This window comes from Podarcis melisellensis (assembly GCF_964234715.1).
Source record: "Podarcis melisellensis genome assembly, chromosome: Z".
NCBI classification, from domain to species: domain Eukaryota; kingdom Metazoa; phylum Chordata; class Lepidosauria; order Squamata; family Lacertidae; genus Podarcis; species Podarcis melisellensis.
In genome coordinates this window covers 27,012,441-27,300,798 of record NC_138547.1, presented here as the reverse complement: position 1 = coordinate 27,300,798, position 288,358 = coordinate 27,012,441, and the positions used below count along the sequence as shown (strand labels likewise).

At 42.1% G+C, this 288,358-nt stretch overlaps 1 protein-coding gene and 3 long non-coding RNA genes across 16 annotated transcripts in view; 1 reads left to right on the top strand and 3 right to left on the bottom strand.

The window, feature by feature from the left end:
* The window catches only part of TENM1 (teneurin transmembrane protein 1), a 391,653-nt gene extending 357,812 nt beyond the window's left edge, over positions 1-33,841 (bottom strand). For 10 of the 11 annotated variants that reach the window (XM_081897279.1, XM_081897280.1, XM_081897290.1 and 7 more), the window contains exon 1: positions 33,349-33,841. The gene's annotated coding sequence lies outside the window, so the exon portion shown is untranslated. Of the gene's footprint in view, positions 1-33,074; positions 33,093-33,348 lie in introns of those variants that run through there. The other variant, XM_081897286.1, reaches the window with a different exon arrangement.
* Positions 33,842-79,393: 45,552 nt separating this feature from the next.
* Positions 79,394-279,225, bottom strand: LOC309362079. The gene is made up of 3 exons (XR_014164779.1): positions 279,124-279,225; positions 261,103-261,210; positions 79,394-79,475 (listed from the first exon to the last, which is right to left on the bottom strand). It is a non-coding gene; the product is annotated as an uncharacterized lncRNA (long non-coding RNA).
* LOC309362045 lies at positions 114,834-199,420 on the top strand. 3 transcript variants are annotated; one of them, XR_014164727.1, is made up of 5 exons: positions 114,834-114,900; positions 115,050-115,202; positions 115,324-115,356; positions 128,998-129,090; positions 130,494-130,832. It is a non-coding gene; the product is annotated as an uncharacterized lncRNA (long non-coding RNA). The 3 variants fall into 3 exon arrangements; XR_014164725.1 differs by lacking the exons at positions 114,834-114,900; positions 115,050-115,202; positions 115,324-115,356; positions 130,494-130,832 and adding exons at positions 125,942-126,287; positions 195,782-195,870; positions 198,369-199,420; XR_014164726.1 differs by lacking the exons at positions 114,834-114,900; positions 115,050-115,202; positions 115,324-115,356; positions 128,998-129,090; positions 130,494-130,832 and adding exons at positions 187,476-187,618; positions 195,782-195,870; positions 198,369-199,420.
* Positions 233,507-235,294, bottom strand: LOC309361650. The gene is made up of 3 exons (XR_014164578.1): positions 235,198-235,294; positions 234,911-234,975; positions 233,507-233,594 (listed from the first exon to the last, which is right to left on the bottom strand). It is a non-coding gene; the product is annotated as an uncharacterized lncRNA (long non-coding RNA).
* Positions 279,226-288,358: the final 9,133 nt, after the last annotated feature.

Sequence of the window (288,358 nt, the reverse complement as noted above, 5' to 3'; positions counted from 1 at the left end):
AAAAACAAAAACAAATAAGGTGAGGCAGCAGATGTTCTGTTCTGAACGATACAAGAGTGTATCCTGCAGCACCTGCTGAGTGAATCCTTCTGGAAGGGAAGCAGATAAATAGTATCATGAGCTTATGTTTTAGCACATGGGGAGATGTTTTCAGCATGGCATACAAAAGAATAAAAAAATTAGGCTCATAAAAACAGAACTGATGCCTCTGAAGTTGCAATTCACAGAGCTGTATGCCTCCTGCATATTGATAAAGATAATCTAACGTGTTGCATGTACTAAAAGCAAAAGAAATCCAATTAACTGTGAATTTAAATTTCGATACACATTGCAGGCAAGAAAAACAAATATGGTACAGAGGGCTGCATAAAATGTTGGGGGCTTTTATTACTTAATACACCTCAAAGTAATGTGGTTGTTTTCTTATTTAAGATTTCAGTACCAAGAATCATCTCCCATCTTGGCTGTGAGTTTTAGAACACCTGCTCCCTGTCCTGCAGGCCTTTTTCCACCTGGACTGGGAGGGTGGGGCCTTGACTGACTCCAGCTACAAAAGGTGAGGCTGTTCAACAGACCCTTGGGCTTGGGGTCTTGTTGTTGTTGTTTTTTGTATCTTTGTATTAAATCCTGCCGTGATTTATGTGAAAATTGTTCAGTTTGGTTATACATTTTTAACGTTGATTTATTGTTTATGACTACTTTTGTTATGTTGTATTTATGTATTTTTTTTACGTTGCCTTGAGCATGGTTTGAATGGCGGAAAGGTGACATACAAATAAAATTATATATGTATGCATGTATGTATGTATCTGCCCCTCATAACTAGATGTCTAGGTACACAACAAATCTACCTACTAATAGGTTGTTATCTATTTAAGTGCCATGCAAGTCTATTGAAAATGGAAGCACTTACATCCTAGTCATTATGCAAGATATTTTCAAATTTGACAGGCAAATCGAAGACAAACCTAGCAACCAAGTTTGAGGCATCTTGTTTAATATTAAGAATCATATACAAACACATGAAGTTCTCTTACACCATCATCATCTGTGTAAATCAATAGGGGCCATGTTCGCACACAATGCTAAGCCAAACAATGGCTTAGTAAGCAATGTTCTCATTCCTAGGATGGAGATTGCAATGGCCTTGGCTCCTCCCCAGTCTTTTTATTTTGGCACAGCAGCTAAGCCAAGGTTTCTCTTAGCACATCATCCAGACCTGGGGTTGTGGTTAAGCTCTTCCCCTTAGCCATGATCTGTAGCCAATAACAATTGTTGGCTACAAGTCATGGTTATGGAGGAGGACAACACATCATCCAAACCTGGGATTGTGGTTAAGACAAACCTTGACTTAGCTGGTGTGCCAGAATCTCAGACCTAGACCTTCGAAGATCATCATCTTCTTCATGAGCATCCTCCATGAGAGGATGGGAGGGCGGCAACACAAGAACGGGCCTTTTCTGCTGTGCCCCCCCCCCCACTTGTAGAATGCTCTCCCTAGCAAGGCTTGCCTGGTGCATTTATTACATATCTTTAGGCACCAGGCAAAAATGTTTCTCTATAACCAGGCTATTCTATGGACTTTTGAATGTGTTTATGGAAGGGAGAGCTTTTGGTTTTATTTGTAATTAATTTTTTTATGTATTTGGTGTTCTTGTTTTGTATTTTTATGTTGTGAATCACCCTGCAATCTTCAGATAAAGGATGGTCAAACAAACAAATAATACAGCTATACATGTACAGTTGCTTCATGCAAGTTGGACCCCTGATTGCATAGGAAAGCTGATCATATGGATTATCTGCACCTGTATGAATCTATGAGTCCCTTTGCAGACATCACACTGAATGCAAATGAGGAGGCAGAGTCATAAGCACAATTCCACTTGCTTTGCCTCCATGCATTTTAATGTATTATCCAGGTAAGCTTGAGGAATTCACCCCCTGATCCACATCTTGTAGCATATTTCTCCTTGGATTTCAAAATACCCAGTGAATTGCAATACAGTTCTTGCCTTAAAAGGCATACCAAAATGTGCCATAAAACACATACGTATTTACACACCGATATTGAGAAAATATGTATGCAAATAATATACACTTTGTGATAGAGTCTTCACTGATACTTTTTATTAAGATACCCGCACAAATGAATGCAGAAACAAGACAGAACCTAGGAACGTACATGTGCAAAATCGTGAATGGAGTGTTCCATCCATCCCTAGCACAAAGAAGATCTGAATGGGGCTCAGAAGTCCAATAATTTTTGTTTTGTGGTGAAAATATAACCTACCTGACTTACCTGGATCACTGGGTTTCATTTTCTGACTTGCTGCACCACTGTTCGAAAAGTAAAACAAAACCTGGCAGTCATCTTAGTGGATAGCGATCCCAGACCATAATGAACATGGTGACTTACCAAGACTGCATAGGTAATCTGATTGGCTACACAATAACTGAACATGGGCAATATGACGCAACAATTTTGAAAGAGGGCAATATTTCACAGATCAACAAATTTGCATTTTCCATTCTTAGCATTCAGAATCATATGTGCACACAATTGCCCTCACTTTGAGGACCACACACCTTTGGGAGCAACTACTGAGAAATAGTCAACTGCACTTTTTTGCCACGGATTTTTTTTCCCTCGTAGGAAAGCCTCATGCACTTTTTCAGCTTGGCCCTACCACAAATACCTTTGGGAGACCAATAATTTACTGCATTATCCAAAGCATCCTTTAAATCATCTAGCACACTGACCTTAAGTGTCTTACTTAGAAGCAATTTCCAGTGATTTTAGCAGAGCCAAATAAGACTATTAGATGAAGGTGAGAGCTGCTCTTGTGGACTTCTGTGTCATAAAATCAGAAATCAATCCGCCTGAGAGCTATCTAAACCAACTAGGAAAGGATTCTAGGACATCAAATCTCTAAAGCTACTTTTTGAAGTGGTGCTAAGAATGCCTTTTAGTCGCTAATGAGCCAAAATACATTTTTTTAAAAAAATGATCACACATGCTGATCAACCTGTCCCTTTCTTTTCATTTACTGGCCCATGAAGGGCCACTTTGGTACAGGGGTGGGAGACTCACTGACCAATCACAGGGCTTGCTGAGTGGCCTTAAAAAGTCTCAATTTCCCTGGCATATCCTACCTCAACAGATTTGCTGAGAGGACAAAATTTGATGCTTCCGTATAGGTTGCAAGTTCTCCATGGATACAATGGAGTAGTATAGTGGGCCACAGCTCTGTGGTAGAGCATCTGCCTTGCAAGCTGAAGGTCCCAGGTTCAATCCCTGGCATCTCCAGTTAGAACTGGGAGATGCCCCAGCCTAAAATCCAGGAAATTGATTGTTTAGAATATGCTGAGGTAAATGGTCTGACTCTGTATAAGGCAGCTTCCTATATTCCTACTATTTTGGACCAGTGAAGTTGAAATAGTGGCTGTAAGGAACAAGGTATTTTCATAAGTTGCCCCTTCACTGTAGGACTACCTAAATGCCCACTTTGTGCTGGTTCCAGTCCTATTGGGATGGTGAGGCGTGAGGAGCCTTGTGTGGAATTCCTCTGGTTTCAATTTTATGCAGCTATTTAACATCTACATTAAACTGCTAAGTTGGGTTGTCCGGAGTGGGGTTTTTGGAGTACATCGTCAGCAATACACTGATAACACACAGCTCTACTTCTCATTTACATCTGCATGCATGGCAGTGGATGTGACACTGCTCAAGAAACCTTCCCTCCCATCAGCTTCACTTGGTGGTCAGCTGCTCCCCTTTCTGGGCAGGGATAGCCTGACTTCTGTTGTCTATGATCTTAGATTACTGGAACATGTTATATGTAGGACTGCCCCTGTAAGACCGTTCAGAAACTTCAACTGGTGAAGAATTCAGCGGTCAAGTTGCTCACTTGGGCAAGATGGTATGATCGTACAACACCAATCCTGGCCTGACTGCACTGGCTGCCAATTAGTTTCCAGGCCGAATTCAAAGTGCTGTTTTTGACCTATAAAGTCTTAAATAGCTCATAACCACAATACTTCAAGGGCTGCTTCTCCCCATAGGAACTAACCTGGACCCTGCACTCATCATCTGAGGCCCTTCTTTGTGTTCCTCCTGCATGAGAGGTCTGGAGGGTGGCAACATGAGAATGGGCCTTTTCTGCAGCTGCTCCCCATTTGTGGAATATTCTCTCCAGAGAGGCTTGCCTGATGCCTTCATTACATATCTTTGTGCACCAGGTGAAAAAGTTTCTTTTCAACCAGGTGTTTGGCTGAGCAAACATTCAATTGATTTTTAAATGTTCTTGTGGGAGTGGAGGTTATTTTCTTATGTACATTGTATTATCATTTTTTATTGTTCTGGGCTGAACTGCCCTGGGATCTTTGAATAAAAGCTAAGAATAATAATTTCCCAAATGCTTTAGGAGTTGGATAAAAATTCTTGGGTTTCCCTAAGGCAATGATGATAGAAAGGAGGAGGAGGAGTTCTTACCAACCCTTCACCATGTTCCCAGGGTGAGTTACAACAATGTAATAATTCAATATTAAAATCTGTTAACATAATTTAATCTTAAGGGTATAATTCAATGCTGCTCTTAAATTTTAGCACTTCCTCTACAACTCCATTTTGGGATTCAGGAACAGTAACTTCGGATATAGTTAGGAGACAGTTTGCTAAGATCCTTGCAAGAATTTTGCCGGCCACAGCTAATAAAGAGATGTGTCAATAGTTTCTGCAGTCCGTTCTATCACCTTTTTAAAAAAGGTTGATAATTTTGGCAACCCTAAAGTCTGTTGGGATCTCCTCTCTCTCCTAGATTTTTTTGATGAGCTTGTTAAGATGTTGTGTAAATTCAAACCTACGAGTGATTGTCAAAGAAGACAACTCCATTATTTTTCTTTTACATAGTTTTTAAAAATGCTCAAAGCTCTTGTAATTTATTTCTTTCAGAATATTGTGAGCCATGTGTGGGAAATTTTGAATACGTTAAGGTACTTAGAATGTTTTCTAAAATCTCCTTATTTATTGGCACAAGATAATTTTAGTGCTTGTTCATACTATCCATGCCCCATCAAACACACGAGCTCTCAACAGACAAGAGCGCTTTGAGTAATTATTTTAATAATGACCCGATCCTTGGAGATGCTACAGCTTAACATTTCTACAACACTAAAATTTACAGTGCTCCACAATCTTCATAATGTTTACTTCCAAAGAATACACAACACCCCATTTACTGCTTTCTTTGAAGGAGGGGCAGCTAAGGATGAGAACATACAGCTTCCTTGAGACCACACAGTGAGTCTGGATCAAGATTTCAGATCTTGGGGTCGACCAACTTATTGAAAGAAAATGAGGCAGCATAACAGACTAAACCACTTCAGTGCCAGATGCCATTGTGGAAAGCTCCCCTAGGCAATCAGCTCCCCGCAAGGAGAAGACTAGTGCATCAATGAGAATTGATCTAGCCCATCCCACACACTGTGTGCTGCCTGACTCAAAGCTCAGGGTCTCATAAACTAATACAAAAACCTTGAACCTAATCTTTGTAGGAAGCTAATCAAATAGTGTTAACCAGTCTATTAGACCGTAAGAGGTGCACAAGAGAGAGAAAATTAAAACCACTAAGCCACTGATGTTTGCTGATGGCAGGGGGCAAGACACCCCCCTGCATAAAAATATGGATCTCACTTTGGCAGCATGAGAACAAGGGAGGGGGTGTGTGGAAATCGCATTCACTTTTCGTCTCATCCCTCCAGCCACAGACACCATAAAGTGACACTGTGAAACTAACTGTGCAGATGAGATCATTTACACTTGTGATGACAAGCGGCAGCACAATCCTTCCAGTAGACAATGCGAAAGATCAATCCATTTGAACAAGCTATTTTGTTGCAACTGTACTTAGCCAGTCTGCCTACAAAGCCGTACCAGTGTTTTATTTTATACATTCTGCTCATTACCAGGTTTTCTCCCCCTCGTCGCAGACGCCTCATCTGCTACAGAGAATGAAGGAGCAGCAAGAAATGATTAAAACAGCCAGCTACATTTTCAGCAGTGAGGATGGGGAGCGGGGAGACTTGTCTTTTCATAAAGGTGGTATTTAATGGGGAGCTGAAAGAGTTTGGGTTTCCCATTAATTAACAAGCCGTGTATTTCAGCTCAAGCTGTAGAATGGCATCTCAGCTTCCAGGATAATGATTAGAAGAACACCTTCTGCTTCAAACTGCAGACAAAGCAGTAATAGTACTTCCTAGTTTCAGCTTCTCGGAAAGAGGGGAGGGGGAGAGAGAGAAATTGAAGCCACCCTTAAATGGAGGTCACATTTTTTATGGAAATAACCTTTATAAATGTGCATAGAGCAAAAGCTTCTAACTTAGAAGTGATTTGGGTTTGTACTTCCTTCCCCTAGATCTTGCCTGTGAGGTCTGTTTGCGACCTTGTAATGGTCTCTTAATTCCTCAGTTCATCAGTGCTGAAACTAAGAAAATCCTAGCTTTGAACAAGTGGAGATGGGAAATAGCACAAATAGAAAACTGGACATTTAGCATAAAGGGTTGAGACAAGCCTATTTTTCTTAACACCCACAGGAAATGTACCCATGTCCCTCACCACACCTGCTGTTCTACAGGGTTAAGGTGGGTCTATCCATCAGTGTGTGGGAAGCAGTATCCTATAAAAACAAACAACCCTGAATCTCCTACTACAAAATCAAATCTTCAACAGCAACAGGTGAAGGGCCCACCACCACCACCACCTAAATTTGTCATCCAAAGATGACAGCGCATTTCACAACATAAAAATACAAAATGAGAACACAAAACACACAATGCCCCAGGGTGCAATTTAACTGCCTTCAGAGGCAGCCCTACAAGAAGAAGAAGAAGAAGAAGAAGAAGAAGAAGAAGAAGAAGAAGAAGAAGAAGAAGAAGAAGAAGAAGAAGAAGTAGTAGTAGTAGAGGAGTTTGGATTTGATAGCCCGCTTTATCACTACCCGAAGGAGTCTCAAAGCGGCTAACATTCTCCTTTCCCACCCTCCCCCCACAACAAACACTCTGTGAGGTGAGTGGGGCTGAGAGACTTCAAAGAAGTGTGACTAGCCCAATGTCACCCAGCAGCTGCATGTGGAGGAGCGGAGATGCGAAGCTGGTTCTCCAGATTATGAGTCCACCATTCTTAACCACTACACCACACTGGCCATGGAGGACCAAGGACCACAACATACCATGGAGGATCAAGCACCATGACTTATATAAAATATGCAATGGAAATGGAAATGCTTTGCAATTTTATAAGGGTTGCAAAGAGTAATGAGGAAAGAAAGTGTTGCCCCGCTCCCAGAAGTAGACCCCACCACCTATGAGTGAAAGCCAAGGTAGGGAAGCCTGATATATTCCATTAAACAGCCAACACTCAATAATTTCTAATTAAAGCTTTCAATATGGTGAGCCTCAAGAAGTGAGTTATCACACCTTCAAAGAACAATGGTCGTAATTAGGGATGGGGAGAAATTGGATTTGGTTTGCATTTAAAAGCAAACCTATGTAATTTGCACTTTTGAAACAACATGAGAAACAAAATGCAGCCATCTTTTGAAATTCACACTTTCCCAGCTAAGCAGTATGTACAAAAATGTATATACTAATGTAAAAAATGTGTAGATATGCATATTAGTGAAAAAAGATATTTAAAATATATTAAATTAGGGGAAAATGAATCTTAGGCGAAATTGTTTTGCAAAAATGTGTATATTGGGCAAAATTGTGTACAAATCCATGTACAGTGGACCCTCGGGTTACGTTACCTTCAGGTAACGTAACTTTCAGGTTGCGAACACGGCAACCTTGGAAGTGTACACTTCCGGGTTTCGCTTTGCGCATGCGCAGAAGTGCTCTGCACACCACATGCATGCACAGAAGCACTTTATCGCGCCACATGTGTGCACAGAAGCGGTGCCTCTAGATGCGGACATTTTGGGGTACGTACGGACCCCCGGAACTAATTAAGTTCGTATTTGGAGGGTCTACTGTATTAGGAAGAATTTGCAAAAAACACTGATGAATTTTCACAAATATGCTTTTGCTGCATAAACGCGAAGAACTAAACTTCAGTGTGAAAATGAGGGAAATCATCCTATCCCTGTCTGCAGTCCATCTATCCTGCAGTGCTCCCCTTAGTTGCTCATAGTCTTTGCATTCTTAAATCTAGAAAACAAAAAAACCCCGAATCAAACATTTGCTGGAGTTCTCACCTATAAAATGCTCACGTTAACACCACTGGCACGTTTGCCCCAATCAGCTACTAAAATGACAAGAGAATTTGTTTTGCTCAGCTGGACTGTTAGCTAATGAGAAGCAAATGTTTAACTGTGGCTTTCCAGGGAGAGAGGTGGGGGGAAGCTACACATTACAGCTTATCACACTGTGAAGCATACGGTAAGGACGGTTGCCTATGGATGCTGTGACCCTGCTCATATGCTTCTTGACTGTCCCCAGCACAACAGCTGTGAGTGAACCCACTACTGCTGGCACAGGCATAACTTCACTGGGATCATGCAGAGCAAGTCAGTAGAATAAATCCTTGCCTTGGCAAATCAGTGGCCGTCACAGCTCTTGCTATCTAACATAGGAACATAAGAAGAGCCTGCTGGATCAGGCCAATGGCCCATCTAGTTCCTCGTCATATTTTCACAGTGGCCAAGCAGATGACTATGGGAAGCCCAAAAGCAGAACCTGAGCACAAGAGCACTCTTCCCCCTGTGGTTTCCAGCAACTGGTATTCAGAAGCATTGCTGTCATCATGGCTAGTAGCCATTGGTGGACTTATCCTCCATCAATGTGTCTATTTCTCTTTTAAAGTCTTCCAAGTTGAGACCCATCATTGAAATGTCTCCTTAAAGCTTTTTAAGCAGAGAGTTGGATGGCCATCTGTCATGGATGCATTAGCAGAGATTCCTGCATTGCAGGGGGTTGGACTAGATGATCCTCAGGGTCCCTTCCAACTCTACAATTCTAAGGTTTTATGATTTCTGCGAGAGCGAGTGTCATAATTCAACTATGTGCTGCATGAAGAAGTTGTTTCGTTTATCCGTCCATAATTCTCCCAGGTCTGGTGTTTTGAAAGGAGAAAAACTGTTCCCTGTGCACTTTTTCCTTGCCACTCATAATTTTATAAACTTCTATCTCACATTTTCTCTAAACTAAAAAGTCCCAAACGCTGCAATCTTTCTTCATACTGCACAAGCAAAGCAGCTTTGGGTTTTTTTCCTGTGTATTCTGGAAACTCAGCAACCAAATCAAGCTACCATATTAAGCCCCATATCAAGCTCCGAAGAGTCCACATACCTGGAGGAAGTTGCATGTGGGGATTTGCATGCTTTAATCCTTGTGCCTCCAGGTGAACACCTGAACATATATACAACAAGGACTGTTGCCTTCTAATAAATTGTGTTTAAGCTATTCTTCCCCACCCCCACCCTTTCCCTCATATGCCATGCCTTTTTAGACTGAGGACAGGGACAATCATAGTATTGATTTTTGTAAGCCACCCTTGGCCACCTTGGAATTGTAAGCTGAAAACCTGTCACTGAACAATAATCTAAAGTGCCTTGAGAATGAGGCAGAAAAATGGAAGAAACACTGGAAAAAAACAGAGGAAAGATTTCAGCAAAGCACTAATTCACATACATTATACCCATAATCCTCACTTACATTATTTCTGTAATCCTCAGCATTCTTGTGAAACCTGTATTTTTTAGTATCACCCATACGTTGCAGACCCAAATATAATGGTGGTCTGCTGATGCTCAACTCAGCGGGTGGGCTGAGATTTGAATCAGGGCCTCCAAGTTCCTGCATTCAAGCTGCAATTCTCTGCACTAGTTACCTGAGAGTAAGTGTCAGTGGCCCACAGAGCAATCTTAAGTAAAGTGTGTGAACTTATTATCTGGTATTAAAAAGATTGGTGTTTTCCCCCCAAAAAAAACAAAAGTCATCTAGCTAGTGAACCTACACAAGCTGGCCTCCTGCTGTTTCCCTTGACTGGGGCTGAAGCTAGCTATTCTTATACTGCAGCTTTTAATCAACTGGCTTGTCACTGTAACATGTCAACATTCCATTACTTATGCATTAACACTCATTCTATATTCCAAGAGGAAAAGGAACAAATATTCCGGCATTAAAAAACTGTAATGCAATCCAATTGTAATTGTAATATAATTATCCAAGATTTCAAGCTGGCTAGGAAAAGGGGGTGCATGGGGGGGGGGAGAAGAAGTGCTTGAAGTCATTAACCCTCAGAAGAAATAATGCCTGCAGGTTTTGCTGTGTCACAAAATGTATGTTCTGTACAGCAAGGCTCAAAGAGAAGAAGAAAGAAACTGAGATAAATGTACTGGATTTATTGGAAACTCATTTATTTCCAGTAAGAAATTTTCAATTTAAATTTATTAGAAACTTATCTCTCTCATCCTAAACTAGGCCTTTGGCTGGTAAACACTTTTAAAGGTGTTTGTGGGAGATGGTATTGTTTTATTTTGCTCTTGTTTTAATTATGTATTTTGTGTTGTTAACTTGTATTTTTATGCTGTGAACTAGTATAATAATAATAGTAATAGTAATAATAGTAATAATAACAACTGTTACTGCAATAACAAAAGCATGTTTCTCCTGTATTGGTCTCTACAGCCACAACAGGTGCTGTAACTCTCAAATGGTTTGACTTTACCCCCGATGGCGCACTCATCCGCTGTCTCTCAAGACAGGATGCCAACAAAGGACAGGAAACATGCATTTTTCCTGACAGAAAGACCCAAGACTAGGAGAAACAGAATTAATTAATGTTAAGCCAATATCAGCCATTAACTATACCACAATTTGCAGTGAACACCTAAGCAAAGCCACTTTCCCACTTTTCATAGTAGTACCCAAAAAAGGTAATAAGAAAAGCTCTTGCTCAAAGGGCACTTTAAGCCAAAACACTGTTAGCTGCAAGTAACTGTGGAGTAGCAAACAAACACATCTTAACACCGTCTTTCACCAGAAGTTGAATTTTGTTGAAAAGTAGCAATACATAATAATAAAACAGTAATGGAAGAGAGCACGTGGCAAATTGACTTTCTTCAGAGGTCTTTCTTTCTCAGAGCCAGCCTTTTCAGTAGACTGATACCTCAAGCAGTCGATTCAGAGTGTCACAGAAGGACAGCAAGCTTTTCCTTACTTAATTTCCTTACTGTATATTTACAGTTGGCTCAAGGAGGCGCACTTGAGGAATCTGCTGCTTCGGGTACCAAGATGCTAGGGTAGTATGTACTTTGACTTGGAGTGGAACATGATTTGCTGTTCCACCAAAGGCAGAAAAATATGTACAGGCACATTTTCCACACCCAGACACTTATATAGAGACAGATGTGTCTGCCTCTTTTTAGTCTGCTACTTTCAGTGGTAAGATTATTAGGAAAAGCCAGCAATGACTTGGAATACCTGTTGGTTACATTTTTCCTTGTTTTTTGTGTGAAAATTGCATCCTCCTCCTCCTCTTGTACCCTGCTCTCTCTCATAAAGAACCCAGAACAGCTAACAGTATTTATAAAACAGAATGAAGTTTAAAAAGAGCCAGCGTGCTGTAGTGCTTAAGAGCAGTGGTGAACCAGGTCCGCTTCCCCGCTCCTCCACCTGCAGCTGCTGGGTGACCTTGGGCAAGTCACACTTCTCTGAAGTCTCTCAGCCCCACTCACCTCACAGAGTGTTTGTTGTGGGGGAGGAAGGCAAAGGAGAATGTTAGCCGCTTTGAGACTCCTTAAAGGGAGTGAATGGCGGGATATCAAATCCAAACTCTTCTAAAAACAAAACATAACTTTGAAATGCCTCAGTATTTTTATTTTTTCTAAAGAAACAATCAAACAGAAAACCAAGTGTGTGTGTGTGACAACTGTTTTGACTTCTTTTTAGCTGAAGACTGTTTCAACATTACACTTTTACAAATGAGGTAGCAAGTAAACATTCAGTTCAGGCAATCAACCAAAGCACAGGAGGGTTGCAAATTCAGCACTGGACTCAAGCATTCTCTATTCCATCTCAGCTTCCCACCCCATCTGTGCTTACTACCAACCATAATTTGATGCTGTGCTCAGGTTGGACCACTATGGTTAACACCTGCCCTCCAGAACAGAATTGGAAAATATGGTTTGAAGTGGTGTTTCCAATTCACATGCTAACCATGATGTTTCGATTTGAACATCATGGCAAGTTATGGTTTGTGTAAACAGTAAACAAAATGGGATGCTGCACTCGAGAGGGGAAGAGGGAGTGTGAACAAAAATGTGATTAGTTTCTCATGTTCCAGCGATTGCCCGAATATCTTGTAGCGCTTTGCAGGGGAGAGGTTAACATCAACATACAGACTGCAATTTCTCACGGCTAGCACTCCAGAAAAGCCTGACAGAAACTGGTAAGAGCTCTTCAGTAAAACTTATATCTGCTCTGTGGTTCCAAAATTCAATTCGCTAAGTCAGGTGCTCTCATATAGATGTCAAGTCAAATATAAGACATATTAAAAGGCTATTCCTTCCTTCTGTTTGCTACTTAAGAGACACTTTATCTCACTGAAATGGAAACCAATCACTATAAAATAATTCGCAAAATTGCTTCCCACCCCGAAGAGTTAAACATAACAGGATTCTTTCAACAAAAGGAGCACACTTGCAGCACTGCTTGAATAATTTGAGAACACCATAGTGGTGCAATAATGTCCAACTATGGGGCACAGGTCTGGGTTCCAACAGAGCCCAGGGGGACTACAAATGACAGCAAATTTGCCCCATAGGTACCACAGCAATGGGTGGAGATGCATGTGGAAAGACACACCTGCATTGGCAGTCCAGCCTGCCATTTTAAATTCAAACATTTCTGGCCTAAGGGTGAGAGTGCCAGTGTACCCCTTTGGGGTTATGGGGCTGTGTCCTGACACTCTTGCAACTTAAAGATCTACCCTTGGCATGCATGAGGGAAGGAACTTTCCACTTCCTTCTGCTCTCAAGCAGTCTAAATAAGGGATAAGGGAGTGGGGCTGTTGTCCTTTGAAAAGAAGTGGGAAGGTTTAAGGTCTGCTTGAGAAGAAATGGTATCCCTCTGCTTTCCTACCCATCCCAAGTACTGATCTAACTCCAGCACCAGGCCAAGCCAAGCACTTGTATTAATTTGCAAGATCCTCAACAAGTTGTGTCCAGGATTCTTTATAGGACCACCTGATGCCTTATACTCCTGCCTGATCACAAGGTCTTTGGAGGAGTTTCCCTTGGCTCAGACATGTGGCTTATATCCACTAGGAATTGTGTGCTCAGTGTTGTGGGTTCAATTCAGTGGAACTCCCTTTTGGCTGAGATCAGACAGGCCCCATCCCCCACTGAGCAGAGGGCTAGTCAATGTGGCACCTTCCAAATGTTGTTGGACTCCAACACCCATCGAACTCAGACAACATGGTCAATGGTGAGGGATGATGGGAGTTGTAGCCCACATAGTATGTTCCAAGTGTTCCAGAACTTGGTAAAGCTTACTCTTAATTCAACAGGCATTTTGTGACATCCCCCATGCTGTTTTATGGTTAATTTTAACAACTATTATGCTGTATCCCTATTGAACACAGCTTAAAAACAATTGTAGCAAATGGTATATACATTATTAAAATAAAGGAGGGGGGATAACCCGTGACCCTCCAGATCAGGGTTTCACAGACTTGGGTCTCCACCTGTTTTGGGACTACAACTCCCATCATCTCTAGCTAATAGGAACCAATGGTCAGGGATGATGTGAATTGTAGTCCAAAAACAGGTAGAGACTGAAGTTTGGGACACCCTGATCCAGAGGTTTTTCCTGGACATCTTCTACCATCCCATCCCACCATCATTGGTTATGCTGGCAGGGGCAGATGAGAGTTATATTTCAATGTCATTTGGGCCGGCAAACCCTGTGCAAAGGAGTTTTTGTCCTGCTACCTAACAAAACAGTCAGGTTACCACCAAACCACATATTTTTTGTTGTTTTGTAAAAAGGTGTATTTTTAATAGCCAAAACAAAGCAAAACAAGGAGCTACCCAAACCCAAACAGAATAAGGTAGCAGGGCATACATTAATAAAAGGAATTTGTCTGTTGGCCACAGATGGAAAGAAATAATGAGCACCAGAAACTTTCTGACATTTTAGTTATTGATATTATATGCCGAAAAGAAAAATGGTAGAAGCGGGGCAAAATTGTTTTTTTCACCTTGAGGAGGAGAAGCCATCTATCACTAAATCACCCCCCCCCCACATACACACACACTCACAATCATATTCTGAGGTGTTTGTCAGAATACAAGGCTTTCACTATTGTCAATAATAGTGTGAAAATGTTCGGGCACTATTCGGGAAGAGCCTTTTCTCACCATGGTCAACCTATGGAAAGCTCACAAGCAGGTTTTCTGAAGCAAATGGCCTCTGACAGTGGAGGGAGAACATTGGGTCATGCTCCACCTCATGTTCCCAGATGCTCATGGGAAGCCCCTAAGCAGGACTTGTGTTCCTCAGCGACTGGAATTCAGAGACAAACCACAGCCATCTAAGCCTCTGCATCCTGGCTAGTAGCTATCAACAGCCTTATTCTCCATGAGAATTTGTCCAGCCCCCTTTTATAGTCATTCAGGTTCATGGCCATTGCAGCATCCTGTGGGAATGAATGCCGGCTATGCACTGTGGAATGCATCATTTTTTCATCATTTTTTCTTTCCCGTATCTTCCAATATCCATCTGGCTGGATGACCATGAGTCTCATGAGACAGGCTTCTCCACACCATAATTAACTGCCTCTGATCCTGTTGGAAACATTTAGCTATCATGCCTAGTAGCTACTGCTAGCCTTATCCCCCCATGAAGTTATCTAATAATCCTTTAAAGCTATACAAGCTAGTGGCCACCAACTGTATCTTGTGGCAGCAAATTAATTATGCATTGCGTGAAGTGAATTATTAATTGCATTTATTTATTACTTTTTACAAAATACTTTCCACACAGACATATAATTTACTTACTTATATTTGTTTCAAAGTTTTACTGATTTTATCAGCACTGATAGTTGTATGTATTGTTTGCTTCTTAAATTGTTTTGTGTATTTTCATGGTGTATAATCTACAATTTTATTTATACACTACTTAATATAACTCTTTAAGAAGTTTATACATAGTCATATATATAAAAGCAAGCAACACACAAATATGTACAATACAAAGCAGCTTGTGAATCATTTCAAACCAAGTACATAGAATAAAAAGTGTCTTATTGACCTTCCCAAATGTCTTGCCAGTAACATCACTGGATGACTCCTACCCCACCCACATTAGGACAGAGGGAGGAAACATCTTCCCCCAAATTCTAAGCCACAGTTCAAGCTGCAAATGCCAGAAAGAAAGCTTTACCTACCTTTTCTTTTTGCAAGTTCTTGCTGATATTGCTTCACTTGTGAAATTAGAAGCTTGCCTCAACTCTAAGGATCCACTCTAATTTCATTAACAATTGCCACCAATTGTCAGGAAGGCAAAACCAAGCCTGGTGCCAGGCTATGTAGGTCTCTCATGCCATTCAATGGGTGACTGAATGGGGCAGGCCAGGTGTTGACTGCCTGCATGTTCACCACATCTTTCCTCCTCCTGCTCACTGGTCCTTGGTAAATAAATGCCCTCTTTTGCTCCTACTGTTGTGACAAGGAAGGGAAGGGACAGCCAGCATGACATTCACCAGATGTTGGGCGATGAGTGCATTATATGCTATGCACAATATTTCCTGTAATGTTTATGACTACGTTGTAATTGCATGGCACTATGATTCACTCAGGCCACTGGACCTTAACTTTCTGCTTATCTTTACTGGGGTGAGGTTGAGTTGGATCTGGTCAAGTCCACACACTACAGCTGCTGTTTTGAACTGTCAGTGACACAGTAGGGTAGTTTTGCGGTTTCTGATATATCTCTAACCAAACAAACAAGTAACAAACAAACAAACAGAAACACAGTTGGTTTTCAGATCAGTGGAGGACTGGCTAGGCTGTCACAGAGCAAATGAATACAAGTACACAGAGTGGGTGGCAGTGAGCTTACCACAAAATGAGTGTCAGGAGTTCCCAAAGAAATACTTGGTACAAGGATAGGAGTGGTACAATTGCATCCCCAGTTCATCTGTGAAATACTGAAGGGAGACATTAATGCCTAAGAATTTGTATGCAGCTCTGCTTGATCAGGCCATTTTAGTGCAAAATTTTCCTAATATAGACATGTCTGTATGCCGTTTTACCCATGATACACATCTTTACAAATTGATTTTCCTATTATAATGCCTTCTGTATGTTATTTTCACTTAGTATGTTCATTTTTATGCATACTTTGCCCAAACATGTGTGTTTTTATATTAGGCTGAAGAATCTTAGAATTGTAGAGTTGGAAGGGACCCTGAGGATCATCTATTCCAACCCCCTGGAATGAAGGAATCTCAGCTAATGCATCCATGGCAGATGGCCATCCAACTCTCTGCTTAAAAAGCTTTAAGGAGGCATTTCAACTTGGATGACTTTTTAAAAAGAAATAGACACATTCATGGAAGATAAGTCAGTCAATGGCTACTAGCCATGATGGAGGCTATGCTCTCCCTTCATGGTCAGATGCTTATTCATAAGCAATGCTTATGAATACCAGTAGCTGGAAATCACAGGGGGAAGAGTGCAATGCAAAAAGCTTTAAAAAGAACTGCATTGTAGAATTTGGAGAAGTGCAAATTTTGAAGGGTGGCGATGTTTAGGTTACATACTGTTTCACTCTCCAATTGAAGAATGAAACAACTGGAACGAGCCTTTACCAAAGGTGTCATGGACTTTGAAGACGCTCAAACTCAGGACGAAAGGGAGCAACGTGCTAAGAGGAAGGCATGCTTGGTAAACCCTCACCATGATCAACTCCCGCCCAGAAACTGATGTCCCCACTGTGGAAGGACATGTGGAGCCAGAATTGGCCTCCACAGTCACTTACAGACTTACTGTTATAACTGTGCTTATGGAAGACAATCTTACTCGGCTACGAGTGATCGCCAAAGAAGAAGAAGACATGTTGTTTCAAAAGTGTTAATTGGGTAGGTGGGGAACCTTTGGCTGAGGTAAAGGTAAAGGGACCCCTGACCATTAGGTCAAGTCATGACCGACTCTGGGGTTGCGGCGCTCATCTCGCTTTACTGGCCGAGGGAGACGGTGTACAGCTTACGGGTCATGTGGCCAGCATGACTAAGCCACTTCTGGTGAACCAGAGCAGCACACAGAAATGCCGTTTACCTTCCCGCTGGAGCAGTACCTATTTATCTACTTGCACTGTGATGTGCTTTCAATAACAATAACAATAATATTTATTACGGCCATAGGCCCATACAAGTAAAAACAACACATAAATAACAGCTTGTGTACGTGGGAAGAAAAAAAAAAGAAACAGCCGCTAAAACACCACAATATCACTAAAATACTATAAAATAGAATGGCATACTACGCCTTAGTTAGCTTGTAGTGCTCCTTGGCGTCGCTTTTGGGTAAGGACAGCGACCAGGAACCTTGCCACTTTCAGGGTCGTATGAGTATCCTTATCCTACAAGATTTGGGCAAGGTGGAATTTTGGTGGGGGACCCTCTAGTTTCTGTATGATTGATCCCAACAAATTTGCTCGTGGCACATTGAACAGGGGGCAAGTGAACATGATGTGCTGGAGCGACTCCGGCGTCTCCTTATCACATTCGCACGTGGCGGGGGCTTGGCCCTTTGAGAATCTATGTCTCAGGACGTTGGAGGGAAAAACGTTGAACCTCGCTTTGGTGAAGGCCAGTCTATGGGCAACAGTCGAAAGGGAGGAGAGGTATGATGGAACGCAGTAAGTTAAAGTGATACCAATGTTCTGGGGCGAACAAACACCTCCCCCCAGCATATAGTTTCGCTGTAGATCGATGTCATCCAGTCTTTGGCGGATCAGTCTTTGAGCAGTAATTTGGTCTAGTTTTAGGGAATCTGAAGGAGAGATTCCGTAACTCAGGAGTTTGGCATGAATTCTACTATGATGTGCTTTCAAACTGCTAGGTTGGCAGGAGCAGGGACCGAGCAGCGGGAGCTCACCCCGTTGTGGGGATTTGAACCGCCAACTTTCTGATCGGCAAATCCTAGGCTCTGTGGTTTAACCCACAGCGCCACCCGTGTCCCAGACTCTATTGAGGTAGGTTCCTACTTAAATGCAAACTGAATCAAGTTCAAACTCAGCCATCAAATTTACTGGATGACCTGAGGCTTGTCACTAACTCTTAACCTAGTCTATTTAGTAGGATTGTGAAGAAAAGGTATAGGGGGATGGGGTGGGGACTACTATGCCTGTCACTCCCTGGGTGTGTATAATTGCAACAAACTAAGCGTATAGCATTTTTTCCATTTAAGAAGAGCTTTCCCCCTTTAATTTCAGAATATCAAACTGCTATTCGTGGTCCAAGGGAAAAGCTAGGGAGAACACAATCTTACCTGAGCAGGACATCATATAGCAGAATCTGATGCTTTAAAAATATCATTGCATTAGAGGCATGAGTTTGGTCACAGCTTTCCCCGAGCATAGAGATGCAACAATTAAAAAAAAAAAAAGCTGCACCACTTACCTCTCTGCCAGTCATGAAGAAACTGTAGTCTTCAGAGAAAAAGGAGATCTCTGGCTCTGTAGGTTAGTCCCCAGCCTTACCTGTTCCTTTGTCCTGTGCTTCCAACCATGTCCTATTTTGCACAATGAATTGGGTTCTCAGTGAACATGTAAATTGTGCAAGGTCCTGGGAATTTCCTTCCACAGCACTGGGATCCCGGCCTCGGTCCAGTATATCTGAAGGAGCGTCTCCTCCCCCATCGTTCTGCCCGGACACTGAGGTCCAGCTCCGAGGGCCTTCTGGCGGTTCCCTCACTGCGAGAGGCCAGGTTACAGGGAACCAGGCAGAGGGCCTTCTCGGTAGTGGCGCCCGCCCTGTGGAACGCCCTCCCACCAGATGTCAAAGCGATAAACATCTACCTGACATTCAGAAGACATCTGAAGGCAGCCCTGTTCAGGGAAGTTTTTAATATGTGACATTTCAGTGTATCTTTTATCTTTGTTGGAAGCCGCCCAGAGTGGCTGGGGAAACCCAACCAGATGGGCGGGGTACAAATAATAAATTATTATTATTATTATTATTATTATTATTATTATTATTATTATTATTATCCCAAGTTGAGACCATCAGGGCCTCTGACTGTATGCTACATTATGCCTTAAGTTGTGTAAATAAAAATCAGGACCCATCAGTTGGCATAATCTATCCATCATATTTACCTCTCATTTCCTTAGGCTTCTATTTACTCTGACTTCTGTATCTCAGTCTGCCACTGATCCCAGCACCTTCACTTTCCTGTTGTGGCAGATTTAGACTGGGGAGACACAAATGCTCACTTGGGCTCATCACCAACCTACCTCACTTGGATTTTTGAGGAAGGTTTACCATCCTGAGCTTTTTAGCTCAGCTCCTGGGTTCTTTTCTCTCTCTCAGCAATCCTATCTTGCCAGCACAGATTCTCCTAGCATGGTGCTGTTTTCAGTTCCAACTCAACTGCTCTATCACTTCACTCAGAGGAGAGAATGTCCTTGAACATTCCATGTAGCCTTCTTTAATTCTCTATCACTAAAGAATATTCATGGAACATTCTAAGGCACCACACCATTCTCAGCCAATGGGTGCACTCAAGATTTCATTGCTTCTATGAACTTCACAAAACACAAAGCACATTTCAATATGGAGTGAAAGTGCTGCAATTTTAACATTTGCAGATGGGGCACACAGCAGGCATAGCTTAACAGACACTTCAGCCTTGATTTTCCAGGGTGGGAGGCTGGGTGAAGAGGGGGCAGTTCTCAGGTGAGAGCTAGGAGGATTTACTCTTCTATGTGTGGAATAACGGTTAATATATAATTTCGACAGAGGGATTTGCAATCTCCTTTTTGTTGTTTTCTTTCTCTTCTTCCTTATTTCCTTCATTTCCTTATTTTTCCTTCTTTCTCTTTTTTCTTTTCTAGGTTAGTGGGATTTTTATTGAATTTTATGTTGAAAACTTTTCATAAGAAATGATTAAAAAATAAGTTTCACCCTTGCAGGTGCCAGGTTATTCTTATTTAATAATAATAAATATTATTATTATCTACTCTGCACCTATTGCTTTATTACATGCCACATACAAATTAAAACAGATGCCATTCAGAGAGAAATCAGGACAGTCATGAAGAGAAAACAAGAGAGAAGAATGCTTTGGCAATTTCTTAATAAGAGAAGAAGAAATTATCATCATATTATAAGGCTTAACTGTCACAAACCTTCAGTAGTCTCTAAATCAGCCTTCTCCAAATCTGGTCTCTTTTACAGGATTTGGGCTACAACTCCCCTCAGCCCCATGGGACTGCTTTCTGAGTTTAGCAGTCCATAGAAACTTACCAGTAGTGTTCAGACATTCTTTTCCCACAAGGTTGAGTCTCACCTTCGCATTACACTCTTTGAGGAGAAAGGTGAAGACTTACCTCTTCCACTACAAAAAAAAAATTCCTTCCAGTAGCACCTTAAAGACCAACTAAGTTACTTCTTGGTATGAGCTTTCATGTGCATGCACACTTCTTCAGATACCAAAATGTGTATGCACACGAAAGCTCATACCAAGAACTAACTTAGTTGGTCTTTAAGGTGCTACTGGAAGGAATTTTTTTTGTTTTGACTATGGCAGACCAACACGGCTACCTATCTGTAACTCTTTCACTACGTTTTTGAAGGTGAAGCCATGGGACCATATGGTGAAGGGTACTTAAATAAAGGGGGAAAGGATTAGAAGCTTTGGTTCCTGGTTAGCTGCAAAAAAATATTTGCTATTAGGACCGAGCTTGGCAAGGGCATAGGTTTCACCTATTATCCATCTACTCCCAACATGTGTGGAGTGAAGGGAGGAAGGAGCGTCCAAGTCCAAAGCTTATGGCTGTTCAGGAGTGTAACCATTTGGCATTATGTTTCGACACAGGAAAATGAGCAACCTGGTAAGCTTCTTTCCATAAAGATTTATTTTTAGTGCTTAAGATACAGAGGTAGGCTTGAATATATGTAGTCAGTGCCCTGTGAATTCTCAGAAAGCACCCAAACCAGCCTTTTGCACGGGTCATAGGATGGGGCAACTCAGTCTGGATTTTGCGAGTGTTTGAGAAGAGGTCCCCAATAAAGGATCAGAGTGAGCTTCTATAGCATTTGCCACTATTGCAAGGCTTTTTAATTTGCACACACCCACATCCTGGTTTTATTGTATTGTACTGTACTGTATTGTATTGTATTGTTTTACACAGAAATTGTTGTAACCCAACCTGAGATTATCAAGGAAAGGTGGCATATACATTAATAAATAAATAAATAAAACAGCACCAACCCCTTTCAGATGACACAAGGCATCCTAAGTCCTGCCCAGTTCAAGATTAGTGGACTGAAATTGTTGCAAGGATATAGAGAGCATGAAGATTTGCTTAATTCACACACTGCTCAGTGAAGGATTCAGATTTTCTTTGGCATGGAATGTGGGTAGCCCAACTAGAGGGGTCCTCTCTGCCTTTAAGAAGACTTCATCTTCCCCCCCCCTTTTTTTTTATCTCATAGGCTGTGCTTTTCGGTAAGCTTGAAATCTTGCTCAACAGGCAGCTAGAATCCAAGTGTAGCGGGTAACACTTCTCACTCAACCGCTGACTACCCGCTGCCTTTCTGAACCAGTTCCCATGGTAACAGGGGCCTGACAAGAAAGAAATAGGGTAAAAAAGATTTTTAAGTCATCCCTAATTTGAAATTTCTATCCAGTTTGCCACATTCCACTCACCGTTCACATGGAAACAAGAAGTAAGACAACAGTAGACAGAGACAAAGATGGCTTTGCGCCTTCATTTTTGTATTTTTGGTAAGGCTATAGTCTAAAATCAATGCGTTGGGAGGTTTCTGACACCCCGACCTAAAGTCTGTTTACTTAAACAGGCAGAGGAAGAAAGGGAACGTATGCCTGAAATAGAATTTCACATATACTAATAGCAAACTCAATTCTCCAAGTGCCAGTCCTTCCGAAGTCAAAACGCCACCATTCATACACAAGAAGGAGGTATTAGCAGGCTTGGAAGAAACACAATACTGCACAAGTATGAATGTGTATACACACAGACACACACACACATATACATACATATATATTGGGGGTAGAACCATAAGGAGGAATGACTCAAAGCAACTTGTTGAGGACCATGCATGCTCAGTAGTTGTAGAATGCCAAGTGCCTGTTTGGGCAGGAAGAAACTGGGAAGGAATTGAGGTAGATAGGAAATGGAATGGGGTAGCCTGGAAAAGAGTATGACTAACATTCTGAGCAGGAGCATGTGATTATGCTGCGACAATCTATTGTCCAAGGTCCCACTTGGGTTTTTAATTTTAACTATTGAATTTAAGCATTCTATGCTGTATCCAACTCAGAGTAGACCCACTGAAGGGACAAGACCAACTTAGGTCCATTAACTTTACAGAGTAGGACTTTGTTGGCTACGGCCTACTTTAAAGAAGAAGGGGTAATATTATCTCAACTAATATTATATTTATATCCAAGATTCCAGCCAGGAGCCAAAGTAGCTTACAATTAAATTACAAAACAAGTTATTTAGCACATTTATGGTCTGCCTTTACCCATAAGGAACAAAAACCAGAGTGCATGGTTCTCCTCCCCACAAATCCTGCAAGGTAGCTGAAGATGAGAGTAAGAAACTGACCCAATGACCTTTATGGCTGAGTGGGTACATGAGACAAGCACAGTTGACACTAAGCACTACACAACATAGGCACAAAAGATCCAATAATGCCATGATCCACTTAATGCTGTTAGAATAACTAGTGTCTTGGGCAGCTGTATAAAAGGCTCCTTACAGAGGGCCAGTTAATACTCAGCTACTAGCTTCCTCTAGCCCCTACCCTTACTAGAGTGTATAGCCATCTAAAAACCCTACTATGATGGTTGTGAATATAAAAATGATGGCCACGCCCTTGTCCCACCTCTGAAGGGCAACTCTGCTTCTGCTACCCCAGAAGGGTAACCCAAAGGACATTTGCCCTTCAGAGGTGTGGCAAGGGCGTGACCATCATTTTTATATTCACAACTCTCAGAGAACAAATGGAGAAGGGGTCCTTTGGGGTCATCCTTCTGGGGTAGCCAGCTGCCCAAAGGTGGCACAGTTTATAGGACCCCCTGGAAATAGGTAATATAAGCAGGCATATTGAGCTTACTCTGGTACCTCACACAAATGCTGGTGAGCATGAGAATCAGGTCACCTAGCAAAGCCAATAGTCTTTGATAGTGCAAATTAACTGCGCTGGTTATTAGTTCAAGAGGCAACTGCTCACCAGACATGGATTCCCTTTATGTAGGCTTTAAACCAGAAAACAAAACTGCACACAACAGCCAGCTTCCATGCAAGGATCAATCTTGTGGGATGAGGACCTTGGGCCTGACATATTTTCTTCCTCCTCCTCAGACTTTGATGATAAGGTTAACAGTTTCAAAAATGTATTATTCAAAAGATACTTTATGAAAATTTATAGACAAACAACCCTGCGGTGTATGTACTGTTTGCAAAGAAGCATTAGAAAGGTTGACATTTTGTAATTCACTATTTAAATTGGAGGAGAGCAAGCATACAAATCACTCAGCACTGCTTGATCTGCCTTAACACTGAAATGCTTCCATGAGAAATATGTTCTAATTAGAGAGTCTGAAACAAATATCTCCCCTCTCCCCACCACCTATGTTAGATATAATCCACAAAGAGTAAAGCACACGGAAGCTTCATTGATTTCAGTGGGAAGCTTTTAAGCAGGTACTTACCACTCCTGCTTAAACCAATAAAAGCTCAACTGAATAACATAGGAACATACCCTGCAACATTTCTCTGATGAAAATAGGGATCTTCCATTCCATAATAATGCTATTTATACCCCACACATCTTACTGGGTTGCCCCAGCCACTCTGGGTGGCTCGGGGGTCAGATAACTCCATACCCTCCAACATTTCTCCAATGAAAATAGGGACATTCCTAAGGAAAAGTGGGACATTTTGGGATCAGAGAGCCATTCTGAGATCCAGCATGGTGCAGTGGTTAAGAGCGATGGACTTGTAATCTGGTGAACCGGGTTCGTGTCTCCGCTCCTCCACATGCAGCTGCTGGGTGACCTTGGGCTAGTCACACTTCTCTGAAGTCTCTCAGCCTCACTCACCTCACAGAGTGTTTGTTGTGGGGGAGGAAGGAAAAGGAGAATGTTAGCCACTTTGAGACTCCTTAGGGTAGTGATAAAGCGGGATATCAAATCCAAACTCCTCCTCTTCTTCTTCAAATCAGAAACCGAGATGGCTTCTCTAAATCAGAGATGTCCCTGGAAAATAGGGACACTTGGAGGGTCAGTAGGAACACAAGAGCAGCCATGCTGGGCCAGACCAAAGACTATTGAATCAAATCTTGCTTCCCACGGTCACCAACCAGACACTTGGGAGAAGCCCAAAGCAGGAACATAGAAACCTGGACCAACAGTCTGACTATTCCCTCTAGTTCAGTATAATTTGCACTGACTGGCAGCAGCTCTCCAGGATTTCAGTCAGGAGTCTCTCCCAGCCCTACTTGAAGATGCCAGGGATTTGACCTGGGACCTTCTGCAAGCAAGGCAGGTGGCTTCACCATTAAGCAACAGCTTCCCCACAGCCTCCCCCCATTGATGCTCCCCAGTTTTCTTCTTCTGCTGCTGCTGCCTGGCACTGCTAAAAATTCTGCTAAAAAACGTGGTGTGTATGGACATGCATGTGCACATACAATAAAAAATACTGAAGTTTTCTGTATACATGCTCTGAGTGCTATTGAATTATCCTACTCTCATAATCCTACACCTGAGTAGGTAACACACCATCTCCACAGTCCAGCACTGCAACCTATGAATAGCTTTCTATGCAGAGGCTAATCAGGTGGGTGGAAACAGGGCAGAGTGTCTTTTTAGTGGTGGTGCTTCATTTATGGAACTCCCTCCACCTTCTTTGCTATCTTTTCAGGGCTAACAGGTAGTGTAATTGTTGACGATGTTGTTGTTGATGATGTTATCATACTGTTCAGGCTTTCTAAATTTTGGGGCTTAAACTCCCCCTCTCCTGCTTTTCACTACAATTTCATTTTCTTGTTTCTTTTTATGGCACCAATTTTTATTGTTGTATTCTGTTCTTGTAAACTGCCCCAGGAACTGCTTTTGGCTGAAGGGCACAACAGAGATACATTGAAACAAACTGAAAGATTTTGTGACTGCTCTTGGAATTACAGTGGAACCCTGGAACCTTGATTTTCCAGGATTTTCTCAACAGGAGCCTCCTAGGGTACAAAAGTCTTACCTGCTGCAGAGAGTTATCATTGAACAAACAGAGAGGGGTGCAAGTAGAAAGAGCACATCCAGGTTTTCACCATTTTCAGCAGAAATTCAATCACATACTCACAAGTGAAAGTTTCACAAAGTTGCTTTGACGCTCTTGCACAATAAATCTGCCCTCTCCCCATGAAACTTTTAGCAATATGGAAAATGATGTGAAACCACAATCATTCTATGTAACATCAGATAAGCTCCCAGCAAACAGATTGGAATGAACCCTTAATAGCCATCTCCATCTAACTTCCTAGCAAACTTTGTGCAAACTTACTCAATGAACAGGTTGTCTGAAAGCAACCAGAACATGGTCTCCTCTCCTCACAAATGCCTGAACTGGACTGAATTCTAGCTAGTTCTCGTTTTGCCTAGCCATTTAAAGGTAAATTCCACAATCCACATTTTGGGGAGGGAGGGAGAGAGAGAGAGAGAGAGAGATACATGCACCTGCCGCTTCAGACTAATGCTGTGTGAAAAATGCCCTACAGTTTATCAAAAGGTTTCTTTCCCCACAAAAGAAGCTTCTGTTTTTTCCACCGCAGGGTGCTTTATAATTATTGTGCAAGCTTGAGCAACCTTATCACTTGGCCAAATCTGCATCATGCATTTAAAACTCATGTACCACTTTAAACAGTCATTGCTTCCCTCAATGAATCCTGGGGGTTCTAGCTGGTTAAGGATGCTAAGGGTTGTTACGGAGACCTCTTTTCCCCTCAAAGAGCTACAATTTTTCTCAGAGAATTCTGGGAATGGTAGCTCTGCAAGGGGAATAGGGTATCTCCTAACAACTCTCAGCACCCTTAACTAACTACAGTTCCCAGAATTCTTTGAGGGTAGCCATGACTATCAAAGTAGTATAATACTGCATTATAGTGCAGATGGGGTGATGGTGAGGTAGATGGGTTGGGTGTTTTCCTTCCCAATGATCGTTTCTCTAGCACTCAGTAGTCTCCCCAATTGCCCACACTTCCTGATCTGAAAAAGTTCCATGGGAGGAGTTAATTCGTGACATTTCCCCATGGGCTTTAACTGAAGCGCAGGAAGCTGGAAATGGGAGTATATGTGTTAGATAACCTAGTGAACTCCACAGCCTGAGTAGATGTTGAACCCAGTTCTCTCTGGCATTCTAATAAACACGGAACATTCTAATAACATCACCTACCATATCAGCAGGGTCTTCCTTACCTGCTCAGATCTATTCACATAGATGACACCTAGTGTGCTGCATTGCTTCAAGTTTCAGACCAGGTTTGAGTTCAAATGTTTGTATGCTGCCTTTCAGCATCAAAAACTCCCAATGTGGCTTCCAACTTATATATTCACAAATGAGGTTTAAATCCCCATTCCACCATGAAGCTCAAGGGATGACCTTGGACCAGCTGTTATCTCAGCCCAAGATTTATTCACATTGTGAATGGATCTCACTTTCACAGGATGAAGTAATAGCCACCAACTTTGATGGCTATAATAGCAGACTAGACAAATTCATAGTAGAGAAGGCTATGGATGGCTGCTAGCCATGTTCGCTCTGCTTTGTTTTTGTGATCGGAGGCAGTATAACTTCTGAATATAAGTTGCTGGAATACACAGGAGGGAAGAGTGCTCTTGTGCTCGGATTCTGCAGGCATTTGGTGGACCACTGTGAAAGCAGGATGCTTGACTAGATGGGCCTAGACTTGATCCAGCAGGCTGTTCTTATGTACTAACCTACCTCAAAAGGTTGTTGTTAGGTTACTCTTTCCTGATATACTCTACAAGCAAGATTTCATGGTAGACTGAAGTTCCTTTACAAATACATGGTTTGCCTTAAATTCTGTGATGAGTACATAGGTAAAGGAAAATGGATCTCTGACCATTAGGTCCAGTTGTGGACGACTCTGGGGTTGCGGCGCTCATCTCACTTTACTGGACGAGGAGCTGGCGTACAGCTTCTGGGTCATGTGGCCAGCATGACTAAGCCACTTCTGGAGAACCAGAGCAGTGCATGGAAATGCCGTTTACCTTCTCACCGGAGCGATACCTATTTATCTACTTGCACTTTGACGTGCTTTCGAACTGCTAGGTTTGCAGGAGCAGGGACTGAGAAACGGAAGCTCACTCTGTCACGGGGATTTGAACCGCCGACCTTCTGATCGGCAAGCCCTAGGCTCTGTGGTTTAACCCACAGCGCCACCTGCATCCATGATGAGTGCATGGTTGACCTCAAATTTGAATGAAGGACTTCCATCTCATGTTCATTAAACCCACACAGTGCAGCATCCAGGTCAGTGAAAAGCAGTGCAATGGTGAAAAACGCTGTAATCCAGACTGCTATGCACAACACTGAAACAAATGGAAAACATCTCAAACCATTCCACTGATCCCCACATATTCCCAGAGACTAAAGGGCAAGGAAGATTGCAGAATAAGGACCAAATTAGATAAAACATTATTCATGTCTTTAGCCCCTGCATGTTTTTTTTTAATCAAACAAACACAACAACAACAACAACAACAACAACAACAGATTGCAGGTTGGGAAAAGACACCAGATTGGAACAGTGACAAATTGAGTTGAGGCAGCTCTTTGCCTGTACCATGGTTCTGATCCAAAGCCTCTATGTCTGCTCTTTGCGATGAGGGAAATGCTCTCATTGGCAGAAGTGGGAGCTTTCATCCTATTCTAATACCAGGCAGGGGGTGGGGATGATACAGACCAGGACCATGGGGTGGGGGGGGGGAAAGGTTACACATTGCCATGCCATGCTCCCAATATGCTTCTACTCTCCCCTTCCATATTTGTTTAACAATCACACACAACAGCACACAGAGACTAAAGAAATCAATAACATCACATCTACCTGGCCCTCTGACACTCCTGTCTAAAGCAGGGGTGGGGATCCTGAGACCCAGGGATATTAACGTGGCCCTCAAGACCTTTCTAACTGGCCCCTGGAACTCTCCTGAGGCCACAACACCTCTTCCAGGAAATACTCCACGAACTTCTTTTTCCTGGCTAGGATGGAGGGGTGGGTAGGTGTGGGTGTAAAAGAGAGTGAATGTGGTGTAGTGGTTAGAGCATCAGACTAGGACCTGGGAGACCAGGGTTCAAATCCTGACTCAGTCATGAAGCTCACTGAGTGACGTTGGGCTGCCTGTCGGCTTAACTTACTTCACAGGGTTGTTGTGAGGATTAAAGGATGTTGGGGAGAACCATGTGTGCCACCTTCAGCTTCTTGGAGAAGAATCAGGGATATAAATGCAGTAAATAAAAGCAGATTTTTAAAAGACCTCTTACTTTTGCATGGTTGGAATGCAGCTTTGAACAAAAGGTAAGAGTTGTGACAACTGCCCCACCCATTTTTGCCTCTGGCCCCACCCATCATTTGCATGAGCTCCACCCTACCCAAGTAAGGTTGCCCATGAAAGAATGCAATCCTCAGGCTGAAAAAATGCTCCTGACCCCTGTAGTAAAATGACAGACCACAAAAAAGGTGGCGACAAACAGGATGTATGCAAGAATGCACCAAAAACATTTTTACAGGCATGCAGGAAGAAGTATGAAGCATGAGCACAGAATCCTTCTACAGCACTAACCCTGAAACCAGATTGCAGATGTATTACGAGACAGAAATTCATCTTCATTATGCACCTCCTTGCTGGCAACAACAACCGGGGGTGGGGGGATATCATCAACTCTCAAAACATTTTGTCCTCATTTTCCACTTCAGAGGGACAGTCAAGTCATTTCCCCTCAATTAAAATCCATTTCCAAAAAAGATTTCCCCCCTTCGGATGTGCTAGAAGGCTTTATAGTACCGCTTCACAGCTAACTGTATCACTATTATACCAAACACTGCCTCAACACAAGAACACAATATCTTTTATCATCTGCATATCTAAGCCATCTAGTCTACTAATTACTAGCTGGATTGCAAGAGAATGATAATTGCAGGTGGGTTTGGAGGAAGCAAAGTATCTGTGCAGAATGGGTGGGGGAAAGAAATTAATAATGTGATATAAAAGCAAACAGGCTGCATACTGGCAACAGATGATAGTGGAAAATCTTTACGCTTGTGGAGATTTGTGTGTCTTTGGGAGAGAATTTCCTTCAGAAATGTTCAGGTAGTGTTTGTTTGCTTTTAACCTTATTATCCAGTGCATTGAGACAACTCATCAAAGAATGTGGGCAAGGGCTGGGATTTTGCTCCCTGTCCCAATGAAAATTAATGCTACTTTAAAAATTTCCAGGTAAGTGTCCTTATCTGTGGAGTGTGGAATCCTGAGTTTTACACTCATTACACTGATTGCTCTAAGCAGTACAAAATAATGCCATAAACACTGCTCAAAGTATTACTATGAAGTTCAAGGCTACTGGTTTTTTCTAAGCTTACCAATTTTAATACACTGCAGGCAGGTATGAAATAAAAAGGCTGCAATCTTCTTCCCATTTTCCCGAGAGTAACTCCACTGAACAATGGGACATGCTGCATGATCCTAAGAATGTGTACTCAGAGTTCATTCCTACTGAACTCAATGAAGCTTACTCCCAGGTAAGTGAAGTGAGGACTGCAACCTTCTTAATGCAGTGCAAGTCATTAACTGCACAATCCTATGCAGATATTCTATTCTACCCAGAAATAAGTCCCACTGTATTAAGTAAAGCTTACTCTCAGGAAAGTGGGGAGAGGACTGCAAAGGGTTGTATGCAATGCTAGTCCTACTCAGAGTAAACCCATTTAAATTAATGAATGTGGTTAACTTTGGTACATTAATTTCAATAGGTGTAAAAATTATTTGAGTGCAGCCCAAAACTTCTACTACCAGTTACAATTTAATACTTATCAGGGGAAGGAGCAAGACCATCAAATATGTTTTTAAATCCATGTATCATAAGAACATGTAGGAGAAACCTACTGTTTAATGCTTCTGTCATGTGCTTTATATACACATCCTGTACATCTTAATAAATATCTGGGACCTTATTCTACAAAGCTGAAGACATTCCTTTAATTTAGTATATTTTATTTAGAAGATGGGCATATAAAACATCACATAGTTCACATGGCAAGATACTTTCCCTTCACTCGAAAACAATCAGAGCATAGAATTGCATCTCAGAAAGGATGCACAGCATGTGGGAGAAAGATGGAAAAATAAATTCCAATAATAATAAAAAAATATTTTTCCTCCTCATTCAGTAGCTAGCTTGCTCACTGTTAATATTCCTCAGTAGTTCATATTCCTACGCTGTTCTGTTTGCCACAGCTAGGGATGTGGGTGCACATATGAAATCAATTCTGTGCTGTGTTGTTTAGTTCAAGTAATTAATAGACAGAGAAATGCAAACACATAAGCACACTTGCCGTTATTTCCGCAAATGCACCCAGAGTCAAAACAGGCATATTTGATGCGTCTTCAGGGCAATGTCGGCAGCTGGATTTATTTTTGACACTATAACAAAGAGTCTCGTGGCACCTTGAAGACTTAACAAATTTACACTACAGGTCATCCATCTCAACAATTAAGCTGCAGAGAAGGGCTCCATACAACCAAGATAGATTTCTGAGTATTTGTAAACTGCAACCATAGGATATAAAATGATCATTTAGTGCAGTCCTATATTGATCTGCCCAGAAGTAAGCCCCCTTCCTCTGGGGGTGGGGAAGGGAAAGTCTGATTAAAAAGACTCCACCATCAAAACCACATGCTTCTACTGGTGCTGATTAGAGCCGCTGAAGCTTGCTTGAGCTCCACTCCACCGTAGACAAAATACAACTGCAAGCTCTCCCTCCTACACACACAACGGCTACTATCATCATTCATTTCCAAATAATGAACCCAACGGTTTTTTTCAATGCCCAGCAGAAGCAATTGCAGGAAGCTAAGAGTGTATGAGAGCACCTGCATTGATTGATGGATTGCAAGTGTTAAGTGAAAATGACCAGAGGTGCCGAGAGTGAGGAAACTGCTAAGCATATCACCAGGAAGACTGGAAAGTAGCTGGGGAAAGGTGAAGGAGAAAACGAAGGCAAGGAGAGGTCACTAGGAGCTGCCTTCTCATTCACCCTAACCTGGATTTCACAAAGACCCTGGAACTTGGAGAGAAATATATTGCCACACCTTGAAGCAACACTCTTTTTTCCCCTTAAAGACTGTCTTCACTTAACTGTTAGTAAAGCACATCCGTAAAGCACATCCACAAATTCCTTCCCACCAGCTAAGTTATAATTTCAAGTCAGTAAATAATTGAATTTCTGCTGACTTTAAAAATGTTGAAAGCTCATGGTTGTGTTGTGACACACTTTTAATAAAGACAAATAAAGCCAGTATGTCTGCTTTAGAGCCAACACTGTAGCAGTTATGAGAGTGCAAAGCCAGGAGCCCAGAGTTCAAATCTCAACCCATGAACTCATTAGGCAACCCACCATCCCATCACTTCATCCACGACAAGGAGATGAAAGCAAAGAACTGCCTTACAAGGTTGTTGTAAGCAATACGGATAATTTAAATTGATTTTTTTTTTGGGGGGGGGGGGAGATGATAGAGAAATGCAAGTGCTGAATATCATTATACTCATATAACATGAAAAAGCTGAACTCCTATCTGGGCCTGAGAGGGAATATCTTTCTGACGTGAGAGTATCCCAGAGAAAAACACATTAATTAAAAGGAACACACATAGCACCTACAGTTACAGTAATAAAAGGACAATAATACAACAACTGTGAGCAAAGGGGACCCCCTATAGGCAAAATAAATGTTAGGAGATAGCTAAAACACATACTACATAATTTCTGATTGTATATACAGTATATAGCCTACCGATCTGTTTAAAGAGCTGTACGTCTCTCACACGCTGCAATTTACAGTGTACAAATTCAATTATAAACATGACAATCAAATACACTTCAGTCTATTACTGCATCTTTCCAGTGTATGTGTGTGCAATTGGACACATTTAGAATCTGCAGCACATAAAAAATCCACAATGTGAAGTGCAAATGTTAGAACACAGACAATACCAAAGTTGCACACCAGTCTACAGGCAAAAGTTGCTGTTCCTGCACACAAAGCTGGACACATGGGTCTAAAAAAATGCAGCACATCACGCTAAGCATATGTTCATGAATGTGAGATTCTCTTACATGGAGTATTTGATGGATTATTATCACTCTCCCACCACCACCACCCGAATACACACTGTTGCACCTTGACTTGACCCACAGCACCCATCAATCCACATATGCCAGGTCCGAGCAAAGGGACTGTGCATCCAATCTACACCACCTGGTGTACAACATTCGGTTATTTATTTCAAGCGGGGATTCCACCTACAATTCAAGGGTGGTTGGAAGATGTGTGCAAGGTTCCTGCGGGTTTGCACTACGCTTGTGTGCATGGGGTGCGCGCGTGCGTGTCGCGATCCCAGCAGCAGAAGTGTCGGAGTGTCCTTAAGAGATCTCGGCTGACTTACACAGAGCATATCCTGCGCATAATTCATACCGAAAGCAAGCCCCACCGCGTCCAATTGAGCATGTTATACTACCTAGTAAGTGAGCTCAGGATTGCAGCCTTATTGATTGTGACTTCCCGTTGTTCTCCTCCTGCAACATCAGACCCACGCGCGCACACACACAGACACACACGCACGGACGTGTCAAGTCCAGTTAGAGCGGAGTCGAGGTAGAGGAGAGGGAAAGGGACCATCGCATCTCCAAGGGCGCGCGCACAAGCTCTTCCATCGCGCAAGCCAGCCAGCCAGCCAACCCTCCTCTTCCTCTTCTTTTTCTTCCTCCTCCTCCCCCTCGAGCCAAACTTACCTGCTTGCCCAGTGGAAGTTTCAGTTGCTGCTGCTGCTCCTGCAGCAGCGCCGCCTCCACCCCGCGCGGCTCCGGTGGCTAGCCATCGCGCCCGGCTGCCGATGCTGCTGCCCTCGTCGTGCCTCTCCCCGGCGCGGCAGCTACGCTGAAGGCGAATATAAATCCACATAGCCGAGGATGCAGCTGCTGCTGATTGCCCGCATCATCATCCCTCCTCCCCTTCCCAGTCCTCCTCGCAGGGGCGACTCAGCGCCAAAAGCAGAGAGAGGAGACCCCGGCTTGACCGCAAAGGCAGACAGGCTGCTTCGGAAACGCGAAGCTTCCCCAGCCGCGTCTGCTGCCTTGTCACTGCTCTCGCTCTCTCGCCTTTGCACACCCAGCCGCTCTGCGCCGGGCAGACTGGCAGCAGAGAACCCGATCCCTTCAGAGCGGTTTGCCTCCTCGGCCGCTAATGAGCATGCCCGGGAGAGGAGGAAGGACATGCGCGCTGCCGATGCCGAAGCCTCTGCCTTCACCTGCTGCCAGACTCTTGTGCAGGTGCACTGGGAGGAAAGCAGAGAAAGAAGGCGGGAGGGAGGGATTTAGGGAAGTGGGCAGAGGAGCCCAATTCTAACCGGGAAGTGAAGGGAAGGCTTTCCCCAGAGACAATCCTTACTTCGGATGGGGAACAGAGCGCAAAATGGGAGAAAGGGAATTCGACGAGAAGCGGCGAAAAGGGAGGTGGAAGTGGGAATATTTTCCAGTCTCTCTCTGTCACACACACACTGCTCAGATCCGTCTTCACCGTCTCCTTGCTTCTCCCCAGAAAACACCCATATTCATGGGTTGCGAAAGACTGGGAGATGGGTGGATGGGGGCCACAGAATGCGCAAAGGGGGAGAAATGCCGCTAAGCTGGGAATCCGGGGAGAAAGCGGCAAGCGACGCTCCGCGGCGGCGGCGGGGGCTAGGGAGGAGAAGGGAGGAGAGGAGGCGGGCGGTGTCAGCCAAGAGGGTGCAGCGAAACACACGCCGATTATTGGGGAGAAAAGCAACAGGTGAAGACTGCCGCTGGCAGACCCCGAGGATCCTTGAGAACGACCGTAGGAAGAGAAGGATGGGCGAGGAAATCTGAGCCTCGCATTCAATTAGCTTGGGGAGATGCGGCTGCCGTATCAGAGCCACAACCCGGACCATGCACCGGGTCCAGGCTGCTGAATCTGACTCTCCAGGTGCCCCTCATGCAGAAAAGCGACCTTCCCACTACCTCCTTACCCGATCCATTTAACTGGGGATTAGAACCTGACAGCTGCTCCCTGCAAAGATCAGCCATTGGAAATGGGGCGGGGGAAGAAGGAATAAATGGAGAGACCTATGGGTAGAGTGCAAGGCAACAGTGCCCTTGGCCCCTTTCCTACACGTGCAGAAATCTTTTGTGAGCAAACGAGCGGAAAGATGGGAAGCTGCCAAACTGTGGAGGCTGATCCGTTAGGGCAAATGGGGCACTGCCTGCCTCAGTCTGTTGTCAGCCAATTCTCACCTGCCTGCTCTCTTACTGCCTGCTCTCTCTCTTCAGAGGGTGGCCCTGGTCTTGTTTGGTAGTCTCTGTTCTGGCCTTGTAGAACTTGTATGGGGACAAAACTAGAGTAAGTTGGCTCCAGCTGTCACTGGTTCTAGCTCCACCTTCTGCCTTGCACCCCATCAGCCAAGGGCACCAATCACCACTGGAGCCAAAGATCTAAGGATCCAAAGATCTAAGGATGAGTATACTAGGAGGGAGAAAGGTTGTTTTCTGCTGCTCCAGAGAAGCGGACACGGAGCAATGGATCCAAACTACAAGAAAGAAGATTCCACCTAAACATTAGGAAGAACTTCCTGACAGTAAGAGCTGTTCGACAGTGGAATTTGCTGCCAAGGAATGTGGTGGAGTCTCCTTCTTTGGAGGTCTTTAAGCAGAGGCTTGACAACCATATGTCAGGAGAGCTCTGATGGTGTTTCCTGCTTGGCAGGGGGTTGGACTCGATGGCCCTTGTGGTCTCTTCCAACTCTATGATTCTATGATTCTAGGAGGAGTTCACATTAGGGTCCACCTGCAGCTGCTAGGAATCACATTTCTCTGGTTCCAGCCAACACAGTATGAGGAAAAGGTGGAAGTATGGAAGTAAACCTGGTTAGGCCTTTCACAATAAAATCTTATTCCACCTTCTCCTTTTATCATTTGTTGCTTTCCTTTTAGATTTCTTGAGCCTGCATCATTGTTCTAATTGAACAATCATTTTATTTATAAAGAACATTATCATTAGGTCATTCATAGGTTTTTTTAGCAAATGAGTATACAAGGAGAGACATTCAATATCTGTCATTCCAAACATCCAAGTTTTTAGTGTTGCTTCCTTCCTTTGCCTTCCCACCCCTCATATCAGTTTTAACAAAAGTCTGGAAAATCTGGTTTCCCTAATATTATTTTTATTCTCGTTCTGCCCTCTCTCTAGCATCTGCCAAAGAGGAACAACAACTGAAATTATAATCATACTAGCAGCCTAAGAAAGAACAACAAAAATCAGCAGTTTTGAAATTAGTGGTTAAAATCAGTTTAGTTTTAAAAGATTCCATTCACCATCTTGGTTCAATATGTCCAGCTGTATCCAAACATAAATGAAAACCTGCTTCTTGATCTCAGGATCAACCATTCAAAATCTGGCTACATTATATTAAGGGATGTCCAAATGCACAATGCTCTTTTCAAAGTTTCACTCCACCATCTTGATTCAAAATGGCAACCAAGTATAATAACACAAAAGATGAAAATCTGCTTCTTTATCACCTTATCTTGCAAAATTTGGTTATGATACATGTGAGAGAAAAACGAATACATTTCCTTCTTCTCAACTTCTAGTTTATGCGTGCTTTACTTTAAACCACATGAGGGCACTATTTGTCTAGCAATCTAGTCAGCATTTGTGTGTAGTCTTTGCTTTGTCTAAGTTAACTCCGCCCCTAAAAGCTGAGCCATTTTAGTGTTCTCTCCCAACTCCTGAGACAAGATACCTGCTATTCTCTCTTTCATCGCCACATAACCTGTAAATAGTTCCTGCATGAATAAAGCCTTTGAACTCCAAAAACATTAAGTGATTATTCCAAACTAATTCACCCAAGCGGCAAAGTCTGCCAGCAATCTATTCATGCATAGAGAACAGAGAATTTCCCAAAATATGTAGTAGATAATATAATATACTTTAGCTGGTGGCACTGACTCCCAAACTTGTGTTTTACCTAAATCTCCTCCTGATCCTATTCTTCCTAGTCCTCTGAAAAACTGAGCATTTTTCAAAAACCTAAGTGGAGGAAGTAATGGTTATGATAAAACATGTGGCCAGCACAATTTATTGTAGTTGCAAAATGCATGCATTTTGTTTTGTGTAGACTTATATGCTTGCCTCTAAAAACAAAAAGATAGGAGTGTTGTATAGTGTATGATGAAGCTGTTTTTGTTTTTCACAGAAGGAATCAGGCAGCAACACAAGAGTCCTCCCTCAACTGTTAGTCACTGCAGTGGTATAGTGCCGTTCTGTTACTTTCCCCCAGCAACAGCATTGTTGTCATATGTTCTTACATTCCTGTGTCATCAGCTGGAGTGGTATTTGCCAGTGTTGTAGGTTTTGTGAGACTTGAGAAGATATGTGGCCTAGCACATGATCCTTTTGCAAGGTAGGGTAAGCTCAGTGAACTTCTTAGCTGATCAGGGATACAAACCCTGGTCTCCCCAACCAAGGTACGACATGATAACCACTACCCCATCATTTGCCAGTTCATGCATTGGTCAAATCTCATTGGGAAATTGTGGTCAAGAAAAAGAAAGTAAAACCACAGATTTAAGTTTGCATAGATGATTAATTATGAACTGTGTTCTAAGTTCCTATACATAGATACCTGAGAGAAAGTAGTGTTGGGTTCAAAAAGCGTTTCTTCTGAGTAGACATGTATAATATAGGATTGCACAGTCAGGGATGCAACTGGGCTGAGGATTACCGGTAAATCAGACTTGGGTATTCTCAGTGTCTGGAATGAAAAGCATGGCTCAAGAGTGTCCCAAATTCCTGCCCACTGGCTTTGTCCCTTTGAACACAATGAGATCCACGGGGAATGAAGCCAAAAATAATCTGTATGGTTTTACTGCGAATTCTGTTTCTAGGTCCTAATAAATCTTGAGGGAATATTACAAACTAGCTTAGATAGATGGCATTATCTGCTGAGTCTGTGGATGGGATACAAATATGTTAAAATAAATAAATCTAAATATATACCAAGAGCTCCCTACTTGGTGTTGCTCGCCAAACCTACCATGCTGCCACCACTCTGTACCAACCTCTGCCACCCTTCATCTGCTCACGGCTCTTTCAAGCCCCTCATATCATCACAGTTCCTCTGAATCTCTCTATCCCTGGTTTATTCAAACTTCTGCTGTTGTTTAAAACCACAATTTCAAAACATGCCTTCTCTTTTGCTCCCCAAAATGGCTTTGATATTTTACAAATCCAAGACTGTGATGCGGCACTGCAAATTCTCCCAAGGGTGCTGCGTGACAACAGCCTTACATTTTTATGTATATAGGAAGATGAATGCACACACATGCACTCTAACAGCATAGAATGTGGGGGCTTTAAAAAACAACAACAAAAGACTGATGTAACTAAAGAAACTATGGCTTATAGGGAGGGATAGGATGGGAAATTCCATTCAATTTGCATTTAAGGGCAAACCTAGTTAATATATGCTTTCAAAAACATATGCAATCTGAAATACAGCCATTCTTTGAAATTTGCGCCTCCATGTTTTGCAGCACAGTTCTCCAGACAAGTAATGTGTACAAAAATGCACATAATAGGGTAAAGTATGTATTGCAATATGTATAGTGTGGCATAATGGTTAGAGTATTGGACTAGGAACTGGGAGACCAGGGTTTGAATCTGCACTCAGCCATGAAGCTCACTGAGTGACCTTGGGCTAGTCACCATCTCTTAGCCTAACCTACCTCACAGGGTTGTTGTGAGGATGAATTGGGAAAGAGAAGAACTGTGTACACCACCCTAAGATCCTTGGAGATATACCGGTAGGTGGGATATGAATGTAATAAATAAATAGTGTACAAACAAATGTATATATTAGGGGAAATTGTTTTGCAAAAAATGTGTGCATTGTGGAACATGGCACACAAAAATGTGCATATTATGAGAAAATGCTGGTGATTTTTAGAAGGACTTGAAAAATATATATAAATAAATGTAAAAAATGTGAATTCAAGAATAGAAAAAAATGTGCAACTGAGAGAAACTAAAATTGACAGATTTCCCCCTACCTATATGCCTCTCTCTCTCTCTCTCTCTCTCTCTCTCTCTCTCTCTCTCTCTCTCTGTGTGTGTGTGTGAGAGAGAGAGAGAGAGAGAGAGAGAAATGTCAGACTTTAAACATTTATACCCTGTCTTTTGACCTACAAGGCCTTCAAGGCAGTTTATAATCCAAAGCAACAGCAAAATCCATATTAAAACAGTTTGAAGTTAATTAGCCGAAAATACACACAACACAATAAAGAAACTAGCAGCAACATTAACATTGCTTATTTGTAGTGCAGGTATTTTGTTGTATTTTACGTAACCTTGAGTGATGAAGGATGGGACAGAAATAAATAAATAAATCATTGCAACCCTACAAATTCATACTCAGAAGTAAGTCCTATTGAGTTCAATGGGACTTGCTCCCAGATAGGTAGGTATATATCCACTGGAAGGAACCAATGGGCCTCCTGTTGTTGAATTCTAAGGCATTCAGCCCCAGCCAGCATGGCCAATGGTTGGGGATTATAGAATGGTAGAATTGGCAGGGACCCCAAGGGTCATCTAGTCCAACCTCCTACAATGGAGGAATCTCAACTAAAGCACCCATGACAAATGACCATCTAACCTCTGCACAAAAACCTCCAAGGAGGGACAGTCCACAGCCTTCTCAGGGAGTCCATTCTACTGTTGAACATCTCTTGCTGTCTGAAACGTCTTCCTAATGTTTAGTCGGAATCTCCTTTCTTGTAACATTGGTTAGAGTCCTACCTTCTGGAGCAGGAGAAAACAAGTTTGCTCCATCTTCTATGAAGCTGAGCAATGGGAGGTGCAGCCAATCAACATCTGGTGGGCATTCGCTTCCCCCATCCCTGATCTAGAGGATGTCAACTTTCAGGCATTTTTTTTAAAAAAAAACTTTCATATTTCACAATTCGTGTTGACAATTATGTGTGACCAGCTGCATTCATGTTGTCGTACTAAACTCAGTAGAGCTTACTTCTAAGTAAGGTAAAGGACCCCTGGATGGTTAAGTCCAGTCAAAGGTGACTATGGGGTTGCGGCGCTCATCTCACTTTCAGGCCAAGGCAGCCGGTGTTTGTCCACAGACAGCTTCTGGGTCATGTGGCCAGCATGACTAAACCACTTCTGGTGCACTGGAACTGAAATGACAGAAACCAGAATGCACAGAAATGCCATTTACCTTCCTGCCACAGTGGTACCTATTTATCTACTTGCCTGGGCGTGCTTTTGAACTGCTAGGTTGGCAGGAGCTGGGACAGAGCAACAGGAAATCACTCCATCCAACCTTCTGATCGGGAAGCCCAAGAGGCTCCATGGTTTAGACCACAGCGCCACCTGCTTGCCCTCTTATATCCATTCCACTCCTGGTTGACAGCTTCCTCCTCCTCTTTCATCTCAGTATTGCCCGTCAGTCAACAGCAAGAAGAGTGGGAGCAAAACTAGAATTAGTTGGCTCTGCTTGCCATTGGCTTTACTGTTGGCCTCTCTACCTTCCTAATGGACACCAGCCACCACTATGTATGTTGTTGTTTAGTCATGTCCGACTCTTCGTGACCCCATGGACCAGCACACCAGGCACTCCTGTCTTCTACTGCCTCCTGCAGTTTGGTCAAACTCATGTTGGTAGCTTTGAAAACACTGTCCAACCATCTCGTCCTCTGTCGTCCCCTTCTCCTTGTGCCCTCCATCTTCCCCAACATCAGGGTCTTTTCCAGGGAGTCTTCTCTATGTATAGGATCACACAAACAATAACAGTGGAGTGTATTTCTCTGCTAGGAAGTGAAAAAGCATTTCAAATCTAGAACACTCGATCAGCAAAGAACCTTTTGCTCTCTGCAGTGCTTAAACATTCTCTGTGGTTTTGCTATGTCAAACAATGCCTCTCAGTGGCATTAGCTTCTAGGAAACAGAACATTAAATAGAATCTGTTCTACAGAATAACACAGAGAGAAAACTCTTTCCTTTATAACCAGCTTTTTTGCGCCCTTGGCATCATTTAGATTTGAGGACTACAGAAAAGTCCCATTTTCATATTGCCACCCTCCAGACCACACCTGGAGGAGGCACACAAAGAAGGGTCTCAGGTGATGAACGCAATGTCCAGGACAATTTATATGAGGAAAGGCAAGTTATAGCAGGTGGTTAAATACCTGTGCTCTGTCATGTCTTGGGGCAGTCAAGGCCACAAAATTCCTCATCTGTAGGAAAGCACATCTCCCTATTTCAGTTCATCTGAGGCAATTAGCAGGTCATTAGTGAGAATGCAGAAATGTCTCCCTTCTGCCTGTCCTGTCTCCCAACATATTGAATATGACTAAAATGGACAAGTCTGCCAATTTTGGTTTCCTTCAGTTTCTCATTTTTCCATTTCTAAGTTCAGTTCCCCACATTTCCTCATCAATCATCTTTTTTAAACTCATTGTGAAAATTCACCAGCATTTTAGTATGAACTTCTAATACAACACATTTTTGTGTGCACTTCTCAAAAATATATACATTTTAGGAAAGAAGTTTCTCCTAATATATAATGCTCACGTGTGCTATTTTCACTAATAGATGCATTTTATGCACACTTTACCCTAATATATACATTTTTGTACACATTACTTGACTGGAGAAAGGCATTGCAAAATTCAGAGCTGTACAAATTTTGAAGGATGGCTATGTTTTCGGTTTGCATACTGTTTCAAAAGATATGAATTGGGGAAGTTTGCATTAAAACACAAATGGAATCAAATCTCTCCTCCATCCTTACTAAGGGTATGTCTTTTTGTTGGATCCCCTTCTCTCAAATCAATATGCCTGACCACTGAGGCAGTCATCTGAGGCCTTTCCCTGGGCACCCCTGCTGTCTGAAATTGGATGAGAGATGAATGGGGACAGAGAGAACTTGTTCTGTGGTGACTCTTCACCCTGGGAATGCCCTCCCACAAAGGCCTTGCCTAAAGATCACAGGGTCTGTGTAGCATATCCCACCAGTGTGATGATTTGTGCCACAGGACTTGCCCCACTCTCCCTCCACACATTATCTAATTCTGTTCCAGAGGTTCTTCCAGCCTTCCAGTAGCAGATCTGGGGAGGGCACAGGGTGAAGAGAAGGGAAAGTCCCATTGTGCGAAGTGGAAATCCTCATGCCGATGGGATGTGTTAGTTGGATACCAACCTTCATTCCTATAACTTAGGTGCCAGGGAAAAGCATTTCTGATTCCGAGGCCTTTTTTTATTATTAAAAAAGGTCTAATGTAGGTGTTCTTTGTTTAACTTAAAGCACTTTCACCATCTATTTAAATCGGCTGTCCCCGTTTTACATTGTTATTTTCATTTCTTGCATTAGTTTGCATGCTTTATCAATTTTAATAATGGGTGGTATCCAGTGCTAGTCATGCTCATGAGTAGATCCATTGATTTCAGTTGGTCTACTTTGCATATGAGTTCAGGCAACTTATTTTTTGAGAATTCTTCCAGATTTCCTTGCACAAAAAGCTTACATGTTACCAGTTTTAATTGAGCACTCATTCTTTATGGGACGGTTATATGGCAACAAACCTTCGTCCTTATTTGGTTGTAGCATGTTTACACACCTTCCAATTAAACATTTGTTTACTCCACACATTTCAATGCATTTCTTCATTTCATTCCTAACTGCAAGAAGTCAGTTTATTTATTTATTTAAAATGGATTTGCTTTGCTAGGGTGACAGGGCACTCAAATCCACTCTAATTGTGCTAACCTTAATTTCCAAGTATGTGTTTGAACCCTTCCCACAAAATACTGACAGTCAGGGTGTGCCTTATGAGTAACACTGGATATCAGCCCCTTATTTTAAATTGGACCTTTTGTTTCATACTGCTGTAATAGCTGTCCTGGGTATATTAATTTGTTGAAGCTGTGGTACATAAATGATGCTTGTCTGCCTGAAAGGAAATAAGTAAGGACAGCACAGAGATATGTATGAAATTGCTTATACTAAGTTAATCCACTTGGCCAAATGGATTCCATTCTGAATACCAGCACATCTCTCGTCCAAATAATAATAATAATAATAATAATAATAATAATAATAATAATAATAATAAAATCATCCCCAACTCTGGGAATTGTATAGCTGGGTATTGTCAGGGATGGAACCTATGACCCTCTGCATGCAAGGCATGTACTCTCTCGCTGCACTGAGCTATAGCTCCTCTTCTCAAAGCAATAAATAGAAGTAGGCAGAGGAACATATCACATTTGCCCTCAGCCATCAAAGAGGTCACAGCTAAAAAAAAAAAAAAAAGTGAAGAGAGCATGCAGTCACTGAATGCTCAAGCCCTGCAAGATGTGATATGGTACTTCAGATCATCTTGTACAGGGAATGTCTCAATAGGAGTTTGCAACTTGTTCAGTTTTAATTCAACACCAAAGCCCTTTTCTGAGCCATTTCAGTCACCACCCTTCAGTTCTAGGGAAGAAGGAATTTTAAAGGTACATTCACTGGAAACAATTTGACAAGGCACTTTTCATTTTCCTGGGGACAGGTTAACTGCAGATGCAATATTTGGGTAGTGTGACCGGTTTGGAGGCACCAGGCAGCATGCTGCAGGGGGCAGCACAATAATGCTGTAGAACAGAACGTGAGAGGTGGGAGGCACCAAATTTTAGTGTCACACAAGGCTCCATATAAATCTGAGGGCCCAAAGTCCGCCACTGATAACTGTCTTGGCACCAGCGTCCCTGGGTCCTGGAACAGGAGAAGGAAGACTTGGACTACACAGGATGTCCTTCTCTTGTTTGCCTTCCCTTCTAGTTAGCTGCCATCAGGTGAAAGGTTTTATTTTCTGCCTTTCACCAAACAGCCTTAAACTTCCATTAGGTTCTCTCTAGATGATTAAAGGTGGTGTGGAAATTGGCTCTTAGACATGGTATGGTTTTAATTAATATTGTTTTGTGAATTAAGATTGTTCCTTTAGTTACATGCACAAAAAGCAATTGCTCAAAGAGCAGAAGTATGGAAAAGCAACCTGGTTTAACTGCAGACAGCTTTTCCTAACTAGACAACCCCTAAGATACAGACATATGTTAGATTTGCAACCCTCCTTTCGTCATTCTCCAGATGAGCATATCATACTTTCCTGAGATCCATCCTGATCTGCCTTTCTTTCATCTGGTTCTCTTATCTGCACCTTTCTCAATATTTTTTCTTTCTCCCACTTTGACCCACAAAGCAGCAGGGTTTAACAAGTTAACTCCATAATCTCCAACCAAACCACATTCAGAATTCTGATACTTTTAAAAAATAACAGTCCACTTCTTTCATAACAATGCTACATGTTTCTGGTTTGGGAGCTCAGATTTGGTATTGGGGGCCCTGACCAAGATCCCCTGTAGTCTCCACCCCTGGCCTTCTGGATTAAGCTGGATCCTCCCTGTCCTTTGCTTAGAGATAATGGCACCAAGTTTCACACAGGACAAAAGCTACCTATTGCTTTGAGTCATGATTGCTCTATGCTGTCTCTGGAATCAAAGGCACCATGGTTCTGCATTACCAGCTGGCATGGAAGAACAGATAGGTTCTGGTAGGACAACAGGTCGTGGTAGAGTAATAGATGTATACCATTTTACAGATCTATAGTCCCAGTGGTTTTATGCAACTGCAGACCAGAGCAGGGCAGTTTGGGCAGCAGGAGTTGAACTCTGCTTCCTTTCAGAAGTGGGAAAGCCACCTGCTGAGAGTTGAGATGTTTCCATGGCCCCAGTAAGGAGGGTGGTGAGTGGCAGCATGGCAAAGGTTGTGGGGGCCCTTGATATGATGGGAGCCTCACCCAGTGCTTGACCTGGCCAACCACGTGTGTGTCTGAGAGAGGGATGGGTGGGTGCTAATCCTCACTTAAATTGATCTCAATTTGCTGCTTTGAAGGAATTGGGGGGGGGATGTAACAGAATCCAGTTATGGATTTTCTGTGTCACACAGTGGAGATTCTTGTCAGTTGAGGGAATGAAGGTACCTAAGACCCAGGTAGCATAACGATTATATAAAAAAAAATTAAGGAAAATCCTAGAAACAAAGAAGAGAGAACATCTACAAGGCACAGAGTGTAGCTTGAGCATGCAACAGATAGCCCAAACCAAAGCATTTTAGGATGCTGAACACATCTAGGTTATTATGAGGAGCAAGGGTGTTCAAACAGGCTCAAAGACATGAAAGTAGCAGCAGTGTCTTGATCTTACTCGTTCCCAGCTTAGCTTGGGGGCAAGGGGAGGTGGTGGAGGTTAGTTTTTTGTTTTGAATGATTGAATCAAAGGCTTAGAAAGAATATTGAGGTTTTCCAGTGAACATTTCTCTGTAGCCTCCCTGGCTGCCCAGATCTCCTGATCTGAAACAAAGCACAGTGGGAGGAGTTACCTCATGATGTCTTTGTCTACGATTTTATTGAAGCAGGGTCCCTAGGAAGGCTGCAAACTAACTGTTAAGCCATTCTGTGAATTGTAGCCCTGTGAATCGTGGGGTGGGGGAGGTCACCTAACAATTATCAGCATGGTAGTGAATATGACTCTTAGGTCAGAAATGATCCCAGAACCGAACACAGACAAATCTGCTTCTTTTGTACACTGCTTTGAGGTTTTGTTCTTTTACAGTCAAGTGGTGTATACATTTTATTAAATAAGTAAGTAAGTAAATACGTACGTACGAAAGTAAGTAAGTAAATGAATGAATACCAAGTCCCTCCCTTCAAGAACAAATTAAATTAAAATATACCACTTATCCTAAACATAACTGTCAACTTACAGATTTGAAAATAAGGGACCAGCAGCCTTGAAAATAAGGGATCAGCAGCCAAAATTAGGGATTTTAGTCAACCAGCTGAAATATGAAGAAGAAGAAGAAGAAGAAGAAGAAGAAGAAGAAGAAGAAGAAGAGTAGTAGTAGTAGTAGTAGTAGTAGTTTGGATTTGATATCCCGCTTTATCACTACCTGAAGGAGTCTCAAAGCGGCTCACAATCTCCTTTCCCTTTCTCCCCCACAACAAACACTCTGTGAGGTGAGTGGGGCTGAGAGACTTCAAAGAAGTGTGACTGGGCCAAGGTCACCCAGCAGCTGCTAGTGGAGGAGTGGAGATGCAAACCCGGTTCCTCAGATTACGAGACTACCGCTCTTAACCACTACATCACACTGGATCTCAGTGTGGGTCTCAGTATGAAGTTAAAAGGGACCAGATAATTTTGGAGAGCAGCGCCGGTTTTTAGCCCTTCGTTTTCAGAGGTGGCTGCTCAAGACACCAGCTGATGAAAACACTTTTCACGCAAAACAAAGTCCAATCTACGAATTTGCTGCTGCAGTTCTGTATCTTTTCTCTCGTGCTCCATCTGCAGCTCTCAGTTCCATCAGGCGGGGCAGGAAGAAGGGGGGGGAATAGCGCCCAAAGTAAACCTGCAGTTCAGACCATCTATGCTAGTCTACCACTACAAATCTATTGGAGAAGCACTTGCGGTCCTTTCTCCGCTTTCCCCCTCTATGGTTAGCCCTTGGAACACCTGCCCACGCCTCCGCCTCCTCTCTCTGAACTGCTTTCTCTATGGTTGCCCTCACTCTCAAGGCTCCTCAGCAATTCATAGGCCGTGCCAGGCTGCCCATCTCATCCGGGTTCTAGTGGGAGCAGCGGCGCCGGGCAGAGGGGAGGCCCCAGGCAGAGACGCTCAGTTTGGCAGCCGCAAGGAGGATTGCAGCGGAAGGGCCCGAGGCTCCCGCCAGTCCCAGCGGGGAGGGGCTCCCGGGGGCCGAGGCTGGTGAGAGGAGGCCGGAGGGGGGGTGGGCCGGACAGCCAAGCAACACAGTTGGAGCCTCCCTCCTCCCTGGCCAGCAGGGAGGGAGAGGAGCTGCTTCCTTTGAAACCTGGAACATCATCAATAAGGGACAGCAGTGGGACATGGCACTGGGATAAGGGAGTTTCCCGCCAAATAAGGGACGGTTGACAGCTATGATCCTAAATTTCCTCATAGTCTTTACAACCCCAAAGTATTTACACCCCCCTTTTCTTATCAATCAAATATTAGGAGTGGTGACAACAGCAAGTAAGGAGAGAACTGGTGGAAGAGTTTCCCTTTCCCTGCATCCATATATACAGGGCACCTAATCCAGTATCCTATTAGCACACTGGCCAACCAGGAAACTTGCAAACAGCATTTGAGTACAAGAGCACTTTCTCCTCCTATGCTTTTCAGCAACTGGCACTCAGAAGCATTATTGCCTCTAGCTGTGAAGGCAGAGCATAGCCATCACGGCTAGTAGCCATCAACAGCTCTTTCCTCCTCTAATCAATCTTCTTTTAAAGCCATCTAGACTGGTGGACATCATTGCCTCCTTTGGGAGTGAATTCCATAGTTTAACTGTGTGCTGCATTACGATACGATACAATAATCTTTATTGTCATTGTCCCATACAGAACAACGAAATTGAAAAAATCTACATAAGACATTCAAAACCCAACAAGCCTGCTATCCCAGCTATCCCAAACTGGTTAGCCCCCTAAAAACTCTGGTACCCCATAATTAAATACAATATACTCCCATAGAGACTACCTTACCCTGTGTTTAAAACCAAAATCGCATTTGAATAGAAACTGTTTCTCAGGCGGCTAGTCCTTGTCTTTATAACCCTGTACCTTCTTCCAGAAGGCAGAAGCTGAAAGAGATCATTTCTGGGGTGTGCACTATCCTGCACTATCTCTGTAGCTTTCTTATGGTACCTTGAAACATTAAGACGAGAACATACTCAATGTGCTGATCAGGCCCAGGAAGTCCTAAATGGCTTGGCTGCCAGAGAGACAATTTTCTTCTTTACTATCTTGCCCACACCCTAAGATCTGGTGGACAAGACTTTTCTATGTCCCAACACAGGCTGATACAGGATTGGTTGCAGTATATTACAGGGCCTTTTCTGTGGCTGCTCTCTAGTTGCAGAAATCTCTTGCATTAGAAAATAAGCTTTGTTTAAGGTCATTTTTTTGGCAGCCAGTATCAGAAGCGGGCACCATATCGGCTACCCTTGTTGTGGAGGATGCACAGAAGGTAAAGCATTGGCATTTGAGTATTGCATAAACCCTCCTTGGCAGAGCTGCTAGTGCAAGTTACAAAGCAATTAAACATATTTTTTTGGTGGGGGTGGGGGAGAGCAAGAGAAAGAAACTGTATAAGAAAGTTAATAAATAAATAGGAGCAATACTAATGCCACACTTTCAAGGGCTATTCCTCATTCAATTTCGGAACGCATTATTCCAAAGATAAATTTTAAAAATTTGACGGTTGGACTAATTGTATACCCAGAAATGTATAATTCAGTCTCCTCAGCATCAAGACGCCCTTGTGGTTCGGGTAAAAACTCATAAGGGAAGTGTTCTTTTGCAATCTATTGCTCTTTTCTGCAATATTTATGAGCACACCAATATTTAATTCATTATTTATAGGTTTCTGACATATATCTAATTTCTTTTTACACACACACACACACACTATATATATATATAGCTATATATCCACAGCACTTTGTATACAAGCAATTACTGTAGGATGCATAACACCACCTTAAACTGTAAGAGCCTCTGGGGAAATGAATTAAGTGCACCAAACATAGAAGATGAAATCCTGCTGGGGTGCTGCATTTCCTTTATGTGGTTGGGTAGTGAGGACTTAATTAATTTTATAATTGTCTCTGGCAGCCTAATCCTCAATATGCTCACTCAAAAAATAGAAGAGGAAGTGTGTTGCTGTGGACTCCACTTTTCTGTACTTGCTGCATATTCCCCCAGAGATAGTCGCAGGTTGACATAGTTTCAGCAGGATGGATAAGGGAGAAGACTTATTCATACAGGGCATTACTGATTTATGGAACCTGCTACTACAGGACATTATTAACACATTTCTGTAGAATAGATTTACTAGCTATTGGCCATGACCAGCAGGACTGCAGCGTGCCAGCCAGCCAGCTATGTCCCTTTCCAAGGTACTCCATTTCATATGCTGTCCCTTGCTTCCACACACTCCAACCTTTAACCAGCATCCTGTGCCCACTGAGAATGCCCAGTTCTTACTAGGCTGTTTAAGTGTTTCCCACTCTTAGGGCATTTCCCCTTAAGTGTGTTGTTGTTGTTGTTGTTGTTGTTGTTGTTGCTGTTGTTGTTGTTGCTGTTGTTGTTGTTACTTCTGCACACTTTGCAGTTCACCCAAGCTAGCCTTCTGCTTGTGCCTGGATGGTGACCCCAATGCAGCACAGCATGCATTTGCTAGATCAAGAATTGTGGGTATTAAGCAGACACAAATCCAATGATAGATGGGTAATGTGCATTTGAAAGTATGCTCCATATGCCCACCGCATTGCTTGCCATCAGGCATGCATTTGAAGATCTGCACGAATGCACAGCATACTGCAACTAAACACACTTAAATAATTTTGTTTTAAAAAAGCAGAGCGAAACATGGATCGGGAATCCAGCGCCGCCCGCCCCACATATATCCTCCTGTCTTTTCCAGGCCTGCCTGGTCATTTTCTGCATTAGCATAATAATGCTATGATATTTCTCTACCTGGGCCTTTAACTGAACCTCTGAAACATCCTTCTTCAACCTGGTGAAGAAGGCTGCTACTATTGCTAGCATAAGATTACTTTATTTCTAAATAAATATTTATTTCATAAAGTTTACACACCTATTTGATAAAACAAAACAAAACAAAAACAAACACCTCAAAGCCAGGGTGATCCACACAGAGCCTGCATCAGAAGTGTCCTTAATGAAGACACCAATTAATGCTCACAGAGGAACATTTCACCACTTGGAAAAAAATCCCAATCCCAAATGTTACCTTTGACACACACAAAGAGAGTTTAAATGTCCTCTACACAAAATATCCACAAGACAATTCTGATTAAAATAAAATTCTATAATCCGCAATCAGCTGATGTTTTCCAAATTACCGCAGTACTGTATTTAAAATTATTTGCAAAAAGTCTTGCTTCTGAAAAGGACGCACATTATTCTATTTCTTGTTAGAGGCTAAATGCATGTAATAACTATCCTCTTTCTATTGTTAGAGGATTGAAAGGGATACAGCTAATGAGTTGCTGAACCTTGTTGTTGAAATTAAGCTTTATTACACTGCCATTCTCCAGTGTTTCTGTGTGTTTTTATTTATTTAATTACAGGAAAAAAGCAGGAAAAGAGGATTTTTCCCCCCAATGGGAAAAGCAAGAAATGTATAGTTAACTAAGCTTGTCATGCAACACAGAAAAACATTATAGGCTTGTTCACATGTTACAGTAAACACAGGAAAGTTGCCTTCTTCCGAGTTGGACCATTGGTCCAGCTCGCTCAGTACTGTCTGCAATAACTGGCAGTAGGCATCCATGTTTTTATGGAGTCTCTCCTAGCTGAAGATGTAAGAGATTGAACATGTGACCTTCTGCATGCAAAGCAGATGCTATACTACTGAGCTAACCTACAGACCTTTCCTAAAGTGCAAGCCATCTCTTCATGTGTTTATGTGAAAGGGTGTACACTTATTGATTTGTATTGCTCAGCTATCGTGCACATAAATTATGCCTTTGTTGAGCACATAATCATAGAGTTGGAAGGGACCCCAAGGATAATCTAGTCAACATGTGAATAACTTTATGACAGTATAGCTCAGTTATTTGTGTACACAGATTGTACACCTATTGAATGTAGTAAGTGAACATCACTTATATTGCACACATTTCACACAAATCTGGGTCTACTAGCAAGGATGCTTGCATCTAGTCATAGTTCTCTGGTAAGGGTACCTCAATACCCTTATTTGAGTGCAGTGGTAGTTTGGTTTAAGAACAGCTTAGTTTACAGACAACTTGGATTAAGAACGCTGCAAACCTGGAAGTAGGTGTTTTGGTTTGTGAACTTTGCCTTGGAATAAGAACACGTTTCACTTCCTGTTGAGGGTGTTCCATTTGTAAATTGAGTCCTCTGTTGCTATGGGGAAGCATGCCTTGGTTTAAGAATGCTTTGGTTTAAGAACGGACTTCCGGAACAGATTAAGTTCATAAACCAAAGTACCACTGTACTCTGATTATTCACATGCAAACAATCATAGAAGAAGAAAAGGTGGCTGGTGTCCATTGGGACCGATGGGCTGAAAGGCAAGAGGCCAGCAAGAGGTGGAGTCAGAGGTAACGACAGGCACAACCACAGACACTGACAGGCAGAGCTGGTCCTCCTCCTCCTTGCTGAGTTCTACAAAGGCATGACGGAGACTTTGGTGCAGGAAGCTTACAGCCAGCGCGACCCAATTGACTGGATGCAAGTAAGAAGGCAGGCAGATGGGGGCTGGCTGAAAGAAGAGAGAAGCTGATGGGGCAGTTCCCCATTCACCGCGGTGGACCAGCCTCCAGTGCACAGAAGAGAGAGCTGCAAAGCACCACCATCTCTGGTGCTCCACCATTGTTCCATTTCCAGGTCTCTGTGAGTTGGATGGTGAAGGTATGAAGTGGGCAACTAAGTGTATTCTTCAGAAAGCTGAGGCAGTGAATGTTCAGTGAGGGTGTTGAGTCAGGGCCAGTGCACATGCCTTCATGTGTTCCTTGAGTGTCCAAGTAAGTCTATGGAAGGGATGGGGGGGCAAAGATGACCCTCCTTGTCTCTCTATTTCCCAGGACCTCCCCAGGGCAGACCTCCTTCTGGCTGTACTATGCACATTCCTTGTGTGTTTATGCTTGGCTGAAATGTGTCGTTGATTCTGATGCCTCTTGCTCCCCAGGATGGAGGATAGAGAGGGTGTGAAGAATCTAGTCTACAGTACAAAGGTAATTTTTTCTTGTTTCTTCCACCCAGTTTTGTCTCTGGCACTGCCCAACACTGGCATGGGCCCCCTCCCCCTTGTTGTCAATACAGGAATGTGGCCTTCAGGCTGAAAATGTTTTCTCACAGTTGTAATTAAAAAATAAAGTTTGGAAAAAAAATCACTTTGAAAACAGGAAGCAAAGGTGGCTTTGCAGTGCTTTAGTAAACTAAAGAACTGGCAAATCTTCCAATTTATCCTGCCTCCCACCTCCACCATGAACGATATCTAATGCTCATTTTACATTTCTGTAAACATCTCAGCATCAGAAGCTATAAGCAGAGTGTCCTAAAATGTTTGACTATAGTTTTGTTGTGTTGACTCATAGCACATTGTAGATGAAATAAAATGTGTGCACATTTTAAAATACTATCTGTTTCTGTTTATATTGACTCTGCATTATTTAGATTAGAGACATTAAAAACAAATAAATGTTCCATTATTGGGGGGGTGAGTTATTTTATACTTCCCCCTCTTTCAACGTATTTCAAAATCTTTCCCTCTGTACATCATCAATTGTTTTTCCTTTTGCCACAAAGTCTTTCATCTTCTGAGAAAAGTGGCAGCCACAATTTTTAATGAGACTCAAAGATCTGGCATTGAATCACTCAAAAGATTTTAAAAAATTAACTAGATTGAAGTCAGTGGCAAAATTTCCTTTGGAGTTACTAGACAATTGTTTAAAAGGGGTATTGGCGACTGACATTCTGGAGATGTTTTAAAAATCATTAGCAGGAAATGGTGTTGATAAGGGTCATTTGTTTGCTTCTTAATAATTAACATAAGCATCCAAATCCCCTTTGTGCTCAGTGGCGAATTAAGCAGAGGCATCCCTGCCTCCAACCCCATTGGTCTCCAACCCTGTGGCATGGAGCTTGGCCATCTGAATGTAGGGAAGGAGGAATTATCACTGATGGGTACTAGCCAGTGGAAAACCCTAAAAAGAGGCATTCCAGGGAAAGAGAGGGAGCTGACCTGACCTGTGATCTGTTGTCATGTGGGAGCATTGGACCTCGTTCGGGTCCAATCGCCATGCAGGTTCCAGGCTGGTGCAGCAACCTGCCAGTCCGCTTTGTGGATATGACATTGGTCTCATCACTCTGTTAAGCCCCACCAAACAGTGGCTTGGTTTAGGATTTTAATCTGAGTGAATCTGTAGCTTGTTTTGACATCTTTTCTATGAAGCAGAGCCTTGTTCATAGATTCTCCTCCACATTTTGGTCTAAACACATGGATGGAGTGGGATCCATACTATCTGGCCTCTGCCACAATGTCTCATGAACCACCAGTTCTGCCTGCCCAGATTCAACCCTTGAATTTCCCAGCAACCCAGACACAGAGTCGGAGGATACAGAAGCACCAGCTAAGAAGACAGATCAAATGGAGCCAAATGCTGGAGAATAGGATACTACATGAGGCTGGAACCTCCTGGACCACAATGGCCTGTAAGTAAGGCCAAAGCTCAGACCCTTAATGGGACCTTCCCTTGAACCTGGGAAACAAGATGCCTCCAACCACATGCCGTGGGTACAATCGCACAAGCAGTAGCACCCAGCAGGATGGCAGAGGCAGGGTGGCACTGCTCTTCCAGCTTCCAAATACAGTCTGTTGTTGTGCTTACCAGACACCAGAGGTACAGGGCCCAGGGTGAGGTGGAGGGAGCTCAGCATTATACAGTATGGCATGGTGGAGCTAATCTGCTGCTCTTGCCATTGTGTGCCTACACAGCACTGAGCTCCCCATGCCTTGCCCTTCCCTGATCTTTCCAGAAAGCACCAATGACACGATGTGTTTGGAAGGTGAGAGAGCTGTGGTGCCCTGCCTCCGCCACTCCACGGACCGCTACTGGGCACAGGGAATGCACCAGAAGGGATGTTATGGAATGGATGAGTGCTTGACTCATGGGTTGGCCCTTTATGGCTTTGAATATCTCTGCAGTGGGTGGAGCCTAGACAAGTAGTGTGGAGTCAGAAGCTTAAGAGGCATCACTTTTCTACCATCTTTTGCTGGAACAAGTTGCTCACTCAGAGCTGTCTTTACCACAACCCCTGATCAGCTTCTTGCTATGCTGCTTTCTTTAGGGGATCTAGTGTCAGAGCAGCCCGCAACACTGCTCCAGATATCTGCCACGCTCAGCAAATATGTCTGAAAAGGAGAGACTTTGTGTACAGGCCCCTATGAGCTGGGAGTCATGTTAGGTTCCTGATTGCATGGAAGTCTATAAACATACAGTTGTGAGTACAAGGCCTCTCTGTGTCAGACATCCATGCTGAATGTACAGGTGTTGGCTGGGACAGGAGTCACAGTACACCACTTGTGGGTGGTGCTCATTGGGACTGGTTAGGTGGAAGGCAGGTAGGCAAACAGTAGGTGGAGCCAGAGTTAATGACAGGCATTGTCAGCTAATTTTATTTTCCTACTGCTGAGTCCTACAAGAGCAACACTCAGACTTAGGGGGAGGAAGTTGAAAGCCTGTGCACCCGCTCCCCTGGACTGGTTGAGTGTAAGAAAGCAGGCAGATGGGGGCTGGTTGAGGAAGGCAGACTTAAGGTTGGTGGTGCAGTGTCCCATTCATCCTAATGGACCAACCTCTACTGCAGTCCACCATGCATTTAGCCAGCCTATGTGTGAAAGGGATTCGGGGAACCTGACTCCAATTTGCTTGGCACATAGGCAGGAAGGAGACCGAGGGTGGGGTGGGGAGTGTAAAATTACGTGTCTTGCAACTTAAAAAAACAAAACAAAACCCTACAAACTCTGTTGCCTTCAGGGAAAATACAAGGACATATTGGCAAGCAATTGGTATATGAATTGCCACTCTGCAGTGTGCCTTTGTCAGTGAAGTGTAAATGCATGCAACGGGGAAATGGGCAAAGCACTTTGATAAGTGACAAGCACACTTAGTTTGTGAATTAGGGCCTTTGTTCAGTTACTTGATTCTTGTTTGTTCCTTTATTGTGATTCTTGATTTTTGGAGAGTTTTCTTCTTTGAGGAGCATGTGTTTTCCAGTGGACAACTTTATTGTTCTGCCTGGGGTATTGTGTTTCTTCTTATTCAAGACCTTCATCAGTGGTGGGGGAGAGGGAGAAGTAATCAGGGATGTAATGGTGTTTCATCAAGATACTTGGTTTGCAAGAGAGAGGTTTTCCTTTCCCTCTCAATCGCTTGTCTCTTTCTTTCTTTGTTCTTTCCTCTTATTCCTTTCTTTGGTTATGAGACAGTGCAGAAAACTGTTATTGGATGCAACCCTACTTCCTGCTTGTAGCCTATAAAATTTTAGTAGACTAGTAACGTTGTAGAAATTTTTTTATATCTAATGAAACAGAATGTATATTTTTATTATGCTTATCTTAACGTTCACACAAAAATTCTTAAACAGCTCAAATGTGAAACTGTTGCTCTTTCAAATAAAAATGCATAGGCTTTGAACACCTGCACCCGTCTTCTAATCAGAGAACAGGAAGGAAGTCAATGAAAAAATAAGTTTTTTAAAAGGGACCCAGAGGGGGAAATTCAGGAAATTTCAGATCTGCCAGCCTAACTGCCACCTCAGGTATATTGGAAAGCTTTATTGAGATCAGAATAATTAAATATAAAGACTGCCTGTGGGGGACTCCTCCACCATCACCATACCTTCTGCAATGCAGAGGCAACTCTTGCTTCATTAACCTTTGAAAATTCTTTGGAAGTGCCAACCAACATTTAGATAAGGGCAATCCAATACATATAATAGGCTTCAAAAATTCAAAAAAGTTTTTTGGTGTTTTTTTTTTTTTACAAAATCCCTTTCCAAAGGATGAACAGGGAACTAGTGAAGGTAACAAAAAAGAAAAAGAAAACAAAAACCTAAATTATCCAGGACAATGACATCTCAGAGTATGAAATGTGCCAAGAAAATCTCTGAAAATATCATTAAGTTTTTGCAAGGAAGATGGTTTCAGGTTTCTCTCCCCCCACCCATGGGCAGGGGGCTTTTTAAAGCTTCTTTAGCAATGGATCACATGAGTTTCAGAAACAGTAAGTGTAAAGCTCATCCCAGCTTGACAAGGATTGAACCTGAGATTTTATGCTGGTAAAGTAGATGCTCTGCTACTGAGCAACAGTCCCTCCTTTTCTTTTATTATTAGGAAGCTGCCTCATACTGTGTCAAACCATTGGTCCATCAAGCTTAGCTTTGCCTACACTGATTCACTGTGCTCTCCCAGGTGTCAGATGGGATATTCCCAGCCCTACCAGTAGATACCAGGGATTGAATTGAGAACTTTCCGCCTGCAAGACATATCGTCTACCATTGAGCTACAGCTCCTCCCTGAAGGTATGTAAGTTGGCTGTGAAAGAGATCTCAGGTTTGTGGTGATCAGCCAGAGCTTGCCCAAGACATTTTGCTGCCTGAGTAAGATGATGCCAGCCCACCTCAATTCCACATACAGAAGCCGACCAGAGTGGCAGCATATACCGTATTTTTCGCTCTATAAGACGCAACAGACCATAAGACGCACCTAGTTTTTGGAGAAGGAAAACAAGAAAAGAAAAAATCTGAATCCCAGAAGCCAGAACAGCAAGAGGGATCGCTGCGCAGCGAAAGCAGTGATCTCTCTTGCTGTTCTGGCTTCTGTGATAGCTGCGCAGCCTGCATTCACTCCATAAGACGCACATACATTTCCCCTTACTTTTTAGGAGGGAAAAGGTGAGTCTTATAGAGCAAAAAATACGGTAGTTCAAAAACCTTGTTACAGTTCCCTGCTCCTTTGCCCTTAGGAAATTGCTTCACTGTGCCTAATATTTTTATTTTGTTATTTATTTATTAAGTTTCTATGCCGCCCTTCATCGGAGGATCACAGGGTGGTTTACAATATAAAAACACAAACATGCACGATGTAGTAACAAATAAAAACAACACCCCCCACAGTTTTAAAGGTTGCAGATTGCTTAATTAGCCGAAGGCCTGGGAAAGGAAACATGTTTTTTTGGGGGCATCAAAAGATATGAAATGAGGGTGCCAGGTGAGCCTCTCTGGGGAAAGCGTTCCACAAATGGGGAAGTACCGCAGAAAATGCTTTCTGCCCGCCCCCCCAACCTCTCATAGAGAAGGCATGCAAAGAAGAGCCTCAAATAATGATAGCAGGGTCTGGGTTGGTTCATATATGGAGAGGCAGCTATTGAGGTATTGAAATCCTGAGACATTTAAGGCTTTATAGGTAAAAACCAGCACTTTGATTTGGGTATGGGAACTACTGTAATTGGCAGCCAGTGCTGTCAGACAAGGATTGGTGTAATATGCTCAATCAATCTTACCTGATGAGTAACCTGGCTGCTGAATTTGGCATGAGCTGAAGTATCTGAATACTTCAGAGGCAATACTACTTATAATACATTGCAGTGACCTAACCTAGAAGTTACCAGAGCATAGACAACAGAGACTAGGCTATCCCTGTCCAGCTGGGACACAGCTGGGCCACCAGCCAAAGCAGATGGAAGGCACTCTGTGTCACCAAGGCCACCTGAGCCTCAAGCAACAGCAAAGGACCCCCATGCTGCATACCCACTCCTTCAGAGAGAGTGTAGTCTCATCAAGAGCAGGCAACCTCCCATCCATCTAGTCTACGGAAACACCCACTAACAAAATAATGGCCTATAACATCCATTGCAACACACACAGATGTAAAGGAGAAGTTAGAATCATAGAATCATAGAGTTGGAAGAGACCACAAGGGCCATCGAGTCCAACCCCCTGCCAAGCAGGAAACACCATCAGAGCACTCCTGACATATGGTTGTCAAGCCTCTGCTTAAAGACCTCCAAAGAAGGAGACTCCACCACACTCCTTGGCAGGAAATTCCACTGTCGAACAGCTCTTACTGTCAGGAAGTTCTTCCTAATGTTAAGTTGAGCCGTGTGTCATCACCATATTGCTGACAATGTACTCCAAACCTCTAGATAGCCCCACTCAGCGGTTTCATAGTTGGGCTGGCCCTGTGGACAGCTCAGTGAAAACTGAAAACATCAACTCATGAGAATAAACAGTAAACAGTAAATTCAGTGTTAGATTCTATTAGGGATGAGATATCAATAACTCTGTGAGTTATCATAATGACTTTGTAATGACCTATGGTTAAATTCAATAAAAGTGAGTTATTGCAATGCCATTTTATAAATCTAATGTAGTTACATTGTGAATACTATGCACAGTTCAAGTTAGTTCCAATTCTATGATCATCATTTTTTAAATAGAGGGGCTAACAGGTAAGATAGATAGGGGTGCAAACCCAGTATTCCATGGAGACAGTAAGATGTTGTTCTCAAATATGTTTGGCATTTGCAAGTCTCAGCATGACTGGAACTGGACTCAACTTTCTGTAAATGTTTCAGTAAATGTTGTGAGACCTCTGCTAGGCATTTTGAGGATAAATGGTTTACTTCCACTACAACTTGGATTCTGTCATTGAACCAGATGGTTTAAATAAGGTGTCTGGAGTGCAGTCTTGCCTGGCTTTATTGGATAGGTATCAGTTGATGCAACTCAAAGGTGTTTGGCCAGGTTTGTACAACCACCTATGCATGGTAGCTGTGCCCCTGTTGGCTCATAAAGGCTGGTAGGGAGGAGACAGCTGGTTGGGCCAGGGAAGTGATGAATGCTACTTTGTAAGAGGTTGAGGCAGTATTAAGACTACTGAAAGAACTTACCCTGAACTCAGAATATCTTGACAAGCCTAGATGAATAGCAAATATCCCTTTTCTAGGTAAGGTCTTCAGGCAGGTGGTGGCTGAAAAGATCCAAACACTCTTGAATAAAACTGATTTTCTTGTTTTGTTTCAGTCAGGAGTCAGGTGTGGATTTGCCACAGAAACCACCTTGGTCACCCTGAATGACATCTAGTGCTGGGAGAGGCAGGGAGAATGTGATGGTATCCTCTTTGATTGCTTGGTGTCATTGTATCATTGGCCATGGTATGGTATCCTTCTAGTATAACTGTTGGAGATGGGGATTGGAAGCATTGCATTCAACTCAGCATTTCTGAAGAAGTTTTGATTTTAAGTCATGCTCTTCCTGTCTTTTAGCTCCAGCTCATGAACTAGCTGGGTTTTTTTAACAACATGTTTTAACTAAGCCAATTAACTACGGAGAGGGGGCACAATGCTAATGGATAAAGGAGTTTCACTTGGCCATATCTTTTAGAGATTCAGTTCCTGGGATTTTTTTAGTTTGTTATTCAGATATAATGCTCATGTTATTTACCAGAGAGATTGGAAGTTCAAGTTATATAATCCAATTTCTTTCACAAGAAATAAACACAACTATCAATCTTGCTGAAATTAAACTGGAGAACTGTTCAAGCAACTGTTGAGCAAACACATTACCTGAATCTCTCCCGATATGTTTCTTAATGAGATCCCTAATTAGGCAAGGTTTTTAATTTAAAGTATAAAAAGTCATGCAGCTTAGTCTTTGAATTAGCGTAGAGTCTACAGCTAGTCACAGTAATTACCAACCAAGCGTAATCCAAAGGAAACTGTTCTACAATCTTCCCATCATGGAAAACATTGTGTGTGGGGGGGAGGGAGAGGGGGAGAGATATGGAGAAATGAAGTTAAACCAACTTTGAGAGTGTTTTGCAAAATATAACTGAAACAGGATATGCTGCAATGATTTACTGGTTGGAATGGAAGTCAGGAAGGAATCTCTTGCCTAAATACTTGCCTCTGACTTTATTTCTCCAATATATTTGGTGGTCAGTCTGGGCAATTACACATACAAGCAGTGTGTAAGGATTTTTCAAAGCTACCTGGATAGCAGTCGGTGTCCAATAATGAGATAAAGGCCCTTATTTCCAGGTTGAAATCAAATAAAGATATCCTTGAGAATATATACTTCCATCTGAACTCTGTAAGGAATACATAGAATGGGGGCTGCCTATCCTGGATGGCTTATTTACCACCATAAACAACACAGGCAAAATGCTCTCCTAATGGAAAATGAGTATCATTTTCCGGATTTATAAGAAAGGGAATAGGAATGATCCACAAAACTATCGGTCAGTTAGCTTGTTCAACATCTCCTCAAATGGTATCTCCTTAAAAAAATATTAAACAGGTTGCAAAGTTAACAATAAGTGGAATTCAGAGGAGGATACAGTATCATTGATCAATGCTTTACTTTGAACCAAAATTTGAAGAAATATACTAAGAACATTAAGAATAATCTTTATGTAGCCTTTATTGATCTTTCTGCTGCATTCGGCTCTATTAATTGAAACAGGCTGTGGGAGAAATTTCACATTGACAACATTGACTGCAGATTTCTGCTATTGATTCAAGAACTATACAGCTATACAGAAATGAGGATCAGAGTAGGTTTAAATGGTGGTAATGACTGATTATTTTTAAAATGTCGTGAGGAGTGAAGCAAGGTTGCATTCTGTCTCCCACACTTTTAAACTTTTATATCAATAATTTGGTGCCATATTTAGCCAATGCAAACTCCCCCTCTCTAGTAATTTGGAACAGAAAGATCTGAAATTTGATATATACAGGTGCTCCTCTCTCTTTTCTGATTGGGCCTCAAAAATCTCTTGGAGATGTTTAGCGCATATGGAAACAGGAAATCCTAACTGTAATTTACTCTAAAACCAAGATTATGATTTTTGGAAAACACAGTCCTAGAGGCACTGATAAAGTTCTGTTACAATAAGGCAGGTCAGCTGATTGAACCTGCCCTAAATATATTTGATAGCAAAATGCTTACTCAAATGCTCTAGTGCATTGAAATCTGGAGCTCTGATTTGAACTCCTTTAAAGTTTTGGAAACTGCAGAATATGTTCTTCGGAAGCTATTCTCTCTGCCACCAGGAATTTCAGCAATGCTTCTTTGTACAGAATCCAGGTGGCCAACAATTAAGGCAAGAACAAACTGTGCTCCGTTTAAATGTATTTTAAAAATTACTACTATGCCTATTAAGTGCTTTCCTGAGCTGTGCTATATGGAATTGGGTGATAACCAACTCTGGAAAGCAGCTTGTCAAGATGTTTTTGAGTATTATTGTTTTCCAAAACTGAGCTCTGCTTTGGCCTTGAATATGTGTCAACTCAGGCTCTTCTAGATAGAATCCAGAAGGGACCTGCAAATAATTAGAAACACCATATTTCCCCCTTGGTATCCACTCTTGAGAACAGATCATTTTAGAGCTAGTTATCTGAACAAACTTTCAGAGGGCCTTTTCGGTAGTGGCACCCGCCCTGTGGAACGCCCTCCCATCAGATGTCAAAGAGATAAACAACTACCTGACATTTAGAAGACATCTGAAGGCAGCCCTATTCAGGGAAGTTTTTAATGTGTGACATTTTAATGTATTTTTAAACTTTGTTGGAAGCTGCCCAGAGTGGCTGGGGAAGCCCAGCCAGATGGGCGGGGTCCAAATAATAAATTATTATTATTTATTGAGCTGCATTTCTAAGTGATGACCACTGCACTCTTCAATGGCTGCTACAAAAAACCCTGTACAGTGGATGTGTGGTTTGCGAACGTGATCCGTGTGGGATGCAAGTTCGCCACCCACAGCATTTGCAACCCGCAGCGGCACGTCTGCGCACGTGCAGGTTGTGATTTGGCACTTCTGCACATGCGCAAAGTGCGATTTAGCGCTTCTGCACATGCGCGACCGCTGAAACCCGGAAGTAACCCGTTCCGGTACTTACGGGTTTCCGTGGTCCGTAGCCCAAAAAAAACGCAACCTGAAGCATCTGTAACCCAAGGTATGACTGTACCTGTCTTTGTATTTGTGGTCAACCTCAGGTGGAAGACCCATTATCTGTCAGCCTGCCCCTGATATAGGGACCCAAAATATCACTTTTTGAAACCTTTGTTCACACACGCAAGCAGCCACACCTTGGCAGAAATGACTTCGTTTCTTTTTAGTGACAATAACAGCTTCATAACACACAGAGTGACCTATGCACTGCCCCCTCCTCCCTCCCCCAAAATCAGGAAAAGGTAGTTAGATAAAATGAATATAAATTATTATGGTGATTTGGAGTTTTAACCAGAAATCAAGCTGGATTGCAGTTTGTTGTATTTTATTAATACTATTGCTTAATATAAGTTTGTCATGGCCTTTGGCTAGAACAAGAATCTTATGAGCTAAACTATACTTGGAAATCTCTACTGTGCTCAATGGAGCTTTTTCATGGTATGCATACAAATGTATTAAGTTGCACTGATTTCAGTGGACTTTCTCTCAGAGAAGGGTAGACAGGGTTGCAGTCTTAATAGCCTACGGTGTTCAATAAAGAATTAAAGCTGAAATCCTATGCATATTTAGCTTGGAGTAAGGACATTGAACTTAATAGGACTTCCTTCTAATATGCACTATTGACCTCTTACCTCTGCTAAAGGTGGTACTTAGGGCAAAATACTACAGTTTTACACAGCAGACATGAATTTTAAAAAGCCCTAACAGCCCCTTCTCTGGAAAGTATACTAACTTATGTCTGTGCTTGTTTTCCAATGCAGAATGGAAAAGCTGGATAGCTCTGTTGGTTAGAACATGGTGCTAATAACACCAAGGTTGCAGATTCAATCTCTGTATGGGACAGCTGCATATTCCTGCATTGCAATTCTACGAATGAGTAAGTAGAAATTAGATGAACTGTCACCCCTTCCACTTTCATGTTGCTGAGCTTCTTTGCCACCATACTAGGAATGTTGGAGAATTCCAATAAAAACAGAAACAGGAGTGGTAATCTCTCATGTTCACTTATTAATCCCAGGTCTAGATCAGAAACCGTTCCAGCAAATACAATTGGTATTCAGTGTTGCTGCTGCGAATTATATGTAATTGATCACATTCTTCCCCCCACTTGCCCAATTTTCAATGAGTTTCCTTTGCACTGAAATGAACAGGATGACATAACATAATGACTGTTGTTTATGCAATGAATTAAGTTGCATCAGTTACATAATTTTGTCACAAGGGGCAATGAGACGAATAACATAGCTTTTAGTGGAAGATGAACTGCTGCAGAATGGAAACACAGGGCTAGAATGGAAAACATTGCCTTCTTACATTCTTACACCACACACACTCTTCCTGCCAACAACCAAAGAAGGAGCAGGTATAGGGAGCTGAAGAACAGAAAAGATGCCCTGCTGGGTCAGGCCAATGGCCGATCTAGTCCAGCAACCTCCCCATGGGAAGCCTGCAAGCACAAACTGAGTATAACAGATTCTCCCATCTCTGTCATAAATAAACACTTATAAGAATGGTGTAGCTATGAACCAGGGATCATAGCTTCCCCCCCTTCTTCTTCCTTTTCCCTTTGTGTCATGTCGTTTAGGTTGTAAACCTAATGGCAGAGACATGCTCAACTTGCAGCATTCCTAGAGACTGCTAATAAAACTGTATCCTTTATCCAGACACTATTGTCCCGTGTTGTTTGAGTGATTGCCACAGTCAACCTGACTGGATAGCAATCTGTGACAAGATAGAATTGCATGTGCAGACACCATGAGGCATTTGAGCTTTGCTTACGGGGTGTGTGTGTGCATGTGTGCATTTTAACAGGAGGCCTAGAGGGGGGAGTGTGCATACAGGATATGCACAGAAAAGATGTGTGGCAAAAGCTCCTAAAAGGGCAGAACCATAAACTCTTTCCTTCTCAGTGGTGGTTGGTGCCACAGCCAATAGCAGGAAGAGCCACCTCCTGATTGGTTGTAAATAGAGAAGGAGGGAGACAGGAATTGGTTGGTGGCAGAAACAGATTGGTGGGGCAGAGCACCATTTGCCCCAGTGGAACAACCACAACTGCCATCTCCCCACCCCTTGCTCACCCAACAAATACTGCTGAGCCCAAGTTTCTCAGAAGAAATTTCTTTGCTCTTTGCTCTCGCCAAGAGAAAGAAAGTTTTGCTAAATGTTCTCAGGATATTCTCTGCCATTGGGTTCTCTCCCCGCACTTCACAATGCACTCAAAGTCTAGGGTATAGTTAGGGGGTGGCTAGATGCAAAATGGCAGCCAGGTTGCCATCACAGGTGTTCCTATTTTTTTGCAGCAGCAGTAGTAAAACGATAAATGAAAAACTTTTAGGTTGGTTGGTTGGGGGGGGGGGTAGAAAATGTATCAAGGCTTAACAGCATTCCTGCCCCCAAATCAAATGTTGGAATATTTCTCCTTTCATTCAAAAATATTCAACAAAATGGTACCCCAAATATTGCTGACTGCGAATAAGGTAGAAAATTTCAGGTCACTGCTCTCTCTCTCCCTCTCTCCCCCTTGCATATGAAATAATAAACTCACCCTATTTGATGATACTTGGATGCAGAATTGCAGAACTTCAGTTATACCCTACCCCTTTATGTTCATTTATTAAAATTGGCCAGAGACTTGCTCTATAAATGCCTTTTCTTTTTGCGGTGGTTGTAGTAGTAGTAGTAGTAGTAGTAATTAAAAAAAAAATATTTATACCCCACCCATCTGGCTGGGTTTCCCCAGCCACTCTGGGTGGCTTCCAACTGAATATTAAAAACAATACAATATTTCCTTTATCCCAGAAGGACTGTGATGGGAATACGTAATCCAGTGACCATTTAAATACAAGTCCTGTCTGGCATTTTTGTTCATGGCAACTTATCCTTATGGGAGTTTGAACACATACCTTATAATGCTGCTAGGGGAAAACAGGAATGCTGTTTTTTATTTTTATTTTAAATCATGCATTTAAGCAGATCCAGAAGTATTCTGTTTATCTGTCTGAGTATTTATCTGCACAATATCTGAATCCCAACAGACTTGCATAATCTCTGCCTCTCTCATTATTGGTCACAACTCCTTGACTCCTGAGGCAGTTATTACTGATGCCCTCACCATTCATTATTCCATAAAGCCTTAGTCCCATGCTGCATTTTAGAATGTTCTGGGGCTCTTGGGAATTTTGACTGACAGGCTGGCTACTTCACTTTAAAGTGTGATGTACTCTTATCATCTCCATGGTTGGGATTAGATCTGCCTTTTCCTCCCATGCCAGTAATCAAATCATTAGAAACACTGTCCTTTTAAAAAAAAGAAGAAGAAAAAGAAGGGGAGGTTTTGACTCACTATAACAGGGGTGGGGAATTCTCAGAATGAAATGAAGCAAATGAATACTTCTCTAAAACCACTGAAATCAGAAACAATATTTTAACTATATAGAGTCAGATTTTACACACTTGGATAAAGTACATCAAATCATCAAGAATGGATTGTATTTACACTTTCTTGTGTGGCATATTTTGCATCTGCACAGGTTATGCAAATGTGAAAAGTGTCATAATTCTTAGAAAAGGATAAGGCAATTAAATGGCAGCAAAGTACCCTTCCAGCTGCAGTCTAGCAGGTTGAAAATTGTGCAGTCATAATCCAAGAATATGAGTAAATATCTGATAGCAAGACATGCTTTTTGGATGTGTCCTATCACTGTGATGGAGCTGGAGGTTGGTGACAGATCAGCAAGTGACATGTTCACCTTTCTAAAAAAAAGTTCACTGCTGTGCATTGTGCATATTCCTACTAAATCCCTTTCAGTGCAGTCAATGTATTTTTCTGATAGGGCATTGGTCTCTTCAAATAGTGCTAGGCAGCTTTCAAACTGTGTATTTACTGCTACACGCTTGATTCCAATTTTGCTCAAAGTATCATTTCCAGTTGTGAGTTTTCACCAAAATTCTACACTTTTCAGCTTGATCAAGAGATGATGAAAAGGAATAAAGCATCTTTTTATCCCTCTTCTAAGCTAAGCCCATTGGTCTGTTAGGACTTTGATGTTAAAAACCACCATGCACCTTAGCTGCAGCGTTGCTATATCTGTATTACAACATGTTGGGCCCTGTCATGATAAGCCATCTTCATCAGATGTGGAAAAACGTGTTGTTCAGCCTCCTCAATTTTGCTACTGTGTTCAGGCTTATCACCATTTTTCCTACATTTCTGCAGCTACAACCTTCTTATTAATGACCATATTGGTTGCAATGATTTGGAAATCAAACAAAACTGTATCAGTACATGGTGGCGCTTAAAAGCTAGTTGTTGCAAAATGACAATGTCCAGGACTTGTTTATTTGTGGAAGTTGCAATAGCGTTAACCAACATGCACCCACAGGTGCAAATGTCCCTGCCAGTATCTCCTATTGTGCTCGTGAAAGGTCTTAGCAAATATCCCCTCAGAAAACCCCATACACAATCTTCCAGCTCTGTTCTTGTTTGCACTGGCTCAGCCTCTCCTACTTGGAAGCCATTATGTCATGCCCCATGTCAGCCACTTTGTGTCTGGCACCTACAGCACTTCTTTAAAATCTCAAATGTGCCCACTGGCCCAAAAAGGTTGGTGACCTCTGTTATAGTAGACCACAATCAAAAGTAGAGGTTCCTGCTTCTAGCCCTTGCAGCTCCTGGTCTCTCTATAAGAATATAGGTTTGTGCTGAGGAGAATGAAGAAGAAAGTAGGACAGCTCCTCCCTCCCCAACTTCAGACCCTTCTAATGTTGCTGGGCTCCATCAGCTCCAGCATCCCTGATGGTGAGAAGTGTAGTCCAACAATATCCATAGGCCACAAGGTTGTGGAAGGTTCAAGTAGGGCAACGGTAGAATTTTCTTATTTGAGCACAGATGTGCATAATTCTCAGCAAAATTGTGCTTATACTTCTCATTGCATTAGCTTCTATAATATGCTGAAGATGCACTTCTTTATTCTGGCCTTTGACATGTGTGATATATATTTTCCAGGGCCATCCTATTATTTTGGTTTTAGTATTGTATTTTAAAATTGCTGTACCATGCAAGTAATCAAATTCAGCATCACCACCTTGCACCAACAACTCAGCTGTGAATTCAAAGAATTCTTAGGTAGCAAGTAACCAATCAAGCTAGACAAGTTTACTGGGTTTGGAAGAAGGCTATCAGCTCTTAAATGCCAAAATACTGGTACCTTGGCAAGGCCTAGGATAGAGTTGGTGTCAACATGTGACTATACTTACTAGAATGTAATGTGCAGTTTTTTGTTTTTCTTAAATTTCATTTTTGTATTTTTTAGTTACACACATTCATTTCTTTCTGTGTGTTTTTCCAATTTATCTTATCATCTCTTCTAAACATCTAATACAACATATAATATAAGAGTAAGCATCTAATACAACAATAAAACATCTCTAATCACATCCTGTCAGTGATTCACATCCTGTCAGAGAGCCAGTGTGGTGTAGTGGTTAAGAGCGATTGCAACCCTTATAAAATTGCAAAGCATTTCATTTTCACTGCATATTTTATATAAGTCATGGTGCTTGATCCTCCATGGTCTATTGTGGTCCTTGGTCCCCCATGGCCAGTGTGGTGTAGTTGTTAAGAGCGCTAGTCTTGTAATCTGAGGAACCGGGTTCGCGTCCCTGCTCCTCCACATGCAGCTGCTGGGTGACCTTGGGTTAGTCACACTTCTTTGAAGTCTCTCAGCCTCGCTCACCTCACAGAGTGTTTGTTGTGGGGGAGGGTGGGAAAAGAGAATGTTAGCCGCTTTGAGACTCCTTAGGGTGGTATAATCATCCACAAGGATTTTATATTTGATTCTGGGCTTTCCCCCCTGCCATATGAAGTTAGTCAAGTCCTTCTTCCATTGTTTGAAGTGATTCATGTTTCCTAATACAGGTAGGTAATGCACACCTTTTTTTGGCTAGATCACGTCACAAATATTAGGGTGTGCATTAGATTTGATGGTGCCAGCAAATACTTTTTTTGGTTTCAAGGTTCTGAAAATTGAGGTGCACGTTAGATTTGATGGCACATTAGATTCACGTAAATATGGTACATCATTAGGCAGATCACTAGACCTGTAATTCACCTGCCACTAATGCCCCCAACTTAACATGGGTGTAATAGGGGTACTGTCTTAATTTCCCACAATGCTCCAGACAGCAAGGGAATTGTAATTAAAATGATGGCTGGGATGCTGCTGCTCAACATCTCCAGCAGGAAAGACTCCTTGATATGGAAAGGAGCCCGACAGAGGATACTTTGCCAAGAGCCATTAAAACTGGCAGAGACCTTGAATCAGGAGATTTTTTTGGGGGGGGAGGGGGAGTCCAAGGGTGGCATCCAGTGGTAGCAGAGCACTGTCAAAAGAAAATATGTTGCTTATCTTACTATTATTATTAGTTATTGTCATTATTGTCATTATTATTTTTACTATAAAGTCTTAGGGCAAGTCACACCCATTTAAAATACAAAATGTGCTAAGGGTGCTGGGAATTGTAGCTCTCTGAGGGGTGAACTATGGTTCCCAGGATTCTTTGTGGGGAAACCCATGTGCTTTAAATAGATGGCTGTGTACACAGCCAGAGAAAAAGAACAAAAATCTTGTTGGCACCCTGCCAGGAAGGAGAAAAGCAATTATGTGGAAAAGACCCACACATCCTGCCTCATTTATGCATAATTCACACGCAGCCCTTAGTTGTGTGAGTGTGTGTGCTTGTGTGCACATCACACTATATAAAAGGCTCCCACACAGATGAAGCTGCATGTGAAGGATATTGCAGAGAATTGTCACACAGAGAAGCGAATTAAGCAACTTGTTAAGCATCTTATGAGAAAAGGGGGGGGCACCCTGTAAGAGAATTCTTCTTAAGATGATCCCAGTGGGATAAATAATAGTAATCAGCTGCAAATAATGTGCCTGAAAACAGCTCTCAAATAACCCCTTGTTGCTGCTGCTGTAAAGATCTAGTCCTATGCATGTTTACTCAAAACAATGGAAGGTACCTTATATCAAATCAGACTACTTATCCATCTAACTCAGTATTGCCTATTCCTGTCCTATTTTCTCTCAGATTGAAGTCTAGGGGGTGGGGTGAAATGTTGCAGCTGTAGGGGCTCACTTTTAGGATGGAGGTGTCACATCTCAAAGAGCAAGGGCATGTTGTGCAACAGATCAGTCAAGGCTATTAGTAACATCCAATCCAATAGTTCTTTACAGACAGGTACTGATAGGTCAAGATCCTCGAGAGCTTCTGGTGGCCATTGTTAGTGAGAACAGGGACTGCTGTTACCTTAACAGCATGCTTAGGTGTTCTAAAGGCTGGCTATCTCATTAGTCCTTCCCTCCCTCTAGGAGTGGTCTGCTCATTTAAAGAGCTATTAATCTGTTCCGTAACTCGTGGCTTCTGCTGCCTGGAGGCAGCAAGCACTGCCTTGTCCTATGAACTGGAGGAGTTAAGCAAGGCCACATCTCTGGTCTAGATGGTCTGAGAGAGTAGGAGTGATGGCTCTGCATCTGATGCCCCCTTTTCCTTCAAGTCTGCCCCAATGGAGGATCTGGCCCTGAGAACAAAATAATTCAAACTGACATTGGATCTCCAGGGTTTCAGATAGAGTGCTTGCCAATCACCTGGTACTTGATCCATATTTTAACTGATGATGCTTTACAATTTAGCTCTAGCACTTATCTTCCCCACTGAGTCACTTAATTCAGTGGGGCTTACTCTCAAGTAAATTTATGCAAGATTTCAGCATTAGCTGCATTTGACTGCCCTTTCAATCAGCAGCTGGGAAAATGACATTAGCAGGGAAAATATACTAGTAGCATATATACTTATTCGGGAGCAAACCCCACTGAATGTTGTGCAACTTACTTCTGAGTAGACATGCACAGGAATATGTGGTTTTGTTATTGGATGGAGCTGTTGGATGGAGCACTAGAGATGTTAAAATGTATATACATGTATGTGGTGCAGAACTTTCTGTTCAGCTGAGCAATTATTGTTTTGTTTGCCATTTGCCATTTGTTTTGGCTGGTGTGTGTGTGAATTTACAAAACAGCATTGAGGTCATTTCAGATGACACAATTAAAATGATAAGGGGATTCCTAAGGGAAATTTTGCTTTACATGTTTATCTTCCCTCACTTAAAAATTTTTTTTTTAATACCTGCCACAAATTTCTTTATACTAATTGGGCTGTTTGCCAGCAGCAAGCTGAAAAGAGCATCTGGACATCTGCAGCAAACCTCTTTCAGTCAGTCTGCCAGGGCTGAGTCTTACATTGCTTCTGGCTATTTTCATTTTGACATGTGGTCACTCATTACTATCCTCAAAAACACATACACAAAACCAACCAGCAAAACAAAACATATACTTTCAAGTGTGTCCAAGTCTTGAGGCACATACAACTTGTGCTTATCCAAAATGTATTATTATAGCTGGAATGATAGCAAGGGGCAAACCCTTCTCCCAATTAGAATTTATTCTAATGACGCAAGGCGGACTGGCAACAAAGTGTTGCATCATAGAGTTCTCCAGTTGACAGTTCAGGCCAGCCAGCCATGTCTCCTTTAAGGCTCCTCCTTTCTCCATTTACCTGCCTCCCTGGGATGTTTTTGAGGCTCCTTTTTAGGTCCCCCCGAGGTAAAGGTAAAGGGACCCCTGACTGTTAAGTCCAGTCACGGACGACTCTGGGGTTGCGGCGCTCATCTCGCTTTACTGGCCATGGGAGCCGGTGTTTGTCAGCAGACAGCTTCCGGGTCATGTGACCAGCATGACTAAGCTGCTTCTGGCAAAACCAGAAGCCATTTACCTTCCCGCTGGAGCGGAACCTATTCATCTACTTGCACTTTGACATGCTTTTGAACTGCTATGTGGGCAGGAGCTCACCCCGTTGTGGGGATTCTAACTGCGAACCTTCTGATCAGCAAGCCCTAGGCTCTGTGATTTAGACCACAGCGCCACCCATGTCCCCCTAAGTTATTCTGCAAACCTTTACTTCTGAAGGTGGTTTTTTTGTGTGTGTGTATGGAGTTTCTGGGCAAAGGGAGGAGTGCTTGTGATTGCTCTACTTGATCACAAGTGTTTGTTTTGCTCCACAGTTAATGTTGGCTATAACCGGGATACTTTAATTTAAACGATTCTGATGGTTAATAAAACTAAAACAAGTGGTACTATTTCTCCATTCCAATATACTTTGTAATGAAATAAACCGCGAAGCTTTGGCACATCCATCTTTTACTTGCACACAGACACCAAGTGAGCCTTCAGGTATGATAATAAAACTTGCCCCTCTGTCCCCCCAAGTGATCCAAGAAAAGCGGCACCTTATAGGCATGCAGTCTTGGGCAAATCTTATTAAAATAATGAAATGGCAATAAAGTTCATTTTCTTTCATAAAAGCTATATTCATTGGCAAACAACGGAGCTGCCTTTGTCATTTAAAAGTCAAATTTCCCCTGCTTCTTGACAGTTTAAAATAGATCAGAGCAGTTACTCTTCAAACCTGGAGATTATTCAAGGTAAATATTAAGTCTGTAACAGAATAAGACTCAAGGCATGATTCATTGCCTCTGGCTGTGGCACTGCAGGGCACAATAGGAGCCCCTTCCTAACTATGTTTGCACAGAAGTGAGCCTCATTTATTTCAGCAGGATGTACATCAAAGGAAGGCTGCAATCCTATCGGCACTCACTAAGTAGTAAGTCCCACCAAATCCAGTTACTTTGCTAAGGATCAGCCTTCGTGTGCCTAAGATTGCAGCCTATGCTTGCAGAAACCTCTGAAGCAGGTGTGTGGGTAAGTGAGGAGGATGTCACAGTGGATGCCAAAGGACCTTCTGAGTGCAATAGGCCCACACTGGTCCAAAGGCCAGAACAGTGCCAGCTCCAGATTTTGGACCACCCTTGGGCAAGAAAGACACCCTCTGTGGTGCCCTTCATGAACCTCTCCTCATTGCAGCAGATACATATGGCTTCTGTCAGCCCCCTTGCTGGGTTAGGGTTGGGATCGGGAACAAATTTGGATCGGTTCACGTTTAAAGGCACGTTTGCCTCCGAATTTTGCAATACGGTTATCCAGCCAAGTACAAAAATGCATATACTAGGGTAAAGTGTGCATTAAAATGTACACTTTTTTAATAAAAAAAATGATTACTTTAAGAAAAACATTAAACTGATGCAGAAATGTGGAGAAATGAACATAAGACTAGGAGAAACAAGAATTGACATATTCAACACCCTGCGTGTGCACCATCAGAAGATGCCCAACCAAGATGCTCCTTGATGTTAGCTCTGGGCCAAAAGCTGGCTTAGCAAAAGAAAAAAGGGGAAAAAAGAAAGAAAAAAAGGAAAAAAGGAAAAAAAGATACCCAAGAAGAGGTAAGACCCTTACCATAAGGTGTAGTAGAACAGTGCAAAATATCTCCCTACCCTACATGGAATCTAGGTCAGCTGCACTAGGTTAGCGGCACTCGAAGTGCACAAAAATGGATTCAGGTATCTATACAGAGCTGATTCTCAGTCCTTTCAGTGTTAGACTGCAAGATATATAAAGTTGCTATAGAAAAAGATAGTGAAACGTGAAAAAAACTACTGGTACTTCAGGAGAGTCCAGTGCAATAGGCAAAACATTTTAGCACACCAATTAGGCTTTGCAAAAACTCTTATTCTGCTTTAGACAAAACAAGATAAAAAAATCCTTAGAGACCAACTAAGCACCTTAGAGACCAACTAAGTTTGTTATTGGTATGAGCTTTCATATGCATGCACACTTCTTCAGATCTCCTTTAGACATTTAGGTAAGTGAGGTGTTAGGGTCAAAGATGCTGCGATTGGGAAATGAATAGAAGAAGAATGGAATGGAATGGAAGCTGGCCCAAGCAAAGGAAGTTGCCTTATTCTGAGTCGTACCATTGACCCATCTAATGGATGGCAACAGTTCATCAATGTTTCAGATAGGGGATTTTGCCAATTCAACTGGAAGATGTAAAGGATTGAACCAGGGACCATCTTAATGCAACACATGCACTCTACTACTAAGCTATAGCCCTTCCCCTATGGGGATTATAAGGTGTAAAAAAGTTTCATTTAAGAGGCAGGATAATTACTAATTCACTTAAGTATCAAAAAGCAGGGAAGTTACAACACCTGGGCTTAGCTTGCTAGGGCTTGTCCTAGTTTGGTCCTAGTTAAATATTTTTTTTTCCAGAGGATCTGACCTTTAGCTCACCTTAATAGGGGTTTTGTACATCCACTCTGCCCTAAAGATTCCACCATCGTCTGTGTCTTTTTCCTGCTGTTAGCAAGCACCCACACAATGGTCTCTGGAAGTCTTGACTGTGCATATGATTTGTGGTTTGCTGATGAGACCATTAAGCTCATGGTCAAACAATTATGGTGCTTTGGGGTGGCAGGGGGAGGAGAGAGAAGAAGCAAAAATGATGCAATGCTGCATCAAAAGCACAATTTAAAAAAACCCCAACATCCCAGTGCACTGTATGTTGTAAATTCTAAATTTGTTAAAAGCAGGATGTGTTGTTTACAGCTGTTCAGTTCTACTAAATATTTGGATTTGCTTCCTCAGCGAGAGCAGGAACTGACTGGCTATAACTCCCTGCCTTGTTCAATAACTTCCAGTAATTATCAGGAAGAAAATGTAATAAATTTGTGTAATGGACTGCCCCTTTGCTATAATATACAATCAGAGACGATCAATGCTTCTTACAATAAGGAGAAGAATTACTACTGTGTTTTATTTTATAGCATTGGCAATACAGCTTTGGAAACCACAAGAGGGAGTAAAGGTAAACTCAAGTGGTCAAATTCCAGAACCATAAAGCACAGCCCAGGGCTGACAGTTTACAAAGTAGCTACACAACCAGACATTAATGTACTACCTTTACTTGTTCACCCATCCAGCACATGCAAAATCCCTTGGTGACTGCTCTTTCACTTTCCCGTGCTTGGAAATCGGTATATAATTAATAACAATCAAGATCAACCTTTTGCCAGAAGCATTACGGGAAATATGTGGAAAGCTGAAGACAGATCAGGGTTTGGAAACCAGATATTCTTCCATGGCCTTAATATATAGTTTTATACTTACTTAAATCAAAGGACATCTTTGAGCCTTGCCTACTTATGCTTAAAGTATAATTACACGCCATATATATTGGTACATAAATGAAAGCTGTTTCTTGGTTACTTGCTATCCTTTTTTTTTTTTTTGCCTGTGGCCAAGAGAAGGCCAAGCCTCTGAAGTGTTTCAAGGATAGTGCACTGTGAACATAAAACAGTCAATTAATTGGGATAATAGGTCCCACCATGTAATTGCATTGCTAAGGTATTATAGTTCCTGAGCTGAGCTGAAATAGTATTTATTCAAGGCTGTTAGTCACCCATAGATAACTTTACTTGCCCACTGATGCTTAAATAAGTGCATCATCCATCAGTTATATTATATATGGAGGAATTTATAACAAAAAAAATCATTATCGTGTCTCAACATTATGACAGAAAACAGTATATAAAAATTACTGAAGAGTCATACCTGCAAAACACCACTCAAGAGGATAATTCAGTGAGAAGTTTGCCCAGCTGCAGTACTTAGCCATGAGTTGCATAAATCCCAGGTTGTGCTAAAACAGATCATAAGGTTGGGTGTTCAGTTGTTACATTTTGTGTTGGATGTCTCTGCTGGAATCTAATGTGTTGGGTCCAGAGAGCTCATGAGTGAAGTTCTGCTCATGGCATGTTCTAATTCACAGAAGGGTGAGGGGACTATTTTCCAAAATTCCCCCTGCACCACCAACAAATTACTCTGGATGTTTGGAAGACCCTGTAGAACAGCTTGGGACAAGAGCGAAATTGACAAAAGCCAACTCTCTTCTCCTCCTTCTGCGACTGGAATATCACAGTTCCTTCAAGGCAAGGGCCTTTTCTGAAGTTTAATTCTGAGCTTGAGTTGGTTGGTGCATGGTCAATACATGCTACATGATGTAGTCATGGCCGCCAACTTAGATGACTCTAAAAGTAGATTAGACAAAATGCAGGATAAGGCTATCCATGGCTACTAGATGGCTATATTGCCACCACTGTCAGCAGCCTCCAAATACTAATTTTGGGGGAACATGAGTAGGACAGTGCTGTTCCCCATAGGTTCTGACCATGGACTTCCCATGGGCATCTGGGTGGCCAATGTAACAAACTTAATGCCTCCATCATAACCACCTAGGAGACTTTGGTTTAAATTCCCTCTTATCTACAAAATGCTGCTCTGAGCTCATTGGATTAAGTATAAGCAAGCAAACAATGGAAATGAAAGTTATGCATTTGAATCCACTTTAGTACAGCATAGAAGCAACCCATCACCATTAGACATTATGACTATTAGACACTGAGGGCCACCGTGGTATAGCAGCTGGAATGTTCAAGTTGGATTTGGGTGACCAGGATTCAAATTTTCACTTAGCCATGAAATTCACTGTGGGAGTTTGGGTCAGTTACTATCCTTCAACCTAGCCTTCCTTGCAAGGTTGCTGTGAGGATGAAATGGACAGCGGGTAAGAAAACATGGCATCTTCAGCTCCTTGGAGGAAAGGTGAGATCTAATGCCTACACTACTACTATGACTTCTACTACTGCTACTAGAAATCATCTAGAAAGTGTAAGTCAATAAGGTCAATAAGTGAATGTGTATAATGTATGATTTCAGCCTTAGTTTGATCTTATGAACTACAGTGGTACCTCGGGTTAAGTACTTAATTCGTTCCGGAGGTCCATCCTTAACCTGAAACTGTTCTTAACCTGAAACACCACTTTAGCTAATGGGGCCTCCTGCTGCCGCCGCGCCACCGGAGCACAATTTCTGTTCTCATCCTGAAGCAAAGTTCTTAACCTGAAGCACTATTTCTGGGTTAGCGGAATATGTAACCTGAAGCGTATGTAACCTGAGGTACCACTGTATAACACTTGAGGTGCCATTATGATACTGAAAAATTAATGCAGAATATTGGGAATGTGGCCCCAAGTTCCTACACAGGAATGCAATTCTCTTAAGAGTTCAATTTTTATGCAAGTTCATTATCATTTATCTACTGGATATGTGAGCTTTTGGTGCACTGGGCCGAATACTTAAATGCCTCAATCAACATACTTTTGTCTCCTCTCCCCTATTAAATCGTTATGGACTGCTCTACACCAATGCATCATTTAACACTTAGATCCCTTACATTCCATATTATGCTCCTTGATGCTTTTCACAAATATGTCGGGGCTACACCATAAACCAGCCATGTCCTATTGAGCTTTACTGCTCTTCTGATTTTAGTAGCATCTGCAATATTTATCAGCATCTTACATGTGTTGAGTTTAACTAAATCAATAATTAAAGTATCAAGGGGTAAATGGCTGCAGGATAGAGAGCATGTGGAATTCCTCAACCTTTTAACCACAACACATGGCTTGCTTTTTCGTCTCCTGTAAAGTGTTTCATCAAATATATTCACCTCTTGCCTGTATTTGGAAGGTTTATGCTATGGTCTATTTATGTGAGACATTATCTTAGCCTTCTGCTTTCACTGAATATTGAATGCTGGTTCATATATATTAAGGAACAAATTGTGTTTCCTTCACTAACTTTGTATTTCCAATTCCTTGGCTTGCTTTCTACAATTGATGCTGAAGTTTCTAAGAATACTAAATACCTGTAAAGATACCAAAGTTTTCTCAAGCTGCTAAACAAAGGAGGGGTAGTTGACATGGTACCCTCCAGAGGTTGCTGGACTACAGCTCTGAACATCTTTGACAACTGGCCTTCCTGGGTAAGGCTAATGGGAGTTGTTGTCCATGTTGTCCACAATAACTGGAAAATACAGTACTCCAGGCATGGAGCATGGACACTGGCTAGCCCAGGACTGAAGGGCTTGCAGGGAGTCTCTGGAGGCAACACTGGAAAGAAAAATATGTAGTAAACTTTATACACAAAGACAAAAGGAGATCCTCCTCCCACCAATATACAATATACAGAAAGAGTCTATGAGGCCCATAAGCAACATGAGAAATTACTGTTGCTATTTCCAATAACATTCACTGTACGGTGGTACCTTGGTTTGCAACCATAATCCGTTCTGGAGGTCCGGTTGTAAACCAAAACAGGTTGTAACCCAAGCCGCACTTTTGCCAATGGGGACTCCCCCCCCCAAAAAAAGGGTTGTAATAAAAAAAAAGGTTGTAATCAAAAAAAAGGGACACACACTTCCGGGTTTGACGTGGTTGTAATCCAAAACGATTGCAAACCAAGTTACCACTGTGTGTGTATGTGTGTGTGTGTGTGTGTGTATAAAAGCAATCCCACAATATTCTCATCTAAGATTCAGCTTCATAGGGGAATTCTGTATATTCAGTTCATTCAGTGGCCTTTTGACTACAATATGAGTCTCTCTCGCATGTGTTTTTTATGTAGCATTGTTGCAATTTATATCATACAGTACACGCTTTTATGCATTCCTGTTACTATAGATTGTATTGCTATTTCCAGCGATAACATCCACTGTTTATTATATTCTTCACGGTCCCCATTGACTTTCTGTGTGGTATTTTTGAATAGCTAACTTTATAAAAAGGAGCAAACACTCTGTATGAAGATAGAAAAACCTCAGCTCCCATTGCCCTCCTAGCTAAAGTGCAAGTCCAGCAAAGAGTTACTCTTTCATCATGGTTACAGTTAAGTCTTTGTAACACATGCAATAATGATTAGGAATGGTAAGCAAATCTCATTAAAGGAAAAAGAAAAATCAAAGGCACACATCCTGACCATTGGACAAGCTTTATAAACATTTGGAGAAGCTTGGTAGTTATCTACTAGGAAGCTAAGATCACGCTCCTTTTTATCATTTTCATCATTCTACTGCCAAGATCACATTGCAATGCCTGCATGTCAAACGATGAAACACTGGGCAATATGGTGCCTCAGTGTTACGACTGCCAAGGGGGAAATTTCATCAACCTGCAACAGTTAGCCATCCCTCTCCTGGCCTTCCCTTTATTGTTCATCCCTTGGAACTAATGGAAACAGCACATGGTGCCATCACCACTTCCAAAGGAAAAAAAGAAGCAAAGACAGTCATTAATAAAACAAACAAAAAAACAAGACAAAACAACAACAACCTAGCACCAGTCATCAGAGAAAATAAAAACTGGAGACTTGAAGGCAGATCTGCAGAAAACTCAGAAAAATCTCGACTCCCCCTCTCTCCTGGAAGAACACAGTTGATGGAGCAAACCATTTTTATGGATGTGAGTTCTATGGGGTGCAATCTTCAAAGAGGATCATGAGCCGCATGACTGCTGCTGCTAGAAACCTGAAGTCACATTGTGAATGTTATGCTGTTTTGCTTTCTTTCTTAATGTTAGTGGTTCAGATTCCCCCCCCCCCCAGAATCATGGAAGATGGGCGGGCAACAATGGGCTGTGAGTAGGACCTTGCTCTTCCCCATTTTACTTTATCTTCTGGAAATGACTGGTCTGAAGATTGTATTGGACCCTGGAGGGAGCTGATCGTACATAGATAGCTGGATAGGCAGGTAAGTGCAGTAGGCAGGCAGGCACTTCTTTGCATCAGCCACTGGCCTTTGAAATGCGAATTAGAAGAAACAATACATACTCTAAACAGGTAAAATCGCTGAACGAAATTAAAACACCAGTCACTGCAATCTGAGTAAAAAATACAAGCGGAAGAACACTACTGAGAAACTAAAATTACCAAGCTCAATTAGAATTTTCAGATTAGCCACCTAATAAACTATAAGTAAGAATGGAGTAATTAACTCTTTAAGTTACTCACTCTGTACCAAGAGCAAAATGCTGACACATGAACAACAGTTCCAGCACTTCTCTTTCTCTCTATCTGGTATCTGAAGAAGTGTGCATGCACACGAAAGCTTATACCCAGAACAAACTTAGTTGATCTCCAAGGTGCTACTGGACAATTTTTAATTTTATTTATTTATTTTGGCTGCATCAGGCCAGCACGGCTACCTACCTGAATCGCTCTCTCTATGTATGTACACATCTGGTTTTGCAATGCGATTCTCTTACAATGACCTTCCAGCCAGTGGCATAGTGTGTGTGTGTGTGGGGGGGGTACTAAGGGGGCCATTGTACTGGGTGCATTTTTTGGAGTGGCACAACCAGGTGGCCCCACCATCAGAGCCTGGTTTCGGCGTGTGAGGGAGCTGTTGAGGCAGCTTCCTTGTATCCAACTGCAGCTCCACTCCCAGGTCAGTTCTGACCCGGGGGCGGAGTGGAGAGTTGGCAACAGAGAGCTGCTGCCCCTCTCCTCTACTGGGCTGTGGCAAGCTGCAGTGGGCTTCTTCCATGCCTTGCGCCCCTTGGGGATGCTCCCTGCGAATGCACCCAGGGCAGCAGAAGCATACGCTCCGCCACTGCATCCAGTACTGCTGAAGGAATTCCATTCAGTCATGCACATATATGATCAGTAGTGGTGCATTTGGTAGAATGGTGCCACCTTCTCAACACCTGTGTCACAGCTGTTTGCCTGGACTGGGGTGGCAGCAGGGAGGGGCATGTAGCTGCACTTGCTGTATTATCTGATTGACAGTGGCTGTCCCACTTGTGCAACCATTTTGCATTGGCTTCACCATCACCCTACTTTTTATTCAGGAAGCAAGAGCAATAAAATAAAATAAAATGCCGCCCCACTTCAGCATGCACTGCTATTGTATACAATGCACCCAAAGAGGCTGTGAATCATGGGTGACAATGACATTCAAGTATAAGCTAAAGAAAAAAGCATAAGGCATTGTATAATCATTCTATTAATTTCTCTTGATGTCATTGTGTAAGTATCGTCTCAAGGATACATTTAAGTGGGAAAAATCTTATAGCTGTGTTATAGAAATACTGTTTAGGAAGCTGATAACAATATACTTATACCTGTATCTGCATCACCACCAACAACACAGCACATATTGAAATCAATGAATGCAGTGTGTGTATGTGTTTGAGTATAACTCCTGTTATCTCTCTCCCTCTAGTTTTCAACCATTTCAAATTCTGACCTTATACTCGTAAATTTAAGGTTACCTCTTTTCATTGTGCTTTCAGGTATTAATTTCCAACCGGTTTCAACTTCAGATCCAGCTTCAGAGACAGAAACTCTTTTTCCTGAAGAACATAACAATGAAAACAACATGTTGAGAGAGACTCCATAGTACCAGATTGCTTTCAAAGCATCTTTCAACGCTGTAAAGTGAGAATTTGCAAAGTAGTTTGATTCTACAACAAGTGGGTCAGGAGCAAACTCTGTTGAATTCATTGGGGCTTATCCCTGGTAAATGAAGTTAGGATTGCAGTCTAAGTCAGCATTCTCCACCCTGATGCCCTCCAAATGTTTTGAATTACAAGGTCAGTCAAACATCTGGAGGATACCAAGCTTGGGATGCATATCTAAATGTTAGGCAATGTACACATATATTTAGGTGGCACAAATTATAACAGCTTATTTTGTGTTTATTTAGAAAAAGAGGGAGTAGACAGTCCAACTTCCATGCTGTGACCCTCCAGATGCCAGTGGTTTCCAACTCCCATCAGCCACAACCAGCATAGCTAATGGCCAGGGAAGATGGGAACTGAACAATATTTGGAGGGTCACATGTTCCCCATCCTGGCAGGATAATCAGGGAAAGGGTCAGATGAATATTCCAGATCAGAATTCCATAGGCTGAGGACACTTCCAGACTTGCTACATTCAGATGGGATTCAGCCACAACCAGAAAATTCAGGCTGCAGAATTATTGGTGATTGGGAGGTCCTCTGCAACAAAACTACTTGCCCAAAAGTTTATATTTGTTGTGGTAAGGAAAGTGAAGGGAAAATGCATTGCAAAATTCATAACCTATGTTATGAAGCAACATAATCTAACCTCCTTGCAAACAAATCAGAAGGAATGCTAATTATATAGCCAACATCATCTAATAGCCCTATAAATAAATAAATATTTTCAGGACAAATACTTACTAAATAGCCAACATCATTTAATCTCCCTATAAACAAATCAGGATGAATGCTCAATAAACAGGTCACCTGGAAGCATTCCGGGTGCTATAACTGAGGTACTCTGTCCTGCCTGCCTGCCAACAAACCATGCATTGGTGAGGCTCAGAGCAGGGCCTGCATTAAAGATCTGAATAGGTGGGTAGGAACACATGGTTGGAGGTGAGCCTCAATATGTTGACACTAACTACTTAAGGCTTCAAAGATAATGGATGGCAATTTGAATTGCAAACAGACTCAGAAACAGACCAGAGACTGGCATTACTGTTCACCTTTAGACAATGTACACGTAATCTGAAATATTCCGGAAAGTGGGTCAAACAGCTTCCATCTGATGGCATATCTGCTTCTTACTTTGTAACCATATATTCACAGTTTTTTAAAAGTCAAAACCTTCCACATGGACTGGCTTACATGATGACTTGTAAAGTGTAAAAGGATGCACAAAGTGGTATCCATATTCAGACACTGAGCAAGGACCCATTATTTGGGTCTGATGAACAGAGAGAGACAGACAAAGACAGAAAAAGTTGTGGCCTCATCACCAGCTAGCTGTCTAGAGCATAAATGGTGGAACACCAAACCCAAAGTTCCTACGCATAGCATAGAGAATTATGTTTCAGCAACCCACTATGACATGTCTGCTAGGGATTTTTCAGATTGTCTGGAAACATCTGCTGTGTGCATAATTCTTTAACTATCTATCATCACCATCCTCTATTACAATTATACTTGAGGATGCTGTGAGTAATAAAAAGGGGAGCTTTTAAAAGTGAGGTCTCACTTTGATTGCTTATGGAGAGATGTGAGTTGAACACAGCTTGACCACAGGCTATGGGAAGAGCTCGAGCACAAGAAAAACCCAGTAGGACCAAATCAAAGGTCTATCTAATTCAGCATTCTGTCCCCACAGAGGCTAGACAGATGGGAAGTCCAGGAGCAGGAGGTCAGTACAATGTGCTCTTGCTATCGTTCCCCAGCAACTGGCAGTCAAAGACAGGCTATCTTTGACCCTGTAAATAACATACAATCATCGTTAGTAGTAGCCACTGGGCACTTCAAGTGCCCTCCATCACTTCCATAATAGCCTTTCCTTTTTGTCTCCCTCCCCAATAGCTTTCACCATGCAAATGAACTGAAGTGGGATTTTAATCTGTGACTATAATCAGTGAAAGGTTTCATTGCCCCACTCCCAAATGCTGAACAATTTTAATAATTGGCAATTCAACACAGGCACATTAAAATTAGGGGATCCTACACTTTACATTTTGGCATCCCTTAAGTGGGATCCACGAAGGATAAGGAGCCTGAAGTCAAGAGTGTGATCTTACGGTATTTCCATTGCAATGACTTTATCCCTTAGGCTACCGAGAATAAATTCCCAAGTATGACAGATGGAAGGCAAGCTAGTCATACTGAATATATGTGTTTGATGATGTCAGCAATACAGATTATGGCTTCTATCCAGAATAAAAAAGTGTGATAAAGAGGTTCATTTACAAAGGGAATTCAAGCAAGACCTTCTCAAGTCCACAATCACCTTCTGTCTGAATTGCTTTTCAGTTATACCTAATGCAGTTCATACATTCTTTCTTATTAAGTCACACAGAAAGAGGGAGATATTTCCCCCCCCTCTTTTCTCGAAGGGTGGTTAGTTGGAGGTGTAACTGTTGAGAAGGAGCTATTGGGACATTTAAACAAAGCTCAAGAATTCCTGGTCAAAGGTGTCATAAGTTAATGAAAATCACACAGTTGGACAAAATGACTTGGAAATGTGTCCTCGTGAATAGGTTGATAAAAGCCAGCCCTCAAGAGGCTGTTGATGGAATACCTTTTCAAATCACAAAATGTTGTGTTAGAGGCTTCATATTTCTTCTGCTGCTGTCAGCACCACCATTAATGTATTAATGTTCCCATTTTGATAATAGTGTATAGAAATTGTAAAAGGAATTTTGCAGGGATGAATGAATCAGTCTATCACACATCTGTGCAATTTTCAGTTTTAAAAAAGCAAACCCATCCCTTCCCATTTCTATATTAATCTGATTTTTTAAAACAACAACAACAACCCACACAAGCATTCACGTTTATATTTAAATAGGCATCCACACAAGCACTCACATTTAAATAGGCATTTTCCCCACCCCACCATATGCAATTTCTAAACAAAAATCATCTCAAAATAATAGATTCTTAAAACATGTTGATACACTTTGTAACCAGAACTGCATCACAACATTTGGAGAAATGTGATATGCTATGGACAGCTCCTTCTGACCTACGCTTTATACTCAGAGTTGTAGTCAGATCAGCTTAATAATGATAATAATTACATTCCCACCCTTCACTATAAGGTCTCAGGATGACTTACAACAATGTAATAATAAAGTAATAGTCAGTTAAAACAATTTACAGTTCGTTAGTATTGTAATTCACAAACAGCAAATTGCTCAAGCGTCATTAGAATTTTGCTGCTTTAACCACAGTCCAATGTTTAGCTGAAACCCACTTTCCTGCACTTTTCACCTAATGGTTTTGGTTAAGTAATCACATTTCATTCCTTTAAACACCACTTTTAATTGCACTAATTTTCTGATAAGTAGCTGCAATGTAATGGTGCCCTTTCCCATTTAAAACCTATTTCTGTGTTGCTTTGGCAGAGACTAGAGGAGTATTTTCTTTTTACCAAATAACCCATTGTTGAATAAGAAATAACACTGGACACTCATTAAATATAATAATAAATGGTACTGGACACTCATTAAATATTCACTGCCTTTAAAGCAAGAAATCAAGCATTTCGGAAGAAGACACCTAAAGATATTGTATTCATTGGTATTCCTCAGAGTGATGGATGACTCTGTCATCCATTGGAGGGCTCCATTTACAGAACAAAAGGGAAACAGATTCTGGCAATTTCCCCTCCAGCTAATGCCCCCCTTCTGCCCCTCCTTCTCCAGAGAGTTGGGGGACCTGTCAGAACTGTGTGGGAGATGACATGAGGGAGGGAAGTTAGCAAGATTTGTCTCCCCCTTCCTTTTAACGGAGGCTTCCCCTTGATAAAAGAGGCTTCTCTCAACACAGGAGACACTACCTGAGCTGGGCCTGTCATGAACTGCACTGAAGAACATGACTCAGGGGCAGATTGATAGGGGCTGTGGAATAAATGTCTCCCATGCGTCTTGAGCCTACACTGGTGGAAAAAGTGTTGACTCATCACACAGTTACAGACTCATTACTCAAGTTTTGAATGGCTAGCAGCAGCTGTCTAGCAGAGCTCTAAAGCAAAAAAAGGAAAAAAAAATGACCTTCTTGGTGGCTGCTCCCAGACTCTGGAATTCTCTCCCTAGAGAAGCTAGACTGGCTTCCTCCTTGCTGTCCTTCTGCCCGCAGGTGAAGACCTTCTTGTTCCAACTGCTATTAATGAAAGGGCTGCTGCCACACTGTTTATATTGTACTCATTTGTATGTTCTAAACAGATTTTATATATGTATATAGGTTTGATTCTGTTAACATTTAATTGTTTTTAATTATTGATTTTCCTTTTCCTTTTCTTTTTACTGACTATTGTTTTTCTCTGTAAGCCATATTGAGTCCCATCAGGGGAAAAGTCAGAATATAAATAAATATTTAATAATAAAGTGAGGCCCCATTTACACTGTACAGTTAAAGCACCGTCATGCCACTTTAAACAGTCACAAGATAGTCTTTGAAACTTAAGTTTGCTAAGGGAAATTGATTGGTTGTAAAATCGGTCTAGGAACTGAGCACCCCTTTCTGAAGTTTGTCTTCCTGGTATCTACCACCCACTGTAAACATTTCATGTTTTGACTGAATGAGGAACAAAGCCCCTCTTCCAGCCCCAGCTCTCCTTACATTTTTAGTCTTCTACTGGATTATAAGATCGAGGGTGAAATCCAAGACTGTAGGGGTGAGGAAATGATCTCCAATATAATTAGGAGCTGCTTCACTTCTGTGGTCTTCACGAGAATAAGTCACCATGATTCTGACAAGGTGAGAATTGGCTACCTTTCCTTCTTTTATTTGCTATCTGACATGCTGTCTCTTTCCCACCAACTGGGAATGGCCTGCAGTTATTGCTTAGTAGTGAAGTAACACCTGAAAGAGCACCTCAGCATGTCTTTCCATAGCTTCTAAGAGGGCAAACAAGCCTTTAAATGCCCTTACCAAACTCAGCCGTGGTGCTGTTCTTTTTCTTTAACAAAGAAATGCACTGGCACAGCAAGTTTACATTTCCTATTAAGATAGCTGAGAGGAATAAGCCAGCAATCAGTGAACCACACACAAACATTGTGTTGTCTATTGCATTTAGAAGAGCAATGCAGCTTCTCAGATATACAGTCTTAGAGCAATAGTAGCTCTGAGGAAGTTACGGATCCACTCCCCAGTCCTTCTGGAATAAATCTGTCAACACTTGAATCTGAACTCAATCCCCTGAACCTCAAGGAGGTGCCTCTGCCATTGGGCTCTGATTAAAGGATCTCAGTGGATTAGTAAAGCCTTCCAGAGTTTTCTCCAAAGACGTTTCTGCAGCTCAAAACCCTGTTGCGTAGAAGGAAACAATGACTGCATAAATTGGCACTGGACCTTTAACTATCCAGACATAGGACAGCACTTTGGTATTAACTTTCTAAGCCAGGCTATAAGATCCATGACTGTCAAAATGTTCCTTCTATCTCAGCTTCAGGGTTGCTAACTATGCTCCTGGGCCCTAGTTCCTGAACTCAGTACCTCTGTCCTAGCCTTGCCTCATTACTAAAAGAGGCTTTGAAACCCTGGGACTACTCATTTCCATATTGTTTCGGCCTCCCTACAGTTGTGGAAATTCAAATTTATTTGATTGAATGCTGAATATATTGATATGCGAAAGATAGGAGTCTCTCTCTCTCATGCGCGCACAGACATACACACTCTTCAGAATGGTAATATAACTAGAAACTTGGGGTGCTATCCAGTGTTAGTCATATACAGATTAGGTTTATTGAAATCAATTTACTTAAGTAATTGAGTTCAATGGTTCTATTCTGAGTACAGTAATACCTCGAGTTGAATGTGCTTCCGGTTGAGCGCATTCGAGTTGCACTCTGTGGCAACCCGGAAGTAATGGAGTGCGTTACTTCTGGGTTTCACCGCTCGCACATGTGCAGACGCTCAAAATGACGTCATGCGCATGCGTAGAAGCGGCGAAACACAACCCGCGCACATGCAGACGCACCGTCGCGTCTTGCATTCTATTCGGGATGCGAACGGGGCTCCGGAACAGATCTTGTTCGCATCCTGAGGTACCACTGTACAACTTTGCTGAATATTACTTTTTTCAATTGTCCAAACCTGCCTTATCTTACTTCTGTATTTTTACATATAAAAACCATACCTAATTTCTTTTTGTTAATAGGCTTCCAAATATTAGCCCTGAAAGTGTTGGAATTTTAAATTTTGAACAGATCTTGTGGCAGAACTCTGAAAGCAGTGGTTCAAAATGACACCAGGGGAAGTTGATGCTGCTCTTGGAGATTTTGATTAAAGAATCAGATTCAATTTTTAGAAACTTATGTGTCTTGGTGTGTATAACTCACAGAAGTTGAAACAGCAAGAAGATAAACTGGAGAGCTCAATCGCTCTGTGATATCTTATCATAGCCAGCAGCATTATTAATGTCCCTCAAATTAAGTGATTTAGGAAACCTACAATTGCATTTCAGCTGGAAAATTTGACCAAAGAAATCAGACTTCTCAAGGACCCTTGAGTGCCTTTGAATATTATTGCTATCAATCAACTTTCTGACAGTTTGCATATTAGTGTCAAATTTTAGTTACCAACAGCATCACATTTTAAAAACTGAAAGACACTATGGTTTCTATTTCTTTTGATGGACAGGATCTTAGCAAGGATATTTCTACCCCAACACAAAAAATGCTTTCTACCTTTTTTTAAAAGAAGAAGCAGCAGCAGCAATATCCCAATTCCAGCCATGCTTCATTTTTTGTAGCAGTGTGGTCGAAGAGGGTAGACTGTCAGTCATGGATATAAGAAACCGAGTTTCATATCTCATAAGCACAGTGACCCATAACAGATATTGGCAAATGACTATCCATTAATTTGGACATTTGCACCATACCCTTGAAATAACTTTCACAAAGTGGTTTGCAACAAAATAAAACTCACAAAATTAATGCAGTAATAAGACAATCAAGCAGCAGATAAAATCAGTATATTAACCGTTAAGAATAAAATGTCTTTGGGACCACAGGTCCCAAAACCCTGAGCAACAAGTCTAGACAATCCCTTTTCATCACAGTAGTGACTCGAGGTACTCACCAGGAACCCAGGAGGGCATTAAATTTTAGTCAATTTACATGACATAATTAATTTAGGACTACAACAAACAAGACTTAGTAGCATACAACCCACTGAAATTAATAGACATGACACTATTTCAATGAATCTCCTCCAAGTAGAAATTAGATGGGTGCAACTTTCCATTTGTAAATCTATGTTCCCACAATATTCTGCTACTGTGACCACCCTGCCTAATTATTCAGTGCCACTCAATTCTTGTCCCATTGAATTAGTATGGTGTAGAGAATTAGTATGGTTATGTCCATGAGCCAAACATTCCATAGATGACAAACTGCTGTACCTACTTTACCACTGTTGGATGGATGGATAGGTAAGTACCATGAAGAGGGCCAATGAAGGAATGGCTTGGATTCTTATAGCTCTTTTGGCCCTGCCACATTTGCCAGCTTGTGTACAGATGAAACATGACTTCCACATGGTTTCAGATGCCCCTCCAGCATGGACACAAGTCCATCCCGACCTGATGCTCTTGCTTAACTGACTACTGACAACTTTGTTGAGCAAACTGAATAAAGGAAACCACCAAGGTTGAAAAGGAGGACTTGCTATAGGTTATTTGTTTTCTACAATGTACTTCTAGGTGTCAGTAACTTGACACTGTCTACAAATAACTATTGGGGGTTTCAAAATGAAAGAGCAAGTGTCAGAATAACCTGTATCAGTACTGCAAGCAACACGCATATATTTAATACCAAATTGTGCAACTCTTAAAAGTGATCTACAGATGTCTCTGTCCAGTTGGAAAATATTGGCTCTCGGTCTTTAACCAGTTTATTGCTAGCTTGGAAAATTACTGGCAATGGACTCATCTGTCTCCTTCTGTCGGAGAAGGTCTATTTATAATTACGGACTCATGGCCTTTAGTGGATGAAATATTCATGTAAACTCAACTGCCAAACTGCACTTAACAGCACTGTAAACTGCAAGCATTACCATATTAAAAGTGATTCAGCAACGCGCCCCATGCCAACTTCATAAAACTATCACTTTCAATGTTGTTTAGGAACACTAATTCTAACAACTCTTCAACAGAAAGACCACCAAAATATGTTTATTCATCCTGATATATTTGGTGACACTAGAGTTTAAATGGGAAAGAAAAGGTTGACGCCAAGCATATCACTTCCAAGTCATGAAAAGCAATAAGGGGAAAGCTGTTCTATATGGGAAGGACATCCCTCTCTTCAATTGCCCCTCAATGTAATACTTTATCTTCTTTGTTTATTTTTGAAGAGTTCTCTACTTGGCAGACATATGATAAGAATCGCTTGCCATTTTCTATGCACAATAAATTTAGACAATGTGGATCATCCAGGAGATATATCACAATGTGTTGTTTACACGAAGCATTCATAAATCTGTATTTAGTCCACATGTCAACTGTCAAGATCTGCTATCTCTCTGCAAACCAACTAGGTATGGAGAAAATGGGTGAAAAGAGTGACATATCAGATGTCAGCTGAGCCTGCAGTGGAGGCATGTAAATAAGGATGAATGGCGCACTGACCCAGCAACCTTAGTCTGCCCTCAACCAGCACCTACCTGCTTACTTATGTCCAGCTCAGGGGGTGGCTTTGGCTGTTAGGTTCCTCCTCCTTAGTCTTGATGTTTCCCTTGTAGAAATAATTCGGGAGGTGGATGGAAACAAAACCAGAAATAGTCGGCTCTTCTTGTCATTGGCTCTTGGCTCTGTCTCTCACTGGCTCTGGCTCTGGCTCCACCTACTCTTGGCCTCTCTGGCTTCTGCCCTACCAGACCCAATGGTCACCAACCACCGGTGTGTGCTCTATCCTGGGTTCTTTGTGTCAAGCAATACTGCCTTGCAGATTCAGGCTGTCATCCTACATACCAAGACTAGGGAAACTTTATTCAGCCTGCGGCTCACAATATCATGTTCAAAACAATGGAATGGTTTTTGAACCTCCAGAATTACCATTTTTTGCTACCATATCCAACAGTGGGATTTGTTTCTGAAGGTCCTTGTGATTTTTATTTTTTGTCAAGGAGCTGCACAATTGAATTATTGTGCAGGCGTAGAGGCAGCTTGCACCATAGGGAAGGTTGATAGCTTTGTGTGTTATCCCAGGTCCCAGTTCAATCCCCAGCATATTGAAATAGGACTGGGAGAGATCCCTGTCTGAAACGCTGGATAGGCGCTGCTGGTTAGTGTAAATAATACTGGGCTAGATGCAGAGCCATAGCTAGGTGATCTTGTGCCCCTGGCAGAACCGTCCAGACTGTGCCACCTACCCATGGACAAATTAGCTCTTCTTTGTGCCTCTCCTCCAACCCGACCCCCAATTCAATTCACCCTCTACTTAAAACCATTTCTTATGAGGCATTAAACAATATTTATATTTATGGACATATTTTTAGCCGAATTTGCACCCCCCAATCTCCTGTGCCTGGTGGGGGCCCACCTCGACACCCCTTAGCTACATCCCTGGTTAGATGGACCCAGTTTGTCTCTGAATACCTGTTGCTCTGGATGGCTACTGTGGTGCCCAGACCCTGCTTTTGGGTCTCCAACATTTCTGGTGCCTGTATAAAACTTTATTGCTTAGGCAAGCCTATTCAGGCACATAGGTGCTGATGTTTTAATCTCTTTTTAGTCTACTGTTAATTTTAATTACCTTTTAAACATATTAGTTATTTGTTTAAACCTTTTTTATTGACAATTTTAATATTTGTGGTAAATAGGTTATGTTAATTAATTAAAAAACCACACACAGAGACACAAAAAAGTTTCTGGAGAACACATGGGCAGGAGCTGGATGTGGGCACCCCGCAGGTATGTTTGGCCATTGTGAGAATAAGATGCTGGATTAGATGGGCCTTTGGCATCATCCAGCAGGGCTTTCTTTACATTGTTAACCTCAAAAGGAGACACTAGGGATTGAACCTTGACCTTTGATATCCAGTGCATGCACTCTAACACTGAGTTTTTGCAGCATGGACTGGATATGGGTGCAAGTATATTTTCCCTTGTGCAGCTAATAGCAGCTTGAGGAGAGATAATTCACAATGGTGAGTAAGCATCAAGAAAAAATTAGATTGTCTTCTCACTATATAGTGGTGGATTTTGGGGCTTTCAGATTTCAGTGTTCCCCCGTGCAATGCCAAAATTCAGCAACCCTCACCTCTTGCCTTCCAGTCCACATCATTGTTGTGGTATACCCTGTGGCACCCTCTTGGCTTGGCTGGTGAACCTGTTGTGCTCCCCTAAACCTGCTTCCGTCCTCTACTTCAGATTACATCTAAATCAGGGATCCTCATGGCTGCCTTTGGAATAAGTAAATTAAATGTACTGTTTCAGTGGGCCCATAGTTCTTTTCCTGTTTTTGGTGCTACTGTTAAAACTTCTATGCTTTGTTTTGGGGTGCATTGCCCTTGTGCACTGTTGATGTCCATATGCGCAGGCATAATCAGAAACTTTTTCTCCAGGGTTGTTGCTTGAGTTTATTATTTCTGTGTGATGCAAGACCACTTCCAGCATCAAAGTTGTATGCCAAATAATTCCTTTGAGTGTCATCATGACTTTAATTTAATCACAGCAGTAATTGATTCGGATAGTAATCTTCATGTTCTTATCACTTAGCTGTTTTGGAGAAGCTCAGAAGGAACCCTTCCTGGCTTGTGACAATGAAACAAAAACACGCTCTGCTCTTAAATACCACATTCTGTTTCAGATGTTCCTGTGTTATTGGCATATTATGAGGCTCTGGAGTTGACTGCAGATGGCATTAAAAGTTGCCAAAAACCCATGACAATGAAAAAGAACCCTAGTTCAAAACTTTAAATGAACCTTCTCTGTTGTTCCATAAAGCTAGTTCGTGCAGCAGGGTCAAAAAGCGATAGCATTCCCACAGAAAAGTATTTTCATGTGATGGAGAACAGCTATCCATGATGAAAGATTTTGAGGACAAGCCTATCTTTTGATAATTCATGAAAATGGCAAAAATAGCAAAAAGAAAATAGAAACATATTTCAGATGCTGTTTATCTATAAATCTATAAATCTGTACTTACATATTTAATTTGCATGCCAACTGTCACTGTATGCTGAATCTCCAAAAATACAGGTGAAATAGTTGAATTGTGCATTGTGGAGAACAATGCAGTTATATTGATCCATCTATTAAAAAAATAATGTATTGCCCCCCTCCCTAGCAAGGACTGAAGTACAGGTCCCTCTGGCAAAACAATAATAGTTGTAAAAATAGTACTGAAATTTGGGAGGCTTCATACCATCTGAAGGGGTAACCATGCCTGTAAATTATATCTCTCTCTGTGTGTGATATAGAAAGACATTTCCTTTTTTAAAAAATCCTGATCAAAATCTATAGGTGACTGGCACAGAAATCACCCAAAATATGTCTGTCTGCAATATGGCAGGCTTAATCCACTCTGGGGTGGCTCCTATATCTGCAAATTTCACCCACTTCTGTCAATAAGAGAAAAAGCTATAGCCATTATTGAGTCCCTATATTAGTAAACAATGGAAACAGATCTTCATTTTCAATGAAGCTGATTCAGACTCAAAATACAAGTTTAACCAACAGATGTCAGAACTCAGAAACTGATTGAACATTCTATGGCCTTTTAAATGTGTAATGGTAAGGCTGCTTGTTTGAGAATGAATTTTTACCTGATGACCTGATTGCACTTGGGGTAAAGGTAAAAGATAAAGGGACCCCTGACCATTAGGTTCAGCCATGACCGACTCTGGGGTTGCGGCGCTCATCTGACTTTATTGGCTGTGGGAGCCAGCGTACAGCTTCCGGGTCATGTGGCCAGCATGACTAAGCCACTTCTGGTGAACCAGAGCAGCACACGGAAACACCGTTTACCTTCCTGCTGGAGCAGTACCTATTTATCTACTTGCACTTTGACGTGCTTTTGAACTGCTAAGTTGGCAGGATCAGGGACCGAGCAACGGGAGCTCACCCCATTGTGGGACTCGAACCGCGGCCTTCTGATCGGGAAGTCCTAGGCTCTGTGGCTTAACCCACAGTGCCACCCGCACTTGGGGTAGGAATGGATAAACTTGTCAATTTCCATTTCTCTGAGTTTCTAGTTTTTCTAAGCTTATGATCAGTTAATCACATTCCCACATCAGTTTGTGATTTATTTATTTTTAGAAAAAGATGTTTTCATAAAAATTCATCAGCATTTTATTGCACATTTTACTACACAGATTTCCCCAATATAATGTATGTTTTGTATTGTATTTTCATCAATATGTGTGTTTTTATGCACACTTCTTCCTAATATAAACAGTTCTTGTTTGGAGCACCGTTATCACAATATTAATCCAAGAAGTGCAGATTTTGAAGGACAGCAGGCATTGTGGTTTGTTTGTGGTTTTGGGAAGTACAAGAGTTAATTAACTAGGTCACAATTTAGGCAGGGCCATAAAATGACTAAGCAGGGTAAGATGATCACCCAGAGGAACCTTTATAGTGACAGGGCATTGCCAAGACTTACCCCTCAGTGCAATAGGAGCCATGGGTAGTGGTGGTGAAGAAACATATTAGAAGCCTAACCAGAGTACACAGCCAAAGTTGTGGAGGTTGGGAAAAATGATTTGGTAGGTCCTCTCTCAACACCTGAAAAGTGACACATACTCCTCAGGTCACATCCTACTCCTACAGATGTATTATTTGAGTGTTGGGCAATGCTATATTTACTTAGGAGCACAATTGCACTTTTTGGCCATGTCAACAACATCCCACCAGCTTCCTTAAGCAATTAAATATTCCATGTGGACATCTGTAAATCAGCACAAGGGCGTCATTCCCTTCCAATGGCCACATGCCAGTGAAGCAGGAGCAAAAGTGAGTGGAGCAACCAATGGTAAATTTCACTTTTGTACAGTAGGTTAGCTTCTACGCCCCTCACACAATTCTCTTTAGTCTCCATCCAGGCAAGCGAGAAGCATCATCATAGTTCAAGGTTTAGCCAGGCAAAAACACTCCAGGAGTATGTGAAACAAGGTCAGTGAGTGGTGTGGTCTGTGAAGAGGGGGTGTAGCTGGGGGCGGGGAGTAGCCTGAGCAGAGTCCCAACAGTCAGTTAAACAAGAATGGGGAGATACATTTGGCCCCCAGGCCTGAAATCCCCCATACCTGAACTTGGTCATGTTTAAAGGCTCCAGTTGATCCGGGCACCCAGTTGTGCAGGTATTGCCCCCCACACTTTGGGCAATGTCTTCCCTACACTGCACTGCCATACACCTGAAAAATGCATGTATCCCTTCTGGCTTGGGACAGAGCTAGGTTGACTCATACATATGTGAAGAGAAGATTGACCAATATATCCATCACTAGTGATGAGCATAGGGACGCGGGTGGCGCTGTGGGTTAAACCACGGAGCCTAGGACTTGCCAGTCAGAAGGCTGGCGGTTTGAATCCCCACGACGGGGTGAACTCCCGTTGCTTGGTCTCTGCTCCTACCAACCTAGCAGTTTGAAAGCACATCACAGTGCAAGTAGATAAATAGGTACCGCTCCAGCGGGAAGGTAAACGGCATTTCTGTGTGCTGCTCTGGTTCGCCAGAAGCGGCTTAGTCATGCTGGCCACATGACCCAGAAGCTGTACGCCAGCTGCCTCGGCCAATAATGTGAGATGAGCGCCGCAACCCCAGAGTCGGTCACGACTGGACCTAATGGTCAGGGGTCCCTTTACTTTTACCTTTAGTGATGAGCATAAGTGCATAGGTGAGTTATGTACTTATGGTGAGTTAGACTATTGGCAATGCATAATTCTTAAAATGGCTCTCCGTGGATTGAAGGAGGGGTCTAACCTAGCCCTATCTTCAGATTCAGCCTGAGACTTTCTGCATGCAGGGAAAGTGCTCTACAACCCCCATGTTGAAAAGAGTGATATATGCCAGGTGACTAAGTAGTTTTTGCATCAACGTATCATTCTGGACTTCAGGCAGAATCAAACTTGCACCTGGGACAAAGCTGAAATCAGTCTCCCCTCCTCCTCAAAGTGGGATCAGTCAAAGTAGTAACATCCCTTTGTCTCAACAGGGTGACTGTGACAAAATCTGAGAACTCTTTCTCTACTTATACCTAGCTGTCTAAGCTGCCAATTAAGTGAAGGGTAAAATAAATGAAGGAGGAAAAAAAGAGTTGTAGATATTTCTGAAGTGTTGGCAAAACGGCTTTCATTTGTTTGAGTTCACCAGAGGGTGCTAAGCATGATTCAATACCTCAGCTCAAATGCCCTGTAAAATGGCCTCGTCATCTCCCTCCATTACAGACTGTGAAATGGAGTCCTAGATTTTCCTAAGCTACTCTTAAAATTGTTCCAATCTTCTTTAGGACATATGTCAAATAGCATATTCAACCTCTGCCCAGAGCAGTGGGAGATTGAACTCATTACATACAGTATTGCTATATCCTCTGATCCTTTTAAGGTATTCATAGCCAAATAGATCAAAAACTGAATGCACATTCTCTCTCTCTTGGTCTGATTTGATCCTTGACAGCAAACAGTTATATTATGTGGACTGCCAACTAACCAGGATTTCTGTAGTCTAACCAGCTGAAATAAATACTATAATATTGAGTTGTGGGTGATGCAATCAGAATACTTAATCGGAATGAGAACAGGGGGTTCCCTCTCCTTTAATGAGACAGGATTCGAAGGGAGGGAAACCCCACCTTAAGCAACATTATTGTTGTTATAATCAAGAAAAGCATGGCTGCTGGCTAGCAAAGAAAGAAGTTCTATGACTTCTGCATGGATAGCTCAGTTGGTTAGAGCATGATACTGATAATGCCAAAGTTGCAGGTTTGATCCTTGCATGGGACAGCTGCATATTCTTGCATTGCAGGGGATTGGACTAAATGATCCTCAGGGTCCCTTCCAACTCTGCAATTCTATTATTCTCCCAGGGCCTTTTAACTGGAGTTGCTGGGGACTGAAGCTGGGACCTTCTGTTTGCTAAGCAGATGCTCTATCACTGAGCTATGGCCCCTTCCATAACCACGCCCCAAATTATTATTATTTCATTACATTTACACCCTACCATTCAAGGTGGGTTTATTCCATTTTATTCTCCAAACAACTCTATGTGTTAGATTGAGAATGTGTGACTGGACCCAAGTCACTTAATGAACACCATGACTGAGCATATTCAAATCACCGTTGTTCTGGTTATAGTCTGACATTCCAACACAGCACATTGAGATAAATATTTTGTGCTCAGGGAACGCTATAGGTTTCTGGGAAACAGGATAGGGGGACACTGACAATTCTTGGGCTACAGATGTCCTATTCTCCGCAAGATTGGACCAACAAATATGGGCAATGTTCGTGCTAACCGACCCTATCTGAATCCCCAAAACAATGAAAAACTGGCCTTTGGAATTGCAGCTTCAATTTAAATACTTTCTTGTTTACACCCATCAAGTTGTGTTTTGTAAGTTTTATGATGGCAGTAACACTCTTTCATGAAGTATTTCAAACCCTCTATTCATGGGGTTAGGTCCATCTCTCATTTTGTAATGTGACGGTTGGGACACATTGTAAATAAAATGATTCTGATTTGTGTGATTTACACAGTATAATCTGGATTTTGCAAATTTGTCTTTCCCAGTGTCGATATGAATCATATCACAAGGTGAGTGTGTGTACATTTACAGCATTGCTACATTAAACTCACTGATACTGCAAGAAGATTCAGATGAATGAATGTGTTTGTCCCTGAGACATTCTGCTGATCAACTACTTCGGTTTAAAGCTCTCTAGCTGTCGGATTTGCTTCCCTAGTTTTCTGAAAACAAAAAGACACTCTGGAAAGAAACTTAAGGAGAAATAAACATTTAGAGAGAAAGAAAACAATGAGTTGACTGAATTTAATTATATATATGGAAGCTGCCAGATTAATAGAAATGATATGTTCTTGTTGTAGGGGAAAGGGGCATAGCTAAGAGGTACAACATCTACCTTGCATGCAGATTGTCTCTGGTCTAATCCCTGGCATCTCAATGAGTGGGTAGAAGAGAGCCCCTTCTCGAATCCTGGAGAGCTGCTACCAGTCGGTATAGATTATACTGAGCTAGGCAGATCAGTTGGTTTGACCTGGTCTAAGGTAGGGTTGGCAAAAACGGCACTACCAATGTGGGCTGCCATACGTCCAGATTTTCCCAGACATATCTGAAATACTGCTGTCTGCAGCAGTATTCGGACATATCAGACAAATGTCCGGGAAAATCTAGACGTATGGCAGCCCATATCGGTAGTACCATTTTTGCCACACAAACCCCACAAATAGCTCAAAAATGGCAAAGTTTTCTTTTGCAAATTTGCTAGAAAAGCTCAACAGCTTTGGGCAAAAATAAAAGCTCAACAACTTTTCTGTCCAAACTTTCACTGTTTAAATATGGCAACCCTATCTACAACAGCTTCCGATGAAGCCCACAGGTGACATCCAACGATGTCCCTTTGCAGCAGAATAGACTTCTACTTCCTCTCCTCCCTCTGAAGCCCTCTGTTCAATGCCTTAGTTAGGAAGTCATGAAGAAATGATGGTTTGGTTGATTAGGCCTCCCCTGGGATTTCATACTCCTTCCTCTCTCCTTTTTTCTCCTCCCCTTCTTTGTATGCTTCAGTTCCCTCCCTCTGTCCCTAGTTTGCAATAAGGATAAGTAGGAATGGAGGAGGAGTGTGTTTTAAATGGATTTATATATGGAATGTGAAAGTTCTGACCTAATCTAGTTTGACTGCATAGGACTACCCCTTCCATTGTGTGCCTACTTAAATCCAAACTGCTCATGCACCACTTTTTTTAAAAGTCCAATTTTATGCAAAATTATAAACAAAAAATGCATTTTGTACATATAATATGTATGAAAAGTCAACCCTGCTTTATTTCTGCTGCATAATATTATAATTTTAATGCATAAGTATTTTTACAGAGTTGTATGCATTGCACTCTGCATCTGTTTATGTTAGGGTTACTGTAGGAAATTTGTATATGTGCACAATATTATATGTATAATAATGCATATCATAGGCAAAAATTGTTCCTATTTTAAGCAGATCCAGTTTTAAAAAATTGAACTAGTGTTTTAAAGTTAAGAAGTGAAATGGAAACAAGGAAAAAAGGAACCTGTGCTACAAGCTTAACATTGAGATTTTGAGCAAGTTCCTTCCCCAAGATATATTTTATCTTACTCGGGCAGACTATGCTTACTGCAAATCATAGCTCATTGCCAAACCTGAAGTGGTAAGCCAGCCCAAACTGCGTTTCAAGATTGCTTAAGACTGTGTAGAGTTGTAAAATAATGACAATAGTATGGTATAATATACTTGGGAAGAAGAATGATCATGCTAAGTAGTCTTTGATTTCTCTATCTTAAAATTTAAAAAGTCAGTTTGGTGTAGTGCTTAGGATGTTGAACTATGACCTGAGAGACCAGGGTTCAAATCCCCACTCAGCCATGAAGCTCAGTGGTTGACCTAAGGCCGGTCACTCCCTCTCAGTCTAACCTACCTCTCAGATTGCTTTGAGGATAAAATGGAGAGGAGGAAAACTACATATGCCTTCTTCAGCTTCTTTAAAGAAAGGTGGGATACAAATGCAATAAATCAAATCAAATGAACGTGAATATGAACATGAAAATTCCTATACAGTGGTACCTCGGGTTAAGAACTTAATTCGTTCCAGAGGTCTGTTCTTAACCTGATACTGTTCTTAACCTGAAGCACCACTTTAGCTAATGGGGCCTCCTGCTGCTGCCGCGCCGCCAGAGCACGATTTCTGTTCTCATCCTGAAACAAAGTTCTTAACCTGAGGTAATATTTCTGGGTTAGCAGAGTCTGTAACCTGAAGCGTATGTAACCTGAAGCGTATGTAACCCGAGGTACCACTGTATACAGAAGACAATTCTGTGCATCTCCAAAAATATAAATACCAACAAGGAAGACAAAGAATCAAGGGGATGTAAGGGGCCTTGCAAGAAATTCAGCATTGGAGCATTCCCAACAGATGGCTGTCCAATGGGAAACCTCCATTGAGGGGTAGCCTTCCCCAAGTATTGTATTTCAAGGATACAAATATCTTAACTAAAAACCATCTCAACCTGTTAAGTTCACTTGTTCAGTACAAATGTTCAATTGGTGATCACATCAAAAATGTTATAATTACTTAAGAAATTAATTACTGTCGCTGCAGTGTTCAGGGACTTTGAGTATTCCCCAAACTAAGTAATGTGAATGCAAAAGGGAATCCGATCTAATTGCAAAGTCAAAACTGTTAAGATGTCAGGGCAACCATTCTATATGCATCTGTTAATTTCCTATCTGCATTGCAAACATCAATTAATTAACACCAACCCTTGCGAGCATGCTCCAATTTTTGGCTTCAGTACTCAAACCACTTCCACTGAAGCAGGTCCACCAATTTAAGAGAGTTTCATCTTCAGCGAAAGAGTGTTAAAGGTTCAGTGTAAAAGCAAGTTAATGCAAATATCTAACACTTAATGCTGCAACCCAAATCCCAAACCCACTGTTCTGGGTGGGGTGGAAGTCTCCTTCCACTAAGCCCAAACAACTCTGCCATTCCCCACTTGTAGAATCATCACCCATCCAGGGTGGAGTAACTTGTTTTACCCGCTGAAAGTGCAGATGGGTGGAAGTACCACCAAGGAGATTCCAAATGGCAGTATCCTATGTAAAGCCCCCAAATGAGACATTCATTGGCAGGGAGGTGCTGAGCTAGCTCAGCTTCCACTGGATCCCAGGCCTGACCCATTGCCATAGCTTGATGGCACTGATCCTCATAGGGCCCTGATCACTCTGTCAGCTCCAGTATGGAACAGGCTTTTGCCTCCCTCCCTCCCTTCCCTTTTACCCCAGCTGGCATGAGTGGCACGGGTTCAGATGCAGTATTTGCTATGCCACACCTGCTGCTGCCCAACTAAGGTTATGTTTGCTGTGTTAGTCTGGTTTTCCCAAAAAGACCTATTGAGCCTATTATGCTTCATATTACCAACATTTTTTGCACCAAAATCTACCAGTAATTTTTATTTTATTTTAACGATGAGTTCAAGGTTCATTTAAGTTAGTGGGGAAGAAGTGAAATTCCTATAATTATTAAATAATTTGATTTTGCTTCCTCAATTTACTTCCTTGCAATTTCAGTGACTTGATTGCTCAAATTATCTTGTTATGTTGAAGTTTGCTAGCAATAGTAGGAACTGAATTAAAATTTGGATGGTGGGAAATAAAGGTGTTGCTTTTAGGGGGCAGCCAAGTTAACTTTAACTTTAAAGCATAAGCAAATATGTGAAGTAATTTGTCAACAAAACTTGGAGGTGGGGGAGGATGTTTCCTGCTGGCTTTGAAGTTCATTCTTCATAGGGCAAAAGTGTCCCAGAAACCCTAGTGAAGGATTTGCTTTATCAGCTCTGCAACTTTTACAGAGCAATGATCATTTTATTAGTTATATAATATAGACTGCTTTCTTGTAGAGAAGAATTCTCCATCATATATCCTTTGCTCTTAATTGATTCTTGCAACCAAAAGCTAAACGGATAACTTTTACTACATTCCTTGTCTGCAGGAGAGAGGCTGGGTATTAGAGAAACATTATCTACTTGGTGTCTCAACGCTGCAGGAACCATGTGTCCGCAGCAGCAATAGTAGTTTATGTTCCAAAAATAAATAACTGGCACCAGCAATGGTGCATTCTGGGCCAGAATGACAGTTTTACCCCCTGGTGGCAATGGCAAGATTGCAAGGGTTCCAGGCACTCACCCAGGGTTTTCCTTTTGGAAATGTGGCACAGCCGAGACTGTGGTGTCTTTATGATATATGGTTTATGTGCACATATATATAACCTGAACATATGATGGAGGTGCTCACAGTACAGTGGTACCTCAGGTTACATACACTTCAGGTTACATACGCTTCAGGTTACAGACTCCGCTAACCCAGAAATATTACCTCAGGTTAAGAACTTTGCTTCAGGATGAGAACAGAAATCATGCTCTGGTGGCGTGGCGGCAGCAGGAGGCCCCATTAGCTAAAGTGGTGCTTCAGGTTAAGAACAGTTTCAGGGTAAGAATGGACCTCTGGAATGAATTAAGTACTTAACCCGAGGTACCACTGTATCAGCATTCCAATAGGGTCTGGCTTCCCCCATAGGCACAGCTTGGATTCAAGCAGAGATCCAACATCATGCTCTGCCTCTTCCTCTCTAGTGTGCATCACAGCTCTCACCTTTGTTGTCCTAATAGCCTCTGTTGTCCTAATGGTCCTAAAGGAAACCTGGTTTAGTTAACTAATTAAAGCCTGGTTTAATTAGCTGTTAACACATGCTGATTCCAGAAGATGTAGAAGTGTCTAGTTCACAGCCTAGTACACAGGATCTTGCTGTCATTTCACACAGTGTCAGGGACTGGACTGAGGAGGAATGGTGGGGGTCGCCGCCCCATTCCTGAACCTTTCCCAAGAAGAGGGGGACAGTATAGATTTACAACAGTGATTTGCAGAAGGTCATAGTTCTGAGGCTGCAGAGGGGAGAAGCCGGGAAGATGAAACAGGTAGAAGATGCACCAGGGGAGAGACAGCTGACAGACTCAGTGTCTTTAGAAAGCATTCCTGACACCCCCTGACACCCAAGGCGGGCACTGAGAGTAGTAGAACACAAAGCTCAGAGGAAGAAAGCACAGATCATCCGATGCAGGGATGATGTATAATAGGAGAAGCGGAGGGGTGTGGCACTTTACTCGGAGCAACGCCATTATCTAAGAGAGATGGCATTTTGACGTTCTCTCTCTGTGAATATTGAATAAAAGGCTTGGTAAGAAATCTTCTGCCTGTCAGGTTTGGTCCTCTTAAGGTGGCTCCCAAAATACAAAACAAATCTATAACATTACAAATCATCAAATAATAGACACATCATCTAAAATAGAACAATACATCTACAAATCAACACGGCAGTAGCTGAAAAACATACCAACAGACAAAAACTGATAGAAGCATCTAAAATAGCACATCCACAGATCCACCAGCAGAAAAGCACCAGCATAAATGCCAATTAAAAACACTTTGGAGTACTACTGAAAGTCATTAGCGGAATGATGTAGTGGGTGGGGAATTCCACAGGCACAGGGTATCAGGGTGAGTGTCAGGAGCAGGCCAGCAATAACTCACAATGTGTCAGTGAAGGTAACTTTATTCAAAGAAACAAAACAGCCTGAAGAAAGGCCTGCTGAGCACAGGAGCTCCTCCCAGCAGATTTTGCCCCAATGAGGGACTTGTGAGGACTGAGGGTCCTTCTCCCCTGGGTCCTTCCCAAGTAATCTGAGATGGCGGGGTGGAGTGGAGGGAGAAAAGCTGATCACAGCAGGAGGAGAAGACCCCCTGGCTTCTTCAGCAGCCTGCCTAATCTCTGCCTCTTAGTCTCACTCTGCTTCTGCTTCTGCCTCTGCCTCAGACTGCTCTCTGCCTCAGACTCTTCATGCTCACTAAACTATGTTACCACTTCTGACACCTCCTCCTCCCGGTCTTCTCCCTCTGACCACTCATTGTCATCCCACCACCAATCCCCCGGCTCTCGGTCTTCTTACCGTGGATTCGGCAAGTCCATGACAGATGCTCAGTAGGGTGTGGTGTACTGGTTAGGGTGTTGGAAGAGAACCTCACTCACCCATGAAATGGACTGGGAGAACTTGGGATAATGACTAGGGTTGTATTCAACAAACCTTTACTCAGAGTAGCCTAATTGACATTAATGATCCTTCTTTAGTCATGGTCATTAATTTCAATAGGACTGCTCTGAGTAAACATCAGTTGTATACAACCCACTGCCTCTCTTAGCTTCATCTAGAGATAAAATGAGGAAGATGAGAATCCTCTATAGCACCTTGAGTTCCTTAAAGGAAGAATATGTAAATGATTGGTTGCACTATTGCCAAATTAATGAAATGTTTAAAGAGGACTTAAAGAAGAAGGGATTTGGTTATACTAAGTTGAAATTTGAAATGGAAATTTTAAATAATAATTTTAAAACATTGTCTAAAATGTATAAGTTGCTGTTGGAATGGCATTTGAAAGACGAAGAGGTTAAGTTGATTATGATACATTGGGACAAATATTTTGGTTATAATATACAGTTAAAAGACTGGGAGAAATTGTGGAAAGAAGGAATAAAATTTACTGTATGCAATACCTTGAAAGAAAATATGATGAAAATGATGTACAGATGGAATATTACACCAGTGAAATTAGCTAAAATGTATAAAATAAGTAACAAATGTTGGAAATGTAAGGAAAAAGAAGGTACTTTTTATCATCTGTGGAATGGAAAATGGTGAAAGGTTTCTGGGAAATGATTTACAGCGAGTTGAAAAATATGTTGAAATATACATTTATAAAAAAGCCAGAAGCATTTTTACTTGTGATTGTAGGTATGGACATTAATAGGCAAGATAAAAAACTGTTTTTATATGCGACAAAAACAGCAAGAGTATTATTGGCACAGAAATGGAAGCAGGAAGAATTGCCGATGAAAGACGAATGGCAGATGAAATTACGGTAATGGACTACGCAGAATTGGATAAGATGACAGGAAGAATTTGAAACAGCAGGACCAGAAATTCTTGAAGGATTGGAGTAAATTTGTGGGTTATTTGAAAAACAATTGTAATCAGCTGACTATGCTTGTAGGACTACAATAAGTTTTGTAAGGAGAACTAAATGAAATATTACAGGAAAAAAATTAGGAGTATGGACTTTAAAGTATGGATTATTAAAAGTAATTGTTAAGACTAGGAAATGCAAGACTAAAAGAGGAAGGTCGAAAATCACTACACATGGTTGATGGAAGTCTTAGGCTTATAGCCAAAATGTAGTATAAGATGAGAGATGTTATGTTTTATTTGGAAAATATATGTAAAAACCAATTAAAATATTATTATTTTTTAAAAAAGAGTTCCTTATAGGAAAGTTGGGATATAAATGTTTTAATAATGACAGCTGCTTCCACCATGGGGAAATGAAGAGTTAAAATATGACTTTCTGTTGGATTTTCCTCATAAATAAAGCAATATAATAAACTAAAGAACTGATAAGTCTGAAAAGAGGGACAGCCAAAGAGAACCACCATTACAGTTGCTATTTTTTTAAATCCAGCTTAGGTAATTGAATCTATTTTTTAAAATGAATTCCCAGTGGCTCCTTTTATTGATTCGTCTCTATGAATAACTGAATAATAACATTTTTTTTCTGGTGCTTAAATTGCTGTAGAATTTGTATCCTACGCAGACACACCTAAACAGCAATTCCAATAATTGCTTTTTTGCCAATGATCATACAATTTGCGTATTTATGCTGAGTTTTAATAAATCAGGAAGAAAACAGTTGGCAATTAATGTATAGATGGCACAGGAGAGTTTTTTTAAGAACTACATTCTATTCATATTATGACAAAACCACATCCAAATATATAGTTAACTTTGTCAAAGTCTCAAAATTCACAAAAAGCAAATGAATGAGGCACATTAGTAATTTGAACTTTGTTGTAACTGTATAGCAATTTAAAGTATCATAACAGGGATCTATAGTGTTAAGCAAGGATAGCCAATGCGAGCACTTGAGATGAAGCTGGACTACAGCTCCCAGCATCCCCAGTCAGGGATGACAGGTGTTGCGCGTCAAGGTCCCCCAGGCCACCCCAATAACTCACACTTCACACATCAATTTTGGTTTGGGTTTATGGCACGATTTTGGCCACAACTTTATTTAAATACACACATGTGAGTGGTTGCTTAGGCATTGGTTCCAACTATCTGTCCTTGCCCAGGGACAGAACTGATCTCCGGATTCCGCGGGAGGCAGTGAGGGAAACAATTTTGGGGAGAAAATGAAGCTGGGCCTCAGTCCCTCACTTCTCACCCGCATGCTCCTGGTGGCTTGCACGGCCCAAGTCTGATGCCAGGGACAAGGACAAAAAGAATGGCAAGCCCCTGGATTCCTTTAACGGAATTCCCTTGCAGCAGCAGCATTGGAGGGGTAGGCACTTACCCCTCCACCAACCAATTTGAACCAATGCCTAACCACAACATTACAAATTGTGACGATTTGCTACGCAGTAGGCAAAAACCAAATGGCACCAGCCAATCAGCCAAATGGACAAAATTCCTACCAGGCCCCTGCCCCAAGGCAGATGACCCCATGACAGGCATAGCAAGTTCAGAGGACAACGAACCCCCCCTTTTCAGGGAGGGTGGGTGGGTGATCCCGTGCACGCAGCCCAAGAGAAGGCCCCAGGCTGCGAGCCCTGTATTTAAGAACTATGACCCCTCCCACACTTTAGCAACATAACATTCTCCCCAGCAGCACTCCTTGCCCAATCACAGCATGTGGCCAATTTGCCCAACAACAGTGGGGTTGCCTTTTTGGCCGCCACCACAACACGTGCTCTCTATTATGGAGAGCACGCTTTGTAGGACAGCAGCATCTGGAGGCCACTGCATTGGCTACCCCTGCCAAAAAGCACTCAGGATTATATGGTGGTGATGAAGGCTCTAGCCAGTGGTGGCTGGTGCTTACTGGGGTGGACCAGCAAGTGCCGACAAAGCCAACAACAAGCAGAACAAACTAGTTATTTTCTTGTCCCTATCCTCTTCCCTGATCAGTTCTACAAAGGCAACTCAGAGACTAAGGATGAGGAAGCTGACAGACAGTGGCAACCTCTGGATAGGTTGTAAGTAAGAAGGCAGACAGGTAGGGGCAGGCTGAGGTTGTTGGGGAGACAACTGTCAATGTCTCTTGCAATAACTGGATGAAGTGTTACGATATTATAAATGAGTTCCTTCGCATTAAGAGAGGAACTGAAGCCAGTGTTACCAGAACTACTTATTACAGCCATTTTGGACTGCCTCATATACCAGAAATGTAAAACGTTTTTGCCTGGGGAAATTACTTACTTAAGAAATACTATGGAGAAAATGAATGGATGAATTGGTCAATATATGGTCCATGCCACTTTCCCATGTGTTCATTCAAAAATTTGTTCTGTTCTGTTCTTTTCCAGCGTTAATGTGATTTTAAATAAATGCTTATTTTTTTAAAAAAAAATCTGCATCAAAAGTATTTACATACATATTTTGGAGTGTGTTCCCCCACCCTTTTAAGTACGTTTGGTTATTTATTGATTGATTGATTGATTGATTGCACTAAGAACTGTGTCACAAGATCTGGAGCAGCATAAAATCTGACAGGCAGCTATGTTTCAATGCTCACATTAGCCTAGCAGGCAGGGGATCAGGTCAGTTCATATCACGATTCGCAAATACTGAATTCCTCAAGCTTCCCTACTAAGAAGTACAGGCCAACAGCACTCTATGTATTGTTAGAAGTGACATTTTACTCTGACACGAGCCCATTGTTATAATTACGACCTATTGCTGAATGGCTCGTTTTGCCTAGGATATGTCAACATGAGAGCAAGGCATAAAAGGAAATAAGATGAGTACACATTTTTAATTTTTTTTTCAAGGCTGGGCTGGCATTAGGAGTGGGGGGGGGGGGCTCGGAGCCAGACTTCTCATCTGTTTCCCTTTCTTTGCTGCTGTTACCTGCAGTGACTTCAGTGCTCATTGTCGTGTGCAGAGTCTCCATTTCTGCCTCTAGAATAACAATCTGTACATTGGAAGTTGCTTTATGCCAGGTCAAACCACTGGTCACTTTTGGCTCAGTATTGTCTACATTGGCTAGCACTGGCTCTGCCACTGTCAGCTCAATGGTCCATCTAGTTCAGTACTGTCTACACAGATTGACAGCATCTCTCTAGGATTTCAGGCAGGGAGTGCCTCCCATCTCTAACTGGAGACGCCGGGGATTGAACCTGGGACCTTCTAAGCAAAAAGCAGACGCTCTGCCACAGAATCATAGCCCATCTGGGAGCTGCAGTTTGTTAAAGGTGATGAGAGTTGTTTTCCTGTCCCAGAGCTACAATTCCTAGAGTTCCCTGAGAAGACTGATTGATTATTAAACCACTCTGAGGTCTCCTCTTAGCATGCTTAATGAATGAGAGCTCCCACGATTCATTGAGGAACATCAAGACTGTTTAAACTGGTAACATACTGCTTTAAACGTATGGTGTTAATGTGGCCCAGGTGGTGCTGGGCAGAGAGATATTTGGTAAGAGAGCCACTGCTGGTTGGTACAGTAGTACCTTAGGTTACAAACACTTTGGGTTACAAACTCCTCTAACCCGGAAGTAGTACCTTGGGTTGAGAACTTTGCCCCAGGATGAGAATGGAAATCGCACGGCGGCAGTGGGAGGCCCCGTTAGTGAAAGCACACCTCAGGTTAAGAACGGTTTCAGGTTAAGAACGGACCTCAGGAATTAATTAAGTTCGTAACCCAAGGTACCACTGTATAAGCAATGCTGCATTTAGGATCAGTATAGGACCAATGATCTGACTCAGTGTCATCTGACTCTTGTGTTCTTAAATGTGACATTGATGGATGCATTTGTTTATTCATGTGTCTATCCCATTCACATGTAATGCCAAGCCAAGAAAGAGGGCAATTTTCTTCCCTGAAGAAAAAGGGAAAGGTGATTGGAACTGAACCCTCCGCTTCATCTAAACATGTCTTTCATCCCAGATAGAGAAGGATAGATCTGTGCATAAATCATTTCTCTTATTCCTGGATTGATAATATTTCTATTTTTTCCAAAAACAAGACAAAACAAAAAACCTGCCCGAAAACATAGAATCATAGAATCTTTGAGTTGGAATGGATCCCAACAGCCATCTAGTCCAACTCCCTGCAGTGCAGGAATCTCAGCTAAAGCATCCATGACAGATGGCCATCCAGCCTCTGCTCAGAAACCTCCAAGGAGGGAGTCCACCACCTCTTGTGGGAATCCGTTCCACTGCTGAACAACTTTTATTCTTAGAAAGTTTTTCCGTATGCTTAGTTGGACTCTTTCTTGCAACTTGAAGTCATTGGTTCAAGTCCTACCCTCCAGAGCAGGAGAAAACAAGCATGCTTTCTCCTCCAATTGACAGCCCTTAAGATATTTGAAGATGGCCATCATATCTCCTCTCAGTCTCTTCTTTTCCAGGCTAAACATACCCAGCTCCTTCAACTGTTCCTCATAAGGCTTGGTTTCCAGACCCGTGATCATCTTGCTTGCCCTCCTCTGCACACATTCCAGCTTGTCAACATCCTACTTAAATTGTGGTGCCCAGAATTGGACACAGTATTCCAGGTGTGGTCTGACCAAGGCAGAATAGAGTGGTACTATGAATTAATTAGGGACATAGGTGGTGCTGTGGTCTAAACCACAGAGCCTAGGGCTTGCTGATCAGAAGGTTGGCGGTTCGAATCCCCATGGTGGGGTGAGCTCCCGTTGCTCAGTCCCTGCTCCTGCCAATCTAGCAGTTCGAAAGCATGTCAAAGTACAAGTAGATAAATAGGTACCGCTCCGGTGGGAAGGTAAATGGTGTTTCTGTGCCAGAAGCGGCTTAGTCATGCTGGTCACATGACCCGGAAGCTGTACGCTGGCTCCCTTGGCCAGTAAAGCGAGATGAGCGCCGCAACACCAGAGTCATCTGCAACTGGACCTAATGGTCAGGGGTCCCTTTACCTTTATGAATTAACTAAAAAGGATTTAAATGTGTAGATCACTTTCATCCAAGTCCAGGTCACTTTTAGTATCATGGCAGAGGGTAGTGAGGGCCTATTCTTTCTTCCTTTCTACTGTGTCTTTCAGGTACTAAGTCAAATATTGTCGCACACATCTCTCTCTCTCTGTATATATTATGTACAGATTGTTATTCTCGAGGCAGAAAAAGCTCAACAACTTTGGGGGTGTTTTTATACCTACCTTCATCTGAAGATGAAGTAGTTGCTTGGGAGAGCTCAGTCAACAAAGCATGAGACTCTTAATTCCAGGGTTGTGGGTTTGAGCCCCACCTTAAGTAAAATATTCCTGCATTACAATGGGTTGGACTGGATGACTCTCATGGCCCTTCCAACTCTGTGACTCTGTGATCACAGAGTGGTTCCCAATATAAAAATACAAAACAAAAACACAAAATAAAATAATAATAAAACAAAAACAAAACAAAACAATAACACCCCTCCCACAGACATATCGTGTTAGTGGTGTGGGTTCTGTGCTGGCTGCCTATTAGCTATTGACCCAGTTTTAAGGTCCTGCTACTTACATAGAAAGCCCAAAATAACTCTTGACCAGGTTACCTGAAAAACTGTCTTCTGCTACCTGGTAAGGCCACTACAATCAGCTGATGGAACCTAATTAGTTTTGCCAAGGCCTGATCATTATCAGCTTGTGGTAACATAGAGAAGGGATCTTTCACTGATGGCAGCTAGTCTTGTTGAACACCCTCCCTACTGGAAAATGACCCTATCTAAGTTGGCATTTGGCTGGCTCCTATAGACCTGTTTAGGCAAGAATTCCCCTGAACTTCTGGTTATACTGTGTTAACTCCCCCCCCCCAACTGTTTAATTCTTATGTCTTTTAACTGTCTGTCTTTTAATTAAGGATGTTTTATATGATCTCAGTGCTATAAAAAGGGGTGTCAAAACTCACCACGAACTTCTCCCTTGCTCTCTTAGAATGGCAATGGCATCCACCTGAGAGGTGCTAGAACTGCGTTCTGGCTGAAAAAAAGCCCTGATTGATCTTGTAAGTTGTAAACTGCTTAGGAGCCATTTTGGCAGGTAATCCATATCTGAGGAGGATGATATGTGAAGCCCACATCAGTGATGGACCCTGGCATCAGTGATGGACCCTGAAGCAGCACTGTGGCATCAACAGAGGACGAGGGAAGCTGTGTGCTGCTGGTGGTATGACAGATCTCAGGTGACTGCTTCAGCCACCTGAGAACTTCAAGAGGAAAACCGTTTTGGTGCCCATTTAGGAATAAATGAATAGTGCGAATCTCAAGGGAATGTTGGGGGACTGCCAAGTCTGCATGTTATTTGGATGCCTGATTTGAAAACCACCAACTCAGCCTAGCTTTGCATGCTTGAGTTCTAATTGAGATAGTAACCAAGGTGTTCAATGCCTTCATCAAGGCAAGGGGAGAGGGAGAGAGAAGGATTTGAAATATGAGACTGGAGGAAGCAAGAGATGCACATCTGCTTGCTTACCTGCTTTGTTATTAAGAAGATCAGATTTTATCAGGAAAGGGAAATTAATGAATGAATTAAATCACCATAACTATTGACTTTTGACCTATCCTTGTATTTGACCTTTTGATCCTGCTTGTTTTATACAACAAGAAAATGTTTTAAAATAAAAGGCTAAAGTAAAGAGAACAGCCCCCATTCTTCTTTTCCTGGGCAGTGCTATATATTTCTGTTCTTCTCACTTGAGATTATAGCTTCCTGACTAGAGAAACCGGTAGCTGTTAATGCTGCATGCACCCCAACTTCTAGGAAAAGGCTGTCACTCAGGTAGGAGGTCTTGGCCTTTCACACTGGCCCTGTGGGTGTACAAATGTGCTTGCCTCCATCATGTGTCATTTGGCCTTAGATCAACACAACATGATTAAATCAAGGAATGCAATTTTAAAGTTAAATGTTCACTAGCTCAGATGTTCATCAGAGTTTTATGTCTTTGGTCTATCTTTCAGTCTCTATCTATGCAGTCCATGTTCCCGTTCTTAAGCAAGCTTAGTTTAAAAGGAAGAATATTTGAGTTCTTAGGCACAGTTAGTTAAGGAAATTTTACTTTCCCATCTCTCTGTATCTTGATTCCAGGTCCAGTCAGGTGAAGCAGCAGAAACCTTCTTTTCCATTCCAATACCCATGCCTAATCTCTCCTCAGCAGGGACTTTAATTTTAAATTTGGTATAAGAACTAGTTCAAGATTAGAGGAAACTGTATATTCAGTTAGGCTGAATGTGTAAAGTAAAATGGAATTTACAATGTGGTCTTACTTTTCCCTTAAGCACAATTATGAGACCAATGAACCAGCATTTTCATAGAAGGCTTCAAGTGTGTGCTTATTGATTTATTTCAAGGATGTATATGCCACATTTCAAAACAAATGTTTTTTCAAGGCCTTTTATAGTCAGTATCATAAAAACCCTTTAAAACAGTATCTGTAAATATTCTCCACTAGCTGAGGACTGAAGTTCAGTGGTAGAGCATCTGCTTTGTGTACAGAAAATCCCAGGTTCAATTCCCAACAGCTCTAGCTAGGGCTAGGAGAGGCACCTGTCTGTAACACTGGAAAGCTTCTGGCAATCAATGTAGGCGGGACTGAGCTAAATGGACCAATGGCCTGATTTGGTATAAGGCAGCTTCCAAGATTCCTATGCAACCATCTTTAAAGGAGTAGATTTAATAAACATCTCATGCAGTATGCTTCCTTGCTAGGCTTGGATCTTTATTGCCTGCTTAATCTCTATTGGCATCGTGTTCCACAATACTAGCCCGATGAAATTTAAGGCTTTATTTCTTGGTGTTATCAAATGAGTCTCGCCAACTTGGGTAACACCAGTGGTGCTTCTGCAGACAATCTCAGTGATCAAGCTGGGATATAAGGGCTGAGGCACTCTCTGAGCTACCCTGGACCTAAGTTGTACAAGGCTTTGTAATTAATACAAGGACCTTGAGCCTGACTCAGTGGAAGATGGGAAGCCACTGCACCTGTTTTAATCATGGTGTCACATGTTGTCAGCCAGTCTGGCCATTGCATTCTGCTGCATCTTCCATAGCAAATTGCTCTTTTTCAGACCTTCTCTGCCCATTGTTTTTGTTGTTTGGGGGAATACACTTCCTCTACATCTATTTTCTTTTATTGCAATAGTTATTTGTGTTTCCAATTCTTGCTGTTATCTCATGAGATGTTATTCCGCCCAGTTTTCTGTCCTATGTAGTTGAATTATTGCCCTTACCTCTGTGCACCTTGCTCTTGGCTTACACTTCAGTTTTCTCTATTTCTACATTCTTTCCTCACATCTGGACATTCCTTTACATCGGTACTGCACAATGCAACTAATTGGTTTTGACAACTATACCTGTAAGGTGAACAGCCATTCTTACCATTTGACAGATGAGTAAAACTAAGGAACAAAGATTATGCATCTTAACAAGACCACTGAGGAATTTGCTGCTGGTACCCAAACATAGTGATTCTTAACACATTAGAGCTCCTCACTGGTATCTCTCCCTTCATTACTGTGGCTTAGCAAAGGAAAGTAGGGCTAACAAAGAATGCCAAATGCACTGTGCTGCTCACAACAGCTTCCTCCAATTTTCCAATGCTCTTAGCTGTTTTGAGAAGGCTAATTAGGTCCCACCAACACCACACCAAATGGACAAAACTGCACCTTAAGAACACTCCAGGAATTCAACATGGAAACCAACAAGGAAAAAATAGCTAACTGGAAACATTTGCTTATTATTTTGAGGCAAAAAAACCAGTAGAAAATGTAAATTGATCTTGTTGCTAATAGAGGTTAAAGCTCAGCGAACAATGGAGAAACCAAAGTATAGTCTTAATGAAGTTTAAAAACTGGTTGCATAAGGTCCAGTTTGATCTGTAAAGCATTTTTGCACTTCTGTATGAGGCTTATATTTCCCAGGAAATACAGACTCGGGGAGGGGGGGGGAGTTTCTTAGCTTTCCATTTTTAGAGAAACAAATTCATCTGAGATCAGCAGTGGAACAGGATTGGGGTATCATAAAGCAGGGGCTGGTGAACCTTTCTAGCCCAGCAGACCAAATTGTTATCTCACTACTGCTAAGGGCCAACTTTGGCAGGTGAACAGAGCCACTCGTCTGTCAATCACTTTTATATTTTTATTTACTTATTAAGACACATTTATTCAAAAGTTAACACTTCACCTTCGTCCACGGTTGTCCTTTTTCACAGTTACACAGATTTTAAAAGCTTTACCTTTTTTCCCTTGAACTTTTTATCCACTCATGTTCACCCTTCCAAAACATCTCAATGTTCCCCATTGCATTTTGTACACTGCTGTAAACCACCCTGGGATCATGTTGACATGATGAAGGGCGGTCTACAAATTTGGTGGAACCAAAGTACAAAAGAGCAGTTTTGTTGTCAAGTTTTAACATTTTACCCTCAAAGACCCTGAAGGACAGATTAAGGGCTCATTGACACTTCCTCTTGTCCTGTGCCTCGAATATTATGTTCTGCACAACATTATGTGCTGTACAATTAGACTCCCTCGTCTCATGTAAAAATGAGAGTTCGTCATCAGCTGGCCTGCTTAGCTCAGTATCTTTTGTTGAGAGCTGAAATTGGAATGGAATGAAATCTAGCTTCACGTATGTGAAGAGAAAGGAGGCTGTAAATTTGAAGGGAGTTCTTAGTCTCTGGAGAGCAAACTGGAATTAATTATTCTAGCGCACTAATTTTTATTAAAGTTAAGATCTTTTTATGTACCTTCTTCAATTCTGGAGAAGTGAAGGGCCCCATATGATAAGCCCACACTTTTCTCAGGGGTGTAATGCCCAGTTGATCCTTATGCCCTCGTTTCCAATGGCCCATTAAAAGGCCATTTGAGAAGGGGGGTGGAATTATTTTTGTCCAGAGTTTAATGGAATACATTTTCCTCTGTTGTGAACAAACTGCCCTCTGGCACAAGAACCTCAAAAATATTTGGCAACAGCCCTTCTGAAACCCATCTGTTTTTGAAATTAATTTCTTGGTAATGGGATACATAATATTTACATATTTGGTTTTTATTTCTCAGTATCTAATTTAGGGAGGGAATAGTCTCTTAGGTAATTCATATAAAGCTCTTGACAGAGCCTTATATTTTTTAAAAAACAGAGCAATCTAGAAGGCATGCTAGTCTGTGTTAGACCTTTAGCACTAGAAATTTTTCAGCTGAAGGTCAGCATTAAACCAACCAATCAACCAAACAACTTCTGTTATCAAACACTGCTGGGGATCCTGGAAAGCTGTCATTAAACCCCTGCCCCCATTTCAACCTTTTTTCTTTCTTTTTTTGTAGTAGTTTGGGAGTTAAGTTCACACAACACCAAACTATTTGTACTATTTCAATGGTGGGGAATCTTTAGGTCCAGGTACCAAATGCATCTTCAACTCTTGCGACTCCCCAAAGATAACACCTCTTCCATAGGCCTCAAGCCTCAGCTGTCCTGCTCAACACCCTACTTTTGGCCTTATATTGGCTGAAATGTATCCTTGAACTGTGATAATTCCTATTCTGCACCTTCTTACACCCCTAATTCTGAGTAATGGAAAAGCCCTCATCCAATCCAGCCCCCAGTAGGAAAGGCTATGCTTGAGAAGGAAGAACAGTTGCACAAACAGAATACATTTCATTGCCTCTTCCAATATTAATGAAGGGAGCACGCGCGTGCATGCGCGCGCGCACACACACACTGCCTTTGAAGAAGCAGAAATGTTTAGGATAGTGACAAACAGGTGTTGCCACAGTATCCAGTAGAACAGAAAAATACAAAACTGAACAGCAGTTAAGATGTCACCCAGTGCTTTAAGTGGGCAAGTGCAAGGCAGCAGTTCTGGCAAAAGGAAGAAAATGAATTTTGTGCTCTTGAATGCAGTGATAGGTCCTGATATTTAATTTATTTTCTGGATGCTTTAGAGAAAGGTCCACACATCATCATGGACAGCTCAATGCCAACATCTCAGTTTTTATACTGATGGTCAAGCAAATGGAATATCCTGTCATGTAGGCTTCATAAGGGGAATGGCAATGAGTAGACTGCTCAGCTATTTGTTTGTTTCTTTGAGGTGGCTTATTGCAGTAGATGCCAAACATTGTCTCTACATACTATCAGTGGCTCTCCATGGTTTCAAACAGTGGCTCTCCATGGTTTCATACAGGGGTCTTTCTCAGCCCTACCTGGAGATGACAAGAATACAAAGCAGACACTGTAATGCTGAGCTATGGCCCCCATTGCATCCTCTATTCATTTTCTGTCAGGGGCTGTCGCATTCAAGGGAGCTTCCCGTTGCTGATTTCCTCCCACAAATGAAGTTCTGGGAGTGGGAGGCTTGTTCATACCTGATGGTGTACTGTATGGTATTGTACTTTAGTGTGATTGTATTATCTCCCATGAGGAGATAAGAAGAGGGTCCTTCCTGGATCAGAACCTGAACCAAAGAAATATTACCACCTGAGCTAAAGGATAAGAAAGCATTCTCAGCCCCACCACCCTTCCATGTGCAGATGGCAGCTGGTTGGCAACTGAATATTCAATTCTGACAACAGCACAGCATCATCCAGGGCAGATGTGGGCAGCAGTCTAGTTTAGGGGGTGCATGACACACCTCTGAAACACATTATTCTCATCTCTGGCAAAGAGGAATGTGCTGGGAAATTAGAGGGGACTGCCACTGCTACTCCACCTGACCCTGGCATCATAGCCAGCCCTCAGAACTTAAATCCATCTAGTCCAAAATCCCCATTTCTCCAGGTGACTAAGGCATGCTTCATACATATTTGAACTTTTAAATCTGTGATAGGGATCTACTATTATTATTATTATTACTCACCTTTGCAGTGAAAAGACCAGAGATAACAACATTACATGGTTTATAGGGTAGCCAGAAGCACAGGTTGCACACAATACTAGTCCTACTCAGAGTAGACTCATCAAAATTAACAGGCATGGCTAACTTAGGCCCATTAATTTCAATGGGTCTGAGTAAGACTTACTTGGACCCCCATGCTTTTGAAATCCCACTGAGCTCAGCAGGGGGTTCTCCTCAGAAAATGTGCATATGATTGCAAACTTAATGGGCAATCCTATGCATGATTACTCAGAAGAAATACACATTGCATTCAGTGAAGTTTGCTCTCCAGAAAGTAAGGAATGCACACTTACCTGGGAATAATCAGCACTGAACATGGCGGGGCTTACTTCTGTGTAAACATGCATAGGCTTGCGCTGTCAAGCTGTCATCATCCATCTGTTAAGTTTGTTTTTAGCCCATATTCATAAGCTCTAGTTATAGAAGTGGTGTGTGTCTTTTGAGCACCTATGCAAATGAACCATATTTATCCCATCCCAGCTCTTCTCTATGCACTCACTCTAGCACATATAATAAGGATAATAAATACTTGAAGATGTCTATTTCTGCATTATTCATTCTGGCTCACTACAGTATCATCAAGGTATCAATGCTTGCACTTTTATCTCCCAATGTGACTGACAGTAATTTGATTTCTTTTGTTTCTGCTGTGCCCCCCCCCCAATATGCTTTTCCTTGCTGTTGTCAAATCCTTTTCATATCTACCACTTCACTTTCTTTCTGTTATGTTAGCTTTAGTCCTTGGCTACAGTTAGACCATCCGCTAAGGAAAACTCATGAAGGAGAGGTATACCTGAAGAGGCGTCTCCACCCTCATCATTAAGCCCGGACACTGAGGTCCAGCTCTGAGGGCCTTTTGGCGGTTCCCGCACTGCAAGAAGTGAGGTTGCAGGGAACCAGGGGCAGAGGGCCTTCTCGGTAGTGGCACCTGCCCTGTGGAATACCCTCCCTTCAGATGTCAAGGAAATAAACAACTATCTGACTTTTAGAAGACATCTGAAGGCAGGGCCTTGCAGAGCCAGGCTGAGGCCCAGGCCAGGTAGATAATGTGCCCCCCCTTTTTACCCTGGGGATAAACGCCCCCGCGTTTGCCCCAGTGCATCCCCTGCGATTGTGAATATGCTGACTGAGGCCCCCTTTGGAATCAGAGGCCCGGGCCAAGTGGCCCATATGGCCCCCCCTCTGTCTGGGCCTGTCTGAAGGCAGCCCTGTTTAGGTAAGTCTTTAATGTTTGGTGTTTTACTGAGTTTTTAATATTCTGTTGAGAGCCACCCAGAGTGGCTGGGGAAACCCAGCCAGATGGGTGGGGTATAAATAAATTGTTGTTGTTATATCAGTGGTGCACAATCATGGAACCTCCATGAGCAGAATTAGTCTATCTTGAATACCAGTTGCAGTGCAGAGGCAGCAGTGGGCGAGGACTAGTGCCTTCACATCTTGCATATGTGATTCTTGGAAGCATCTGATTGTTGGCAGCTGGAAAGAGAACACGTGACTTGATGGACCCTTTGATCTTATCCAGCACAGGCAACGGCCAATTAATGTGCACACATGCATACAGTGCTTAACCCAGAAGTGACCAAAAACATCACAAAACAAGTCATTAAAAGGGTGGAATGGTGGCGGAATGGGAGCATGGCACACTTATATGCGCTCCACCAATGCGCGCGGGGGGGGGCAGGAACAGAACCCTCACACGAAATGAACATCTTCTTGTGCAGCACAAGGCCACTAACTGTTTTCCGTCAGGAGAGCTATTTGAAGAAAGGTTAAGCATCCCCTTCCCCACTCCAAATTCCCAAATTTGGAAGTTGCTTTTTCCTAGGAAATGGGTTTATCTGGCTCTTGAGTCTCTTAAGCCAATATTTTGAGTCCAGCTATTTTTTGGAAATCCATGGGCAGAGGGGTGAAAGGAAATAATCTGTAGAGGGATGGCGGGGGATATTCAGAGCATTTTACAAGATTGGATGAATGGCTTTCCCTTAGTTTATTGGATAAGGTGGCCCTTTTTTGGGGGGGGGTCTAGCTTTAGGCTCCAACCACGCTATACATTTAAAGCAGTATCAAAGCACTTTAAAGAGTCATGACTTTCCCGTTTCGCCGTTTACCTTCCCGCTAGTAAGTGGTCCCTATTTATCTACTTGCACCCGGGGGTGCTTTCGAACTGCTAGGTTGGCAGACGCTGGGACCGAGCAACTGGAGCGCACCCCGCCGTGGGGATTCGAACCGCTGACCTGACGATCGGCAAGTTCTAGGTGCTGAGGTTTTACCCACAGCGCCACCTGCGTCCCTCCAACTGTACAACTCTACAATTCTACAAATGCTAGATAGGTACTGTCCTTACTGTGTTTTTCGTGCTTATTTCTCTTTTCAACAAGTCTTTTAAGTGGAGTTATTTTTCTCAGTCTATATTGGAATTAAAATTGTTTTTACATATCAAATTGTTGCAATTGTTTTTATATATGAAATTGTTGTTTTTATTGTGAAATTGCTTTGAGGTATTTTATGCAAATTCCTATAAAAAAACATCGCTGGATATATATTTTTTATAAATTTTGTTCTTTTGATAATGTTGTAGCTATAACATTTTATGTTGATTTTTAATAACCTCTATCCACCTTATAGATTTTTATTTTTTTTAATGGAAGGAAGTTTCAAATAGATAAATAAACGTTCCTGTGCACACACAGAGGTGCAAATGGGCAATATGTGGCACATAAATCATGAATCCTTATTCCATTAATGTATTATAGATGAAAAGAATGAAATATGAACTTCTGAAGTACAGCTTTCTCTTGTATGAAGCTGCTGATTCCTTAAGATCTTCATCTAAGGCAGAATGAGAAACCTTTGGCCCTCCAGATGTTTCTACACTACAAGCAAGCATGGCCAGTGACCAAGGGTGAGGGCACTTACAGTTCAGCAACATATGGCAGGCCAAAGGTTCTCCATCCAAGTTTTTAGTCTGGAAACCCTACTTTCAGGAAGCAAGACAAGTGGCAACGGGAGTAGAAACATTTCTGTGTAGGTGACCCACCCCACAGAAATGCCCCTCACCTACTTCCATTCACAATTACATCCTTACATCCTATTCAGCAGCAAGCCCCAGTGAGTTCCATGGGACTTATTCCCATTCCATGTGTGTGCACAGCTGCAATCTTTGGTACTAAGTCAAAAGAATCTTAGAATTCAGCAGGTATTTCTTCCTCTTCTTCTTTTTCCTATTATTATCTTGCTGCTGTTGATATTTCTCTTCCAGGATTATGGTGCTTGGATAGATTTTAGTTTGGTTTCATTTGTATAATATCATGAATGGTTTTATTTTGGGTTCCTAAGCTGCCTTGAGTGGGACACAGGTGGCGCTGTGGGTTAAACAACAGAGCCTAGGACTTGCCGATCAGAAGGTTGGCGGTTCGAATCCCCACGATGGGGTGAGCTCCCATTGCTCCGTCCCTGCTCCTGCCAACCTAGCAGTTCAAAAGCACGTCAAAGTGCAAGTAGATAAATAGGTACCACTCAGGCGGGAAGGTAAACAGCGTTTCCGTGTGCTGCTCTGGTTTGCCAGAAGCGGCTTCCTCGGCCAATAAAGCGAGATGAGCGCCGCAACCCCAGAGTCGGTCATGACTGGACCTAATGGTCAGGGGTCTCTTTACCTTTAATCTGCCTTGAAGGCTCAGTAGAGGAGAGGACCTTACCCATCTGTGCAACTTCCACACATATTCACTCATAGGTTTGCTGCATCCCATTTCCACATGCTCTTTTTTAAAAAAGAAAACCTTTGACATAAATTTGCATTTAAATAGGGTTTTTTAATTAAATAGTTATTTTTATCATTCATTTTCTCTCAAGATATTTTAAATTCATCATGCTACTTGGGAGTGGGAGCTGAAACCCTTTGTTAAGGGTGGGGCTGAAACTGCTTTGAGGTTTTCCTTACCATATGAAATAAACAAAACAAAATAAACCTGAAAGAGAACATTCAGGAAGTATGAAAGAATTTATCACTAAGCATTGCATCCCATGTCAGTCCTAGACTACATACACACTACAGTTTATTCTGCTTTCCTTTTATTTTGCACATTATATTTGAAATTTCATACAGCGTAAAAGCCATTAGTGGAACATAATGGATTACCGCACAAGTTCAGTGCTCATTTGGTGGTATTCGATTCAATGAAAAATCCATTTGCAAGCCTGGAATCTGCGTGCAAGCCTGGAAGTTTGTACAAGGCAGTGCACCAACTGAAGCCCTTCAGGTTCCTCCACAGATTGTGGAGCCTCATTCCCTGCTCTTCCATTGTCTCCTCTCTTCAACAGGTGATTCTGCAGCCCAGGAAAGATTCTGCAGCTGGTTTCCTTAGAGAAAGCTGCTTGTGGAATTCCCCCCGCCCACATCATCCACTCCAAATAACTGCTTGCAGATTATCATTCCCATCGTCGGATCCATTGCTCAACTGGTAGGTCAATCCTGCTGTTGGTGGTGATGCTGCACAGGCAGATTTCCTAAAGGAATGTTGTTAGTGTGGCATGCCCCCCTGTCCCCAGGACTGTCTGAACAGTTAAGTAGTTGATGGGTCGTGGTAGTGGTGGTGATCCTCCACAAGTAGGTTTATTTTATTCTATTTTTATTTTTAGGAAAGCTATTTGCAAAGCCTCACTCAGAACCTGCAGGATCACAGCTGCTATGGGGAGTGGGAAATGTGGGGGGAGAGATTCTCCTGGATCTCTCTGCTTATCAGCTGTTCAGCAGAGACTGGATTCTGATATTTAATCTTCCTTTCACACTGCAGTACCTACTGGTGTGAATTAAATTTTGTGCAACATGGAGGTATACAGGAACTGCAGTATGAGAAAAACATTAGAAAATGCAGTAAACTCAGAGTAGACCCTCTGGAATAAATGTGCATGCCTGACTTATATTCATTAATTTCATTGGGGCTACTCTGTGTAGGACTTAGTTGATACAACTGTAAGTTCTGATCCACACATTACTCTGGAGGTGCAGGTCAGCACAGCTTGGGAATCTTTGTATCAGAACCAGAACTGTCAATTGTTCAGATGTGGGGTGTGTTGACCTCTTCAAATGAATACAATCCAATGTATCTAATGCGAACTTAAAGCAACAGAGCTATCCCTCAACAGGCAAAACAAATATTACAGAGTGATACAAACACTATCTTAAGTGTTCGTATGTGTCTTCCAAAATATTTTATGTATTTCTAAAAGCAAACATACTCACAATATTTTTGGGGGGTGGGGGGTGGGAGGGAGTGATCAGGGTTTTTTCAAAAGTCCCCTTTAAAAAAACCTATCCCTCCATACAAATTGGTAAAGTCTGTGTTGAAGAATTCGGTCTTTCTCCCATCTGATTCACCACACAGGCTTGAGAGACTGTAGATTTAGTAGCAGTATTTGAAGAATCTCAACATATGAACTCACCCAATGCCCAGAGGGATTTGTTTTTGAATGAACCAGATGCTCCCCTTCCTGTACTGTCAGAGACTATGAACTTTGCAGGCCACTGCGCACAAAACTACACCAGATTCTGAATTGCTTTTAATTTTAGGAGAGCACCTATTATGGTTTTTTATAATCTTATGCTGCAGGAAATCTATTCTGCAAAGATGTCCAGCAACAATTCACAAAAAATAGCTGTGTGTGTAAGTATGCCTATTCCTTTAGTGGAATGTCCTCCCATCAGATGTCAAGGAAATAAACAACTATCTAACTTTTAGAAGACATCTGAAGGCAGCCCTGTTTAGGGAAGTTTTTAATGTTTGAAGTTTCATTGTGCTTTTAATAATCTGTTGGGAGCCACTCAGAGTGGCTGGGGAACCCATCCAGATGGGTGGGGTATAAATAAACTATTATTATTATTATTATTATTAGGCATAATGCACAACTGCATTTTCAAATGTATTCAGTGATCAAGACATTACTGGACAACACATGTACTAAATTTTAGTTCTCTAAGTTATGGATGGGGAACCACAGGCAAATGCAGCCCCCCCCCCCGATCCCTCTATCTGAACTCTCTCCAAGCCACACCCTTCACTGGTCCTGCTTTGCACCCTGAATGCCTTTCTGGAAAGTGCATTTAAACTCTGATAATGCTTCTTGCTTGCCTGCATGGAGGATAATGACCGCTCCCCGCTTAAAACGGGGGGTGCCCTTTGCGTGGACGCGTGCTGCCCCTAGACCTGGAGTGGCTCCAACAGCATAGGCTAGGCTTTGCCTTCCCTCAGGTGGGATACCTGGAGGTCTCCGCCAACCTCAGTCAGTTGTCCAATCCCACCTGGGGGAAGAGTTGCCAAGGAGACCAGGCCAGGTAGGGGAGGGATTACCTGCCCACACAAAGGAGGGAGGATCTTACCTGGGAATTCTCACTTGGCTCCAGAGCTTCTCCCACCCTACCCACCCTCTGTCAATGTCTTATGTTGCAGGTTAATTTTCCTCACATGTTTTGCAGGTTAATTTTCTTCACAGGTATGCGGGCGCTGCTACGTTAAGGTCGCTGTTAAAGGGCCGGAAAGGAATTTCCCTGCATTGGCAGGTTTCGCCTTTCCCGTAGCAAAACGTCACAACTTTGGCAGTATCAGGCCTTGGGCGGAATCCTTTTGTCCATCTTCCTCTTTGCGGCGGCGATACCAGGGTTCCCCGTTAAAGGGGTTTTCTGAAGGGAGGCTTTGACCGTACGCCGGAAGGTCGTCATTGCTCTCCCCTGCGGCGGCGGCGTTACGGGGGCGGCCACCTCTGCTTGAACATATGTTCTCCAGAGCCGGCCCATCCCCCCCCATACACTGGATAACCCTGATGCTCCCTAGGTCCCCCGGCTGGGGACTGGGGAGGGAGAACGCCCAATGCCTGAGCCAAGGTCTACCCACATTTGAAATTTAATAAAGTTGTGGCCAATTTAATCACATAGCACGTTGTCTTGAGTCGTTATTCCACATGACGGGGGGACCGCGCAGGATCTGGGGACTCCGCCTGTCCACACAAATGTTGCTCCATCCAAATGTTGCTCCATTCACTGTTGTGTACAACCCACTGACATGTGACTATCATGGGCAATTTCTACTCCTGTTTTTGTCAAACTTCTCAGACATCTTTAGTTCTTCACTTCCTGATTCTTGGCTGACCACACATGTGGAGGGAACTGAGACAGTCCACGTGAGTGCAGCACAAAGCCGGCAGCTTCAGCCACTTATTGCAGAGAATGGATTGACTACCCCAGATGCTGACATTGGCACTTATTTATGGTCTATTATCCTGAGATGACAAAAGAGCTGAGGACGCAGCTTCCAGTCACTGCCTTTTAACTCACATCAGTACTGGATTTATGTCCTTGATTGTGAAGCTAAATCAGATCTTGACATGAAGACTTCTCCCTCCAACCCCCAGGATATTAATGTCAAAAGGCTCTTATTGGGTCCATAACATAAGTGATGTTAATTTTCAAAGGCAAAGAGGTAAAGATGCAAAACTGTGAGGCTAGAACAGCAATCAGAAAAGGTAACTAGCGATGCTTGACGCTTTTGTGCCAAAGTTGGGGGATGGGAAGAAGACCACCTTATCACGAGCAACTCCACTTCAATCTCTAATCTCTAAAACATGTTGCTCCCTTTTCCTGATTTTTGTTGCTGCTCTTCTCCTGAGTTGCATAATAAACATTGTCATGACCTACAACCAGGGATGTAAAATGTTTTTTTGAATCAGCTTGCATTTAAAGGTGAACCCGCCTAATTCTCACTTACTGAAACAATATGCGAACCAAAACAACTAACCTTCAAGATTCACACTCTTCCAAATTTTGCAATGCAGTTCTCCAGCCAAGTCATGTATACTAAAATGAATAAACTAGGGTGACAAGGGCATACAAATGCAAGTACAGTGGTACCTTGGGTTAAGAAATTAATTCGTTCTGGAGGTCTGTCTTTACCTGAAACTATTCTTAACCTGAGGTACTACTTTAGCTAATGGGGCCTCCAGCTGCTGCTGTGCCGCTACCGCACAATTTCTGTTCTAATCCTGAAGCAAAGTTCGTAACCCGAGATACTATTTCTGGATTAGCGGAGTCTATAACCTGAAGCGTATGTAACCTGAAGCATCTGTAACCTGAGGTACCACAGTATTAGGGAGAACATACCAAAAAAAAGGCATTGTATTAGGAAAAGCAGGATTGCAAGAATTTTGTGTATTAGGCAAAATGGATACATTTGGAGAAAATTGTGCTAAAATGTGGAGAACTGAACATAAGATTGGGATGCCTACCTCCAAGTTTTGCAATGCTGTTCTCCAGCCAAGTCACGTGTACTAAATTGCATAAACTAGGGTGATAAGGGCATACAAATGCAAGTATTAGGGAAAAGAACATACAAAAAAAGGCATTGTGTTAAGGAAAGCAGGATTGCAAAAAAATTGTGTATTAGGCAAAATGGGTACATTTGGAGAAAATTGTGCTAAAATGTGGAGAACTGAACATAAGATTGGGATGCTTACCTCTCTCTGGGATAGGGTTATGGCTGCTGGAAACCTCATTGTTGCATGTAATTGGGCGAAATTGGATGACATGTTCCCTGGTAAGTCCCATGCATGTGCAGGGGAGTGGCAGCAATATTGTGCCTTTCCTTCATGCCTACCCATCTGACCTACCACATTGAGTTGACTGCAGAATCTGGGCCTATAACCCTGAATGGACAGCTGCTGATGTTGCAGATTGGGGAGGCATGTTGGGCAGATAGAGGGCAAGTGTGCATCTCACTCCTACATGAGTGATTGGCAACACTTGTGACGTAATCAGCTGTCTATGTGGATATGGCAAGCTATGTGTCTGCATGTGGTTACAGGCTCTCAGTGGTGATTGGTGCTTCTTCTGGGCACATGCAGACTTCCTTTTGCACTGCACTTTCCAGGCACAGGTCCCTGCTCTAAAGCTCTGTGTTCAAGCAATGCTTTTTTCTTTGTCTCAGTGCTTTCCTCAACAAAACCTGTGTCTTACTGCTGAATCAGAGCAAATGGCAATCAGAGGTAAAATGTGGGTTTTCCCAGGGAAAGCACCAGGACAAAAAACAACAGCATGGAGCTTTAAATTGCAGCCCTGTGCCTGGCAACACAACAAAAAAGAAGTCTATGAGCCTAAGACAGGTACGGCAGCAATCAGGGACGCCAGTGGTAGGTGGAGCTAGAGTCAGTGCTATTTTTCTAGAAAAAGAGGTGATGGAACTCATCATGAAAACATCCCTTGTTCTCTGAGAATAGCAACGGCGCCCACCTTAGCCCTGGCTGGAGTCAATGATAGCCAGAGGTGGAGCCATTGACATAGTTAACTAATTCTGGTTTTGTTTCCATCCTACTTCCTGCTGAGTTCTATAAGGGCTAAACTGAGACTTTAAGGAGCAGGAAGCTGAGAGCCAGGAACACACACTGGACTAGTGGTAAGTAAGAATGCAGGCAGGTGGGGGCAGTCTTAAGGCAGGGACGAAAGTAGGCTTTATTTCACCTGGGCCAAATACCCAGTTTGGCACATCCCCACACACGTGCATTTGCATGCACACACACAGGCTGGGAGCCCCAATGGTGCTTCTCCGGAGGCAGGGCCGGATTTAGGTTTGATGAGGTCCTAAGCAACTGAAGGTAATGGGGCCCTTTATTTAGCAGGCGGGGCCCATTAATTACATCACAGGAGCCTACACAACACAAAACACTGTTGCTGTACGTAGGTTTATTTTATTTGTTTTTTACCTTATATTTTGGAAATGTACATCCACTTGTTTTTTTTCCTTTAAATTTTTCCTTTAAAGCTATATTTCCATATACCTTGTTTAGCTTATATGTAAATCCGGCACTGTCTGGAGGCTTCACCCAGGGCAAAAAACCAACCACCACACCCCATCTCTGTAGCTACAGCACTGCTCAAGGAAAACTGAGATTGGTGGGGCAGTAACCCATCCGTCCTAACTGAACAGCCTCCACTGCACACTCAATCATTGCATAAAGAATATTCAAGGTGGTTAATAATAAAAAACCATAATGGAAAATAACTTGTCCTCACAATGTATTAAGCAAAAACATAATAAAAATCTGATAAGAGATGATTAAAAGGTTTTTTTAAGCAGGCTTTTAAAAACATAATTAAATTAAAATACAGATTAAAACACAGGGCAGAAGAAAAGAACAGTAGGCTAAATACCTATGTAAATTAAAAAAGAGGATGCCTGCTGGCAACATGCATGGACAGGGAGAGAAACCTCCTTCATGGAGAGTTCCAAAGCCTTCTTCAGCTTGCAGAGAATAAATAGGGAGATTTATGAAAGCTTTGGAGATGATGTTGAAGATAATGATGACTTTGCAACTCAGCAAACAACAATGAACCATGTAGTTCATTGGACAGGAGAACTGTGGTCCTGGAATGCAGCCCCATTATCCTTGACAATAGGCCATGCTTGCTAGGGTAGTTGGGAACTATAGTTCAGCACCATCTGGTGGACCCCACGGTTTCCATGCCTGATACAGTACACCAGACCCAGACAGCCCACCAATAAAAACCTCTTAATTTTACTACACAGGCTTCCACCTAAGGTATTTCCTTCTTTGCACAACAAAAACATAGCATAAGTTCCTCATCTTTTCCCATTAGCTTTTAATACATCTCGCTGCAATGGCGCCTGTGTTCCCCTCCCTGTTGATTTATTTCATTTGAATAGCAAGGCAAATGAAACACATTCCTATTTGGAGTGGCTCAGAATGATGCCTCCTTTTCTATAAATTCACGAAGAAAATGATTATCATTTGTTGCCTGATGGCTTGCAAATGAAACAAAAATAATAACGCTTAGCAAAATCCATTAGAATACTTTCAGCATGAGTCATACTGCCCTTGAAGGTGCAGCTTAAAAAAGCAGAGAAATAGATTTGACACCACTTGGACTTGAAGCTCGGACATGCTGCATTAAACTGTTCAAAATTAATTTAATCTGAGCATGGAGAATAATAGCCTCTCAGTTCAAGACTTCAGATAGCAGCAATTTGCACCCGAAAGTACTTCCAAAGGGAAAGAATAAATGAAGGACGACTCTCCAAAACCGAGTGAGCAAATGTATTCAACTCAATAAAAGCCACTTGATCACCCTGTAAAAAGATCAGCCGCCGAAGCATCTTTGGAGGGTTGGGTGGCTGTGTGACGGTGCATGAGCTGGGAAATTTTCTCCTTCAAAGTCTGAATCATTCCTGAGGCGCATATATAACAGATCATTCAGGGAGTTTCTTTGAATATACCCTTTCAAAACCAGCCTTTCCAACAGGCAGAGTGATATGGCTCCCGTAACCACCTAATTTGGGGTTTCATAAAATGGAAGCAAAATCACTGCATTTTTACTGCCAGGCGAGGGAGAGGCACTTGTGGGCTTTTCTGGACTTGACCATCCTTGAGGTGCCATGCAGTTTGACTTGGGAGGAGGGTACTGTCTGTTGGGGCCAGCTCTAACAATAGGCAGAGTGAGTCAGCCATCTTAGGCAACTGATATGCGGTGTCAATAAAACTCAATTTGTTGTTGTAATTTTACTTCCAGGGGGAAGAATACTTTTGTTTCCTCACCACAACTATCCCATCTCAGGTGTCAGAACTTGTGTCAGAAGCCTACTGCACTATGCTGATAGACTTAGACAGGTAGGTAAAGAGTGGGATGCCGTTTGCTATTGCACCTCAGGGACCAAAATGACTTTGGCTACCACTGCACACTCGGAAGCAGGGAAGATGTAGGGACTGACTTAACTGTGAGACTAGCCACAGGAAAAGCTCCTATGGGGTGTGGAGAGGGCACTCCCCCAGGACGATTAGTTACGGATAGGCTTGCTCCTAGGGAAGAGGCTGGATCAACTGGGGTTGTGGTTGGGCATGTGAGTTAACTTGGCTTCCGAACGAGAGTTGGAATGCTGATAAGCTGCATCTGTGGTGAAAGCATGAATGTGACTGGTGAGTATTTCATGATTTAGAAATTGGAGTTTTGATTTTCCTCTTCCTTCCTTGTCCCCCTTGCCTTGTGTGCCATATTTTTTAGATTGTATGTCTTCAGGTGGGGACTATCTTGTTTTGATCGTTATATAAGCTGCTCTGGGAGCCTTTTTGTTTTTGTTTTTTTTTTTTTATAAAAATTTTTATTAAGATTTTTTACAGATACATATTTAACAAACAGAATAGGTTTCATAACATCCTTTCATTCTATTGCGGACTCCCTCACGTCTCCCGCTTCCACTTTCATCATTAAAAACGAATTTTTCCAAGCAAATTATCATCTTGTTTATGCTCTTAAGTGCAATATTTAGGTTAAACTCAAATAAAAAATTATAATTTAATGGTAGACAGTTATTTCTGCTCTGGCTTCCTTGTTAGGATTCAACCAAATTACAGTACTTTTGTAAATAAATCTTAAATTTCTTCCAGTCTTCTTCAACCCTCTCCTCTCCCAGGTCGCGGATTCTGCCAGTCATCTCAGCCAGTTGCATATAGTCCATCAGCTGCATCTGCCATTCTTCCAGTGTGGGTAGATCTTGGGTTTTCCAGCTCTTAGCAATAAGTATCCTTGCCGCCGTTGTAGCGTACATAAAAAATGTTCTGTCCTTCTTTAACACGTTCTGGCCGACCATGCCCAGAAGGAAGGCCTCTGGTTTCTTGGTGAAGGTATACTTAAATACCTTTTTTAACTCATTGTATATCATTTCCCAAAAGGCCTTCACTTTAGGGCAGGTCCACCAGAGGTGAAAGAATGTTCCTTCATTTTCCTTACATTTCCAACATTTGTTATCAGACGAATGGTATATTTTAGCCAATTTCACTGGGGTCATGTACCATCTATATATCATTTTCATTACATTTTCCTTCAGAGCATTACATGCTGTGAAGTTCAGCCCGGTGGTCCATAACCTTTCCCAGTCCTCAAACATAATGTTGTGCCCAATATCCTGGGCCCACTTTATCATAGCCGATTTAACCAATTCGTCTTGTGTGTTCCATTTCAGCAGCAAGTTATACATTTTTGAAAGTACCTTGGTCTTAGGTTCTAGCAGTTCTGTCTCCAGTTTCGATTTCTCCACCTGGAATCCTAACTTTTTATCAATCTTAAACACTTCCTTAATCTGAGCATAGTGTAACCAGTCTCGCACTTTATCTTTCATTTTCTCTAAACTCTGCAGTTTCCAATTGTCTCCATCCCTTTCTAGTATTTCCCAATATTTTGGCCAATTGGCCTCCATATTGGGTCTTTTTCGGGCCTTAGCCTCCAAAGGTGACAGCCACCTCGGTGTTTTGTTTTCTAATAAGTCTTTGTATCTTGTCCAGACATTAAATATTGCTTTTCTGACAATATGGTTCTTAAAGACCTTGTTGATCTTAACCTTGTCGTACCATAAATATGCATGCCATCCAAATGCATTGTTAAAACCTTCCAGATCCAGCACATCCGTGTCCTCCAGAAGTAGCCAGTCTTTTAGCCAGCAGAAAGCTGCGGCTTCATAGTACAACTTTAAGTCTGGCAGGGCAAAGCCCCCTCTTTCTTTTGCGTCCGTTAATATCTTAAACTTAATTCTGGGCTTTTTGCCCTGCCAGACAAATTTGGAGATATCTTTCTGCCACTTCCGGAAGCACTCCGTTTTATCTACAATCTGCAATGTCTGAAACAAAAATAACATTTTTGGCAATACATTCATCTTAATAGCAGCTATTCGACCTAACAATGAAAGTTTCAATTTTGACCAGCTATCCAAGTCTCTCTTAATTTCAGACCAACATTTTTCATAATTATCTTTAAACAGACTCAAATTCTTTGCTGTTATGTTTACCCCTAGGTATTTAACTTTCTTAACCACAGTTAACTCTGTCTCTCTCTGAAACCGTTCCGACTCAATATCTGTCAAGTTTTTTCCCAACACCTTGGTTTTTTGCTTATTTAGTTTAAATCCCGCCACCCGACCAAAATCTTGGATTAGTTGTAGTACTCTTTTCGTACTAGATTCTGGCTCCTGTAATGTCAGAACTAAGTCATCTGCAAACGCTTTAAGTTTGTATTGTTTCGCTCCGACCTGTATCCCTTCCACCAACCTGTCCCCTCTAATCGTGTTCAAGAGCACCTCCAGGACCGAGATAAATAATAACGGGGAAATCGGACAGCCTTGTCGTGTTCCTTTTTCAATTTTAAACTCTTCTGTAACCACATTGTTAACTATCAGTTTAGCCTTTTGTTCTGAATATATTGCATCAATCCCATTCTCAAACCCCCGGCCCACTCCCATTTCTTTTAAATTCCCTTTCATAAACTTCCAGGATATGTTATCAAAGGCCTTCTCCGCGTCTATAAAAATTAAAACAGCTTTAGTATTTATGTCTGTTTGTAAAAGCTCCAATATATCTATAATGTTCCTTGTATTGGCAGACATATGTCTACCTGGGAGAAAGCCTGCCTGGGAGCCTGCTCTGGGAGCCTTTTTGGCTGAAGAGGGGGTTACAAATGCTCCGGATAAATAAATATTTGCCCAGGCTCTTGAGTGACCACTAAAAAGATATGTTGACACAGTGCTCGTATTGCCATGCTGCATTTAATTTCAGTTTTTTAAAAAATATTTTTATTTTCATTAATTTTCAGTAAAACACTGTTACAAATAGTTTCATTTCTCATGTTTTAAATCTCTAGAACCTGATGAGCTGCACTCAAGGGTACTAAAGGAGCTAGCGGGTGTAATCTCAGAGCCTCTGTCTATCATCTTTCAGAATTCTTGGAGAACAGGTGAGGTCCCTGCAAACCGAAGGTGGGCAAATGTAGTCCCCACCTTCAACAAGGGGAACAAAGCAGACCCAGGTCTGCTGGACCAGTCTGCTTGACCTCAATACTAGGAAGGGCCCTGCATCAGATAAACACTCTGCAAGCACTTAGAAAAGGATGCTGCGATTACTCAGACTCAGCATGGGTTTCTCAAAAACTTTTTAGTTTTATAGAGTTACAATCTTGGTGGATTAGGGGATTGCTGTGATTTCGGTTAGGCTTTTGACAAAATCCCCCTTGATATTCTTTCAGAGAAGCTGATAAAGTGTGGGCTGGATGAGACAAGTGTTAGGTGGGTTTGTAGCTGGGTTGGCTGACTGAACCCAAAGAGTGCTCACAAATGGTTCCTCATCATCAGTGGGATGCCAAAGGGTTCTGTCCTGGGCCCATTGTTGCTCAATGTCTTTATAAACAACCTGGATGAAGGAACTTTAGTGGATGATCACCCAATTTGCAGATGGCACCAAGCTGGGAGGGGTAGCTAATTCCCGGAAGACAGAATTGGGATTCAAAATGACTTTAACAGATTGGCGAACTGGGCCCAAACTAACAAAATGAATTTCAATAGGGACAAAGGTAAGCTTAGTCAGGAATAGCCAGCTGCACAACTACAGTGGTACCTCAGGTTACATATGCTTCAGGTTACATACGCTTCAGGTTACAGACTCCGCTAACCCAGAAATAGTGCTTCAGGTTAAGAACTTTGCTTTAGGATGAGAACAGAAATCGTGCTCTGGCAGCACAGCGGCAGCAGGAGGCCCCATTAGCTAAAGTGGTGCTTCAGGTTAAGAACAGTTTCAGGTTAAGAACGAACCTCTGGAACGAATTAAGTACTTAACCCGAGCTACCACTGTATAAGATAGGAGACATCTAGTATGCAAATGGAATCTTAGTAGACTACAAGCTTAAAATGAGTCAGCAGTGTGAAGAAGCAGCAAAAAAGGCTAATGTTATTCTAGGCAGCATCAATAGAAGTATAGCATCCCAATCAAGGAAAGTAATAGCATCATTCTACTCTGCCTTGGTCAGACAGCATATGGAGTACTGTGTCCAGTTCTGGGGACCACAATTTAAGAAGGATATTGACAAGCTAAGATGTATGCAGAGGAGTTTGACAAATATGATCAAGGGTGCATTGTGGGGGGGCGGTTACTTGGTGCACAGTTTTATGGAACACACAGTATTTTTCTATAGAAAATAAAAAGAATGAGATTATGCAAATAAGCATTCACCAGCATCTTGTTGAAATAGAATGATAAAAAGAGCTAACAGCAGTTCTTTCTCCCCTTTTTGCCTATTCAATGTAAATGCAGAATGTTGATATATAGTTCTGGTATATTAATTGTGAAGGCTTTTCTTCTGTTCAGAGATATTATGACTCTGTGCAAATGCACAGCAGAAGTTCCATCAAGTGGCAAAGGGCACATATCATATCCACATTAAAGTTTCATTTCTAGTCCCTCACTTGCCTTTTCCTTTTTGCAAATTTGCAAGAAGGAAATGCAAAAGGTCTTTTAAATTCTCAAACACCACATAATTTCTTCCGAATTGCCTGCCACTTGCTGTTTGTTCTATAATAATTCAAAGAAGACTGGTTATGCCAAGAACCTAAGAAAAAGTGACTTTGGAACATATTAGAAAGTTAAAGGAAATTGAAAGCCTTCATGATGTTAAACTGCACAACACAGCTGGGGCTGAAGCACACTGTCAATTACAAGTACTTGTAAAAGTACAGAAAGATTTAAAAGAAGAAGAAGAAGAAGTATGATTGTGGTATTTCCTGCTAGGTCCAATCTAGAAGCTATATCACTAACTCTGCTGGTTTCTTTTTTGCTTATATCATAGCCATTTTCATAATGAAATATCAGGTTCACCAAAAGCATTGGGTGGGGGTGGGGGGAGAGAGAAGCACCACACTTGTTGTGCCCCCCTCCCCACAACCTCCAAGTGCATAGATTCTGTATGTGCTCTTGGGGACTTTGAGAGGCATTCAGATATGTTTTACTCAGAGTAGACCCTTAAAAATAATAATTAATGTGACTAAGGCTGCATTCGGACATGTAGTTTAGTGTGTTACAGTGCTTTTCTTCTGGGGGTACTCATGGGTATGAAGGACCAGCACACAGAAGCCAGTGCTTCTGTCTCAATATCTTATTGTTCCTTTTACACAGCAACATTTTTTGCTTTATGGAACTGTGGAACACCAGGTCACACCAAATTTTAAATGCTGGGATTCTGCCCCAAAATTAATCCACGTGAAATTACAATGCTAAACTCCCATGCTCTTCTCAGTTAAAACAGTTTCCCAGCCCCCGGCAGCAAACAGGATAGACATGACAGGACAAGAAGACAACACGACATGCAAACAGGACCATAAGGAAAGCAATGCCCTAGAGACTATTACACCAGTCTCTACATCCTTGAACCAATGGGAATGACCCAGCAAATCCTACACTCAATCTCTGAACATCCAGAGGTGGGAGATATGCCAATGCAAGACATGGAAGAAGCCATTGTTCACATTACACCAACAATGTGGAGGTTGGGAGTGGGTGCAGTCAGTGAAGTCTGGCCCATTAGGGTGGGTAGGATGGTACGTCACAGTATAAGCCTGCCAATTTTCCAGCCCCCAACCATCTGCCCTCTTATGCTGGTTCAATGGACAGGTTCACCCCATTGATCACAGAATAGAATATGGGGCATGTTCTTAACAGATGTTTTTCCCCCACTGCACTGTAGCACGGAAAAACAGGACCTTATGTTTTCCCATAGACATGAATGGTAATCATTCTCTGTGGTGTTCACTGCGGTGAGGACTTTATCTGCTTGATGTTCCTGGGTGGTTTGCAATATAAAAACATAAAAAATACATATCATAGTAGCAAACAAAAACAATACCCCACCCTAGTTTAAAAGGCCATGGATTGTTTAATTAGCCAAAGGCCTAGGAGAAGAGGAGTGTTTTGTTGAGTGCTTAAAGATATGTAATGAAGGTGCCAGGTGAGCCTCCCTGGGGACAGCATCTCACAAGCATGGAGCCACTGCAGAAAAGGCCCATTCTCATTTTTCTGTCCTCCAGATTACGAGGAAACATTCAGTTGCATAATAACAGGACCGAGCTCCTGACAGAACCTGAGACTATACATTTAGGCCTGTATAAGGTACTAAACTCACACACTGAAGTCCTGCATGCACTTCAGCTGACATTAAGGAGGATTTAAGCATCTGAGCCATATGCACAATGAACAGCCAAAGGCTTTAAAATAAAAAAGCACTGTGTAGTTCTAAAATACTGCAGCATAACACTCCCTATTCTATTCTGAAACGTGAAATTAGGAGCTACTTTTTTATAGGTTTAGAAACATTCTTCAGTCCTGGCTTTACCTTAAGTATTTATAGTTTAGAGAGGTAAAAATAGGTATGTTCTCACTGCTAGTCGTAACACCTTAATTTTGTTATACCATAAAATTTGATAGCCCTTGTACATTTAGAAACTAAATGCTGTAACACCAGTTGTCAGGGATTAAATGCTTTAAAGGGGTTTAGTCTAAACATCATAGCTCAGCCTTAAAAAGATAAGTGGGTGCAATTAACCCATTCAGTGACCTATGGCTCTAACATCTAAAAAAGGAGCTCCCTCGTGGCTTCACGCAACCATCCCTCATTCTATTCAGGTTACAGTGGCTACATTAAAGCAGGCCTGGACCCAGAGTTCATCTAATGTATGGGTGCTCGAGTAGTTAATAATGCAGGTTGCTGTGGAGATTTATTTCTCCTTGTGGTAGCTGGTGGGGTGAGGTGTGTTTGGGGGGGGGGATTTGTACTCTCAGGGGTTTGTTCTGCAAAATCGCCACCACATTTATACTCACTGGGGAACAAGATCTTGTAACAAGCTGTTCCATGGGCAGGGCTATTTCAAAAGGTCTGGTGTCCATGTTGTGAGTACCTTTCTTCCTGTAGCGACAACCACTGAGCAGTTCAGTTTACGATTGTTTCTTAGGCACTGTATATTAACATGAATGCGCTCCAGCAGTTTCTTGTTGGATATAGTCTGAGGCATCACACCTCACCCTGAACCCTGCCAGCCCCTCAAGTTCCTTCCCAGCACCTTCTGCCTTCTGTGCTTTGGTTCAATGGTGGACCCATCTGCACTATACATGTAAAGCATTATCATGCCACTTCAAACTGCATCCCTCAAGCAAGCCCCAAAGAATCCTGGGAAGTGTAGTTTGTTCAGACTGCTGAGAGTTGTTAGGGTACCCCTGTTCCTCTCTCAGAGCTACCATTCCCAGATTTCCCTGGGAAGAGATACACACTGTTAAACCACTCTGTAAGCCACAGCTCCGTGAGAGGAATATCCTAACAAGGCCCTTTTTTTGTCTCATGCTTTCACTTCCCGCTCGGTTACAAGAAACTCTGATGTCTCACTGTCCACAGCTGCATCTCTCCCCAGCTGTTTCTTACCTGCCTTATCAGGCCTCACTGCATGGAGGAGAAATAACATGGTTTCTCTAGCTGCAGGCTTGTCTCTATGTTTGGACATATGATTTATTAAATGATTTATGACAGCAGTAGCAGCAAAATACTGTATTTATCTCTGGTGGTGCTCAAGGAGGAGAGATTACTTACTTGGATGGTGGTTTAGGGCCAAGCTTCACTTTATGCAGCTTGCCCATACCTCGATATCTTAATATACATGGGTGGAATTCAACATCTTGCTAACCTGATCATTCCACATGCCTATGTAATATATGGAGAGGCTGGCTAAGCCCACTCCCTGGTGGCCCGTGCCCTCACGTGATTCGCTGATTAGGCTAGCAGGTGGGACCAATTACTGAGGCAACAAGCTCAGCCCAGACACTTCCTTTCCTTGGGAAACAGTCCCCGGGACTTCTCATGTCGGATTCCAGTGTGTGTGTGTGGGGGGGAGGAATGCCAGTCTGCACTGGTGCCCACAAGACAGGGTGAGAGGACTTACCAGATGGAAAACAACAACAACCTCCCTTCTCCTCCTGTCTCTCCAGAATGAATTTGGGGGAGGTGGGAACAGGAGACAGAGAAACCCCCATTATATTTATGGGAGTGCTTCCACTAATGCACCACGTTAGTTAAACTGGGCCCATTATTTCTTTTCCTAAAATCAGCTGAGGGCACAGGTGCCACCTTGCACTGAATATTGTGGCTACCTGCAACAAAGTGCTTCAACTTTGCCCACTGACTTTGAAGAGGCCCAGCCCCAGCAAATATATTATTGTGAGTGTTGAATCACCCACGGCCCCCTGGAGTTGGCTCCAGTGGCTGAGGGAGGGGAGGTGAATTTAGGATTGTCACTTTCATGCCTCAAAAACAATAACCAGAACAAAGTAGATGCAGATTTGCATAATCCTTGCATATGCTGATTTACATGTATAGATAAAATCTAGAAATATATACAATAATGCATATGGAGATGCAATATATCTCACCACATTGGGGAGCACTGTGACCAAATATGTCTACTAAGTTTGCTGTCCCGAGGCTCACTGTTGATGGGCAACATCAAGGCCCCTGTAGGCTACATTCTCATCATCCATCATTTTATCTGTATTTACATTGGGCAGCCCATCAAACAGAGGATATCTTCAAATGATGAACAGTCCTCCAACTACCCTTCAAATAGAGGATTGTCCTCTGTGAACTAGGGATGGGAGAAAAATCTCATTTGGCTGGCATTTTAATATGAACCCATGTACTGTAAATCTCATTGCTCGAAATAATACACAAACTGAAATGCAGTTAGCCTTTGAAATTCACATGATGCCAGATTTTGTGATGCAATTCACCAATTAAAAATGGGTATGTAAATTAGGGGGGAAGCTCATAAAAATCTATACATTGATGAAAACAACCTACATAAATGCATTTTATTAGGAAAAATTGTACAGAAAAAATATGAATATATTAGGATAAATGTCCACCAAGATGCTGAGTTCTCATGAAAGAAATATGAACAAACAGATGCAGGAATGTGGAAAACTGAGCATAAGAATGAGAGAAACTGTAATGGACAGCTTTGTTCATCCTTACTGTAAACTATAACACATAGCCACTCTGACCCTACATTTTGGATCAGGGCTGCAGTTGTGAAAGGAGGGGATATATTCTTTCTGCGATGCAAATCTCTCCTTTTCCTGAATCTCCCTTGAGCCACAACAGGAAAATACAGAGATAGAGTAATGGGTCCAGAAAAGCAGAGAACATATTAGTGAGGGTTGGGGTGTTTTGTTTTTGTTTTAGGGTGGAGGGAGCTTGTGTATCTTCGAAGGCTTCATTCAGACGCTTAAAGCCAGTAGGTAGAACCAGTTCTTAGATGGGATGACTGGGCAATTGAGAAATACATGCCAGAGTGAGCTATGCAGTAATAAAACAATGGAGGATCTGCCTGCAATTTCTGGGTCACACAATGCAACCTCACAGCCAGCTGGGAGAAGGAGACTGATCACGCTCATCTTCCATTACCCACTTCCTCTGTGAGTCTAGGGCATGAAAGCAATTGCCATTATACTCTGACTTCAAGGCCTAGACGTTAAATATTGACTGTGTTTTTGTATACAACTGTAAGGGACAGGAGTCCATTTTGAATCAACTAGCCACTCATCCAGTATCAACATGGTCTCAGAAACCTCTGTCCTTGCCATCCTCCAACTCAGAAACTCTACTACAGCCTGGGTCTCATGCACTGTGTTGATTAGCTGATCAGTGGTGCCTCAACCCTTTTTTTGCTCAGACGTTTCTCTCCCTGCTCCACATATAGCATCAGGTGAAGGGCAGGTGGGCATGACGTGGCATAAATGGCCTCATTTGCAAAATAAGGAAATTCCTCACTCTTGCCTTGGCCAAAAGTGGTCAGGGGCAACATACGGATGGCAATGGACGGGGTCAAAGCAAAAAATATATGAATGGGACACTCCTTCTCTCCCTGCCTCCCTTTCATTAATCATCCATACAATATTTTGTCTCTTTCTCTCACACAAATGTACATTCATACCAGGTAGAGGGCCTTTTTGGTAGTTGCACCTGCCCTATGGAATGCCTTCCCAACAGATGTCATGCAGATAAACAGCTATGTGATTTTTTAAAGATACCTGAAGGGAAGTTTTTAGTGTGTGATGTTGTATTGTGCTATTACTACTTTTTGTTGGGAACCACCCAAAGTCGCTGGGGCAACCCAATCAGATGGGAGGCATAATAAATCATCATCTTCATCATACACACTTATTCATTCATCCAAATGAACCACAGTCATCCTCTCTCTTCAATCATTTATCCATCACTTATTCATTCTTTCTCGGCTGGTGGTGGGGGTGAGGAGTGCACCAAAGGAAGTGGAGGGCTGTGCACTTTTGTGTCATTTTTACTTTATAGGCTCCTGGGATGATGAAAAGCAAGATACACTTTTTAAATGACCACAACACACCTTTTTATCCAGTTGTGCAACATAGGGTGTATTTGGGCAAGTGTTCCAGCATTGATAGCCACTGTTATGAACAGTATGACCCCCACACAAACATGGTGTGATACTTGATGTTATCTCTGACTGAGGGATAAATCACAATGTAAGGCAGGAGATATCCCACAAACACCACAACAAAAACAACAACTTGCTTCTTGCTTGCATAAAATCTAATTGCTATTTTTCCTAGGTATTAATTGTTTTATGATAGCTTTTCAAACTGCTAAAGAGCTGAAATGATGGGCATACTCTGTCTCAGACAAGAGGCTTAATTGTAAAATTGCACAGTGTTTATTGATTCTCCCTGACCATGCCATGTAATTATTTGTCTGGCAAAAGCTCTTGTCCTACTAGGCATCTGAAGAACCAGCTCTCCTTGAATATTAATATGAGGTCATCATTGCAAAAATAAAAATAAAGAATCCCACAGCAATAAACCTGTTTATGCACTGCCTGCAGAGAAAGGAATATAACCACAGCTTCCCACAGCTTCTTACTCAAAGCCTTTGAGACCCTCTTGTGGGGGTCACATGTCCAGGAAGTATATTTAGTGTGATTCTATCCATTACTTTGGAATACACTCCCCTTGGAAATTCAGGTAGGACATCCTTTTCCCCCCAACCAGGATTTTACAGGACAGCATTGTTAGATATGGTTCCTATAAGCTTTGCAAATGGATTTAATTTTTTTTTTGTTTTAGCTCTTTAATTATTTCAATCCTTTTTTGATGTTGTTGTACACTGCTACAATATTTTCAAATGGTGGGTATAGAGGTGGATTTAGGGCAGTGTAACTGGTCCCCCCCCCAGGGCACAGAGGCCAACTGGGCAGGGCGCCTTTCTGCTTCCTTCCCAAAGCCTAGTTAGTGCGTACTCTGCTTTGGAAAGGAAATAGAAGGGCTCTAGAACCCTGCCAGAGCCTCACACCTCTACGCCAAAGCCCAGACCCTCTCCTACAGGCATCAAATTTTGGCCTTGCACAGGGCACCTGGTGGGAAACTTATAAACAATGGAAGGAAGGGAAAGGCAAGAAATTTGAGAATGTGGTAATGCAATTCTCAAAACACCGGGGATGAGCTTAGTAGTAGCCTCATTCTAAACACTTATTCTTAACACTAGAACCTGGAGTTTTCCAACGAAGCTCAATTTTGGAATATGAGCTCTGGAATTTATCACTGCAGGGTGTTCTGAGGGTCTTCAACTTGAATGACTTGAAGAGGATTAGACAAATGTGTTGGTTTATGTATGGATGAAGAAATATCTACTCAGAAATAAATCACACTGAGGGTGATTGGTCAGTCTTACTCTTGGGTAAGTGGATAGAGGATTGCAGCCCAAATCTGTTAGAGTTCTAATTGGAAACCACTGCTGGCTTGCATGAAAAATAGGGCGAGGAATGCCTAATTAGTCCTAATTAGTGAGATATTTGCCTAAAAGTCTCTAATTGGAAGCTTTCTGCAACAAGTGGTACAGTTGTTTACTTCCATGAAATACTCAGCAATCAACTGACAGTATGAAGAATAGAGCAGGTTTTTGTTGTTGTTTGTTTGTGCACAGTTCCATCACAAACCTATGAAAATATTTTCAGAACGAGAATTAGATCATGTTGTAATTTCAAAAATAGTAGGGACCTTCTTGAACTTTTCTTACAGTAATTGGGCATGCATAGCACAAATTGGGGACTGTACTTTAATTCCTCATTGGGCCCTTTCTTGTTGTTGATAAAATGACCCAATATATTAGCAAAAAATGATTTAGCATTCATATGGAAGACATGCTACAGCATCCTGTCTATATAAAATAAAAATAAACATAGAATGCAGATGTGTTTCAGAATATAATGCATAATGCAAAGACAGAGAATATCTAGAAAGTGGAGATATTAAGATAAATAACTTTAAATATCTGCTTTTTCAAAACAAAACAAAACCTGAGTGATATTGTGGCCTTGCATATCAATCAATTTCTCAAAAGCCTATCAAAGATGGTGTTCATGATCTATTTCTGATCCCTGATTTCCCATTCTATGATTTCAAGAGAAAATTCTATTTCACCAGAGAAGGCACACACACCCCTTCCTCAAGGACCTTTAACGTTAGAGAAGTGTTTGCTCTTCTCTTTTTCCCTCCTAGGGAAAAGCTTTGATGCCCACGACACTTATAAATATTTGCAAGAGTCTTCAAAGAACAAATTCAACCCATAAAGTACTGCATGGAAGCCCTGGGTTTTAATGACTTCTTGGTCAAGATTACAACCAGTCTGCAACCGAAGCTCTCTTTTGAACTGTGCTGACACAAGGTGAATGCAAACTACAAATAACCAATTTTAAGACCTCTGCAGAGATACATTCCTTTGACAATTGACAGAAAGGCTGCAAAATTAGCATTGTGGTAAAACCTTTATTTGTATAAGATGCCTCTTTGCCAAGGAGAGTGTCTGTACAAAAGGATTAACCTATTGACAATGACTTTCAAAATCCAAACTCATTGAATAACAAGTACTGAATATGTTTACCTTTCTAACACCCACAATTCACAATGAAGCAAGCTTTCTCTAAAAGGTCAACTTCCATGAAGAGCTGAATCTCAATAGAAAAACACATACACATCCAAAAATTCACCGCCAGGGAAAGCATTTTAATTCAAGAGACGCAACAGTGGGACTAAATGAATTGTAACTCTCCAGACAGATGGAACATTTTCAAAATTGCAAGAAAATAAAACCCCAGACTTTTTCCTCTCTTTTTTTGCAACTGTGCTGGCAACACATTAGAAAGAAACAAAGACAAACACTTAATCACCGAGGTCCACATTCATGGTGACCTGGAGGGCTTGATTTACATTTGCATAATCTGCACTTTTTATTTCCCCATCATAAAATCCATTTGCATAATATGTGTATGAATGTAGTAGAGTGCAGGTCAGTGGATTTGGTGGAGACCCAAGATTTTCAAGGTATGAAACTGGCCTCCCTAAGGAGTCCTAGGCAATTGCTAGGGGAAGCAAAAACAAACAAAAATCCTCCTCTCTGACACTTTCAAAGCTGATGCATACTCATGACATGCATACACACACAGACACAGACACACACACACACACGTGCGCTCACTTTGAGGAATATATACCTAGGCAGTGGTATGCATTTCATCAATCAGATGTTTATTACAGTTGACCCTATCATTAAACTGTACTAAATATAAAGTACTGTATTTTGTGTGTGTGTGTGTGTGTACTGTACTAAATATAAAGTAGTAGAGAAGCAGAGCTGCAGTAAAAACAATTATTAATTATTAAGACTGATAAGCTTAAGCACTAATAATAATGGCAGGTCTGGGAGATATTGCAATATTCAGATATATTCAGTAATAGATTTATTAGACCATCTCAAGGAAGATTCTCCAAAGGCTCTCTAAGGAGGTATGAATCTCTTTTTTAAAAAAAGAAATTGACAAACAGAAGCAATGGTATAATTTCTTGTTCTACTATAAAGATTCTACTTTAGGTTTCAGGGCTGTACCCAACCCCAAGTACCCAATGCCACCAAGGTCTTCTCCCTTTGCAGTGGGACTACCTCTCCTTCCACTCCCCCGAAATCTGTTATGGGGGTTCTACAAATATTCCAAGGCAGATTGGTGGTGATGTTGGGATGAACAGGGAGAGGAGAGGAAGTCCTTGGAATATTGGGAAAATTATATTGGATGCAACCCTCTGGGTTGTATTCAGCTAAGTCCTACTCAGAGTAGACTAAATGAAATTAATGAACTCAAGTTGGTCATGTTTATTACCTTCAATGGGACTATCCTGAGTAAGACTAGCATTGAATACCATCCTCTGTTTCCAACTATTCTGATTTTCTTTTCTTTTTGTGCCCCAACACCTGGTATTTGGAGAGCTCTTCTTATGCATGTGGAACTTCAAATTGGTTATCATCACTAATACCAATTTAGGCTAGAACTGACCTCCAGGAAACAGCCTAAACTTGCCATGCCCCATCACCATCCAGGCACTACCAGCCCAGAGCTGCTTAAGATCTCAAAAGGAGCTATTGCCACCCTAAAAGAAGACTATGAGTGATTTTGTAATGTCCTCATATGTGTGTACACTTATTTCTGAGGAAAGGAATAAGCATTGATCAGGGTGTAGCCTGCGAGCACTATACTACACCAGTGCTGCTCTCTGTTGCCTAAATAAGCTCTTTCTCCACACTTAACGATGACAATAAGTGGACAATAAGTGGCTGAACAGCTGAACAGCACGTAATTAAACTATGGGATTTGCAATATGTAATGATGGCCACCAACTTGGATTGCTTTAAAAAGAGCTTAGACAAATTCATGGAGGTTAAGGCTCTCAGTGGCTAGAAGCCATAGATGTGTTCTACCTCCACGGCTGGAGGCAGTATGCCTCATTGTTTGCTAGGAATCACACATGAGCAGAGTGCTATTGTACCCAATTCATGCTTTTGGGTTTCTCACAGGCATCTGCTTGGTAACTGAGAGATCAGAAAGTTGGACTAAATGTGCCTTTGGTCTGATCCAGCAGGACTAGTACATTCTTACGATAGCTACCAACTTGTGTTGCTAGAAACTTTGCATATTCAACACTGGGAATGATTACAAAAGGGATTGAAAATCAAAATGACAAGTAACATGGTACCATTATAAGAATCTATAGAGTTTCCAAAAATTACTTATGAAATTGCAGAACTGGAAAGCAATTTGCTGTGATTTGTACATAATGTGTCCTAAGATAATATTTTATTATTTGTGAGTCATTAAAGGTCCTATTAATTGGTTCTACCACATTGCTTGAACAGTTTGCTTAACTTTATCTTATAATTCTGCCCCCCCCCCCAAGTAATGAGATATCTCTCGAGCCAGCATCACTTCTAGGATTATATACTGCTACAGCCTGTTGACTATACAATAATATCATGATTGAGAAAACTGGGAGAGGTATAGGAAAGAGCAAGTTGAATGATGGAGTACTTTCTCAAGTGACATAAAAATTAGAGACCCAAGGTGTATATTTTTGATTTTAATAATGTTATTATAATAACGTAATAACCAAAAAACATAGGACCTCATACAGAAATCAAACCTCTCCCTTTGTGCATTCTATCTAAAAGTTTCAATGCAATTATAAGTGATAGACTTATAATTGCATTGAAACTTTTAGATGGAATGCACAAAGGGAGAGGTTTGATTTCTGTATGAGGTCCTAGGTTTTTTGGTTATGGCCTAGAGAGTAAAAGGTTGTAAAATGCAGGCCCACATGAACCTCAGGAAAAAAGGCGAAAGTGTTTGTGGCATTCTAGTTTAGGAGGGGTTTTTTTTGTTTTTGTTTTTTAAGCAGATAGTGGAATGAGCAGTCATACCAAGACTACTAAAGAGCATGGGGGGAAAATGACATAATGCAACAAAAGCCACAGAGTGGCATTACTATGTGGTTTTATTCAAGTAGCCATTGCATTCTGTGCGGTGTAAGCAAGTTGCAGTCAGGTTCTTTTTTAATTGCTTAGGATTCTTTTTAATGAAGCATGTGGTGTTGATTAAAAACCCATACATGCCCCAATTTCAAAGGATGTGTGCGAATATTTATATACACACTAAATTTGGCATCTTCAATCTGCCTTTAATCTGATGTTCAAAAATAGCTGGCACATTCTCACAGATTTTAATGGAAAATACACATTTAAAGCACATTTAAATACTCATTTAAAGTATACAATTCCTAGCACCTTTAACAAGCTACACTCCACAGGGTGCTTTGCAGGAAAACATGTGCTTTGAATGTATGGTGTGGAAGTGCCCTTTCATCCAAAAGAGCTAAAGATTAGGGGAATTACACATTTATGGCAATCCATTTCCGGTCAGGGATGGACTAAGTAGCCTAACTGAATATTGTTTCATTTTGATAGATGCTCAATCATAGGTGCTCAATCATAAAAGATAAAAATCTGTTTTATGCAGACTTTTATCTTAGAAAAAATTCTAATGAAAAGTCTGTATTTAAGTTGTACACATTTTTGCATGTACATTTTATAAAGTACATAATTCCCAATGTATTTTCCTATAAAATATGCATTCTGATCACCCTTAAAAAAACTTACTTATGTGCACACTTTTTTTTGCACCAAAACTGTATTGTAAGATTGAGAGAAGTGCATAATCTACCTGTGTTCTGACCCGCAAAGCATGTTCATCCCTAATGGATGGCCACAGGCAGTCATTGGGCAATTGAGTTTCTGGGGAGATGTTGCCAATTTTGGGGTGGGGCACAAAGGTTTCAAATACAGGACACCAGCTTTGGGTTGGATCACCCGCCCACCCTCCCTGAACTGGGGGTTTTCACTTTGACCTTGCTATGCCTGTCATGGGGTTGCCTGCTTTTGGGGCAGGGGCCTGGTAGGAATTTTGTCCATTTGGCTGATTGGCTGGTGCCATTTGGTTTTTGCCTACTGCATAGCAAATCGTCACAACTTGTAAGGTTTGCGGTTAGGCATTGGTTAAAAAATTGGTTGTTGGAGGGGTAAGTGCCTACCCCTCCAATGCTGGTGCTGCAAGGGAATTCCGTTAAAGGAATCCAGGGGCTTGCCATGCTTTCGTCCAAATCCCTGGCATCAGGCTTGGGCCGCACAAGCCCCTGGGAGCATGTCGGGAGAGGTGAGGGTCTGTTGCCCAGCTTCATTTCTCCCCAATATTGTTTTCCCTGACTGGCTTCCACTGGAATCCGGAAGTCAGTTCTGTCCCTGGGCGGGGACAGATAGTCACAACCAATGCCTAAGCAACCACTCACATTTGTGTATTTAAATAAAGTTGTGGCCAAAATTACACCAGAAACCTTAAACAAAAATTCTCTGTGAAGTGTGAGTTAATTTTGGGGCGGCTTGGGGACCTTGACACACAAACAAATCTAAAGCTGTTGAATCAGGTTAGTCCACTGTGAAAAGCAAACCTAGGTTTGAAGGTCTTGTCACTTCAGTCCAGGCATGTCCAAAGTCCATTTCAGGGGCCTAATCTGGCCTGCCGGTCGGTTTAACCCAGCCCCTGTGGCAGTTTATTTCCTGGGGTAAAATCCTTAAAAAAACTAAAGAATTTCAATCTGTGGCATCTGTGGTCGGCCTTCGCGGCCCTTCACTTTATCAAATCTGGCCCTCTTTGAAAAAAGTTTTTTTTTTTATTTAAAATATTTTTATTAGTTTTTACACATATTAATGACAATACAAGACAAACACAAACATCAAAAACAGACAACAAAAATTGACTTCCCCATGCCTTCCCTTCGCCACATCCTTGTTTTACCATTTTTTCGAGCAACTCATCAATCAGTCTTTAGTTAAGTCCCTTTTGAATTTCCTTAAAGTTTAAGATTTACAGCTGTAGTTCTTTGTTTCCTACCCCTTAACATCTTATCAGTCCACAATTTTACAGTAATTTTTTAGATATGTTTTAAATTTCCCCCAGTCCTCTTCCACTGTCTCTTTCCTCTGGTCACGGATTCTGCCGGTCATCTCTGCCAGTCCCATATATTCCATCACCTTCGATTGCCATTCTTCCAGAGTAGGTAATTCTTGCATCTTCCAATACTTTGCCAACAGGATTCTTGCTGCTGTGGTTGCATACATAAAGAATGTCTTATCCTTCTTTGATACCAATTGGCCGACCATGCCCAAGAGAAAAGCCTCCGGTTTCTTTACAAATGTCCACTTAAGGACTTTCTTAATTTCATTATAGATCATTTCCCAGTAGGCCTTAATCTTTGGGCAGGTCCACCAAAGATGGTAAAAGGTACCTTCAGCCTCATTGCATTTCCAACATTTGTTATTGGGCAGATGGTAGATCTTTGCAAGTTTGACTGGGGTCATGTACCACCTATAGATCATTTTCATTATATTCTCTTTCAGGGCATTACATGCCGTAAATTTAACACCGGTGGTCCATAACTGTTCCCAGTCGTCAAACATAATGTCATGACCAATATCCTGTGCCCATTTAATCATAGCTGATTTCACTGTTTCATCCTGTGTATTCCATTTCAGCAGCAAATTATACATTTTAGATAAGTTTTTAGTATTGGATTCTAACAATTCTGTTTCTAACTTTGACCTCTCCTTCTGAAAACCAAATTTCCTGTCCTGCTTAAACATCTCATTTATCTGACGGTAGTGTAACCAGTCTCGAACTTTATGCTTTAGCTTCTCAAAACTTTGTAACTTCAGTCTTTCGCCATCATATTCTAAAATTTCACAATACTTAGGCCAATTAGAGTCCATGTTAATTTTTTTCACTGCTTTCGCTTCCATTGGTGACAACCACCTAGGGGTTTTACTTTCCAATAAATCCTTATATCTATTCCAAACATTGTACAATGCTTTCCTGACAATATGGTTCTTAAAACTTTTATACACCTTTACCTTGTCATACCACAGATATGCATGCCAACCAAAACTATTGTCATATCCTTCCAGATCAAGAATGTCTGTGTCTTCAAGAAGTAGCCATTGCTTCAACCAGCAAAAGGCTGCTGATTCATAATAAAGTCTTAAGTCTGGCAGGGCAAAGCCCCCTCTATCTTTTGCATCAGTTAAGATCTTAAATTTTATTCTGGGCTTTTTGCCCTGCCAGACAAATTTAGATATGTCTTTCTGCCACCTCTTGAAACAGTCCATTTTGTCTAGAATCTGCAACGTCTGAAATAAAAACAACATTCTTGGCAATACATTCATCTTGATAACAGCAATTCGGCCTAACAAGGAAAGTTTCAGCCTAGACCATATGTCTAGATCTTTCTTAACTTCTGTCCAACATTTTTCATAGTTGTCTTTAAATAAATTCACATTTTTTGATGTCAGATTTACCCCCAGGTACTTAACCTTTTTTTCTATTTCCAACCCAGTTTCACTTTGAAACCTATCTTTCCTCTTTGAAAAAAGTTTGGACATCACTGCAGTTTAGTCCATACGAAATTCTTACTTTACTTTACTGTTGTTGGCACTTAAGCAGGAGATGTTGCATGGAGCACATGAATGGGGTCCCCCCTCCAATATGTGACACAGCACTCCCCCTCCAAAGACGGTCACCTGGCACCAGTTTTTGTAGAAAATGTCAGTATTCCTTCATTGACAAAAGTGTCAGGGGGGCCAGAAGAAAATGGCTGCCATGAGCAGCAACCCCCCCCCCCGAGGTTCTGGTGAGTAGCATCACAAAAATAGCCCTGATTATTATTAGATAGTTGAATGCTTTTCAGCAGTAACAAAATATAGCGACCTCTGCAAATTACACTTGAATGTCATATGGAATGTACCTAAAAATACTCAAATACAAAAATACACAATTGGTTGATTGCTATTTAGATTTAGATTTCTCTGCATTCTGAATACTCTTGAGGGTATCAAAGCCAAACCCAGCCAAATGGAATAATAGTTCATCTAACTCAGTGAACTGTCGGCACTGTTTCCTAAGTAACCTATTCCCAATTCTAATGCCAAACGCCAGCTTTTAAGGTCTTAACAAAGCTCCCGAAAGGTGCTCAGGCTTGAATCTGCACTGTGTGTGTGTTATGGGGAGGAGGAGGGATGCAAGGAACCCACTAAATATAAATCTTTGTACTGCTTGCTGATTAAGCCCTAAAGTGTGGATGGTATCATTAAAGCAATTTTAAAATACACCAGCTGAGTACAAAAAAGAGGGGGGAAACCAGTTTCAGTAGTGTGAGGGAAAGCTATTTTACGTAAAAAGGCTTTCACATGTCAGATAATGCAGATGCTCTCAGCATATTATCTCATCAGTAAGAGCTGGGTTCTCACAAGGAACCAATTTCTTTATTACCTAGAGGCCTGCAAGGAACCAAATCTTGGTCAAGAGGAAAACATTTCTTGGTAGGGGCGGCTTTCAAATGGATTTTCAAACAGCCCCACACTATTCCTTGAAACTCTGGTTTCCAGAGGTTTGAGGAGCAGCATTGGGAGGCAGAAGTGGCTTCCAATAAATGGAAACTGCTTCCTGCTTCTGGAAACTGCTTCCCTCCCCCAGCTGATGAGTGGTGGAAGCAACTCCATCAAAGGGGCAACCGGGAGCTCACTTTTTGCCACCAATGCTGCCCTTGAAGCCTCTTCCTTACCTGCCCAACCCCAAGTGCCATCTTTAGGGGATGGGTGTAGCTTGCCCATATGGTGCCATGAGCCAAATGGGGAGGTCTGGAGGGCCATGTTTGGCCTGTGGGTTGGAAGATCCGCAACTGTGCCACATACAAAGCTGAGCTAGGGTTACCAATGATCTGACTTGCTATAAAGCAGTCTCCTGTATCTCTGTGTCAGTAAGGCCACTTTGTCATAGCTCCATTGCAACAACAATTTCCTAAGCAAATGATTCCTCACTGACTTGGGCTCATAACCCATAAAAGAAGCCATTCATGGGCCATTTCTGCTGCTACCAGATGACTGCATATGTGTGTGAGAGTGTGTGTACACACGCACACACACACACATTTTTAAGCAAACACACTTGGTGACATAACTAGTAATTAAAGCATTTCACAGCTTGGGAGGAATTTATTTCTTAACAGATGGCTGGATATTGTATTGAGACCCTCCCTCCCAAAAAGCAAACAGCCCTAAAGCAATAACTATATGTCTTTCAAAGCAATTAAAGTCAACGCATATTTATTATGGAAATTAAGCAGCTGGGTTATATTTTATTATTAAAACAGATTTGGATATTATTTATCTTAATGGTTCTTCTACTTTGTGTTGTATTCTTTCATCCTTTGTGAAGCGTCATTTTACTAAATATTGGATGACAGGGTGAAATCTAAAGTCACCTCAATGTCAACATGCGTCAGTGAGAATGATTGATGAATCTTAACTATCCAGTGCAGTAGCTAGAACTTGATATATGCAAAACTTATTTTGTGATCCTTCCACCCCCCATCAAGCTCCTCACAAAAGTTTTCTAGCATTTTAGTTCATATTTCCCCTAATATACTTTTTCCACAATGTTTTATGTGTATATCTGTATTAACTGAAGTATGTGTTTTGATGCAAACTTTCCCAATACACACTTTTTATTTTAAGTTGGAGAACAGCACTGCAAAATTCAGAGAAATCCAAATCTTGAAAGATAAAAAGCTGCATTCCAGTTCACCTTGCTTTGGAGGTGAGATGTTGGTTCATATTTAAAGGTGAAATCAATTATCTCCCTTACCTCTACTTCTGATCAATGACCAACCATTTGTCTGTTAGTAGTGGCCACTCCCCACATCAAATGGGGGATGCCTTTTGTGTGGTCGCACACAGCCCCCCCGGATCCCAGTGCGGCTCCCAGTAGTTTGGGTTGGCTTTGCCCTCCCCAGGCTGGATACCTGGAAGTCTCTGCCTACCTCAGCCAATCACCCAATCCTGGCTGGGGAGGTGTTGCCAGGTAGGGGAAGGGACCGCCCTGCCCACGCAACAGAAGGTGAATCTTACCTGCGAAGCATCAGTTGGCTCCAGAGCTTCTCCCACCCTGCCCCCCTCAGTTAAGCCTTCTTTTGCAGGTTAACCCTTTCTCCACAGGTACGTGGGCACTGCTACATCATTGCTGTTGAAGGGCTGGAAAGTAATTTTTCTGCATTGGCAGGTTTTGCCTTTCCTGTAGCAAAACATCACAACTTTGGCGGTTTCAGGCCTTGGGCAGAATTCTTTAGTCTATCTTCCTAAATGGGGGTGTGTGGGAAGCGGTTAACCCCCCCTTGCGGCAGTGATCCCAGGGTTCCCCGTTAAAGGGGTATTGAGGGGAGGCATTGGCCGTACGCCTAGAGGTTGTCATTGCTCTCCCCTGTTACGGCAGTGAAACAGGGGACGGGATCTCTGCTTGAATATATGTTCTCCAGAGCCAGCCCAATCCCCACACATTCTGGATAACCCTGATGTCTCCCAGATCCCCAGTTGGGGACTGGGAAGGATAAATGCCCAATGCCTGAGCCAAGGTCTCCATACATCTGAAACTTAATAAAGCTGTGGCCAATTTTAATCCCATAGCACGTTGTCTTGAGTCATTATTCCACTCAGGGGTCGCCTGGGGTTGGGGGGACTCCACCTGTCCACGCAAATGAGCCACCATTTTTATACTATAGATAAAACAGTTCTCTAATATATAATACCCCTTATACAGTGCTTTTTTCTGGGGGGATGCAGGGGTAAGCATACCCCTAAATATTTTGTGAATCTTTGTACTTTTGTCCATTTACTGTATTTATTTTCCCCAATTTGAACTATAAAATGGTGGTTTTCTTGAGTAAAAATGAGATTATCCCTAAATATTTTCTTTTAGAAAAGAATGTATCACAATATGTATCATAATAGGGTAATCCTTCCACAAGAACATACGCAGCACTATCCAGTACAATGGTTCATCCTCAGGCACCTTCCCTATACAGTGGTGCCCCGCAAGACGAATGCCTCGCAAGACGAAAAACCCGCAAGACGAAAGGGTTTTTCGGTTTTTGCGACGCTTCGCTAGACGATTTTCCCTATGGGCTTGCATCGCAAGACGAAAGCCCATAGGGAAATCTCGGGGACCTTTTTTTAAATGCTAGCGGTGGGGAGCAAAGCCTTTTTCCCCCCTCCGGACTTCAGAAGAGGTCCAGGAAGGCCGGCGGGGGCGAAAGGCTTTGCTCCCCACCGCCAGCATTTTAAAAGCGGTCCGGGATAGCAGGGAAGCGCTTCCCGCTATCCCGGACGGCTTTTGAAGGTAGGCAGGGGGGGCAAAGACTTTTGCCCCCCGCCCGCCTTGGGAAGAGGTCCAGGACCTCTTCCCAAGGCGGGCGGGGGGCAAAAGTCTTTGCCCCCCCTGCCTGCCTAACTGGGGGCTTTTAAATCGCCCCGGGACTGTCCGGGGCGATTTAAAAGCCCCCAGACGGCTTTTGAAGCCTCCCCCCGCCGCCCGGCATCGGGGCATCGTCCCGATACCGGGCGGCGGGGCGAGAAAGCCTCCCCCCGCCGCCCGGCATCGGAACGATGTCCCGAAGCTGGGCGGGAAAGCCTCCCCCCGCCGCCCGGCTTCGGGGCATCGTCCCGATGCCGGGCGGCGGGGCAGGAACGCCTCCCCCTGCCGCCTGGCTTCGGGGCATCGTCCCGATGCCGGGTGGCGGGGCGGGAAAGCCTCCCCCCGCCGCCCGGCATCGGAACGATGTCCCGAAGCCCGGCGGCGGGGCCGCGAAGCCTGGGCGCGCTGGCAACTCTCCGCAAGGAGCGCTCCCGCTGCTTGCGGAGAGGTCCGCGAAGCCTGTCCTGGACCTCTTCTGAAGGCAGGCGGGGGGCAAAAGTCTTTGTCCCCCCTGCCTGCCTTCCCAGGGGCTTTTAAATCGCCCCGGACAGCGGAGAAGTCCTCCGCTGTCCCGGGCGATTTTAAAATGCCGCCTGCCAGAAGAGGTCGGGGGAAGGCGGTTTCCATAGGAACACATTAATTGATTTTCAATGCATTCCTATGGAAAACCGTGCATCGCAAGACGAAAAACTCGCAAGACGAAGAGACTTGCGGAACGAATTAATTTCGTCTTGCGAGGCACCACTGTACAGAGCAGTATGGGCAATATGAAAGCTAGAGCTCTCACTCTAGTTGTCTTTGGCATATTCTTCTCCCTGTTTCTCTCCTGTGCCCTTAAATCAACTGAAGACAGTGTGAGAAGGAATGGTGGAAGTGTAGTAGGTCCTTTTCCAAGAGATGTTGTTTGCAGATAACGTAGCCTTGGCAACCCACACTGAGGGAGCTCATCAACTGTTTTGCCCAAACCTGCTTGGAGTTTGGCCTCACCATCAGCCTGGCAAAAACCAACATCCTGGGTCAGGACATCCCCAGCACTCCACACATCAGCATTGGTGACCACAAGATTGAGGTGGTAGACAATAGTTCTACCTGGGCACCACCTTTCTATTGACACTGAGGTAGATAAGTGTATTGGCAAGGCAGCTATGGCAATGGCTCGCCTCTCCAAAAGGTTATGGAAGAACAACCAATATCAAGATGAAAGTCTACTTTGTGGAAGTGATTTTTGGACAACTTATAACCATCAAGAGTGAGGCCTCAATGCCTTCTATATGCACTGCATCAGGAAAATTTTGGGCATCGCATGCAGGGTGGAGTCTCAAACAAAGATATGCTCTCCCAAGCCCATATTCCCAACAGGTTCACAATTCTGTCTAAGCAACATCTATACTGGCTTGGTCATGTACAGAGAATGGAAGGTGGCAGGATCCCCAAGGATGTGCTGTATGGACAGCAGGCTTCAGGCACCAGGGCAATTGGAAGACCAACTCTGTGTTACAAAGATGTCTGCAAACATGACATGAAGGCTGGTAACATTAACCCCACTGTGTGGGAATCCCTTGCAGATGATCACAATGCTTGGAGACAGACAGACAGGTCATGTATCCATAACAGTGACCAGAGGAGGAATGACTGCTGGGAGAAGCATAGAGAGAAGAAATGCCAGGGTACACCTTCATCTGCCCCAACTGCAATAAAACATGTGGTAAGGGGACAGAAAAAGCAAGATAATTTTTATACTGTATGGTATGATTTTATTAAATATACACATGAATCAATACATGAACAAGAAACGCCTACAACATATACCACAGTATGGCGTAGATAGACAGGCAATTGTTTTCCAAGATGATTTATTGAAGAATTCATTGAACTGGTTTACTGTAATCAGTTCATTATTATGTACTGTAAAATAATATGTTTTGTATTTAGCACCCTAGTGATCCATTTTTTTCCAGTCTTGTCAAGTTTTATGATTTATGTACAGTATGTTCAAAGAAAGGATAGCAATTGTTTTGTTACAGGTTCTGTAACAGTAATCAATAAAAAACTAAAAATACCTATCAACATTTGCAGAGGAACTTTATTTATTTATTTATTTATTTATTTAAAGTGGCAAATAAAGAAGAGACATGAAAAATCCTGTATAAATAAAATTAATATAGGAAGCAGAGTTGTGGAAAACCCTGAACAAATAAGAGATCAATTTGTGAGTTTCTATACAGAATTATAACGAGCTAAATGGGGTAATATAGAAGAAATACAAAAATATCTAGAGGACAGTGGAATATCTATAATATCAAAAGACAAACTGACCATCTTGAATGGACCAGTGACAGTGGTGGAATTACAGCAGCCAATCTCACAGGAAAATCTTGCAAAGGCACCTGGACCTGATGGACTCTCAGCAATATATAATAAGAAGTTACAAGATTACCTAATACAACCATTAAAGGACATTATGAATATGATTTTAAATACAGGTGTGCTCCCAGAATCTTGGAAGAATGCCTATATAACTCTGATTCCTAAACAAAATAGAGACCCTGAGCAGCTCAAAAACTATTGACCTATATCTTTGTTGAATAACGATCATAAACTTTTTGCAGATGTATTAGCAAATAGGCTGAAAATGGTACAAAAAGAGGCTGGATTCCTGCCAAGAAAACAAATGAAGGACAATATTACTAATATAATTGATATACAGTGGACACTCGGGTTGGGAATGTGATCTGTGCGGGATGCACGTTCTCAACCCACAGCGTTCGCAACCCGCAGCAGTGCTTCTGTGCATGGGCAAAGTGCAATTTAGCGCTTCTGAGCGTGCGCAACTGCCGAAACCTGGAAGTAACCTGTTCCGGTACTTCCGGGTTTCAGCACGTCCATAACCTGAAAAAACGCAACCTGAAGCGTCTGTAACCTGAGGTATGACTGTAATAGAATAGAATGAGAAATGAAAAACAAGCGGCTTAAAAATAATTTAGATGCAGAGAAAGCATTTGACAACGTCTCCTGGGATTTTATGTTTAAAGTTTTAGAATAAATGAGCTGTGGAGACACTTTTATAAAAGAAGTCAGGGCAATATATACTGAGCAGTCAGCCAGATTGATAGTAAATAATGTCCTGACTGAGAATTGCAAAATAACTAAAGGAATGAAACACCTGTTGTCTGTTGTCACCCTTGTTGTTTATATTAGTTTTAGAAGTATTGCTGCAAATAATAAGATGTAATCAAGAAATTAAAGGTAAGAGTGGGATAGAGACATATATAAAGCATTTACAGCATTTATATAAAGCATTTACAGATGTGGCGATATCTGTAGAAGAACCAACAGAGTCAATCCTGAAAGTATTATAAGAGATGGAAATGCAAAGAGAAAGAAAGTATGTTTTATCATATGTGGTGGTCTTGCAGTAAAGTTAAGGCTTACTGGGAAATGATATATGATGAATTGAAAAAGATGTTTAAAGTAACATTTTTAAAACAAACAAACCAGAAGCTTTCCTTCTGGGAATTATAGGGGTAGAACTACCTAAATAGCATAGAGATTTATTCATGTAAGCGACAACAGCGGCAAGAAGGTTATTTGCCCAAAAATGGAAAGAGGTCCTGACTAAAGGAGATTACATACAAAAACTCATGGATTATGCAGAAATGGCAAAACTTATCAGAAAAATAAGAACTCAAGGCAACAAACTGTTTCAAAAAGGAATGGAAGTGGTTTATTGAGTCTTTACAAACAAACTATAAACAGATTAATAAATAATAATAATAATTTTTTATTTATACCCTGCCCTCCCCAGCCAAGGCCGGGCTCAGGGTGGCTAACACTGAATATAAATACAGTAAAAACATTCAAAACAAAACAAAACAAAAGATTAAGATATTGGCAGGATTATTGTAAAAACCTGCAGTTTCATAAGAGTAAATAATTAAAGTAGATGAATAAAAGAATAAGTTAAGTTAATTTAGAATATGCAGGAAATGATAAATATAAATTTAAGGAACAGCTGTAAATGTAGGAAGTAGGTCGAGTTTTGAAATATTTAAATGACTATTGAAATGTATATAATTGAAAATCACAAATATTTTTTTTAAAAAATAAATATTTGCAGAGGAACTGCTCCCCAATGAAGCAGTGCTTTTTGATTACGTGTGTGTGTGTATTTGAGTGAACTATTGAAGAAAACCCCATCCTTAATTACATCTTTATAGAAAAGAAGATCAAAAAGAAAGCTCAGGTTGCAAGCCACAAACAACTCAAAACATGATGCCTGAGCTTAAATAAGCATACTCTCATTGGGACTAACCTACTTTAAAAACAAACACAGAAGAGGAGTTTTGCACTCAACCTGCTACACCTGTGGTTTTCTATCCCTGTGTGCTTTTTTAAAAAACTCCTTTCAGGAAGGTTAGTCTGCAGCATATACCGTATTTTTCGCCCCATAGGACGCACCACCCTATAGGACGCACCTACCCGGTAGTTTTTTATGGGGGGAGGGAATAAAGAAAAAATATTATTCCCCCCCCCCCCCAGGCACGGGGTTGGCGCGGGGGAAGCCTGAGCTTCCCCCGCCCCCAGCCCCCAGAACAGCCTGCTATCCACAAGCCTAGGGAGCCGCACTGCTCTTCAGCGCTCCCGAGACTTTGAAATGCAGGCAGCTCTGTGCGACCTTCTGGAAGCCGGCGCGGCTTGGCGCCGGCCTCCAGAGGGTTGCACAGAGCTTCCTGAAGCCTGTATTCGCCCCTTAGGATGCACCCACATTTCCCCTTCATTTTTGGAGGGGAAAAAGTGTGTCCTATAGGGCGAAAAATATGTCAGATAGAGCATCAAAACAGTAGTCATGCTTGTAAATAGTCCTGTTTTCTTCAATGGTGTCTAAGAAACAACACAAAGATCACTCTCTTCCTATATACTCAGGAAACAACATACAATTCACATGATTACAGACCTGAACACTCTACTTTTTCAGAGATTTGACTGTCAACAGTATGTTATGAGTAACCACAAATGATGCATCTGCATAATACTGTATATCTGTGCATCCTTTTTTTTTTTTAAAAAAAGGATCTCCCCCTCACAAGAACCCTATGAGGTACATTAGGCTGAGATACAATGACTGACCCAAGGTCACCCACTGAGTTTCATGGTTAAGTGGGTCACTAAGTCCAACACTCTGACCACTGCACCATACTAGCTAGCTCTCACCACACCAGATACAGAACGTGAGCTGCATACAACTAAATTCTACCCAGAGGAGAGCCATTAAAATTAATGCACCTATGTTAGCCATGTTTATTAATTTCAATGAGTCTATTATAAGTAGAATTTACACTGGATAGGACTCATTGGTCCACTCATTGCGCTTCGAGGCCCCCAAGCCCTTCCCCTGAAAATAGCTTCACACTGACACGTAATTTTAGTGTAAGTTATTGGGCAAAATTTAAGCCACAACTTTATTGATTACAGCAAAGTGAGCGGTGTTGGCTTAGGCGCTGACAACATACTATAACTGACTCCTGCCTCTCTGGCTGGAAGTCTCAAAGGATAAAACACCAAATGAGGGAGCAACATTGATGAAGACCAACCAAAGCTCACCCTAGGGTTCCTGTGGTCCTGGCATGGCCCTAGCCCCTCAAGCGGACTTCGGACCAGATCCAGGACTCCCAGATTCCTTTACCGGAATACCCTTGTTGATGGAGGGGCAGGTGATGGCTGCACCTCCCCTCCAACACACTTCAATAAGCCAATGCTTAGCTGCCAAACCTTACAAAGTTGGGACGATTGCTAAGGGGATAGGCAAAAACCAAGTGGCTACAGCCAATCTGCCAAATGGAAATATTCCTACCCAGCCCCTGCTCCAAAGCAGGTGACCCAATCCAAAGCAAGGCCAAAGCAGCACTGCCTAAAATTAGGGAGGAAGGGCAGGTGATTGGCAGCACGAATCAAGTGCCCCCAGTTACCTCGTGCTGCCGCTTTTATAGGCCCCAGGAATTGCGCCAACCACCCCAATTGCCCCAAACAGCCTGGTGCGATCCTGGGGCCTAACGGTTAAGACTTGGGCCACGCCCGGCAACAACTCTCCCAGCAGGGGTGCCTTAGGGGCCTGCGTGCAACCAGGACCCTCATTAAGGAGGATCCCATTTGTATGATCAACATACGATGCAACATGCACACCAGAACATGATGCGTTCTCAGGAAATCATTTGCATAATGAGTCAACAATTTCCATTGGTTCCTATGGGAAAAACTATAATCTGTTCCCAACCATTGAATTTTGAACCCCAAAAGCCCCCAAAACCACACACAAAAAAGGAAAACCCAAGGAAACCAAGGAGCTTGGTATGCAAGGCAAAGAGTTCAAAGTTCTTTTTGTGGCAGGACGACCTGCTAGGTGTGCGGGATGAGAAAAAATAAATAAATGGAGAGTGAGGAATGGCTCCATTTATTTACCCTCCCCTCCCCCTCCCCAGTATAAGACAGTGATCATGTAAATAAAGCGAGCACAAATTGTGAGCCCATTGTACTTAAGACTTTCAGAAAGCTTTTGGTGAAGTACCTTGCCATAGATCCTGGAGTAAGTTTAGCAGTCATGGATTTTTTTTATTTTTTATTTTTAAAAGGTGTCCTCTTGCGAATCAGGAGCTCATTAAGAAACAGAAAGCAGAGAGAACGAATAAATGAACAGATCTCCCAATGGAAGGTTGGAAGAGGTGGAGACCTCCAAAAATTTCACCTTGTGACATCAGAAAAGGAATTGAAAATAAATTTGTTACTATCTTAACCATTGCCATTATGCACAACTTAGGTCCAAGCTATCTAAAATACCACATTCCCTCATATGAACCTGCTCTGGTTTTGAGATCTTCAGGGAAGGCTAATCTCTCAGTCCCACCACCCTCATAGGCACGTTTGGTGGAGACACAGGAGAGGGCCTTCTCAGTGGTGGCTCCCCAACTTTGGAACACCCTCCCTAGAGAAGCTAGACTGGCTCCCTCCTTGCTGTCCTTCCGATGGCAGGTGAAGACTTTCTTGTTCCAACAGGAATTTTGGTAACTGACATCTTTTAATGAAAGTGCTGATACCATGCTGTTTTTTATTGTAATAACTGGTATGTTTTAAATAGATTTTATAGATGTATATAGTTTTAAGTCTATCAATGTTTAATTGTATTTTAATGATTGGTTTTTCTGATTTTTAGTTCTTATTTTTATCTGTAAGGGGAAAAGGTGGAGTGTAAATAAGTATATAAATAATATTCAAATCTATGGTATGTTCACACTTGGAATTCTGCATACAGTTCTGCTTAAGAAAAATGGATATATTAGAGGTGAAAAGATTCAGAAAACGGCAACCAAAATGATCAAGAGTTGGAACAACTCCTCTATGAAAAAAGATTACAGCATTTGAGGCTTTTTAGTTTAGAGAAAAGGTGAGTAAGAGGAATAAAATTGTGCATGGTGTGAGAGAAAGTGAATAGAGAAAAGTCCCCCCGCCAAAGCCCCTAACTCTAGGCATTGGGGCAGCCAATTAAGCTGAATGTTGGAAGATTCAGAACAGACAAAAAGGTCTTCAGATGCTTCATAGTTATACTATGGAAGTTGTTGCCACAAGATGCAATGAAGACCAATTCATGGAGATTAAGGCTATCAATGGCTACTAGCCATAATTGCCATATTCTGCCTCCACTGTTGTACACATTATGCCGCAGAAAACCAGTTGTGGGAAATCACAAGTGCAGCGAGCTGAGTACTGTTGCACTAAGATCAAGCTTGGAGGCTTCCCTTCAGCTACTGTGAGAACAGGATGCTGGGCCATTGTCCCAGTTCAGCAGGCTCTTCTTCTGTTCTGTTCTGTTCTGTTCTGTTCTGTTGGGTTGGGTTTCTTAGAGAAACAGAATGTTCCAAGTAAGCAATGTAAATAAATCGGCTTTTTGTTAAATTTCAGCAAAATTTCAAGAGGCTTCACTGTAGAAATGCCTCCACGTATCAAGAAAGGTTTAACAACATATAGGAATTACTTACATTGACGAAAATATTGCCCAGTCATAACATTTATATTGTGGTTTTTAAATGTGTATTATCAATTAAGTTTCTCTGGCAATTCTGAAGAGAAAATATGTAAGTGAAAACTGGCCTATGCATTTTAAACAAATTATTAGGTGTAACCAGTGGCCCTTTAATAAACCCACTGAAAGCAATGAATCTAGTTTAGTCATGTACATTAATTGCAATGGTTCTACTCTGAGTAAGCCTAACATTGACTACAACCCATTGCTAGCTTGTTCTTGAAAAAACATTAAAATGTTTATACTGTAATAACTACAAAAACGCTGCCTAACAGCATAGGGAAGTGGAACAGCTCCACGTTTTGTAAAATGTTCAAATATTGTCGAGCATGAAGTTCAAGGAATACACTCCTTTGATTGCCCATCTTCATTGAATGCACATCAATAAAGTTATAAAACCTCATTCACTTCTCAGTTTGCAGCGGTTAAAATGAGTAAGAGGCAGTGAGAGGGAGAAGAGAAACTCATTACAAGTGGGAAACTGTACCTAGCAATGGCAACAGGGATGGCAGGAGGGACAGGCGATAATATGAGCTGGTTGGGGCTTTCAATTGTCAGAGGAGAAAACTGCCTGCACTGAAACCTTTATGATAGTCTTGGCAGTGCTTGCCATTACCTAGGTGGAGGAAAAAAGAAGCTAATATTTGTGTGTTGGACATAGGTGAACAAAGTCAAGCAATGTTATTTCCTCTCTTTTTATACAGGAAAGAATTTGAGCTTTCATTTTAGGGTTGCCTTGTCTTCTGAGTGCCATGTGCAAGGCCAGAAGCAAACGTGGGTGCAACAATCAATGGAAACATTACCTTTGTACATTAGACAAATTTCTACACACATTCAAACACTGCTTTCCATCCTCCATCTAGGACACATTCTAGCTAGGCAAGGATGAAGTGAACCAAGACTTGTGAGGGATGCATGCTAGCAATGCAGTACCGTTTTCTAAACTGCATTGGTATATGCATTCAAGATATGTACCTCTGGAAGTATAAAAGACAGGCTGTAAAAGGGAAAAAAGGTGTAAATCATATGATTGTTTTTGGATTGCTTTACAAAAATCTTCCTTCCATATATTAGCTTTATGGGGGGTGGGGGAAGACATTTCCCTTTCATTGCCTTAACTAAATCTTAGCTTTATGCAAATAAACATCTGCTCTTTAAAACAATGCTGGATAAATAATCCAGATTTCCTGTGAAACAGTGAACCATCCAAGGGTATTGCTATGTAAGTTTGGTTTTTAAATTATTTTCTCTGAGCGGCATCAAAGGTCTAATGGTGATTAATTTTATTGCTGTTCTCCTGACAATAAACATATTTCTTCAAAGGGTGAGAACCGTAATTAGAGTAAATGCATACGAAGGGCATGCTATGAGAACCACACGGAATCTAAATGTGGCGGATCTAGTGAGAAAGAAGGGAGACATAGCTGAGTGTCAGAGCCCATACTTTGCGTGCAAGAGCTTCTAAGTTTAGTCTCTGGCTTCTTCATGTAGGTCTCTGAAATCCATGTAGGCCTTAGATCTTGGAGACCTTCTGGTCAGAAAGAACAGATGGATGTGCCTATTTCTGGTTCATCTCAGTTGTGAGTGTGTTCACATCCTGTTTGTGCATCATTCTGCATCTTGCATAAAACAACAGCAAAGAAACACACAAAACAGTTGCCTCTCAAAATGTATTCTGCACAAAATACTCTTCTTTGCACAATTTTTATCCTAAAATATGTACTTTTCCATGCAACTTCAAACATTTCAGCACATCTGCAGAAGTGCTAAAAATCAAGGATAACTGTCCCAACCTGTATTAGTCTGGGAAGTGTGAATAAAGCTGGTTCACTTCAAAGTGTGGACCAGGGGTCACCAACCTTTCTGGGCCTGTTGGGCACATTTGCAAACCAGAGAAACTGTTGTGGGTACCACATGTGCACCACAACTGTCCCCTCCCAAGCTGTATTCTGCCCCAAGGAATCACTCCAACACCACACTTAGGCTTGGAAAAAAAGAAGAAGCCATTTGCTTAAAAGGGACTTCTTTTGATGGAGGGAGATGCAAGAGAATGCAACCTTGTGGGCATGGGGAAATGCCTTTTAAGGGCACATGGACATCCATGGCTGCCACAGTGGTGACACATAACCAGAATAGCCCTACTGTTCTGTGTTAACAATACTGGAATAGATGGACCAGTGGCGACAGCTACTTAAATTCATAATACTTTTGAAAAAAGAATGCATCAAGAAAGGGCTTCTTTATAGAAAAACACAGCTTGGCTGCTCTTAATTCAAGCAGTAGTTTGGGTGGGGGAAGTAAATAAGGGGAAATATGAAAGAGGATTATGAAATGATGCCGTCTGTGCTCTTCCTCAATTGCTGAGGTCTTCTGTTGTGGACATGTTTGGAGGTCCCACATGCCCCTAAAGTCTGGCCAGCCTTTCCCCTGGGTCTGAGTGTTTAGAGTGACAGGCCCTGTCCTGTGGAACTCCTTGCCCACAGAGATTCTGTAGGAGTCATCTCTACTGTTTTTTATAGGTTTTCCAAAAACTATTATTTAGTCAGGGCTTTCAAACCAGATTTTTTTTGTCTACCATCTTGTACTAATGTGGCTCCCCTCCCCCCAATTATAATAAAATTTTAATTGAAAGTTTTCAACACAGAATACAATAAAAGCCAAACTAATCTAAATAAAAACAAAGAAGAGAGAAAAGATAGGAAAAGAAGAAGATAAAAAGATAAAAATTATCAAGGTTGTATCTTAGCCCTTATTTCACACAAAGAAGAGTCAGGTTTTTATTGGGAGCCACCCAGAATAGCTGGGGAAACCCAGCTAGATGGGTGGGGTATAAATAAATTATTATTATTATTATTATTATTATTATTATTAATTATTATTTATTATTATTATTTGATTGTTTCTTAAATTTGTATACCATCCTTTATCCAAAGATCCCAGGGTGGTTCACAACAGAAAAATACAAAAGGTGATTGGTTTGATCTTGTTCTTGTAATAGTGTGTTTTTAGTCTGTTTACTGCCTTGTGATATTGTATATAAAACTATGGTTGATTGGTATTTAAAATGTAAGGTTTAAAATAAGAAATGATAGAGGAAAAATTGATGTTTTAGGTACTCCACAGTGCCTTCATAGGAAGGATTTGGTTAGTTCAGATAGATTATTGGCAATGTAACATTGAACGTGAACAATGAAGTATGTGGCAAGGGCATGTCTTGTGATGGTGTCTTATTTCTGGTCAGAAAGTATTGTTTGCATTAACTTTGTATTTGAGGAATCCTAGATATTTGTGGATGTCACACACTCTGAAATTATATCATTGTGGTGTGGGAATTAAACAGATGTACAACAAAAGTGAATCCCGTAAGCCTCCGTGGTAGCTAAGAAACTTCTGTTGCAAAAGCTGGACAGATGAACACCCAACAGTGGTCTGCAGATGTCACTGCCCTTTCTGTTTTCGAACACATGGCTTATAATCACCAGTCTTGTTTACACTCCTGTTTGGACTGCTTTTATTAATCTATACATTTAAATAAGGATTGTTGGAGTGTTCGGGTTGTTAATGTGGGCAGGCAATGCTTTTGTTTTGTTTTTTTATTTTGTTCTGTTGTTCTGTTGCATTAGCATTTTTTAAAAAAGAAATTTAAAATAAAATTAAAAGAGAGTTAAGGATCTCTGGGCCTAAAAAATGCAAGTTCCTTCTAATCTTTACAAATATTTTTCATTACATTTATTAATGTACATTTATTAATACATTTCATTTACATTTATTAGCACAACATGTTCAATCACAGCATTTTATTTATTCATTTATTTTTTAAAAAGAAATGGGGCTTTGTTTTAAAGTTTTGTATGTTCAAGATTAGGCAAAGTTATACGACTCTTCTTGGGGAAAAAAATCGATGAGATATTTATTATCATTTATATTAATCTATTTGTGATATAATGAGGAGAACGGCTGACCTCATTGCCCAGCAATGCAGGATGTGTGTGAAGTGACAGACTAATTTGACTACTGGAAGTTTCACTGTAAGCTAATTACATGTGGTAATTTAGTCTGGAGGAAGACCAACTTGAAAGCGAATCCAATTTAACGGTGGGGAGATTGTTATAAGAAACATCTCATTGTGAACTCAGAAGGCCCTTAAAGTGCTAATTTTTCACTTCAATAACCAGATTGCTGCAGCTAGGATTTGAAAATTGCTTAATATTCACAGTGTATTACTGGCACTAAGAGGAAACAGAAAGTAAGAGAGTGGGGACTTTTTAAATTCCAATTTTATGTGGGCTATTAAAATGGCTGAGAGGAATTAGTAATATGCATTTTAGAAATTTCGCATAGCTTGCATACCAAACTTAGTAGGATTAATGGTAATAGTAAATAAATTATATATAACATGTCATGATGGGCAGACTCCATCTATCATGTATAGATTTGAAAGAGTCCCATTAAACTGGATTAATTTGGAGAATGTCCACTGGACATTTGAAATCAATTCAATTTTATATACCTGTTATTTCAAATCAGAGAGGCTTCCAGGCTTTGGGGGATACCCATACTTAAAACCAAACCATTCCAGATTAACTCAGACATCAAGGAAGGGTGTGGAGTAGCTCCAAAATTGTTCTGGGAAATGGATGCATCAGACTGACCTTCGCTCACTAACAGAAGAGATAAGTCCCTCCACATGTTGATTTGTCTGTTTCATCAAAGAGCAAATACACCTGTGATAGCATCATCTTAGGATTTAGAGGTGTTTAGTTCAGGTGTGGGAAACCTGTGGCCCTCCAGATGCTGCAGAACTTTGATCATCCCAAGCAAGCTTTGCCAATGGTCAGGGACAATGGAAGTCGTAGTTCAGTGACAGCTGGAAGGACAAAGATTACCTACAACTGATCTAAACAAAAAAATTCCTTCCAGTAGCACCTTAAAGACCAACTAAGTTAGTTCTTGGTATGAGCTTTTGTGTGCATGCACACTTCTTCAGATGCACACGAAAGCTCATACCAAGAACTAACTTAGTTGGTCTTTAAGGTGCTACTGGAAGGAATTTTTTTTGTTTTGACTATGGCAGACCAACACGGCTACCTATCTGTAACTGGAACTGATCTAGTTAGTCACCCTTTTAGCTCAGTGACAGGGCTGATGCAGTGTTGAGATTCAAAAGAGAACAGGGATCCTGCACCTTTAATAGTTAACAGAACAGGGAATTATAGCAGACATAGCTTGTCATGAAAACTAGACCTGTTGAAATTCCCTCTTCTGCACATCTATTACAGATGCAGGGGCCTGATCTTCTTTTGCATCTGGCCCCCTTTGCATTGTACCCAGAAGATCTCAGTTACGATCCCTGGCATCTCTTGTTAAAATAATTAGGGAGCAGATGGAAAATATATTTGTCTGCTTGAGACCTTGTGGAGCTGCTGCCAGTCAGAGTAGGCAAAACTGGACTATGTTTTTAGAAGTTCTATTATGGACGTGTGCACTGCATTGGGTTCTTTTGGGAGGAAAGACAGGATAATAAAAAGATAAATTCAGGAGTCTCCCCACTTACGCAGGGGTTACATTCTGGGGTACCGTGCGTATACAGTGGTACCTCGTGTTACAGATGCTTCAGGTTACAGATGCTTCAGGTTACAGACTCCGCTAACCCAGAAATAGTACCTCAGATTAAGAAGTTCGCTTCAGGATGAGGACAGAAATCGTGCGGTGGCAGCAGGAGATCCCATTAGCTAAAGTGGTGCTTCAGGTTAAGAACAGTTTCAGGTTAAGAATGGACCTCCAGAACGAATTAAGTTCTTAACCTGAGGTACCACTGTACATGAAATCACATATAGTGGGGAATACTATCTAAAAAACCAATCTCCGCCAAAAATCCACCACAATCGCTCCCTCAAAACCTCCTTTCTCAAACCCCAACTCTCCACAGGCCTCAAAGGTTGGTGCAAAGGGATGGCAATTCCAAGGGCTCCTGGAACTGCTAGCTGTTTCACCACTCTTTTCAGTCCACTTTTGTCCTTTTCATACCTTTTTACAGTTTTAATCAATTTATTTAATTATTTCCCAGAACCGCATGTGTACGCAGTTGTGTGCGAGTCGAACGTGCATTAGTGATGAGACGCCTGTATATTTTTATACTCGTAAATTTTGACGCTCCTCTATTTGAAGGACTGTTCAGTCCAAGTATGGTATAAATGTAACACTAAGAAGTGAGCAGTGGCGGAGCTTCATGCTCTGGAGAGCAGGCGGGGGCAAGATTGGCACATGTCCCGGGGGCATGGTGCACCACCCGCAGGGGCGTGGTGCGCATCCTGGGGGTGGGGCATGCCGCCTGCAGGGGCATGGCGCCCAGTGCGAGTGGGGGCACAGCCGCAATGGCACCCTACTGGGATCGCGCTGCCGGGGGCGGTGCACTCCCCCCACACTCCTCTTCCTCTGCCAGTGGAAGTGAGAACAGGCTGGGTTGGGGTCTTGAGGTTGCCCATCAACAGGTAGGAGACAGAGCAGGCTCACAGAACACCTGCTCATAATCTTTCCCACTCTGGTGAGATGTATTTCTATTTAAATTGCAATACACATAAAGCATATGCACATTTAATGACAAAACATTTTTTGTTCTCTCCAGTGCTTTTTCTTTCTTTCTGGGGGCACTCAAGGGTACACAGTACCACCCCTGAAGAAAAGCACTGGTTAAAAATGTGCCACTTACTGAAATACCTTCAAAGTGAGTGCTGGCACCTCCACCCCCCCCCCCCAGAAGAAAAGCACTGGTTTTCTCTTTCCCTTTCCCTAGTGATGCTTCAATGGCCACCTACTCTATACTAGACTGAACCAATGGATTAAATTAAATCACATTAAATTGATTAATTATTAAATGAATAAAAGCTCAACCTGGTACAAGGCGTCTTCTTATTTTTCTTTCATTTTTTAAAAACAAACAAAGAAGCAAACAAGCCTCACTTGCCCTGAATTTCTTTAGAGCAGTGCTTTTTCCGCCCCTTAAAAAAATGTTTAGGGGTACTCTCATTTTGACTCTAGAAAATCACCATTTTATAGTTCAAATTGGGGAAAATAAATACAGAAAATGGACAAAAGTAAAAAGATTAACAAAATGTTTAGGGGTATGCGTACCCCTGCGTACCCCCAGAAAAAAGCACTGCTTTAGACTAAGTGTCATTCTTTGAAAGCTTAGCCCCAACAGAAAAGTAGCTAGAAATTAAAGTTTTAGAGCAGCATACCAGGCTACATCATGTCAGTATGTTGAGGCCACTATGAATGTTGCTGCATTTAAGTATGCATGTACCCTCCCGGAAACCAATGTCCCCACTGTGGAAGGACATGTGGATCTAGAATTGGCCTCCACAGTCACTTACGGACTCATTGTTAAAACTGTGTTTATGGAAGACAATCTTACTCGGCTACGAGTGAACGCCAAAGTAGAAAGAGACCCTCTCTCAGTGGGCTATTGCAAACACTCATTTTTTTTCCTCTTGAGCAAATTCTTACTTCTGTGTGTTCCGTCTTTAACTTTCGTTTATGATCTCCAAGACATATTAAATTAATTTTAATAGCACAATATTTTCATTTGTACTCCCAGGCAACGCAGATTAAACTAATTTATTTAAAAGATACAGTTTAGTGTTTTTTGTTATTAGATGCTAGCACAGGACAAATACAAAGTCATTTGTTCACACATAATGTTTTATCTTGATTGCTCCAACAAAAGAGCTTTGTTTCTCTTGGTGCAGAAGACCTATAGAGCAATAGCCGTGGCTGCACGAAGAATTCCATGAGGGGGGAAAACACACTCACAGTTTCTTAATTATGAGTGTATATTGCGCCTACAGGGTTACACAAGCAGAAATTAAATGTCTCTGCTCTCAAGGAACCTGCAATCTGAAACAGTCAACTGGGGAAAGCAGTGGTGGCGGCTGCTGTATGGGGCAAATAGGGCACTGCTGCACCAAGCTCAGCCTGGTCTCAGAGAACCCCCATCTGTATGCTTCCTTCCTTTCATGGGACATTGCATGTGACATTGGTTGTCAGCCTCCCCATCCATCTGTCATTGGCTCTGCCTCCTGTTGGTCTCCCTCCCTTAGCACTGGGCACCAGTCTCCACTGGTGGAAAGGGAGAAGCCAAGGGACTAAGCGGAGGAATGTGGATAAATGCAGTTACAGGTGCTTAACAACTGCTTACAGTTTGAAATGAGGATTGAGAATTTTAGGCTATATGGGCCACATTCAGAAATTACATCAAAGTGCATGTATGGGGCAGGGCTGGTCCAAGACATTTTGCCACCTGAGGCAAACCACAGGATGCCTTCCTGACCAGGGAAGAAGGTGTGAGTGAAGTTTTCCATCATGAACAAGGGAGGAATAAAGATCTACATCAGGAGAAGGGTGGGACTCTTGCCCAGCAGCACCTCCTATTCATGAAGAGGCTGCTGTAGGGAAAACCGTAGGTGGGCTGCCAAGGAGGCAGCGGATCCAGCCTCCAAGGACTGTGCCGCAGCTGTTGCTGTTACTACTGCAGCAGCAATGGCAGCAGCAGTGGGTGATATATTCCTTGGCGGCTGGATCTGCTGCCCCTGTAGATCCTGCCGCCTGAGGCAGTCACCTCACCTTACCTCATTGGGTGGCCCAGCCCCGGGTGGCAGAATGAATGCACTAACTCCACGCTCGAAGTTGCATGCCCCACAGACCCCATTCCAAATGCCCATGCATAGAGCAGAGTGTCAGCAAAGCCTAGGGGAACCAATGCACCAGTAGAGGTTCGTACATTAGAACAAACTGGGTGTTTCTCCACCAACCTCATTCTGCCCACCTGCCTGGCTTCTTACAACCACTGTTAGGGGTGGCATATTTGTCCTTAGTCTCAGTGTTACGATTTGTAGAACTCAACAAGGAGGAGGAAGGGGACACACTAGGATTACAGGCAGGCAAGCATCGATTTATGCATGTCCAATTGCTGTGTGACTGCAACCGTACACATTGTGGCAACCTGGAAGTGGCCGGAAAACTCTAAGTGGTATACAAACGGTATATCATTCAAACATTAAACCTAAAACATAACCAAAAAACAGTAAAACAGCAAGTTAAACAGAAATTAAGAGGAGTCAAATACATAAAACAGGGCATGAACATAAGGGTCGAGGAAAGTCTAGCAAAATGTGCAAGATTTCTGAAGCAACTGCAATGCATATGGGAGAGGGAAGGGAATTTGACAGTGCAAAGGGGTAGTGGCAGAACATGTTGATTCTTTGGTCCCTGTGAGATTCTGCAAGGTGTGGTACCATGAGCATTATAAACTACTTTGAGGTTTTTTTCGACAATCAAGTGGCACATAAACTTTATTGAACAAACATTTATTTATTTATGTATTTATTTATTTAAATATTATTTCTCCAGATAATCTAGTCATCTTATAGGTCTATACAGGGGCAGGTAGTCTTCAGGTAACCTGGTCCTGAGTTGTCCAGGGCTTTGTATGTTAACAACATGGCTCAGTAGCTGACTGGTAGTCAAGGTATCTGACAGAGGCCTTTCCCACCACATATGCTACTGTCACTCCACAAGTGGTGGTTGGCAGAAGCCAGCAGGACAGTGAAGAGAGATACCTTCACCCAACCCTAGAGCAGCCTGTCCTCCCCACTGCACAGAGAGGGTTTGGATTGTGCCTCAGAAATTAAAACATTTCCTGCTCCTCTCGTTGTTATAAACAGCACTCTCCATTGGCTCCCATGAGATCAACATAAATGATGATCTGGATAAAATGAATACAGCGATCAAAAGCTATTATCTAATGGGAAAGGAGAAAGAAAAGCCAGCTAAAATACCAAGGAGGTAGCAGTGTTAGTTTGCTGCAACAAAAACAGAGTCCTCTTGTGACACCTTAAAATACTAGCAACTTTTAATACGGCATAAGCTTTCATGGGCTAGACTCCATTTCATACCATAATAAAATTTGTTAGCCTTTAAGGTGCCACAAGCCTCTTGATTGTTTCTGTTGCAACGGAAATACATAACCTTAATCTCTGAGCCTGGATTTTCTTTTCTGTGAAATTCACCCAGCAGCTCCTGTCACCATGCAGTTAAAGAAAGATACCCCTTGGTAGCCAATTCACATCACGTTGGGAAAGCCACTAGCAAGCCTCCAATTCATTGCTTTCTAGTCTCCAGATCTATGCAATTTACTTGTGAGCACTGAACTATAACCACCTATCATCCACCCTGATTGTGTTATTGTGAATTCAATCATTGTATCACTTATATTTATCTTAGGGAAATTGTCACCTTCGAAAGCCGAGTGACTGGCAAGATCTATTACATTACACAAAACATCACCTGAAACTCCAAGCAATGTAATATATGTTATAGACTGCAAGTGCCCTGGGAAAAACATCTATGGACTCCTCCCCAGCTTATTGGTAGGGCACATGCTTGGTGTGCAGAATGTTCAGCATCCAGTTCCTGGTATCTCCACTTATAGCATTCTCATCTTCAGAGCAGCTGCCAGCCAGGGTAGGCAATACTGCACTCAATGAAGCAATTCAATTTAATAAAGCCATTTCAGAAATCACATCAGCAACTAAAATGTTGACAGTATATTGCAAGTTACTGTAATTTAGATGACCACAACCTGTTAGGTTTGGGGAAACTGTCTAATCCTGAGTTATCAGAAGAAGGAGAAACATTTTGGCCCTTCATCCTAAGATGTCATGGCCTTAATTTTAAACTATCCCCTATGATTTCAATTATCGGCAAGCAGAAATAATGAGTTGAGACACCCTATATGCGTAGAGCAGGGCCACAATTGAAATATCTGCAGGGTTGATAGTATTTGCAAACTAACTGGTTTATGAGTTCCCAGAATTCTTTGGGGGAAGCCATGGTTGTTTAAAGTGGTATCCTAATGCTTTACATGTATGTTGTGAATGCAGCCTAGGACATGCCTCCTCTTGCCTCTGCCTGCAAATTTACTCACCAGACACTATACAGTAGGTTGGGGAGTGTATTAATGTTAATGATAGCCTCTCCTTTTTCAAGAATGAATCATATTTTGCATTCCATGCTTGTCTCAACTGTCTCCAAGTCACTGAAATTATGCTCTCGTTTTGAATATGATCTCATATTTATTATGAAGTATCTGGAAAGATTAAAACACAATAACTTGCAGGGAAACATAAAACTGTGCTGGCATTAACTCCTGCATATGATTACGGTGGTATACAAATTATTGTTTCCTTTGACAAAAGAATCAATGAAATGGATGTTTATGTAGTCTTATTTCTTCTGCATAACAATGTGATACTATCTATATTTTGCTTGGCTATTGTATTCGTTATTAAATTTTCAAACAGTAATGCCCCCCCCAAAGTTAAAAATTCACAGGCGGTTGTAAATACAAAATAGTTGTGAGATGGAAACTCAAGGGATCACTAAATTATGCATTACTTACTGTGGCTTGTCCCCTCCCCTTTTGACCAGACTATTCAGTGCAGACTGTTAAGTGCAGTGCCACCTATAAATAAGTAAGCTTGATGGTCCCGTTTTATTCTATTTTCACTAGGAAAATAAATCCACATGCTCAAATTTAAAAATAATATCCATTGGCTCTGAGAAGGGATGTCATTGGATGGCCAGTGATCATGGATGATGGGAACTGTAGTCCAACAACAAAGAGGAAGGGCTATTACCATAATGACAGTAGGAATGGGGAGAAAATTAAATTCATTTCGCATTTAAAGGCGAATTTACCTAATTCATACTTTGCAAAAACAGTAGGCAAACCAAAACACAGCCACCCTTTGAGATTCTCAAATCTCCAAATTTTGCAATGCAGTTCTCCAGCCAAGTACATGCACTGTGCTAGGTTAAAGCATGCACAGAAATGCATGCATAAGTGAAAATTACATATGAAAATACATTATACAGTGGTACCTCGGGTTACAGACGCTTCAGGTTACAGACTCCGCTAACCCAGAAATAGTACCTTGGGTTAAGAACTTTGCTTCAGGATGAGAACAGAAATTGTGTGGCGGCGGCACGGCAGCAGCAGGAGACCCCATTAGCTAAAGCGGTACCTCTGGTTAAGAACCGTTTCAGATTAAGAACGGACCTCCGGAACGAATTATGTTCTTAACCCGAGGTACCACTGTACTAGGGAAAATATGCTTTACAAAAATGTGAATATTAGAAGAACTTCACTTTTCATTTTTTTTAAAAAAATGCAAACTTAAGTTGAAATTTATTGTTGTTGTTGTTTGAATTTATATACCGCCCTATACCCAGAGGTCTCAGTGTGGTTCACAGAAGTGTGTGTGTATGCATCTAGTGCTCTAAGTGAGTAGGTGGTGGCAGGCCCTGAACTCACTCCTGCCTTTTTTTTAAGCATCTGAGGCAGACCTCTCTCTCTCTCTCTGTGTGTGTGTGTGTGTGTGTTTGTCAACTGATTTTATTCTTGTTTCATCACCAACGTGTCTTTTCTCGCGACATTAGCTTGCTTTAATGGCTTTCTAAAAAACATTTTGTTAGTTGTCTTTTTGTTTTTAAAGACAGAAAAGAGGGATGTAAAATATGCATTATTTGTTACCCCTTCTCCCCACTCCCAGAGCAGAATGTTGGAAAAGTCTAGAAACCAGTATTAGTTGCATGTCAGCGGTGGCAAAATGGTAAGTGGCCAGCCGAGGGAGACAGTTAGGGCTATAGGGCTAGTCTAGGCCTTTGTCAAGGGACGCAGGTGGCGCTGTGGGTTAAAGCCTCAGCGCCTAGGACTTGCCGATTGAAAGGTCGGCGGTTCGAATCCCTGCGGCGGGGTGCGCTCCCGCTGCTCGGTCCCAGCGCCTGCCAACCTAGCAGTTCGAAAGCACCTCCGGGTGCAAGTAGATAAATAGGGACCGCTTAGCAGCGGGAAGGTAAACGGCATTTCCATGTGCGGCTCTGGCTCGCCAGAGCAGCGATGTCACGCTGGCCACGTGACCCGGAAGTGTCTCCGGACAGCGCTGGCCCCTGGCCTCTTAAGTGAGATGGGCGCACAACCCCAGAGTCTGTCAAGACTGGCCCGTACGGGCAGGGGTACCTTTACCTTTTTAGGCCTTTGTCAAGGTCACTGGGCCAGACACAGCTGTCCTTACAACAGATACACACATGTCAAAAGGAGATAAAAATTTAATGTGTGAACACTCAGTAATGTGAAGAACTGGATTTAGAAAGTTGATAAACTGAGAAAAACTGCAGGGGATTCGTGTGTTCAGAATGGAGAAACATATGCAGTTCATTTGTAGCTCCAGAGAAGAAAGTAAATGATCCAAGGATCATGATCTGAGGATATCCCAGGACCCCAGTCTGTGTTCCGAAGCTTTCAAAACAACATAGGCAAATGTACATTGGCTTGAGATAGTTAAATTGGTTGAGCTTGAGGTTCTTAATCTCAGGGCTGTGGGTTCAAGCTTTGGGCTTTGGGCAAAAGATTCCAGCATTGCAGGGGGTTGGACTAGATGATCCTTGCGGTCCCTTCCACCTCTATGGTTCTATGATTGGATTATGATCAGTGTTATCCTGGGCTGCAGGAATAAATGTTTCTGCAGTTCTGTATCAAGATATTTCATGTACAATGGAGTTGAGATTCCTGCATCGCCAAGAGGTTGGACTAGATGACTCTCAGGCTCCCTTCCAAATTCTACAATTCTATGATTCTACATGGAAGCTCTTTGTGGCAAAAATCCTTCAATACAGTGGTACCTCGGGTTGCATACGCTTCAGGTTACAGACTCCGCTAACCCAGAAATAGCGCTTCAGGTTAAGAACTTTGCTTCAGGATGAGAACAGAAATCATGCTCCAGTGGCATGGCGGCAGCAGGAGGCCCCATTAGCTAAAGCGGTGCTTCAGGTTAAGAACAGTTTCAGGTGAAGTACAGACCTCCGGAATGAATTAAGTACTTAACCCGAGGTACCACTGTATGTCTTATTATAGCATTGCTTGAAGGAGAGGATGTGTAAGAGGATAGGGGCAAGAGAGCATGAAGCTTGCTAAATAATCAAGCCAAAGACATAGCAGGCTGGAAGGCGGAATTAAGGTCAAAAGTCTAAGAGGAATGGAACCACTGGCTGAAATGAAGAGTTCATCAAGTGTACTGTACCATATTTAGGCCCCATGATAGGGGAGGAGGAAAGAACTTCGATACAGGGGTCATGTGAGGGACACTTCACAGAAATATTGCATTAAGGTTGGGAAGTGGAGAAATATGTTCCTTTTAATGCATCACCCACAGTAATGGGCATATATAACGGCAACCTGTACTCCCCCCCAGTTCTTTCAGAGCCTGCTTTTCAGAGTGTAATATAATGGAGACTAAAATACATTTCACAGCAATCTTTTTTTGGTCTCACGCATCAGGATAACTGTGGTACCTTTTTGCTTCCCAATTCTCCGCCCCCACCCAACAGACACTAAGAAAATCAGTGCGCAGAACACTTTGGCCTTTAACCAATGCTAGTCCTACTCAGATTAGACCCACTGAAGTTAATGTACATGGTCCACTTAGATCCATTAATTTCAGTGGGTCTACTATGAGTAGAGCTTTGTTATAAAGTGAAACGTGTTAAGTATAAAGCCCAACAATGTTGTGCAGAATGTTGTTTAAAAGAGTTGGTAGGTATCAGAAGTCTCAGACAGTGTGAACGTCAATCAATTTTGACACAATTAAGTCCCCATTACATGAGGCTTGACTTGCCACTCTGACAGGAAAACTTTTTTAAAAATCCACCCCCATATGGATGCAGATCTTGACCATTCAACTGAGAGTGTGTAAAACCTCCCCAATTATTTTTGCAGATATTTTCTCCTTGCCTTGAAATAGGCATCTGTTTGGGGATCTTACTTCCAAAACAGGATATGTACTTTTCACAAAAAAATAAGGGTTCCCCCTCCCCAAAAAAATTGGTTACTTACTGTGGTCTTTTGGTGTTTTTTAAGTCAGAATGCAATAAATTTGTAAATTTGTAGCTCTGTTTAAGGCACGTCCCTAAAACTAGACATATATGACTTTCACCCCCCCTTCTCCTCCTCCCAAATATTTTTTTACATATCTGTCAATGGACTGCCCAAAGCACGTCAGCTCTGCAAAGGGAAATACCCACAAACAGAAATCTTATAATAATGATTTTACATTTGAAAAATAAATGTGAGAGTAGGCTATAACTACGCTCTTTTTAATTTCTTGTGAAAGGGTCTTTCTACACTTCTATTTTCTAGTGGTAGCTCTGGAGGTTTGAGGGGAGTGTTAGGAGATGCTGCTATATAATGTTGCCATCTTTCAGCTATTATGGAATAATGTGCTCATAAAACCACTTTTTCTTACAACATTTCTGAAATATACGGTATGCATCCTCAGTATTTTCCATTTGTGTGGAATATGTTTGTGCATAGTCCCACTTTCTGTGTTGCGGGGTTAGCAGGTACTGCCCTATGAATTTTAATCTGGCAGGCTCAGCGTTGCACTGAGAAACTACTCAGGCAGACACTGGTATTGTTTCAACATATTACCCATGGCAGCGATCACTGGCTAAAAGCAGAATGAGCCAGTACAAAAAGGGTATTGGAGCTTATTGAAAAATTTGGTCAAGTGGCAGGGTTTAAATTAAACAAACAGAAGACAAAGGTGTTGGGAAAAAAACCTAACAACGGGGGAAAAAGATAGTTTCCAAAGGGAAACGGGTTTGGAAATAACAAAAAAAGTGAAATATCTGGGGGTGAATTTAACATCCAAGAATGTGAATTTGTTTAAAGATAATTATGAGAAATGTTGGTTGGAAGTGAAGAAAGATCTTGACATTTGGTCTAGGTTAAGACTCTCCTTGTTAGGCCGAGTTGCTGCTATTAAGATGAACGTATTGCCGAGATTGCTGTTTTTGTTCCAGACACTGCAAATCTTGGACAAGATGGACTGTTTCAAGAAGTGGCAGAAAGACATATCTAACTTTGTCTGGCAGGGCAAAAAACCCAGAATAAAATTTAAGATTTTGACTGACTCAAAGGATAGAGGGGGCTTTGCCCTGCCGGACCTAAGACTTTATTATGAGGCAGCAGCTTTTTGCTGGCTGAAACAATGGCTACTTCTTGAGAATACAGATGTCTTGGATCTGGAGGGATATGATAATAACTTAGGCTGGCATGCATATTTGTGGTATGACAAGGTAAAGATTCATAGAGGCTTTAAAAACCACATTGTCAGAAAAGCACTATACAATGTGTGGAATCGTTATAAAGATTTGTTGGAAAATAAAACCCCCAGGTGGTTGTCACCCATGGAAGCCAAGGCGGTAAAAAAACTTAATATGGATTCAGATTGGCCAAAATATCATGAGATTACAGTGGTGCCTCGCAAGACGAAATTAATTCGTTCCGCAAGTCTCTTCGTCTTGCGAGTTTTTCGTCTTGCGATGCACGGTTTTCCATAGGAATGCATTGAAAATCAATTAATGCGTTCCTATGGAAAAAGCCTTCCCCCGACCTCTTCTGGCGGGCGGCATTTTAAAATCGCCCGGGACAGCGGAGGACTTCTCCGCTGTCCGGGGCGATTTAAAAGCCCCTGGGAAGGCAGGCAGGGGGGACAAAGGCTTTCCCGCCCGGCCGCCCGGCTTCGGGACATCGTTCCGATGCCGGGCGGCTGGGGGAGGCTTTCCTGCCCCACCGCCCGGCATCGGGACGATGCCCCGAAGCCGGGCGGCTGGGGGAGGCGTTCCTGCCCCACCGCCCGGCATCGGGACGATGCCCCGAAGCCGGGCGGGGGGGGAGGCTTTCCCGCCCGGCCGCCCGGCTTCGGGACATCGTTCCGATGCCGGGCGGCTGGGGGAGGCTTTCCTGCCCCACCGCCCGGCATCGGGACGATGCCCCGAAGCCGGGCGGCTGGGGGAGGCGTTCCTGCCCCACCGCCCGGCATCGGGACGATGCCCCGATGCCGGGCGGCTGGGGGAGGCGTTCCTGCCCCACCGCCCGGCATCGGGACGATGCCCCGAAGCCGGGCGGGGGGGGAGGCTTTCCCGCCCGGCCGCCCGGCTTCGGGACATCGTTCCGATGCCGGGCGGCTGGGGGAGGCGTTCCTGCCCCACCGCCCGGCATCGGGACGATGCCCCGAAGCCGGGCGGGGGGGGGAGGCTTTCCCGCCCGGCCGCCCGGCTTCGGGACATCGTTCCGATGCCGGGCGGCTGGGGGAGGCTTTCCTGCCCCACCGCCCGGCATCGGGACGATGCCCCGAAGCCGGGCGGCTGGGGGAGGCGTTCCTGCCCCACCGCCCGGCATCGGGACGATGCCCCGAAGCCGGGCGGGGGGGGGAGGCTTTCCCGCCCGGCCGCCCGGCTTCGGGACATCGTTCCGATGCCGGGCGGCTGGGGGAGGCTTTCCTGCCCCACCGCCCGGCATCGGGACGATGCCCCGAAGCCGGGCGGCTGGGGGAGGCGTTCCTGCCCCACCGCCCGGCATCGGGACGATGCCCCGAAGCCGGGCGGCTGGGGGAGGCGTTCCTGCCCCACCGCCCGGCATCGGGATGATGCCCCGAAGCCGGGCGGGGGGGAGGCTTCAAAAGCCGTCCGGGGGCTTTTAAATCGCCCCGGACAGTCCCGGGGCGATTTAAAAGCCCCCGGTTAGGCAGGCAGGGGGGGCAAAAGTCTTTGCCCCCCCTGCCTGCCTTCAAAAGCCGTCCGGGATAGCGGGAAGCGCTTCCCTGCTATCCCGGACCGCTTTTAAAATGCTGGCGGTGGGGAGCAAAGCCTTTCGCCCCCGCCGGCCTTCCTGGACCTCTTCTGAAGTCCGGAGGGGGGGGAAGGCTTTGCTCCCCACCGCCAGCATTTAAAAAAAGGTCCCCGAGATTTCCCTATGGGCTTTCGTCTTGCGATGCAAGCCCATAGGGAAAATCGTCTAGCGAAGCGTCGCAAAAACCGAAAAACCCTTTCGTCTTGCGGGTTTTTCGTCTTGCGAGGCATTCGTCTAGCGGGGCACCACTGTATAGAATATGATGGTGAAAAGCCTAAATTACAGAGTTTTGAGAAATTAAAATCCAAAGTCCGAGACTGGTTACATTATCGTCAGATTAATGAGATGTTTAAGCAAGACAGGAGACTAGGATTCCAGAAGGAGAGGTCAAAATTAGAAACAGAGCTATTGGAACCCAATACTAAGAATTTGTCTAAAATGTATAATTTGTTGCTGAAATGGAACACTCAAGATGAAACAGTAAAGTCAGCAATGATTAAGTGGGCACAAGATATCGGACATGATATTATGTTTGCGGACTGGGAACAGTTATGGACCACAGGCATTAAATTTACGGCATGTAGTGCCTTAAAAGAGAACATAATGAAAATGATCTATAGGTGGTACATGACCCCAGTCAAGCTTGCAAAGATATATCATTTGCCCAATAACAAGTGCTGGAAGTGTAATGAATGTGAAGGAACTTTTTATCATCTTTGGTGGACCTGTCCAAGAATTAAGGCCTACTGGGAAATGATCTATAATGAAATTAAGAAAGTCCTAAAGTGGACATTTGTAAAGAAGCCGGAGGCCTTTCTCCTGGGCATGGTTGACCAAATGATTCCAAAGAAAGATAGAATTTTTTTTATGTATGCAACTACGGCAGCAAGAATTCTTCTAGCAAAGTATTGGAAGACTCAAGAGATACCTACTCTGGAAGAATGGCAGACCAAGGTGATTGAATTTATGGGACTAGCAGAGATGACCGGCAGAATCCGTGACCAGAGGAGAGAGACAGTGGAAGAGGACTGGAAAAAATTTAAAGTTTATCTTAAGAACTTTTGTAAAATTTTGGAATGACAAGATGTCAAGGGTTATGAAATTAGAGAATGATAGCTGTTAAAGTCTAAACTTAAGAAAATTCAAAGAAAGTTGTGGTTTTAAAATTGAAAGAAGGATTGCTAAAAGCTAATTTAAAAACAAGGGTGCAGTGAAGGGAAGGTTCGGGGAAGTCGTGTATGTTTGTTTGTATGTTTTCTTTCTTTTCTGTTTTCTTTACTGTTTTTCTATGCTGTTAAAATCAATAAAAATTTATTATTTTTTTTTAAAAAAGCAGAATGTAATCGTGATAACTTTTCATGTGCTTGTTGCAGTATTGTGAATTGAATTCTACTGCTTGGAGAACTCCTGGACTCTATGAGGAGAGTTTTTTGATCTAGCTGTTTATACACTTTCTAAATAAGTAAGAACAGAAGTATTGCTGTTCTGAGACACATGGATCCCTTTCACAGCTCAGCTGAATTGCTCACATGATGTCTAGGGTTGTACCTCCCAGACCCATTTGCCAAATTCTGATTCCAAAACAGACCCATCTCCTGAATTAATGTGTGGGTCAGACTTGAGTGCTGCTTCACAATTCATAGCCCCATAGTCTTACAAAGTGATGCAAGGGAAGGGCTATTTCCTCCCTCTTTACTTTGCCACACATTGTAAAAATGGGGCACACATGCCCGCTGTAAGTCATAGGATAGAATGAAGTCCTCTTGTTGGCAAAAACCACCATGTCTCAATAAGGATACTGCCCTCAAGGGACAGCCATATATTTCCTCCCCATACAATGTTCCTGTGAGATTGTTTCAAGATGCACATGTTTGAATTCCCAGAGCATCCCAACACCCTACATCTCACTGCATTTTCTCATATGGATTGTACTTAAGGAGAGAATATACCATTAATTCACTGCACCTGGATGCAACACAAACTGAAAGACGAAAGTGTATCTGAAGATGTGTGCATGCATACGAAAGCTTATACCCAGAACAAACTTAGTTGGTCTCTAAGATCCTACTGGACAATTTTTTAATTTATTTTGACTGTGTCAGACCAACAAGGCTACCTACCTGATTCTTGAAAGATGAGATGTTATTTATTTATTTATTTTTTTCCTGTATGCTTTCATTTTTTTTTTTTAAATAATTTTTATTAGGTTTATAATATACAAAATTCAAATTCCAAAATACATGTTTCCATAAATCTAATGGACTCCCCCCATCTTCCGGGCACTGCATTCTCTGTAAAACCAAAACCTCAGCAATTTGTTGACTTATTTTAAACATAGTAATATATCTTCCATTTTATCGTGATATCTGGTCTCTAAACATTTCAATCCAAGTCCATTAATTTTTAGTTTCAACACAATAAAATTATTTCATTACACCACTTCTGTCTTGTTGTGCCTTATTTACCAATTCAAAGATTTACCAATACTGAAGCTATAATTTCCTAAAGAGAAGCATTTTTTAACATTCATACAACTTATAATGCTTTTTCAAATAGTCCTTAAATTTTTCCCAAACTTCCTCCGTTTCTTCTTCTCCCGAATCTCGAATTCTGCCAGTCATTTCAGCCAGTTCCATATAATCCATCAGCTGCGTCTGCCATTCTTCCAGTGTGGGTAGATTTTGTGTCTTCCAGTGCTTTGCCATCAAGATCCTTGCTGCTGTAGTAGCGTACATAAAGAAAGTTCTATCTTTCTTAGCCACCCTCTGGTCTACCATGCCCAGGAGGAAGGCCTCCGGTTTCTTGGGTAAGGTGAGTCTAAGCACCTTTTTTAGTTCATTATGTATCATCTCCCAGAAGGCCTTCACCTTCGGGCAGGTCCACCAGAGGTGTAGAAATGTCCCTTCCTCCTCTTTACATTTCCAACATTTATTATCAGACAGGTGATATATCTTTGCAAGCTTGACTGGGGTCATGTACCACCGGTATGTCATTTTCATGATATTTTCCTTCAAGGCACTACATGCCGTGAATTTCATTCCGGTGTTCCATAACCTTTCCCAGTCTTCAAACATAATGTTGTGCCCCAAGTCCTGCGCCCACTTTATCATGGAGGATTTAACAATCTCATCCTGTGTATTCCATTTAAGCAGCAAGTTGTACATTCTCGAAATTAACTTAGATTTTGGCTCAAGCAACTCTGTCTCTAGTTTCGATTTTTCCTCCTGGAAACCCACTTTTTTGTCCGCTTTAAAAACTTCCTGGATTTGAGCATAATGCAACCAATCTCGCACCTTGTTTTTTAACTTTTCCATACTCTGCAACCTCCATTTATCTCCAATTTTTTCAATTATTTCCCAATATTTAGGGAAATGTTATTTATTGTGTACCAATAGAAGCTTCTGCCTAAATCCCTCCAAACTTTTGTATAATAAATATTTCTAGTTTATCAAAGAAGTGTATTAGGGGTGTTCTGCTCATCTCAACACAATATAAAATTTCAACTTGTACAATTATTCATATTGTGTGTGTGTGTGTGTGTGTGTGTGTGTGTCAAAAGGCTAAGAAGGAGTAGCATCAGTGATGTTAAGTTAACTATGTATCATCTCTCCCTCCTCTCCTCTCTCTCGCCTTAATAGCAGATTCTCTTGGGATTATAAACATATTAGGCTATTAAATTCTCAGCAGTTTACTATAAATAGCTCACATTACAGTGGATTCAAGACCCATAAATCCATTTCTACTGGGATCCATAATACACAGCACTAAATTGGTGTGTTTTTACTTCCACTGCGCAGTCTAATAGATTCACATGTGTACTGAGAAAGTAGAACAAAAATAGTGCTCTATTACCAAAATTGGAGAAAATGTTCAAATCACACAGGAATTCGAACCCTCACTTTTTCACTTTTCAAAATTGCAGAAGCTTAAAACGGGAGCTGTTGGATACAATTTCCAAAATGGTACACATTTTTCCCCCAGCAACAGAACAACCTTGTAAACTTGGCTGCTGGGAAAGATAATTCCCCAGCTGTTGATGTTTTGAAGCATTGTCAGCCATTTTAGTTCACATTACATGGGAGACCAGGCATTTATAAACACATATGTATAAGGAAATGTAGTATTGTATACACACCAGGGCTAAATCAAACCCAGTGACCTCCTAGGCTGAACGCTGTCTACTTGCCATGTATTCTATAGTAGCCTGTCTTTTGCTTTGTTTTCACAGTCCCCAGGAGGAACCAAACATAGGCCGTTTATTGAACCACAAGTGCCCTAACATGGATTGAGCTTGCCTTCCTGGGTCACAGCTGTCACTTCCTGCAGATTTGTGAAGGAAAGGGGAGGGCCAAAGAGGCAGGTGAAAACATAGAATAGTAAAAATAAGAACCAAACAGCAGCAGGAGACAAACACAGAGCAAACTTTCTTCCTGCATATAGGAAGGAAGAAAAGAAAGTGCCCTTGAGCACATGCAGAGATCATTTTCATTGCAAGGGAGAAATTGAAGGGAGTCCTTTGTGCAAGTGGACAACTGCATACCTGCCAGGTGCCCTGGAAAAAAATGAGACATCAGAATTTTTTTGTGCAAGACTGTGGTAGCCATTTTAGGTGCTGCAATCTTGCTCCCAAAATCCACTGTGTTCAGGGTGAGAGAGAGAGGCACGGGTCACATGACTCATCCGGGAGCACGTCCCGGAAGACACGCATCCCAGTTTTGGTCTGAAAAAGTTGGATGGTATGCAATTCTGGCAGCCTTCTCCAAATCTTTTAAAGTGTGGATGGAGGGTGTCCCCCCTCCAATTAAATGGGTTTGGGGCAAGGGTACAGGCCAGAGGTAAAAATGGGCAGAGATAAACAAATGTAAGGCTAGTTTCTACACAAACATTCTCTCTATATTCTCCACCTAGACAACCAAGATGCAATATCAGAATTCAAGGAACATCCCAGCCAGGCAAAAACATTCAGGCAATGCTAGTGACATTGAGGCAAAGCTAGTGAGATGTCCTAAGAAAAAGAGGGACATTCTGGGATCAAATCAGAAACTGGGACGGCTGCTGTAAATCCAGGACTGTCCCTGGAAAATAGGGACACATGGAGGGTCTGTTAATGTTTTATTATGTTTTTATATATGTTAGAACCTGCCCAGAGTCTCAGGGCAACCCAGTCACATGGGTGGGTTATAAATAATAAAATTATTATAATTATAATTATTGAGTAGGACACCACTACTTTCATTGGAGAAATGTTGGAGGGTATGTGATAATGCCTCTTGCTTGTCTGGCTAGAGGATGGAAATATGTGTGGGGTGTTGTGTATGAAGGATCCTCTGGTTTTTGTGCAGCTGGAATGTAGCCTGCTGAACAGAGGCCAGAGTCACATTTATCGCTTCACTGATTCACTAGAATGTGATCCCCAGAAAGCTTCCCTATAAAGGAATGGGACCCTCAAGCTGAAAATCCTTCCTTACCCAGGAGCTAATGTGTGTACATGTGACATCCTATTGAAAGATTCATTTCATTCCTAGGGGCAGGCCTTTCTCTCAGCCCCACTACCTTCACAGGAATGTTTGGCAGGGATGTGGGAGAGGGCCTTCTCGGTGGCTGGTCCCACACTTTGCAACTCCATTACTAGAGGTGCTAGCCTGTTTCTCTTCTTGTTGTCTTTATGCCAGCAGGGGAAGACCATTTTATTACAGCAAGCTTTTGGGAACTTACTGCTTTAAAGGAAAGGGCTTTTAATAGGGCTTTTAATCTATCATCTATCTATCATCATCTATCTATCATCTATCTCTATTATCTCTCTCTATCTATCTATATCTATCTATCTATTTCACTTATAGTTTAATTACTTTTTATCTATTATCTTTTATATGTTTTAGCTATTTGTGTTCATCTGTGTTTATATTTATATATTTATATCCCTCCTTTTTTTCCAGAACAAGAACTCAAGGTGCCTCACAAACATTAAAACAATGTTCCTTGTTCTGGAAAAAAAAGGGATATAAATACGGTAAATTAAATAGAATCAATAAATCAATAAAACACCTACTTACCTAGAAGGAAGCGTCATTGAAATCAATGGGACTTACTTCTGTGTAGACATGTACACTGTTATTATACATTTTATCCATTAAATATTTCTGAGGTTCAGTGATTATTTTCATTGTCAAGCCGTTTTTAAATTGCAAATGCCCCTGTCCAGATCCCATGCATGCCAGCAAATTACACACACATAAATCAGATGCATAGTCTCATAATGTCTGTCTATCCACACCACATTGATTTCAGTGATATGTGCATTTGGATGCTTATCTGAGCGCATTTTCCCATCCTGGTCCTGATGTGATTCAGGAGCATACTCAAATGAATATAGCACTAAAATTGATGCAGCATCTGAACTCTAATAAACATTCCTATGCATGCGATTTACATGATGGAAAAACTAGAAACACTGCTCATGTCTTTTTCTGGGTCAAGGTGGTATTGTTTTAATTGGGACATATTTGTCATTTAATATGTTAGTTCATACATTTGTAAAAGTGACCCCTTAAGTCAGGGGTCAGCAAACTTTTTCAGCAGGGGGCCAGTCCACTGTCCCTTAGACTTTTTTTTTGGGGGGGGGGGTCGGACTATATTTTGAAAAATAATAATGATGCAAGAGCACCACAAGCCCTGGTGGCTGCTTACCTGTGTCTTGCAAATGGCAGGGGCTGGCGGTGGCGGCAGAGGGACGATGAGTGGCGCACGAAAGGGCTCCAGAGAGAGGCTGCTTAAAATGGCGGCCGCTCGAGCGCTGCTGCTGCTGGCACCAACAAAGCCCACCCCCCTTCCTCCTCTAGGCAGGGCGGGAAGAAGCCAGGAGGAGGGAGGGAGGAGCTACCGCCGCCACTATGTGAGGGAGGGAAAGGGAAAGAATGCATGCGCTGGCGATCCATGCAGCGATCCGCGGGCAGGATCCAGAAGGTAATTGGGCCTGACCGGCCCGTGGGCCTTAGTTTGCCTACCCATGCCTTAAATAAATAAAATGCTAAGTAAAGATTTGGACTACGTTTCTTTCAACAGTAGAGCTGAGGGCTCATCCACCCATGCTTTCTAGGCACAGGTCCCTACTTTAAAGTGCTATGTCTGTGTGATTTTTTGTTATTGTTGCCCTCTGTAACCGCTCTTTAATGCTGCATCAGAACAAACAGTAATTTGGGTTTTCTGCGGATTGCCATTTGCTCCAAATCAAAGCTAAAGAGTGGGCTTCCCCAGGGAAAGCACTGGGGGGAAAGCAAAAAATGCTCTGATGTAGAGATTTAAAGCCTAGAAACACAGTACAAAAGGAAGCCTGGATTAGTGTAGAGTCTCAAGCCGACTAAAATCACTTTCTCCTTCCTTTGCTGAGCAAATATGATAAATTGAAGAAATTAATCAGATTTATTATGAGAAAAAAGTAATGGTATAGAAAATGTTCTTTTGCATAGTCACAGCTATCAGGACATATAAGGCACCAGCCACCAGTAGATGTGCTGAAATAGATATGAAGTGGGTTTATGATATTTTCCTCCATTTTTGCACATTGTATATCCACTTCTGCAGGGAAATGGGACTACACATAGCAATGTTGTTTAAATGGAAGTGTCACGGATGCTGCTGTTATAGATACTGGCCTCTCCAAGCCCTATCTTTTGTTAGGGATCCTGCATTTAATGGCTCTGAATCTCAATGGGACCTAGTGGTCAAGATGCACAGAGATCATCCCATGAATGCAAAAGCTCTATTGGGAAAGTGACTCATCCTCCCTGGAGCCCCAGTGATGGGTCTTAAGGGCTTTGTGTAAAAGAAGCAGCAGTTTTTGGAGAGAGAGAGAATGAGACAGGAGCTGAAGGGGAGATAAGAAGTGAAGGTAGCTGGGAAAGCTGAATAGTGGGAGATTCATGATAGACAAAAGGAAGTACTTTTTCACACACTGCAGAGTTAAACTACTGAATTTATTCCCATAAAATGTAGCTGGTCACTATTCTGGTCAGCTTCAAAAGGGATTAAACAATTAAACAAGGAAAAGGTTATCAATGGCCATGAGTCATGATGGCTAGAATGTTGTTATGAATTTCTTTGGGGGTGGGGTGGGGCAGACTGTTCCAAGCAACTCCAGACAAGAGATAATATTTGGGAAGAACAAAGATACTAAAGTATACGGGGGGGGGGTTAATAGAAAACGAGATTATTTCTAAAAATTGTCTTCATTAGTACTGCAGTTTCTACAAGGCTCTTAAAAGGAAAAAAAATGGAGACTATCAGCTTATCCCAAAGAAAATCAGTAAAGCAGACATGACAGAAAAAAATTAGTTTCAGTGAGAACCAAAATCCCATTAGAAATGAAATCCTTGGTGGAAAAAGAAAGGAAGAAAAGTCTTCACACTGACATTTCTGCATTAAAAACCGGTCACATTATATTCTCACTCTTACATTATGAGATGTAGATGTTTCTGCAGCAATATTTAAAAGACAGAAGGAAAGGGTTCTCTTGGTACTTCTGCCAGTGTCAGAAATGTAGGGAATTGTGGCCTTGAAGAGGGCTTTCTTTGTTGCAGCCCTTGAATTGTGAAACTCTCTCCCCACAGAGCTGTGTCTAGCATCCTCATTATGCAGTTTCTGTCATATGTTGAAGATGGACCTCTGCACCCTAGCCCTTAGCAAAAAAAGTATTTTTGTGGAACCCATAAGTCTTCTCTTCTCTTTTCTTCATCTCATCTCACCTCATCTTATCACCTTTACTGTGCTTTTTTTGCTTAGAATTGTTTTACTTGCTTATATAATTGTGTATAAACTACTTGTATGGTTATATTGCTGTAATCTGCTCTGGGACGTTGCACTGAAGGGCTGGTGAGAAATCATACCTATAAACAAATAAGTGTTATCATAAATGCACCCTCTAAGTAATGCCCTCAGAATTGAATACCTTTATCCAATATTTTGAAATTCTGACACTAAGTTCTCATGTAATGCCAAGCCATAGTTTGGTAAACACTCCCTCCTACCACTGAGTGCTAAATTCAACAAATTATTTCTTGTTTAACACAAACTGTAATTTTCTGCTTGCCCTCCAAGCCAGACTGGAAAACCATGAATCAATAAATAAAACTGATACAGTACAGATAAAACTATAGGATTTGCTGCAAGTGGTAGTGATGGCCATCAACCTGAATGGCTTTAAAACAAGACAATTCGTGGAAGATATCTCTATCAGTGACTACTAAGCATGATGCTTATGTTCTTCCACCACTGTTGGAGGCAGTATGCATCTCAGCACTAAGTGGGATGATTGTAGATCCACCAGAAAGCTGTGGGCTGCAATCCCACCACACTTTGACCGCTAGAACAAACAGATACTACAGAGATAATAGGCTGTATCTAATTGAGTTATAGTTATTAAAATTAACAGCCCTAAATTAGTTGTGTCTCTTAACTTCAGTAAGTCTACTCTGAGTAGAAATTGCATTGGCAACAAGCCAACAGCTGCAGGAAAAGAACCAGTAAAAAGTTATGGTAAAAAAATGTCACGAAATCTTCCACGAGTCATCCACCACATTTCAAGTTTACACAGTCCTTTCATCAACAAATGTTCGATACAATCAAAGGCAGATATGTGTCCTTGTCTTTTCTCAAGTTCCGGAAAGCTTTAAGGCTTATGGAAGATTTCATTATAGACATTTTTAGACTAAATAAAAGAGGCTTCTTGTTTTCAGGCTATGGTACTACAAACATTTCTTGAAAAAGCATTGTGAACTGGTTACAAACAATGCTTTAAAAATAGGGACAAAGAATCTATGTATCTTTTTTATTGAAATCCTGACATTTTCAAACTTTGACTTCACCATCAAAGCAACAAAGCTTCAAATGAAACCAAGGCTGTCTTGCTCTTAGCAATAATATTTTTCAACAAATAGACTTTTACAGCATGGCTAAACTTTGAGGATTGCAGCTTGATACTATTCATCAGTCTTAGCCATAGAAATGAACCTTTCATCATAGTTATGAGAAAGTACTTCTTTAGGAGGATGAAGGGGTTCCCTATTTCCTATAGATTGCAGCCCCCTTGTTTCTTCTCAGTCCTTGTGCAAACATGCCTTAGGAAGCAGGTCTAAGTAGAGATTTATGCTACTGAGAAAACCAGTCAACTACCATAGACAGAATAGTTTACAAGAACTACAAGAACTAGAAAGAGGTTGCGAATGCTCAGCAGCTTGGAAGCAAACATTATGCTGGGGGGGAGCAGGGGTGGGGAATGGAATATTGCCATTTTAATTCAATCCTAAATCGAGGCAGGCTAAATCTGTCCATATTAAGTCCTGCTTTGCTAAGTGGGGCCCATGACCTAACATTACAGCCTTAACACAGACCAGATCCAGGCACTCTTTCCAGGAGGAAACTGATTTTATATATTTTTTCCAATCAGGGTTTAGGCCTAGTTTTGGCCTAGCTTTGGTTGCCCTGTATGTTGACCTCTGTTGGGAAAGAGACATGGGAAAGGCATCTCTGTTAATTCTCCTTGAGCTCTCAGCAGCTTTCGATACCATCAAGTGTGGTATCCTTCTGGAGCAGCAGTCTGAGTTAGGGGTAGGTGGAACCAATTTGCAATAGTTCTGGTCCTACTTGGATGGTCATTGGAGCCTTTAATGTGGGATTCCTCAGGGTTTGATTTTACCCCCCATATAACATCTACATGAAACTGCTGAGTGGGGTTATCTGGAGTTTTGGAGTATATTGTCACCAATATGCTGATGACACACAATTCTACTTCTCCTTTACATCTGGAGATTTGCCTGTGGAGGTGCTGGACTATTGTTGAAGTGTAGGTGGTTTCCCACAGAGCAAGATACAGTGTTAACAGCAAGAACCTTTATTGACTAACAGAACTGGACAACAGGGGCAAAGCAACTGCTTATATTTATTTCTGAAGGGGTGGACCACTCCAACTCTCAATGTTATTGGCTGTCTAAACTCCTATGCTACGAATCATAACTCAGAGTTTAAGGACCATTGGCCCAAATCCTGAAATGTTCTGTGATTGGATATCATGCATCAAATCAAAACACAGGGGCTCAGAATCCTTAATCCAGACTCAAGCTCCGGCAAACACAGACCACTGAATACATAACACCCCTCTCCCTTAGGCATGGATGCTCGACTGAGGTCCTTCTTCATGTGCCTCCTTCAGGAGAGACATAAAGGGTGGCAACATGAAAACAGGCCTTTTCTGCAGTGGCTCCCTGATTGTGGAATGCTCTCCCCAGAGAGGCTCGCCTGGCACCTTTGTTGCATATCTTTAGGTGACAGGCAAAAACATTACTCTTCTCCAAGGTCTTTGGCTAATTTATAAAAAAACTATGGCCTTTTAAACTATGTGTATGTGAGGGGGTATTGTTTTTGTTGGTTACTATGTTATGCATTTTTGTGGTTTTATATTTTTTATGGAGCATATTATAACTGAACAATATAAAGCAGAAATAAAAAGTGAATAAAGGGGACCAATATTTTCAATCCATTGACTGAATAGGGCCATAGATTTCTCTTTCCAGTTCATCAGTATCAGTCTTTTGGTCATAGTAAGGGCACAAAGAATCCAGTTATGTTGTCCAGTTGTCAAATTCCATATAGTAGGAACGTAATTCAAAAGAATATTTTCATGTGAAAATTTTAACTTTTTCCACACTTTCCTGTTTAAACAATCTAATACTTCCTCCCAATACTTAGTAAGCAAAGGACATTGTAAATCATGTGTTTCAAAGACGTCTTGTCATTATAACATCTCCAACAACATGCTCTCTTGGACAGTCCTTTTATATTTAAACGTAATGGAGTTCAGTAAATTCTAAGTATTATTTTATGTTGTACAAGTCGTAGTTAGACGCCTTTGCTACAGAAACCAAAACACTTTCCCACTGTCTAGATAGGAACCTCAAATTCTTTGTTCTACTAATTTCTTAAAATTAGTTGATGGTAAATATCTATAACAAGTAATTGCAGACCTTTTTTTTAGCTTCAAAGGATTTGACCAATTGTTCTAATATCTCTGGTGTCTCAGAACCTGTAAAAGCTGCTGTTGTTATCAAGTATTGCAGCTGCAAAGATTGCCATGGGGCTACATCTGAAGTAATAGTACCTCTCTGTTCTGCCTTGGTCAGACCCAAACCGTCCAGTTCTGGGCACCACATTTAAGAAGGATAAAGAGAAGCTAGAACATGTTCTGGAGGGTAGGACCCAAGCCAATGGATTCAAGTTACAGGAAAGGAAATTCTGACTAAGCATCAAGAAGAACTAATGTTCAACAGTGAAACAGACTCCATTGGAAGGATGTAGATTCTTCTTCCTTGGACGTGTTTAAACAGAGGTAAGATGGCCATCGGTTATGGATGTTTTAGTTTACATTCCTTCATTGTAGGAGGTTGGAGTAGATGACCCTCAGGGTCCCTTCCAACTCTACCATTCTATGATTCTAAACAAAACCCCAAATCCTCTGGTATTAAAACCTGATGATTACAACATTCCAACACTCTCAAAGAGGCTGACATGCTCCTTTTTCTCTTTTATTTGCCTTCCTTGTACCTTCCTTGTGAACCCACAGTTAATAATAAAAGTGATATTCTTGAAAACACAAGATATCATCAAAGCTTCTGCACAATTCCTATCATAGTACATCCAGGCTTTGTGCAAAATCAAAGAACTTTTGAATCTCACTCATCCACTGTGATTTGTCAGAAACGGCATAGGATTTTTAAAAAAGACAAGGAGAAAATGTCAAGACTCACTTGAAGATTTCAACTGAGGGGTGTGCTTCTTATTCAGCTCCTGCTTTCGGTCCAAGTAAATGATACTGACTAGATACGGAAATAGTTCTGTGGGGGGAGGAGAGAGAAAGCAGTGGGGGAATCCAGAAATGTTTTTGATCTCTCCTCCAGCCCCCAAATTTCCACACACCCTCCAACAATTCTCCATGAAAATAGGGATTTCCTATTCCATCATCACCACCATTTTATTATTTATGCCCCACCCATCTGACTGAGTTGGCCCAGCCCCTCTGGGTGGCTTCCAACACATTTAAAAGCATAATAAAACATCAAACATTAAAAGTTTTCCTATACATGCCTTCAGATGTCTTCTAAAGGTCATATAGTTACTTATCTCCTTGGCTCCGGGGTCACATAACTCTATACCCTCCAACATTTCATCTTAAAGAAAAGTCAGACATTCTGGGATCAAATCAGAAACTGGGACAGCTTCTGTAAATCTGGGACTGTTTCTGGAAAACAAGGAAATTTGGAGAGGCTGTTTCCTTCCTCATTTCACCCCTCCCCCAACCTGGCTTCACCATGTCATTTGACTTCCCTGTTTCACAGTATCATACTTAATATATTTCCAGTGTTAGAAAAATATATTGTGAAAAATGCTTTGCAAAATGTGTATATTAGGAAAAAATTCATAAAAACATGTGTAATAAGGATACATAAAATGCTAATGGATTTTCATAAGGACTTAACATTTTAAAAAACTACAAACTGATGCAGAAATGTGAAGAACCAAACTTAAGAGTAGAACAATGAGAAATTAAAAGAAATCCAAATAAAAATGTTTTCTCATCCCTAGCAGATAATTAAACTGTGGGACTCACTCCCAAAAGATACTGTTCATGATGGCCACCATCCTGGATGGCAAATTCGTGGAGGATAAGATTATCCATGACTATAGATCATGATAGCTATGCACTACCTCTGGTATCAGAGGCAACACTCCTCTGAATGCCACTTGTTAGGAATTACCAGTGAGATCTTATTTATTTATTTGAATGTTTATATATGCTGTCTCAGAAAAAAATATATCACAGCAGTTGACAACTATATGAAAACATAAAATCAAACAATAAAATCATAAAAAGAAATTAAAAACAAATAATGTCAATAGACCCTTGTTGGGGGATGTGTTCTTCTTAATTTCCCACATAGACCTGGCAGAATAGAAAAGTTTTCATCAGGCATTTAAAAGTTGGCACAGCAAGTGCCCTCTGAATTGGCAGGGTGTTCCACAGAACTGATCTGATTGCACTGAAGGCTCCATCTCTCATTGTTGTCCAATGAGCCTCACCAACTCTGGGAAATAATAATAATAATAATAATAATAATAATAATAATAATAATAATAATAATTTATTATTATTTATATCCCGCCCATCTGGCTGGGCCTCCCCAGCCACTCTAGGCGGCTTCCATAGAAACCAAAAATACAGTAAAATATCACACCTTAAAAACTTCCCTGAACAGGGCTGCCTTAAGATATCTTCTGAATGTCAGGTAGTTGTCTATCGCTTTGACATCTGCTGGAAGGGCGTTCCACAGGGCGGGCGCCACTACCGAGAAGGCCCTCTGTCTGGTTCCCTGTAGCTTTGCTTCTCGCAATGAGTGAACCGCCAGAAGGCCCTCGGCGCTGGACCTCAGCATCCGGGCAGAATGATGGGGGTGGAGACGCTCCTTCAGGTATACTGGACTGAGGCCAGTCCAGTATACCTGAAGACCAAAGACCAAAGATGCTCCTGCATATGATCTTAGTGAGTGATTGGCTTGGGATCTAAGGGTTCAGGTTATCCCCAAGTTGTTCAGGGCTTTGTCAATCAATACATGAACCTTGAACCTGGCTTAGTAGCAGATAAGACAGGCAGAGCTTGCACGTTTCCCATAGGTATCTGGTTGGCCAATGTGAGAGCAGGGTGTCATTCCTTTCCTGCAGGGCTCTTCTGTTGTCCTCAATTAATTGTTATAAAGGAAGCATTCTCATATGCCTCCATTAAAACCTGATTACGCAGGCCCAGGAAGTGTTGATATTTCTGCCAAACGAAGAAAACATTTATCTTGAATAAGATAAATTTGACTAACCTACTCAACTAAATGAAAAATCCTTGGAGTCAGTGTTAAGAAAGCCCACTGGAGTTAAGGAAATTGATTTTTTATTTTTTTTGTTCCAAAGGGCAAAAACTATGCCTCTTTATTATTGAACTAGAACCAAAGTAGCAAAGTAGCAGTATTGGAACATTCCTATTTTAAGCAAAACTAAGCCCCACTGTGGACATTTAACCAACAAATGAAAAATATTTATTGGTTTCTATAAGTTAACTACAACTCCACAAATTGCCCAGCTGTGTAATTAAATATTTTGAGTCTGTGGAGGGATGCTGCAGTGATAAAGAAGGGGAGAAAATGCTTCCATCAGACATCACTAGACAACTACAAGCATCCTCAGGTGCAATGAGACTTCCATGGTTTCCTTCTACTGTTGCAATCTTTTTAAGGGTGAGGGGAAAATGTGGAAATATGTATCTCATAAAAATAGCTCTTTTGTTATTTTGAAGACAGATTGTTTGAAACATCCTGATGGCACATTCGTAGGGCTGATCCGTGAAGTGTTGGGATAATTAATACCTTTGCAGTTTCTGTGCATTGTCCCCCCCCCCAAAGAATCTTTCTGTAACAAAAAAAGTTGCAAGTTTTATGCCAATTATTATTTCCCTTCTAAGACTCAAACTTTCTGCTCTTTTGACAATAAATATATGTCTTCAGTTTCAGTCTAAAAATGAGTGTTTGAAAAGAACTTTGTCAATTTACCTAAATTGAATACCACTTTACAAAATGGGGTGAAAATAGACCTTAACTAAAAGCTATGTTCAATAGCTTGTCTTTATTTCATTTAACATGGCTGGCTCTCACTGTTATTCTTAGAGCACACAAACTGGGATGCCTTGTTCCTACCTGTCAATAACTCCCTCTTTTTCCATTCTGAAAACTGTTAAATTGTAAGGATCTCAGTGTTTTGGTCGAAGATGATCAGGGGTTTCTAAGCTTTTCCTTTGAGTAGTCACAGAAACCAGAGTTTTGGTGAGTCCTGGGGGCCAGAACTGCTCAGATAACCTCAGGGTGCCCATTTAACTAAATGGAGAAACTAAATGTTTCTATTGATTTCAGATTGTAGGAACATGAGAAGCTGTTCAGCACCAAGCTGGGTGATTGGCTGATCTAGAATAGGAGTGGGGAAATGTTTTTAATACAAGAAGCACATTTCCTTCTGGGCAGCACTCTGGACAAAAGTGGGTGGAGCAACAAATATGAATTTTACCATTCTACACACACTCACACACCCTTCTGTATACTTCATCCAGGCAAGTAAGAGGCGCTATCAGAGATTCCAGCCAGGTAAAAGTGCCCATGGAGTGTAAGTGTCTAAGTGTCCCTATTTTCCAGGGACAGTCCTGGATTTACAGAAGCTGTCCTGGTTTCTGACTAGATACTGGAATGTTCCACTTTTCCTAGGACATCCCTATTTTCATTTGAGAAATGTTGGAGGGTATAGAGTTATGCGACCTCTCAGGGTGGCACCTCTCAGGTGGGTGCCATTGCTACTACAAGAGAACAAGGGAGGTGTTCATGGTGAGTTCTGGCATTTCTTTTTCTAGGAAAACAGCATAAGTGTGGTTAGGGAGGGGCAATTGTGTGGGGAGAGTCTCAAGGGTAAGACAGAAAGGCTTGGGGTCTCACTTGGGCCCCATGTCTGAGGTTCCCCTCCCATGATCTATTTCAATTTTTCCCAATGCTAACTGGCAGCAGATCTTCAGCATTACACTCCTTCCTAACTTTCCTTGGATATGTTGGCAATTGAACCTGGGGTCTTTAAGACACAAACTGTGCACTCTGCCACTGAGTTACAACCTCTTCCCCCATTGTGATTTGTTTTGAATGGCTGGTGAGGAGAAAAATGTGACCCATCCCTGAAGAGCTCTGGGCCAAGAGGGTATCCAGGGAAAGATTGCCGCCACAAGTTTTCAGAGCTGCAGACTTTGTAGCTGAAGATCAGGGTATGGACATCAATGTCAGCAGCTACTATATTGAGCTGCAACAGTCAGCCATCACAGAACTGTCTAAGGAAGAGGAAAAGAGGAATGGGGTACAAGAAGAATCAATTTGGGGGAGGCTACTCAAAGTGAACCGTGCTTACTTTGATCAGGGTTGGCTCAAAATATTTTGCTGCCTGGTGCAAGGGACAAGATGCACCACCATAACTCTGTACAGAAGACAGCTGAACCATGTTTGAATTCTTTCTTCACAACTGGGAAACCTCAGGCCTGGGGTGGGGTGGGGAATATTGGATAGTAAATGATTAAAAAGTTGGCGCACACACCCTGCCAGCGATTAATGTGTGACTGACATCACACCAATGCATAGCTGGTCAGAAGTGGCTACATGTGGCACTACTAAGGGCAAAAGAAGCAGTATACCATTTGCTCTCAATGTGTGAATGACTTCACATTGTTTTACTCAATGAGGGGTGTGTCACCCAAAATGCCCATTTCCCAGCCAATCCAACTTGCTTTTGTGTTTCCTAAAACTGCTTCAGTGGTTTTTTCTAAAAAACACAAACCAGTGACGACTGTGATGCATTTCATTAAATACATCCACTTCCACCTGAATAAATTATTATAAGTTAGCATAAAAATAAACTGCTGGATGGGTTTTGTATCTCAAGGCAAAAAAAGAAAAAAGCCCAGGTCTGTTATCAATGCAGCTTAACTGACTCAAGTTAGAAAATACATTTTAACAGTCTTATCCTTGTTCCCTACAGGAATTGCTGTACAAGAAAAGATAAGGCTATATATATTTTTAGGAGCTTCTAGCAATATTGGAAAGTGGTCATCTTTCTCATTAAAGGAGCCAAGCTTACCAGTTTATAACCATAGTAGAGGTGTGTAGAGGCTTAAAGATTTGCCTTGCATACACATACAAATATCTGATCAGTTTCTGGGTTGTTATACGCTCTCTCCACTATAATCTGTGCTTTGGGTTCCAAGCCACTCTTTATAATACAAAGCTCTGCCTTTCCCATTCACAGTAATAGGGGATCCATAGCCTCCCCCTTTTTTTGACAAAAGTGGGTGGAATTTACAGGCACAGGAGCCCCTTCAAAACAAAGAGTAAGTCTATAATGTTTTAAACCTCTGCTAGAATTATATAAAGTTACAGAAGCAGCTATCCCTTCATTTGAGGAGATGGAGCCTGGCATATTTCATAACAATAGCTACAGTAATTTTCTTGTAAAGACAGGCTTTAGTGGGGTCAATAGGTGGGGTCAATTATTCCTTTTGTGTGAGAACTTCTTGTGGGTATATGGTTAAGGGTTAACACAACAACACACACACATAACAAACACACATAACTCTAGCAAAAGATCCTATATCTCTTGAACTACCAAATGTGTGTGAGTAAATGTGAGTGGTGGCATGCCTGTGGGTTCAGATGCATTCACTGGAACAACTCCTTCCCTTGCTGTTGCTTAGATTATGTTAAATTTTCCATGCATGGAATGGGAAGGAAAGATTCCAATGCAGCAGGGTTGACTAACCACACTTTGAAATAAGAGAAATAATACACACTGCCATCTCATCTAATGCAGTTGTGGGGCTCATTTGGCCCTCCAGCTGCTGCTGAACTGCAAGTGCATCAGCCCTAGCAAACTTGACCAATGGTATTTTGCTAGAAAAAGAGGTGACAGCACTTACCATGAACACCTCCATTGTTCTTTTACAAAGGCAATGGTGCCAACCTGAGAGGTGCCGGAACTGAGTCCTGGCGAGTTCCAGCAGAAAAAAACGTCCTTGCTACTAGCCACAATGACTATGTTCCATATCCATTGTTAAAGGCAGTATGCCTCTAGATACAGGCACATCCAGCTCCCAAGAGACTGCGATCTACTCCCAGTATAAAAAAAAATCTAGGAGTGATCTATCCATTGTCATTGGAGGGAGGAGGAGCGTGGGTGGAAGGGGGGCCCAGACCAGAGTTGCTGAGCTTTTTTTACGGGGAAACGCCATACATCGCTCACTGAAAAATCCACAACTAACAAACGCACACACTGAAATAGACAATCATTGTATCCACAATCAACATCAACAAAAGCCAAATGACCGTCCGCATGATGCGATGGAGGAACTGAGAAAGGGGGGAGGGGAGCAGAGACATTCGATGCCCCCTTTTTAATCCCATGATCAATAAGGATCCCGTGACTGACCACAATCACCCAGGGATCTACCTGTTGATCGTAGTCGACCAGTTGAACATGTCTGGACTAGATGATCCTCACAATCACTTCCAACTCTACAGTTCTATGATTCACATTTGAATGAGAAAGAAAATAGCAAGACTTGATTGATCCTTTCCATTCCAGATCACAAATTATTGTAGACTTGAATAGGTTTTTTTGGGTTGCTTTTGTTTTTTAAGTTTCTTCACATGGTACTTACTGAATTATTCAATCAGTTCTTCATTTTGAACCCATTTTCATTAAGATGCCCACTGAGCTTAATTCTGCCACGAGTTGCTTTTTATGTTATGCTTGGTTAGCATTAGCTATTCCACATTGCTTAAAATAGCAAAGAGGCAATGGTGAGAAAAGTCTGTACTGACATTCTGGAACGTTTGATTCCAATTTACATAAGTTCCTCATCTAAAGCACCACATTGTTTCATGTGTATGTTAGTGTTGCCATATTGGCTACAAGGGTAAGATCTGGTGACATTCAGAGAACCCATGCTTTCAAGGAGATCAGCTTGCCCTTTCCTTTGCAAAGCTTATCCAAAACACACATTAACACATTTTCGTAAAATATGCATTTTTGCATGCATTGTAATATAAAACACTCATGTTGGTGCGCATTTCTGAGCTGAGCCTCAGAAATTTCAGAGCAATGTGAAAACCAAATAATAACTGCATTCCAACTCTCCTAGCAATTTGGAAAGTGGAATCGGTTTGCCTAAGCTAAAATGATGCAGAACCTTCAAATACTCCATCACATGAAGGTACTGTCCTCAAACCACTGCTGTTGTTTAATATCACAATTTTCTTCTCTGTCCCCTCTCTCATCCTTGCTTTACTGAAGCATCTGCCATTGTTTTAAGTCATCACTTTCTTTGGGGGGGTTGGAACAGATGACCCTTGGGCAACATTCCAACTCTACAATTCTATTATTCTCTCTTCTCACTCCTATGCCATGGTCATGGTGTTGTGCAACCTGCATTCTGTTTTACTCATTACTCTGCCCTGACTTCATGCAAATCCAGGATTGTGATGAAGCATTACAAATCCTCCAATAGGGGCTGCATGATGGCAGCCTTGCACTCTGACGTGCACATGCATGTGCAAACACACACACCTGCAACTCAGGCTAAGATTTCATGTGTCAGTAGAAATCAACTGGTCAACATTTGTGCCATAATAAATGTGGTTTTCTTAAAAATAATAATGTCACAAACCCTCTGTTGTTCATAGTACTCAAATGCCACATATGATTCTTTTTAAAAGATACTGCCTATTGCATTTAAAGATATTTAGCTCATAAAAACATCTTTATACATATTATTGTACCGTTATTATCTTTGTGGTGTAACCGCCCCATTATCAGTCACCAGCTGTGAAAGAAATAACTGTTTCTGTCTTGTATATTTCCATTTTGTTTCATACCAAAGAGAAACAACTGGTTAAAGGGAGAAGGACAGAGGTTGTATTGCAATGCGTGCAGCAGGCTCTGCATCTCAGCTGGAAACTGGATTTGACAGTGAGTACCTGTGATTGTCTATTTCCTGCGGAGGATATCGCGAGGCAATGGGCTAGCATTCAAAGCAGCAGTTTCTCTAACGTATTTCTCTGGCTTCATTTATCTGTTCAGTGAATAGGAAATCTGCTTAAGCCGCTCTGCCAAGATATGCTATTCCTTTGGCCTCAAATACATTTTTCACTTTGCCATATAGGGACGAAAAAAGTGCTATAAACAACACGAATGTATTTTATCACAAGGAATGCTTAATTCGTGCAGCAAGTTTCTCTTTGCGGCATTTTAAGGAAGACCTTGAATACATCAAGCTTTTGGTTCTGGCAAAGCAGTTTCTCTGAATTATGTGGATTGTGGCCTTGCTAAATAAATTTGGTATCCTGTGAACATGGAAATTATCATAAGCAAACAGTGTCTTCATTTGCTAACAATGCATATGGCTTTCATGTACTCTCCATTCATTTTCCCCATAACTTTTTCTGCACAGTGAAAAATGATTGAAGCATACAGAATTGAATCTCATTCCTTGTGCACATCTTTTTCTAGAACTGCCTACCTGTCACAAGGCTGGAACCAACCTCCAGTGATTATACCTCTGTCAATTCATACTTGGCTACACTGTGCTTAAGCAAAACATCTTTTTCAGAAGCTACATAGTTCAAAGATTTAAATTTCTCTACCTCAATTGCATTGCTTTGGTTGCCTTATACCATTTAAGGGTTATACTCTTTATGGCACTTAAGAAAAGATTTACCCTCTGTACTTGTATATTCAAAAGCCTTCATGGATTAAGAGGAGGAGAAATGACCCCCCCCCCCCCGTTCTAAGAACAGTAAGTTAGGATTTGCTTGTGCTATGAGAGTTTTATGATATTGATTCATTTTATTTATTCTCCCTCTGCTGTTCTTTGTTGTCTTTTATGCTGCATTTGCCTTTTTATTGTTTTAATATTGCATTTTCAAAAATAAAAAAATAATGGACACCACCCAGAAATCATTGGCTATGAGGTTACATTGAAATACCATAAACACACACACACACACACACACACACAACTGTAAAAATAACAGAAATTTTGGCTGTTAGTGTAAATTTGTCTCTTTTATAAACTCAGAGCTAAAGGTGCTCCATAATACAAAGGGACAACAAATGCCAATGGTTGTCAGGTGTACGTAACCTGTAAGATCAGGACATCTAGATGCATAAAACCTGAGTTGTTATTGTGGACCCATGTTCAGGAAGCATGCAGCATGGGCAGGGCCACAGAAGGGCAGAAATAAGATGCAGGGCATTAGTGCTGGGTTGACATAGGCCACGACTACTATTGATTGCAGATGTAAGTAGGCTTTGGTGAAGGCATTGGATATGTATCAGGTATCAATCCTGCTGGTTGATGGATCAACCCTAGATTGAGGGTCATACATTAAATTGGAGTGACCTGTCAGGGCTACCACCCAGAAGGGCATTGGTCCCTGTGTAGACCACCAGATGGGAAACACCACCGCAATGCCTTATCTGCCAAAAGTTGTGACGATTGCTATGAGGTAGATGAAAAGTATACCATAGCAAGGTCCATACACAAACTCGCCCATTCAACTTTGGGGTGGACACTCAGAACAGGGCAAGTGGATGGGAAGTCCAACAAAGGCCTGAGGTGGGAGGCCCAGGCACAGCTTGGATTTATAGAAAACTCACAGGCTTGAACAAAGTCAGGTCCACTATTTTGGGGGCATTTTGCGATTGACCTTGCTATGCCGTCGTCTGTCGTTGGGACAGGGGCACAGCAGAAATTTTCCTCACTTGGCTGATTTGCTGTTGCCATTTGGGTTTCACCTGCCACGTAGCAAATCGTCACAACTTGTAAGGTTGCGGATAGGCTCTGGTTCAGGTGATAGGGATGGGAAAACAGTCTCGCCATCCCTATGAGAAGGGTATTACGTTAAAGGAATCCAGGGACTCAACTTGGTTTGGTCAACCCCCAAGAGGGGGTTGTGCCCGTGCATGAGACCAGAGGAGCATCTGGGGAGAGAACAGAGTCTGTTCCCAGGCTTTTCACCTACCTCAGGTGTTCACCCTTGGCTGACCTATGCTGGTTCCCTGCTAGTCAAACCAGAGCTTATGCAACCACTCACTTTTCTGTAATTAATAAAGTTGTGGCCTAAATTCTGCCAAAAACCAAAACTAAAATTTGAGTCAAATGTGTGTTTATTTGGGGGGGGGAGTTCTCTGGGTCTGAACATGCAAATAAATACTTTTAAAGAAGTAAGTAAGTAAATAAATAAATAAATAAATAAATAAATAAATATATTTACTAGTGTCTCATCACATTTTACAGTCTTGATGAGAAACTGAGACAACACATGGCGTTTGGTAATTGTTTTTAACATTTTCAACAAAGTTTGTTAAAAAGGAGGGGAGGGAGGATAGATATGTGCCCCACTTTGTAAGTAACATTATTTTTACGTTTTCATGTATGTTTCTTCTTTTTCTGTTTGTTTTTATAGGGTTGCCATATTTTGAAGAGCGAAAAAGAGGAGACATTTGCCAACTTTTACTTTTAACTATGGATCGCTATGACAAGTCTACCCATGAAAAAGGGTGTGTCCTGGAAAAAGAGGACATATGACAACCCTAATAGAATCTATATCATCTGTCTGTCTGTCTGTCTATTGAGGGTGGGGGTAATTCAGTGTAAAAGAAGTGTTATAATGCAGGATAGAACCACTAGCAGTATAATCAGGACAAGTAAAACAATAATATTCATGATAATTCTGCCAGGGCTGGACTTTGGTCTTTCAAATTTCAGCGGCTCCCTGTGAAAGGTCAAAATTTGGTGGCTCCCAGACTGTCACCTTCCATTTTGCTCAGTTCATTAAGTTATAAGCTGTAACACCCTGCAGCACCCCTAGGCTTGGTGCCCAGTGTGACAGAACCGGTTGCACTGCCCTAAATCCATCTCTGATTGTGCATTCAGAAGTGGGAATATTCTGTTAGTATTTCAAATTATAATGCTAGGGTTTCTGTCCCAGTTTTGAATGTTGTTTTTACATTGCATTGTGTTGTGGAATGGTGGCTTTTTGTCCTATGTGCTGCCATGTCTCACTAAATTTCATTCAGGCTAATGGGTGTGGTACAACAACGAACATGGTGGGACAATTTCACTACTCCTTCACCCTTTCTGCCCCCGCCCTGAATGAAATAACACAGAAATGAGAGCTAAACATGCACTATGATCCTTTAGTTTTCCAGAAGTGGTGCTTTATCACGTGAAAGCTTGAACAGAATGTGGAAATGAACAGTTAGGAAAACAGCTGGAAAATGAAATAAACTGCCTGTGAATGCAGCCCGTGTGTACTTGATGTCAGTTTTGCAGATATTTTGTATTCTCCACTACCAGGGAGTTACAATCTGGAGGCTCACTACTTCCTGAGGATTTACGCTATAACCATGATTTTTGGCGGTCCAGGCTAAAAGTTATAATAGTCTTTTTAAAAATAAAATATAATAAAGACAGACTTCTTTTTTAAAAAAACTTCTGGGCAAACAGTATTTTGTTAAGGAAGATAATAGATTTCTCAGAAGTATTTATTGATAACCTCCAACACATGATTCACAACCCTATTATAAATATACTTGCTTAGGTCAATGATGTGATGGAGGTCAACTTGTTCCTCATTTTCAAAAATCATAGGTTTGCTTCTTTGTACCTGACGTTACATGGCTACCTACATACAAAGCAAGTGTTCAGTGCATTATGGGCTGGCATCATAGATTGTTTATGTATTTCAATTGAATAGTGGGGGAAATGAAAGTGCCCCCACCCCAGTTATCTTATTGTGTATTCTCTACAATTAGGAACTGTTAGAGAGAGTTACTGTGGTAGTCATAGCAAACACAAAATGTGTGTTTCATTACTCATGCCCTGCACAAATCACAAAAACTTATTTTATGGCATTCCAAGCTCTGGAAAGCAAAATGGGAAATAAAACCATTTAGCAGCTTGAACTGAATGAAGCTCCTTTCAATATTTCTTCAGAGGAATTCGACTTTCAACACTTCTTTCTTTTCTTTTGATAGAGTGCTATTCTAGTGCCACTACTGGAGAATGCACGAAGGAGAAAAGTAGAAATGATTCAACCTCTTCAGACATTACATAGTGTTTCAGACAAAATGGGGAACACAAAATCATTACTTGGACCTTCAGCAGTGAATAAGGTTAACCAATAACACAATTTTCACGGGAGGCTTGCATGGGAGAACTTTTACTGTGGTGTGTACATTTGTTTTTCAGTGCTGCAGTCTAAATCCTATGGATGCTTCTCCTTGGGCTGACTCTTCCTTCCCAGCCAAAGTATACTCTTTCCTGATCCTCTCCTTGGCAGCCATGCTTCTAAGTTATGCTGCCAGCTACATGCTTAAGTTCATTTGCATGGATTAGCTCACTATAAACAGTTTGCTCTGCAGTTAGCAAAAATCAAGGTCCCACAGAAAATCAATGGCACTTGGAAATAACTTAACCTTGGCTGTGTTCTGCCCTTGATTTACAGATGGGGTATCTTAGTATGTGCTAATATGTACATTAGAGTATAAAGGGTCATTTCTGTGGCTATTAGAATCAACAAGTTAACTGTGGACATGTGGAACCAGATGAGGTATGCCTTTCCAGCCCTCTGAACCAGGAAGCGGAAGCATCCAGCCATGTTAGCAGCAGAGCCACCAAAAGGAAGATACTGTACAAGGAGGTACCGATCCAGAAGGTAACTATTATCCTCCAGTGACCTCAATGTGTCATATATGGTTCTTGTTTTCTTTTTATCCTCACAGCAACCCTGTTAGATAGGTTAGGCCAAGAAACAGTGATTGGCCCATCATGTTTCTTCCTGTGCCCTCTGCTCTTCCAGCTTTAGCATTCTTCTCTTATCCTGCCCAATCTCTCCTTCTTCCCCTATGGATGTAATTTCATATGTGGTAGCATCCCTCCTCTTCTCTCTCTCTCTCTCTCTCTCTCTCTCTCTCTCTCTCTCTCTCTCTCCTTCCTTTCATTGTCTCCATTAAAAAAACTATTTTTACTACACAATCTTCACCTTATCCCTCATAATTTTCAAAGGTCTTGCCAAAACAATCTTAGGAATTAGTGCTGCATTTGATAATTGTGGTATTATGCTAAAATGCAGAAAGCATCGTTTATGTATGTAAGTGCAGGGCGGAGAAGTAAAATTTCTGATTAGACAGGTGGTCAAAACTTACTAATTAAATCAAATTGAGGAAAGGATGATAAAAATACAACAGAGTTTTTTCACAGCTGGATATCATATATTGAACATATGAAAAACCAAAGTATTCTTCAGTAGATCTTGCATGTATATTTAGCAGCGGTGTGCACCAGATTCACTTTGTATCCTGCTTTGGGAAAGAAGAAGAAGAAGAAGAAGAAGAAGAAGAAGAAGAAGAAGAAGAAGAAGAAGAAGAAGAGTAGTTTGGATTTGATGCCCCGCTTTATCACTACCTGAAGGAGTCTCAAAGCGGCTAACATTCTCCTTTCCCTTCCTCCCCCACAACAAACACTCTGTGAGGTGAGTGGGGCTGAGAGACTTCAGAGAAGTGTGACTGGCCCAAGGTCACCCAGTAGCTGCATGTGGAGGAGCAGAGACACGAACCCGGTTCACCAGATTACGAGACTACCGCTCTTAACCACTACACCACACTAAAGCACTTTAGATGTTTCTGATTCAACATGACGTTTTGTGCCTTTCCATTCACTATTTTGAGGGATTTTTTAAAAAGAAAGCTGTAACTTTTTCATGTTAGCATATGTAAATGTGAATGAAATCTGAAGGCACAATAACTCCACCAGAGAAAAAACAAAGCCTTCCAAATTAAAGACAATGAGCACTCACACTTTACATTGTGGGTGCCCTTTGTGGGATTGCACGCAGTGCTACAAGTCCGAGGGAGCTTAATGGCAGACAGGGGCTGGCCTGCCTCTCAGTGTTAATATTTGGAGGTTCACGCCCAGCCTTGGTAGTCAAGTTTCATTGCTGGGAGGTGGGGCCAGTCCCATTAATATATAGGGGGTGCAGCCAACAGTAGCCAGGCAGTCGGCTCAGGAGATTCACCCACCCTACCCTCCCTTAGTTTAATGTTTTCTTGTTTGCGGGTTAACTTTTTCTTCTTGTTTAACGGGCGCTGCTGCAGTCTTTGACTGGTTGCTGTTGAAGGACCGGGAAGAAATTTTCCTGCATTGGCAGGTTTTGTCTTCCCCATAGCAATTTGTCACAACTTGGGTGGTTTATGGCCTTGGGTGGAATCCTTTAGTCTGTTCTTCCCAATAATGGGGTGCTGGTGGTGGTTTTGAAGTGGTGTCTCACCCCCCTGCGGCGGTGATTCCAGGGTCCCCCTCTTAAAGGGGTTATATATATGGGTGTCACTGGCCATACACTGAAAGGTCGTCAGTGAACTACCCTGTGTGTGGGGATATGGGCTGGGCTGCCTGCTACACATACATCTCGCAGTGCACCCCCATATAATAATAATAATAATAATAATAATAATAATAATAATAATAATAATTTATTTATATCCCGCCCTCCCCAGCCGAAGCTGGGCTAACAACAGTCAAAATAGATCAACATTCTAAAAACATTCATTATAAAATTAATTAAAATCAAATTAATGGCAACCATCAAGCAAAATTCTGTGTAGGTTGCCAGAGGAGGGGGTCAGGCTGCGCCCTGACCAAAGGCCTGGTGGAACAGCTCTGTCTTGCAGGCCCTGCGGAAAGATGACAGGTCCCGCAGAGCCCTAGTCTCTTGTGACAGAGCGTTCCACCAGATTGGAGCCGCGGCCGAGAAAGCCCTGGCTCTAGTTGAGGCCAGCCTAACCTCTCTGTGGCCTGGGATCTTTAGGATGTTTTTATTTGCAGACCGTAAATTTCTCTGTGGGGCATACCAGGAGAGGTGGTCCCGTAGGTACGAGGGTCCTAGGCCGTATAGGGCTTTAAAGGTTAAAACCAGCACCTTGAACCTGATCTTGTACTCCACCGGGAGCCAGTGCAGCTTGTATAGTACTGGATGAATATGATCTCGCAGCGAAGACCCCATAAGGAGTCTCGCCACGGCATTTTGCACCCGCTGGAGTTTCTGGGTCAGTCTCAAGGGCAGCCCCACGTAGAGCGAGTTACAATAATCCAGTCTGGAGGTGACCGTCGCGTGGATCACAGTGGCTAGGTCAGGGCGAGAGAGATAAGGAGCCAACTGCTTAGCTTGGTGGAGATGAAAAAATGCCGCCTTTGTTATAGCTGTAATCTGCGCCTCCATAGAGAGGGAGGTATCGAAGATTACACCTAAACTCTTAACAGACGATGCTGGCACTAATTGCACCCCCGCAAGAGATGGGAGTTGCCCCCTCAATCCCATATCGCTCCGTCCCAGCCAGAGGACCTCTGTCTTCGAAGGATTTAACTTCAACCGGCTCCCATGTAACCATCCAGCCACAGCTTCCAGACATCTGGTCAATGTATCTGGGGCTGAGTCAGGATGGCCGTCCATCAACAGATAGAGCTGGGTGTCATCGGCATACTGATGGCAACCCAGCCCAAAACTCCAGACAAGCTGGGCGAGGGGGCGCATAAAGATGTTAAAAAGCATTGGGGAGAGAATCGCACCCTGAGGCACTCCACACACCAAGGAGTGGCACGATGACAATTCCCCCCCAAGCGCCACCCTCTGTCCCCGACCAGAGAGAAATGAGCGCAGCCATTGAAGGACTGTTCCCTGGATCCCCACGTCGGCAAGGCGGCGGTCTAGGAGTTCGTGATCGACCATGTCGAAGGCTGCTGACAGATCTAGAAGAATCAGCAGCCCCGACCTGCCTTGATCCAGCTGCCTGCAGAGATCATCTGTTAGGGCGACCAGAGCCGTCTCGGTCCCATGACCAGCGCGGAAGCCAGACTGGAATGGATCGAGAGCCGATGTTTCATCCAGAAACCTACCAAGCTGTTCAGCAACCGCTCTCTCAATCACCTTACCCAGGAATGGAAGATTCGAAACCGGGCGGTAATTGGATAGATCTAAAGGATCTAATGATGTTTTCTTTAAGAGCGGACGCACCACTGCCTCCTTCAGTTCCCCTGGGAATATCCCGGTGCCAAGGGACAAATTGATGATATCACCCAGGGGGGCCTGCACCTCATCTGGACACGCTCTAATCAGCCAAGACGGGCACGGGTCAAGAGGACAGGTGGTGGGCTTTCCAGCTTGGAGGAGTCTGTCCACATTGGCTGGGGATATCCAGTCAAAGTGGTCCAATACTGGACCCGAGGACAGTCGAGGGGCCTCCAGTTCCTTTATTGTATCCAAATTGGCAGGGAGGTCATGGCAGAGCAACAGGACTTTCTCCGCAAAAAAGCTCGCAAATGCCTCACAGCTGTGTGTTGAATTGTTATTTAAATTTGGCTGTCCTTCAAGGGACGTTAAAGACCTAATTATACTAAATAATTGTGCCGGGCGAGAGCTAGCGGAGGCAATGGAGGCCGAGAAGTAGGACTTCTTAGCGGCCTTCACTGCCATCTCGTAGGTTTTCATAAAAACCCTATAAGATGTTCTTGAGGCTCTGTCCCATTTACCCTGATGTTCCCCAGTTCCCCCAGCTGGGGGGTTGGGAGGGGTACACACCCAAGGCCTAAGCCAAGGTCTTCCTACATTTGGAAGTTTAATAAAGTTGTGGCCTAATTTAATTCCATAACACGTTGTCAGAGTCTTTAATTCCTTTCCTATGATCCCTGGGGCCTGTGGCTGTCATGGGCTGGTCACACAAATAGATCCAGTTTGTGTGTGTCCATGTGTGCCCTAGACACCTTTAAAAAGTAATCCTACAAAAGTAGCCATCTATTTTTCATTATTATTTTTGGCAGAATTGGATGGCGTTTGTAGGCATGGCAGACCCTTTCGAGGGCATGAAACTGTCGAATTTCAGAGTGCTAACTTTTGTGGTAGTCAAAAATAATTCACTTAATCTTTATTCATTATGGGCAATTTGTATGAAAATGGCATACTTCAGATAAGTACCCGTACACAGTAAACCTGGCCAATTGCAGACAAATAGTTACAGGGGTTATTTGTGCTAGGACCAGTTTTTTGTTTGTAAAAAAAAAACATGACTGACATTGTTTTTATGTTAATTTTGCCTGGGAACTTTTCATTCTAAAAAAAGAAAACCCATGGCACTTAAATCTGCATCACAGGAAACAGTGGATGGCAGTGAGGGGAGGCACCCCAACAGCAAAAAAGAGAAGACTTCTTGGGATATTGCTTGCCCCAGGTGCTTTCTGTGCATTTGTTGTGCCTTGCAGAAAAAACAGTAACTTCCAAATAGTTGACTTTTGCAGCAGTGGGGTGAGGAGCGATTACTGCTGTGCCATTAGCAACACGCTAGAAGGAGTGCATGCAGAATTACTTCTGTGTGAATTCTGTCATGAAATTCTGCAGCCAACAAATGCACCAAGGGGCCTAGGATAGTTACATGGGCTCTAAATTCATCCTTGTGTGCGCTTGGTGCCATTTTAGCAACATAAAGAAAACTGCATATCAAAAATAATACATGTTTGTTTGACCGCCCTGTCTGTTTGACCCAAGTTTTTCTTTCCTCCCAGCCAGCCATTAGCTTTATGCTATGAATGGAGTCAGTATCCCCCACCCCGTCACTTGGTTACCTTTGCAGCAACCAACTGGCTGGATCCCAGTGGAATTAATCATTCACCTCACAATGGAATCAATTGTTATTGTAGTTTAGCACACTCTTGTAGTTGGCTGGAGGCTTGCCCAAAGTATGGTAACCATCAGTTCCCCCGAGTCTCTCTAAAAATGACCTAATGACATGAGAGTCCGTGCATCTGGTGGCAGCAAAACTCAAAGAATTGAGTGTTCTAATCCCAGCCTTATTGTTTCAGAAGGAATTCGTTTTAGAGATGTTAAAGATGCTTCCAAAGGATTTGCATAATGGGTACTGTGTTTGGGTAACACAGGAGTGGACAGCATTTATTTTTTTCTGTTGAGGGCCACATTCCATTTGGGATAATATATTGAGGACTTCATATTTTCTCTCTTTTATACAAGGCAATACAAAAGTACTTCCTCCTTCAATGCACCCTCGAGAAATAATAATAATAATAATAATAATAATAACAATAATAATAATAATTTATTATTTGTACCACGCCCATCTGGCTGGGTTTCCCCAGCCACTCTGGGCGGCTTCTATAGAAACCAAAAAGTCACTATAATTTCCCAATACAAAATTATTAAAAGCAGCCACCACTCACCAATTAAACCTTAGTTGTGAGTGAAAAGCAGCATGCTAAAAATAATCCCTTTTATATTCTAGGACTACTCTAAAGTAAGGATAATATTTAACCTTAGACAAGTGGATTTTCTCATTAATGTTCCTGTGTACTTATAAGAAATGTCAATTTTATTTATTTATTTAAACCTTTTTCTTTTTGCCCTGCTCTTCAGTGAAGAGGCTCCCAGGACATCTTACAAATCAATAAGAAAATGAGATAGTCACTGATCTCAGATATACAATCAAAATTACATGATGCAAAAGAGGGGGGGAAAGGATGAAAAACAAGGGGGAGGGCAGGGAATAAACTCAAGCACCAGCTGTTACAATCACAAAGTTCTCAATAAAGATGAGCTGGTATGGAAACAATGCTGGAATAAAAGGAATCAAATTGAGTTGGCTCTCAACAGAGCTGATTTTAGTTTGCAAAAAGACAACATCGAGACAATTAATTTTCTAACCTATGTCTTCTGTACCACCTGGTCTAATTCACAGTATGCACTATAATTTGATGGAAACATCATTGACTTGACATGGCAATCATGAATGCCTTTTTTTTTAAAAAAAAGAAGACTTGCAGTAAAATAAAAGAAAGGGCAATATAAACCAAGGATGAGGGACCTTTGACCTCTCCGATGGTCTGGATTACAACTAGGGCTGTCTGAAAATTCTGAAGAAAACAAAAATTGGAGCAGACACTGGCAGTGTTTGTTTATTCATTCCATGTCTGAAACAGAAATCATTTTAGTGAATATGATCAGTATTCACTGTTGCTGTTGTTGCTTTCAGTACACAAATAACATGTAACTGATTATATTCTCCCTCATTTGCATTGTTTTTCCTTAGCACTGAAATGAATGGGATTGCATAATGTAACAACAGCATTATTTTTAAATATAATTTAGCTACTTAATTATGTAAATTACATAAGCTACACACAATTTCTCCACAGCAGAAGTCAAACTGCAGTGGAATATAAACAGTGCTGCATGAGACGAATACAGGGCAGAATGGAAAGTGATGCCTTCTTACATTTCTAGCTACCAGTCTCATAATCTCTGACCTCCGGCAATTACAGCTGAGGCTGATAGGAGTTGGATTCCAACAACTTCTGGAAGGTCAGAGGTTTCCCATCCCTGACTGAGCATATTCCATTTTGGTGTGAACCATAGACATTCCATTGCATCCTGGAATATTATTATTACAAGCATTTGATGTATTTAACAAAAGTCCAGATAATATGAAATTTTTCATTTAAAAAAGAGTTGCATTGCTGCCATTCCCCCTTTGCCCAGTTATTCACTATCATTTAATGATAAAAGAAACTGGATTAAAAAAGCACGCATGGGGAGAGAAATTTTTGATGGTCCTCATGAGTGACATGTGAGCTTCTGTTATGCTTGCCTGGCTAAAAGTACTGCGGTTAGGAACAGCCAAATCTGACAATTCCAGTCTCTTCTATTTTCTGTTTTGTTTCCCTCCCTAATCTACCACTCACTATATTTCTGCACATATATTTTTAAAGGGAAGCCCCCTGCAATTTTGTCAGCAATTCACACAATTTTGTATGCAGTTTTGCCTAATATGCACATTTTTTTGCAAGCAGTTTTACCTAATGCAATATTCATTCATGTTTAGAAAAGTATTTCTGTACCTCCATATTATAAAATATCAAGGCAGTGGTACAACAAAACACCATTAAAACAATGAAAATCATCACCAAAACAGTAAATGAAATAAAGCAACTACAAGGGCCTGCCAGCGAAAAAAGGTCTTCAAGAGATGCCTGAAAGTCAAAAGCAAGCATGTTTGACAAAACAAGGCTGGAAGAGACAGTTCCACAGTACAGAACTAGCAACACCTAAATGCTGTAGATGCTAGTGGAGGCTAGTTGCTCTTCCATAACATGGGATACAACTAAAAGCACTCATCTTGATGATCTCACTGATCGAACTGGGATATAAGGGCTCAGGTGGTTCTTAAAGTATACTGAATCCAAGTTTTTCAGAGGTTTCTATATCAACACAAGAACCTCGAGCCTACCCCAGTTGCATATGAGCAGCCATTGAAGAACTTTTTAGCAGGTGTATCACATGTTGTTGGCTGCCATCATCATTCCAGCTGCTGCATTCTGCACCAGCTGGAGTTTCCAGGCCAGGCCCAAGGGCAGCCCCACACAGAACACATTGCAATAATCCAGCACATGTGTATATGTAATTTACTCATATAAAGACTTTTCCCACCAAACTTTCTCCCCAGCGGGAAAAGGAGAAACCCTTTCAATGGGGATGAAAGCTATTCAGAAAGTAGAAGGCAGATTTTGACAGAGCAATGCCAAAAAACACCAGCATTTTACTGGCACAAAATATGGCACAATGCATTGAACCCTGAGGCAATCCTTTATGAGCTGTTTCCATGGAAGAGCAGGGATTGTGCTTATCTGCAAACATATGTGCAAATCCTCTGAACTAGGTATTGACATTTATTCTGCAACTGGTAATACTAATTAATACTGACCTGTAATTTTTCAAAAAACAGAATTCTGTGGTGAGGGGTTAATTTTCAAGCTTCTCCTGAGAAGTTGGAGAGTTTCAGTCCCTTCCTTCCTGGAAAACTTTGGTAGACCACTTTTGGCACAGCCCTAATAGCAATGCAGAGTTAATATCTACACTTGCTAGCAATAAAAAGAAGTGGGTGTCCAATTTTGTTTTATATTATCTCAGGAAAGAGCAAGATCTTGCTTTAAATATCTTTTCATTATAAACCCGCACTTTGGATCAATGAGATTTCTCTGAGATACCAGAAACGATCTTTGTCAGGAACAGTAATTCTTCCCGAACCTTGATATTAAATGTGATGCAAAGTAATGTATGCATTCATCTTGCTATCAACCATCTTGCCAGGATATGTGCTTATCAGGGTCACACAGCACTGAATTAGGGCAAGAATGAGATGCATCTATGGAGAAAGTAACACAGAACTAAGTTCTGGATCCATGTGTCAGGAGTCCTGTTGAGACATTTGGGTGGGAGTAGTCAGATGGGGAGGAGACATGGGAGGAGATCAGAGACTTGGAGAATTCTGAAGGGTGCAGTGGGAGGAGAGGCAGTGATCTCGGGCCAACAGAATGGTTAGATCCTGGGGAGAAGCCAAACAGATTGAGAGGTTGTGATCTGGACCCAGGGATCCAGCAAAGCAACAGCAACCAGCCAGCAAGGGAGCTAACATAATGACTTGTCTTCATTCATTGAAGCACTGCTATTTAGTGACCTGTCAGCCTGGATCCCTTAAGCCAATGAGTAATTCAAGACAATGGCATGCATATTTGTTGGCAGACCAGCTCTGCATTACAAAGATGTCTGCAACAGCAACATGAAGGCTGGCAACATTAACCCTGCTATATGGGAATCTCTTGCAGATAATTGCAGTGCCGGGAGACAGACAGTCAGGTTATGTATCCAGAGCAGTGACCAGAGGAAGAATGACTGCTGGGAGGAGCGCAGGGAGAAGAAGCACCATGGTGCACCTGTAGCAGCAAAACCGGATGCCTTCATCTGCAACACCAGCAATAAAACATGTATCTGCCATATCTATTTCTACAGCAGCAGCATGTGCTGTAACTCTCTAATGGTTTGACTTTATCCCCACAGGCGCATTCTTCCATTGTCTCCTGAGACAGATGGGTGCCAAAAACAATATACATTTGTTTGTCTCTTTTCTTAGTGATGACCATGGCCATGCCAGAGACTCTCTATTATTAATATATACCATCCACTTCCTTCCCACTTCTCTGTTTGTATGTGCCATGCACATCTGTCCCTGCACAGCTGTATGGCCTGCTTGTTCACCTTTTTTCCATTCCTGCTTCACCTCAACCACATGAACTATATTTGCTTTTCGGACACAACTAGCTAGCTGTGCATCTCCCTCCTCCCCTAAACACCTTCATGTGCCTAGGTCTGCAGTCTCATGCTACTGAAAGAAGTTACACATTTCTCCTACAAGACAATTTTTTCTGTCTGTCATGTGAATATGTTCTATTCATGTTTACTCAGAAGACAGCTGCAATTATTTAATTGATTAGCTAGCAAGTAGGCTGTAAGGATGCAGAGGACTGAGGAGTACAGCCACAGCTGTTCAGATGTTGCTAAACTCCAGCTCCAATAAGCCCTAGTTAATAGTCAGAGATGATGGACATTGTAGTCCAACAACATCTGGAGGGAAACAAGTTGCCCATCTCTGAATTCAAGCAACTCAATCCAGAATCTATTTTCTAGTGTATTCTGAGGAAGACATTTGTTAAACACATAGGAATATCTATCATCTATCTATCATCTATCTATCTATCATCTATCTATCTATCTATCTATCTATCTATCTATCTATCTATCTATCTATCATCTATCTATCTATCATCTATCTATCTATCTATCTATCTATCTATCTATCATCTATCTATCATCTATCTATCTATCATCTATCTACAGTGGTACCTCGGGTTAAGTACTTAATTCGTTCCGGAGGTCCGTACTTAACCTGAAACTGTTCTTAACCTGAAGCACCACTTTAGCTAATGGGGCCTCCTGCTGCCGCCATGCCGCTGGAACACGATATCTGTTCTCATCCTGAAGCAAAGTTCTTAACCTGAAGCACTATTTCTGGGTTAGCGGAGTCTGTAACCTGAAGCGTATGTAACCTGAAGCGTATGTAACCCGAGGTACCACTCTATCTGTCTATCTATCTATCATCTATCTATCTATCTATCTATCTATCTATCTATCTATCTATCTATCTATCATCATCATCTATCTATCTATCATCTATCCCACAGCTTACTCAAAGGAGAATCACTTTACACAAATAAATTATAATTGATAACTGTAAAATATTGTTATTATTTTCTTGCTACTGTTTCTTCTTGTAAACTGCAATCTCTTTCTTGTAACTGTGGGTTATAAAATGTTTATGCTGCCATACCTTTGTATTTGTTCTTGCATTATATTATTGCATTCTACATCATTGGGTTGCCTATATAAATACAGTTAAAAACAATAACAACTGAACAATAAACTGGAAATTAAAATAAGGCTACAATCCTAAACCACACAATTAATCAGCCACATGGTCATTACAATATAAATCACATACACAAATAAAACAATGGGAGATTAAGTTAAAACATATAAATTCAAAACTGGAAATGATCAAAACTTAAAATGGTAAAGTTCCCCAAATCATTTAGATTATTATTTTTTAACACAGGTTAAAAAAAAGTGGGACGTAACTTTCTTATTATTAGAGCATGTAAAAGTACACTATAGGCAACACATTTGATTACATCAGCCAGCTACCACCTAATTTTGAAATTACCTGGTTTATTTTCTAGGAAATGCTGAAAATATTAGAATAATCTATTCCTTGGTGCAAGGTAGAAAGGATGTAGTGCATGAAGTATTTGATCTGGCTTGATTCATATACACAATAATTTGTTGCCCTATTGAAAGTATTTACTGGTTAAATATTCTGTGGACATAGTTTGAAATCTAAGTCAAGTAAATGCATATGTAGCAAGGGGAAAAAGTTAATTCTCATAGATAATTAAACAGTCCTTTAAATTTAATTTGATTTTGTATTATAATCTTTATAAACTGCTTAGAGCCTAAAAAGCTAAGTGGTATATAAATTGTTTAAATAAATAACATTATATATATATATATATATATATATATATATATATATATATATATATATATAATTTGCCATATATATATGCCAAACTGAGGATTTAGAATTTGTCATATATTGCAGATCTTGTGGTCAGAAATATCAATGAGATAACATTATAGCTATCTTTAGGAAAATCCATCAAAATCAAGAGGATTTACTTGACCAAAAATATGTTTAGAATGGGTGTGTTAATAAATACTTACACTTCCAAATACACTTTGCCATTCCCACCCCCATTGAATTTCTTTGCTATCTAGCCTGATGAAGACTTCAGGAGAACTTGAAAGCTTACGCATCATTTTTTTACATTTTTCCTGACCTAATAAAGATAAAGGTTGTCTCCAACTAAGACAGGGCCAGCGCATACATTAGGTGGAGTGAGATCACCTCCACCTGCTGATTTCAGGCAAGATCTCGGCAATTTCGGACAAGATCTCACCTGAAATCAGTGCTGGCATCTTCGGCAGCAGCTGAGCAGGTGGTGCAGGTGGCAGTGGCAAGAGCAGGTATGGTGGAACTGGTGTAACAGCAGGGTAGTGCTGCTACCTGTTTCATCCCAAGCGGCAAAACACCCTGAACTAAGTCATATCATAGTAGAGCCACCAAAATGAATAGTTATATCTATTAATGTCAGTGGGTTTACTCTGAATAGGGCATTGAATACAGTCCATTGGCTTAATATGTATATCTGTACATCTACATAGTGTCACCACAGGCTAAGTACATGTTATACCCAGACTTAAGTCAGACTGGTAAACCCAATTTCCAAATGGAACTGTGGCAAGCTGCAACCAAATGGTGTCATGAAAGTCCTTTTTGTTTTTGTTGTTTAAAAGCAACAACAAACCTCTATCAATTTGCAGTAAAATGTTATAATGTGACATCAAGGACAATACATAGCATGATTCAGACAGGGATGTATTGAAAAAAAGAAAGGGAGAGAGTTTTATTTGCATGATTTAGAAACATCTGACAGGCACTGTAATTATTTGAGGTACTTATGACAAAGTAGCCTAATTTGTCAGTATTGCAAACATCCCTGCAATTGCAGTAGTCAAAATAATTGTGATTAAGCCACTTCTCCAATAGTGTTTGGAAGAAGATATAACGAGAAAGACAAGCACTCCAGAGGCTGACATTTGGAGCTCTTGGAAATACTTGTTCAAAAGCCCTCCGGGATAATTTGTATATGGGAAACATTTTCCCATTCTGATATTGAAAAGTTTTTTTCATATGACAGTGTCATAATCTTACAGCAAAACCACATAAAACCATTTCCTGAAAAACAACAAAGAGGAAAACAAGATGATAGCATCCACCTGGGAAGCCATTTTGTGGCTTATAGGACTAAAATGTATGTTGCTTGCCTTGTACAAACTAATGAACTGATTGTATATTTTATTATAAACTGCACACACTCTAATCCTGGAATGAATTTTGGAATGAATCCTTGAGGAGTAGAATGTAAGGTAAACTGAACCCATAGATAGAACAGTCCCCAACTTGTTGGCCTGTATATGTCTTAGACTACAATTCCCATCATCCTTGATCATTGACAATGCTGTCTGGAACTGATGGGAGCTGTAGGACCAGATTTGGGGAAGCTGCCATAGTACATAGGCAGTGATGGCTTTAAAAGAGGATTGGGCAAATTCATGGCAGACAGGGCTATAAATGACTCCTAGCCATAATGGTTATGCTCTTCCTCTATGGCTCAAGGTGGTATGCTTCTGTATACGAGTTGCTTGAAACTGCAGGAGGGAGATGCTCCAGTGTTCAGAAATGGTTTCCTAATCTAGGGATATACAGATATTCCTGGCTTGTTCTTTCTTCTATGGCACCTTTCCCCAACCTGGTGCTACATGAGCCCCAGCCTCCATGGCCAAGTCAGGGAAGACTGAAATTATAGTTTACAACACCTACAGGGCACTAGATTGATGCTGTTCTATTTGTGGTTTCCATCTGCCTTGCATTCTACTCTTCATGGATTCGTCTAACAAGGAGAATTCCTAAAATTCATTCCAGAATTAAAACAGGTGCAGTACTTCCCTCTCTTTGTGCACAACCATGGTGTTTGTGTGCATATGGATAAAACACATCTCAAAAAACGAAACAGCAGTTCTGATGTCATTGTACCCAGTAGCCCCATTCATACTTTGGGGCCAATGTAAGCAGGCTTGAAGTGAGAGAGGCAGTGGCACAGGTCCCCCCTAAAGTTCCAGCATGTGCTAGCTCCACTGCAGGCCACTGTTTCCAGTTGCAAGGAGGTGTCTAAGCGTAGTCAATTGAATGTGCAAATGATCCCCTTTCAGGTCATTGTGCACAAAACATGGAGGGTGGAAATGGAGTTGGTACTTGAGTGTGGGGTTGCAAGGGCAGAGCTTATGCACATGTGTGTTCTCTCCCCCTGCCTCTTGAAGTCCTCACTCATACAAATGTGAGCATCTGAGCATCTGCTTGCTTTACCGGTGCTTGTCTGTTTTTTAAAGAAAAAATAATGGGGTTTGATCTGCTTTCGTTGTTGTTGTTGTTGTTGTTGTTGTTGTTGTTGTTGTTGTTGTTGTTTGAGTCTTTGCTCAAGTGCTGGATGATTGACTACCTGTCTGCCATAAAAGTGTTTCATATATTTTGCCCCCTTGGCACACAAAATTTTTGCTTCAATATTTCAGAAAGTGCTATCTCCTAAATTACATTATGCCATTTTTGTGCATTTAAACCCTTTGTGGCTTTCCAATTTTTAGCTATCAATAGTTTTGCTGACAATTTGCACAATTAATTATGTAAATTGCATAAGTTACATAATTTTGCCACAGCAGAGAGAAAGTCAAATAATGTAGTTTCTGGCAGAAGACAACCTGTAGCTGAATGGAAACAGTGCTTGCTGCATGTGACAAATACAAGGTGGAACAGAAAATGATGGCTTCTTACATCCATAAATAAAGGTGTCTCCAAATGTGGTGTCTCCAGGTGCTGCTGAAGTACAACTGACTATTGACCATGGGAATTGGAACCCAACAACATCTAGAGGGCCTGACTTAGATTTTGCCATAGGCCAGAGATGGGGTAGCTATGGCATTTCAGATGTTGGTGGATTCCAACTCCCATCAGTCTGGGTCAGTATGGCCAATAGTCATGGATGATGGGAATTGCAGTTCACCAGCATCTAGAGCACTCTGTGCTGGCTGTCCCTGGACTAACCTTGTTTTGAACATGGAAGCATTGGGAAAGGGGGCAGAACTCACTAGTGCTTTCTCTCTTTTTACTTTATTTAGTCTGCAGTAGAGCTTTTAAGGTACATTGCTGCCTCTCATTGTGAATGTTGGTGCTTTTGTTGTATCTGTATCTCATAGGAATGGTCTGATCCATGTTCATTGTTCACCACCATGGGATCCATTTAGAGGGAAAGTAATATTTAAAAATAAATAAATAAAGTTATGTCAAACGCATGATGTCGCTCTCAGTCTACCACTAAAAAAGTGAATAGAGGTGCCTCAGTTCACAACTATGGCCATTTTCATGTCCCTTACAATTGTGCTCAGAAGACTACAAAAATTTTTTTAAGCCAAAGGTTTCTTAATGCACCTGAAAGAAACAAACAAAATGCACTTAAAGTTAAAAGGTGTGCTTCTTATTTATTTATAACTTAGCTGGAAATATGAGATACAGGTGTTCATGGAAAAGATATTGGCTGGGGGTTCATTTTAGAAGGTCACGCCATCGTTTCAGCTCCATCAAAAGCATATATACAAATAGCCTGGTGGAAAGTGCATGCTACATTATCCAATTCCTAATGGAACTGCTGTGCTCACAAATCCTCAAATTCTAAGGAGAGCAGTAGAAGTCAGAAATGCATGTGCCATTTTAGGAACGGATATCTAGGCTCTTCAGCTCTAAATACCAGGCGGAGATACTATGAAGCTGTGTCAAAGGACTATCTTAAAAAAAGAGAGAGCGAGAGCTGTAATCACTCAGCTTTACACTAAGCTCAGACATCTTGGGTGCCTGCAATTTTTCAATAACTACATTGCCAGCACACTTTCAGAGCAGAATCATATTCAGAAAGAGATAATAACAGAACCCTGATAACAGATATAATGCTAGTTATTGAAATCCATCTGACATGATCCTTTCTGGCTCTGCCAAGAGCCTCTCACTAAACTTCCCATGTATATAGACATCATTAGCTATTTAATTTAATAGACATTGCTGAAATACATAAAGAAAAAAAGGAAAGCAGTAGTTACCAAAACAACACTTTGATGTGTTTGTTTATTTTATTAAATATATTTGAACACCTACAGCAGAAATAGGGAACTTCTGGCCATGGGCAAATGTGGCCCTTCATGCTCCTGTATCTGGCCCTCAGGACTTTCCCTAGAACCACCTCCTTCAGTGGATTTGCTTTGCACCAGAAGTTTTTTGCTTGACTGGGGTGTGTCCATGAACTGGGATGCTTCCATTCAATGGAAACCACTTCTCCCTCCCAGGGCTACTCTTTGAAGCAATCCCACATGGCTCTTTTCCACCTCCGACATTGAAGGGGACCATGCAGAGGTGTTATGAAAGCTCTTTGCTTCCCTTCCCATTTCCTTTGTACCTCCAATATTAGGGAAGGGGGTAGGTAGCGCTGGTAAGCAATACAAAGCAGTGCACAGCTTATTCAGCTACCATCCAGCTTCCTCCACCAAACAGCCTATGTTCCCTGGGTCACCCTGAGGTACCCTTTATGTAGTGTGGGCTCTTACGTGTGGGTGGATAAAATCACAGACAAGGAGACCACAACAGATTGTGAACCAAATTTAAGTTTAAATTTAATAAATAAATAAAAATTTAAAGAAATAGTTTTCACTTCTGAATTATTACACACACAACAAAACAATCCCAAAAGAGGAAAGGGTAATGAAAACAGACCAGGATAAACCCATGCGGCTAAAATTCTGCTAATCCAAATTCATTCAGGGAGAATTTTTGGGAACTTAAAGTAAATTAGAAGCCCTTTCTTCCTCCTCCATGCTCCTTTGTTCCCTCCAAGATCCTCAGTCCTTTGTCTCCACAAGTAGCCTTCTTCCTCTATATTCCATGCGTCACCATTTTTGTTATGTCCCAATCCAGAAGCAAACCAAACATCAGACAAGTACCCTTTTGTTACTTTCATGCTGTTAAATTTTGTTTTGCAATGGTCTGATGACTAGATGCAAAGAAATCTGAACTCTCACCTCCAGCACAGAACTAACTAGAGCAACATTTTGTAAGTATGCTCTTTTCTTATAAGGTGCAGGCCACATTATTATTCCTAAGCAAAAAGGCACGTGAATTGGTGGGTTAATAAAGTCAATCTGCCGCCTCCCATGTGGCAAGGCATTCTTGCTGCTGGTGATTTAACAAGCACAGTTCAAAAGTGTAGCATATATTATTCATATTCAAATTCCTAGTTTGCAATCTGAATGTTCTTACACAAAAGTGAAGGGTGATTTAGGAGTCTGTTTGCTATAAAGGATATTCTGTGTTTTCTCTAACAACATTGTAACAAATAATAAGTGTGGGGGGGAACGATAGCTTCAATTCCTTTAGAACAGGGTTCATTGTGTTACCTGTGAGATTACATTGTCAGGACATAAATAGACCACTGTTGCTTTTGTCTTGGGTGTGTGTATTTTAAATTGAGAAAAGCAAAGACTTTAAGCTCTATTTGATGTGTTACCTCATCACTATGAATGGGTTCTTACACAACCTCCTGAACAGCTATGACAGCAGAGGCTATGAGAAGGTAGACAACCTGTACCATGAGTGGGAAGGAAGGCAACCTAATCATAACGACACACCACTTTCTTGCTAATTTCACAGCTACCACCAAGTCAATATCTTTATTATCCTCTGGTTGCCTCCACTAAACAGCTCTTCAACCTTCTGAACTTTAACTGGCCCAACCTATTCCTAATACTAGGTAAAGTGGTATAGGAAGGAAGCAGACAAGTTTAATGAATGAAAACAGGGACATTCTTTTTTTTTTAATAATTTTTATTAACCGACAAATCAAATCAAATCACATCACATAAATTCCGAATTACAAAGCCGAATTTAAAATTTTTGTTGAGGGTACCCTTATTTCAAGATCCAAAGGAGGATTCTGATCATCTTCTTGTTACTGCGTTCATATCCAAATCAGTCCAAATAAAGTTCATAATTCTATCCAGTATTAACTTGCTGTTTCCACGTCTCACCTTGTTCGTATATTTTTTCTTTTTTCTTTAAGATCTCTTCTGATAATCTCCTTAAGCAGAAAAACACCAATTATATCCTGTGTGGATTTTTCCGTTCGTCCAATCCTCATATCAGGATGGTTTCCATATATCATCACTTTCATAAATAACATCGCTCTTTCCATCATTAATCTCAGGATCTGTTGTTCTTAAGTTCAACTGAGAAGACTCACCCACAATACAAAGCCAGCTCTTTTCCTCCTCCCAGACTCAAGTCCTCCAACAGAGCTTGCCAATATGGCGACGGTATTTTTAACTGCGTCATTCCAGAGCTCTTAAACCTTCCACACTCTTCTTAAAACATGCTTTGGTTAGAAAATTTATCTCCACACAGTCATAAATCCACAGCTTAAGTCATTAAAACGGCATTTCTTACTTGTGAGGGGGGGGGGATTCTTGTTTAATCACATAGAGGAAAGAAAGAAAAGTTTTTTCCCCTCCCCCATCCAGTCCCTTTGCCATACCGAGTCTTGGCATATCTTCTCATGATTGATTCTTGTTCCTCTTACTCGTCTTGTTTATCAGAGAACTCTTCAGTTAGCAGTCTTTACTCCCCCTCCTTCCTTGAAATATGTGCATTCGCTTCTTCCTAATTGTTCCTTTTGAAGTTCTTGCAGCTAGCGGCACGGATCAGAGACAGCGTCCAGGAGCACCGAAATCCACAGGAGGGCATTCTGCCTAGTGCCCCCATCCCCACAAATTCGGGGATGGTATAGGGAACAGCAGGCAAGGGCAGCCCCCCCCCAACCTTGGGAGGGGGTAGGGAGGCTATTTACTCCCATCACAGCCTCCTAATTACCTTCCGTGGGTCGGAGAGATGTTATTGTCAGCCATCTTCCGATGCGCCCCTAGTGGCCCCTCGAAAACAGGGACATTTTAGGCCTGGGAGAACCAGTGTTCTGCCCTCCAACTATACAACTCACATCATCCTTGACCACTCAGCATGCTGACTGGAGCACATAGGAGTTGTAGTTAAATATATTTAGCCATATTGACTAAACCTATTCCAGAGTCCTATTATCACATCAAGAACTGTTTGGCCATGTCCTTTTGCCCCATTTACACGTTGCTCTAGATTTGTCCCTGCCCAGGTGACATTATATTATGCTACTATTCAATAACCTCCCTTCACTGTACTCATTCTTGTTTAGACAAGCCTGCCTAGATGATAAGAAGCTGAGGTAATTTAATCTGTTTTAGTATTTTAACTTTTGTATGCTTTAAAGTATGGGACGCGGGTGGCACTGGGGTCTAAACCACAGAGCCTAGGGCTTGCCAATCAGAAGGTCGGTGGTTCGAATCCCTGCAACGGGGTGAGCTCCCATTGCTCAGTCCCTGCTCCTGCCAACCTAGCAGTTCGAAAGCACATCAAAGTGCAAGTAGATAAATAGGTACCGCTCTGGCGGGAAGGTAAATGGCGTTTCCGTGCGCTGCTCTGGTTTGCCAGAAGCGGCTTAGTCATGCTGGCCACATGACCTGGAAGCTGTCTGCGGACAAACACCGGCTCCCTCGGCCTATAGAGCAAGATGAGCACGCAACCCCAGAGACGTCTGCAACTGGACCTAACCATCAGGGGTCCCTTTACCTTTACCTTTTATGCTTTAAAGTATAGTTGTGGTTTATTTTATTTTAAAGTTTTAACTTTTGTCAACCACTTTGAGGTTTTACAATCAATTGGTGTGTAAATTTTATGAATCATAGAATTGTAGAGTTGGAAGGGACCCTGAGGATCTTCTAGGCCAACTCCCTGCAATGCAGAAATATGCAGATGGCCCGTATGGGGATCAAACCCAAGACCTTGGTGATCCATCATTTTTTCTACCAGTGATCATGGATGCGCAGATAAACTTCCACAAACTACATTGGGCATTTGGTCCATGCATAACTGACTGTTGCAGAATTTACAGATGAAACTTCATCACTTGGATGTGTTTTATGGTATCTGTCATTTGAAGTCATAAATCTCATACAATTCCAGGTCTTGCATATTGGATAACATTCTTATTGTAGAAGAACATTTTTGTTCTTGTATGCATATTGCTATGGGGAAAGGAGGAGGGAAGGTTTCATTATTCTTGTTGTTTTCCATTCTAATACGCTTTGTTATATTTTCTCAATAAAAACATTTTATTTTTTTTAAAGAATAGGTTGGATCCCAAGAATCACATCTGTAAGAAAACTCATGCAAGGGAATTTTTCTGCATCTTATCCACTGCTACTACCTTAGGCACCTAAAAGTAATTGCTGATAATGTGAGGAGAAAAGTGGGGGGTGGGGAGTTCCTTTTAGAATTTTCCTTCCTGCATTGATTTCACTATTATCTAGACCAACCTTTCTTAACCTTGGGTCCCAAATTGTGTTGGTCTACAACTGCCATCATCCCTGACCACTGATCCTGCTAACTAGGTGTGATGGGACTTGTAGTCCAACAACATCTGGAGACCCAAGATTGAGACAGGCGGATTTTGACAAATAAAGACTTGGGGCAAGGGAAGGAGAGTGTTTTGGGGCATGTTTGGTAGGGAGGGATGCTTTGGTGGTTGAGTTTGGCTCATGTAGAACTGAGAATTCCCTTTGACTTGGATCTGAGCCAGAGAAGGGCTTGGGGGACTCTCATCTGAAGCAGGCTTTTAAGAGCCCCCAGAGACTGGGCTCACCCAGACTTCCTTTTGTGCTGCACTTTGCAGGCACATGTCTGCATTTTAATGCTCCATATCTGGGCATCCCCCCCCCCCGGCACTTTCCCCAGGAAAATCTATGTTTTACCATTGAATCAGGATTGATGTTAACCAGTGGGAAACCTGATTGCCATTTGCTCCAGTCCAGCAGTAAAACATGGGTTTTCCCAGGGAAAGAACTGGATATGGAGCTTTAAAGTCCAGACCTGTACTTAGAAATATGACACAAAATAAAAGTCTTGATGAGCTCATACTTTCTGAACCAAGCTGGGGGTAAGGACCAAAGAACATTGGTCAAGAACTTGCTTTGAACTAAAAAAAGGCTCAATCCATGGTGTCCCTTGTTATTAATCTGGGTCCTGCCAAATGGATCGAAATGGATGATACTATCTGGATCATCAGAATAAGACAGATAGGGCTGAGAAAGACCCTTACCTGGAACCCTGGAGAGATGCTGCCCATTAGTGTGGACAGTTCTGAGCTAGGTAGACTTCAGTATAAGACAGCTTCCTGTGCCAGCATCCCTTGTTATGTTGTAACTGTTAAAGGAGCCTCAGTATGCATAGTCATTTTGTAAAATTATAGCAGCCGACAGGTATTCTAATTAAAATGAGAGCACGAGAGATCCAAGATTGAAGTCAACCCACCTCCTGGGCTAAAAATTGAGGAAAATTTCCATAGCATATTTGCAGGCCACGTACTAATGAATGCTTACAATTTGATGCCTTCCTCTGCTGTTTTTATAACATGTTGTGGATTTATACTGCAATCACATTAACAAAAGGAGCCCATCACCATATTTGCTTATTACACTCCATTACAGTACCTGTGCTCCCTTGTTAAGGTATTCATTAACCTTTTCTGAGCTCATAATAAGAAATCTGAACTAATGGAGGTGATAAACTGCATTCTGAAAATGAGAACAGTTGTCATGTATAGAAAGTTTAATACACTTACTAAATTGGCCTATTTTTTAAAAAAATGGAACAAGGTGCACCCCTTTTTAATCAGTGCTAGCTGTACAAAACAGAGATGTTTTCTGCTCATAAAGAACAATGAATATTTCTGAAGTTAAATGCCACAGAACATTTTAAATCTTTCTAATGAAAGATTGTTCCCCCACCATCACATGAATTCAAACTTGATTATTGCTGAGTTCTAAGTATGTATACTTAGAATTAACAACTACAGTGGACGCTCGGGTTGCAAACGTGATATGTGCAGGATGCACGTTCGCAACCCACAGCGTTCACAACCTGCGTCTGTGCATCTGTACATGTGCGGGTTGCGATTTGGCGCTTCTGCGCATGCGCGAAGCTCTATTTAGCACTTCTGTGCATGTCCGACTGCCGAAACCCGAAAGTAATCCATTTCGGTACTTCCGGGTTTCGGCGGTCCACGACCTGAAATAACGCAACCTGAAGCGGCTGTAATCCGAGGTATGGCTGTACTGCAATACATAATGCATATCCATCTAATAATATAGACATGGTGAAAGGAAAAGGGAAGAGAAGAAGGTGATAGGGCTTGCAATCAGAGTATGAAATGTTGCCCACCATATGTGACATCAAGTGTGGGGCCATGTAGAAACGTGGCTGCTTCCGTAGTAGAGAATTCACATACAAAGTTGGTCTCTGCAGCTGATGGACAGTGAGTTCAAGCCTAATTGGTTTGGCTGTGTGGACAACCTTCCCATGAGGAAGTAATGTATGCAGCTGATCGCTACAGAAACCAGCCTTGAACTATCTGCCTACCTGCTGATGGGCAGAGCATTTAAGCCCAATGATCAGCAGCTACAAAGAACTGTGCAGGGCTTCTTGCAAGCCCTGAGTGGTCTTGAAAGTGAAGTCACAATCTTCTGCACACTTCCATGGAGCACCTTTAAGAGGTAGGTAGTTTGTCTGATATCAGACGATTGACATGTGGGTGGTCTCGTCCATCTGTCTAAGTTGACCTATGAAGAGAGACAAGTTTCTGGCCCACTGGGATAAAAATAACACCCACCCTTAATGTAGGAGATACCAGATTCAATCCCCAGTATCTCCAGGTAGGGCTCGGAAAGCCACCTATCTAAAACCCTGGAGAGCAACTGCTGGCCTTTATAGGCCAGGTATGAGGGACCTTGGACAAATGCAGCCATCCAGGCCTCTCTCCAAGGATTACTTTCTCCATAGCCACCAGGATGCATCCTCCATGAACTCTGATAGTGCCTTTTGCTTACCTGTAATGGAGGGTATAGAAGGGTATGTAAATGCATGTAGAAACTGGCCAACTGTAGTAAGGTAATATTTGCATTTGTTGCTCCACCCACTTTTGCTCAGTTCAGCAGGATTATAATTCAAACCTCTTTGTGATCCAGGAAAGGATTTGCATAGGAATCTTGTTAAATGAAGGGCTTTCAAATTTTCCAGCTCTCCTGTTTGAACCTCCCACTCACCTGTCAAATTTGGTCTGCTAGGGGAGGGGAAATAAAATAAAAAACCTGCCCCCCTGCCAAAAAGCTTCCCCACCTCTACTCTAGACTCATCCCCATGACACATTTCCATGCATATTCTCACCATTTAGTGTGCATTCCACTATTAATAAAACCTTGATGGATATGTGATGGTTTGATGCTCTTATATCAAATTCCTAAAAGAGGCCTACAAGATAGCAACTGGTTAACCATTGCTAATTATTCAACAGATTATCTCACATACATAATTACAGGTTTTTGGTCCACTGATTCTATGTAAAATATTGGCCAATAAAAGCCCCAGTTAATCTGACCTTGCTGTAAAAGGTATTATGAAGTGTCTAAAGCTATTAGCGAGGACCAGGATATGAAAGACAAGAACTACTTCTACGTTAAAATACTCTGATTATTTGATGACAGTGCATATGAAAGCAAGGTCAATTACTGGTTCCTGTTGGCAAATTCATTTTGAAACTCGGCTGTGGTTGAAAGATGCAGCAGAATGAGGAAGCAAGGACCCGAGGTGGTACAATGGATGGACAGTTCCATTCGAAAGTGCAGGTGGGGATTATTATTTTTCTACTATCTTCTGTTTAAAAAGCTAGCTGGGAGAAGAAAACTGGCAACACAGCAAATAAGGTATTCAGGTTATTTATGAATTTGGGGAAGTGGCCATTGGTCCATCCTGCACAGTATTATCCACAGAATGCAATAGCTCTCCTAGGTATCAGATTCCCTGGAGATGCCAGGGTTTGAACCTGAGACTTCCTGCATGTGAAGCAGATAATCTACAAATGAGCTACAGACCTTCCCCAATATCTGTGTGTGTGTGCGCGCGCGTGCGTGCGCGCGCGCATATAGAGAGACACACACACACAGAGAGAGAGAGAGAGATGGGGAGAGGGAGAAGTCAATAATAATATCTCTATTTGCTTGTTGAGGTTGCGTGGTCTATTTTACCATCACAACCTATACAAAATCCAACGTCAGCTCTTAAGAGGTTTGCCCTGGGTAGATTCAAGGCATTAGGTCTGCTCCATACCTTCCCGTCTATGCATGGAAGAGGACGAGGGCAGCCCCAATATCCATGAGTTAATTGAACTGCTGTTAGCTGCTCCATTAAAAAAAATGCAATTGTGGTACCTGGCTAAGTAGAAAGTCTATACATGCACACAGCTGTAGGCATGTAGACTCGTTTTTTCTCAAGTGTGTAGACTTTCCACCTACAACCTTGGATCCTAGATGCTACTGGACAACAACTCCTGTCATCACTGTCTATTGGCTAAGCTGACTGGAGGTAAAGGAAGTTGTACTCTAACATGAGCAGGGAGGGAGACAAGGTTGTAAAAACACTAGTGTGGACTATGTGTGTGAAGGTGAACATGAACATAAGTCTATTCTGTACAATTTTATATCATTATTATGCAAAGTCGGACATGATCCATGGGGTTTCCATTTGTATCCAACATTTGATGGACTTATCCTCCCCCCCCCCCCAAGATATTTTTCCCACCAGGGATATATTGAACTAAAGAATGAGGGAATCTTTCTACTCTTTGGCCCAGTGCTCTCCCAAAGAGATGTAACATATCCTCCAGCATGGTTTGTGGACTGGCCATTGCCACAACTCAAAAATACAAGAACTGGCTATGCTGGAAACCAGTGCTTTTTTTTCTAGAAAAAGAAGTGCAGGAACTCCCACCTTGTTGAGCTTTTTTTGGGAAGTGCCAAAAAATGGGGTGGGAGGGCAGAAGTAGCATACTGGTCCTTGCACCTACCTCACCTGTTGTTTTGATTCTTGAATGCCTGAAGAGGGCTATCATCTTCTAAAATAGTTCTACTCTACACATGGAGACATTCTAAAAGGCTTCAAATGCATGCAGCCACATTATTTCTTAACCTGCAACTTACAAAACTCACTTTATTTCTTGTGTTCCTTTTCACAAAGAGCAGTGAATGCAGAAAGCATATACTATAGTTAACAATATGCACCAGCTTGTAATACAGCAGCCAGGTTCTTGTTTAAGGCATTTCAGCTGATTCCACTATTGCTGGGGTATAGACCCCCCCTCCAAAGACCACATTCTCTTCTGAACAACCTTTCTAGGGCCACATGTCGGAGTTTGGCAGGGCCAGAGGTAAAAGTGGGCAAATCAACAGTAGGCTAGCTTCTACATACACTCACACAGCCCTCTCTGTCCTCCATCCAGGCAAGTAAGAGGACACATTCAAGATAAGCAACAACACTCAGGAGGAAGCAAATTGCAGCCAGTGAAGGACATGGCTTGGGGCAGGGTGTGTGACTGAGGTGTAGACTGAGGAGTGGGTCTGGTCTAGGGAGAGTTTTGAGGGCAAGATAGAAAGGTATCACATTCAGGCCTGCATATCCTCATTCCTGCCCTATTGTCTCCTACTCACACCCTCCCCCCTCTACTCCTTTGCTCTTCAGTTTCCTGCCTACTTTCCCCTTCATTCCAGACTTGCATGCAAATTTCTCAAAACAAGCCCTGGCTTGCCACAGACTCTGCTTCCACAATTGACCTTCCTGGGTGTCTGTCCCAGCACTATATCTGGCTCTGATCCTAAACTCACTCTTTTGCTCTTGTTGGTCATTAGACAGCTTTTGTATGCATGCTGAAACTCCTCTCTGTAGGAAGGCATTATGAGCATTAGTATAGTCACAGAGAGTGGAGTTTAATACCGCTGTTCCATCCTCCATCATTCTTAGAGGGGATAATGGCCATGGACACTTTTTATGTCTGAAAAGGAGCTCCATTAAAACTTAAAAGCTTGCATTTCCTTGCCAATGGCTGGTCCAACAAAGATATTGCCTTCTGTAGGGTACTGAGCCCTCTCAAAGCATCCTTCCCTGATTTCTGTCCAACCCATGGACGGATATCAATTCCTCCCCCCCCTCCACCATATGTCTCACTGTGAGCAATAACCCACTGTGTCCAAATTGGCAGTATCATCAGAAAGACGAGACCTTCTTCTCTCTTTCCAGTGTTTCCTATCTGTGGCCAAAAGCTCTGCCTTACCGAAATTGTCAATTCCATCTGCCAGTAGCCTCTCCGACTTGCATTGCCATCTGTCAGCTATTGACCTATTATTCCTCCTGGTTCTGATACCATTCTGCCTTGTATCCATGGCATTTCAAAACATTCCCTGCTGCCTAATTCTCCTCCCAGAAATAAAGGCTGACTGACAATGCCATGTTATATTCAAAAACTAAATCACAACAGTGCACTGTTGCCTCTTTTGTATATGCAAAGCTCCCCAATGTATTCCAAGAGTCTCATGCAGCCGGTTTAATGTAACATCCAGATTGCAGGCTTTCTTATGTATTCCATTTCAGAACTCCAAATACCCACAGAGAAGGAGAATATGAGAATCACATTCACCCATGGCTCCTTTCCCTTCTTGGTTTTTGAAATAGGTGAAGGTGCTTTTGGGACAATTAGAGTGGCTAAGCCAGGCATGGGCAAACTCGGCCCTCCAGATTTTTTGGGACCACAAATCCCATCATCCCTGACAACTGGGCCTGTTAGCTGGGGGTGATGGGAGTTGTAGTTCCAAAACATCTAGAGGGCCAAGTTTGCCTATGCCTGGGCTAAGCCATTCAGGAGAGATAGGTGATATTCAAAGTCAGATGTACTGATGCTGGTTTTGGTTGCATTAAAGCAGGGGTCACCAATACAACACCCGTAGGAACCAGTGTGACCACCAGTATGCTGCTCCTGAAAAGATCCACAATGCGTCACAGATTGTTTGCTCTTTCCATTCACTTCCTATGTGCCCTGGCCCGTTCCCTCCTACACTGAGCACCCACTATTAAACATTGTATATTTCACTGGATGCCTGGATTTAACACCTACCCTCCCTTCCATGATGGAAGGTGAAAAATGCTTCTCTCTGTGAGTGAGCCTGGAGGTGGGTGATATATGTGCCTTTTTCCATGGGGGAGGGTGTTTGGCTGACTGGAGGCATGCCCACACCATTTGTGGTTCTATTTTTTAAAGCTCTTTTAGATGTGGCAGCCATTTTGGGTTTTTTTGCCACGCTTGCCCAGGGCCATTTTATGAGTGACACCCACTGCACTTCCACCCCCACTCCCCCCAAAAAATCCAATATGTTTGCTGACCCAAGGAAGGTTGGCAGCCCCTGGATTAAAGTGGTGGTTCTATTATTGTGCAAAACATTGATTAATATTTAAATGTTCTTGCATGTGTTTCTTTAACATTGAACTTACAGGTTTTAACCCTTTTTTAAATGTATGCCACCCTAGTATTGTAACTGATGAAGGGCAGTTAACAAATGGACTGCTTAAATAAATAAGTCTGAACAAATATTTCATTGCAGCCAGCAACAGATAAATAACAGGTGAAATTAGTGGTGGAAATGTGGACTTTAGATTTGGGTTAGCAACCTGCAACAAAGGGATTGAATAATCCCTTCTGTTCCCAAGCTACATCCTTCAGTGGCCCTGCTCTGCATCTACGTAAAGGAGAAAATGATAATGTGGTTTCTCTCAGCATTCCCCCCCCCCATCTTTTTGTTTGTTTGTAATTGTTTAAATTATCATTTCATTTTATAATGTATATAAAACATAGAGAACTATTATAACAAGAGAAGAAAACTAAAAGATGAAAAACAAAACTATAAAAGAGGCACATAGAATGAGTAGTTGCACATGAGTTAAAATAACAAAGCCCAAGTGTCAGGGAACTGCCATCAGAGAGAGAGATGGGGGTAAGGCTCCAGGAGAATAGGAGAGACTATACAGCAGAAGCAGGAACCAGCAGGGGGAGCGCAGGAGTTCCAGCGGAAGGGGAATCGGAGGGAAGGCTCTGGGATACTTCTAGTGAGAATAGTGCAGAGGTAACAAGACCCCCGTTAGCAACTCCCACCCCTCGCCGGAAACTGTCACGCAGAGAGTCACGAAGGCGCATGTCCGTCAAACAGCTTTTATGTTGGAGTAAATTCCGTAGACGCCCACTGTCAGATTCTACCAGCGATTGACGGAGTCATGCTTTGGGGGCTCCGTTAGTGCCTGGGTTTGGTTGACCAGCCAAACCCCAGAGGGATTAAGCCTTTACGCACAAGCAGCTCATTATCCCATCACAGCAATCTGACAGTCTTTGAAAGCGGCTTGTGCAAGCAGAGGGCATCATGAGCGAACCAGCCGGAACCGGAGGAGCAAGAGCTGGAGCTGGAGCAGGTCCAAGCCTGGAAGAAAGGTACAGGGCGTTGGAGGTCCAGCTCGCTCTGCAAACGGCGAGGCTCGAGGAGAGGAGGGCGCAAGATGCGGATAAGGGGAAAACCGCCCCACTTGCCAGAAAGGTGCCTGGATTGGTGCAGAAATTTGGGGGGGATCCCAGGAACTATCAAGCCTTTAGAACGGAGATGCAATATGCTCTCAATCTACTGTTTGATGACTTCCCCGATGAGAGCTCTAGAGTGGCGTACGTGATTAGCCATCTAGAGGGAGGAGCGAAGCACTGGGTCCGACCCCTGATGGCAGCCAATAATGATATCTTGAAGGACACGAGGAAGTTTTTTCGCGCCATGGACCTGATGTTTTCCAGCGAGATTGAGCAGGGGGTGGTGCGCAGGCAGTTAATGGCGTGCAAATAGGGGAGCCGATCTGTACGTGAGTACTGGACTGAGTTCACTATGCTGATTCATAGACTGGGGTGGGATCTGGCAAGTGAACCTATTCATATGATGTTTGAAGAAGGGCTCTCTCCGGCAGTGAAAGATGAACTTTCCCGGGCGCCCAGGGCGGAGTCTATGGATCAGCTGACTAAATCTGCGCTGGCCATAGGAGCGCGCCTAGAAGCAAGGGCTTTGGAAAAGCGGGAAGGAAAAGGGGAACGTTGGAAGGACTTCTGCATTCCAGAGATTCCGGAGCAGTCTTTCCCGCCAGCAGAGCCGATGGAACTTGGAACAGCGCGCGCGTGCGCAGTTTCAAACACCAGTGAAGGGCGGAAGAAGGAGGGAAAGATCACCAAGAGATGTTATCTCTGCCAACAGCCAGGGCACTTTGCCAGAGTCTGTCCGCAGAGGAAGGAATGGCACAGGATGGCGGGAACTGTTGGGGGGAAGGAGGAAGGAGAAACCGAGGAGCAAGTAAAAGCCAACGCCTGGCTGCCAACATCAGGGCACAGCAGCCAGGCCAGGGAGTAGTGAATGTGCCCACGCCGGAGCCTCCAAGACCAGCGCTTGTGATAGAGGTGTTGCTGGAACTGTCAAACGGACACCCACTAAAGATAAAAGCGCTATTGGATTCAGGCAGCTCCTGTAATTTCATGAGTAAGGAGTTTGCAGCTGAACACCAGATACAGACTATTCCATTAAGTAAGCCTTTGCAGGTGACCACCATTGATGGGAGGGAACTGTTGGGAGGTGAAGTAAGCCAACAGACTGTACCAATGATTATGAGGGTGGCAAGACACACAGAACTGATAGCGTTTAACGTAGCCACCTTGGGAGGAGCTCCCATTATTTTGGGAATGAGCTGGCTGGCACTACACGATCCGCTAGTAGGCTGGCATCAGAGAGTGGTTTCCTTTGGATCAGCACATTGCCTAGAACACTGCAAGGAGGGAGAGGGTCAGGCAGGGGCCAGGGCCACTCTAGCAGGGATGGAAGTGACGGACAAGGGGAAGGTGCCACCACAATATGCTGACTTGATTGACGTCTTTAGCGAAAAGGAAGCAGATAAACTGCCCCCGCACAGACCCTTTGACTGTCAAATCACCTTACTCCCTGGAGCACAATTGCCAGTGGGCAAGCTGTATGCAATGTCAGACAGTGAGATGCAGGAGTTAAGGGAATTCATTGACAAGAACCTCAAGCGAGGTTTCATCAGAGAGTCACAAGCGGTGGGGGGCAGCCCAGTGTTCTTTGTGGACAAAAAGAAGACGGGTAAACCCAGGCTGGTGTGTGATTTCAGGGCCCTAAATGCTGTGTCAGAACCAGTGACTTTCCCTATGCCTAGAATTGATGATATTCTGACACGGGTGAGAAAAGGGAAAATTTTTACCAAGCTGGACCTTAGGGGGGCATACAACTTGATACGTGTGAGAAAGGGGGATGAGTGGAAGACCACTATGTTCACCCCCTTGGGGGCTTTTGAGTACTTAGTTATGCCTTTCAGATTACAAGGGGGTTCGGCCTGCTTTCAATCATTCATGAATCACGTCCTGGGGCCATTGCTCTACAAGAACTGCGTAGCGTTCTTAGATGACGTCTTGGTGTACTCAGAGAATGAGGAGCAGCATGTGCGAGATGTTAGAGAAGTACTGAGCAAACTGCGAGAAAATCGGCTGCGGGTGAAACTGGAGAAGTGCCAGTTTCATACCAGGGAGGTGGAATTCCTGGGGTACTGGTTGTCTGACAAGGGGTTGGCCATGGATCCCAGCAAGGTTCAAGCGGTACTGGAATGGAAAACACCAAGGACCAAGAAGGACGTGCAAAGGTTCCTGGGCTTCGGAAACTTCTATAGAAAGTTCATCAAAAACTTTGCCCATTTAACAGCGCCCATCACGGATTGTCTTAGCAGCAAGAAAAAATTTGCTTGGACGGAAGAAGCGCAGCGGGCGTTCGAACGTTTAAAGGCGGCATTTGCGTCGGAGGAGCAACTTTTGCACGTGGATCTACAGCAACCAATGAGAGTGGAGACTGACGCGTCAGACCGAGCGGTGGGAGCCGTGCTTCTCCAGCCGGGAAAAGATACACCTGAATGGAGACCGTGTGCATTCTTCTCGCGGAAGTTGAACAAATCCGAGAGGAACTACACAGCATACGACCGAGAACTGCTCGCCATTCATGAAGCGTTCCGGAGATGGCGGCACTTGCTGATTGGGGCGCAGCACAAGGTTCAAGTCCGGACTGACCACAAAAATCTGGAGTACTGGAGAACAGCCCGAGTGCTGAACCAGAGACAAGTGAGATGGGCCCAGGAGTTCTCCAAATTCAACTTTGAGATTCGTTACGTGCCAGGGTCTGAGAACGTAAGGGCGGACGCTCTTTCCAGGAAACCTGAGTACTTAGAGGGGGAGGGCGCGCCTGAGGCAAGGCATGTAATCTCTGAAGACCGCTGGGTGTGTGGGGCGGCATTGGTGGGGCAGAGAGAACTGTTAGAGGGTATGGAGAACGACGAATACGCCCAAGGGAAACTCAGAGAGCTCAGGAGGACAGAGGAGTACACAGGGGGGTTTGAAGAAAAGAACGGGGCGCTGTATTACAAAGGGGCACTGTACATACCCGATGGGGAACTGAGGGGCAGAGTACTCAAGCAGTTGCATGACAGCCCCACAGCGGGGCATTTTGGACAGCACAAAACCAGGACGTACGGGAATATGTCAGGGGTTGCGACAGGTGCCAGCGAGCGAAAGGGGAGAGGGCGACGCCAGCGGGGCTCTTACAACCCTTACCCACACCAGAAAGGCCATGGGAGGCAGTCTCCATAGATTTTATGACGGATCTGCCAAAATCCAAGGGCAAGACGGCTGTCATGGTGGTGGTAGATCTACTAACTAAGATGTGTCATTTTATAGCTTGTTCACATGCGGTCACAGCGGAGGAAACCGCCAAGTTGTTCGTAGAGCATATTTTTAGGTTGCATGGCGCCCCCTTGAGGGTGGTCAGAGACCGAGGGAAACAGTTTACTTCCAGGTTCTGGAGGAAGCTTATGAGTTTACTGCACGTGGAAATCAATTTCTCCACTGCCCGGCACCCAGAAACAAATGGGCAAGCGGAAAGGGCAAACGGGATTTTACAACAATACCTGAGGTGTTATGTAAAGGACCGAGAAAATGATTGGGTAGATAAGTTACCTCTGGCAGAATTTGCCTACAACAACGCGGAGAACGTGTCCACAGGGATGAGTCCCTTTCTGGCAAATTATGGGTGTCATCCCAGGGCATTTCCAGGAGAAGGAGGGGAGAGGTGGAGCGTGCCGGCGGCAAAACATTTTGTTGAAGAGATGGAAGCGATCCACCGTCAGCTTCAACTTAACTTAGAGAGAGCCAAGGAAGAATATAAAAAACAAGCAGACAGAAACAGGAGGGAAGGCGAAACTATAAGGGTGGGGGACCGGGTGTGGCTATCCACCCAGGGACTACCGTTCAAGGGAGGGTGTAAGAAACTGAGACCCAAAAGATTGGGACCCTTTGAGGTCATACAGCAGGTCAACCCAGTAGCATTCGAACTCAGACTGCCCAGTCACATGAAATTGCACCCAGTATTTCACAGGTCATTACTGTCGCCGTACCGAGAGGGATGTGAGTGGGGGGAGCGTGAGAGAGAGGTCACCCAAACGCCCGTGATAGAAGAGAGAGAACGCGACATGAACGTGGCAGGAATCATTGATTCCAGGTGGAAGGGGAATCAGGTGGAATATCTGGTAGAATGGGAGGGGGAAGCAGAGTCGGAAAACACTTGGGTACCCGCGGAGGTAGTCAACGACGAGGTTTTAATAGAAACATTTCATCAGCGTTTCCCAAAAAAACCGCAACCCGTGGCACGATTTAGAAGGGAACACTTTGGGACCACCGATGAGGAAGGAGAGTTTGAAGGGTTCCCAGAGTCAGGGGTGGGTGAGGAAGCCGACTCCGACGAAGAAGAGGAAGACGGGGAGAGCGACGGTACGCCATGGCTAGAAGTGTTTGAATCCTCGGACGAGGAGAGTTCCTTCAGGGGCTTTCCGCCCTCACCGCCAGTGGGAGAGGAGGTGGGGGGTGAAGGGGGCCCTGGGGGGGAGGTGGATGTCAGGGAACTGCCATCAGAGAGAGAGATGGGGGTAAGGCTCCAGCAGAATAGGAGAGACTATACAGCAGAAGCAGGAACCAGCAGGGGGAGCGCAGGAGTTCCAGCGGAAGGGGAATCGGAGGGAAGGCTCTGGGATACTTCTAGTGAGAATAGTGCAGAGGTAACAAGACCCCCGTTAGCAACTCCCACCCCTCGCCGGAAACTGTCACGCAGAGAATCACGAAGGCGCATGTCCGTCAAACAGCTTTTATGTTGGAGTAAATTCCGTAGACGCCCACTGTCAGATTCTACCAGCGATTGACGGAGTCATGCTTTGGGGGCTCCGTTAGTGCCTGGGTTTGGTTGACCAGCCAAACCCCAGAGGGATTAAGCCTTTACGCACAAGCAGCTCATTATCCCATCACACCAAGCAAAGAGTACTGACTTTATCAGATCATCAAGTTTAGTTGCAGATTTGTCAGGCTTGTGATGAAGGTTGTCTTGAAAATGATGGTTCTGCTATATAGGACATAAAGGTGTGCCAATTATATAAAAATGTGTCTGGAGATTCTAGTCCTTGTTGAAATCTCAAATTACACTTGATCTTGTCTACTCTATTTAGAGTGAACTGTAGCAAGGAGTGCCTGGCGTGCTCTGGTCCATGGGGCCACGAAGAGTCGGACATGGCTAAACTACTAAACAACAACAGTAGCAAGAGTTCAGATTTTGGGCTGTTTTCCATTAAGCTGCAGTTACTATTTGTGCTGTCAATATCATATATAAAACCAATTCTCTTCACAATATATTTACATCATCATCATCATCAAAAACATTACAGCAACATTAATTTTGGACAACAAACTATAGTTTATTTAGTAATATTTATCATTTCTGTCAAAATTTAATTCCCCAAATCTTGCACCAACTGATATTCCCAGCATAAATAATGATATAAACCAAGTTTATTGCAACCCCTTCAACAATTATATGATATAGAAGGTAGGTGTGTGTGTGTAATCCATGTAATAATTTTAGGGAGTTTTCCTTAAGGAAACTGGAAACTGGGAATAAAAGTTCCCAACTTTTATTCCAATTTTTGATTTCCCACCAGCCTTAAATTCAGTTTCCCACATGACCACACTACTGTGATTTTTTTAAAAAAATGTTCCCAGGAAAATTCACCAGCATTTCAGTGTAAATTACTTCCTAAAATGCCCTTTTATATGCAATTTTGCATAATATGTGCATTTTTGTAAAACAATTTTCTAATACAATTCATTTTGGTATGTTATGTTCATGAAAGCATGCATTTATATACAGACTTTACCCTGGTATGTGCATTTTTGTATGCATTACTTGGCTGGAAAACTGAAATACAAAATTCAGAGAAGTGCAAAATTTGAAGGATGGTTGGCATTCAGTTCACATAGCATTTGGGGAAGCATAAATTAGGTAAGTTCAGCTTCAAATCTGAACTGAATCACATTTCTTTCTCATGCCTGCTTGCATCCTCATTGCGTTTTTTTGTCTGCCTAGATTGTGCCCTTGAATTGTGCTGTTGCTTACCTGGAGAGGAAGTATCTGCCTGTCTCTCTCTGTGTGAAACATGGCTTTTGTGTGCCTAGAATGTAACCCAATGCATAATAGGCAAGAGTCATATCCATCCCTCTGCCTACTTTTGCCTCTGGTCCCACCCATCACTGACATGCAACCACAAGAAGTTTGCCCACAAGACAAGGCTGTTCCAAAATTATTTTGTCATCATTAATAGAAGCCCCTGGGGACTGTTTTGAATGGAGGAATGACGGAAAAAAATTCTCAAAGACTTTCCATACCAGTGATTTTCTTGCTCAAAACCATCTGCCTCCACACAGTTATTCTCTCCACTCCCTTTGCAGGGCTCCATATTGCTACTTTCCCTGGAAAAGACCCTGATGCTGGGAAAGATGGAGGGCACAAGGAGAAGGGGACGACAGAGGACAAGATGGTTGGACAGTGTTCTCAAAGCTACAAACATGAGTTTGACCTGGCTGCGGGAGGCAGTGGAGGACAGGAGTGCCTGGCGTGGTCCGGTCCATGGGGTCACGAAGAGTCGGACACGACTAAATGACTAAACAACAACAACAATATTGCTACTTGCATTGGCATGTTGTATCTATATTGTAACCTCAAATGAAGGGAAGCAGAAATAAAAGGCACTTTTGAGCAGAAATAACAGACGGCAGGAAAACGTTGAAGCACTTCCCCCCCTCTTACTCCTCTGCTGAACAGCCAGCCTCCTGAGACTCCTTTTTATTTTTTAAAAAATTAATAATTTTTTTAAAAATAAATTTTATCTTTTTTTATTTAAAATTAAAATTTGCACGTTATATACTGTTTACTCAAGATCACAGAAAGCTGTTTCATCCTGAGTCAGACTCATTATTATGAAAACACATGCATTTCCTCTACCCTAAATGAATGTTTTCTTTTAAGGGTTTTGTTTTGTTTTAAAATTAAAAGGCAGTTGAAAAAAGTACATTGTGTTCATGTGTTGTGAGCCTACCCTTTTGTTTTCTTAAGTAGATCTCATTTTGATGGCTGTGGAAGCCTTGACTGCTTTTCTGTCTGTGATCTGTGATCCTATTCAGTTAACAAAAATCACTGAAGTTCTCTGTTTGCCTCATCAGTTAAGAAGCAGATAAAGGACAAATGCATATGGGGGGATGTGCAAGGATATCAGTTTGTGTTCTGAACAATTAATTATGGAGACAGCATATTAAGAGGGGTCCTTTTCTTAATTGGAATGTGTTAAAGTAGAAGAAAAATATTAACCCTTTCCCCCAGCACCATTTCCCTTCCCTGAATTGCAAAGGTGCAAACAGCAGCTCATGGGGGAGTGTCTGGGAAATGGCAATCACACACTGTGTTCCCAACCTGCATCAAAGACCTATGCCATTGCTTTGTCTGGAAAAGAAAGAGAGGAAATGTTTGCTTTTGTTTTAACATAGACCAGCAGACGTCACAGAAGTGATGGTAACAATACAAAGAAGGGCTAGCCATAGGAGCTTTGTGGAGATCACATGAAATACAAGGGTAACTCATCTAGTAATAGCCAACTGAATATTAAAAAACTGTGTAGGTAGCACTGAAATTGGAAGTGAAAGGGCACTTGTGCTATTCTCAAATCCAGAAAAGCAGATAGATATTTTTGAAGCTGTCTTGTAAATGGTCTTGATAAGAAGCTCACAGGGCACAACAGGGCAATATAACTTCCAAGTAAATAACTTGCCACGATGAAGTCTAACCTGAGTGAAGTCTGTTATGCTTCCAGGGCCTCATCACACTTTCTAGGCTTCACTCTGTCCTTGAAGGCCTATTCACTGGAACTGAAGGCCTTAAAGGCATTTCAACTGGAGTCTAGCATTCCTGCTTTCCCTCAGACAATCCTCTCTAGATGGGGTGGAAGATGCTTTGCCCAGTTGACACAGAGGGATAGGTCCATGGCATGGTGGTTGGGGTGGATCTCAATTTAGGATCTCAACACCTGGATCAAAATCCTCTGACCCAAAGGGCTCAAACTGTGCCCTGAACCTTACACTGGGGCCTGGCTACACAAACTCAGAGCCCAAGCTAATGATTAGGGAAATGGCAGCTCATACAAGTAGCTATCTTAGCACAGACTCCCAACCCATCTTTCCTTCAATATTAGCATTTATAGTATTAGAGCATCACACTGCCTTTACCCTACCTTGTTCTGATGTACTTTCTTTCGCACATAATCTAAGTAACCATCAGAGCATTTCCACCTTTTAAAAGCGCCTTTCCTTTGAGGCCTATTTCTGCGCTCTCGCTGAAACAATTACTCCTCCTGTTGCCGAGATGAGTGTTCAAACGACTTTATTGTTGCCATTGATGAAGCATCCTCCAGATTTCATTAAAAATTAAATAAAGACCCAAGGGGACACAGGGAAATGGATTTTCCATTTTTCTCCCTTTTGCTCTTGAGAGTGATTTGTGAAGTACAAGTGCGTTCATAAACTGAGCTACTACACCCCAGAGAAAACAAACTAGGAATTATTCAGTTGTTAGTGGTTCAGGTTATGAAGTAGCCTCCACCAAAGCTGCATTGGGTGTTGAAACCATTTTTATCTAAGAATATTTCAGTCCCTAAGAAAGTAGGTGGTCAGAAGTACTCCAGTCATCATTTCAAGAACAAACTTCTGCAGAGCAATTGAATTTATATATTCATTTTGAATTCCTACAGTGCAGTCATGTATGTCTGCTTAGAGAGCCAACTGAATTCAGTGGAACTTACACCCAGGTAAATGAGTTTAAATTTATACCCACTTATTTGGTACTGAGCCCAATTGATCTCAAAGGGAGTTATATCTGGATAGACATGTATAAACATTGCACTGATACACTTGCATTTATATCTCCTATATAGTTCTTTGTGCATAAAAGATGGTGGTTTTACTCTCTCTCTCTCTTTGTTTTTATTTTTGTAAAAGTCATATTCCATTTTTCAGAAACCAAATATCTACCTTACCCAGTAAAGATTCAGATGCACAGAAGTGGTGAAAGAAAATCTGTTACATCCCCTACACCAAAAAAAAATGATTTTCTTAAGACCCCAGGAAAACATTTTCCAGCCTGAGGGACACATTACTTCAATGGCAACCTTCTATGGGCCACATGTGGGTGCAGCCAGAGGCAAAGGTGCATGGAGCAACATGCACAAGCAACAGGCTAATGCAAAAGCCATAGGTTGTTGTTGTGGTGGGGTTTTGTTTACGTATCTCCCATATTGCACACACATTTCTCCATCTTCATCCATTATCAAGAATTCTAATTTAAGGACACATTCTAGTCAGGCAAAAACACCCAAGGACAGTGTGAAGCATGGCCTGGACTTGAGGGGTGTAGCCTGGTAAAAGTCCCAAGGGCCAGACAGAGCAGCTTGAAGGGTTACATTTGGCCCCCAGGTCCCCCACTCCTGCCCTGCCATCCGCACGACACTGATTTCCTTTCCTAGCTTGTTCTTAAATACAAAACCTTTTAAAGTGTGGGCCAGAAGTGGGCTTTTACAGAAGGAAGTCCTCATGTGCAAAGTACAAGGAAGCTTCCTTCCAACATAATAAAATGTTTAAAGGGCTCAGCTGTTTGAGGCTCCATGTTTGCCATCAGCAGATGATGACACTAGCGAGGATGGCATGACTCTACATATTATGGCTCTGATTTAGAGAAAAGATAGTCATGCACTTGCCAGACAAATGGGAACAGAATCAAAGGAGGGCAATGGTGACAGTCAGGGATATGGGAAATAAGTCCTACAAGAAACATTTGAAGAAACTAGCCTGGGCAAGAGAAGGGTAGGGAAGGGCATGACAGCACTCTTCAACTACAACTACCTGGAGTGTATCACACAGGAGAAGGCAAATACTTGTTATCTGCTTTGCTGCATGTCAGGAGTAGATATTGGATGTTGGATATTCCATTCCATGTTTTGTTGCAGACATGAGATTGTTGCGTGTCACATGTCTGTTTACATTCCAGCACAGATTGCTGGGTCCTGTGAGCGGAACTTCCGCTCTGTGTATTACTTTCGTTTTGAGTCTCTCTCCAAGAAGACGGCAAGGAGAGACGACATGTTTCTTTGCCCAGATTTATGTAAAATAAATCCGTAGTTTTAGTATGTATCCACAGCCTCAGCCTCTTCTGTTGTACAGTTTTCTCTGTGACGTATAGTGTCAGAGGGAGACGATCCAGCTGGGTCCTAGTCAGCTGGCCTTTCAACCCCCGGATGCCGACAATGTTACCAGAAGCTAGATTGCGGTTGAGCATCAGGAGAAGCTTCTTAATGGTTAGAGCAGTTCAACAGTAAAACCAACTAGTTATTTTAAGGAGTCCTAGTTTCTTCTCACTGATGGTTGTGGGGTTTTTTTAGCAGGGAGTGGAGATCAATCTTTTGGAGAGTCTTTTGTCTGGATTTCTTGCATCCAAGAAATGGATTGAGAAGATTGCCTACAAATCTCATTCCAGCTCTATGACTCCATTAAAAATTGAACGACAAGTTAACAAACTTAGTTCTGTAAATTTCACCTACATGGGGAAAGGCTTCTTAAGGGAAATAAATAATTGTCCGGGGGAGGGGGGTGTAGACTAAATGAGAGATATACATTGTCTGGACATATAAAAGGATGATCAGAAATAAAAAGATAAACATAGAGAGGACTGGATCTAGAGAAAAGCAGGTGGAACTTTGCTCACCACCACTACCTGATGTTCTCCCAAACTCATGAGCACTGACAGACCTTCTGGAACAGTCTGGAATAGGGCAGGGATTGGCAATGTGGTGGCTTTCAGATATTTTAGACTACAACGGTCCTCACCCCTGTTCATTGACCCATGCTGGATGGAGCTGATGGGAGCTGGTGCCCACAACATCTGGAGGCCACCATATTTACTATACCTGAGTGAAATATACTCAGAGTCGACTGCTGCAGTTTGGATCCTATTCAACTCAGTACATAACACTGAGATAGGGCATGGGATGGGACAGGAGCATGATGGGAAATTTTTGTGGGGCTGCCTTGTGCTAGCACCAGTTTCTTCCTCCTCCTCACATAAGAAACCTTTGGATTCAAGCTAGAGATAAAAACTGCTGATAAAAGCTTACAGTTATTATAAGTAATAATGCCCATCTTGGGAGGGAAAGCAGAAGTTCAAGTCACAACTTGTTCTGTCTTCCCTACTTCATTTGTCTTTCATTTTCGGTTTTAAGTTGTATTTCCCCTCCTGAAATCGGCATCCTAATTAGCATACAAGATTTGAAAACAAGAACAATCTTAAACTAGTTCTACCCACTCCCCATTGCTCATACTGTATTTTAAGGGATAAAGTAGTATTAGGGATTGGTAGTAAATTAGATTTTGTCTGTATTTTAATGAGAGTATCTAATTTGCACTTCTCAAATGTGTACATGAACCAAAGCAAGGCTATCCATTGAAATTCACACTGTTCCAAGTTTTGCAATGCAGTACCTCAAATAATATATTCATTTTTTTGTACATATTGTACAAGGGGAAATGTGCATGAAACCACATACAGTATATTAGTGAAAATAATATGAAAAATGCACTATATCTAGGTAAATTGCTTGCACAAATGTGTATATTAATTTTTTTAAAAGCATTTGAAAATGTGTTTGTTAAGAGAAATGAGCACTAAAATACTGGCAAATTCTCATGAGGATTTTTTTAAAATGGCAAATTGCTGTGGAAATGTTGAGGTCTGAATTTAAGATTAAAAAATGACAAACTCAGAGAATCAAAATCAACAGATTTGTACATCTATATTTTTGCAGAGATACAATCCTGGGTGTCTAAGATAGGACACTGTGCATATTAATGTGCATTTATGGACATGTATGTGTATGGAAGGACACACATAGGCATGGGTGGGGGGAGCAAATTTGCCTGAATGTAAGATGCTCTAAACTTCCTGTGGTTTTTGTTTTTTTTACTGCTAAGAATAAGGATACAAGGTCCTCCAGAAAACAGTTAACTGCTGTGAAGAATAGTTATAGCATAATGAACAGCATGAAAAAGGCTAGGAAGCCTACCATTTAGATCATTCCATTGGTCTAGGTATTGACCATTTTATGAGAGAGTTCTGCATTTTAATACCCCCTACTGCAATCCAAGTGAAATCACATTACCAGTTTCTTTCTCCATTTCCATTACAAGCTATCCATCAACAGCTGCCATCTTTACTCTCCTCCTACAGCATTATGGAGATCATTATGGACACATGGCATTCACAGTGTGTTTATGGACATATATTTTCCTTTAACATTAATAAATATCAAAAAAAGATTAGGAAACGGTGAACCATCAGTGGCATATATCCCATTCCTAGCATGCTAACTTCTTTCCAGTTAATATTTTTAATGCACTGTTCCATGTACTACACTTAAGGCTATGCTTAAGATACTTAAAATGGCTCTGGTGTTAAGAAAAGCTGCAATTAAAGCTACCAAATATCAGATGTGGTGCCAATTCTCACTTCCCCTACCCCGCCCCATGTATCCCAGTACCCTTAACAGAAGAGTGAAGGGCAAATACCTGTACCAGCCTGCAGGGCTATCTCCCCCAGGGTCAGGGAGGCAATGCTGGATAGATACTGTTAGTGACTTTTTATTATGTTATGGAGGCAAGCAATAACAAGAGATATTTTAATCAATCAATTAAATTAAAAAACAAACAAACTTCTATGCCACTTTTTCCTTTATAAATCTCCAAGAGATTCTCAAAACACATAAAGCCATTAAAAACAGAAACTAAAGATAAAGGTAAAGGGACCCCTGACCATTAGGTCCAGTCGCGGACGCCTCTGGGGTTGCGGTGCTCATCTCACTTTACTGGCCAAGGGAGCCGGCGTACAGCTTCCAGGTCATGTGGCGAGTATGACTAAGCTGCTTCTGGCGAACCAGAGTAGTGCACGGAAACGGCGTTTACCTTCCCGCCAGAGCGGCATCTATTTATCTACTTGCACTTTGACGTGCTTTCGCACTGCTAGGTTGGCAGGAGCAGGGACCGAGCAACGCTTCAGGTTACAGACTCCGCTAACCCAGAAATAGTACCTCGGGTTAAGAACTTTGCTTCAGGATGATAACAGAAATCATGCTCCGGTGGCGCGGCAACAGCAGGAGGCCCCATTAGCTAAAGTGGTGCTTCAGGTTAAGAACAGTTTCAGGTTAAGAACGGACCTCTGGAACGAATTAAGTACTTAACCTGAGGTACCACTGTACTCACAGAGTTAAAAACTGGCAGTGATCTACCCCCTTTTTTGGGGTTCAGTTCAAAGTTGTTGACCTTCTTTGGGGGCGGACAGGGATCTACAGGGATCTACCACAGACGCCCAGTGATCTACCTCTTGGACGTGCCTGGACAAGAGGATACTTTGGATGTCTTCCAACTCTACAATGATTATTAGTCCCAGTAAACAGAAGCCTCCCATTGCCTGCCATCACCACATAATCTAAAACAGCCCAAACAGGCAGCAATTCACAAATGTTTCTTTGCAATGCACTGATTATTAGCATTGATTGAGAAATGCATCTTTGGATGGGATTGTGGTCTTGTTGTGAACTGTTTGGAAGAAAGAAAAAAGGGCAGCTTTTGTTCTTCCTTCATGTTGTAGTTTAAAGTTATTGGGAAATGTTAGGTTTATTTGTCCCAAGAAATCACTGTTTCGTTCTTTTCTTTTCTTCCTTTTAGGATTGTGATGCACTTTAATAGTGCATTTGGGTCTTTGAATTATTTTGTTCATTAGCTTCTCTGAGGAACACATGATGTATGAACAAAGGCCGCCACAATTCTGACATTAGCATTTCTTGCTAAAACCCTAGTGCACTAACATCCCCTTGACAGGCATGTAAGCAACACCTACTCACTGGGGTAATGGGGAAAGTTTGTGATTATGTATACCAAAGTGATGGAAAGAACAACTGCTCTAATGGAGGGAGAAAGCTTGATTAACAGCAAGTGCCATGGAGAGAACTGATTGTTTTATGGGGCGAATGAATCACACAGAAGGAAGATAGCAATTCAATATGTCTCTGCCCATTGGCAAAAGATGTAGGGAAGGAGCGAAAGAGAGGAAATAAAATGCAGCTCTTCTGCAGCTACTAACTCAGAGATCTCAAAATATTAAGGTCCCACTGTAAATTACTGAGACCGGACAAGGAAAATATTGAAAATCCTTCCTGGCTGAGCAGATTACGCAGACAAAATTATTAGGTATGATTATTGTACACTGTAATTTGTGCAGCTCTTATACATTTGTATTTATTAAATTTTATACTGCCCTTCGTTTGAAGGTGACAGGGTGGTCCACCACATAAAATATGAAATGAGATCTCAAAAAAGGCAAGTAAATATCATTTAAAAGGCCATAAATTGTTTAATTAGCCAAAGTCCTAGGACAAGAGGAATGGTGAGCCTCCCTGAAGAGAGCATTCTACAAGTGGGGAACCAGCACAGAAAAGGTCCATTCTCAGGTTGCCATCCACTCATGGAGGGGACATATGAAAAAGGGTCTCAGATGATGATGATTTGTTTCATTTCTCTCAAAGTGGTTTACACAGGGAACGGAACTCCCAAGTAAATTGCTCATCCCTGTAGATAAACAAATCAATTTGGTAAAGTCTTTAGGGCAGTGGCAAGGAACCCTTTTTAGACTGAGGGCCAATTTTCCTCCAGGGGCCACATACCTCTGGAAAGTGGGGATAAATGTGAAAGTGGGCAGAGTAATAGATGGGAATGTCACCTTTGTACAGAAAACTACTTTCCAACTATGCAATTACTAAAAGATTCCACACACGCGTACTTCTCCTTTCCTCTTCCAAGCAAGCAAGCAGCACTTTCACAGTTTAAGGATACATTTGAGTCAGGCAAAAACGCTCAAGGATATTTATTTTTATTATTATTATTATTATTATTATTATTATTATTATTATTATTATTATTATTATTAACATTTCTATACCACTTTATATATTTAAGAAAAAAAATCTTGAAGTGTTTTACAACCTCTTAAATCATCAAAGAAAACAACTCAGATTACTAAATAAAGCCAAGTATACATTCAAAGCAGCATGATTAAGAGGAAACTAGAATATTATCTTTAAAATTTCAAAATAAAACATTTATTATTATTATTATTATTATTATTATTATTATTATTATTATTATTAATACTCTGCCCATCTGGCTGGGTTTCCCCAGCCACTCTGGTTGGGTGGCTTACAGCATATATAAAAAATTGTAACACATCGATCAGACATTAAAAATTAATAAAGGAAGGTGAATATAAAATGTACATTTAAAACAACATAATTAGCAGGAGAATAAAAGCATAGAACATATCTGTAGTTGTTGTTGCTAATCCAGCCAGTTGTGGTTCATGGCAGGCGGTTGCGGAAACTCCATGACCTAGGTCTGTAATAAGAGATAGTCAAAATGGTCTCTGGCCATTTCAATAGGTTCAGCTTCTATAACTGTTGCCAACCAGGGCCCTGCTCTCCCAGACCAGGTGGAAAGAAAAGGCCTAACATGATGACTGTAGGGTCTAGGTCAGTTCATATGGCAAGAACTGGTCCTTGAGGTATTGCAGTCCTGAACCGTTAAAAATGTTGTAGGTAAAAATCAGCACTTTGAATCAGGCCCTGAACTGGTTGGCAGCCATTGCAGTCGGGCCAGGATCAGTGTAATATGATCAAACCATCTTGTCCCAGTGAGCAACCTGGCTATTGAATTCTGCACTAGCTGAAGTTTCTGAACTGTATTCAGAGGCAGCCCCATGGGTATAACCCCCCGATCTACATACCTGCTCCTTCAAAGAGAGTGTAACCCCACTAAGAGCAGGCCACTTCCCCTCCATCCAATCTAGGGAACCACCTCAGTCTTACCTGGATTGAGCTTCATTTTGTCGGCTCTCATCAAGTCCATTACTGAGGCAAGACATGGAACAATGAATCTGTTCCAAATTCATTTTAAATATACTAATGCTGACCCTAATCTTTCAGTTTAAAAAATGAAAGAGAGCCACACACAATTATAATTGCCTTGTCTAATATTTTTGAAAGTTACAATTCATTACCACTTATTTTTTAAAAAAGTTAATTCCATTGTTTTTCAATACCAGTTAACTAATTTGTTTTTGTAATTAGAACAAGTATCAATTCTATTGATTATTAGAATACTCTTTTGTTATCATAAAGTTAATGCTTCAGTTGTGCAATCTGATACATGTTTATTCATAATTATATCCAATTACATTTCTCAGATGTGTGTGCATAAGGTTGCAGCATCAAATATTTTTAGATCAATGTAATTTCCAACCTTGGCTCATCTTTAATTATTAGCATCCAGTGCCCAAAAGCATCTGGCTCAAGTGCATATATAATAAACTATTCACACAACAATTATCCAAATATTACAAGGAGTCAGAATATACTACCAGTCACTGAGTCACCCTCTCTATTCCTGTCACAAAGCCTTTGCATTTAAACTTAGATTGAGGTTTAATTCTGGATCAGGGTGAAAATGAGCTTCCTGAAGCTGCTACATTTGCTTCAAAATCAATTATTTCAATTTAACACTTTTTTCTGGAAAATAGTAAAATAAATTTATTTTCTCTCTTTCCATCTCTTTCTCTGCCTTTTTCAGTTTCCTTTTCTTTTCCCCTTCCTAAGAACCCTTCTGCAGTTAAACATTCCATTGACATTATACATTAAAGGGGGGGTTGAAACAGTCTGTAACTGAAGTGTTTTAAACAGAGCAGAATTATAAAGTCACAGTGTCATGCGCAATCCCATTGTGTTCAGCATAAATTGAGAGGGGACATTTCATGAAACTGTTTCTCCTTGAACTACTGGGTCAACCCCCCCTTTTTTTTACTTTAATCACGGTTTCTCACCCGCTCTAACTCAAGGTAAGCTTATGTTTTAGTTCCTCCAGTATTGAGTCTAACCTGATAGGCCATTCATCAGAGAATTTCGCTGAGGATCAACAGCATTCCTTATAAGAATGTAACCCGTTTATGATTTCATGAACTGCACTCATGATTTCTCTTGTGTTTACTGTATTCTTCCAGGTATGCCTGCTGTTAATAATGTCAAGATAACATTGTAGACTGGGATCTGCCACATTAACACATAACCTCTAAAACATTTTGTCATTTTAAATGAATACATAGTTGTTAGGAAGCAAATGTACTTCAGCAAACAACAGGGCCATAGAATAGAGATAATTATGGAACAGCCTAGTCCTTTGAATGACTGAAATCTGCATCTCTAATTTTATGCCCATTATTTCCATATACGGTAATATGGAAATTATCTGTCTGTCTGTCTCTCTTTCTTTCTCTCGCTTGCACCCCCTCCTATTTTAAAATATACAAAGGAGGAATAGGTGAAACCAAAATAAAATCCTTCTACTAGGCATTGACTCCTTTCGGAAATATTCAGTCACATAGGTTAGGTAGATAATGTTTGGCCTGTGATGCTCTATGCAATTGTGACCTCAAATCTCTGCTTACCTCTGCTGATAAATATCATTTCTGGGATATCTGCACCATTGCTTCCATCAGGACTTCATTCAAAGCCTGTTAACTGGCTCACTGAGAGTGATTGTGGTGAGTGTGTTGGACTTACTAAATCACACTGAGAGTGGACCCACTCTTAAATGGGTGAGATTTGGATTTAAAACCCTGCTCAGCTACAAAGCTTACTTGGGCTAGTAACTAGTTACTTATCTGGGCTAGTACGTATCGACTCAACCAGTCCACTTTCTCTCTGGGAGGGGGCTTCTGCAGATACCATTTCATCAGAAGGTCTGATCCATAAGATATAGGAATTGGGCTTTAAGTGTGGTAGCACCTGAAACTCTCTCCTAGTACATAACAGACAGCTGCCATTCTGTTGAGTTACTGGTGCCTACTGAAGACCTTCCTTTTTCAACAAGTCTTTTAAGCAAGGATTTTGATCCCAGTCTATCTGTATCGGAGATAAAATTGTTTTTTTATATATACATGCAATTCTTTTTAACTGCCTTTATAGGTGGAGGTGTGTTTAATTGGTTTTTAACCATTGTCATAACTGCTTTTATATAATAAGTGGTGAAATTATTTTTATTTGTGGTTTTAAAAATTGTGAAATCACTTCAGGATATTAGATGGGAAGCAAATCATATGTGGAAACAAACAAACATTGCAGTTTGACTTAGATCACAGGGTTGTTGTGCCGATAAAAGCATATACATATGCCACCCTCAGCTCTTGGTAGGAAGGTTGGGAAAATGAAATGAATAAATTGGTAGGAACCTTACCCAATGAGTGTCAGGGAAGTCTTTAGAATGAACATTGGGCTCAGGCCACCCGAAAGATCATGTCTCCTGTGTGGGTGCTAAGGTCTCCAAGTGAGCACCTTCTCTCACTCTCATCAGCACCAGAAACCTGGTTGGTGGAGAGAGAGCCTTTTCTGTGGCTGCTCCCATGTTGTCCAATTACCTCCCAGGAGAGGTTAGATTGTCTCCTTCTTTGTTATCTTACTGTTGGCAGGCTTAGACCTTCCTTTTCAGATAGGCCTTGGAAAACTATGGCAGAGGCAATGCTGATCATGAAGCTGCTGTCAAGGCAAACTATAGTTTAACACCAGAGCTTCAAGGCTCTGTCTCAATGTATTTTAACTATTGCGTTTAACTAACTTAGTTTCATCACTTTGCATTTTATAATGATGTTTTTTAAATCTTTAAGAGAGAGAAAGGCAGGATATAAATACATGAAATAAATAAACAGAATGAAAACAATAAATAATAATAATAATAATAATAATAATAATAATAATAATAATAATAATAATTTATTATTTGTACCTCGCCCATCTGGCAGGGTTTCCCCAGCCACTCTGGGCAGCTTCTAACAAAGATTAAAAATACATTAAAATGTCACACATTAAAAACTTCCCTAAGCAGGGCTGCCTTCACATGTCTTCTAAATGTCAGGTAGTTGTTTATCTCTTTGACATCTGATGGGACGGCATTCCACAGGGCGGGAGCCACTACCAAGAAGGCCCTCTGCCTGGTTCCCTGTAGCTTTACTTTTTGCAGTAAGGAAACCACCAGAAAGCCCTCAGTGCTGGACTTCAGTGTCCAGGCAGAATGATGGAGGTGGAGACACTCCTTCAGGTATACGGGGCTGAGGCCGTTTAGGGCTTTCAAGGTCAGCACCAACACTTTAATTGTGCTCGGAAACATACTGGGAGCCTTTCAGGGCCGGTGTTATATGGTCTCGGTGGCCGCTCACAGTCACCAGTCTAGCTGCTGCATTCTGGATTAGTTGTAGTTTCTGGGTCACCTTCAAAGTAGCCCCACGTAGAGCGCATTGCAGTAGTCCCTGTGGGAGATACCATATTTTTCGCCCTATAGGACACACTTTTTCCCCTCCAAAAATGAAGGGGAAATGTGTGTGCGTCCTATGGGGCGAATGCAGGCTTTCCCTGAAGCCTGGAGAGTGAGAGGAGTTGGTGTGCACCGACCCCTCTCACTCTCCAGGCTTCAGGAAGCTATCCGCAAGGCTTGCGGGCGGCAGCCTGCAGCCCAAACCACGGGGCACGCTCCAGAGCGCACCCCGGGCTTCGGGCAGATATCGGGCAGCCCCACAAGCTCGGGGGACAGCAGGGAGGCGGAGCGCTGCTATCCCGCTATTCCCCAACCTGGTTTGGAGCCTGGCTGTGGGGAGAAGCTTGCCAGCCCCACAAGCTCGGGGGTCAGCGGGATGGCGGCACGCACCCTGCGCCTGGGGAAAAATAATTTCCCCCCCTCTATTTCCCCCCAAAAAACTAGGTGCGTCCTATGGGCCGGTGCATCCTATGGGGCGAAAAATACGGTAACTAGAGCATGCACCACTCTAGCGAAACAGTCCACAGGCAGGTAGGGTCTCAGCCTGCGTACCAGATGGAGCTGGTAAACAGCTGCCCTGGACACAGAATTGACCTGCGCCTCCATGGACCACTGTGAGTCCAAAATGACTCCCAGGTTGCGCACCTGGTCCTTCAGGGGCACAGTTACCCATTCAGGACCAGGGAGTCATTCACACCAGCCCATACCCTGCCCCCCAAGAACAGTACTTCTGTCTTGTCAGGATTCAACCTCAATCCATTAGCCACCATCCATCCTCCAACTGCCTCCAGGCACTCACACAGGACCTTCACTGCCTTCACTGGTTCTGATTTAAAAGAAAGGTAGAGCTGGGTATCATCTGCATATTGATGGACACCCAGCCCAAACCCCCTGATGATCTCTCCCAGCAGCTTCATGTAGATGTTAAAAAGCATGGGGGAGAGGATGGAACCCTGAGGCACCCCACAAGTGAGGTCCCAGGGGTCTGAACACTCATCCCCCCCAACCACTTTCTGGACACGGCCCAGGAGGAACACATTATCAACTCCCTTCTCTATATAGTACCTGAGATAAACCATCTTCCTCACTAAGTGCAGATTGCTTGAGATTTTCTAGGCTTTGTGCCAGCTCCTATAATCTATATATGTCGCATGCACACAAATACACACACATAGAGAAAATTTCCTACACAGCTCTCCTGCTAGAATCAGAATACATGACCGTAGCTCCTAAAACATTAACCACAGTGTCACACTATACAAAATCAATCCAAGTGTTTTATTTGTTGCTTGACCTTTTTCTTTTATTCAATAACATAGTATTGATAAAGGTATCACATACTGAATGTGCATTTTTCTCCAAAATCTTCACATCTGGAGAGCCATTCTAATCCTCCAAGCATTAACAATAAGAGGATATTGACCCTGGATTTATTGAGATTTGTTGCTTCAGAAGAACCTAGTTACAGCAGGTCAATACTTGAGTATGATAGCTACCAAAATCTACAACAAGAACAAAATAAAAATGGAACTTACATATTCTTATTGCTCTTTGTTTCTATACTGAATACATTTTTATATTTAGTCTATTCATTTTTTATGAATTCTATTTTTTATATATTGAAATTCTTCTTCTTTGGCGATCACTCATAGCCGAGTAAGATTGTCTTCCATAAACATGGTTTTAACTATGAGTCCGTAAGTGACTGTGAAGACCAATTACATTGGTTCTTGGACGGGAGTTGATCATGGTGTGGATTTGCCTAGCATGTTTTCCTCTTAGCATGTTTTTCCCTTGCGTTCTGAGTTCTAGAGTCCTCAAAGTCCATAACACCATTGGTAAAGGCTGTTTTCCAACTGAACATTGAAATTATTCACCCTATCTTTGGGAAAAGAAATAGCTGAGACCATTTCAATACATTTCTCCATGTGGGAGGAAAAATTCTTGACATTGAAGCTTGCCATTAGCAGAGGCAAAGAGATGAGAATTCAAGTGACCATACCAGACTTAGTAAAGAGTGTGCTATAGTGGTATTAGATTCCTCACCATACTCACTGGCTACTGGAGTATATGAGACTGAACTAGGCTTGCCAGACTTCCAGGTCTGACCTGAATTCTCCCAAGTTTGCATGGTCCCCTCCAGGTAACAGGTAGAAGGCTTGAAGGTGGGTAAGAGTGCCAGACCTACCCCAGAGGAGCATGTGTTTGCATTCCTGACATTTTTGCAAAGTGAGTTTAGGAAGTAAGTGTGTCACTTTTTCTCTTTGAAAGCTTGGTGAGTGGACTATCGAAACTGCTGGGGCAACTTCAATGCTTCTGTCCAGTTCTGAATCATCCCTGAACTCTTGAATTGTGATTCCTAAACCCCATGTCTGCTGCCAAGCCTGTGCTTTTATTTGCCAGTTAAAAGATTTCCTTATTACTTACATGTAAGAGCTTCTGTCTTTGTGCATTGGGACTCAGCAGAATAGGTAGTTCCCCATGTTCTTAAATAAAATTGTGGCTATCTCATAGTTCTGGTGCCTCATCTCATTCTCCCAGAACATAGAAACAAATTAAAAATTTGTAGTAAGCAAGGAAACGAGTTAGGCTGGTCTGGAAAAAGCCCAGTGCCTTCTCTCTTGCTGCAGCCCACCCCATTTATGCAACACATGATCAATCCTGCAGACTACAAAGCCTGCAAAGGGCCCATAATGGACTAGCAAGGTCAGTTTTTGTTTGAACTTCCTTCTGTTGGGTATGTTCATCTGGATGTGATGTCCTCAATTTCCTGTGGGTTATTCTAAGCCAGAATAAAGGCTTTGTAGACCCCTGCCTACGCAGTGCCAACCTCTTCCCACATATAAAATAGAACAGGATTCATCCCCTCTCCTGTGATTGTTTAAAATAGCAATAGCACTTTTAGCTAGAGGAATAAAAAAAGCCCACAAAGGAAAACAAATTGCAAATGGGAAATAAAAGGAGATCACATATACTGATTCCAGCATATTATTAATATATGACCTGCTCTGAACTCGTTTTGTGTTATTAAAAAATAATGAACTACACTGTTAAGTGGATGATATACAAGTCTCAGATGAAAAATTGTAAATCAGTATTTTCATTTCTTTTTCATCCCCCACCCACCCACATTTTAAGGTGGGGGGGCTATATAAGGCTGATTTCACATTCCAGTCTTGCTTTGCTACTTGACCTTTTATCCAGTTTCAAAAGCAAGCTCTCTTAATGTAGAAAGTGTTCTATGTGCTAATATAGAGGGTGCTCTGTGTGGGACTGCCTCTGATAAGCAGTTGGAAGATTCAGCTAGTGCAATATTTCAGGATCCTGCTTTGCTGATATAATTAACCAAGTCTTTGTTTCATGTGCATCATCTACATGGAGGAAGAGCCATAACTCAATGGTGGCATCCTTGCTTTGCATGAAGACTGTCCCAGGTTCAATCCCCAGCACCTTCAAAACTGTGCTGGAAAGGATTCCCTGCCTGAAATCTCAGAGAGCCACTGCCAGGGAAATGTTGATGATATTGAGCAAGATAGAACATAAGAAGAACCTGCTGGATCTGCCCAGTGACCCACCTAGTCCAGTATCCTGCTCTTACAGTGGCTAACCAGATACCTGTGGGAAACTTGCAAGCAGAACCCGAGCACAACAGCACTCTCACTTCTTGTGGTTTCCAGCTACTGGCATTTGAAAGCATGAAGTGCTCACCCCTTCTCAGTAGCATGGTGTTGACTCTGCAGCCATGCTCTGCCCTGTCCTGTGGTCTTAGGCTCCGGAAGCTTTTCGGAGAAGCTATAGCCTCTCATGTCAGCAACAGGATTCAAATTTGCCCACCTCAGATTTTAGATCAATTGCGGGCAGGCTTGGGGGCGTAGCCATGAGGGGTGGACCTGGGTCAGACTCCTGCAGTCTTCACTCTGGTCCACTCCCTGTGAATTTAAAGTCAGGTTGGCCCCAGCCTGAGACCGTAGTCCACTTCAAATCTCCCTCCCATAATGCATAATATATAACATATTGGCCCGAATATAAAACGCGCCATCAAATAAGCCACACCTTTAAAATTAAAGGGGGAGGGAGAAAAAAAGAAAAGAACAGGGTTGCTTCCGGGGGGAGGGGAGCCACGCCGTTTTGCCAGTAGCCTTCTCCCCTTCCCTAGGTGGCTCAGGGGAGGCAGGAGCAGCGGATTCTGCATGGGATGAATTTAGCGAAAAAGTTATATTTGGGCCAATATGGTATTCTTCTGCTCTGCAACTGTGTCATTCCCAGATCAACCTTGCTTTGGTTCTTATGGTCACTGTATTTGGGGCTAGAGATGGATTTTTCTCCGTTGGATGAATTGGGCCTGTCTGAGGGTTTTGCCTACCTCACAGTAATTGTCACAACTTTGGGTGGATAGGGCACTGAGTAATTTTCTAGTTGTTGGCAATCAATAGGTAAAGGAAAGGTGCCCCTGCCCATACCGGCCAGTCGTGACCGACTCTAGGGTTGCGCTCAAGAGGCCGGGAGCCGGCGCCGTCCGAAGACACTTCCGGGTAACATGGCCAGTGTGACGAAGCTGCAACTGGCGAGCCAGCACCAGTGCTGCACACGGAAACGCCGTTTACCTTCCCGCTATAAAGCGGTACCTATTTATCTACTTGCACTTAGGGGTGCTTTCGAACTGCTAGGTAGGCAGGAGCTGGGACCAAACAACAGGAGCTCACCTCGCCACGGGGATTCGAACTGCCGACCTTATGATCAGCAAGTCCTAGGCACTGAGGTTTTACCCACAGCACCACCCGCATCCCTGGCAATCACTGGCCAAGCCTAAATCAGGCTTGAACCCCAGCATCCCTCCAGCAGGCAGGCTGGAGGAGTCGTTGGCTACCCAATGCCAAGCCAAAACTCATTTACAACTGTAATCAATAAGGTTGTGGTCTGATTTTTAATCCAATAATGTTGCCTGGGTCCTTGTTTACTGATATGGCCAATGGGGCAGGGCTCACAGCGCTTGGGCACGGCATGGCTAATAGTCATCAATAGCCCTCTTCCCCCTGAATACATATATTTTTGGAAAAAAGTTGAGATAATTCCAAATGTTGTTCTCTTGTATTGGATGAATCTAAGTTTATTATTGGGGAAAAAAAGATGTGAGCTCATACTGGCTCAAACAATTTGAGAACAAAAAAAAATTACATATTTTAATGAAAAGTGACAAGGTTAATGATGCTTGCTCTCATTTCTTAGGGATGTCTAATTAAACATCATTACATTTTACAAGGCTAACTTACTGATGGTGTAATAAAGAAACAGAAATACTAAATTGCATATCAAAGCAGCTGGAAACATTCAGCATTAAGATCTTGAGGCAGAGTTTCTGTTTAGTGCCAAAGTAAAAAATGAAAACAGAACAAATAAGAAATGGGAAAGAAAAGAAAAAAAGGTGGGGGAATCTCACCAGACTTATTAGCCAAGGGACAGCTAGATGGGGAAAAAATACAGAGCACTTAAAAGATCTAGTTTGATTGTAGTGCATGCTGTCTGCCTCTTTACCCTGCTGTGCTTCAGATAGAAATCTAAATAAATGTCCAGTAATTAAATTAAGAGCTTAAGCAGGCTGCTTGCTGTGCTCTGGGAGACTTCAAAGTGAATGTGGTACTCAGGACTTAGGCAGCGTTGTGTAACATTTTCTGCACAAACTGACCACACTTTGATACAATATTGTGGGAGAGGGAAAGAATATTTGATGCAATATTGGGGAGGGAGCAATCCCACCAGCCCTATATGACACCCAGTGGCAGGAAGTGCTCCTGCAAGCACAGGCTCAAATTGATCACCATAAACAGCCAGCACTGAGAAATAAGAGAGGCAGAGGAAGGGAGTGAGAGAGAGAAGCAGAGAATTATCAATACAACAAATGCTTGGGTCTTGTTTTTAAAGACAAGTTTCAAGCAGTTACTGAAATACATTAGATTTGAGGTGAGGCACAACTCCCTTGGAGGGGGTACTTTTAGAGGAAACTGGAGAAGAAATTGTCACCAGTTCAATTGTTTTCTCATTTCATCAAAGGAATATAGCTAGCTTTGCTCAGGGTAAGCATGTTGTCAGACCTTGAGCTACCACACAAATGTGCTTGGACAGGTTCTGGAACCCAGGTGCATCCTACCCTCTCTTCCCTTCACAGAAGCCCACATGAAGGGAAGCATAATAACAACCTTACAACTTTATTATACAATGAGAAAGCATTGCTCCACATTGCTTCACCTGCCATCTGATGCAATCGCTTCACCGTCCCTCAGGGTGGACTGGCCCTGCTGGGAGGTGGGGACTGACTATGAGCCCCACCTCCCAACACCACTTTGAGAAAAACCATTGCATTCCCTATCAACTGAAGCTTCTGGGCCATGTTCTGAGACATTCATGTATGGAACATATCAAGCCTAGAGATTACAGAAGCATCAACCTGCATAGCAAGATATGCTGAAGACTCACCTCTTTTTCCTTACTTTTGACGCTTAAGGTATTTTGTTTCATGGCACCCTCCTCTTTTTCTGAATTTATACTGCTGCCAACAAAAGATCAAAGAGATCCAAATAATTGTAGAGATGGAAGGGACCGCAAGGGTCATCTAGTCCAACCCCCTGCAATGCAGGAATCATTTTGCCCAATGTGGGGCTCAAACCCATGACCTTGAGATTAAGTCTCATGTTCTACCAACTGAGCTAGAATCCTGGGAACTATAATTTTTCAAGGGTGCTGGGAATTGTACCTTTGTTCTGGCTGGGATGGATTATATAATTGTATAATCTATTGTAAAGTAAAATTTGTTGTTGTTACTGCTACTATATGACCCATCTTAGGTGGGGGGAATTCTCTTGTCCGTCACAGATGAGAATTTTGGGTTCTACACAACTAAGTTATTATCAAAGTAGAGGCACTGAAATTAATGGACCTAAGTTAGTTATCTCCATTGATTTAAATATGGTCTCTGAGTAGGACTAGTACAGACAGTCCCCTGTATTATACAAGAAATCTGATCTGCTTCTCTAGGAGCAGAACTGGGTACATAAGCCACTTCTAGACTTTTTTCTAACAGCGATTGTTAGAATGATGAACCTTACTTGATTTTCGCATAGCAACAAACCACTTGATACTTTCCAAAGACTAAAATACACAATTCCCAGTTCTGCTCCCGAGGGTTGAGAGGAGAGAGAGGGGCAGTTCTATTGTATGAGCAGAACTCATTTCACTTGGATACAACCTTTGTTTGCAGTGATGGCCCTTAAAGATCAAACAAAAAAGCAACTAAAAGTATTTTAGCAGCAAAATTCTCCAAGCTAAGAGAAATTACTCTGCTGACAGTAAAGGTGTTCCAGAACAAACCTGGCTCAAATTAATCGCAATATCAGAGTATTGTATTAATCTTTTCAAAGTAGTTAATTTTTCCCAAAATATGATTGGATAGTCAATTTGCTGATCGGCTGCAGCACATTGCTCCCCACAGAGGCTTTGATGAAGTGAGAAAAGATTTAAACAAAGAACTGCTTCTTATAATTAAATAGAAAGACTCCAATAACTTTGTTCTTTGGGATGAAGATGGGGATAATTTTCATTCAAACAGAACCCTGTAAGCAGGTCCCATGTTCAAAATTCTAATTAAAGCTTAAATTAATGTCACTTGATAGGATTTCAAAGCAGAACTCGCTTTTTGACATTTAAGAACTTTCAAAACTATATTTCATCTAATTGCATTTCAGGGTTTCGATTTTAATTGATCCATATCTATGGTTTTAAACGGCTAAATATATTTCTGTATCTTCGTCGTTTTGTTGAAATAATAACCTCCCCACCTTCAAAAGATGTATGTTACTATAATCTTCTATGTTCGAGCCACCATTATTACTACAAGCCTCTGTAATTACTACTGCTTCAAGCCAGGAACACTATAGAAATTCTTACACTGCTTAGGGAACCTTTAAGGAAAGTTTCCTATGATGTAGGCAAGGGGTGATGGACTGATGCAGAATTCACCACCGCCTACTCCAGTGGGACTGTCCTCCCTGCCATAGGGCTGCCACCAAGTGCCTTGTGGGAAGGAGAGGAGAAAGATGATGGGCAGGCAAAGAAGATATCAGCTCCTGTCACTACTGGACTCCCTCTGCAGTTTACCTGGTGGGAAGGATCCTGGTGACTTGCTATGTGTTTGCTTTTGTGTGTGTTGCTGCTGTTACATATTGTTGCTGTTGTTGCTTAACAGCAGCAGCAGCAGCAACAACAACAACAACCCTGTATTCATATTACTTGTAAGCCACATTGGAAAGATCTGTATCATGAGAAAGTGAGAAATAAATAAATTTTAGTTAGAGAATTTTGCTACTGGTTGTCTAGAGCAAATGGTGGGGTATCTCTGGCCTGCAGGTCTAAACAGGCTCTTCAAGGATCCTAATTTGGCTCGTGCAGATGGTTGACACAAACAACACATGCCTCCTTTCACATCTGCAATGGAACAATCAGGCTCCCAATTGTTCCCCAGAAAGCTGGGCTTCTAATAGGCACCTTTCAAATTTGATGAAAACTGTATGACCAATCCCAGTAGTATCTTCAGTAACCATTGATGTGGGGTCAAATGTATACCCTTCAACATTAAGTTCCAGGGAATGGACACTACCCTGAGAATCCGCTTTTCTAAAATCCTCATCAAACTTTCTGTGCTAGGGCCTCATCATTAATGAGTTTCTGTAGTCAGAAAGATACATGGGGTGTGGTGGGGAGATAAATACTCTCTCAAGCACTCTCTCTCTGTGTCTCTATACTGGATAAAGTCGAGGGAAGTTGTCATGAATGATCCAGCCCCCATGGGAGTGCTCCCATGAGCAGTGCTCCCCGCCCCTCGAAAACAATGTTTAGGGGTACTCTCATTTTCCTACTCATATTGAAATACTGCCCCTCAATGAGGCCAAACTTAGATTCACAAAATGTTTATGGGTATGCATACCCCTGCGTCCCCCCCAGAAAAAAACACTTATGAGTATCATGTAACAAGTTCTGCAGGTATGCAGGGCACGGGAAGCATTTTAGGATCTAGTGCAGTGGATGTGGGCTAGAGACAGAATTGCTCTTTTGTAGCTTCTCCCCACTACTCTAGTCATGTCCCTCATCCCTGAAACTAGGAGGATATAACCTGGTCCCTCCAGTGCTTTCTCAGAACCATCAGGTCCAGTCTCGGACTTGGGCCAAGTACCTTGCTATCCCAACTACAGTGATCATTTGGACTAGGGGTAGCAAATGTGATGCTCTCTAGATGTTGCTGGACTATAGCCCCCATCATCTCTGACCCTTGGAGGCACTGGCAATGGGATTTGTAGTCCAGCATCTGGCACAGTGGCCACCCATGAGTTAGACACACCTTAAAAATGAAGCACACCCAGAAGCTTTTCCACCTCACCTGGCATTCTGTTTTAGAACTGATTGAAGGCAAGAATCATATTTGCTTAATGCTTCCTCCCCTCCCCTCCCCACTCGGGAAAATAAAATAAAATACAGTGATGAAAACTAGTCACTACTGCAAACAACATAAGAATCAACAACTCCACAGAATATGACAGATAATTAGCAGTAGCAACACATTAGCTGCTCTTAATAAGAAATATGCCACTTCCGTGCTGGAAAACCTTACTTATGAATGATTCAAATCTATGAGAGTCACCAAGTGATTCATCTTTTCTTATCAACAAGATTAATTCTTTGCTTTATTTTTTAAAAAAACTTTCTATGCTCTGACTAACCTTCTTCAACAATACTTTTCCTTAACCTTCAACGGAGCTTCTTTAGATTTCCAACAGAAAGAGCTTATGTATGTTTTCTTTTAAGAATGACTTTCTCTTCAATCTAACATTTGCCTACTCCCTAATTTCACCTCATATGAAACTGCAGGCTTAAAAAAAATGTTGGAAAGTTTAGCTTGTTTCTTCAGTCACAGAATTAATCTGTGCCCAAGTTAGGCTCAGGAATCTTCAGTTCTACTATTACCACCACCCTTTCAATTTTCCACATGTCAAATGCAACTTTACGTGCAATTTCCTACATGTCCAGTGCAGTTCACTATGCAAGAACAGCAGCAAAAAAACAAAACAAAAAACAACCATATAAATGCATCATTACATGAAACAGTCAAATACAAATTCATTTCAAAGTGCAATATACTCATCTCAATAGAGAATTCATTTTGATTATATCGACATTATAGCGTTTAAACTCATTACAGAGGATGCAATATCAATCCTTAAATCGCACACCAATATTATTTATCAATTGTTAAAACATATAAATATGAAAACACCTCTCAGTTCAGTCAGGTATTACTAAATAATACAACCAGCAGTCATTTGCTTATTTATAGCTCACATTTCTACTGGGATACTTCAAGATGGTTTACAACGGAAGCTATAAAAAAACACAGCAGGTGTGGTGTAGATATGTGTGAAGATATGTTGCAAATATATAGTATAACTTTAAGGCTTAACCTCAATAAAAAAAACAGCAAGAAAAACCTAGATCAGACTACTAAACTAGCAGATATAAACTCACAGAAGCAGAGAGAGAGAGAGAGAGAGAGAGAGAGAGGAGGGGGTGATATAATTATGACAGGGGGCTGAGACATGGACCTGTGGTTGTCAGGAGAGGATGTCAGGAGCACGTCAGCAATAACTTACACAGCTTCAGTGAAGCTAACCCTTAATTCAAAGAAACAAGACAGCTTGGGAGGCCAGGCCAGGCCAGACCAGGAGAACACAGCAACACTTCCTGCCCTATGAGGCAGTTCGTCCCCACCTTCCCACAGCTGCCTAAATATCCCCTTCAGTTTCTGACATTTCCTCCTCCCAGTCCGCTCCCTCTTCTCACTCTGACCGCTCATCATTGTCCCACCACCAATCACCTGGCTCTGAGCCTTTTTCCCTTTGGGATTCCCCAGCTGGTGCCCCTACCACTCCTCTGAATCCAGCCAGTTGTTTTCCAGAGGTTGTTGCATGGCCAATGGTCAGAGATGATGGGAATTTCAGTCCAACAACATCTGGAGTGCCATAGGTTTCCTATCCCTGGCTTAGTATGATCCAAACGAGCATCTGTCTGAATGCTTTAGTTGAGATTTCTGAATTGCAGGGAGTTCCACAGGGGTCCCTTCCAACTCTACAATTCTATGATCTCCAGTCAAAGATCTAATATGTAAACCAGTTTTTTTCTGTTAGCAGCTGTTTGTTTGACCATATCACATGGCTGAAAGGAGTCCTCAGTTTTTTATTTAACAATTTGGTTCAATAAAGCAATGTTTATCCTTATTTCTGCGGAAAGAATAACTCATAAATTAAGGGTATCTCGGGGTGCAGCTAAACCTATGGATTTTGCCTCCATTTGACAAATATTTGTTATTTATATGACAAGTCAATCACAGGGATGGCAAATCTTGATGAAATATGGCATTGTTTGGTATTCATAACATTTGTATCAGGGCCAGCCCACCCATGAGGCAAGGTGAGGCAACCGCCTCAGGTGGCAGGATCCACAGGGGCATCAGATCCTGATGTAGATATTTATTTCCATCCTTGTTGATGTAGATTTTCACTTGCCCCTTCTTCCCTGGCGGTGAGGGGGCACCATTTTGGCATTTGCTTCAGGAGCCAAAATGTTTTGGGCTGGCCATTTTGTATTCTCTTTGTCTCAGGTTGGTTTTTGTTGTAAAATCTGATTTATTGTGTTGTCTCTCAGGAATGTACTTCATTTTATGTGGTAACAGCTGTGAGCTCAAGTTTGTTTGTTTTTTGGTACAGTTTTTCATTTTTTCTCCTTTTGTTATTTTATTTAAAGTTATATTTCTTGCTAGACTGTTATTTCAACTTCATAATAAACCTTTGTGTGTTTTTTTTAATTTTCCTGGTGATCTCCCCTCCAATACTTTATGAAAATTTATATTCCTGTACATACATACACCACAGCAACATCTGTAAATACTGTTCTTATTAAGGGATCCACAAGAACTAGTCTTTGGTTTCCTGAAGAATGTGTAAAGGAAACAATGTTCTACCATTCTGCCACAAATGTATCTTTGTTTTGCTCTTCCTGCCAGTCTTAATTTGTGAGTCAGTTTTTTCTATAAGGGCAATACACCATGCTCTCTTGTACCAGGCATTCAGGTTTACAGTACACCTTACAATATGTGACTATAGCCATATGTGCAGCCACTAAGAGGAGTCCAATTATTAGTTTATCCACCAAGTCCCAATTCTCATTTAAATACAAATTCAGTAATGCAAACCCGGATAGTTGCATTCTGAACCAATCAAAGCCTTCGGGTGGTCTTCAATTATCCCCCTTTTAGTAAGACCTTTAGGTGATTCTATACCTTGTCCCTTCAAGTCATGCTTTTATCATGGGTCTGGCTAGCATAATCACCCCCAAAGGACTTCAGGTGTTTTGTCCTTTGCTTCCAGCAATGTGCAATGTTGTCCCATCACTGAGGAAGCCCAGACCATGTAAGGAGGCAGCTATTATGAAATAAAACTGTGGCTATAGTGCATAAGCTTTAGGAGCCGCAGCTGAATTGTGCAACCCACAATGGCAAATTGAAGAGCCAGCAAACAATGCATATGCCCCCCCCCACTCCAAAGAGCTTCTTCAAAACTCTTTTCAAACCTTAATTTGTGTAGGAACATGCTCAAGAACTGAAAACATCTATGCCAAAGAACAAATGACTCACTTAGCACTACAAATTACCCTCACCCAGAATTAGCCTGTACCCTCTCTGACTTCAAGAGTATCTAATAAGTATAAGTATAAGTAAACGGAACCCAGAAAATGCTTGAATCACTGTGGCAAACTCCAGTTTGTAAAAATTAGGATGCACCACATAAATACATTTATCACCCAACAAATAAAGTCTGAATGTCACTGATCTTGAATTCTTTATTATTATTATTATTATTATTATTATTATTATTATTATTACTACTACTACTACTACTATTATTATTACTATCATTTTCCGAAGCTACTCCCAGCTCTCTTTTGACAGATGTGTTATGCTGCATTTCATTACTTTCTGTCCTTACCTTGTTCTTCTTTTGTTTCAGATAAATGATGATGCTTTCAGGAAAGATTAAGCACTGCCAGGCAATAAAGCAATGGTCCAAACACAGCTTTAATTGGAACTTCAGATCCTGCAGGAAAAACCAGAAATTAAATCATTAATAATATGATTTTTACCAGCCGACACAATACTTCCACAGATCTGGAATTTTAAGCAAGCTTTTGTTGTTGTTGTTTCTTGATCTCAAATGCTGGTTACCACTATGTGCTCAACACTATCAAATCACACTGAAATCCTCACCGATAAGTTGTGTCTGTTGCTCTGGAAACTGAGCACTGGCTCAGTTGGGTGGGACTACAGCTGCCTCCCCACCCTCTAACATCTGCTGCCTGAAGCAGCCATACCACCCTGCCCAACGATAGGACTGTCTCTGCCCTGCATACCAAAATGGTATTTACTGCTGTCAGCATGATCAGAATAACTGCATGCACACCAGTGCCAAATGCTACCACTGCCAGCTACCATCTTTGTCTCTCTCAATTACACATTGCTTCTCCCACCCAACCTCACCCAGCCCCCAGTGGTGATGACTGCAAAGCTGAAGCTCTAAATGCACGAAGGCTTTCTTTTTTGTAATAAAATGTGGGACACCCAGTGGATTAGGCATCTTCTTTTGATTTTGGGGTGTGTTGGGATGCATCTGCAGAAATATAGGCAGGCACTTTTGAATGGCATGTAGCAGCTATACAGGGAGTGTTGGGGAAGGGCCTTAACTCTGTGATAGTTCATATGCTTAGCATGCAGAAAAACCAAGGTTCAGTCCCTAGCATCTCCAAGCAGGGCTGGAGACTGGAATAGGGAAATATTCCTGCCTAAACCCCAGGAATGCGGCTGCCTATCAGTGTCAATGCTACTGAACCGGATATGACTTTCTTACACTGGCATACAGAACCTTTCATCTGAACACAACACTACATTAAAACATACAAAAGTTAAAATACTACAGCAGATTAAAATCCCTTCAACTTCTAAGCATATTTATTTCTTTATTGATAAATAATAATTTTATAAATAATAAATCAAGATACACCAGGATGAGTGAATTGGAAAATAGGAAGACCTTGGACTGTCAGCGATCAGCTGGGACTACACTGACATAATTCCTTCAACCTGGATCAGCTGGGGCTATGCTGCTCTGGCCAGCAGAACTTAAACTGGCGGAGCTTATTGTATTTATTACAATTATATCCCCTCTTTCCAAGGAGCTGAAGGTTGCAGCAGTAGTGTACCCTCAAGCTTGAACCATAGCTGTCAACTTTCCCCTTTTCTTGCGAGGAATCCTATTCGGAATAAGGCAATATCCCTTTAAAAAAGGGAAACATTGACATCTATGGCTTGAACTGTTGTGGGGGCCCCTTCACAACCAGTAGCAAGGTCTGGGTAACCACTGTTATCTTCCTCAGTAGGGTTGTTCCATGACAGACACCACAATTGTTTGGGTTTTCCGGTATCCTCTTAAGTAAGGGCTGTGGCAGGTGAAGGGAGGGCCCCAAGAATGACCCAGGAGAATGGTATTGGGTTGAAATAGGCCACAACTTTTTTTGATTACAGGAAAGAGTAGGTTGGGTAAAGGCACTGGGCATGCATCCTGAATCAGGCAGCCCGCCTGCTACCTGATAGGAACCTGGTGGGGTCGAACTTGTGCTAGGGAGTTGCCCCCAACATGGAATGGAACCCACAAACCCACACAGACCACCATTGGGAGAGGTGTACGGGCCCACAATTGGCTAAAAGGGTGGCCAAAACCTGGCCACCTCATTAAATAGGCTGGGGTGGGCTGCACACATCCCCAAGCTCCAGCTACTGACTCACAAACTTTGGGATTGTTGAAATATATACAACAACAACAACAACAACAACAACATAATCAATTTGAGTTCTGTGAATCAAATTTGGTCCAGTAAACCCAAAATTTTAAAGCAATGTGGACAGAAGTCACTTTTGGGGCGACACCATGACTAGGGGCCCCAAAGCTTAAGCTTCATTAGTTTCATAGTAGATCCAGCACTGGGTGGCACATATACTTCTTTCCCCCCTTCTACTTCATGATTCCTGCATTGCAGGGGTTGGATGACCCTTTGGGTTCCTTCCAACTCTACAATGCTGTGACTCTAACCCTGTGGGGAAGGTTAGGCTGAAAGTGAGTGACTGGCCCAAGTTCACCCAGTGAGCTTCATGGCTCAGTGGGGATTTGAACCCTGGTCTCTCACGTCTTAGTCAAGCACTAAAACCACTACACCACACCTGCTCTCAAACATAAGCCTCAAAAATGCTGAGGGTGGGATGGGGCACTTATTCCAAACCTGTTTCAGCTCAACAAAGCCCGGTGAGAACAACACCAGCGAAAAGGATGGTGTAATGCTATTTTAAAGTTCCAGTTACAGATAGGTTGCCGTGTTGGTCTGCCATAGTCAAAACATTATTTTAAAGGTTTGTTTCCACTCTGCCAGCTCAGCCAGCGATACCCCCACTTCTGAGCACAGCTTGGAACTTACGCTGACTTTCTGTACATATGATTGCTCTGTTAATATCAGACAGTAAATTTGCAGTCAACCTGAGCTTCTTCCCTGGGCATATTGTGTCCTGTTTATTTATCCCATCCTATCTCCCTGCTGGGCTAAACCAAGAGCTCTCAGGACTGCCTTATAAAAATATAGGTTATCACCCCCACCACCCCTCCCTTCCCCCGACCCAAGGAAGAATTTAATCAGTCTCCTGAGGGGGAGATTTCATTGTCTGAGTCATTGCTGTTCCTGCTGTCAGCATGCTTAATTGAGTTCTTTCATAGTTGCTACACGTGTCCACTGGCACTAATTATACAGTGATCAATTCCTCTCACTAACAGTATTTGATCCATAGCCACTCCTTGACAAACTGAGAGTGAGTACTGGACTACACTGTTGTGTCAGTCACCTTGATTGAAATGTAAAGATTGTTTTGAAAGGAATAACAAGAACAATTGAATCACCTGTTGCACATTGATTGGAATGGGGGAAATGTTAAATGACCATTTTTCTGGGTGTTTCAGAGAATGAATTTGCCACTCTCCATGGCACTGGACACCAATCAAGTAGGCTTGTAATGTGACTGTTGAAGGGAGGACAAACTAACCCTTTCAATAAAAAACTACAGGTGACTACAAAAAAGGGGGGAAGGGAAGGGAAGGGAAGGGAAGGGAAGGGAAGGGAAGGGAAGGGAAGGGAAGGGAAGGGAAGGGAAGGGAAGGAAAGGAAGAGCTTCTGGAGATTTGTAAAATATGGATTGTTACAGTGGAATCTACAGCTGTTAAACTGCACTTTTCTTGATTGATTGATTGATTGATTGATCAAGAGGCATTGGTCACCTCCCTGATCCAGCCAGCTGTTACCTCCCTGCTGCAAGTGGTCGCTCTGGCCAATGCGAGCACCTTGCCTTCATCCTCAAGCCTTACCAACTGAAACACATCCAACACAACAGGACTATACTGTGCTCTGGACACCCCATGAGATTTATCTGCTATAATAGCAGAGTCAAGGTCTTGGTGGATGCAAGCGATTTTAGTTTTGAGAAAAGGCAAGTAAGAGGTGACATGACAGAACTTCATAAAATAATGCATGGCATGGAGAAAGTGAAGAGAAAAAAGTTTTCCTTCCTCTCACCTAAGACTAGAATTTGTGGACATCTCAATGAAGCTGAATATTCGAAGATTCAGGACAGACAATAGAAAGTACTTCGTGCAGCACATAACTAAACTATGGAATTCACTCCCACAGGAGGCCACCAACTTGGATGGCTTTAAAAGAGGTTTAGACAAATTCATGGAGGATAAGTCCATCAAGGGCGACTAGCCATGATGTAGGCTACATTCCATAGACCTTGGAGGCAATGATCTGCCTCCATGGTTGAAGGCAATATGCTTTTAGCTACTAGTTGCTGGAAACTACAAGAGTGGGGAGTGTTCTTCAGCTCACGTCTTGATTACAGATTTACTGCAGGCATCTGGCTGGCCACTGTGGGATCAGGATGCAGGACTTCATGGGCCACTGGCCTGATCCAGCAGGGCTCTTCTTATATTCTTAAATAAGATTCTTTTGAACTGCCAGGAGCTAAAAATGGACATGCAACACATAATCTGAACCACTAAGCTATGGCCTACTTCAGGCGAGATCTATTCACTCATGCAGCATCCTGGGCCCTGCGGCTTACTGCAAGAAGAATCAGCTAGAATAAGTGGTGTTTCAACAGACAACTACAGCTCTGTTGCTTTTGCCAGTGGCTGAAGATTGGCACTACACTGTGTTACCAAAAAGGAGCAATGCAGCAGCGAGCAGAAGCTTCTGCAGCTGGCTGGAAAGCCAAACAGGATGTTGATGTTTGTGACTGTTACCATGGGAAGAAAGGGGCAGTCCATTCACTGTACTGAGCACCGGATGTTAGCTCAGTGTGTCATCTGACCTGTACTGGAAGTACATGGGAGGAGTCTATAACTCTCTGCTGTTGATGTAAAGAGAGTGCAGACATGTTTCTCTGTACTGCTGCAAAAGACAGAAATAAAGGCATGTAAATATATTTCTGTCTGTCTCTTTCCCCTCCCTGGGGATAGCAGGGAGGAGAGTGAAGGAGTGTTCTTCTCACATTTGAGAAGGATCGCCGATAAGAGACCTCGCCTGTTTCCTGCCGGGAGTACGCAGACGGGGAGGTCAACAAGGAAATCAGCCGGGTGCCTGAAGAGTGGCACATTCCTCTGACAAGGCTCGATTCCAACACACTGACCATCTAGGTCATCCACTTTTCACAGCAAGTATAAGTAATGCACCTGTTGGGCAACACTACACACAATCAGAAAGTGAGAAAGTGTTCCAGGACCAGCTCAGGTCTGAAAGATCTAGAGATAACAAATTCAACAATGGAAGGTCTTGAACAATCTCAACTTACAAAATTGATGCCTCTTTTTCAACCTACTTCCCCACTCTATTTTGATGCAAATCAGGAGTGAGGAAACTTTTTTCAGCCTGAGGACCACATTCACTTCTGCACAGCCTTCCAAAGGCCACATGGTAGAGGTGAGCAGGGCTAGAGGAAAATGCGGGGGTGGGAGAACCAAATTTCCTCTTTGTGCAGTATACTAGTGTCTCTCACACTCCTCTTTATCTTCAATCCACCCAAACAAGAGGTATGATCAGAGTTCAAATGCAAAAATCATCTCTGAAGGGTCAAGAGTCGAGTAGGGATGTCAGAGAATTGCATCAGAAACAGAAATGGGGAGTGGAAATATCTGCCATTTGCATTTTCATCCAAGGTGAGGAATGGAAATCACACACATCATTATTATTTTTTTGCCCACATATGCTATGTGAATAATTATATTACTTTCTGTAAAGTTTTTGACATTTCCCTTCCATTGAAATGCAATTACATTAATTACATACATTTTGGCTATTGCAGATAGTGAGATGAATGATATAGGTTTTTGTCAGCTGACCAACTGTATAGCTGAACAGAAACAGCACTGATTGTGATCAACAGTGGATGGAACAGAAATTGCTGCCTCCTTATGTCCTAGTCAGAGGGCACCACTAAACAATGCTTGCTGGGGATTGCTGGGGGAGGATGAATTTACCCAAAATCAACATTGGATCATTGCACCCTAACAGAAGGATTGTTTCCTAGCCCATCCTTCACCTGAAGGCCACAGCTCCATGACAGAGTTTTTGTTGCTCACAGCAGGCTATGGTAGGAAGGAGGAGACAGGAAACATTCCTTCTGTTAAACTTTCATAGGTTATCTTAGGATCAAGCCCTGGTGAATAAAATACATTTCTGAACTAAATAAGCCACCTACTTTGTAAAAACAAGCACCATGCATTTAAATGATCTGCTTCACTTCTTCTTGTGGTGGTGGTGGGGTATGCACAACTAAGACATCTGTCCCTTCATTGTTAATTAGCTGAAGATGCCTGAATCTTATAATAAATCAACATATAGACATTCCATCTGTCCTAGATACAATTTTGTTCAAAAATCTGTGTGAGAGAGACATCTACTACTTAAAAATGGTGTGCATCTCACAGTTTCTCCTTGCAACACATGAACAGTCCTCCTCAGCTTGAAGCGAGACCATCACACTCATCAATATTATGATCCATATATTTTAGTGTATTTGCAATACAAACTCCTTTCATAAAAAAAACAAATCCTGGCTGTGATCACATTTGTTCTACTGCAGACTTTGACTTATAAGCTTTTAGTTTAATTCTAGAAAGCCAAATATTGGAATAATAAACTCCTTTTGATGATCATGAATAAATATAATCTACAGAAATAGAATTAATGCGCCTCTATCAAGGAGAGAATATTACCTTCTTCAGGCATTATAATTCCTTGCACTAGGGTCATCATGTGGGGGAGAATGGAGATGATTCCAAAGGTTCCACCCTACTCCATTGCTGCCTACAAGTTGGGGGGGGTGTGACTGCCTTGAGAAGGGGCTGTTGTGGAGGTTTAAAGCCCAGGAAGATCAGAACTCATGGACGGTAAAACCTTGTAGGGAGCCTCCATCGTGCTCCCACAAAATGTTGTGATAGCCCCCAGATCAGACAGCATCTAGATAAGAAGTGAGGAGTGAATGGTCAGTGGTGAGATTACTAAGAAATATTTGATGGATTGATGCAGTTGTCATGCTCTTGGGGAAAGGGGGCATATACCATTCTGTACAACTGTAATGGACAGCATGTGAACTCCCAGATGAGGAGCCTGTGAGTCCTTAGCTCCAGATGGTCAAAAAATTGTCAGCTGTCCAATAATTGTAAACTAACTGCATTGACTAGTTCAAGAATGCGGAACAGTCCTCCAAATGTCTCTGGGCTGCAGTTCCTACCACTCCTGACCATTGGCCATCCAGCCTGAGGCTGGCTGGAGTTGGAGTTTGAGAACATCTGCGGGGAGGGCAGAGGTTTACTGTCACTGTATTTATTATTTACGATATCAGCACAGCTATATTATCTACACTATAGTGTGATATCATTTTGATAATTTACTGAGAAGCAAATTCCAATGAATTCAATTTGACTTTCGTCTAAGCAAGTGTATTAAAAACTGCAACATGTGGTTTGTTATACATTTTAAGTGGTAGATAGAGTTGGCAACTGTACCTAAGGCATTGGGCAAATGCTTTAGGTTGCTAACTCTGAATGGGGCTAAATGATTGCCAGTTGGAAGCTGAAATCAAACTTCTTTTGCAAACTCACCAATTTATCACCAGATCAGGAATGGATAACCTGTGACCCTGAAGATGTTGTTGAATTACAATTGCCATTAGCCACAACTAGCATAGCCAATTGTCATGCAGGCGGTGGAGCCTGTGGAGCGATCGGGGAGGGAGGTTCAGGCACCAGAAGGAAAGGCTAGATAAAAGAAGGGTAAAAGAAGCAAAGAAAATTGTAAGCTTAATCAGCTAAGGAGAGGTATAGCTACGGCCTCAAACGATGCAGATGAGGAAGATCCCCAGCTCTGTTCAGCAGCGTGAAGCAGGTGCTTGGCACACGTCACGCTGTCACTTTTATACCCCCCCACAATCACCCCACTCAAAATGATTGGCCAATAGGCCTGGGGTGATTGTGGTGCCACCCAGGCATGAGGGTATTACTCCGCCCACACCAGGGTGGGGGGAACTGGGTTGAGGGCCTGCCCACAACCAGGACCATCTTTTAAGATGATCCCACTTGTTGAATTACAATTCCCATTAGCCACAACTAGCATATCCAATTGTCTGGAATAATGGGTTTTATGGTCCAACAACAGCTTGAAGGACCACAGGTCCCCCATTCCTGGTCTACAACTCCCATAATCTCTGAGTGTTGACCTTGCTTTCTGGAGATGACAGCAGTTTTAGTACAACAACATATGGAGGGCCACATATTCCCCATCCCTCACTTTAGTGATGAGGAAAGGCAATATAACCTGTTAGGTAAGACTTGTGACATTGGTGGAGGGGATTGCCTTCCATTATTGCCCAGAGCTCCATAGATTCTGGGTATAGTGCTCCAAATAAGGAATGTTTCAGATTAAATGGGTCCAGGAGACAGAGACTTTAGAAAACTGTAAAAAGAAATTGTCAGAAGTCTTAAAACCCATTAATAAATAAATGCAGAAGAAAGAACATTTAAATAGATCTTGTTAATTGTGTTTATCTCAGTGTGATGCCATGTCAAAGAGCCTGCAGCTAATGTAGTTTGTTAAAATCCCGATTTGCACAGCAGGAAGTGAACATTAGAAAGGAAACTCTTGTCATTACTGGCAGAAGCTGAAGAGGCTACTAACACTTGATTAAATCATTAATATATCTTTTAAAATTTGAAACACTGAATTAGAGATCTATTTGCATAGAACATCATTTTATAAAACTGCTTTCATCTTGCATTTGCTCCTCTGGTATAGCTCCATAAGCCACCATCTACACAGAAGGAGCTCAATATGGCCCTTTTGAGGTTTATGACTTGTATTGTTGATTACTTCTTATTTAGTTGGGGAAACTCATGACTGCAGCTTAGAGCTCCAATATTTTTTTTAAAGCCAAAAAGCTCCCCCCAAAGCAGAGGTTTCTATTTTGCCTGTCAATTTTTACTATTATTAGGCTGCAATCCTACCCACCCACCATACTGATAGCTGAGTGGTGGTGGTAGTGGTGGTAGGTTACAGTACAGCCACCTCTCCACCGGACTGGTAAAGAGGAGTGGCACTGGTGGAGATGGCTCCCCTCTAGGCATGCTAACAGTGGTGGTCCTCCCACTGATGGTAGCCTGCAGAAAGTCCTAAAATAGGGAATTTGGGGTGGGTGCAAGTCACCATACTTGTGTCTCTCAGGGGTACCAGCCAGGAGCTGACAGAGCACCTTCCACCTGCAACAGTCCATAGACTGCCCCATGCCTCTTAGGACCCTTCTTAGGAATGCTCTGTTATTAAATCACATGGCAGAAAATGAAGACATCTGTTTAAAAGGTTTTTCTCAGTTCTCTACCTCTCCTTTAAATCAGAACCAGTGAAGGCGGTGAAGGTCCTGTGTGAGTGCCTGGAGGCGGTTGGAGGTTGGATGGCGGCTAACAGATTGAGGTTGAATCCTGACAAGACAGAAGTACTGTTTTTGGGGGACAGGAGGCGGGCAGGTGTGGAGGATTCCCTGGTCCTGAATGGGGTAACTGTGCCCCTGAAGGACCAGGTGCGCAGCCTGGGAGTCATTTTGGACTCACAGCTGTCCATGGAGGTGCAGGTTAACTCTGTGTCCAGGGCAGCTGTCTACCAGCTCCACCTGGTACGCAGGCTAAGACCCTACCTCCCTGCGGACTGTCTCGCCAGAGTGGTGCATGCTCTAGTTATCTCACGCTTGGACTACTGCAACGCACTCTACGTTGGGCTACCTTTGAAGGTGACCCGGAAACTGCAATTAATCCAGAATGCGGCAGCTAGACTGGTGACTGGGAGTGGCCGCCGGGACCACATAACACCGGTTCTGAGAGATCTGCACTGGCTCCCAGTACGTTTCCGAGCACAATTCAAAGTGTTGGTGCTGACCTTTAAAGCCCTAAACGGCCTCGGTCCTGTATACCTGAAGGAGCGTCTCCATCCCCATCGTTCAGCCCAGACACTGAGATCCAGCGCCGAGGGCCTTCTGGCGGTTCCCTCATTGCGAGAAGTGAGGCTACAGGGAACCAGACAGAGGGCCTTCTCGGTAGTGGCACCCACCCTGTGGAACACCCTCCCATCAGATGTCAAAGAGATAAAGAATTACCTGACATTCAGAAGACATCTTAAGGCAGCCCTGTTCAGGGAAGTTTTTAATATGTAATGCTGTACTGTTTTTAACACTGATTGGGAGCCGCCCAGAGTGGCTGGGGAAACTCAGCCAGATGGGCGGGGTATAAATAATAAATTATTATTATTATTATTATTATTATTATTATTATTATGCTTGCAGCTATTTCAAGAAAGAAGAGGAGAATGGGAATTAAGAAATTATGCAGAAACTTTCAATGCATAGGAGGTGTGTTAGAAGGGAGCTGCCAGTTTAGCTGCTCACATATATAGGAACAACGAATTTGTCACAGAGAACCTGATTGTTGGTTGTTCCAGAGTTTAGAACATCAGCACTGGACATACATTTCTCAACATGCCAGAGTTTCATAGAATTCTAGGGTTGGAAGGGACTCTGAGGATCATCTAATCCAGCCCCCTGCAATGCAGGAATATGCAGGCTGTCCCATGCGGGGATCGAACCTGCAACCTTGGCATTATCAGCAACACGCTCCAACCAACTGAGCCATGCTCTTTCCTGCTTGTAATTTCTGCAAAGCAGACTGGGTTGTATCCAGTTCTGAATCATCCACCATGGGTTTTAGTCCTGTCCAGTCACTCAGCCCCACTGAATCCACAGGACTCAATTTTGAGCAGACATGGTTAAAATCACACAAGTAGCACAGCTCTTTGGATTCCAGCCAAGGTACAGGGATGGCATTACTGTTTGTATGCAAAACTATGCATCTAATATAATTTTATCTTTTTAGCTGGCAGTACAAAATGCTTGACATTGATCTAAGATTTTCTAGGCCTGAAATAATTCAGCAAAATTGTCTGCTTACTGGAAAAGCAGCTCAAAGCTGTTTCCAGGAAGCAATCTCTTTAGCCTCCTTAGCTCAAGGCTCATCACTGAAAATGTATTAGTTTGTACATTAGCCCTCTTCACAAGAATATGCCACTCTTGGGGGCATGGAGAGCTGGTTCTCACGAATGTTTGCACAATACATCAGAAGACTTCCTTCCCTCAGGTTTATCTTTCTGTTTTCAGGAATTTGGGGATGCAGTGATGGTATGCCATCAGTCTGAGTATTTTTCCAGCATTCAAATCCCAGCAGTTAGGGGTGTAATAACACAGCCCCTTCTAACCTGAATTTGTCACAATCAGTGATGTAAGTTACATAACTTGCATTTGTTTCATTGTAAAGGAAACATCAAAACAAATGTTTTAAAAGTATTTAATTTCATTGCAGACTTCAGAATATTAGTGATGTGAATGAATACCAGTTATATTCACTTGACTGATTTTCGTTCCTGACCACAGACAAACATGCAAACAACAGCAATTTGTTGTTTTCCATTTTTGGCAGAATCATCTGACATCCCCAACAGCATCATCTCCAATCATGCAGGAATGCTCTCTAGTTCTCTTCATTTATTCAACTTCCCCATTAATTGTATTAGGGGAATTATTAGTTCATTTGCCCTGTCTAGTCCTATAGACCTCCACAGCTGGATTTGCCACCTTCCATGTGTTTGGAAGGGAACTTCTGCTGTAGTTGTATAGACCCTATGCAACTCAGAACCATGATCTTCCAGAACACTGCCTTCAGAATTTCCATTTATAATGTGTGGAAGGCAATGCAGCTGGTGACAGGAATGTGGCAGAAGAGGTAGGGGCCATTTGGCTCATCCCTTCTCTCCTTCTCATTGCACGGAGCTTGAAAGAGGGCTAATTTATAGAGCAGGTTTAGCCAACATGATGTCCACTGGATGTTGCTGGGCTAAAGCCACCATGCTTGACATTTCAATATGCTGGTTGGGGCTGATTGAGTTGTATTCCAACTATATATGGAAGAGATCGCATTAGGTACCCTTCTCTAGAGGTTTGGAATGGAGATATGATCCCACTCTCAGCCCATTTGTTGATGACATACATATTTCTAAGTTCTTATAAAGGGTTCTTGGACCTTCTGGGGGGTGTTTCTTCAACCAAGGACTTGGCCTTTTGAGCTGCAGTGTCCAAGATCTGGAAAAGAATCCCCTCCACTGCTTGAGTTAAGACAGGAAGCAAGATACAATCTTATCTCAATGGGCTTTGATTGTTTACCATTCTTAAGTTGTCCAATGCCCCTGCTGCTTTTTTCAAATTTTAAAGGTTGCCATTGGTTATATTGATATTTTGTTTTTTATATTGTATATGCTTTTTACTAAATAACAGGTTACTGTTATTATTAAAACGACTCCGACAGACAAGAAAAAACCACTCACAATTACAATATTAATTAGTCCAAAAACTAATATTTGCTGTTTTTACAGCCCTCCCCCCCCAGTTGCATTACAACATGCCTTCCATTGCCTCAGAAAGTTTCCCAAATGGAAGATGTATATACTTCTCCATTTGTTGCTTGCTTAGGCATGATTAGGGGAAATGCATGTTGTGTGTGTGTCCTGAGCATACCCAGCCCAAGGATGACACAAGGCTGGTAGTTTAATTCTTTGTTGCCAAAGCACACACAGTAGCTCTTAAGGCACACAGTACACACATACACACTTCTGGCAACTAAATAGCTTGCCTCCACTCCACAGGCTTGTGCTTGGAGCTGGACCGTTGGCGCAACAGCATCACCCACCTCCACCCAAACTTAAGTACCCCTATCTGACAGCATGCATGCAAGCAATCTACAACTTCTCCTACATGGAGGTTGCTCTGTGTCTGTTGCTTCAAGCTTCTCTTGGTGCTAGGTGACAGCAGAGGAGGGGATTCTGCTGGCCTCCACCCCAGACACCATCTCTTCCTCTGCTCCTGATGTGTCCTTTTCTTCTTCCATCCCTGGCTCCTGCCCCATCTCCTGCACCCCCTTCCCCATCTCCTTCTGTTCAGACTCTTCCCCTCCCTCCAGATCTGGCTGCTGCCTTGTGGAAGGCACAAAACTCCATGAATTGCTGCCCCATTCCCTCAGGTCCCGTGGCTTCTGCCACCCACTCTTCAGCACCCTGCCAGTCCTTTGGATTATAACCTAGAAGCAAGTATTCCAAAATTTCTTAAATATATTTTAGTAAGGAAAGCAAGCTTGGATAAGTAACAAGAAGAAGAAAAAGGGAGAGATTTCTACGCATATTAAACATGCCAGTCAAGAGAGAAAGTGCTAAAAGTAGAATTTAGATATTTTAACAAATGGCCTAATAAGGCTCTGCTTCAATAGTCTCTGAAATGCAATCTATCTCAGTTCAATAACTACAGATCATGACCAGTTAACAGTCTATATTACCAGACTTAGTTTTAAAAGGTCATGCATTAATTAGCAGGCGGCAGTTCAGTAGCTGCTCTTGATATATCCCACGAGCTTTAGATCGTTGCTTGCATTTGTGCCTGGATTAATTATGCACCTTTAAATACTGATTTTCAGTATCATCACCTGAATGACCAAGTGTCCCCAAGAGATACATTTCAACCATTTCTTCCCCCGCCTTTTTTTAAAAAAAGGTTGATTTTTTGCAATGGTGCCTTACACTTTCCTTTAACCTCCTCCCGCCTCCCCAGGAACACTGTAAGCCCTGAGCACATGTTATTCACTTGCAAGGCTTATGCGAGAACAGAGTCCCACATTTATGCCCACACCCAATATTCTGTCTCCTTGTTTTAGAAAAAGAACAACAGCCTTATATGGCTTCTCCACATCTGTAGGGGACTATGCTATCAGAACACCTGCTTTTTGGCGGGGGGTGGGGGCCTGATCCTATGGAACCCCTACAAGTGAGGAGGAGCTCATATGTTGATTTTTGTCTATTCAGACAACTATGCACAACGGGCAATTGTTAAAAAAGGGAGACCCTGTGATAGGCATGGGGCTAAAAGCATGGTCCCACTCTGCTCTGTTCATGCCCTTGTGTGTTTTTCAGGAAAATGTTAAGTATGTGGAGGACTGTGGGGGGCCAAAGGTTGAATCCCCTGCATTGATTCCCCGCCCCCTGCCCCCGCAACTCATATTTATCATAACAACCATATACTAATGACGTAAACAGTGTTTGGCCCTCAGATTTGCTGGCCACACAGATGACTTTATTACCTCCAAAACTTGATTTTTTGTCATGACTGCTCACAAAACAAATTAACCTTATGTTGGTTAACTCTTTTCTCCTGACATATTGGTTCTACCTTTGCATCCTGCTGACAAACTCAATAAAGAATTATGAACATAACAAAATAGGCTGAAATAGATTGTCATATCTTGTCGCAGTGACCATATCTTATAGCAGTGACCAGATGTTTGTGGTCCTTGCTCCAGATTATTTTCCTTTGCTTCTATCATTTAAATTTTATATCATAATGTGATGATGCATGAACTTAAACAGTAAGACCACCTAATTGCATTACACATAAAACATGAACCCCTTTCCAGTCTTCCAGACCATTAGCAAACTGAAAATAGATATACATTAGAATGTACAGTGACTTAGTCAAAGTTTTATATCTGAAGCTGTGCTAGCCCAGCCATATCCTACTGGCACATGTTGAATTTTAATAGACTTTATTATGGACCTTCAAATTAAAAGCTGTCAGGAGAGATAAAAGGTTGGGGATTTGGATATAAAAGTACTTTGATTAGACATAAAGGTCAGCCCGTGTGGCAAAAAGTCAATGCATCCAAATTAAGTGTAACCCTTTGTAAGGAAATATGCTAATCTCTCGTGTAAAGTACTTGCATGGTTAATAGTTAGACTATTTTCTGTGATGAAATTTTAACAAGAAGATAATCCACATGTAATTTGCCTGTCAAGAATGTATCATTTCTTGGGCTTCAGTTTATCTAGCGTGGTCCAAAAGTTCTATCAAATCCATTCTCAAACAGATTTGCCTCCGGTCCTGAACACAAATCTACTTTTTTAAAAACAACAACAACAATAACACAGGATCCTAAGTATTCGTAAAGGTTAAGTATAAATTACCCTTTAATTAAATTGCTGATGAAATTGCTGAGAGTTACAATATCATTTAGTATTTCTGGGAGTGATATTAAGATTCTGCAGAACTGCTGAAGAAGAAGAAAACTTATTAAAGACTTAAAAGGGTAGCAGGATGAAAAGGGGTTTACATTTGTAGAATCTCCTGTAAAATTATGGAAAGTGACAGATTCTGTTTTTGATCTCTGAGTCAGGGCTGCATGCTTAAACCATTGTGACACTTCAGCTGAATCTGGCATAGCCGAGAACTAATACGAAATTAATAGAGTATAATAAAGGTCTATTGGATTCCAGACTAACTTTGCAGCTTTGAAGTGAAAGAACAGAAGGCATAATTTCAATCTTTGTTTAGTACCTTGGACAGCCAGCTCGCTGGCATTAAAGAATGGTCAGGATTAAAAATCTGATGGATAGTAGCACAGCCCCTTCTTGACAGCTTTTCTGTTCAAATACAAATTACTGTCAGAGCTCCAGAATGTTTGAAGGCACATTCAGAGATGAAATATCATGACTGAAACAAGCACCGTGTGAAGCTATTATGTTTTGAAAGGAGAAATAATTACATACTGTACATCTCCTAGGCACAGATCTGAATTAATAATGCATAATAATAAGTACAATGAAAAGTATACTAATGAAATGCTACTGAACGTAACAATTTTGAAAACCATGGGATTATCAGCCTGCCATGGAAAATGTCAGTGCATGTATTTTTTATTTTAGATTTTGTTATTTTCCCCACCTTCTAAATAGATATAAGCAAATAAATGCTGCATTGACCTTATGATATATTATGAGGTATTTAAGCTTCTGCAGCATTTCATTGGGTATTTGTGTGTGTGGTTGTTGTTGCTATTTTTTTAATATGGGATATATTTCTGAAATTTCTATTCATATGTTTGTCCTGTAGACAGTGTACTCCCTCCTCCCATAAAAAGGTATGTGTCTGTTAATCTAAAAATTGCATTGCTTGCTACAAACACAGTGCATGGGTTGTAGAAATGACCTGAAGTTGGAATGTTTTGATTATTGGTACAAGGGGAAAAATATAGGCCACATTTTATAGATCTGGCTTCAAAATGCCTCTCACAAAAGGGGCTGAGAAGTGTAATGGAATTACAAAAATTGAAGAGCTAATATACAGAGCACTGTATTCCCCATTGTGGCTGGTCTTTAATGGAAGAGAGGGCCATTTCCTTTTTCCATTATATTATGTTTTCAATCTCCTTGTATAAAAATCCAGCTGGCAAGCTCACACATTGTTCCCTTCAACACTGCTTCAGTTTGATTAGGAAGAATTTTCCAACACTTCCCTCTTGTGCAAAAGCGTCTATATATAGAATGGTTTCAGCTGAACTTCAGAACACAGATGTCTCATCCTTTTGGGACTTACACACTTTTAACATAAATAAATACAATAAAATGCCAAAATAGTATTTGAGAGGCACTCCCATCAAACTGCTTAATCTATTACTCTAACTATTCAGATTAAAACTATAACAAAAATTTAAACTCAAAATCATGAGGCTGAATACTTTGCTACAGTGCAAAGAACTTTGGAGAAGCTGCATGGCAAAATTATAATTTTGTCACAGATTTCCATTTTTGCCACATGCATTCAGGATTCCTACCATAGAGAATTTGGTAAGATTCTCCTTAGTGGTACATGGGGTTGTTTCCAGTGTGAGTCCTACTGAGAGTAGACCCATTGAAAATAATGGACATTACCTACTTGGATCAATTAATTTCAATGGATCTGTTCTGAGTAGGACTTAATTGGATACAACCCGTTTTAGCCATTTCAGTTAAGGCCACAATTCTAGGCCCACTAACTTGGGACTAAACTCAAATGAATTTATGGGTTTAAAGTTAATAACAATGTAACCTGAAACAAGTCTACTCAAAATTGATGGTCTGATAGTCAATGTAAAGCAGCCAAGAAAGTTATGGCTAAGACAATTAGGAATTCTCATAAGAATCCAATTGAGAAATCTATGGAAAATTTGATCAAATGTAGGTTGGAATACAAGAATAGGTTCAAAAACAATAAACCTGAAAACCCAGAATCTGGAATTGGGGACTAGCAATAATGGAACAGAGGGAAGACAAGTTCTGGGAACTGGTGTCCTGGGATTTAAATGAAATGAGATCAGCACAGGTAGCCTCAGCTCCTGTCTCTGATAGGGTTAAATATTTATCCAATATATTTGGTGGTCAATCTGGGCAAACACATGTACCAGCAGTGTGTAAGGATTTTTTGAACTTACCTGAAAGGAAATCAATCTCCCATAATGAGAGGCCCTTGTTGTTCAAATTTTAGCTTTTAAAAAACAAGATACCCTACTGACCACTTATTATGTTTTGCCTTATTTATAGGCCACATATGGGTCAAAAGCTCCCCCCCCCCAGCAGTGAACAGTTTCTTTTTTATACAAGAAACTAAATAAAACTACAATACATATGCAATCACTCAAAACAGTATAAAAACAAAAATGAAATCGCAAAGCACCCATTAATCACACTGGATATAGCTATTAGGAATTGTCATTAACCCTGTAATGTGGAAACAGAAAAACCATCAGTCAAGCCACCTTATATCTCAGCTAGGTACATACTCTCACCCAATATGTTCTCACCCTCTGGCACAAACTACTGCAGCTAGTCAGCAAGCCAGCAGACAACACTTAGTGTTGTGTTGTCTACAAAGGTGGAGAGAGATTTGATCCAATTCACATTTGAAGGTGGACCTCCTAAATTCACACTTTCAATTTAAACCAAAACACAGCAGTTCTTCAGCTAAGTAGTGTGTACAGAAATATATATACAAAGTTAAATGTGCCTATAAATGCATATATTGGTGAAAATAACATGCAGGAATGCATTATATGAGTGTTTCCCATACTTGGGTCCCCAGCTGTTTTGGGACTACACCTCCCATCATCCCTAGCTAGCAGGACCGGTGATCAGGGACGATGGTCCAAAAACAGTTGCAGACATAATTTTGGAAAACACTACATTATATTAAGAAAATAGCTTTCCAAAAACCAGTATGGCAGAATTGTATGCTGTACAATATGAGGTGAAATTTGCATGAAAATGCAAAATAATTTCCATTGTGACTTTTAAAACAAACAAACAAACAAATAACAAAAAGGGGGGATATGAGAATCCAAGACAAATTGACATATCAGTCTGTCCCTACCTTCCATGGATATGCACACTGGTTTGGACCAGAAGTGAGAGACTGTGCCTACCTTCAAAGCAGCCCAGTGAAAGAGTCGCATGCTGCATCATAAAGAGAGCGTCTGAGCTGTGTAGAACTAGATGGATAAGCCTGGCACATGGCTAGTGCAGACATACCCCTCCCTCCCACTTTAGAAAGCTGCAGCTGCAGACCCCAATGAGCAACAGCAGCAAGCATTTGTCTTTCTTTTATATACTCCTGTTGTTCATCTCCCTCACACTTCCCTTCCCATATTCGTTATACTCGGAGGCTGATTTGCTAAATAAGCATAATTTCTTCCAGTGCTTCAGCTGTTTGCAAATTGCATCAGAAGCTTCCAGAAAACTGTTCCTCCAAGGCAGATGTTCATAATGTTTCGGTGTCATTTTCTGGCACTGCAGTATAATGTGTGCCGGGGAGAGGTGCTCCATGTCAGAGTCAATAAAACCTGATTTCTTAATAAAATATAAATATTAAAAAAGAGAAAACCTGCTTTCTTTTGGAAGCAGCTACCAGACCATCTTCACAAGTCTCTATGCTACATAGAGATGCTTCATACACTACAAGTTTTCTGAACCCCCCCCCCAAATGCATAAGAGTTCTACATTACCCCTATCCACTCATCACACACATTTTCAGTGATCTGGCCAGCTAAATTCATGGGGCAAGGTGAGAGGCACAGGGTGGGGGGAGGGAGTGGACACTCATTTAGGCTCTGAACATTACATGCTTGCATGTTGTCCTGCCTTACTTGTGCTTAAGGCAAGGGTAGCCAGTATGTGCCCTTGCAGACTTCTCTGCCTTCCACTTGGATCTTTCCTAGGGCCACCCTCTCCACAACCCAAGGCTGTGCCACTCATCAGTCCTGCTCCATAGCCTCTCATGTGCTTTTGCTCACTGGGATGTGCCCTTGAATAATACTTCTTGCTTGCCTGAATGCAGAAATATAGATTTGGGTGATGGAGTCGTCCCACTCCTTGCTCTGCTTATCACCCACTTCTGCCCCCCAGTGGCGTAGCGTGGGTTGTCAGCACCCGGGGCAAGGCAAGTAATTTGTGCCCCCTAACCCATGGATTTGCGCCCCCTAACCCTAACCCCCAGATGTTGCGCCCGGTGCAGCCGGCCTCCCCTGCACCCCCCACGCTACGCCACCGCTGCCCCCTCCTACTCTTCTCCCTCTGCTCCCTCTCCCTCCCTCCATTTAACTCAGCAATAAGGAACCTTTTGTGCCCCATGGCATCAGTGGGGTAGAGCATGACACTTATATAGAGGTCTTATATCTGCAGCAGATTTTCTGGCTGTAACACTTTCAAGGCAAAGGGTGAGCCCATAGGTCTATTCTGGCTTAGGATTTTTAAAAAATATATCTTATATTCACAAGGTCACAAAGTGATGAGGGAAGCATACAAAGACCTCCTAATTCTCTGAATTGCTCTTTGTGCTGCCTCTATATGCCCCCCTGAACTGAGGGGGCAGGTAAAAATTGGGTTTATTTGAACCCTGTAGGGATCTGTCTGTACTCAAGTGCTGTGCCGGTATCATACTGAATGAGTCATTTAAAGGTTTTCTCAAAGGTTCCCATGTCCAGCAGTAGGCTGAAATCCTGTGATCAGCCTGTGCTCTTTTAGATTAGGTAAAGGACATGCCAAGCCTAAATCTAATATGGTTTAGGAGAGAACTTCACAGTTTTGAATACGACATGACATAAAGAAAACAACAACAACACCCTGAACCAGTTATAATTGCCCACTCCTTAGGGAGATATTATCATTTCAGTTAATTACATCAAAATGTCAATGAATACAAAGGAAATTGAACTTTTCCTCTTAGATTTTTCAGGGTCTGAAGGGGATTCTTTAAGTAAAAAGAAAAGAAAAGAAAAGAAAAGAAAAACAGAAAGGAATCATCTGTGTAAAGTATAATGTGCAAGATAGAAGATTAATTATACAAACCGCTTAGTGTCATATATATATGTATATATATATATATTTGCTTTCGTAGATTTTCACGGGTACAGGAATGCAGGTTTTGGTGTCCTCGGGTGTCTTCCCGTGTAAAACACCCGAGTAGACACCCCAACTTTTACACGGGAAGACACCCGAGGACACCAAAACCTGCATATATATATATATATATATATATACACACACACACACACACGACACTAAGCAGTTTGCATATATATATATGTGTGTGTGTGTGTGTGCGCGCGCAATTGCTTATGAACAATATTAAAATATTCTCTTTTCCTCTTTGTACACCAGTTTGGACTGAATTGAGATAATCTGCTGTGATCACGATATATTACCAGAGAATGTAATAAATGTAATACAGTGAGCCCGCACCTTATGTGGGGGTTACTGTCTGGGGATCACACCTAAAGCTCACATTGCATATAGCCAAAACACAGTGGGTACAATGGCAGGTAGGATTGCCAAAGCCCTTCTCCCTCCCTCTTTCTAATTTGTTTTTCTTTCTCTGCCACCTGCTTAAAACTGAATGCACACAAGTTAAATGTGTGTAAGTTTCAGGCTTAATCTATTACCATTATTCTACTCTGTTTCCTTTCATTCTTATAAATGTGAACTCTCACAACGTTAGATTAAGATTCAGCTGCATCCAATGCTACATTAATGGAGTAATCCTATTGTATACTCGGATATAAAATATGGGAGCATAGGAAACTGCTTTATACCCAATCAAAGCATTTATCAATATGGCTCATAACTGTATACCCTGACTGGCAGTAGCTCTCTAGGGTTTCAGGTGAGCGACATTCCTAGCCCCAACCTAAAGATCCCAGGGAATGAATCTGAGACCTTCTCCATGCAAAGCAGATGATCTACCACTGAGCAGCATTCCTCTGCACTGTTTTAAAGGTTACAAGATATGATTGAAGCCCTTCAACACCAAAGATACACAGAATATGCTTTGGACATAACAGTTATACACTGGTGAACACTCCATGGAGACAGCTGTTCCGCTATTGAAAATACACAAGTGGAGTTGCTATAAGATTGTATAGCTGTTAATGCCAGGGGCAGGACAATGGAGGACCACACTTATGTTGCATCCAGAGGTGGAAGGCATGTGGCCCTAATCAGATGTTCCTGGATTAGAACCCCTTTAATCCCTGACCATTGGCCAAGCACAGAATTTGACTGGACATAGGTTTCCCATCTCAAAATCACAGCCACATCCCCAACAATGATGGAACTCTGCATGGGCCCTGGAACTAAAGCAAATAACTTCCCTCCCATTGACCTCAGTGGGAAAGCAAAAAAGCTGCCCTCTATGATGCTGACCGCCCCACTATAACAAAATGGGGGCTGTTGAAAATCACAATCATATCATAGCACACAACTAGTGGTACATAAATGCCACACAGGGGCACCATTACACAGATCATTAGGGATGCAACATGGGGCAACCTCTCTTTGGCCTAGACCGCACAAACGTCAGGCCACTCAGAGCTCAGAAAGGGGAAGCCTGGTGGGGGGAAGAAAAGGTGCTTTGCACAAAAGAGAGCACATTGCTAACACTTCTCTGCCACAGGCATTCCAGACACAACAGCCAACAAGAACTCTCACTCTACTCCAACAGCAAAGGGAGCTGGAACTGAGTCCCCCTCCAGCAAGAGAAAGGGACAAATGCTTTTAACTCTGTTTATTCCCATGGATTCATGTGTGCAGGGAGGGAGGAACTCTATTTGCTGAACCCACCCTACCTCCACAAGTTCATCTGAAGCTGTGAACAGAGACTATAAATATAGTCCACAGCAGTCTTCCTCATCCTGGTGCTTTCCGGATGTTTTAGACTATAACTCCCATAAACCCTGACCTTTTGCCACACTGGCTGGGGATGATGAGAGTTGTAGTCCAACAGACAGAGGGTTCTGGGTTCTGGAAAGCTGATCTATGCACACTTTATCCAGCATTCTTCTTGATGTTTCTGTTCACTGATGCTGTCTCTGGGTGGATGGTCTTTAGATTGAATGAAAACAGTACATTCTCACACAAATCCTGCTATTCTGAGCAAATTAGTCTTGACACCAGACTCTCCCTCCCACCCCGACCTCTTGTAGCCAAACTGTGTTAAAAGTAACCTGGCTGGTTTTGATAACCACCTGTACCTAAAGCTGCACGTGTAATCCTTTTTAATCAGCCACATGCAATATTGGATATTTCGTTCTGGCTCCCATTTGAGGATGGTCTAATACTTTAATTAGCTATTTACACATAGTTAAAAATTACAGGCATAATTAAGGATATTCAGATTAATTAAAAGCATTAGGCAGTATTAAATGCAAAAGAACAGATTTTAATTAAATCTTTAGAGTGTTTCCCCCCCATAATCTCTTGGTGTTCAGGAATAAATGAACACTGAACAATCATATCTGAATCAGATATGCCACCCGAGCAGGGCTTCAGTTAAACAAAGGCCTTCTGGCTTGTTTTTTAAAAGTCTTTACTGTTATTGATTTAAATTTTTTGCCTCTGTGTATGTGTGTGCATTTTTAAATCTTCACTGGTCTTGAAATGTGAAAGCAAACAGACTGCAGGCCAGGTTAAAAGATTTCTAGGTTGGGTTTCATCTCTGTTTACACTTTTCTGAAAACTGGTTCTTGAAAAATGAATTTGCTTCCCAAGATTCTCCTCGAAAAATAACCTTTAAAAATGATTATGTCTCTGGATACTCAAATATTTTATGTGATACCTATGTTTGCAGCTTAATGGTGTTTGATTACAGTACTTGACATCTGATGGTTTTTAATCTGCAATAGTAGTTAATTGATAACCAATATGCAATGGTGTATCACAACAATTTTCACAAAGATTGTTCCAATATATTTTTTGGGCTGGTCACAAGAGAAAATCTGCCCGAGAATGGCTTTCATAAGTCTGTTTTTTGTTCCTATAACAATAATTGAGGAACTTTAACCACTATGTAATGAAGCTATGCTTTACTACCTTTGCATCTTTAATAACTGATGTGTGGAAAAGCACATGAATCTGATCTTTAGAGAGTTTGTAAGTAAACCATTTTTAACTTACCAAACGTGGTTTTTTCCTATGCTGGAGGAAAAGGGAAACTCACTTTAAAGGGCATATCTTAAACGTGTTGCAGCCTATACTTCCATACTTTACTGCCTGTTCTGTGATTTTAAATCTCCACTGGGGTTGTCTCACCAAAGAGTACTTGCCCCAAACTAACATCTTGGCATCCAAGAAAATTCTCCTTTCATATTTTACTGAACCAGTTCTTAGCTCATTAATGTTACAAAGTGGCTGAGGGCTGTCAATGTTCTAGTTTTTAACTTAAAATGCTGTTCCCATACACCAACTTCAATTGGTTGCTCCCAAGGAGAGGGGTCTAGGGATCAGAAGAGAACTTTAGTCCAAAGGAAAATGACATCTGGCCAACTATTTAAGCCAGTGCTGGCCCTAACAGCTCCTTCTTTTAATTCTTCCTTGCAGCACCCTCCCTTCCCATACAGTGTTAGGTTTCCTAGTTCCCTTATTAGGAGCTGAGCAGGAATTTTGGAGGAACTCTCTTGTTTTTCACTTACTAAGCACTGTCTGGCAATCCTGTTTATCTTTTGGTGTGTATTTATTAGCTTGGGTTGGAATTTAGTGAGGGCAGGTGAGGGAACTTAAGGATTTCATGGATAGGCACCCTGAGGCATTATTGGGTTATCTTCCATAGCCTTTACTTGAGAGTGCCCTTTAAGCCTGGAGTGCATGCCTTGGTGAAGTGGGCTCTGGGTGCACATGTTGGGATCAGCTATCCAAGGCTTACTTTCCCAGAGGGAGCATTTTCTTCTAATCCAGGACTGGGGAGAATGCAGCTCTTTAGCATGCCCAGGGAATTTGAGAGATGTTTCCCTGTTAGATGTTAAGTGAAACCCACCCGCCTATAATTTTGCAGATTTTCTATTGTTAATGTTAATATTTATAACCATCCCGCCATTACTTTATCTTAAGTCTTCTTCATGAGGGTTGTGGCAAATAACCTTTGTACTATTTCCCAGTGCTTTGCAACTTTTTCTGGGGGTCTCACTTCTTGGAATGACCTCTCAAGGACATGAAGCTACCTCTGCCATTATTCTGGGTTTGGGTGTCAACACACAACAAAACAAATGCAAATTGAAATTATTAAAACACATTATTGCAGGCAAAATACTGGAGTTGGAATTAAGATTCAGAAACATTCAAAATGTGCCACCTTCCATAGTTTCATTTGCAGCCATTAGCATTACTGAAGCACTGGACCTTTCCAGTACCGTATTTTTCGCTCTATAAGATGCCCCAGACCACAAGACACACCTAGTTTTTGGAGGAGGAAAACAAGAAAAAAAATATTCTGAATCTCAGAAGCCAGAACAGCAAGAGGGATCACTGCACAGTGAAAACAGCAGTCCCTTTTGCTGTTTTGGCTTCTGGGATAGCTGCGCAGCCTGCATTTACTCCATAAGACACACACACATTTCCCCTTACTTTTTAGGAGGGATCAAGTGAGTCTTATAGAGCAAAAATTACGGTAGTTATCCGCACATGGGACTTGATTGGCACACTACATACATTTGCACACATCACCTCTGGCAAGAAACTTGGGTTCTAATGGTATGCACATGTGGAGTTTATCCAGTATTGTAGATCTTTCTCGGGTAGTTCATTCTAGTCAAACTCTTCCCTAGGTGACTGAACTTACTACATTTTTCTATTATTACAGTGCAATTCAAATCTCAGCTGGGCAGCAGTACAGCATGATGGAGAAACAGCCATTGCCTCATTAGCAGCACTAACACCCAAAAGCAACTATTGGGCCGGGGCAGTGAACTCTCATAAGCCAGTGGACCCTGGCCCAACTCAGGTCCTCCCCTTCTCTCCCGGTGTAGCATATTTGTGATCTTTCCCCAAATATCTGAGTCTAAGCCTACATCTGTAATGTACATTTAAATCAATAAACTCTAAACAGCTTCCCAATGAATTCTGGGAACTGTAGCTTGTTAAGGGTGCAGAGACTTGTTAGGACATCGATATTCTTCTCACAGATCTACAATCCCCAAGGTGGTTTAACCACCAATCCTTCTTCCTTGGGAAAACTCAAAGAGGTCTCCAAATATCAAGGTGGTGGTGGGGGGGGAAACAAGTTAAAAATATGTATTATTCGCTTAAATATACATGCCTATTCAATGGAACTTTTCAAGCTACAGCTAAGAGGATGTCAGCAAGCTTATGTGGGACACTGGAAATATACATTAATTTAAAACGTTTCCACATACAAATGCTGCCTTTGCTACATAGCAATTTCTAGAGGACCCTAACCCACTCCACACTTCCCCAAAGACCTTTCTCCACCTCAAAACAGCCTCAAGCATCCAGAAGTTTAATATTACAGCAGACAGAACACTGTGAGTAAGTAGACAGATTTTCCCCCAGCTTTTGTTTTCTTTTGTTCTCCCAGTTACCACGTGATGGGAATTGAGCAGCACTGATGTCTGAAGGGGTCTTAGTGAACAACAGGCTCCACAGACAGTATTCGTCTGAAAAGCTTCAGGCAGCTTAGCTGCCCTCAATTCCCAGCAAAGAACAACTGCAAAAGCCAGCGGCCACTGGGAAATAAATGGTTGTCTGAATTTACCCTGTAAGGACCAGCTGATATGCCCTCATTCATCATGAGATAATTGCAAGTGTCAAGTGATAGGTAGAATAAAAAGAGCTCTCTTGGACAGAGTTTTATCATCATGGGAGAACAGAAACTGTGAACAAAGTTAAGCTCATGAAGTGATATGCTGCTTACCATTTCCTCAATGGCTACCTCAAATAATCCTATGAAACACCCTTGAGTGAGATGGGTAGTGGGGATAGAGGAGATGTTTTGTTAAGACTAAATACAGATCTCTGCAATCCATGTCTATGAGATGTAAATTGTATTTTTATCAGTTGCTGCAACTTCCTGTAACTAATGGGGTTCCAATTGCACCAGAGGTTTTTTTATACATTGTATCCAATTCCAATCCTACTCAGAGTAGACCCATTGACATTACTAACAGGTTCATTAATTTCCATGGATCTGCTCTGAATGGAAGGAAGTAAATGGAATGCAACCCAGTGGACCCCCCCCCCCCCAATTATAAAATGAGAAGTTCAAATGCAAATCTTGGGGGGTGAAATTTTCAACTAAGAATATTGCATGCTCCCTTCCCCCCCATTCTACCCCACTGACCCTCACCCTACCTCTTTTGTCTTCCTTGGCTCTGGTATTACATTGCAAGTCCATTGGGGCAGAGAACAATTATGCATATACATGGATAATTTATTCACTATTATGTCCTCCTCCTCTAGTACTTCCACTAGTTCGACATATCTGTGTGTCAGATTTGGGTATCCCAGTCTGAAGAGGAATTAGAGCTGTTGCTTAGAACACCCTGGCTGGCCAAGACATATGCTCAGGATTGGCCATTGAAGCCTCTTGAACAAGAAAGACTATAAAAGGCTTGTCTGAGTCACTGCTTGCAGTCTGCTGAACTAAGTCCCCGCCCAACTCCTATCTTGCAGCTCAGTCCTCAGGCCACATCTACACAATGCATTTAAAGCACTATTATACCATTTTGACACTCATGAAGAATCCCAGGAACTGTAGTTTGCTAAGGGCAATGGGTGGTTGGATAGTGGTTGGATGGTTGCTAACGGCAATGGTTGCTAAGGGCAATGGGTGGTTGGATAGTGTTTTCGAGGCTACCAGCATGAGTTTGACCAAACTGCGGGAGGCAGTAGAGGACAGAGGTGCCTGGCGTTCTCTGGTCCATGGGGTCACGAAGAGTCGGACACGACTAAACGACTAAACAACAACAACAACAAAGGGCAATGGGAATTTCAGTTCTCTGAGGGACATACTGCCTAACAAACTAGGTTTCTCTGGGTTCTCCATGACTGTTAAAATGGTATAATGAGGCTTTGAATGTAAGGTGTGAATCACCTCTGACACTGTGAAATACAAAAATTAAACAACAACATTTAAAAATTTACTGATTAAAACAGTAAATTTCTGCAAACCAAACTGGAACTTTCCACTCAGGAAGCCCCTGCCAAAGGAAGATATTATCTTCCAACCTGTTATCAGCTGGCCTGAGAACAGAAGGACACTCTTGCAATCTGTAACAGCCTTTACTAATCTAGAGGCCTCAGGGTGTGTTGGAGCTAGCATGGTGTGTTCAGCTAGCATGGCCATGTTGGCTGGGGTTGATAGATGTTGTAGTCAAA